This window comes from Chelonia mydas, chromosome 18, assembly GCF_015237465.2.
Source record: "Chelonia mydas isolate rCheMyd1 chromosome 18, rCheMyd1.pri.v2, whole genome shotgun sequence".
In the NCBI taxonomy this organism is placed as follows: Eukaryota; Metazoa; Chordata; order Testudines; family Cheloniidae; genus Chelonia; species Chelonia mydas.
The window spans coordinates 4,292,697-4,579,291 of NC_051258.2; the positions used below are offsets into that span (position 1 = coordinate 4,292,697).

The window sequence follows — 286,595 nt, forward strand, 5'->3', positions numbered from 1 at the left end:
GTGACAATGTTCAGAAAAGAAATGGTGCTGCTCACGCTGCAGCTCTGCTCCCTGCATGGTTCAGAGTCACGGTAGGGAACGGAAAATGATTTTGAACTGTATTTGCCTCCCGCTATGGCGTGAGTAGGTCTCTGGGAGAACAAGATGCCTCCTGCATCAGCACAGCTGTGCTAAGCTGGCTTCTATTGCTGGAGCTCTGTGATGGAGCAGCGCTGGGTCAGCTCCGTACTTAAGTCGGGTTCCATATTTTAGCTGAAGCCAGGATTCAAGCTCTTCTTTCTGCATGAAGATTACAGCGTAGCCTTGTTCAGCACTTCCTCTCTAAGCACATATTAATGTTTCTGACCATTTACAAGTAAATCTGTTAATTAATTTATGAGTTAAAATTAATTAAAATCAGGCCTTTTAGACATTTCAATTTGTTTATTAACCTTTTGTCAGCCCGCTTTAACGAACAGATGGATTCTTACTGGCCTTTTAACTTCCCATAAAGTCAAAACTCATTGAAAACAGGTCAGTAGGCTACATCTGAAGAAACTAGGTTGTAATTAATCTAATTGATCAATGATTATTGTTTATACCTGATTGTATTATAGTCAGGGCTGGATCAATAATTCGGGTCATTCACAAACAGTATCACTGTGACAGAATCTTCACCCTCTTCCCAGGGGCATGTGGTTGTCTGATCATGGGGGAGACACGGGCAGCAGGATCTTCCAAAATTCCTATGCCGGGAGGTAGGCAACAGACTTACACACACACACACACCCCCCACCAAGGGGCATGTGCCAGGACCGTCACATGTAGTGGTGCCTCCCCTCAGGGTAACTGAACTGTTTCATTAGAGTTGGTGGGAAAGGAAGCTAATGAGGATAAAGACGGGGAATCCTGAAAGGTTTTATTTGCGGGAATACACTCTCAAAAGTGGGTCTTCAGGAATTCACAATTAGACAAAGCACAAGCTGGTAGCCATCCATCACCGTTGGTCATTAACAAGCCAGGGTCTCTCAATGCACACTGCTAGCACCAGAAAGGAAATGCGACAAATGACATAAAAAGAGCACAAAACTGTGTGTGTGTGTGTATTGGGGGGGGGGGGGGGGGGCAGGGGTGTAATGCTTGTGATCACATGACAAGCTATGTGCAAGGGAAAAAGTCGACAGTTCATATCAGGAAGGCTGCCTGGTGAGGCCACTGGGTGCGGAGCCTCTACGTGAGCTGCCCTGCGGGAACATGTGCAAACAGGAAAGTGACCAGAGAAGTCATCAGCCATCCACAGCTCATCAGAATCTGGCAGGCATAAGACATGTTCTTTGCAGAGCATATTCAGCAAACTGAATGTCACACCCCAAAGCTGCACCCGTAGCTCCCATCCATCATGGCCTGGTAAAGAAATGCTGCTGTTTGCGTTGTTTACATGCCCATGAGCCACATTGTGGTGATGTGTTAATGGAGGGAAATTTCAGACTTCTCTGCGCTGGAATCTCTCCCCATCTTCTGGCCCCTTTGCACTCCTCAGGTGGCCCTAACTGCCTATCTGAGAATTTCCCTGGCATGGGGGACCTCTCAGCTGTCATTAAGCCAGTTCCTATGCCACCTGCCCCAGAACTCCTGGGCAGAGGGTATGTTGGGAGCAGGGGGTGTTGGAGGGAAGCACATCTTTGCTCTGCCAATTTTCAGCTTGACTTAAGTTAGAGCAGCCCCTAGGCTGCTCTGACTTAGGCTATGTCTACCCTTCGAGCTGGGTGTGTAATTCCCAGCTCAAGGAGACATATCTGCTCTAGCTCTGATGGAGCATCTTCTTCTTCCTCTTTACTCCCTTCCGTCAGCTCAGCAGCGATGGCGGGTCCGAATGAAGTCTTTCCACCACTTTCTGTCTTGTACCAGGTTCATGGCTTTGTTCACCTTTAAGCCTTTTTTGTTTCTATATCTTTCTTCACCATGGCTATCCAATGCATCCTCAGTCTTCTTCTCTTTCAGTTTCCTTGCACTCTGGTATGTATCACCATGTACGGTATCCTTTCCAGGTCCATTCTTAACATGTGTTCAAACCACGGCAGTTGTTTTTCTTGAGTCTTCTGTAACCAGCATTACTTCTTGCCCTAGCCATTTTCTTATCATCTTGGTGCCTAGCATCTCATACAGGTGCATACTTGGGGCTAGCTCCTCCTGCAGCTCATGCTGCAAAGCTACACTCTATTTTTAGCCCTCTAGCTCCATAAGAGCTAGCACAGGCAGATCTCCTTGAGCTGGGAATTCCACCCCCCGTTCAAAGCGTACACATACCCTTACGCTGCAGCCAGAGCAGTGAGTGTGTCCCCACTGCCCTCTGGCACAAGTAGGTCCCAGGGCAGTAGAGGCTGAGCCAGGACATTTCCAAATGAAGCTCACGTCTCATTCTTTACCCATTCAAGGGATCAACAGATTTCCTACGTGTGGTCGCAAGTGAACACTGAAGTGAGCGATTATGTTTCCATTTGTTTAGCCATTGTTTTATTATTACAAACTCCAGCTTTAAATGGAGCATTAGTTCAATGGTTTGCAGTGTTGAAATTAATTTTAAAGTGTACGTTATTGTAAACAGGCAAAGGGATTAAGCCTGCGTTGGCCTGCTCTGCAATTAGGGGCTCTTTGAGATTTCCAGTTCCAAAAGAGACAAAACCCTTGAAATAAAGGCAACAGTTTAGGCTAATATCCTTTTATTTTGTCTGAAACTCAAAGGGATGCTCATTTTTAAAAATGTCAAAAAATAACCATACTAAATATAATAATAAATATAATATAAATATTCATGTTATATGTATATATAAATATATGATTGATTATATATAATAATACAAACATTACAAAATAATACATATAAATATGACTATAATAAAATAATAAAAATAATTATAAAAATAACCCTAATAATAAAAAGTCAGACCTGACACAGGGCGCTGTGTAAGCTTGAAAGTTTGTCTCTCTCACCACCAGAAGTTGGTACAATAACAGATGTTACCTCCCCCTCTTGTCTTTCCAAAGATAACCCGGACTTTTGGTGGGAGCTGGTGCAGTTGCTGAGTGCTGCTTTCAGCGTGCTCTGCGAGCACTGTTCCTTGTGTCTGCAAGCTCCTCTAGACATGATGCTCCCTTCTCTGCCTTATCATGTCCCTGTCATAGAATCATAGAACTGTAGGGCTGGAAGGGACCTTGAGAGGTTATTAAGTCCAGCCCCCTGTGCGGCGGCAGGACCAAGTAAACCCAGACCACCGCAATGGGTGTTTGTTTAACCTCTTCTTAAAAACCTCCAATGATGGGGATTCCTCAGCCTCCCTGAGAAGCCTATTCCAGTGCTTTACTACCCTTAAGAGTTGGAAAGTTTTCCCAAATATCCAACCTAAATCTCTCTTGCTGAAGATTAAGCCCATTAATTCTTCTCCTACCTTCAGTGGACATGGGGAACAATTGATCACTGTCTCATTGAAGCTCTTAACATAGTTGAAGACTATCAGGTGCCCTCTAGTCTTCTTTTCTGAAGATTAAAGATGCCCAGTGTTTTAACCTTTTTTTGTAGATCAGCTTTTCTAAACCTTTTAATAATTGTATTGCTTTCCTCTGAATTCTTTTCAATTTGTCCACATCTTTCTTAAAGTGAGACGCCCAGAACTGGACACAATACTCGAGCAAAGGCCTCAGTGCCAGGTAGAGTGGGACAATTGTCTTCCCCGTCTTACATATGACACTCCTCTTAATACACAACAGAATCATATTAGACTTTTTTGCAGCTGCGTCGCATTGACGGCTCAGATTCAGTTTATGATCCTCTATAACCCTCACGCCCTTTTCAGCGCACTAACACCTAGACAGTTATTCCCCATTTTGTAGTTGTGCATTTGATTTTTCCATCCTAAGTGAAATACTGTACTGTGCACTTGTCTTTATTGAATTCCATCTTGTTGATTTCAGATCGATTTTTCCAATTTATCAAGATTGGTTTGAATTTGAATCCTGTTCTCCAACATGCTAGCAACCCCTCCCAGCTTAGTGTCATCAACAAATTTTATAAGCATAATCTCTGCTCCATTATCCACATAATTAATTAAAATATTGAATAGTACTGGACACTGGACATGTTCCTGTGGAACCCAGTTTAACAGCAAACCATTGATAACTACTCTTTGAGTGCGGTCTTTCAATCAATTGTGAACCCACCTGAAAGTAATTTCATGTGGACCACATTTCCCTAGTTCACTTATGGGAATGTCATGTCATGTCATGAGGGACTGTGCCAAAAGCCTTGCTAAAATCAAGATATATCATGTCTACTGCTTCCCCCCATCCACTAGGCCAGTAACCCCATCAAAGAAGTATTAGGTTGGTTTGCCATGATTTGTTCTTGGCACATCCATGTTGGTTATTCCTTATAACCCTATTATCCTATAGGTGCTTACACATTGATTAATAATTTGTTCCAGTACCTTTCCAGGTATCGAAGTTAGGCTGACTGGTCTATAATTCCCTTTTTGTTCCCCCTTTTAAAGATAGGTGCTGTGTTTGCCCTTCTCCAGTCTTCTAGGACCTCACCTGTCATTCATGAATTCTCAAAAATAATTGCTTCAGGTAGTTCCTTTAGTACTCTAGGATGAATTTCACCAGGCCCCAACAACTTGAATACATCTGACTTATCTTAATATTGTACCACCTGTTCTTTCCTTATTCGGCTGGTGTTCCTTTCCCCTTGTTGTTAATATTAATGTGGTTGGGTATCTGGTCACTGTTTACCTTTTTAGTGAAGACTGAAGAAAAATAGGCATGAATCACCTCAGCTTCTTGGTGCTTGGTGCTTGGTGGCATATGTAGAGACTAGCAACCTTGGCAGGCTCACAACACTGTGGTTGGTTTATTAGTGATTTTCAGTGATGATACAGGAGCCAGAGAAAGAGTCAGTTTGACTCTCAGAGCACAGGGACCATTTGTAGCACTGGCAGGAACATAAGAATGTGGGAATTGCCAAACTGGATCAGACCCAAGCCTAATGTCTGTGTGGCAGCGGGTGTGTATTATCCCCATTTTACAGATGGGGAAACTGAGGCTCAGAGATACTAATGCCAGGCATTTTCTCCTGCTGTCCAGATGGAACAGCACCGGACACTTACAAAATGTGCCCTGGGATGTTTACCCTCAGTGCAGAGAGAAAGGCCCTCAGTGTTGAGATCCCACCCGAAAGACCCCACGCAGCGAAGTGGCAGGAGCTCAGCTGATCTGCCTGAGAAGGTGGAAAGGCTGAATCAGCCCTGCAAGGGGCCTGTGGTTTCAAGAAGTCTACATATTGCAAACCACCTGCTTAGCCCACAAAGTCATCCCCTCCGGTGATATCACTGTCCTTACACTCTAGGGACTCTGAGGAAATACATGCTGGAATCTTTTGTGCTATTCAGCTATTGTTTTAGTAGCTGTGGCTAATTTTTGTTTGTTTATATTTTCCCTTCCCTGCAGAATTTTGGGTGGATGTGTGAGACTGTCACTTGTTTCGGAGCTCCGTAGTTCCCCAGAACACTGCCCCCTTCCCTTCTTGGGCATGCACAATCAACACAGTGTATATGTCTTTCAGGGGAGAGAGCCGCAAGGACTGAAGCCAGCAGACTGATAACAATTTGTTTGGCAGGGTCTGTCTCCAGTGCTGCTAACTCTTGTGATTTTATTGTAAGTCTTGCAATATTTTATGTGTTGCTTAAAGCTCCAACTCCTGGATGCATATGATTAGGTGAGAATCTCAGCTTTCATTTTAAAATGAAGGCGAGCTTTTAGCCCTTGTGTTTGCATAGAAAAGCCTGCAAACAAGAACCACATGCACCCTTTGCACAGGCAGAGAAAAAGAACTTGAATTTTATAATTTTTTAACACATCTCTTGATTTTTGACACTTGACTCAAGGGTTTTCAGTGCTTGGGGTTGATAATATTGTGTCTCTCCTTCCTTAGCCAACTGGGAAAATGTCATTGTTAAAAGAACCACTTGGGATCATTTAAAAAGAAATCCAGAGAGAGATTTCCAGTACATCACCTGGTGTCAAACCCCTGGGTGGATTTGAGCAACCTGACTTAAACATGTAATCCATTCCATGACTGTAGAATCCAGGCCAGGATTTAGGCAGTTCCTTTGTAGAGGTGGTGACTTTAGGCAGCTCCGGCTGTGGCGCTAGAAAACCAAAGAGCAGCCTCAGTAAATGCCCAATCCCCATTAACCTAATGATGCCCGCATCCTGCCCCCCACTGTGACGAGGGGCGCCACCAACTGCCCTCCTAAAACACACCTTTGTGCATGGAGTGAAGCCCAGCTGGCCCTCAGGGCAGCACCTGCCTTTGCAGAGCCAGGGGACGGATCACTGAGGGAAACACGACCTCTTAGGAGGCTGGAGGGTGTTTGACTGAGCCGGGCGGGGCTGGTCAGATTCATGGTGGGCACATTCGCCAGGGCACCGCTTTGGAGCAGGTTATAATCCCCAGGGATAAAACACACCCTCTCCACACCTGGAACGCACCCAGGTGCTGCCTGGCACTCGCGGCCAGCATTAGGCCAGCTGTGCTGTTTCAAAGGGACAGCCCCAGCCTGCTGTTGGCTCTGCTCTGTCCCTGCCGAAAGTGCTCTCTGGCCAGTACATTACAGCAGAGTCACCGGGCAGAGCTGTCAACAGTGATCGTTGCTGGGGGTTGTGGAGGCTGTTGGGCATTTGTCAGCTCTGGGTTTCTGGTTCCCCCCCCCCCAGCACGTGGATATGTGCGGGGAAGGAAGGCACACCTGTCCCTGCTCCCACAGCATCTGTGGGGAGCATAAGCCCTCTCTTTCCTTCAGGGGCCTGGGCCTTCCTGGTTGCCTGGGGCTTCTCCCAGGCAGGGTGACCCATCTTTTCCTCCTCCCTGGAGTTTCCTTCCTTTGTGGTATTATTTCTCTCCACCAACCTTTCCTATGTGCTCTCACCTCCCTCCATTTGGGTCTCTTTCTGCGAGCCCTTTTCCTTTTTTTCCATCTGCTCTCCCCACACCTGCCTCCCTCTCTGACCATGGCATGGAGACGGGGTGGGACTCCCCTGCTGCTGGCTGGAGCAGTTGAAAGCTAAGGCCTTCACTGCTGTTCAGTGCAGAGGGGCTGAGGCAGGGATCGGAATGACGGGTGCTTAGCTCTTGGCTGCCTCTCTGATCTGCCCTGTGTCCTGCATGGGCAGGATGTTCATCATCAAACTGCTCCACCAGCTCCCTGGCCTTTGGCTGGGACGGTCAGACCGAGAGCTGGGTTACTAACCTAGGCAGAACTGGCTGGAATGGGAGAGCGGGCAGGTCTGGCAAGGTATGTCCCTTTCTCTCCCGAGTTACTGCATTCCAGTGCAGGCAGCAGGGCAGAGTCAGTTTTGGATGGTGGCTTGAAAGCCTTTCTCATGACACTGAATTGTTTACTAATATATGCTGGCTAGCATATCTATCTACCTACCTATCTAATATCCTATTAATAATATGTCTGATATTCACCATATATATATATTGTGACAAAGTTCCTCCTCTACCTTGGTGGGTCTTGTGCTTACTGGCGGATTTGCTCGCCTTGGAGCTTCACAGCAGCCCTCAGTTTGGCCATTTTTATGAACCAACAGTCCAGGTCGACTCCGCCTGTGTCTGACCAGGAGCTGGGAGGTTTGGGGGGAACCCGGGCCCGCCCTCTACTCCGGGTTCCAGCCCAGGGCCCTGTGGTATGCAGCAGTTTAGAGTGCCTCTGGTGTATAACCTCGGCACAAGTCCATGGGGCCGGATGCGCTGCATCCGAGAGTGCTAAAGGAGTTGGCGGATGTGATTGCAGAGCCATTGGCCATTATCTTTGAAAACTCATGGCGATCGGGGGAAGTCCCAGACGACTGGAAAAAGGCTAATGTAGTGCCCATCTTTAAAAAAGGGAAGGAGGAGGATCCTGGGAACTACAGGCCAGTCAGCCTCACCTCAGTTCCTGGAAAAATCATGGAGCAGGTCCTCAAGAAATCAATCCTGAAGCAGTTAGAGGAGAGGAAAGTGATCAGGAACAGTCAGCATGGATTCACCAAGGGCAAGTCATGCCTGACTAATCTAATTGCCTTCTATGACGAGATAACTGGCTCTGTGGATGAGGGGAAAGCGGTGGACGTGTTGTTCCTTGACTTTAGCAAAGCTTTTGACACGGTCTCCCACACTATTCTTGCCAGCAAGTTAAAGAAGTATGGGCTGGATGAATGGACTATAAGGTGGATAGAAAGTTGGCTAGATTGTCGGGCTCAACGGGTAGTGATCAATGGCTCCATGTCTAGTTGGCAGCCGGTATCAAGTGGAGTGCCCCAAGGGTCGGTCCTGGGGCCGGTTTTGTTCAATATCTTCATAAATGATCTGGAAGATGGTGTGGATTGCACCCTCAGCAAGTTTGCAGATGACACTAAACTGGGAGGAGAGGTAGATACGCTGAAGGGTAGGGATAGGATACAGAGGGACCTAGACAAATTAGAGGATTGGGCCAAAAGAAATCTGATGAGGTTCAACAAGGACAAGTGCAGAGTCCTGCACTTAGGACGGAAGAATCCCACGCACCACTACAGACTAGGGACCGAATGGCTCGGCAGCAGTTCTGCAGAAAAGGACCTAGGGGTTACAGTGGACGAGAAGCTGGATATGAGTCAACAGTGTGCTCTTGTTGCCAAGAAGGCCAATGGCATTTTGGGATGTATAAGTAGGGGCATTGCCAGCAGATCGAGGGACGTGCTCGTTCCCCTCTATTCAACATTGGTGAGGCCTCATCTGGAGTACTGTGTCCAGTTCTGGGCCCCACACTACAAGAAGGATGTGGAAAAATTGGAAAGAGTCCAGCGGAGGGCAACAAAAATGATTAGGGGACTGGAACACATGACTTCTGAGGAGAGGCTGAGGGAACTGGGATTGTTTAGTCTGCGGAAGAGAAGAATGAGTGGGGATTTGATAGCTGCTTTCAACTACCTGAAAGGGGGTTCCAAAGAGGATGGTTCTAGACTGTTCTCAGTGGTAGCTGATGACAGAACAAGGAGTAATGGTCTCAAGTTGCAGTGGGGGAGGTTTAGGTTGGATATTAGGAAAAACTTTTTCATTAGGAGGGTGGTGAAACACTGGAATGCGTTACCTAGGGAGGTGGTGGAATCTCCTTCCTTAGAAGTTTTTAAGGTCAGGCTTGACAAAGCCCTGGCTGGGATGATTTAGTTGGGGATTGGTCCTGCTTTGAGCAGGGGGTTGGACTAGATGACCTCCTGAGGTCCCTTCCAACCCTGATATTCTATGATTCTATGATTCCAAACTTAAAGCCATGGCAAATGAAAACGGGAGAAAGGTGACAGAAGACAGAACCCTTTGCTCTACAAGTTGTAAATAGCCATGCTAATCTGTCATTTTTGCTCACTAGTGTAAATCTTGGAGTCATGTATGTAACTTGTTTAAACCGGAAATTGAGGGGAAACATAAAAAAGGGAAAGATAAGGAGCAAAATGGTATTGCAACGCAGTGTCTCATTTGTTTAGATTTGAACAGTAATATAAGAGAGCTGACAAAGAATTTAAAACTGGAACAAAATCAGAATGGGAAATAAAAACAGCGAGTGGAAGGTATAAAAACCTGTAATACTCTTCTTACCTACAGTTTACAAGAAATTAAGGGAAGACTAGGAGATTGACAGGTGAGATGCAGCCAGCAAGAGGGAGAAAAATTAGACTGGCAAAGACAGGCTAAAAATCTTAAAAATATGTGTGACACTGCATTCCATATTCTTCATAGTGATATTATTAGGATATGGTTATAGCATAATTAGGATGCATTTTATACAAGACAAGTCATGGGAAGTGTTATTGGAAAAGTGCTGGTTTTCTGAATATGATTATCCTATTTGTATGCATGTATTATTTTTGTATCTGAAGTTATGAATATTGACTATGTATCTGTATTTCAAATGTAGTTACACCTGGGTGATGACTACTAGGCAAGATGCTTTCAGTCTAGATAGCTGGTTGGGAAGGGCCTATTCAGGGCAATGAGTCATTAGGGGAAACAATAGGCCTTAGGAAAAGCTCATCTCTTACCTGGTGAGCCTTCCTGAGAATGCTACAGACAGCCTGTGAGTGATGGCTGCTATGACTCTACAAGGACATGTGACCAGGCCACATGATGCTGGATTCCATCTTGGGATGTCAGTATTTTTCCACAGACTGGTCTGAAAACCAAGCTTTGGAACACAGGGTTCCCGCAATATGCAAAACATATATAAGGCAGGGAGCGACATCATTGATGGTTCTTCACTCCCCACACAAGACTCCTGGAAACAGCTGAGGAACAAAGACTGAACTGGGGGAAGTGCTGGACCCAGGCTAAAGGGATTTCTAGCCGGTGTATGAAACACCTGAGGATTCCAAGCTGCAAAGCAAGTGTAGTTTGGGCCTTAAGAATCTACAAGGCTGCCTGTACTATCAGTTAGGGTGAGAATCTACTATTCATATCCAATCTATCTAGTATATTAAGCTTAGTTTGTGTTTTCTGTTTATTTGCTAGGTAATCTGCTTTGATCTGTTTGCTATCCCTTATAATCATGTAAAAGTTATCTTTTGTAGTTAATAAAGTGCTTGGGGGAAATCTTTGCTTGGTTATCACAAGTGTGCATTGTCCTCTTCACATTGAGGGTGAAGCAGACCGGGTATTAAACCCGTATACTGGCCAGACTTGACCAGGGCAGGACAATACTGCTCTGGGGTCCCAGGCTGGGAAGCTGGTGGTTAGAAAGCCTGCATGTAACTGCAGCTGGGTGTGTCCCTACCCGTGTGAATGCTGGTGAAAGTGCAGGCTGGAGGGCTTTGCAGCTTGTGACAGCAGTACCATGTGAGATGGAGCCCAGGATGATGAGCCAGGGGGTTCAGTGATACCCCAGTTCCAGGTGGCACCACGGGGGAACCCATCACAATATGTATGAAAGTGTCTCCTAACTGCAGCAGGGAAGAACACTTCTGTAATGAACTTGGAGTGCAGACATAAGCAACAGGCACTTGGGGAACAAATTCAGATTTTGTGGGAACAGGTAGCAACCCCCACTCTCCTCCCGGAGCTAAACTAAAAATGAGAAAAACCTTATTCCCAGCCCCACTGCTCTAACCCACAGAACTCCATTCTCCTCTCAGAGCTAATAATATAACCTCTCACTCCAATATTGTTATGTACAGGTCAAATTTTTCCTTTATGTCTTTTGTCACTGCTGCCTGTACTTTGAAATGTCCTCAAAGAATTAATTCATCTCTCTCATGTCTCCCTACATTGCTTTCTCCTCACTTGTCCACTCTCTCTTTGTTTTAAAAGTTAAATATTATAGTTATTACAGAAAAACCCATCATAGAAAGAGATGGAGTTGGAGAAACTGAAACAAATAAATCATCAAAATGCTTAAGATAAAAACTTTAAATAAGTCTGATAAAATTAATGATTTTAACCCTTCAGGAATATAACAGCTAAAGAAACACCTAACTTTCTTGAAGATATGGTTGCCAAGCAACAGAAATGCTAACTTTGCTTCTAATCCTAGCCACTAACATATGAAACATGTTTCCCCTATTACCATATAGTAGTATTCTTAAGATAAAAGTAATGAAACTAAACTAAATTAATACAACAAAGTGGGCAAATAACTAAATAGGGATTTTATCAATTCTTATTAAAAGTTTTAAATAATGACTTAATTAAATTAATTTAAATGTTTAATTCTTGTGTTTACTTTTTTATTTTCCAAAATGCATTGCCTTAATAATGTTAAGCTCTTAATGTCATATCTTATATAGTTATAAATACAATTTTGGCACCATTCATCTTTAATTGTAAGTTTGTTATATATGATCGGTATGCTGCCCTATGTTGTATGTTGTGTCACAGGACTAATTTTTGTTTTTATTTTGTTGCAACGGAAGCCAGTTTTACACTCATAATTATAAATCTGCGTTTTGATACTCTGGTGAGGCCATACCCATCATAACACCAGTTCTTTTTTTTTTTTTTTTTTTTTTTTTTGCAAAGCTGAAAAAGGCTTCGGTTCTCAGTACATGTACATCGATTTCTGCCTTAATAAATAATGGAATTGCAAACAAAAAAGTTTTTCTTTTATCAATAAAAGGCTTTTATTCAAAAGTAAAAAAACCAGTAGGGGGAAAATCTCAGGATTAGTGAAAGGTTATATTAATAAAATCACAGCCCAGAATCCCCAAAGCACAGAACATGAGAGCTACTGCCCCACCTGCCCCCAGAACACCCTTTCAACCCAACTGTGCTTCCCCGGGACCATTGCAGCCCTTTTGCACTGGAGCAGCATCAGCCCCCTGCTCTGGTTCACGCTGGTAGACTCTATGGCTCGGTCTGCCCTCGGAAATCTGCTGAAGCAGCAATGGGAGGGCAAGTGTGGAGTGGGCTCAGAGTTACTGCCTGCTCTGAGCAGGAAGCTGTGCAGTGTCTTACAGCGTGGAGCTGCCTGGCCTCTTTGCAACAGCAGCAGCCTCTGTCAGGGCCCACTGCTGAGTGCCCCAGTCTCTTGTCGTGGCATCTCAGTGCTACTGCAGCTGCCTTTGAAAGTTCCACTTTACCCAGAGAGAAAATAAGCAAGGCAGCAAGCACCAGCTGGGCGTGCGTGGAGAAAAGGACATTAATACCTTTCATATCCAGCAATCAGAATTTCTTCGAGAGAGAACACTACAGTATCCCATTCTCGCTTGCTCATCCTCCTCCCGTTTAATGAAAATCAGAGCCAGGCATTAAAGAGCTGTTTAGCATTTCAATACGTTTAATATCCTCACTGATAAGGGAACGAGGGATATTACCATAAAGCCTTCCTTAAACTCTCCCCCCTTCTTCAGCCAGCACTCCTGGCTTATGTTTGTCTGAATTCCAATTCCAAATCATCTCCATTAACCAGGCAAAATTATGATAAGATTATTTTTTTCATATAAAGGATATTAATACACACAATTTCTGGTAATGACAAGGGAGAAGAGAGCACCAGGCCTCAGCAGCCCTGACCTGAATTAATCAAGCACTGATTGCTGCGCCTACCAGGGGCCCCTGGCACTCCGGAGAGAGGCCATCACTCGCAATGCCCCCTAATGACAGTGCACCAAGGGGCAGGCCGAAAGGGGCAGGCCCCTTTCCGGGTGGGGGGCGTGTTAATGAAAGGAGCACACTGCCTGCTCAGGGTAATTGAAAGGCCTCCTCCTTGCCTTGGTGAGAAGCTGAGAGCACTCACCAGCTGCACCTTCTGGGACTCACAGGTGGAGCCTTGTTCAAGGGCATGAAGCAGCCACCTGGACTGCTTGGGGCTGGGGAAATATACCCCTGCGATGGCTGTAAGGCCTCCCTGGGAGTACCCCTGGCGGCTGTGCCTCCCTGGCAGGCACAGCATTGGCATAACCAGAAATACACAGGACCCTGCAGGAGCCCTCCCAGAAGGAGGCACCTGGGAAGGCAGGGGTATCCCTGAACTCCAGTTATCTCCAGCAGATTCGATGGCCCACTGAGGTAATTGCAGTCTGTGTGCAAGGGAAGCGGCTCTAAGGCTGCTCTGACCTGTCCTAGGGCCCCAGCTAGCTCCTAGGGCCATCCCAGCCTCGGAGAGGCACATTGCTTCCCCTGCAAGGGCCCAGCATGGCACCGTGATGGCTTCCCCCTCATAGCTCCAGCAGGGACTAGGCAGTGGCGTAACTAGGGGATGCTGGCAGGAACAGGCTCAAAGAGGGAAAGGAGAAAGAGGAAGAAGGCACTTTAGGCTGGTAGCTGAATGGGTCCAGATGGGAGGGTGGGGCTCATTAGCTCATTTCCCTCAGGCATCCTGGTACAGAAAGCCCCATAGCAGCACTTGGGGGTTTATTGCCTTTGCCCCAGTGAATACGCTCCTACAGGCTTCCTTTCAACATCAGCCATCCCGTGCAGGGCTTCCTTTCAGAGGCCTGCTCCAGACAGGTGACAGAGGTGAACTGAGTGTGACAGAGAGGCCAGCATAACCTGGGAGCAGAGAAGATTTCCACCCTTCTTCTCACTCTGTGGAAGGTCCCCATGTCTGCCCGTCGACATCACATTTGGTTTCCCTATAAACTCTGAATCTGCAGCTGGGACAATACAGATTACACCGAGAAATGGAAACAATAGATGAAAGCTTATTAACTGGCAACAAAAGTACTCAGAAATCAGGGCTTGTGGTCAGAATCACTATGGTCAAAAGGGGCCTGGTGCTGCCCCCTTGCCAGGAGACCAAGTACTTGTGAGGAATCTTTCCAAGAGAGGGACCAGGAAAATTAAGATCCTACTGGGACAATAATATCCATGCAGCATGGGAAAGGAAAGGGGATAGTCCAGTCTCTGGAACAGAAGAGAAGATGGAAAAGGAGGTGTTAGAGTTCTCCGCAATCTTTTACTTCCCTGTGACTTCTTTGGCCAGGTTCAGCTCCTCTGCGGGTAGGTTGTTCTGCATTCTAGCCCCAAGACTGATGGCATTTAGGTAAACAAGTGATACTGACTTCTGGTGTGGCTGCTGCTCTAAACGGAGGGCTTTATAGTTCTGGATAGTTTGTTGTTATGGATATTTTTCTAACTGGCATACCACATGGCAGTGACTTGGAATTCCATGACTGTCCCACCGATACATAGGGATTGTTATTTCATAAGATATGAATAGCTTTGGGAATTAAAACAGCTCACACTCTGTTCTGCAGGACAGTGAAACTACAATGGCGACAGAAACATCCTATTATGTGGAATAAACTGAAGGGAGATATAGATGTGTCCACCATTGGCTCCCAAACTTGTGACGGAGACAGGCCCAAAGATTCACCTAAGAGCACCAGTTATGAGTAGGTGCAACTCACACACGACTGCTGGTGAGTTGACTGGATGAACTGAATGTTACGGTTTGGTAAAAGCAATGTCGGGATGATCGTATTTTTGAGTAAGGGAATGCCAGGGATGCATGGACCTGTACCCTGTCCCTTTAGGGGCTGGAGCTGCTCAGCAGGTCAAAGGGGACAGCTCCGATTGTGGCAGCAGAGTTTGATGTACTCCCGTCCAGAGGGACTCACAGCGCTGGGATGTGTGCAAGCTGGGGGCTTGGTTTGGGATACTACGTTTAATAAAATGTCAGTTTTAAAACAGTCCCTAGTGTGTGCACGAGAAGGGAAAAGAGGGAGGGAGCCTGGAGGGCCTGGGGCACCCTTTCTGTGCCCCAGCTCCACAGGCTGATTCCTCCGCTGCTCACACCCTGTGAAGGGAGGCCCATGTCAGTGTGGGGAGGTGCAAGGGGCTGGGTTTTCAGAGTCTTTGAGTACAGCTCAAGCTCAGAGCCTCCCTCCTCTTGTCCTATCCTCCCTCCTCCCAGCTGGAAGCTCAGGAGCAGGATGGAAACATGTCTCGTATCCAGGGAGGGGCAGTCGCAGGGTTTACCAGTGACCAGGTAAGAGCCGGGCTGGCTCCTTGGAGTCTGGTACTCCCTGAGAGCCATGTGCTCTGGCTGCTTCTCAAACTCCTCCTCCTGCACAGGAGACCCGGCAGGGCACTTGGCAGGAGAGACCCAGACAGATGTGCAGCCTTGGCACTCTTTCCAACCTGAGGGCACGTCTCAGGTTCTCAGTCTGCGCAGGCGCCCAGCAGACATACGCCTCTCACACCTGTGGTCTCTAGCGCTCTGCCTGCATCCCTTTAACCCCCAGCAGTGCGCTGCACCAATCCCTCCTAAAGCGCAGGACTGCCATTCAACCACCAGTCCCGCCTGGCAGAGAACTGAGTCTGGCTGGAACGCCCACTCTGCTGCAGCCTTTCTGATACAGAGCAAAGAGAACGGGTAGGGGATGGAGGAGCAGCTGAGTGAGTGCTCCTGGAGGTGGTGCTGTTCACTTAATGACTCAATCACCAGCTTCCACTTGCACTGCCCAGCAGAAAGCTGCCTCCCAGCTACCGACGGGCAGCCCAGGCTCAGGGGGGAGAGAGCAGAGTGGGAGGCTGCGATGGAGCCAGGAGATGCAGCTGCACCCCGGCAGTTTGTTACTGGGCTGACCCTATTGATCCAGAAGTTGCTAAGATTGAAGAGACCAGGTGGGGCTGACATGGGAGGAGGGAGGGTCAGGACTTTCCTTCTTCAGCCCCAGCTCTGAAGGGCAGCCCAGCCGGGAAACCGAGCCTGACACAGACATTTCTATAGCATCATCACAGACCTGATGCTGGGTGCTTCCAAGACCGGGATGCACTGGGAGGGTGGAAGGATGCTCCCAAGGGCCCTTCTAGGGTGTGACTGCTGGACCCTTGGTGCAAAGCTTGGGCCGACGGCATGGCAGAGGGGCCCCTGCCCTGGCCTGGCTCAGAGCAGCAGTACTGCAGGCCCAGTCTGGGCTGCTGGGCTGCTAAGTGTTAACTGTCCTGAAGGGAGGGAGCCCCCAGAGGAATTATTAGTTTCAACTGTCTTCCTTTCTCTCCTGCATCTAAAAATATCCTCCCTGTCTCCGTGGCAGTCAGGTGCAGAACCACGTCCAGGGGACGCTGCGGATAACAAGAGATACACCGAGGAAGCGGCAGAGCCACAGCCGGAGGACGTGTGACAGCGACAGCGAGAGCTCGCTGCTGGAGGGAGGGGCAGCGGGGTGAAGGCAGCACCCACCGCACCTCCCCTGCCCAAGCATGGGACCCAGGGCTTAGTCCCGGGTTCTTGGAGGAGCTGGCGGCTGAGTGGGGAAAGAGGAGTTTTATTGGGTCCAGGCAGGGTCTGCAGAGTTCCCACACACTGGGCTGGCCGGAGGGAGCTGGGACTCCACAGGAAGGAGCCAGTGGGGGCAGGAACAGGGGTCTCTGAAAGACACTGTCAGAGCCACTTAATCCCTGCCAATGGGACACAGCTGAACCCAGCACACCTCTCTCCTGGCTCTCCTGCCCCTCCCCCCGTGACTCAGGGACTCATTACCATTTCTTCCAACCTTCCCTACCTGTGTCCCATCTGTCCCCTGTGGTGCTGGGCTTTGGTAAGGCAACAAGACCTGGAAGGATCAGGTTCTCAGCCAGTTGGACCCAATGCTCTGGTGATGGACGCTCTATAAATACCCCCAGCAGACGGCTGACAGACACCCTGTCCCTGACAGACACCGAGGCCTGCCGGAGTCCAGTGAGCCCCGGCGGGCCGGTGCTGCTGGGGCAGGAAGCACACACAATGGCAGTGGGAGGAGACTGTGCCCGGACCTGCCCTGCCCCCTCTCTGTGGCCTGGTTCTCCTTGCCTGCCTATCTGAGTGGCTCAGAGCGATGATCTGCCTGACGTTTTCCAGAGAAGGACTGACAAGCTGCAGTGACCCATGACTGCCCACACAGGCATGCACATGCACACACAGCCCACAGAGCTGGAGCTCATAACATCCTGCTCCCTTGTGAACCCCATCTGGGAAATTCTCCAGCTCTGCCCCACAATAGGATCAGATAACATCCCAGGCCTCCAGGCAGTGGGGCCAAGTGGAAATCACTGGGTGCTGGGTGCAGGACCAGCCCCATCCAGCAGAGGGCAATAGCAACAGCACCGTGCAAGCTTGCATACTACCCTGTTGCAGTGGTTCCCAAAATGGGGTTCACGAAACTTTACAGGGGGTTCGCCAGAAAAATTTCACTAATGGCAGCCAGAGGACCCCGGGCATTGGAGGCAGCAGGTGGGACACTGCTGCAGGGCTGGCAGCCCAAGCCCCAGGGAGAGCAGGGCCGGGGAGTTGGGGCTGGCAGCCCAAGCCCCGGCGGTCAGCGGGACCTGCAGCCCAAGCTTAGTGGAGCTCAGTTGACCGGGGTGGTCAACGGGGTCCAGCAGCAGGAGCCCCACGCAGTGCAAAGTGCAGAGGAAATTTAAACTTAAATCCCTGGAAATATTCATTTTTAGGAGAGGGTTCACAAGATTTCACAATTTAGTGAAAGGGGTTCGAGGTCTGTTAAAGTTTGGGAACCACTGCCCTGTGGGGAGACGTTGCCTGCAGCTGGCCACTCTGGTATGGGCTGCCTCACGGGTGTAAATTGCACCCTGGCTGCGCTGGGGAGCCAGGGACCCTCTAGGAGCTGCCCCAGGGAGGAGCCAGGCTCCGAGGGTAGGATGGAGGCAGAACTTACAGGGATGGGGTGGGTGGCTAAGGGGGTAGGCGAGGGAGTGCTGGTTGGGACAGACATTGGGTGGGAGGAATCCCTATGTGAATGCTGTTCCACCCTGGGCTGGCTGGGTGCTACATGAGCCTGGCAGAATACGTGCCTGGAGACCTAACCTAATCCAGCGCCTCTGAAGTGGAAGCTGCACTTTGAAAGTCTTCACCTGAGTGACCAGGTAGCGATGTGGGCACCCTCTCTCACCAGTGCTGTGAAGCAGGGATGACCCAAGGTATCTGGGTACAGTGCCATGGAGACACCACTGTGCTTCTGCACTATTAGAAAACAAGTTACCCACAAGATTCACCACAAAGAGACCATCCAGCATGGGCACTTCTGCTCATTGGTACAGGGATGCGGAAGTTATCGGGAGCATCCAGCACAGCCCCATGAGGAGCCCAGACAGTGTGAGCAGCTTGCCATGGATGTGACTTGGGACAAGCCAAGTCCAATGGCACAGTGAGCCAATGGCCTGCTGGGGGTGGCTCATCCCCCCACTATTGCCAAGGAGGGGTGTACTGGGGTACTGACATGCAGATGACTCCCTTCTGCAGGACTGTGGGGTGGAGCTGACCCAGTGCCATAGTCTGCCATGGGTGGGCACCTCTCCTTTCTAGTTCTACAGAAGGGAAGGCTGGCAGAAGCCAGGTTCAGCAATGCTCCACTCAGTGTAAATACCTCTGGGATCTCCTGTTCCCAGATGCTGAGGCTGAATGCAAAGGAGCAGCCCTCAGTGGTCAAAGACCAGGTTCAGGACTATTTAGAAAGGCTGGACGTGCACAAGCCCTGATGCATCCGAGGGTGCTGAGGGAGTTGGCGGATGTGATTGCAGAGCCATTGGCCATTATCTTTGAAAACTCGTGGTGGTTGGGGGAGGTCCCGGATGATTAGAAAAAGGCAAATATAGTGCCCATCTTTAAAAAAGCGAAGAAGGAGGATCCAGGGAATAGACTCACCTCAGTTCCTGGAAAATCACGGAGCAGGTCCTCAAGGAAACCATTCTGAAACACTTGGAGGAGAGGAAGGTGCTCTGGAACACTCAACATGGATTCACCAAGGGCAAGTCATGCCTAGCCAAACTGATTGCCTTCCATGATGAGATAGCTGGCTCTGTGGATATGGGGAAAGTGGTGGACGTGATATATCTTGACTTGAGCAAAGCTTTTGATACGGTCTCCCACAGTATTCTTGCCAGCAACTTAAAAAAGTATGGATTGGATGAATGGCCTGTAAGGTGGACAGAAAGCTGGCTAGATTGTCGGGCTCAATGGGTAGTGATCAATAGCTCGATGTCTAGTTGGCTTTAGGCAATTTTTACTCACCCAGTGGTGCTCCGTATCTTCGGAGGCACTTTGGTGGCAGGTCCATCACTAGCTCTGGGTCTTCGGCAGCACTTCAGCGGCAGGTCCTTTAGGGCTGCCGAAGACCCGGAGCAACTGAAGGAACCCGGTTCTTCAGCTTTTGGCAGCTCATCACACCCCCTCTATTCGGCACTGGTGAGGCCACATCTGGAGTACTGTGTCCAGTTTTGGGCCCGCCCACTACAGAAAGGATGTGGACAAATTGGAGAGAGTCAAGTGGAAGGCAATGAAAATGAGCAGGGGGCTGGGGCACATGACATATGAGGAGAAGCTGAGGGAACTGGGATTGTTTAGTCTGCAGAAGAGAAGAGTGAGGGGGGATTTGATAGCAGCCTTCAACTACCTGAAGGGCAGTTCCCAAGAGGATAGAGTTTGGCTGTTCTCAGTGGTGGCAGATGACAGAACAAGGAGCAATGGTCTCAAGCTGCAGTGGGGGAGGTCTAGGTTGGATATTAGGAAACACTATTTCACTAGGAGGGTGGTAAAGCACTGGAATGGGTTACCTAGGGAGGTGGTGGAATCTCCATCCTTAGAGGTTTTTAAGACTGTCTTGACAAAGCCCTGGCTGGGATGGTTTAGTGGGTGTTGGTCCTGTTTTGAGCAGGGGGTTGGACTAGATGACCTCCTGAGGTCTCTTGCAACCCTAATCTTCTATGATTCTATGATATAGTACTCCTGTGGGAATTCTGCACCACTGCACATGCACAGAATTCATGTCGCGTGCAGCATTTTTCCCCCGCAGAAAATACATTCGGCCAAGAAGTGTTGCAGTTCCACCTTTCTCTCACCAGAGGCCGCAGTGGCACCAGAACAGCTGGCTGACCTACAGTAACAGCTAGCAGCCAGCTGTGTTCATTACAGCAGCCTGCCCCTGGAGCCAGAGTGGGGCACACAGGGCTGCTGGGAGGGGTGTCATACATAGATGGGTTCAGAAGGGCTACTGGGGGGAAAGACTAGGGCACAGGTTCAGGAGCTAGTGGGGTGCCAGCATTGAGCCTGGGGCTGAATGGGAGCGGGGGCTCCAGGGCCACATGAGAATGGGGGAGCAGGGGCTCCAGGGCTACATGGGGATGGGGGTGGGGGGACTGAGGATCACATGGGGACAGGGCCCAATATGCCTGACTGAATGGGAGAGGCTCGGGGTCAACCAGGGTCTGCATGGGGGAGGCTCTCCAACTCCCTAACAATCCTCCCCCAAAAGAAACTGTTCCATACTTCTCCCACCCACACCCAACAATCCTTCAGGACCACTTCCAGTCCTTTCCTCTCCCACAGCTCCTCCGTTACCCTGACTCCCCCAAGACTTTGCACTGCTTCTGAGGGATGCAGAAATACCATTCTGTATTGTAGTTTAAATGAATTACTCAAAGTTCTGTATTAATATGCTTAGTAAGGAATCTGTCCCCAAAAAATGTTTTCTGAATGTTTTTTGTCTATATTGTTACAGACATACTTGCAGACAGGTATTCTGAAACAAACTACCAACATAATTGAAACTGGTGTGTTTATATTGTGTTATTTTGACAAATAAAATATGCAGAATTGTGCAGAATTTTTAATTTTTGGCACAGAATTTTTAATTTTTTGGTGCAGAATTAATACAGAGTCTAATGGTCAGTGCAACCCTGCCTTACGGGGGATGGCTGAACCCTTCATTTCCTTGTGCTTTACATGCTGAAAACAAAGGCCCACACAATCTGTACTGATAGGTCCCAGCTCAGCCCTACCCAGTGCCTGGGGAACAGGCAATTCCAATAGGAAAAGGGATCCCCGGATCCTCTTAATAAATGATGGGGTTGAGGGGACTGATCACCTGACCCTACCTAGGCCAGCACCACTAGGGGGAAGCACCCTGAGCCTCATCGCAGTGAGACAGCTCCAAATTCCCCTCTAGCATGATCTGAACTCTAACTCCATCCAGCTAGAGCCCTAATCCTGATCCTAACCCTAAGGACTAATCCTGACACTGTCCCTACCTTTAATTCTCTCTGTTCCTGAGCACAAATGTGGCCCTGCCCCTAAACCTGACCATGGCTAGAGCCCTGACCCAGACTTAAACTGAAGGCTGATCCCATGAAGCCCCTGATGACACAGTTGCTCTATGGCCCATCTCCAGACAGCCAGCTACCCAGGGGGACAGGCCACGAACAAGTTGGTGGGGACTGGTACCTCAAGGCCATTCCAATGCTGAGTGCAGGGGAAATGCCTAGACAGATTCCGGATTCATTTCACTGAAGGGGGAATTGTTGAACCTGCACTGGGAGAGGAAGGGCTAGCATTCTCTGCAGCAAGGGCACCTCCCCTAGGAGGTGTTCGAAGTGGATCAGGCCCTCAGGAAGCCAATCATAGAATATCAGGATTGGAAGGGACCTCAGGAGATCATCTAGTCCAATGCCCTGCTCAAAGCAGGACCAATCCCCAATTTTTGCTCCAGATCCCTAAATGGCCCCTCAAGGATTTAACCCTGGGTTTAGCAGGCCAATGCTCAAACCACTGAGCTATCCCTCCCCCCAATGGTGGTGTTGCATCCAGCCCCGAGCACCAGGACCCTGTCAGCCCCCACACACAGCACCTTGTGAGGCTGGAGCACTCCCATTCACCTGCTGTGGATGGACTATAAAAGTCTCCAGGGCCCTCTGAAGGAAAATGCCTTTGCCAACAAGAGAAGCAGCATCAGCTGGAGGAGTGGGCCAGCCAGGTCTCTATTCCCTGAGACCCAGACAACAGCGGTCCTCCCAGTCCCAGTACCTAACCCAGGACAAGAGGGGACTCCCCACTGAGGCAGGAGGGATCTGCCCTGCCCCCGACATTCAAGAGGAAGAGAAAGATTTTGTATCTCAGTAAGTGAGCCTGAGCTGGTGGATGGTCTCACTGTCCCTGGTGCAGCTGTCCGGGTGGCCGTGGGATTACTCCACGGTGGACTGGTCCCACACTACAGAAGTACGTACTGCAGAGGGAAGAGTTGAAAAGCAGCCCCTCCTTCATGAGCAATGGTGTCTCCTCAGATCCCCCCAAAAGACTCACGTTCTACGCTACTCATCCGGACTGGGGTGAGGACCGGAGTGGGTCCTAGGAGTGACACAGCAGCTGGTGCTATGTGCTGAAATAGGCTTCAAATGGGACACTAATCATTGGACTAAAGATCTCAGCCACTCCCTTTTCTGGGCTTCCTAGCGCCCCCTGTCCGCATCTGGCTGGGTCCGGCTGTCTGCAGCTGTCTTGTCCAGACTAAGCAATCTGGGACAGGCCTGTCTGCAGTTTGTGTCTAGCTGACAATACTGAGCACATTAAATGCATTCAGATGTCACGATTTGCCAGTGGTTACTCCTGGCACAGATCGGAGAGCATACTTAGTCCAGGAAACAACTGTGGCAGCTGTTGGCAAATGCTGGGTTTTCAGGGCTGACCATTGTATCTGCCAGCGTCTGCGTTCTCCCAGCACCATCGGACCACTGCACCATACAAACACTACAGCACCCGCATTACCAGCCCAGCCTGCTGCCCTGACAGTGGCGGGAGCAGCAGTTGCAAGACCAGTCCGTGCGCAAAGTGCTGCCCTGTCCCTTCTGGCAGAATGGCCTTTCGTTTGGAATCGTGGCCAGGCCAGGGAAAGGTCCTAGCTAACACGTGTTGATTCAGCGCTGCTCTAGAGTGTGTTCGCTCCTAGTACAGACACGTTTCGAAACAGGGTAGTTGGGCTGACACCTTTTTAAACTGCACTTCATTCTACCCTGTCAGTTAACACCTTGCTCCCCGTCTAGACCAGGCCAAAGAGAACAAGAGACGCACCAGAGTGAGAGCCCAGAGTGTGCATCTCTGGGCAGCAGGGTGCTGGGCTCAGAGAAAACCCTCCCATAGAGTCCGCCCCGCTGGCGTGCTCTGGTCCATCCCCAGACGTGTGGGATTTATCCTGGAGGGCCACTCCCTCCCCCTCAGCTGCGGAAGAAACGCTAGCCCTGGGACTCAGGAGAACCTTTGCAAGAACTTTCCAGCCTCTCCCAAAGCCCGCCCCCCCCCTGCACCCCAGCCCGGGCTCGCCACAGGAGGGATCGCCTTGAGAGCTCGGCTTCTTCTGTCCGGCGCCCATCCACCGCCTCTCTCTCCCAGCCGGCCCTCGCCCTGCTGCGCGTCCCGGGCACGGTCCGCCCGGGACAGGGGGCAGCGCAGCCACCTTGCGGCCCCTGCCCAGGAGGCGGTGGCTGTAACGCTGGGCGTCCCGGCAGCCTGCCCCGCGCTGAGCCGGGGCCAGCGAGCGCCGGGGTCGGTTTCAGCAGCAGGAGCCCGGGGTAGAGGGAGCCCGGCCCGAGGATGGAGCCGCCGTCACAAGGGGGGCTCTCTGAAACCCGGGAATCCCATTGGCTTCTGGGCGGTGACGGGCAGTTCGCTCCCGCCCCCCATGCAGCTTGCCTGGGTGTAGGCGAGCAAGAGTGTGAAAGTGCCGCCGGCTCGGCTGGGCTGCGCCGACCGCCCCGCGCCAGCGCCCGCAGGAGCGCGGCCAGGCGGGCTGCCCCGGCCCCCGCCGCGCCGCGGACCATGGCCCGGCCGCCCCCGCTGCCGCTGCTCCTCGCCATCGCCGCCTGTGCCTCGGCCGCCACCAGCGAAGGTAGGAGCCGGTGGCCCGGCGAGGGCGGGCAGGGGCCGGGCTGGCACCGCTCGCTGCGCCGGGCGCCCGGGTGCCCGAGTTCTGCGGCCCAACTTCAGCGCCGGGCAAGAGGACTTCGTGGCACATGCCAAGGGCCTGCCGGGCCGGGCGGAGCAGCCGGAACCGCGGCGGTCTCCGCTGCCCGCGCTACAGCGCAAAGCGGAGCCGGGCATCTGCGCGCCGGACCGTGGGGCTGGGGCGGTCGGTGCTGGGGGCGTTGGAGGGACAGAGCGGGCGGTGCAGACGGGCACCCCCCGGGGGACGCGGCCAGAGGGAACGGCAGAAACTTCCAACGTGGCCAGCTGTGAAGCCTCCAGGGACCCTGCAGCGCAGCTCCCCAGCCCGGCCCCGCCCGGCTCCCCTGGGCGCTGGCAGAACCATTCCTGCTGCCTCTGTCCCCTGCAGCCCCGGCATCCTTGGGCCATCTCTGACCCTCCAGCTGCCTATCGCCCCCACAGCGCTGATCACAGGGTCTGGGCTGCCTTTCCATGAGATCGCTGCTGCCCCAGCTACCATCTTCCCCAGCCTCTCTCCCCTTCCCTGCTGCCCCGTCTGCCAGCCTCACCTGGCACCCTCCACACTGGGTGGCCAAACATCCCCACCCTGAGAGCAGTGGTTCTCCCCATTCCCTGTGGCCCAGCACTCCTCTAGCCTTGCTGCCCAGTTCCCTCATCTCTATGCGGGTTTTTCTACCCCTAGGTCCATCACCCCTGTCCCTGACCCCCCTGCTGCCCAGCTACCTGGCTGGTTTCTTGCTTCTCTTTGCCATAGGGGAATCCTAGCAGTGGAGCCCAAGTGCTAACTTTCTCCTCTTACTCAAAGGTGGTGTTTAAAGTGGTCTGGAAAAAAGTGCATGGGGGGGGGGCGGGGGTGGATGGCTCATAATCTGGGACCTGCAGCTTGGGTCAGATAGTGCCCTGTGGCCACCCGGCTCCATTTTAATTACATTGTTTGCTGGGTGTGTGACCCTTTGCTGCCCCCACCACACACACTTTGGAGCTCCCTGCCCCCAGAGCCCCGTGCCAGCTCCCGTTACACAGAGCTGCCTGCTGGGCTGTCCCTGCCCTCTCAGCAGCCACACGAAGGGCAGCAGCCAGCGAGCCTGGGCAGCACTGCGGCTACACTAACCCCAGTGCTGGGCACCTGAGCTCAGCTAACCCTGCCCCCAGACAGAGCATCTCAGCTCCCAGGCAGCGAAGCCAGGGAAGCTGCTCTCCATTGCCTTGTGCTCCTGGGAACATCCCCATGTGCTGGCTTCTTTACAGCACAGGGAGGAGAGTGAGGCGGGGGCTGGAAATTCAGCTGCCTCTGGAGCGTGCTGGCTGGGAACCAGCTTAGTATGGAGGGAGGAGAGCAGGTCCCTAGGGGCACGGCCTCAGGCAGCCTGCCCCCTGGGAAAGGTCCTCTGGAGAGGAGGCAGTGCTGGATGTGCTGGGGTCCGGCTGTGGTGCAGGAAAGGTACGCGACTGCCGCTGGAGTTCTTCCCCACATCTCGCCCTGGCCAACACCACTGTGGATCTGGGCCCCCCAGCAGTCAGAGGCATTGCCACCAGCTCACCCTGGGGGATCGGTCACTGTCTTGCTCAGATAACAATGTGCAAGCCCTGTATCGACAGAGTCCTGTCACCCTGGCCCTGTGGCTCAACGTGGGGCTGGGCTGCCCTTTCCCCTGAGTCTCCCCCTGCCAGGGACTCACGCCTAGGGGGTGAGATGCGTGTGGGGGACCGAGCTGCAGCCGGAGCCGCACCATCCACATGGCTGTTTTCCCTGTGCTAGCTTGAGCCCTGCTAGCGTGAGTCTGTCTCCCAGGCCTGCAGTGTCGCCATATCCTTACCAGGCTTCAGCTGACCCCTTGTTGCCCCAGGGGTGGCCCGTGCGCAGGGGCCCTCACCCTGCTGTGCCACCGGGGCAGCTCAGGTCTTAGCAGAGTCCCTGTTGAACCCATCCCCACGCAAATGGCTCCCGGGTGGCAGGTGTTTGAGCAAGCGCCACTGGAGACAGCTGTGTGCTGGGCTGGGTTCCCCAGCTGGGAGGCTTTCTGTGTCCCTGCCAGACTAGCTCGGTCTCATGGCCAGGTGAGCTCTCCCGTAGCCCAGCTTCACTCATCCCTTTACCCACATTCATCCCCTGGCCCCATGTGCCCGTTTCCCCACACCGCAGATCTCGCAGCACTGCTGGTTGCCTGGCTGCTCAGACAGGGGCAGGCCCCCCACCCTTTGATCAGCCACAGAGGTACCAAGAGTTGAGACCATTGGCAGGCTTCTCGCTCACACTGCTAACTTCTCTGGGACCAGGGACTGGATTCTGATCCAGCAGGGACTGACCTGACTCTCGTGCATTCATCTGCCCTCGTCCTCAGACCCCAGACCCTTGCCCCAAACCCCACCGCTTGTTTGCAGCTTTGAAATGGTGGGAGAGCTTTGATTTGTTGCTGCGGGGCTCACACTGGGGAATGCTGGACTGTGGGGACTGGGGTACGCGTGGATCATGTGATGGGGAGATATGGTACTGGGCAGCGAGGAGTCTGTGGTGTCAGTGATATTGGAGTGATGTGGGGGAATGCCAGGCAGGGTTAGGTCTGTGTTGGCAGGGTTAGACTGGGCAGCATATTGTCAGTGGTGTTGGGAAAATACCAGGCAGAGTTGTCCGTGGGACCACAGCGATCCCAGTGTCTATGGTTCCAGGGTTACGCTGACCAGTGGCCTGTTAGCGGTGCCATGGACATGCTGGGCACTGATTGATTCTGATGCTGCAATATCCTTGGTAGCTGAGTGTGGCTGATGCCAGGGTAATGTGGGGCAGGGATATGTCCATGGTACCAGATTTCTGTGGGGCAGAGATGTGTCAATGCTGCCTGGGTAAAAGCTGGCAGCAAGGTCTGTGTTGCCAGAATCATAGCAGGCAATAAATGTAGTGCCAGGGACTAGCACAGTGCCAGGGTTACACTGGGCTGGGATGTGACTGTGGTTCTGGGACTACAATGGGCAGAACTCTGCCAGTCTTTTCAGATTATATTGAGCACGTATGTGCCCATGATGCCAGGGATATGACAGTCTGGGATGCAGGGGGTACAAAGCGCCTTGATGTGTCTTGGATGCCCGGCCATTGATGAGCCTGTGATGCCCAGTGTATAATGGGTACCCATGGCACAGGGGTTATATGAGGCTGGGGCTCAGCCATGGTGGCACATTTATATTCAGCTGCAAAGTATTTCTGCTCCTCTGGTTATACGGAGCAAGGATCTGTTCCTGGTGCCAGGGTAGCTGGGGGCAGGGATGTGACTGCTCCGCTGCCCGCACACAGGACAGTGATGTATCCGTGGGGCCAGAGCTACAAAGGGCAGTGATGTGTCAGTGGAGCCTGGGGTGCACTGGGCAGTGGTGGTTTCGTGGGGCCATGTCTGTGCCTGACAGTGCTATGACCTACCCCCGAGGGTTATGTGTGTGTGTGGCACCCAGGATACACTGGGCAGGCATGTGTGTATGGAGCCAGGATTACACTCGGTATGGGGTGGCTTATACTGGGCGGGGGTAGTTCCCCGGGGCAGGGTTATACTGGGCGGGGGTAGTTCCCCGGGGCAGGGTTATACTGGGCGGGGGTAGTTCCCCGGGGCAGGGTTATACTGGGCGGGGGTAGTTCCCCGGGGCAGGGTTATACTGGGCGGGGGTAGTTCCCCGGGGCGGGGTTATACTGGGAGGGGGTAGTTCCCCGGGGCAGGGTTATACTGGGTGGGGGTAGTTCCCGGGGTGGGATTATACTGGGTGGGGATAGTTTCCTGGAATGGGGGTAGTTCCCTGGAGCAGGGTTATACTGGGCGGGGGTAGGTCTGTTAGGGCTGAATTGTTCTAGAGAGGGACAATTTTGCGGTTGGGTTTTTACTGCCCACGTTTTGCAGCTCAGCACCCTCGTGTGCCCGCTTTCAGGCCCCCTACCCAACCCTATCATCCTGCTTCAGAGTCATAGGCAGGGGGGCTGGAACAATTTTTATTGCTGAGATCCATTGAACCAAACTGTAAACCCTGGATATAATGGAAATCACTTGCAGCCGGGGGTGCGGCAGTGGGGTGGTTTCCATTCTATACAGGGTTTACAGTTTGGTTCAATGGCTCTCAGCACCGCCATTACACACATTGGCCCAGCACCCTTGCACATAGTCCTGTCTGGATTCCTTTGACCCCACCCTGGCTCAGCCCTCTCTCCACAGACTTCCCATCCCCCTTCCCACTCCCTCCTTTGTCCTAGCCACTCATCCTGTAAGGACCTTGGCCACTCCACCTTAGTCTAACCTTCTCCCGCCAGCGTTCCCCTCCCCACACACATCCTAATACTGCTCCAGACTCAGACACTACAATAAGAATCAAAGCCCGTGTAGCTCTCTCCCCAAACTCTCTTCCTCAGGTGTGAATGGGGTACAGAGAGCAGTTGACGGGCACTGGGCTCCATTCCTGGCACCGGAGGGTCTAATTTGCATTTAGCCACCGTAATCTGTAGCCTGTAATCTGGGCCCTCAGGTGTCTGCATCCCACATGCAGTCGGGCAAGCCACAGCCCACCGGAGCCTCTGTGCCAGAGTGACACCGCTCCCTGGAATGCTTCCCACCATCCCCGAGTGACCAACCTGCTGGGCACAGTGGGCACCTGGCATCACTGCCCCTGTGTGCACTGTGTGAGGGGTGAATTGTTCAGAGATCTAGTTGATTTTATTCTGAGCGCTAGAACCTGGTGTAAATCCAGAAGGTGGAAAGTGCAGCTGCAGAGCAGAGAGTCCTTCTCAGTCACATCTGCATCAATTAGTTTAACGTGCATGCATTGGGTGTGTGCGTGCAGAGGGTCTTGGGTGTGTTTGTGTGTGTAAGATGGAGAAGTTGCCCCAGGCTGCTCTTCCTTCCATTCCACCAAAACCTAACAAGCCCTCTCTTTCCAAAGGGATTGAACAAGAGCTCAATTTTTCACCTGCAGGGCCCTTCCCCACGCTCAAGGATTCTGCCTACATATGAGGACCCAATCTTGCAAAGACTGACAGCTGTGGGTAACTTAATGCCTGTCAGTAGTTCCCCTGAGCTAGGTCTTTGCAGGATTGGGGCTGTCGGATGTGTGTTGTGGGTGGGGGGGCTGATATGACTTGTTCAGTGATGAACTTCAAACAAGCTGTTTGGAGAAGGCAAATTCTTTTTCTGTTGTGCAGGAAATGCTGACATTTTGAAAAATCATTTTTGTTCCAAATCAGAACTAAAAGCCAAAATTTCCCACAGAGCAAAAATTCTGAAAACTTTTGCTTCAGCATCATGGACCCATAATGTTTCAATAAAATGAAATGTTCTGTTTGGATAATATAATGTAATTAATAAATAGTCAAAATGAAACGAATCAAAACAATAAAACTGAAACGAAACATTTTTATCTCACTGAAACTTAATGTTTCGACCTTTTCAAAATGAAATAAAACAGTTGCAAGATTCATCTTGACTTTTTCCTATCAAACATTTCTTCAGTAATGATGTGTTCCTACAAAATATTTTGATTTTTGACAAATCTGCATGTTCATATGGAAAATTGTTCTGTCAAAACATTTTCAACCCACTCTACTTACAGTGTTTCCTCTGGCCTGAGAGCTACCAGCAGCCCTGCATTCTTCCTCTCAAGTTTAGGAAAGATCTGTCAAACCAGTGGAGTCTTTCAAAGTGACAGCAGTGTTTAAAGTGCTACCGCTATAGGCATGAATGTGTTTATAATACCACTGCATCCCCTAAGGGACTTTGGGGAGGGCATTATTATTATATGTCTGTCTGTGTAGATAGGTGTGTGCATGCATATCTTTGTCTGTGTCCCTCATCGCATCTCTTGTGGGACATCCCATGCGTGCTTCCCTTTGCGGCAGGGAGTGACTGATAAGTGGTGCACCTAAATGTAGCCCCTTGGCATCTCTGTAAAAGGGAAGCAGCTCCATTTAAGCTGCCCAGCTTTCTCCTCCATCCGCTCTGATTGCAGCCTGGAGCACATTTACCCATCACAGCCTCTCCAGATGGATAAGCAAGGTACTAACTGCTAGCTGCTTTCTGCACTCATGTGGAGATCACAGCACCCCAATAGAGTCCCAAAGGCAGAGGATGGTGCTCCAGGAACAAAGGCGACTGGGCTATGCAGACTACTCCATGCCAGAGAGCCGTGATTGTGCAGTTATCCTGGGTTCATCCTGTGTATTGCCAACCTGGGCTCATAGCGTGGTCTGATTTGTTTCAGACCTTCCTATGCAGCATCAGGACTCGGTGATGTTGCATATTTATGTTGTATTGGACATAACCATAATACCCTTCCTGTGCAAGGAACCAGGAGTGACCAGGATAGTGTTAAAGGCAAGTAAACAGGAAAGCTGAGAGTCAATTAAAGCTTGAAGGGAAAAGTTACAGGCAGCCAGTGATCAGAATGAGTTAACGCAGCCAATGGGGGAATGAGGGCATTTATCAAATATATCAGGGGAAAAGGAAACACTACGGAGACAGGCCAGCACTAGATCCATTGATAAAAGAGGAAGAGGAAGAAATTAATGATCACTCTGAAATAGTAGAGATACTGAACTTGTTTGAAAATCTATCTTCAGGCAGAAAAAGAGGGGAAAGTAATTTGGTCAATTAGTGAGTGCAGAAGAACCTGTAAAAATAACTATTGACAAAGAATATAGGCCATATTCTATCATCTGGTTTTAATCAGAAATCCCCATTGATATCAATCAATGCTTCAAATCTGCAATCTGCTTCAAAACTCGTAACATAATCACACCTGAGCTGAGGAAGCATTTGTATAATCTGAACATGCCCAAATTAGCTGTCTGGGATTAAATGCATGCCTGGGTATTTAGAGAAGCAGCAGATGAATTTACTGTGTTACTGATACTCACGGTGTTGTTGGAGCCATGTTGGTCCCAGGATATTAGAGAGACAATGTGGATGAGATCATATCTTTTATTGGACTCATTTCTTCTGGTGGGAAGTTTTCAAGCTCTTCTTCCGATCTGGGAAATGTGCTCAGAGTGTCACAGCTAAATACAAGGTGGGACAGATTGTTCAGCATAAATAGTTAACCCATATTTCAGGGGACCATTCGAGGTGAAGTGGCCCATTAACACCCCTCCAGTCATAGGGGAGAAGGGAGGTGGGGGCAGGTGAGGGGAGAAGAGAAAATGCTACTGATAGCTATTTCTGAAAAATCAAGGAAAGTGGTGATGTGCCCTGAGTTAGAGAATAGCAAATACAGGTACCAGTCTTCAAAGAAGAAGGGAAGAGTGATCCTGGTAATTCCCATTGTACAAATCTAACTTGTAAAATAGAGCAACAGGGGGAAACCCTCTAGACAGCTAACAGAGGGATTCTCCAAGTTGCCTAATGGGCTTTGCTTACAGGAGCAGATTTTCAAAAGTGCTCAGGCCCAGATTTGTAAGTGGTCAGCTCCTTCACACAGCTGGGGTCATATTTTCAAAAGAGCTCAGTGTTTAGTGTTCTTTTGAAAACTTGGCTCTTTTATTGTGGTGCCTAAATGGGAGCATCATGTGGACCACAGCTTAATGGAGAGATCATTTCACAGACTCCTCTCTCCCCTCCTAATCTTCCAGTTCTAATCTCATTAATGGGCTCTGTGCTCAGATAGAAAATGAGGCAAAATTCATCCGATAATTTATTCAGTGTGCATTATTTTTTCAGCCCTGCTTCCAGTGGTGATGAGGAAGCGATCATTCACCTAGTAAATATCTGAAAGAGAGAGGGAATGGCTTTTACGGCTGTAATGCTTTGAGGATGCTACGTTCAGTTTTAGCATTTAGGAATAGGGAAAATAACAAAGATTTTCTTCCTGTAGATCATTAGAGATGAATGAACAGTGCAAAAAGGACTTGTGAATTTTTGAATAAAACCTATGAATTGGCTTGGACAAAATTTGCAAACCCTGTTCTTTGTTTCCTGTGAATGCCTGCATGAGTGGTTTTGTTGTTTTATTTTGTTGTTGTTTTCTGTTTACAAGAATGTTGGTGGAAAGCAGAGACTGGTGTGACTCTATGGGGGTGCCAAAGGGTTCATGCTAGAATGGGGTCTGAGCACATCTTAAAGGCTGTTTAATTTCTCCTGTTAATAGTATTTTCTAAAGCTGGTTCAAAACTGAAAACAAATGTTTACAAAAATGTTGGAGTTATTTTCATCTTGCAGAGTTCAAAATGGACGTAGTTTTCAAGAATTTTTTTCACAGTTTTTGTTTTATCAAAATAATTATTTCAATTTGCTGTGTACTGAAAATCCAGTTTTTGGTAAATGACAAATGTGGATAACTATTTTGATAAATATAAACATATATAATGATAAATATAAATTTAAATCAAACTTGAAGATAAATTAAATTCATTACCAAAAGTGTTCTGTTTATTGGTTACCAAAACCCCAGTTATGTGAATAACCATTTTGATAACGAATTCAAGAATCATTCAATAGAATTTGTTTTGAAATTAACATGAACATTTTTGCAAAAAAATCCTAAAAATTGTTAACAGTGTTGATAACTGTTGTAAAAAATGTCAATTAAAAATTTATTTTTCTGAGGAAAAAATCCTTTCCATTGAAAAAATTTCAACCAGCTCTAAAAATTCCAACCTAGGGGTAGAAATGCCCCAATGGGGTGACCACTGTAGGGTGACCAATCGGACAGTGAATGCCACATAGCACATCATTAAAGGTGTAATCAAAGCAAATAGTGGACAAACCCCTAATGGACTGAATCACGTCCCCAAGACGTGTCCTTCAAATGATTATGACTAACAAACATATTTGAAAAAATCTAAATTTCTCAGTGAACAATCCACAAGCAGGGGGCTCATCAGTTGGAAGTGACAGAGGAGGAGAGAGACTGGGGTGTGTGGGCTGATCATAGGTAGGGTGACCAGACAGCAAGTGTGAAAAATTGGGACAGGGGTGGGGGGTAATAGGAGCCTATATAAGAAAAAGACCGCAAAATAGGGACTGTCCCTATAAAATCAGAACATCTGGTCACCCTAATCATAGGATTACTATGAGCTAACAGTGTGATGTGTCTGTGAAAAAGGCAAATATGTTTCTAGGCTGTATCAGGTGAGGCATTTCCAGTAGAGATAGAGCAGTATTAACGCCATTGTACATGGCACTGGTAAAACCTCCTTTGGAATACTGTGTACAGTTCCAGTCACTCAAGCCCCCTGCTTCCACAGGGACCCCGGTCTCCCTCGGCTGGGGAGTCTTCCCTCTCTTTTATCCACAAAGTGTGTGAGCCTGAGCCACCAGAAGTCGTGTTCTCGGGGGACTCTCCTGCGCTCTGCCGTATAGGAACATATTCCCTGTGGTCACAGCACCATTTGCCCCGGCTGCCCCTCCACCTGGGGCACCACTGGGATACGCTGCTACCGAACTCTGGGGCTCCTGAAGCAAAGATTGCTGAAATGCACTTTCAGTGGCTCATAAAAGTGTAACACACTTTTCGTTTCCCTAAGATAAATGGTTTAGCTGAAATGTACAGGGCCAAATTCACCTCTGTGAGTAAATTCCCATTAACATCATTGGAGGTTGAATTGCCTTACACCAGTGCTGAATTTGACTTGCAACCTCCACATCTGTAGACTATAGACAGGAGAAAAACTGCTGGATTATAGCAGGTATAAAAGGCCAGGGCGTCTACGTGTGGGTTCGGTGCAATATTAAAGGGAGAGCTGAGCTCCATGGGTACACAAAACTAGTAGCCCCAAGTGGCACGGGAAGTTACCGAGAGCAACCTGTTGGGAACATTGGTCTCGGGCGAGAATGCTGGGCACTGCAAATAATTTTTTCAAGTATTGCACATGCAAAGTAAAAAGAGCATTAGCTCTAAGAAATTCCACTGTGGGATGCGTCCGTAGTAGGGACATGTTGAGACAGCCTGAAAACATGCTGCCTTGTCCTTCTCATGGGGATCCGGGCAGAAGGACCAGGCAGGCATCACCCCTAAAACAGCTGCAGTTGTGAAGGATGAACCACTTTCTGCCACACCTCTTGCCAGGACCCCGACACAGCGACCGTACAGATTACAGGAACTGCTGTGCACACTTGATAGCGTACCTACAGAGTGTGTATAGTAGTGATTCTGAACCATGTGGTGTAAGAACCTGTATCAGTAGGTCCTGTGCCTACTAGAGTGATGACTTCTGAAAGACTAGGTGTGAACATATCCAGGAAATTTAAATTGAAACCCAGCAACATGTCTCTGAACACACGGACGTCACACTTTTGCAAAGTGGCCACAGAGTTTGATTACCTCCAAGTGGATACCGAGCATCAGCAAGTCCAGATAAAGCCAGTAGGAGCCTGTGGGGCTCCTCTGAAAAGCATGTACCAGGACTCAGATCCTCAAAGGTATTTAGGCGCCTAATTCCCAGTGATTCCAATGAGAGTTAGGTGCCTTGAATACATTTGAAGATCTGGGCCTAGGTGCCTCAGACTTGGACATCCAAAAATGGAGGCATCCCAGATCACTCACCACTCTCACACCTCTGCCCATTCAATGTAGAGCTCCAGAATCCAGGGGAAAGGGCAGCAAAGCGCAGCATTGGTGTCAGGTGACAAATGTCGCAGTATTGCCATCAGGCAGGAGAGGAATGAGAGAATAAAGGTTGGGAGCTGACCTGACCCAGAGGATTGATGCACTAAGGCTGGGATTTCCAAAGCAGCCCAAGGGAATGATGAGCCCAAATCCCATGGGAGTTGGGCACCTTTGAAAATCCTCATCTCTATTGCTTGGGATCAACCAGCAAGAGGTTTGATTAAAAGAATTTAAGGCAAACCTGTTCACTTCAGATCCTGGCAAGGCAGAGCATGCGTACAGAGGGATGCTGCCAATCGGTAACTCAAGGAGCTAGGGGAAGAAAAGGTTTTCGAAAGGAGGGATAATCTGCCCAGAAGTTCTTAGTGCGTGGGCTGCACCAAAACCAGCCAGCAGAGGATGAGTTTTGTGGGGATTGTCACTGAAGAGAGGGTCCTGCTTAAAGGGAAATCAACACTCCATCTCCGCCCCCGTCCCCGGACTGAGCAACGAGAGCAGATGGAAAAATTGACCAGTTATGGGCCCAATCCTGCAAATACTGATAGATGAAACTCCGCAGCTGAGTGACCCCCTTGGCACTACTCAAGTAACCTTACACACATGCAGGTTTGCAGGAGAAGGCCTTGAGATTTGACAGGCTTGCCAGCAGGTGGTGCTGGACAGTAAAGCTGAACTGCACTTTGTTATTAATATAAAGATTTTTCCAGTAAAATAGGATCCCTGATGGTGCAGATTGTGCATGGAGTGTTCTCCTTCCCGCCACTCCACCATCCCGGACCAGGGGTCACACCTTATCTAGCCCTCGGAGGAAAGAGAACTGAGCAGATTGTGGTGGAAATTATTCTCACACGCTGGAGCGGATAAATACCACATTTGTGCTCAGCGTGTTTGCAAACCCATCATTTGTATTTGTGCAAAGGGGTGAAGTTCAGGTGAGTGCTTCTGAGCCAAACCTACGAAATGCTCCTAGTTGTTCCCATGTCTCTCGTTCCGGGCGGGAAGGGATCAGTTTCAAAGGGGTTTCCAATGTGGGTGTCTCAGATTTTTCTCAAGACACCTGGGGCTTGACTTTCCCATGTTCTGAGACCCCACCGCTCCCCCAGACTTTGGCTGGCGCTGGGGTGCTCAGCATGACTGATGACGCCCAGGGGGCTGGTGTCTTGACTTGGGCACCCAAAATCTGTGGCTCCTTTTGGAAACATTGTCTGTGTGAGCACTCTGCAGAGGTGCAGTAAGAACTGTTGAAGGATGTACAAAAAGCAGAGCTAAGGCAGCGCACAGAGCAGCCAACTGGCTGAGCATTGCTTGGACTATTTTCAGCAGAACTTTACTAAAAACCCAAACGATGCGTAACTCGTGCTTCTGGTTTGCAAAGAGTCTCTGAATGGAACAGAGCTGAATCTTGTCAACCGCCGTGCACAGTCCAGAGCTGGTTAGGCTCTGTTAGAAAGGAGAGAAGTGTGATTGCATCACGGTGGAGCTGAGAGTAAAGAAAACAAGGCTCATTTTTCAAGCTACTGCTCCCCCTGCACCCAGTGCGATTGGGGAGCCCGAGTGCCTGGGAGGCTCTGTCTGTGCTCTCGCTACTGAGAGCTCTCTCTTCTTGCTAGTGCACGACTCTTAGCGTGAGACGCTGCCCTGTGCTGCTCCAGGCTCCTTTCTCCTGGCGAGCTCCGTGGCAGATGCTGCTCATCAAGAGTTTTCATAATCACTTAAAGGAGCCACTCCTGAGAGCACCCAGGGCTCTTTCATCTTCTCTGTCTTTCGACCAGGCATTGTCCTGGGCTCTGGGTCTCTGCTGGCCCTCTGGCATGTCACACACACAGCTGCCCTGTGGGGCCAGCACCCCCCTCACGCAGCAAAGTCAGCATGAGGGACACCACATGGCAGCTCAGCTCCTGATCACCACCTCACTGGGGCAGTCTCTACTCCCATATTTCACGGGCACTGGATCCAATGACCTGGATCAGGAGATTCCTCTGGGGAAGAAGAGGGGATCCACTCCCCATTCCTGCTAGCCGCTTCCTCACTGGAGTCTGGTCGACAGCCTCCACAGCTCAGCCTCTCTCCTGCCCCCTTCCCTCCCCAGCTCCGATCCTCAGCCTTTCCCTCTTGAAGCTCAACTTTATGGGTTTGGCCAGACATGAATCTCATTCTCTGGGCTCCTGCCCCAGCTGATTCAGTCCCCAACTCAGGCCTCCTCCCTTCCGCTCTCCCTTCAGGAGCCTGCATGGGCACCCATAACTTCTCTCCCCACAGACTAAGGTCAGCCACGCCCAGGGCCACGCTCCCACAGCGCAGGGCTGTTACCTCTATCCACCCATCCTTCTTCCCAGTGGCCTGCTGCTGGGCTCTCCCAGCACAAAGCGCTGCCCAGCCCACTGGTACTAGCCGTGTCCTCTCCCTGCTGATGGGGCAAGTGCAGCAGCGACCCCTCCACTCACTGGCCCTCCCGGGCTCCATCTGCTCCCACAATGCCTGTCCTCTCCCATGGCTCCTGAGGGTTCCTTCTCCTTCCCCTTGTCTCACGCCTCCGGGCCTTGAACGGTTCCATGGAGCTGCTTATTTCACCTCCAGCCCACTGGGTTTTCCCACCCCCTCCTCAGTCTCCTGCCCTGAACGTATAACAAGCCGTAGCCCTTCTTCGGATTCCCACACTCGCCAGCCAGGGGCGCGCTGACAAGCGAGCCGGGCAGGGGAAGGAGCAGGCCCGTGACACAGGGGCACTCCTGCCTGAGAGCTGGGGAGCAGTCGGACAAGACGTCTGTGCATATGTTGGTCAGGCCCCTCCCAGAGTCCACATGCTGCTTTCAGGCCCCTTGGGGCTGTCATTCAGCACTCTGATCCTGGTCTGTTTGCCAGGCTCCAGCAATGTGCGGGGCAGCATCCAGCTGGCCCCTGACCTACAGTTACCGGAGCCCCTCTCATTTGCAAAGAGCCATATTCACAGGCCAGCGAACGGATTTGTAATGCCCCGCCCTGGCTGGATTGCTGGCAGCAGGAATCAAACCTAGGTCCTCTGGAGCTAAATGGAGGGGACTCAGCTGTCTGAGTTAGAAGGCCAGCTACCTTAGCAGGCTCATCCATCTCTAAATGTGGCCCAGTCGCCACTAGAGGGGGACAGAGTGCTGCCTGGAGTCGGTGGGGACGATTTATTTGTCATTCATTATTCTCCCGGTGAAAAATAAAACTCCAGGTACCCCCAAGACCAATGTTTCCCAGCAGGAGTGCTATTGCTGCGAAGGGCAAGACCAGGGGTGGGCAAACTATGGCCCGTGGGCCGCATCCGGCCCACTAGCCATTTTAATCTGGCCCTTGAGCTCCTGCTGGCGAGCAGGGTATGGGGCTTGCCGCGCTCCAACCAGGGATCAGGGTCAGTGGCCTCTCCACATGGCACCCAGAAGCAGTGGCATGGCCGCGCTCTGGCTCCTACATGTTGGGGCAGCCAGGGGGCTCCACTCTGCAAGCTGCCCCTGCCCCAAGTGCCACCCCCGAAGCTCCCATTGGCCGGGAACAACAGCCAATGGGAGCTGCAGGGGCTGTGCCTGCGGACAGGGCAGCATGCAGAGCCGCCTGGCTGCACCTCCGCCTAGGAGCCAGAGAAGGGACATGCCGCTGCTTCTAGGAGCCACTTGAGGTAAGCCCCGCCTGGAGCCTGCACCCCTGAGCCTCCCCCGTGCCCCTGCCCCAACCCTGATCCCCCTCCCACCCTCAGAACCCTTAGGTCCTAGCCCAGAACACCCTCCTACACCGCAAACTCCTCATCCCCATCCCCACCCCAGAGCCCACACCCCCAACCAGAGCCCTCATCCCTCCACCTCACTCCCCTGCCCCAGCCCGGAGCCCCCTCCCACACCCTGAACTCCTCATTTCTGGCCCCACCTCAGAGCCCTCATCCCATCCCACACGCCAACCCCAATTTTGTGAGCATTCATGGCCCGCCATACAATTTCTATTCCCAGATGTGGCCTTCGGGCCAAAAAGTTTGCCCATCCCTGGGCTAGACCCAGGTTTTCAAAGTTGCTGAGGAGCTGCAGCTTCTATTGCAGGCAGTAGTGTCCTGGAGTGCTCACCACCTTTCTGGATCAGGCCCATTGGGTGCAGGGGCGGCAGGTTTGTAGAAATTTTGGTGGTGCCCAGAACCCGGCCCCTCAAGCTCCACCCCCAAACTCCACCCCCCACCTGCCTAAGGCTCTGGGAGGGAGTTTGGGTGGGGGGGAGGAGGTCTGGGGTGCAGGCCCTGGGCTGGGGCAGGGGATTGGGGTGCAGGACGGGTGAGAAGTTGGGCTCTGGGAGGGAGTTTGGGTGGGGGGGAGGAGGTCTGGGGTGCAGGCCCTGGGCTGGGGCAGGGAATTGGGGTGCAGGACGGGTGAGAAGTTGGGCTCTGGGAGGGAGTTTGGGTGGGGGAGGGGGTCTGGGGTGCAGGTTCTGGGATGGAGTTTGTGTGCTGGATGCTGGCTCTACGCTTGGGCAAGGGGTGGGGGTGCAGGAGGGGGTGAGGGGTGCAGGCTCTGGAAGGGAGTTTGGGGGTGGGAGGGGGGGCGGAGGGAGGGGGTGCAGGCTCTGGGAGGGAGTTTGGGGGCCAAAGGGGGGGTGTAGGCTCTGGGAGGAGCTGGGGAGAGCGGGGGGGCGAGGAGTCTCCACATTCTGCTACCCCTAGGCACTGCCCCCGCAGCTTCCCGTTGGCCTCTGGGGTGCTTGGGGCGGGACACAGACCAACCCCACTCAGGGGCTGCAGGGAGGTGCCGGCAGCCACGTGGAGCGAAGCCGCTCAGCTCCGCTGTGCTGCCGGTGGTGAGTGGGGGCCCCCGGGCTGTTTTAAATGGCCCGGGGGATGCACGGGGCGGGGACACCCGGGGAGGAAGGTGGGGCCAAGGGAGAGACCAGTGCTGGAGCCAGGCCCTGGAATATTCCTGGTGCCCAGGCACCACGGGCCCATAGAACTCGCCGCCCATGCTTGGGAGGTGCTTAACTTCAGGCATCCAGGTTTGGACATTGTGGTCAGTAAGAATAGCATGTGATTTAGCAAACCAGTCCAGAGGCTGTAACTGGTGTGGACAAATGATCCACTGCAAAATCAAAAATTTGATAGCTGCTTTCAACTACCTGAAAGGGGGTTCCAAGGAGGATGGATCTAGACTGTTCTCAGTGGTAGCAGATGACAGAAAGAGGAGTAATGGTCTCAAGTTGCAGTGGGGGAGGTCTAGGTTGGATATTAGGAAAAAACTTTTTCACTAGGAGGATGGTGAAACACTGGAATGCGTTACCTAGGGAGGTGGTGGAATCTCCTTCCTTAGAAGTTTTTAAGATCAGGCTTGACAAAGCCCTGGCTGGGATGATTTAATTGGGGATTGGTCCTGCTTTGAGCAGGGGGTTGGACTAGATGACCTCCTGAGGTCCCTTCCAACCCTGATATTCTATGATTCTATGAATAACAAACAATCTGGAGCCATTCATGGGTTGTTCCTGGACAGGACAAACTCCATATTCCAGTGATACCAACACTCCCAGTTTTATTGTGAGTTTTTCAGGATTTGATTTTTTCTTAAATCCTGGAGTTGTGAGAATTTCATCTTTCTTTTCAAGAGAAGGTACATTTCTAGGCCTCATTGCTGTGAAGAAAAGCTTGAAAGTGTGACCCTGTAGAGAACGGAAGGCCAAGAAAAAGACCTGACATTTTGTTATTGTTTAAAATCTTATGGGTTTTAAGCCAGTCTGATAATGTTTAGAGGCCTGATTCATGGTGCTGAAGGCTTGCAGGGTTGGCCGCTCTGCTGATTCACTGATTAAATGGTTGGCTACAGATACCTGGCCACACCTGTCTCTTGAAAATACTGCTTCGGTCTATGGGGAAAGCATGCCACTGCCCGGTTTGCCTCCTGCAGGGGGCGCCCATTCCCTGCCCCCTTTCCATAGATTCCAAGGCCAGAAGGGACCACCGTGATCATTCAGTCCGACCCTCTGGAACTCTACCACAACCATTCCTGCTGGAATGAGAGCAGATATTTTAGAAAAAATCCAAACTTGACTCCAAAAAGGCCAGTGGTAGAGAGGCCGTGACTCTGATGCTTGCTTTCTGCTTTGGTTTATTCCTGGTGCTGGGCTGGATCCAGTACGGGGGAGAACTCAGAGCGTGGGGGAGCTGAGAGCCCTGCTTGGCGAGGCTGCCCGGAGAGGGGAGCTCAGTTTCACCACTCTGCTGTCTGAGTGGGTTAGTAACTGAGAGGCAGAGAACAGACATGTCGGGAAAACACAGCAAAGAGTTTAATTATCAATGCAAAAGGTGTTCCAGGGACGGAGCCTGGCTGGGAATCTTGGGAGGCCTTTGAAGTTCTAACGGCGAAGAACTGAAGCCCAAGGGGACAGGGCTGCTCCCACTGACCCTTCCTCTCCATGTGTGTGCTACTGAGACGACTGCCTGGGAGGGAGAGGATCTAATCAGTGGGCCGAGGACTGCAGCAGGTTAGCAGTTAGTGAGGGATCTTGGAGCTCCTCTTGCTCCCCTGCTGCTTTCGGATATGCCTAGAAACATTCTGGATGAAAGGGACCCCTTACGAAGCATCTGGCACGGCCATCTGCACTGGGGCAGGGCTGATTGCTCTGTCTCTGTACCGTCGCTGCTAGCTGTGGGTCTAGTCCAGCTCACCTGCAGTGGGGCAGGCCTTGTCCTATGTTCTTTTCCCCACTGCGAACCCAGGAGCAAGGCTTGGTGGGAGGTATTTTCTGCGCTTCTTGTGATCTTTAATTCTGTGCCTTTCATTAACGTCAGTTGCTGTTGTGTGGCTAAGTCAACCCTCGCCACGGTGAGAAACTTCCCTTAACTGGACTGTTCAGTCTTCTGTGTTTCAATAAATCCTGACACGTTACCCATAGGCAGCATGTCTGGTGGTTAAAGCAAAGAAATCCAAGTCAAGAGAGCTGGCCTCTGTCCCTATCCAAGCCAATGTCTCACTGTGTCACTTTGGGTAAGACTTGCAGCACCTCCAGCCTCAGTTTCCCTATCTGTAAAGTAGGGAGAAGGCTGTTTACTCACTCTTACAAGCCACAGATTAAGTGAAAAATCTAATCACTATTATAATGACAAGTAAAACCAGTCAGATTTCTGCAGACTGGGCCAATAGCATCATATCCTGTCGCACGTCTAAGGGATTGTGAGCCTCGTTCTTATGCCATAAAACAGGATATCTGCTTTCATACATGAGCACATAGTCTGGAGACTGCATCCTGAGGGCTAGATGGGAACTACACATGTGTCCAATAGCCGTTTATTTTACAATAATGGAAATGCTCATTACCTCTCCCCCTGCACACGGGGACCTGGGTAAGCAGCTCTGGATGGGACCGAGATTGGACAGAATGTAGCTGATTCGTTTCCTGCCACTCACCAAGGCACAGCGCCGCGGGGGGAGTGCGCTGCAGGAGCCATGCAGCACAAGCAGCGGCTGCCAGGCATACACGGTGTCCCGGCGTCCCCGGGCGATGCTCTGGAACTGCTCCCTACGAAGCCAGGCAGGACTCTGGGGAAGTCTCCTCTCTGGGAGCAGCCTGTCTGCAGGGCAAGAAACTCACACGGCTTCCACCTTCCTGGGTCTGACCTCGGAGCATTCAGCATCCTCTGTCCCTCCGTGCGCTTCCCACAGCGAGTCCGCCCAGGCGGGGTCCTGGGGAAGCCAGAGGGTCCTGCCCCCCAACTCCACAGTCAGACGTGACTCTCAGCCAGCCAGTAAAACAGAGGTTTATTAGACGACAGGAACATGGTCTAACACAGAGCTTGTCGGTGCAGAGAACAGGACCCCTCAGCCGGGTCCATTTTGTGGGGAAGTGAGCCAGACAACCACGTCTGCACTTCACTCCATGTCCCCAGCCAGCCCCAACTGACTCACTCTCCCCGCCCTCCTCCTCTGGACTTTGTCCCTTTCCCAGGCCAGGAGGTCACCTGATTCCTTTGCTCTCCAACCCTTTAGCTCTCGCCTTGCAGGGGGGAAGGACCCAGGCCATCAGTTGCCAGGAGACAGAGTGTCAGCCATTTATGTACATTGGCCCTTTGCTCTGCAACAATTACACCTCCTTATCCCACCACCTAGAGACTGAAGAAATGCCTAGGGGAAACTGAGGCACCCCTACAGTATTCAGAGGAAACATTAAGAACAGTCCCACTTCGTCACATCTCTCCCCCTTCCAGACCGAACTGAGCGAGGTCACTTTAGCTGGTGACCTGGGGAAGTTCGAACCTACCAATGTTCCCATGGATGCCCCATCATCTCTCCCATTCCTTGGTGGGAGTTACACCAGGCCCTTCCTATTTTATGCCCTCCCTTAGGTCGGGTGTGCTCAATGGCACTCGCAGGCTGCATTTGGGAAGGTTTGTGCAGCCCGTGCCCTTTTTCCACCCCAAAACCCCTGGGGTTCAAACTGAGATCAGGTCTTCTCCCAGCGCTCCAGTCTGGAGGGCTGTGATTCGGGCTCTCTTGGTTAAGAGCCCCCATCTTGACTTTGGCCACCCTCTGGCCATGTGTCTCTGTCACCCGCCGCTCGGCATCAGCCCCTTTCATTGGATGCAGCCACGTCCGGGCAGAGGGGTCAGTATACACCGCAAAGCACCGCCCCAATAGATACGGCTGCAGCTCTTTAAGAGCCTGCCCCATGGCCAGACATTTCTTCTTTATGGCCACGTAATTCTGCTCCCGGAGCAGCAGCTTCTTGCTTGGGCACCCAATGGGGTGTCTCCCCCCCTTTGCATCGACCTGCATTAGCACCATGCCCAGCCCTGTGTCTGTGGCATCGGTGAACACTGTAAAGGGCTTGGCACTGTTCGGGTTTACCAGGCCCTGGGTTAGAGCCTCCTTCAGTGCACAGAGAGCCCTCTGGCACTGCTCGGTCCAGACCACCTTGTCTGGCTTCTCCTTCGTACATAGCTCAGTGATGGGAGTAGCTAGGGAGCTAAAGTGGGGTACAAACCCCCAGTAGTATCCCGCCCTCCTGATAAAGGCCTGGACCTTTTCTCGATCTGGAGAATGGGCCAATCTCTGATCCTCTCCACCAGCCCGTTGGACTGAGAGTGATATGCAGAGGTCCAGGGCCAGACCCCACAATTCTCCCACAAGCCCTGGAGCAGGGCTGACATGACATTGGACCCCTGGTCTGTAAGGATCTCCCTGGGGACCCCTTCTTTGCTGAAGATGGTCAGCAGCATGTCTGCCTCAGCAGAGGGCAGATCCCCCACCCCTGGGTAGTGGTTGGCAAAATCCAAGACCACCAGGATGCATTTCTTCCCCAACCAGATCGCCTTGCTGAGGGGCCCACTATGTCCAGAGCCCCCTTCCCTGCTGTGGGATCACTTCCCAGGAGCGCCTCTGGACCAGGCAAACCTGGTTGGCAGCCATCCTGCCCTGCCTGTGGGTTCCCCCCCTCAGCTGGGGTCTTATCTGCCCCCTTGCTCAGCGCTGTCCTGGCTGTCCCAGTGGGGGGCAGGCAGTGAGCTCTCTTTACCGCATCAGAGCCAGTGTGAGCCCCCTCTCTGGTGTGCAGGGGGGCAGGGAACATCTCTTTGTCCCACGCAGCCCCAGGGGTCCGGTTACAGGCTGGCAGGTATCCTAAGCCTAGCAGCTCCTCCCTCCTGCCAGCCAGGTCATCTGCATTTTCACTGACTATTTCCCTCTCTGCCGTTGGTTCCCTGGATTCAAATTCAAACCCTTGGCCATTACAGAGCAGGGCCTGGATCCGGTCCCAAAGAGACACAGTCACCCCCCAACAGGGTCTCACAGCTGATATCCTGGAGAACCCCAACGACCAGCCAGCCCGACCCCTCCTGGGTCTGCACAGGGATCTGGGCCATCGGCAGGGCGAGGGGCTTCATCCCTAGGACCCTCACCCAGGTCTCACAGCCCCTCAGCATCTGAGGCTGCACCACCCAGGACCGACCCTTGGGGCACTCCACTTGATACCGGCTGCCAACTAGACATGGAGCCATTGATCACCACCCGTTGAGCCCGACAATCTAGCCAACTTTGTATCCACCTTATAGTCCATTCATCCAGCCCATACTTCTTTAACTTGCTGGCAAGAATACTGTGGGAGACCGTGTCAAAAGCTTTGCTAAAGTCAAGGAACAGCACGTCCACTGCTTTCCCCTCATTCACAGAGCCAGTTATCTCGTCATAGAAGGCAATTAGATTAGTCAGGCATGACTTGCCCTTGGTGAATCCATGCTGACTGTTCCTGATCACTTTCCTCTCCTCTAAGTGCTTCAGAATTGATTCCTTGAGGACCTGCTCCATGATTTTCACCAGGTCATGCTTTTCCTGCAGCTTTTTCTCAGGCTCTCTCTGGCTCTCTCAGTCCTCTTGCTCTCTTGGACTCAGCTCCAATCCCTCCGTCTCTGATCCCCCGATGGGGAACCCGATCATGAAGACCCCCATCTGGTCGGGGACAGGAGTCTTGGGGATGCCTGGCTACTGCTCCAGCTGCTCCCAGATCCTCCCCGATCTGGGTCAGGAATCTGCTCCTTAGAGCGGTCATCATCCTCCAGCTGCACGATTAACTGTGCTTTGGAGAACTTTCCAATGCGCAGCCCTCTCTTTTTGTACAGGGTTACAATGACCTTCTTAAGGAGATGGTGAGAGGCCATCACTCCGCTGTTGTGGACTCACAGGCCTGTGTGCTCTCAGCTCCCCACGGTTTCCAGGGAGAACCCTAGTATACCAGCCCCTCTTGAGGTCACCACCTCTTTGCCAGGGTCGAGCTGCAGACTCCTCCACCCCCGGACCGCTCACTGCAATCCCCAGGGGGACCCTGTTACTGCAAAAGTCCTTCTCGCTGGTCACACACTCCCAGGGGTTAGCCGCCCCCGAGACTGTCCCTCTCTGAGCCTTCAGCACGCCTGGTCCTCGTTATCCCCCCTTCATTTTACTGTTCCCCAGTCACTTACTGCAGGAAACGCCATCCACGAGGTGCACTACATCCCACCTCTGCCACCAGTTGTCACGGAGACTGTGGGCGATGCTCTGGAACTGCTCCCTACGAAGCCAGGAAGGACTCTGGTGAAGTCTCCTCTCTGGGAGCAGATTGTCTGCAGGGCAAGAAGCTCACACGGCTTCCACCTTCCTGGGTCTGACCTCGGAGCATTCAGCATCCTCTGCCCCTCCGTGCGCTTCCCACAGCGAGTCCACCCAGGTGGGGTCCTGGGGAGGCCAGAGGGTCCTGCCCCCCAACTTCGCAGTCAGTTGTGACTCTCAGCCAGGTTTATTAGATGACAGGAACATGGTCTAAAATAGAGCTTGTAGGTACAGAAAACAGGACCCCTCAGCCAGGTCCATTTTGAGGGGAAGTGAGCCAGACAACCATGCCTACACTTCACTCCACGTCCCCAGCCAGCCCAAAACTGAATCACTCCCCAGTCCCTCCTCCTCTGGGCTTTGTCCCTTTCCCGGGCCAGGAGGTCATCTGATTCCTTTGTTCTCCAACACCTTTAGCTCTCACCTTGCAGGGGGGAAGGGCCCAGGCCATCAGTTGCCAGGAGACAGAGTGTCGGCCATTTATGTACACTGGCCCTTTGCTCTGCAACAATCACACCTCCTTATCCCACCACCTAGAGACTTAAGAAATGCCTAGGGGAAACTGAGGCACCCCTACAGTATTCAGAGGAAACCTTGAGAACAATCCCACTTCGTCACACATGGAACCTTAACCGTGGATCATAGCAGGCTTCCAAAGCCTTTCCGGTCGCTCACAGTGAGATCAGAGGCCGTGTCTTTGCTTGCCCAGGGCACTGTTTTCCCATGGAGGGTCCCAGCAGGGCCTATGCTAGCAGAGACCTCCCTGCTGCCTGGCTGGCGAGTAAGGCGTCCTGCGTGTCGCCAAGGGCGCAGGTCGCCTGCTGCAGCATTCCGAGCAGGAAATCTTCCCGACCCAGCCCCTTGCTGGGCGAATTACCCAGGGCAAATAGGCAGAAAATCTTCCAATTAACAATGACAAATAACAATGGATGTGAGATCTCGGGGGTAATTACTGTGTGCCGAGGGCAGGCAGCTCTGTGGCAGTCTGTGCAGCGCCTGCCCGGCGCACAGGGCCTCGTCCTGCTGCTGAGCCAACGAAACCCTGGAAATTCTTTCCAATTGTTCTGCTAGCATTAATAAATGGCTCCAGAGCCCCGAATCTGCTCTGTCAGGAGCGTGATGCCTGGGCCCTTCGCAGTCAGCTCGCTTCCCCGCTACCTGCCTCCGCCACTGTTCCCTGAGCTGTAATAGGAAGTGAAAGTGGCACTGTTCCTCTGGCTGCATGGAGCCCGCCCTCGCTAGAGGAGAATGCCCTGCCTGCTGGAGTCTCCTTCCTGGCCTTGAGGGAGCCCAGCCGAGGCAGGTTCAGCAGTGGTGTTTATTGTTTGTATTCCGGTTCCTAGAGTCCCCTGCCAGGTCTGGTCTCCACACCACTTTTGTACCAATGGAATTATTTCACTTAGGGCTGTGATTTTTCTACTGACATAGTGAAATGGGTGCAACCCCCAGTGTGGACACAGTTATATCAGTGCAAAGGAGCCTGATCCTGGGGTTGCCTCAGAGGGGGTGGGAGTCAATAGCCAACCAGCAAAGAGGAGAGAAGGATCAGGGTGCACGCTTGGCAGCTGTCTGATGACATCGTCAGTGGCCAAAGGTCCCTGTTTCTGTGCCTGCAGGTGCTGGCTGATATTTTGAGCTGCCTCTGCAAAGCCATGCAATGGGGGTGGCCACACTGGAGCACACACTCTCTGGCCAATGTGCCTTGGGGCCGTGCCGACTGGGTTGCCACCTTTCTAATCGCTGGCAGCCGGGCCCCTGAGGTCCTGCACCACCTCTTCCCTGAGGCCCGGCCCCTGCCCCACCTTTTCCCTTGAGGCCATGCCCCCTTCTCCGCCTCTTCCCCCAAGGCCCTGCCCCTGTCGCTTGTGCCTCTCTCCCCTCCCCCTCTCCTTGGCTTGCTGGATTGTCTCAACCTCCCTCCCCTGACAGCTGGGCTCCCTCTGCTCTGGGAACTGCTGCAGCCTGACAAGGAGCCAGCCTGCAGGTAGAAGGTGGCCCTGGCTGAGCAAGGGCTGGCGTGATTAATGACCTGGAGCCTCCCCCTGCCCCATGGTGACCAGACTGTTAGTGTCCAGTCAGTGCATCTGAATGGACATTGCCAGGTCCCCTTTTCAACTGGACTTTCCAATAAAAACCCAGGCACCTGGCATCCCTAACTGGCACCCGGACATAGAAGCCAAAAACCAGACTGTCCGGGTAAAACCTGAATGCGTGGCAGCCCTGCCCAGAGTCCGGGTACCATCCCGCTGAGCAGGGCTGTAGACACCCCTATCCGAGAGGGAGTCAGTGTCTGGCCTTTCTGAGCACCTTTCGCCTGCCTGCCACATCACCAGAGCAAGCTCGAGCCAGCAGCGTTTCACTCACATGCTCACGGCATGTGGGCAGGGCGTGTGGGTGCAGTGCCAGCTGTGTCTGCTACCAAAGGGCTGTCGAGCTGGTGGTGGGCGGTATGTGCGGGGGTCTGAGGCCCGGTGCTGGCAAAGTGGAGGGAGTGTTACAGGCCATGGCAGGGGTGGTTCCATGCCAGAGGGTTAAGAGATCGTGAAAGCCAAAGATCAAGCAGTAGCGAAGCAGGGAAAGGCTGGAGAGAGCGGGTGGGAGGATCGATTGCTGGTCGATAGAAGCAATGGAAGGTCAGTTTGTCCTGCTCCTGATACAAGGCTGAGCCTGCCGAGAGACTCCGGAAATCCGCAATCTCCTGTTTGCCTTACAAGCTTTATTGACTGAAGCGTCCAGGGAAACATACCAGGTGCAGAGCGTTTCTGGGGCAGGCGTGCGCTTCCCGCAGGCTAATTCCGAGCAGTAGCTGAGCTGCTGGGCACATCAGTATGGGGCTAATGGGAGCCAAGCCTATCAGATTGCAGCCCGCAGGCAATCTCCCCCCTCTCTGCTTTTATTCCATGCTGGCTTCCTCTCCTTCTCCCAGAAGACATTGAACTGGCTTAAATAGAAAACTCTTGAGAGTGTGTAAAGGCATCCTTGTCCCTCCCCTGGCCTAAGCAGCTCTCCTCTCCCTGGATTGATTTGTCTGGGCCTCCTCCTTAAGCTGGGCTCCCAGTGGTAGGAGGGCATTAGAAGGGGTGACTTTGATGGCACCCCTCTTGCAGCCTCTCCCCTGCAGTCTGTTCTTGAGAACTCCAGTCTCTCGTGTGGTGTTAGCAGAGTCGTGGAGGGGGGTAGCTGCTTCTGGCTGGGAAGTGGGGCAGCGTTTGGTCGGCAGACTTCAAAGCCAGATCACACCATGCATGAAGTGAGTTGAAAGGGCTCAGCTGAGCCTCCAGAAGACAATGAGAAACTGCCAGCCCAGCGAGGTGAGTGCTGCACTGGGCTGGGGCAGGCTCAGGAGAATGTCTCAAGTCCTTCCCGTCTTCTCCTTGCCCCTCCTGCTCTCTGTCCTCTCCCACCTCCCATTTCCTCAGGAGGGGCTGATACATGGAAGTGCCCCCTGTGCTGGACGTTGCATGGATCCTTGTTGCAGAGGACCCTGATCTGCAGCAGTTTGTAGAGCCTGGCTGAGCACACAGCCCCCTGTTAGCAGAACATCACCAGAGCTAGAGCTGTGTCCCTTCCCAGCCCAGCAAGGGACCTGCATTAGGAACTCTCAGTGACCCCAGGTGAGAAGGGCCCCTGCAAATCGGCCTGTTACCCTTAGTCAGCTCCTCACTGTCTGTGAGCTGAGTAACAGCCATGGACCTCAGTGCCCCAAAGGGTGAGACCCTCAGCAGGGTTTAATCGGGTGCAAGGTGCTGCCCTGTGCGGGGATGGGTGAGGGTCAGGGCAGAGCAAACAGGAATCAGACCCATGCACCCACTCCCCCCCACACTCACAGCTCCCCTAAAGATCTGTCATGCTGGCTTCACCTCTGGTTTGCTCTGCAGTCACCGTTCACCTCTCCCAGCTCTGCACTGTCCCTTCCCGTAGGAGGTAAGTGGGGAGAGACGCTGGGAGAGGGGTCCGGGGGTATTTGTTCCCTCTGCCTACATCTCACCGCTTGATACCTGCTTGCTTTGCCCAGATGATGGTGCAGGCCCCAGCCCACTCAGCCACAGACTCCGAGAGCAGAACTAGCACCCTGCTAATTGTCCAGCTCTTGTCACCCTTGCGGCCACAGTAGCTGAGGGCTCCTGCCTGTCAGGTCTGGACCAGGGGCTTGCGGCATCTGTCATTAGTATCGGAGGAGCTAGTCAAGACATCTACAGTTGTAATCCAGCTAGCTGTAAATGTTCACCTCTAGAACAAAGACCGCAGGATGGGGGGCTCTCTCCTGGGAAGCAGGGACTCTGAAAAAGATTTGTGGGAGGGGGTGCATACTGAGCTGAACACACTCTCCCAGTGCGACCCTGTGACCAAAAGGGCTAATGTGATTATGGGATGCAAGAACAGGGGACTCTCGAGTAGGAGCACAGAGGTCATTTTATATCTGTGTTTGGCATTGGTGTGACTGCTGCTGGAATCCTGTGTCCAGTTCTGGTGCTCATAATTCAAGGAGGATGTTGCTATATTAGAGATGGTTCAGCCAAGAGCCACAAGAATGATTAAAGGATTAGAAAACCTGCCTTAGAGTGATAGACTCAAGGAGCTCCATCTATGTAGCTTAACAAGGAGAAGATTAAGGGGTGACTTGATCACAGAGTGTAAGTGTCCACATGGGGAATAAATGTTTAATAATGGGCTCTTCGATCTAGCAGAGGAAGGTCTAACACGATCCAATGGCTGGAAGTTGGAGCTGGAAAATTGAGGTTGGAAACGAGACATACATTTTTGACAGTGAGGGTAAATAACCATTGGAACAATTTACCAAGGGTTGTGGAGGATTCTCCATCATTGACCGTTTTTAAATGAAGATTGGATATTGTTCTAAAAGATCTGCTCTAGGAATTATTCTGGGGAAGTTTTCTGGTCTGGGGGATATGGGAGGTCAGACTAGGTGATCACAGTGGTCTCTTCTGGCCTTGGAATCCATGGAGCTCTGAATGTAGGTGGATATGGGAGCACACAGTACTCCTGAGGGCATTCTGCGCCAAAAAATAAAAGTTCTGTGCACAATATTTTAAAATTCTGCAAATTTTATTTGTCAAATAAATGTGGGGGCTCCAGCGTAGCACTGAGGAACACAGGCCACTGGCTGCACGGAGGTGGAAGATCACTATGCAGCCCACCCCGGGACACAGACTCAGCAGTGAGGCTGCACCCAACCCTGACACAGCACAAGGACCGGGCCTGTCCCAGAAAAACATGAGGGCCCTTCCCCTCTGTGTCAGGTGCACCAGGCGTGGGCAGGCAGGCTCAGCCCAGCAGGATGCAAGTGTGGAGAGGCTTAGTGCGGGGGGATCCAGGTGTGGGTTGAGAGGGTTCTGTGCGGGGCAATCTGGGTGTGGGTGGCTCAGTGGGGGATCTGTGTGTGTGGGGTGGATCTGGATGCACAGGGGCTTGTTGGGGAGTTCTGGGTGCAACGGTAAAGGGACTCTGCAGGGGGGTCCAGGTGAAGGTGGATGGGGGAGTCTTGGTGTGGAGGGGATAGAGTTTGGCGTGGGCTCTGGGTGTGGGGGACTCAGTGGGGTGGGGAATCAGGTGCAACTGGTTGGGGCTCGGTGGGGTGCAGGGGCAGTGGGGCTCATCGGGGGAGTTCTGCATGCGGGGGTGAGGCTTGACAGGAGGGCCTGGGTATGAGGGGGTCTGGATGCGTGGGGGTTGGATGGATGGGGGAACAGCTCCCTGTAGAGGGATCCCTCCTCCTGCAGCTGAGGAGTGATGGGTGCAGAAAGTGGCGGGAGGGGGTTTGAAGAGCTTCCTGCAGCTGCAGGAGAAATCTGGGGGTAAGTCTGACCCAGCCCCAGATGCTGTGCAGGGGAAGAGGACGTCCTGTCCTCCCCAGCCCAGCTGAGCTAGTAGCTGAGCCTGGTGCAGGGTAGGAGCCACCAGCCAGGCTTTCCTCAGTTCCACCCCCTGCCTCACAGTGATTTGCCTCTCTGCTGGCTGCCCTGGGTACCTGAAACATACTGCTGGGGAGGGTCGCATGACTGCTCTTGTGGCTTCCCTTTGCTTCCCTGTCAGAAAGTCAGTTTTCTGCGGGGAAACAAAGACATCTGTGGGGGACATAAATTCTGCACATGCACAGTGGTGCAGAATTCCCCAGGAGTAACACAGCCTCATGGTCCTGCACTTAGGACGGAAGAATCCCATGCAATGCTACAGACTAGGGACCAAATGGCTAGGCAGCAGTTCTGCAGAAAAGGACCTGGGGGTTACAGTGGATGAGAAGCTGGATATGAGTCAACAGTGCACTCTTGTTGCCAAGAAGGCCAATGGCATTTTGGGATGTATAAGTAGGGGCATTGCCAGCAGATCGAGGGACATGATCGTTCCCCTCTATTCGACATTGGTGGGGCTTCATCTGGAGTACTGTGTCCAGTTTTGGGCCCCACACTACAAGAAGGATGTGGAAAAATTGGAAAGCATCCAGCGGAGGGCAACAAAAATGATTAGGGGGCTGGAACACATGACTTCTGAGGAGAGGCTGAGGGAACTGGGATTGTTTAGTCTGCGGAAGAGAAGAATGAGGGGGGATTTGATAGCTGCTTTCAACTACCTGAAAGGGGGTTCCAAAGAGGATGGCTCTAGGCTGTTCTCAGTGGTGGCAGATGACAGAACAAGGAGTAATGGTCTCAAGTTGCAGTGGGGGAGGTTTAGGTTGGATATTAGGAAAAACTATTTCACTAGGAGGGTGGTGAAGCACTGGAATGCGTTACCTAGGGAGGTGGTGGAATCTCCTTCCTTTGAGGTTTTTATGGTCAGGCTTGAGAAAGCCCTGGCTGGGATGATTTAGTTGGTGTTGGTCCTGCTTTGAGCAGGGGGTTGGACTAGATGACCTCCTGAGGTCCCTTCCAACCCTGATATTCTATGATTCTATGGCCTCACGGTGTAGGTGGGTGTGCTGCAGGGTGGGAGCACAGAGCCTCACGGTGTAGGTGGGTGTGCTGCAGGGTGGGAGCACAGAGCCTCACGGTGTAGCTTGGGTTGTGCTGTGGGGTGGGAGCACAGAGCGTCACGGTGTAGCTTGGGTTGTGCTGTGGGGTGGGAGCACAGAGCGTCACGGTGTAGCTTGGGTTGTGCTGTGGGGTGGGAGCACACGGTCTCACAGTGTAGGTTGGGCTGTGCTGCTTTTCAGGGTGTTTGTGAAAGGTGAGCAGTTTTCTAATGCATTTTTTCCTCCCATGTTTTCCAGTGAACTTGCTGGACACAGCAATGATCCCCGGGGACTGGGGCTGGCTGACCTACCCATCGCACGGGGTGAGTATGAGGCTATCAGCACACTGACGAAATGGGGTCTTTGGCAGCCGGCAGGGCATGTTGCCAGTGGCCCTTCTGGGCAGCTTTGGTGTAAATGGAAAGGAGACAGCAATGCCTTCTCCCTGCTGAACATACAAGCCTCTTCAGCCTGCAGCTGAGCCTAGCAGAGTTTGCCAGAAGGGCCTGTAGCACAGTCCTGTTGCCCTCGGACGTCTCCTCGGCACGGGTGGGTGTTCCGTGGTGAGGTGTTCTCAGGCCCCACGCGGCTGTACTGGGCTGAGCATGCTCAGGCGTTGGAGTCTCCTTTGGTTGTTGTCTAGCACAACGCAGGAAGTTGGAGTTACACGGCAGTTTCTTATCAGCCTCAAGATTACAATTTGCACTAATAGAGCAACAGGGATATTTGCGTGGCAGGAAACTGGTATTGTTAAAAGACAACTCTGTAAGACCGCATCGCCGGTGACACACCTTGACGGGCCATGAAAGGGCTGTGACCACGATCCCCCGATTTCTATCCCCAGCTGGGAACAGCACAAGCTGTCGCCATCACGCGTACCCACAAGCAAGCAAGCCATGCAGACACACCTATATTCAAACACAGCAACTGTGCTCCAAACATGTGCACACCTCCCCTCCCCCTCATGTGGACACACACACACACACACACACAGTTCCCCATATTTGACTTCCGCCATCCATGGACAGCACCCCTGACAACACACGTTTATAGTGGACCCAGCCTGGGAGCGAAATACCAACCAACACCAATTTGTTTGCCCAGTTATCGTTTGCCTTCTGCAGACTGCGCCTTCTCAGCTGTGATTTGCAGCCCATCTGCTCCTCTCCCGGATGCCTGTGTCACCGAGTGCCCCCACTCCCTGTTGGCATTATGCTGGGCACTGCAACAGGCCAGTGTCAAAGCCAGAGTCACAAGCTGGAAATGGGACTTGGAGAGGGCCAGGTTCTCATGAGGGTTTAGCCGTAGCCCTGTGGTTTCATTGTCTCCATTGGGCACATTGAGCCTCCCTCACACTGAATAGCATCTTCCTGGGCCAGACACGGGCTCAGGTGCACTTCAGGATGAGACGGGATCAGCATCTGGCCACACATGTGCACATCTGTGAGTCAGGGAGGGGCTGTTAGGTAATGCCGCCAGCCGTTTCCCACTAATCAGCGGCTGTTGGCTGTGGTGGTGTTGGTGCCTGCTCTGAGACTTGTGCTCATCCAATCAGGGAACAAAAACAGTCCCACTCGTTACGCGGCTAATCAGAACGAAGCCACACAGCTTCTAGCGGAACTGAAATGTGCCGGAGTGGCCTTCTCAAAAGTGTTGAGTTTTTATGGTCCCCTCTTTTTCCTCTCTTCTCTAAACTACATGGCCCTAATCTCTTCAATCCCTTCTCATAGAGGAATCATTCCAAGGCTCCAACCATTTTCTCTGATCTGTTGCTGGAGTCTTTCTCTCTCTGCTCTATCTGTTTGAGAAGGAGTGATCCGAACTGTGAATTCTTAATAATAACGATGAGGAGATTTTATGTAGAATATTATCAAATATGTAAGTACATCAAATCCTTGGCTCAGCTCTGACTTTAATTTTAGAAACTGCAATGATGAGTACCCTGCAAACAGAATATATTGTAGATGGTTAGACCTTTTCCAGCCACGCTGCCCTACTGCACACAAGCGTCAGATCTCACAATATGGTCTCCAATGCTTTGTCCAACCTAGGTTTAAATACTCAGGCAACGAGGCTTTTGCCACATCCTTCAGGAAACAATTCCACATGTTCATACAGGACAACCCTGCTTCGGTGCTGCTTCTGACATTCAGAGTCAATTTTCCTTTGTTCACTTTCATTCCGTTCCCCTTTGTAACATCCTTGTAACAAGAAGAGGAGTACTTGTGGCACCTTAGAGACTAACCAATTTATATGAGCATAAGCTTTCGTGAGCTACAGCTCACTTCATCGGATGCATACTGTGAAAAGTGTAGAAGATCTTTTTCTATACACACAAAGCATGAAAAAATACCTCCTCCCACCCCTCTCTCCTGCTGGTAATAGCTTATCTAAAGTGATCTAAAGTGTAATTGGATACAATTAACTTAGGCTTGAATAGAGACTGGGAGTGGCTAAGTCATTATGCAAGGTAACCTATTTCCCCTTGTTTTTTCCTACTCCCCCCCCCAGACGTTCTTGTTAAACCCTGGATTTGTGCTGGAAATGGCCCACCTTGATTATCATACACATTGTAAGGAGAGTGATCACTTTAGATAAGCTATTACCAGCAGGAGAGTGGGGTGGGAGGAGGTATTTTTTCATGCTTTGTGTGTATAGAAAAAGATCTTCTACACTTTCCACAGTATGCATCCGATGAAGTGAGCTGTAGCTCACGAAAGCTTATGCTCAAATAAATTGGTTAGTCTCTAAGGTGCCACAAGTCCTCCTCTTCTTTTTGCGAATACAGACTAACACGGCTGTTACTCTGAATCCTTTGTAACACAATTCCTTCCCCTCCTAGGTAGTCACACCCTTCAAACACTCAAGGACTGTTGTCACATCTCATCCTGTGGCTCTTCCTTTGCCAAGCTCTACCTGCCGCATTCAGCCCTTTCAATCCCTCCCACCAGCTCTCTAGTGAATCCTTTTGGTTAATCTTCCGGGGCTAGACCCCAGCAGGTGTAAATCAGCGTATCTGCATTGACTGCAGTGGATCGTTGCCCATTTACACTAGCTTAGGATCTGCCCTGATGTGTAGTTTTGCATCCTAAGTTAATTTTCTTATTCTCCTGGGTCCCTCTGTTGCCTAAGACACAGCTGAGCACATCCTCTGCCATTGCGTTCACTCGTCTCTTGGCTCCTGCTTCCTCTCCCGCTGTGCTGACTGCTCATTCAGCACCCCTGCATTCTTCTTTCTGCTCCTGTGCCATTTGTCTTTAGTTCCCTCCTCTTCTTGCCTCTTTGGGCGACCTCTGCTACTCCCATAGCTAGAGCCACCACCTCCATGCTGATAACATCCAAACCTCTCTGTCCAGCCTCCACCCTCTCTTGCAGCCGCTGGTGGCTTCTCTCAGGTGTCCTGCCACCAACTCACACTCACTCTCTCCAGGATGAACTTCTTTAACTGACAACTCCGCTAGCCTTCCCGTCTCCCAGGCCTGTGACTGTGGTGTCCTTGACTCGGCTTTCTCCTCTTTCCCATGTGGTCACCACCAGGCTAGAGTCAGTCTATCAAAACTGTTTCCCTTTGTATAAATAATTAAATATTGAGCAGGGCGGAGGCAGCCCAGTGGGCAGAGCATTGACCTGCGATGTGGGAGATTCCAGCTCAAGTCTCTATGTCAAATGAGGCAGAGCTGGGCCTGAAGGTGAGTCTCTTAACACCCTGGTGAGTGCCAGGCTAGGCTTGTCAAAACCAGGAGGTTTCTGCGAAACATTTTGGTTTAGACAGAATGGCATTATTCAATGGAAAAAAGGTTGGTTGAAAAACTTTCGATCAGCTCCACCTTTACACTGTCTGGGTTTCAGCAATGGTGGCTTCATAGCATGCCGCTCCCCAGCTCCTGGCCTCCTAAACTAGGATAGGCAGAAGGTCCCTAAAAGTGTGTGTGGGGGGGAGGTCGATGGCGTCCCAACTGTGCCCTGGTCCCTGCACCACCCGTTCTCCCTGAACCCCCACCCTTGTACCTCCCATTCCCCCGAGGCCCCACCCCCATGCTGCCCATTCCCCCAAGATCCCGCCCTCACTCTGCCCCTTCTCCCCAAGTCCCCTGCTTCCTTCACTCTGTCACTTGCCCTTATGCCCGGTAAAAAGTGGGAGGGCCCTGGCCCCCTAGCTCCCTCTGTTCCTGCGCCCTGTCCTAAACCCATTTGTTGCTCTGGATAAACAGTTTCACTTCCTGTGTTTCCTGTTCCATATTTGCCACTTAAAATACCCTTTGAAGATGTGCCCTCGTGACGATTTCTCCATTGACCGGTGAACGTTACCCCAAATGAGCATCTCATTACCCTCTGTCCAACAGCCTGTGCTTTGAATCCAGGTCTGTCCTGGCTGGCGAGGGCCAGCAGCGGGTGCTGTGTCTGATGCTGATGGGGATTGTCAACACCTGTCCATAGGGAGGGCAGCTGCTGTGTCCAGAGAATGTCACTCGCTGCACTGATGATCTGGCTAGTTACTGCCCTGTCTGCCGTCTCGCATTGTTGGTTCGGAGTCTACGAAGGTTGTGGCTCCAACAATTTTCAGACCAACTTGATGCCTCTGGCAGCCTTGAGTCCTGGCGGTGTGGTTTCAGGACTGGGTACCGCACGGCTGGCCTTGGCAGACCTCCTGGCGATGAGTTAAGATTGTGTGCCCATGCCAGTATTGCTACCCTGGGAGTGGCCAAAGCAGCACAATATCACCGGGCGGCATGGGGCAGGGCTCCTGCTCCCTGAGTGTGTTCTCGTGTGGAGCTCCACGGCATGCCCCCTCCCCTTCCTTCTCAGTGTGTAGGGGGCCGCTGGAAGGGCTTGCAATGCGATATGCCTGCAGGCTGCTGATGGCACCCAGCTCTCCATCACTGCCTCCCCAAGCCCAGCTAGAACTCCTAAGACCTGGCCCAGGGGCAGATGAGACTGGCACACGGGTGAGAGCTGGTTGGCTGAGCTCAATCTAGGTAAGATAGCGGCTCGTGGTTGGGGAGCAAGCAGAAGATAGCTGAGGGTTATGGCTGTCCCACGTGCTGGGGATGCGTCTGCCATGAGTTCCCAGGCTGGGGGGCAGTTGGGGCGCTAGCTGCTGTGAAGCACTACCATGCAGAAGCACTATCTGGGTGGCTTTCTACCATTCATTCGGGGCTAGGCAGTTGTGACCATTTCTTTCAGATACAGCCCTTACTGCATCGTCCACGCTTTTGCCACCGCTCGCTTAGACGCTGCACGGGGCTCTGCAGGGGGCTGCACTCCAAGGGTCTGTCTCCACAGCCGCTGGGAGGGTGACACGCATCCTCTAGCTGTGCTCTGGCCTGCACCTGAAAATAGCAGTGTGACTGCAAGGGCACGGGCAGCTCGGGCTAGCCACCTAAGGAACATACCCAGGAGTCAGGTGGGATTGTACTAAGGCGGCTAGCCTGAGCCACCCATGTCACCATGGCCCCACTGCTATCTTTAGGTGCTAGCTCCAGCAGAGCTAGCAGATATTCAACTCCCTGCGCTGCGAATTACACCTCCCAGCAGCTGTGTAGATGGACCCGGGGACAACTTGGAGACAGGAGCTGGTGCGGAATGCTGCAGCTTCTCCCTGGAGCAGTGTGTCTCAGAGGGAGCCCATGCCACTGTGCCAGCTCCAACAGCCACGTGGTGCCAGGGTCGTGGGGTAGAATTTAAGGCATTGTTTTTTCCCTGTGGAGCCCCCAGTGGTTTGGGACCTGCCTGCCTGAGAGATGCTCGTCTCCTTGTGCCATCCTGCCCCCCGGTGAAATTAGTGTGGATGTCTGAGTCGCCCCCTCCCCCTGCTGCATAACAGAGAGGCAGGGCAGTCTCTGTCAGGGCCCCAGACCTTAGAATGTAACCCACTCTTCCCCCCGCTGGCATCTGCTGCCCATCAGGGCCTGTTCTCAGACCAGCTCCTGACCCAAGCTGTGGGAGGGAGGGGCTGCGGGGGCAGCTGTTGGCCTGGGGAAGGGGAATATTGTCACACTGGGATTTTACTGAGCCTGGTTGTTTTTGGCAAAGGCGTCTTGAGCTCAGGCTTCTCTCTGAAAAGCTACCTAACTAAATAAAGCTCTTGCTCTCCCCCTTAGGGCTGGCTGTCCGTGGTCCTGGCCTGAATGACCAGGCTTCAGGGTGTTAATTGCCTTGGCTGGAGGGTCACCCTGAAGGCATCTCAGCCTGCGTGGAAGATGCAGGGCTCCTCTGATGCTGAGCCTTCATTCCCAGCATTAATTCTGTCCCATGTGAAATATGGCTCTCGGCCAGACTAATCTGTCATAGACGCCTCCTGTCGAGGGATGGAATTTCCCACTCTAGCTTCCTCCATCAAGAGACAGGCCATCTCATCCTTCACCCCCCGAGCCACGCCCCCCAGCGCGCTCATTGCCTCCCTTTCCTCCCAGCAGGGCCGTGCTCTAAGCCTGCTGCCAGGTGCAGCCCCCAGGCGCACACCAAGCGCTGGTGGGTTTCCCTCGGCACGGGCACCCGGTGGGCTGCCAATGTGCTCTGTGCTCCGGGGGCTCAGGGGAAGGATAACCCCAAACTAGCATCATCTATCAGGTTCTGCCTAATTTCAAGGCGGGAGCTCCATGGGATGCCCCAGGGGACCTTGGCAGCCTGGTACCAATGGTATTCGCTTGGTGGGGAACATGGCAATCCTGTTCAAGTGCTAATGTTAGCAGAGTTGGCATGAGGGCCCCACAGAGCGGGCTGCTGGAGCCCCTGCTCCTCCACTCGGAGGCCTCTAGGAATGTCACAGCAAAGCTCCGCTTTCGCTTAAGAGCAACAGGAGCCTTCGAGGCTTCTAGCCCCGCTGTTCGTCCATGCACTCCGCTTCCTGCCTCCCCAGATTCCCCCAGCTGAGACCCCTACTCCCCTGAGCCCCTCTTCACACCCCTCCAGGATGCCTGCCCTGCTGCCTCTCTCACGGTTCTCCTGTCCTCCACGTCCTGGTTTAGCCCAGCAGACTGGCTCGGAAAGGCAGCTTAGACCGGTCCGTGTTTATATGCATTGCGCTTTACCCAGTTTGAAACAGCTTGTTACTTTTGATGCTCACCCGACTCTCCTCAAAACACTGGCTGGTTTCTCCTCAGCAAGAGAAAACAAAACACACCCGGACCTTCTGGGCCCAGCCAGGTTGAAACTCTGATGCTCTGGAAAGGCAATTTTAAAAACACAATCGCTTCAAAGCACTGCCCAGGGATGAGCTGCAGCATGCCGAATTTCAGGAGGATCATTGTCTTCTGAGAGAGTCAGGGGGTTGTGAAAACTGGGCTTTGTTTTTCTTTACTGTTCAATGTGGTCTTGGTGTCATGGCAGCCTTGGCTTCCTCCATCACGTCTCTCTGCAAACAGTGCCTGCCCCTAGGCTGGGATGGGCCAGCAAGCGCCCGTGGGGATGGTGCGTGTTCTCATGTGGACCATTGTCTGTTAGGAGCGGGACCAAGAGGCTAACAACCATATTTCCAAGAGGCCCCTAGCAAGCTGTAGCTGCAGATGGTGATAACTTTCAGTCATCATTGCCCTAGATTGGATTTGGACTGGCAGCCTCAAAAGGGACCTCCTCCCTCACTTTCAGCTGCAGCTGGTGGGAGGCGCTGGTGAGTTGCTCTGTCTGAGCCCCACAGACAGAGGTGCCAGGGCCGGAAGCACAAACGCAGCCGCCTGAGTGCGCTCGGGCAGGGCGCCCTTTGACCCCAGGGAAGGGCAGGCGGCGGGAAGTGTTGGGGTCTGGTTTGACATTTCCTCTCTCTGGGTGATTAACGGGTGCGTAATTGGCTGTAATAGCCACACTGACTGTCACCCTCCATCTCGGTGACACATGCAGGGGGAGGAAGGGTTAGTGGGGGCCGCCCTGTTCCCGCAGGCTTCCACTCCTCTCAATTAAAACTTCAAAGTGCTCCCGAGAGATTCACGGCCAACTCCCTCCCTGGAACCATTCCCTTCACGCTGACAATTAAAGTCTTCTCAGTGCCGTCAAACAGCCTCATTTCCCGCTTCTCGCCCTGCCCTTTGCCAGTCCCTGCCACAAAGTGCCCCACTACCCTCCTCCCTTGTGCCCGCATAGCATATGACCCATCAGCCCCTCTGCAAATTGCCTTTCTACTGACTAATTAAAATGCTGATGAGATGAGTCAACATATTATTAATTATTGTATCATCTCCTTTGATTTACAAAGTCAAACAGGAAATGATTTTGTTCAGATACCGAGTATCTAAAGAGGCTGAATGATTCTTGCAATGCTAATTATGAAGGGAGCACCTGGATGGCACAACCCCCCTTCCCCTCCCCTCGCCCCCACTCCCCATGATGTCCCCTGCACGTCCACCAGGACCTCTGGCAGCTGGCGCTGCAGCCTCCTCCCTCCTGCTCTGCTCAATCCCAGGGGACAGAAAGGACCAGGCTACTTGTGTGGACGGGACAATGCAAAGAAGGAGATGTCATGCCAGAGGGGTGTGACTATGCTAATAGCTGTGTTAAATCCCTAAGCATGCCCAGTGGGATCTAGATACTTCCAGAAGCCTTAGCCAGGCCTCCAACCAGACTGAAAAACTGCCCTTTCACTAGTGAACAAAGGGCCACCCTCTCTCGCACGGCCTGTGTGGCCAGTGCTGGTTCTCATGTAACTCACAGTCTGTGGTCGATGTGGGACTCTTTCTGTCATAAAAAGAAAAGGAGTACTTGTGGCACCTTAGAGACTAACCAGTTTATTTGAGCATGAGCTTTCGTGAGCTACAGCTCACTTCATCGGATGCATAGCATATCATGCTATGCATCCGATGAAGTGAGCTGTAGCTCACGAAAGCTCATGCTCAAATAAACTGGTTAGTCTCTAAGGTGCCACAAGTACTCCTTTTCTTTTTACGAATACAGACTAACACGGCTGTTACTCTGAAATCTTTCTGTCATGGGAGTCAAAGCACTTACCCTGCCTGACCCCACCCTCTCTCACCTGGATGCACACACACGTGGACACACGGCGGGACAGTCTCACCACACACAAACACGGACACATTTGCCTTTGTGAAGGCTCTTGGCTCTGAGAGGAGCTGGCCGCCTGCCTCCTGTCAGTCCAGGGAGGAGAACTGAGGGGCAGCTTTCTCTAGTGGTGAGAGCAGGGAGGCGGGATAGACCCCCAGCTTTACCATTCACCTTACCAGGTGGCCTTGGGCAAGATGCTCAACTTCCTCATGCCTCATCTCTCCCTCTGCACAATGGGGCTAATAATACAGACCTCCCCCACAGGGGGCAGTTTGTGAGGGTTAGTCACTCAGTGATTGACAAGTGATTTTATAAGTGTTGTGAGATCCTGGATAAGTATCCTGGTTATTGTCATCTGCTTGTTAACGAGGATCCTGGCAACTGCTTTGTGAACACAGACTCCATTGGAGATCTGGCAGTAGAGCCTGGTTTGTAATCTCTCCGTCTGTCTGTCTGGGTAACGGTCAGTTGCCTGCAGTGTGTTGCTCAGAAGAAATTGCTGCTTGTTTTCCAGACTGATTTCCTGGTACGTGGCAGGTGCCTCGCTCTCTGTCACTCTCGGTTTAACTGTGCGGCTGCTTTTGGGTGCCCTGAACACAGGCCAGGAACAAAAAAACCCCAAACCAGCTTGTCATCGCTCTGGAATAATCCAAAAAGTATCAGTGGAATTGCACCAAATTTGCTTAAACAACCAGCTGAGATGCACGCCACAGGAGAAGCTGCCTGTCGTGTTTGTGTGTTATTGATGAAAGTTTCCTGCGGGTGAAGCACTAGCAGGGTGGCCGGGGGCTGATCTCCTGCATCAACGGAGCAGTCACAGCACAGACAGCAGGAGCGTCTGGCTCATTGCTCCGCTAAAGGTCTCTCCCACTTCTGGCAGGAGAGGCCTTGGCCTCTCTCCCGAGCCTGCTGCCAGGAAAGCCATTGGGACCTGAACCCTCCCAGCAGACAGCCAGTCAATGGCAACAGCTCTTGGGTCGGAGTGAGCCAGGCCGGCTCTTTTTCTACAAGGCATTTGTACCATCACACTAGAGGCGAGGGGCTTCCTACCCCATGGCCAACCCCTCAGCCATCCTGGGTGCTATCAGCTGGGAGAGTTCACTGCTCCGGAAGGCCTGGGCTAAGAACGGAGACGCTTTGCTGCTTACAAGGACAGTGGCCCTTGTCGGACAGCCTTTGAATGCAGGAACTCCCATCTGCATTGTTTGTAACTGCCTAGCACAGAACATGGGGGTGGGGCCCTCCCCTCCGGAGGGGACCCCTGAGCCATGGGTCTGCAGGTGCAGCAGAGTATCAGGCAACAGTGGTCAGGAATATCTAGGCTTTTACAGCTGCCCGGGACCGCCTTGGCCTGCCATGAGATTTCCGGGGGTTTCTCTGGCAGGTCTGAGCTCTGCCTGCATGAATATTGGCACTGAAAGCAGAGTACAGAACACGCCACAGTGCAGCTAATATTCATTTAAAAATGGGTACGTCAGGAGGAGCGGAGCCTTTGAAAATAAAGATTTTAAACAAGATAAAAGCACTTACAGCTAATTCCCTGGATGCTGGTAACTACCAGCAGTTAAGGGCCTGAGGTAAAGCTCAGGGTAGTTAACTGCCTAACAAATCCCTTGTTAGCCATCACAGTGACTGATTTTATGGGGATTGTCGCTATTAAAAACCCCATTTAATGCTTTATTGCTACAATAATGTGGGTTATTTTCCCTCTTCCACTTGACTGTGCTGCTGGCTCCTGGGAAGGACTCACGGCTCAGTGCCCATCAGGGAAGAGCTCAGGACATTTCTGGGGGCAGTGGCAGCTCTACCATGCTGGCAGGACCAGCAGTGAAGGCTCCGTGGCTGTCCCCTGTAGGCATGATCCCAGGACTGGGTAGGCCTGGGGTCCCCTGGTTTGGCACAGCCAGAGGGTGGGAGCCATTTGGGGGATTGTCATGGAAAATAGCAAGGCTGAGGCTCTTTCATGGAGCCAGGCTTTTCTCCTTATGTGTTCGTTCCCTTCGACTTCCCCTCTTCCTCCTCGTCCCCCTCCGTTGCACCATACAGGCCCTGGGGAGATTTCGGAGACCTTGCTCAGCCGCAGAGCTATCTGCTGTTTGCATCTTTTCCCTTTTATAATCTGGTATTTCTTTTTTTATAACTTATGTTGACTTTAATTTAAACTATTAAACGAGCCCCTGAATGCTGATGGAATCGCACTCCCTCCCCCCGCCGCGCACTCGCCGCGCTAATTATGATGTCCTCATTTTCGTCTCTCTGGGGGATCTTATCACAGTGACAGGGGACGAGCTGAGCTTCGTTTAATAAAAGCCACTTCAAACCAGCAGCCAGGAGCAGGCCGAAGTGAGCGCGGCTGGAGAGGCCAGGTGCACGCACAGCGCCCTCGTTATTGAACTGATCCTTATCCCCTCCTCCTCAGCCCCTCACTCAAAGTCAGCTCTGCCAGGCAGAGACGCCTCTCCCGGGAAGGGCAACTAGCCTTGAGGCCCTGTAATTACAGTAAAAGAGAGAAACGCTTAAAGTCACAGAGTTGCCTAATTCCTGTCCCTGGGTGCTGAATCTCTCCACGCACACACAGGATGGGATCTTGTCCCACGCTGGTGGCCCAGGAGCACAGGGACCTAGTGACACTCCCGAGTTGATGCGGGATCACTCCAGGCCTTCTTCAGGCAGGACACACTCTGGGTTAATAAAAAGACCTAGCTTTGATATAGTTCTTTTAATCAGTGGCACTAGCTTCCCATCAGTAGAAGTTACCAGGCGATCAGACATTTGGTTTGGACAAGCTCTTGGTAGCCTTTGCTAGAGTGAGCTATCAGGGATGGGAAAGACCTCTCCAGATCATTCCTTCCAACCAGAGGGAATATTCCCAGGGAATCCCAAGTGATGGGACATCCACCACTCCCCACGGGGGTCTGGTCTGTGGCCCAACAGACCTTCTGGCAGAGAGACAGTACCTCCCCTGTTGTTACTATGAATTATTTGTGTTACTGTAGCACCCAGGAGCCCTAGTCATGGCCCAGCCATCATGGTATATGAAAACAGGAGACAAAGACGGCCCCTGCCCCGAGGAATGAGCCCCTTGGGGTTTCTTGAGTTGGTGTTTCCAGATGCTGAGCCTTCCCCCTTCGCTGTGCTGATCGCGCCCAGCACCTGCAGAGGTGCTGCAGAAAGCTGTTCCCTCCCGCTGCGTCACTCGTAGTTCAGGCTCTGGCTGTCCTGCCCATCAGAAGTAGAGGGAGCAACTGACCCACCCAGCGTCGTACCTGCCCGCAGCAAGGTAAAAGAAAGTGTTCAGTGGTGCCCATTGGGCCTGCTTGTGTCTGCCCCCATCCCCAACAGCTTGGCATGATGGAGGATGGGACCTGGGAGCCACACCCTGGGCCCGGCATGTTTACACGGTGCAGCGGATAATGGTGACGCCTGGCTGATCTCTAGCAGCTTGCATCAGAGGAGCTCAGAGTGCTTGGGAAACCCTGAAGGAGCTACACCGCCGCCCTCTCTGCGAGGCTGGGAGGGGTTCTACAGAGGGGAAGACCAAGGCACAGAGAGATACATGAGGCACCAAGGCATAGGCGCCGACTCTGTGGGTACTCCGGGCTGGAGCACCCCTGGGCAGCTCCCCAATCAGCCCCACTCCTTTCCCAGAGCCTCCCACCCACTGATGGGTCCCACCGATCAGTGCCTCCTCCTCCCTCCCCATGTTCGGCGGCATGCAGGAGGCTCTGGGCGGGAGGGGGAAGAGTGAGGAGTAGGCATGCTCGGGGGAGGGGGCAGAACAGGGCGGAAAGAGACAGGGGTGGGGAGAGGGTGAGAAGAGGCGGGGTGCGGACTTCGGGGAAGGGGTCGGGGGGGCGGGGCCTGGGGCAGAGCCAGGAGCTGAGCACATTGGGAAGTCAGCACCTGTGCACCAAGAGCACCCAGGGAGGCTGTGGCAGCCTTGCCAGGCCAGGGGAGGAGAACAGGATGGTAGCTGGTCGCAGGGAGCAGGGCTGAGCACGGCACGCTCTGCGCTAGAATGGCAGCAGGGGAGTAGCCGCTCAGTCTTCTGCCCAGGAGTTGGGATCGGGGCAGGAGGAATCCTTAGCCCACGAGCTGAAATCTTCCTACACTAAGAGATGCTGAAGCAGAGGGTGGCCATCCTGACTTGCTTTCCGTTGAAGTTTTCCTTGCTCCGTGTCTCTCCCTGCGTCCCTGGTTTCAGACCCTGGAGTGGAGGCCAGGATGACTGGACCCCTGCCCACCACCCCTCCTGGCGAATCCCCCCAGGGGCTCAGGGCCTTGCTAGAGCTGCTGGGTGATCCCAGTGACCCTGGCCCCGAAGGACTAGTCCAGAGAGGATGGGTCTGCGCTGCCTGTGGCAGGCAGGACTCGACTCCCTCATTCTGTTATTTCCCAGACCCAGTGTAGGTCAGCGTCAGTATCTCAGCGCTGTTATTGGGTGCTGGTTCCCCGTGGATGCCGCCTGCAACCAGGCTGGGGTCGTTCCATGGCTCCACCCGTTAGGCTGGAGAAGTCTTTGCTAGAGAAGCCCCGTGCAGTCTGTACTCGGAGGCGGAGTAGCGAGTGGCAAGCTGAGTCAGCCATGTTGGTTGCCGCCCCAGAGGCAAGCGATGCACATTAGCGGAGCCCTGAGAAAGGAAACCTGTTTACATCACGGAGAGGAGGCTGGGGCAGCCCAGAGTCGCTGCTTTGCACTCCAGTTCTAAGGTAGGTCAGTCTCAAAGACCTGCCCAGCCTCCCTGCCTGCTGCTCCCCGCAAACATCCCAGGCCCCCGACCCACCTCCGCTTTCCAATAGCAGCCTGAGTGTCAAGGGTGAGAATTCTTCTCAGGAGCCGTCAGATGCCTGCAAAGGGACGAGAGAGCGAGGCATGGGGAAGGCCATACTGGGAAGGTCATGGGCCTGCTGGCTGGCAAGCACCACACCATGCTGAGTGCCGGCCTACAGTGCAGAGAATGAGCCATGTAGCTCTGAAAGCCAAGCCATGGTGCCAAGGGCAGAGGCCGCACAGGAGAGGCCCTGTGGAGGTGGAGTAAGGTCTGACCCCACGGACGTGGTCTTATAAGGGGGCCAGGGGCAAAGAGCAAGCAAAGAACACCTGAAAAGCAGGAAGGTCCCCTGCAGGTTTGACCTTGGGTTGAGGCCAGCCAGGGAACAGGCTGGGCTAACAGTATCACCCCCAGCCACCTGCGTAGTGACCACCCACCTGAGCATGCCCGAGAGGTGCTCAGCAGTATTGTAGAGAGGCCTTGCCATCAGGCATGGGCAGGTGTGTCTTGGGCGTGGCACGAGCAGGGTGAATGTGTGTGACCCAGGAACCTCTTAGTGCCAGCCGACAAGGGGCATGGAGGGGGTGCAGAGGGGTAACAGGGATCTTCTGGGCCTGGTATACACAAATCCAAGAAGTGTCATGGGAGGTGTCAACTGAAAGCCAGTGTCATACTGGTCATCAAAATCATGGTGAGACGCATGTATGGATGTTATAAGTAGGGATGTACGTAGGTTGAATGTTATGTTCTTATGGTCTGTGCGTAGGGACAGGTCACCAGATTTGTTATCAGACAAGAAGTGTTTCTCTAGCTGGCTGTTTACATGTTAATTAAGTATTGCACAGGTCACAGTCGGCTCCACTCACCAGTCTGAGTGAAATGCTAACAAAGGGTTGTGAAAACTTCAAAGAGAGAAAACTACCAGGGAAGCAAGCAGCGGTGGGGGGACACTACCCTATCTGGAGGGGCACAGCAAAGATTTTGTCAAGTATATTTAGGGAACAAAGAAGACACCCTAGCATCCTTCACTGGGTAAGTAAATGGACAGTGAGTTTGCTTCATGAAAAAAGGATCTCAGCCAGGCTTGGGTGAAAACACTGGGGAGAACTTTGGATGAGATAAGTGTCTGAGACAGGGGGTTAGCCTGTGAGTTAAGTGTAGTCTCTAGGAAGCGTGTTGTGATTTTGTTTTATATGTAGCCATTTGTTCCCAATATTTTTACTCACTATCACGTCACTCTCTGTTCTTTGATAATACCTGGATCCATGTTTTCACTATAAATATATCTCAGTGCTGTGTGTTCCGCAGAAGCTGTGGTCTAGGGGAGGACTCGTTAGGGGCAGTGTATTGCTCCTTTGGGAACCGCGGGACTGGTGATTCTGTGAGGGTTCAGTGGATAAGTGGCTGGACTCTGGCTTGTCACGTTCCCGAGGGAGCCCTGTTCTTTGCTTGCCCTGAGCCCCAGCTCCCAGTGACACCTCGCAGCGGAGAGCTCACGCGGTGTCTGGTGAGCACTGGGGGCAGTGAGCGATCCTGGGGCTGCACCTCATGGCACTGACAGTGGGGTGGGCAGGCGCCTTTTCCAGCCCACAATTGCAATTAGTGTCTCAATGGGCTCAGCAGGGAAAAGACAGAAAACAGACATTGGTGTCGTTTGTGCCCAATGAATTGTGACAATGGCTTTAGCGTCCTCCCCCGCACATTTCCCTGCGCGCTGGAGAACGGCTTTCCACTCACTCCAGGGAGGGGAGTGCCCTGTTGTGCTGTAGTGGGATGTGCCACTCCCTCCAGCGCTGTGTTGTGTTGTGTTGTGCTATAGCGTGGTACATGTCCTGGCTCCTCGTTTGCTGACTCTTTTTATTGCTTTGGTAGGACAGGGCCCTGGACAGAGCCGGCAGATTGGGGGCGAACAGAGGCTGGAAACGTTCACTTACCAACCTTAACTCAGCCCTTTCTCACCCCAGAGAGGGAACCCCATGTTGTTACTTCACAAATGCGTTTCTGTTTGTGTGAATACTAACAGCCTGGTCTGATGCAGTGACACGACCCCTCACTCTTCCCCAGTGTATCGGGAAGGGGCCTGCCTAGGTGGGGGTTGGTGGGGTGTTTTCCACGTGATCATGGCGGATGTGGAGAAGTTCAGCTGGCCAATCTGGAGCATTGGCTTGGGAGCTATTGCATCAGTGAATGAGGCCATCAAAGTCCTGGACCAGGATGATGGCAGAGGGGCTGTAATCATGGGCTGGGTTTGCCGCTTTGTCTTTGTGAGCCATTGGTCAATGGGAAGTGGATGTGGTGCCTGGGGCAAAAGGCCAGAGAGAAGGTTGGGTTCCGTTTTTCTTTGAGGATTTCTAGACTCCTGCTAGTTCTAGTTATAACCTGCTGAGGCCTTGTCTTCACTGCAGAGTTAACTTAAGTGTCGGCCCTGTCTTGTCTCCCATCCACACACACCTTTCACTTGAGTGTGTTGCACTTTTGAGGCTATGTCTACAGTGTGCTGCAGTGTGGCCCACGGGGGGGTGTGAACTGCTGCGGGCACCAGAGCGTTGCACTTGAACTGTCCTGTGTGGATGCTGCTGGCATAAACTAACAGGTACCTAGTTCACCTTAGCGAACAGGACTGTGTTAACGTGAGCTAGGTGCCTTTTAGTTCGTGCGGCAGTGTCCACATGGGGCAGCTAGATTGCAACACTTTGGTGCGCTCTGCAATTCCCGTGGCCTGCACGGTGGTGCAGGGTAGACAAGCCTGACCTCGAGTTGGCTGCCCTGGCCGGGGGCGCAGGCTAATGCTCATCGGCCGCTGACCCAATCGCTCTGTGCAGTTCCAGTGTTACTTCGCAGTGTGTCCACTCTCACTGGAGCTGGACTAACTAGAGGGGGGGTTAACCTGAATGCAGATAACTCAAGTAAACCCTGCAGTGAAGACAAAGCCAGAATGCTCAGCTGCCAGAGGCTTGTTTGTTAAGTTTCACTCCATGTCCCCAAATGTGCTGAAGATGGAATCCCTACAATTCAGGGTAGCCAGAGGCAGGGGCTATGAACTCTGCAGGAGTCCTGCGCCTGGGTATGTCAACTGCACTTTAGGCTGATTGTAGCACAGGTAGGCATACCAAAGCTAGCTTTAATCTAGCCTGGGTAACAATAGCAGTGAAGGTGCACGGCCTGGACCCTGCACAGGCTAGCAAGCCGATGAGCTTGTACAGGGGCAGCTAGCCTGCACCTCTTCACTGCTACTGTTATCTGGGCTAGATAGATGACAGCTAGCAGGGTATGGTTCCCTGTTTTACAATCACCCCATAAACTTCTGGGTAGACATACCCATTCTCTCTGGTGCTGCACAGTTGCTGGGGTCGGAAAGCGGTCCTACCGAGCTGACACATGGCCTTTCTGAATGCCATCCTGGGCATATTTCTAACATGCCTGTCACATGGTGTCTGTGGGGTGGATGCACGAGACGGCTCAATGCAGCTGTATAATTTTGGAGGTGATTTTTGTAGTAAGCAGAAGTTCATTTTTCCAGAGCGAGTGACTAACTTTTCAATTATGCATCAGCATATTTCAATATCCCCTTTGAACTCATTTTCCTTGAGGCCTAATGACTGCAACACATGGGAAGTTCCTCTCTTTTCCAGGCAAGTCTGAGCTCTAGGACAGCAATAGAAAGTTAGGAGACTTTTCCAGAAGTGAGTGCATTTTGGAAGTTGCAGGTGCATTTTGGAAGTTGGAGGTTCAACCCTCCTTAAACCTTGTGAGATGCAAAGAAGTTCTCCTCTTGCAGGAGACTAGAGATGCAAAATTTCTGCCAGAAAGGAGGTTTGTTTTTGCTGGAGGTAGAGGCAGTAGGAAGCGTGAACTGTCCCAGTGTCATTCCATCCCTACTAACCATGTGCTCACATGATGCGGTGCAGAAGGAGACAACAGGCCTGAGGTCAGCAGGGCTAGACAGGATAATATGGTGTTTGGCAAAGCAGAGCTGAGAGTTCTCAGCTCTAAGTGGCTTCGCACTTCCAGGGACCAGCATGTCCTGCACCTTGGGAAAGCAGGGCCCATGCGGCTGCTTACAGCATCTGGGGGTGACAGGACCAGGGCCATTTTGATGGGCTTGGTGTCTGGATTAAAGAGCTTGAGCTGAAGTGGGTTTGTGGCAGAGGCCTTGGGGGTAGGGGGCAGCACACATGGATTCAGGGGTCAGATTCTGAAACACAAGTGACATTTCTAAGGGCTTGGTTCAGATCTGAAAGATCTTTGCTAGTGAAACGTGCTTGCACCCTGTGTCATATTGCCCTCTAGCAGCTCCTCCACATACAGGGTAACAGCCTACTGCTACTTCTACTCTAGTACTCCTTCGACTTTAGTGTTCGAGGTCTCTGCTGTGGATCTGAAGGTCCTGAGTTCAAACACCACTGCTGAAACACGGGGAGGGGGAGTGTTGTCGTGGCAATAAGTATTATAGTGTCCGTGGCACTCAGGCAGATCTGCCAGGAGCCCCAGTGTCCTGACAGAGTCCAGGCCTTCCATAGCAGGCAAGGCATCAGCAAGAGCCATGGCTGAGCCAGGGGCCTGCCCCCAGCGTCACTCTGCATGTCACTCTCTGGCGGTTCATGCGAAGGGCAAGTACAGCGTCCGGGGGGGGGGGGGGGGGGGGGGGGGTGCAGTATCATTCCAAAGCTCCAGCCCACTCCCAGCAGGGTCTGAGCCCTTACCACATTCAAACGAGTCTCTGCTCCAGAGCTCCTGGCTCCCTCCTGCCCTCCCTCCCTTCCCCACCCAGACACACAGGATCCCTGCCTTTGGGGGATCGAGCCCTTCAGCCCATTGGCTGGGCCCCACTGCTGCATCCTGTGGGGCTTCCACTTGGGTGGCACCGTGGCGTGCGCTGGGAGGTCCCTGGGCTGGGGAGAGGGACTAGGGCTCAGGACCAGAGAAAGTAGAAGAATGGGGCTAGTCTCGGTGGAAGGAGAGAGAGGGAGGAAGACAAGAGTGGGAGGTGGCAAGGCAGGAGACCAGGTAAGTTTGGAGGAGCCCCAGACCAGAGCCCCATTTTCAGCATGACAGCCACTCACCGGGCTGTGTTCAGAGCAGTGCTGATGGCTGAGTCTGGGGGGATCACTGGTCAGGGCAGCCACTCAAGGAGCAGTGTGCAAGGAAGATACGGGAGAGCCCCAAGGCACCTCTCCGGTCAGCCTCTCTCATTGCAGCTGCAGTGTTTGCGAGTTAGATGCCAGCAGGACATCTTGTGCTGCCCCTCAGTCTAGGGCCTCTACTAGGCACAGCAAACAAGTCGCAGAGAAGGAGGCTTGAGCAGGGATTATTACTACAGATTTTCTGGAGCCCAAACCTTTGTTTTATGCCAGGACCTGGCCCCTTCTGGAGGCTCTGGCTGATTTCTGGAACCCCCTCCAAAAAAAAAAGCAACCTGCAATGTGCTCCTTTAGTTAAGGAGGAGAAAAAGCAAGGTAGGAGATTGGTCAGAGGCCCCATGTGCCAGCTCTCGGTGCCAGGGGCAGGAAGGAAGCTGGAACGGGTCTGTTGGCAGGGAGAGGAGCTTGGCTAATTGATGCAAGAATGCACTTTCCAGTCCCCACGTCACAGAACTCTGCAGGAAAGGTAGCTTGTGTGCTTTTCATTTTTTGCTCTTTGTTGTTTGTCATTCAACAGTCACCTCTTTAAAATGTTTTGTCATCCAGTCAGGGAGCAGAAGCTGGGACCGAAGGGACCAATCACACACCATTAATAACCGTGTCCAGCTGCAGTGGACGGTTTGTGAGCTTCCCAGAACCTGAGATCTGCTCCCAGGAACTCTGGTGAATCCTCACGAACAGAGAACACGCCCATGGAAATCAGGGTGGGTTTGCCAACAATTTGAAAACAGCAAAAGGGCTCAAGGAAAGGGGGATTTGTCAGAAGCACCCAAGGGATTTAGGAGCACAAATCCCAGCGGCTTTAAATAGGGCTTGTGCACCTAAATCCCATAGACCCACAAAGTGTCCCCCTAAATTCATAATCAGCTTTATTCATAAAAGATCATTCATCCAGCTGCAGTTACAACCGTTCTGTTGTGGGGAAATGAAGGGCATGTTCACACTCACCCTTCTCCCCCCCGTCCGAGGGCTTGTATCAGTGAATGGCTGATGTGCGTGTTTATACTAACCTCTCCCCCTCTGTCCCGCAGTGGGATTCTATCAATGAAATGGATGAATTTTTCACCCCTATCCACACCTACCAAGTCTGTAATGTCATGACCCCAAACCAGAACAACTGGCTGCGCAGCAATTGGGTCCAACGGGACGGTGCCCGTCGGGTTTATGCTGAGATCAAGTTCACCCTGCGGGACTGTAACAGTATGCCTGGGGTGCTGGGCACCTGCAAGGAGACATTCAATCTCTACTACCTGGAGTCGGACCGGGACCTGGGCACCAGCACCCGGGAGAGCCAGTTTGTGAAGATTGATACCATAGCAGCCGACGAGAGCTTCACCAGCGTAGACCTGGGGGTCAGGCGGCTCAAGCTCAACACCGAGGTGCGGGGCGTGGGACCCCTGAGCAAGCGGGGCTTTTACCTGGCTTTCCAGGACATAGGGGCCTGCATTGCCATCGTCTCTGTCCGGGTATACTACAAGAAGTGCCCCGCGATGGTCAGGAACCTGGCGTCCTTCTCCGAGGTGGTCACCGGGGCGGACTCCTCCTCCTTGGTGGAGGTGCGGGGCGAATGTGTGAGGCACTCTGAGGAGAGAGACACCCCCAAAATGTACTGCAGTGCTGAGGGGGAATGGCTGGTGCCCATTGGGAAATGTGTGTGCAGCGCCGGCTACCAAGAGCAGAGAGATTTCTGTGTGGGTAAGTCTCTCTTTACCTCTTAAAGGGGAGGGCTGGGGGCAAAGATACAAACAGGTCAAAATGAGCCGTAGAATATAGGGTTTGCACAATGAACTCTCACAGCAGAAATGGTCCCGTGAACATTCTTATAAATTCCAGTGGGTAAGGGAGGGATTTTCTTTATTTTATTTGATCTTTTATTCACAAGTAGACATTCCCCTGCAGCAGGGTGACCAGATAGCAAATGTGAAAAATCGGGACAGGGGTGGGGGGTAATAGGTGCCTATAAAACTGGGACATCTGGTCACCCTACCTTGCTGCATTTGCAATCCAGACATTGCAGCACTGTGCTAGGGCACAGGAACCTGACAGTGACATTGGCTGGAAACTGACAAAACAGACTTGAAACGTCCTGGTCTGTTTTCCTTTCCGAGCTGAGGGAAACATTGAAAGCGAATCGGCCGTGTGAATGGCTGAGCGTGTGAGCAGGTCAGGAAGCCGGGTGGGTTATCCCCATCAGTGTTATTGGTGACACAGGCAAGGAAACCTGCTTTGTAGAAAGCTACGACTTTACGCTGGGAATGTCCCTCCAGCAGCTGAGAGCTGCTCCGTGCCCTGGCTGTTAGCAGCTCATGGCCAGAGAGAAGAGCCCTCCCTCCTGCATAGCTAAGCGCTGCGTCTCTCACTTCTCTTTGGCAGGGAGTTGACAGCAAAGCGAACAAAAGAGAGACGCTAAGATGTATAAAACAAGGTTATCGCCTTAATCCCATCATCAACCAGAGCTACCCCTGCAGCCTCCAGGGGTGTAGACGAGACTTCCCCAAGAGCTCCCCCGCCCCAGGAAGGGGTTCATGCTGCCAACTGTATAAACTGTGATAAGGAGTCTGGTGAGCAGGCAATAGCCCTGTAGCAGGCTGCGCACCTGGCATGGGGCTGCGTGTGTGCAGAACTCCATGCACTGGGCTCCCTGGGAGACCCCTCTGTGCAGGTTTGTTTGCTTTTGGTTTTTCATGCGAGGTTTTTAGAGGAGCAGAGCTTCGACTCTGCAAACAGGGTGTAACCCTTCTGCCCGTCAGAGTTGGCAGCAACAAGGGCCGGGTTCAATATCTAGGGGATCCATTCCAATAACACAATGCAAACCAGCTCGAGCCCCCACCCAGTGACCTGGAACAAATACATACCACCCCTGCTGGGTGCCTCCAAGAGGCAATACTTCCCCTCTCGCAAGCACATAGTCTGAGTGTAGCAAAAAGCTTTTTAATAACAGAGAGAAACATTGTGGCATTATGTTGGGGAAACACCACCAACAGGATTCATAACACAACCCATGAGCAAAAAAACCCACCCCAAGCAAATTGGGGCATGTCCTTTCCCTTTGGTTCTTGAGTCCAGCAACCCCAAATCACCCAAAGTCCCAAAAGTCCAATGACCCAAAAGTCTCTGTCCCTGGTCAGGGCAGCCCCAGAGTTCGAAAGTTTATCTGCGGAGCTTTACCTCCCAACCTGGGTGGAGATGGGGGCGGGGGTAAGGGGCACCTTACATGATCTGAAGCTGACCGCCCCACAGCTCCATAGGGCTCCGCTCCGCTCCGCCAGCCGCCCCACGAACTGCTTCGCTCAGCTCCGCTCTGCAGCCCACAAGCAGCTCCTGCCATCCCCCGAACTGCTCCACCAGCCAATACACAAACTGCTCCGCGTCCCACCATCCTATGAACTGCTCCACCAGCCTGTCCACAAGGCACTCCAGCCATCCCGCAAACTGCTCCACAATATATCTTCAGGCTCCCCCACTACTTAACACAACACTCAGTGATTTCAGCTCTTAGTCAGTTCAGCTCTTTGGTGAATTCAGCTTGTAGTAGGGGAGCCTCAGTGCTGGTGCACCATTAGCCCAAAGTGAGCTCAGCAGCCTGTAACTAGACTTCTAATGAAATCAAAATTAGCTCTGATATTCCACAGTGGAGAGAGGAAGAAATACAATTAGCATGTAAGGCCCTCACCAAGGAGCCCATACCACCAAGTATTAATACTTATCCCCAACCTCCCTCAATTCACACAGTTTTGGAACCCATGACCCTTGCCTAGCGAGTGCTACTTAGTTGATGGTGAGTCCCTCCATCATAACAAAAGGCCAAGTACAGTTCCAAGCACAGTTCCCGTAATCAGGGTAATAACAATTTATTCTTCCTGCCCCAATAGCAGAGACACTGGGGATCCCACAGCAGCCAAAGTGACCATTTGGGCAGCTATGGCCTCATTCTAGGCGGGGTGGGTGTGCCTATGCAAATGAGGTCGGCCCCTGAAGTTCTTTTCCACAACTTGCCACACCTCACCACCAGATGTCAGGGTGGAGCTCATCCTGACACTGCTTACAAGGGACACTGGGCTTTGTTTGAATTTAGGGGCCACGCAAGCGGTGTCGTTCATCTTACGAGACTTCACGCAGGGTTAGAACATTCAAAGTCACATTGGAAAAGACCCAGGCTCTGTTGAGACCGTTTTCTGCCCTGGGGAGTCCAGAGTTCTGTGGAGTTGGGAGAACAGCCAGAATAAGAGCTCATTTCTTAAATTCCACCTCTCCTGGTGTCTTTGATTTTAGTGTTATCCTGGGATACCTAGGATCGTTGGCTTAACTCTTCCTCGGGTGTTTTGGGGGAGTTATTGCTGCTAGCAAAGGGTTTCTGGTGCCATGGTGTGTGTAAAGGGGTCGGGGGGGGGTTTAGGGCGGGTTAGGCAGAAAGTCACCTTTGGCTAGGAAATTTGTAACTAACCCTGCTGTTCTTATCGGAAGTCCATTGTGCAGATCCAGTGTCAGATCCTCCACCCCAGGTGCCCGGGCCCTGAGACAGACCTCTGCCAGGCAATAGCAGTAATAAATCTTTATCTTGGCAGAGCAAAGAGATTAGAGTCATTAGAGCCTCCCCGTCCCCCTAAATCTGTGGTGCTGTGGGCCGCTCTTCTGCTGCAGCTGCCTTGTGGCTCTCCATGACTAGACACGTGGCATGACAGGGGTAGCCCCGGGGTTCCACAGCTGAACCCACGTAGTGGCTGGCCCATGCTTCCTGTAGCAAGTCTAGAGGAAAGCTGTGATTGTGTCTGCAAAGTTCCTTGCCTCCTCTGCCCCTCTGCCCCTTGTGTCTGCCTTGTACCCTGCAGTGCTGTGTGGTGCACTGCCACAAGTATGTGATGTGTGTGAGTAGATACAGCTGTGATGGGATCCCCAGAGTACAACCTGGAACTGGGGTACAGTTGTGCCCCCTTAACTCTCCAGCCTGGGCTGTCTCTCACAGTGCTTTGCTAGTGACAAGCAACAAACCCCTCCAGGCGCTGTGATCACTCAGCACCACAGCATGTGGAGCCCCACACCCAGCTACCCTGAGCCACACACAAATCACACAGGGAAACGCACCAGCCAGTTCCCCCCAGCTCCCCAGCCTTACACCCCAGAACTGTACCGTCTTGCCCTGGTCAGAAGCCTGACCAGTGTACGTTTATTACCCAGTCCGCCCCTCCCTCAATGTGGAGAGGACCCGCGCCAGCCTTTGTAAACCGAGCTGAGATTTCCCAGGCACTTCAACCAAAACACACTGTGTTAGGTCAAATATAAAACAGATTTATTAACTACAGACAGATCGATTTGAGTGATTATAAGTGGGAGGCATAAAAGGTCAGAGCTAGTTATCAAAGAAAATGAAAGGTAAGCGCACGGTCTAAATCTTAAACCTTATTAGAGTAGGCAGTATTTGGACCAAGCAGTTTGCTCACCCCGCTGGATGTTACAGTTCTTAATACACCGTATTCTCCCTTAAGCCTGGACCAGTCTCCTCAGCTAAAGTCTTTATCTTTCCAGTGTTCTTGTTGCTTCCAGCATAGATGGGGGAGGAGACAGGCAAAGGAATGATGCCACTGTCCTTTATTTTATACCCTCAGACCGTGTGCCTGGAAAATACGAGCACAGACATGTCCTGGTGGGCTTTGCGGAGTCACAGCGTTGGGCAGTCTCCCCGGTAGTCTTGTGCAGCTGGGTCATTGAGCTGAGCAGTCACCACGGTGTGGTGCTTGCACCACGGTCATTGAATTGTAAACTCCTTGATTCCACCTCCCCTGCTGATTAGTGGCCGGTTGACACCCTCCTGGGAGCGGTTCACCCAGCAGTAGAGACTCTCAAATTTACAGCATATTTCAGTAACAACCGTACAGAAAAATCTCAGAACGGCGTACACACCCATGCTACACATCTCTGGACAGAACAGTGGGTTTCAGCAGATCATGACCTTTCATATGATATCTCACCTGGCCTGTTCTGTATGAAATATGGCATAATTATATGACAGGGGTGAACATGGCAGCTCCAGGATGCTGCTTGGTGGTACAGAGTGTGACAACTCCGTATACAGGGGCCAGCGTTGGTGTCTGCACTAGCTAACGGCAATTCACTCTGCAGCTGGATGTAACTCTTGGTGCCAGCCTCAGCAAGACTCGCTCTCCTTTGGCTGATTCCTGGGGATAAGTCCCTTAGAAGAACAGATGGCCGCCTGGACACTCTGTCCCCCCCCAACTCTCCCCCCCCCCCCGCAACTCTGTCAATGTAGTGCTGCAGTGTACACTTGCTGCGGGCTTTCTGGGGGGGTGGGAATCCATCCCCACAAGAGGCAGTAGTTGGGCTGATGGCAGAATTCTTCCATTGGCCGAGGAGCGTCCACATTAGGGCTTAGGTCTGCTGTACTACATCTCTAAGGGGTGTGAATGTTTCACACCCTCTCGGTTGACCTACGTGTTCGCTGTAGACCAGGCATCTGAACGCTGTTAATGAGAGCTGACGCGGTTTCTAGCTTCGTGTGCCAAGGTTATAAGCATGTCACATCTATAGATGTCAGAGCCTGGTATTAGTTCTTCACTGCCTTTATGGCTCCCTTTGTACCCCCTGGAGAGCTCAAAGGGAAGGGGAATCTTTCTTGCAAGCTGCTCTCATGACTAGGAATTGACAGCACTCTCCACTTCTCCTACCCCGGGCTGTCTCTGCCTCTCTACAGGTGCATAGCTAGATGAGCTGCTCTGTAGGAAAAGCATCCCCCTTTTTCAGTTAGCAAATCGGTCGTGAGCCCATTAAGTTCTTCCAAGCAGGGAGTGTGTCTGTGTTTGGTCTGTGCAGCAGAGTTATATACAAAACAAGAATGATCCTGATGTCGTTTTAATTCACTAAACATTGCAGACGGATTCTGTGCAGCTGTGGGCCGTTTGCTCTGACTAGTTGCTCTTGGCTGCGTGGAGCAGGTGTTGGTCCTCACCCGGACTGACACGCTTTAACCAGGACAATACTGAATCATGAATAACATGTTGCAGAATGAATCAGTTTTTGCTGAAATGCATTACACGTTGAGGATTCAAAAAACCCTGGGCCAGGCTCTCTGCTGGGCCAACTCCGTTGAAGCCCACAGAGCCTGAACTCAGTGGCTCGACACCAGGGGAGAACCTGGCCCATTTCCACAGCTTTCTGGCAGCTCTGTTCACACACAGCAAAGGAACAGAATTCAGTGCTTCTGTGCACAGCTCAGTTGTGCTCTTCTACTACCACCGTCCAGGGCCCAAATTCCATCCTGACCCTGCTGGCCAGGGAGGAAGTTCTGCTGTTGGATGTTCATCTCTTAGGCGCTGACCCATCATCATCATGAATGTTAATTAGCATTAGCAGCAGCGCCCACTGCATGCTGGGCACTTTCCAAACGCCAGCACCCGATGCTCAGAGAAACCCACGATCTAACGACAGACATTTGAGGAAAGGGAATGGGAGTAAGAATAGGCCAGTTGGATGCACAGCTGTATTCACAGCTGTCTGGATTCTCTGGCAGCAGCACACTGCAGAGCAGTGGGGCTGGAACCGGGGCAAAGGGGGTCCTGCCGCACACCCTGGTTTAAAGTGGTTTCCATCATATGCAGGGTTTACAGTTTCATTCAATGACTCTCAGGCCCACACTGTACAAATGCCCCTGCTGCAGAGGGATAACGAGGAAGGGCTGGCGGACCACCCAGAGTGGTGGTAGTATGTGCGATGGGCCAGAGAGGGAGCCAGGCTGGAGCACTGGCGGAGTGGAAGGGACAGGGAGGGGACAAAGACAAGGGGAGGATGGGGGCGAGGGGCAGAGCAGTGCTCAGCCTCCAAGTGGCAGGTGGGGAGCCATGGAGGATAGTGATCGGGTCACATCACCCTGCTTGAGGAACCCACTCCGCAAGACACTGGCGGGGTTGGTGCCCCTCTGCCGCAGGGACTGGGGCTGGAGGCTGCAGGCCTCACCTCAGGCTCTTGCCGAACGCCCTGCTGGTGTCAGACAAGGCTCTGGCTCTGAATTACTTTCAACTCAAAGGAGAAGTGGGGTGGGAGAGTTGCTCTAAAAACTGGCTCCCTCCCCAGGGACAAAAGCAGAGAGAGCGGGAGCTGCAGCCTCCAGGCCTGCCGGAGGGAAGAACATAGCACCCTGCTGGCGTGGGAGCAGGCACCAAACCGTGGCAGGGGTGCGCACCTGAGGCTGGATCAGGCCCCTGCTGCCGGCCGTGATAAAGCTCCCACTGACCTCAGTGGGGCAGGGCAGGTATGCAGCAGCAAGAGGCATTTGGTGATTCCCTCCAATGAGAGGGCAGATGTGGGTCTTGGCGGCTGGCAGCTGTGGTATGGAGGTGCCCGCAGCAAACAGGCCAGATTAACATTAATGACTTGAGTGACAGGAGGCTAAATCTGGGCTGAGGCCCAGGCTAAAGGGACCCCAAAAGGTGACTACGGAAGGTAAGAGGGATGGTGCGTAGGAAGTAGCAAGCTGGGTGCCCATCTGCCTCATCCCACACCTGGGCTTGAGGTTCATCGGCCCCCAGCTCTGCTGATCTAGCCTCCCATTCCCCAGTACTGACCGGCTCCGTTTTCCTGACTTGTCTTCCATCACTCTGGTAGGTATTTAGAAAAATGGGTTGAGTGGAAAGCCCTCCACTCTTCAAACATCTTTAGCTTTGACAAATAAGGCATCCGCCTGTGAAAGGCAAAAGGAAATTAATCCAGAATCACATTTTAAACACTGCTGTAAAGGCAAAGGATCTCGTCTTTCATTTCTTCTCCAAGCCAAAACGGAATTTCCCTGATATTTATAGAAAGATGATTAGGCCTCCACAGAGTGATTTATATCCTCTCGGCCCAATGGCAGAAAATGAAAAATCACTGGGGCGCCAGCCGCTGGAATCTTGCTCTTGTCCGCTTGACAATTAAAACGGCTAATTTCCAATTTCGACAGATCCACTCAGGTTATAAATCTTTCCGGAAAGGCCCTTTTCACTATGAAAAATGAACTCTGCACCTATCCAGCACGCGAACCTTAGATCCAAAGATCTGTATCCGTTTGCTTGAGTGTGTAAATATATTCCCTGAATACACCCTCCCCCAGGCTGACACTGGTAATGGGGTGATTGACTGGTTGAGTCACTTATTGCCCGTGTTCTTGCTGCAAAATAATATTGGGATTTGCTACAGGTTCATTACAGTGCTTCCTTATCAGAGTGGCCCCTTGTGGCACCGTGTGGTGCAGCAGCCCCTCAATCCTGGTTTCCCAGCTGATCTTCCTCTGTTCCACCCACCCACCCTTACCTTCTAGGTTGCAGAGACTCAGCCCTCAGGTGAGGTCACTGACAGGTTTGCCCTCCCGGTGCATTCAAAGTGCACAAGTCTGAAGTAACATAAACAAATTCTTCCCTTACCCACAGGGAATCTACTAGGCTCCTACTTTCCTTGCCCCCAGCCTTCTCTCCCACAGTCAGAGCCCCACAGTTGCTCTGTGCCTGCTCTCCTCCAGCTGAGCAGGGATCTTCTTTTTAAGCCCCTCCCTGGAAGACTTTTCCTGTTCCAAGTGTCTTAATTTGGGCTAATTGGGCCTTCAGTAGTCCATTAACCTCTTCCTGGCTTGCACAGCGGCTTGTGGGCCCCATGATGCGTTCCTCCACTGTGAGCTGCTGAAGAGGGGAGGTGGTAGGAAGTAACATTGAACTTGGACCTTTCGATCAGATGTCACCCAAAGGTCATTAGTGTGTCTTGCAGATTTCAGCTAGCCGAGTAGCCTTGACAGCTGCACTCCTGAAGTCTGGTTCTCACGCTCATTGTAAGCTGCCAGCATCTCCCTGGATAGAACCATGCCAGCGCTAAACCAGATGGGGAGAGGGAACAAGACAGTTTCTACTTGTAGTGTAGACATAGCTGTGATGGGTTCCTCCCGGGGTGCCAACTGGAACTGGGGTACCACTGAGCCCCCCTGACCCACCAGCCTCCCTACTACACTGTACTGCTGTGATAAGCTGCAAAGCCCTCTCCAACCTGCAGTTTCACCAGCATACAGGTAGGGACACACACAGCTGCAGCTACATGCAGGCTCTCTAACCAGCCCCTGCATGGGAAAGCTACAGCTAGGGCAATTACCTGCTGCTCAGTCACAGACCCTTTCTGGAGTATAAACCCAAAATTATCCCGTTTTGCGCTGCACAGGGAAAAGTACAGCGTAAGCTCATAAAATTTGTCCCCTTCCTCAATGTGGAGAGGAATATACAGTGGCTTTTTGCCCCTGCTTTATGATTCCCACACACTGGTTTAGATAAAGCAAAAATAAGTTTATTAACTATAAAAGATAGAGTTTAAGTGTTTATAAGTGATAGCAAACAGATCCAAGCAGATTATCTAGCAAATAAAAAACAAACTAAACTTAATATACTACATAGATCAGGTATGAATAGCAGATTCTCACCCTAAAGAGATGATACAAGCAGGCTGCAGATTCTTAAGGGGCAAGCTGCACTTGCTTATAGCTTGGAATCCCCAGGTGTTCCATTCACAGGCTAAAAATCCCTTTAGCTTGGGACCAGCACTTCCCCCAGTTTAGTCTTTGTTCCTCAGCTGTTTCCAGGTATGTTGTTGTAGGGAGAGTGAGGTACCATCATGATGTCATTTCTCCCTTTTATATCTTCTTCCCATTTGTTGGAAAGCTCCTTTGCTGTGACCTGGGTCAAACAGTCCCCATTGTGCAGTGCTGTCTCTGAGAGGTTTCTGTTGTCCACAGTTCCTGGAGTAGTCGTGGTGCTTGTGTGCATTTTCTGAATAAGCCATTCACACTGTTTGGCCTTTTTACTGTTGTACCCGAAAGGCGGCTTGTGGGTGTATTCAACCTCACACATGTTTCAGTAACACACACAGAGCTAAACTTCATAACTTCACACACGACGATGATTGCGCATACAATCCAACGGGATATTAACGTCTAGCAGATCAAGACTTTTAGAATGATACCTCACAAGACATATTTTGTACAAAACATATCCTAATTATATGACAGTAGTGAATAAGGGGGTACCCGGGTGTCACAATAGCCTTAAAAATATGACATAGTTTACAAAATATAATGATCCAAAGCAAACCCGAACTCTGGGGTAAATGCTTTATACTAGAAAGCAATTTCCTAGCACTTGCTCATTTCTACTTCTATGTCAGTGCCTGGGAAGGCATGAAGGGCAGTGTGGGATTGTGGGAGAAGCATGTTAACTGGATCTTTCTACTCTAATAAGAACATAAGAACATACTAGTTCTTGAGAAGGACACAGAGTGGCAGGGGGAACAGGGAGTCCTCTCTAGATTGGGAGCATCCTCGCACGGAGAGGTGCTACTTTGTATCTGTGCCAGAATCTGGCCGGAAGTTACTGGCTTCAATATCGTATTGCTGGAACTGATTTCGCTTTCATACATTCTCATTGTGCTGCTTTTTAGTGTCACTGATTTCCCATGTCATCTGTCTAAGGGATGGGGCAGACAGGAGACCATTTATCATTGCATGTACCTCGCCGCTATTGCCTTTTACTATTTCCTGTTCCCAAACTAACTGGTTATGTTCTGTTTCATTTACCTTGTATTTAAGTCCACCTCCACTGTGTGCCAATCATTTCTGTTGCCTTTCTCTTGACCTCTCCATTTTCTGGTCTGATGTTTCTCAAGATGAGGAATCCGAAGCTGATCGCGATGTTCAAGGTAACATCGAACCATCCATGTCTAAAATTACCATTACAATGTACCCTTCACTATTCTCTACCTCCTTCCCAATGCTCACATTTGATGGTCAATTTTTAGCAGCCATTGTGCATGGAAGAGTCCTCTACTGAACTGGCCATGTTGACATTTGCACCAGAACTGTTTCAGGAGGGGTTACAATTAATTCATGCCATGTTACTATGGCCTTGTGGTTTGAAAAGCATTCACTGCACTTCTCTGCAATGCAACCCACCTGCTGACATGTTGCTGAGGTTTCTGTTTTCATTCAGTCTCTCCGCTCTTGCTCCCTTTTGACAAACGTACATATTTTATAGCAACCTCAGATTTCCCCTCCTGATTTTCACCAATCAAACATGAGCAAAGGATGGAAGCTGGAGGCATGAAGGTAGGACCTCCCGTGTAGTGGACCTCCCTTGAAGATTGGTCCAGGCTGAGGTTGATGGTGGGGAGGAAGCTGTTGAAATCATGGTGGAATTCTTCCAGGGTTTCCTTCCCATGGAAAGGGAAGGAACAAATCAACATACCCTTAGAGCCCCAACTGGGCTATTCTACCTACTACCCCACCATCAACCTCAGTCTGGAACAATCTACATGGGAGCTCCACTTCCTAGACACTACAGTGCAAATAAGTAATGGTCATGTTAACACCACCCTATACCGAAAACCCACCAACCGCTATGCTTACCTTCATGCCTCCAGCTTCCACCCTGGACACACCACACAATCCATTGTCTACAGCCAAGCGCTGAGGTACAACTGCATTTGCTCCAACCCCTCAGACAGAGACCAACACCTACAGGATCTTCACCAAGCATTCTCAAAACTATGATACCCACACAAGGAAATAAGGAAACAGATCAACAGAGCCAGATGTGTACCCAGAAGCCTCCTGCTGCGAGACAAGCCCAAGAAAGAAACCAACAGAACTCCACTGGCCATCACATACAGTCTTCAGCTAAAACCTCTCAGACGCATCATCAGTGATCTACAACCCATCCTGTACAACGATCCCTCACTTTCACATGCCTTGGGAGGCAGGCCAGTCCTCGCCCATAGACAACCTGCCAACCTGAAGCATATTCTCACCAGCAACAACACACCGCACCATAGTAACTCATAGTAACTCAGGAACCAATCCGTGCAACAAACCTCGATGCCAACTCTGCCCACATATCTACACCAGCGACACCATCACAGGACCTAACCAGATCAGCCACACCATCACCGGTTCATTCACCTGCACGTCCACCAATGTAATATACACCATCATGTGCCAGCAATGCCCCTCTGCTATGCACATCGGCCAAACTGGACAGTCCCTATGTAAACTGCATTGTGCCTCTGTTCCAGCCATTGTGTGGGACCTGGACCAACGGATGCAGCCGCCAGGTGGGAGTAGGAGACTCGTCATTCTCCGGAGAAATAAAATGGAGACTCCGGCCATTTGCAGTCATCAAAGGGCCTCTGGCACGCTGTGTCAGAGCTGGGCTGCTCTATTGGGAACACCAGCCAGTCGTGCCGGGGCCATTACGTCCTGCTGCCTGGACTTGCACTTTCCGCTGGAGTCAGGGTGCGTTTTTACTCACCCACCGCTCCCAGGTCCCACTGTGCTGGTGCCTGGGAACATTCGTTCCAGTCTGTGGTGTGGAGGGGTCCTTTGGGGGCGAGGACTGTGCACATCCAGGTCATGGTCACTCACTCCCCTGGAGACACGCCGAGTTGCTGGGAATTTGGGGTGAAATGGCCAGTCCTTCCAAATTACTCTTCCCCATGGCTTGTACCGCTCTCAAAAATTGACTCCAGGGCCTGTTTTTTCCTGGTCACAAGGTATAAATGAGCTATTCCGGAAAGTTGGGTTAAAGTCTGTTTAGCAGATGGCGAGTTATGTGCATGTAGCTAATCTGTTATGCCTATTAGGAATATAGTCATGTGACTACAAATCTCTGCTCTCTGGAAACTGACCTACATCCATTCACTCAGGCAGCGTGGTGATATCTGGCTCTGCAGTGTCTTCGGAGAAGTGTTGATGCAAACAAACAAATAGAAATGTGTAAAACACGAGCAAGAGGCATATGGAACTTGCTGACTTTAGGACCAGAGCTGGTCACTGTTCAGTAGGAATAATGCTCGTGGAGAAATTAGGGCCTTGTTTTTGGCCTGGCCCCGATTTCTCTGGTTAGTTTTGTTCTTTGTGCCTGTTTGCTGGAGAGTTTGGATGCATCATTCTAGCCCACAGGGTATCCGTGAGCTGGGCAGTCTGACTGCGGGACGGGTCACCTAAGAGATGCAGGATTGCCTTTGCTTCAGACTGCAGAACAGTAAGCCAAGGATAGCAAGAGCGAATACTCCTGCTCACCCTCAAACTCCCTTGTTGGCATGTGAATATGGGTGTTTAGCAGTAGAACAACCACGATTCCCCAAATATCCTGGTGAACAAACCCCTGCTCATGCCAGTGCTGACCCATAGCAAGATCGACCGGGCACGGGCCAGCGCTGACACATAGCGACCCCCACCAGGCATGGGCCAGCGCTGACCCATAGCGACCCCAACTGGGCACAAGCCAGCGCTGACCCATAGCGACCCTGACTGGGCACGGGCCAGCACTGACCCATAGCAGATACCAATGGGACAGGGGCCAGTGTTGACCCATAGTGACCCCGACCGGGCACAGGCCAGCACTGACCCATAGCAACCCCGACTGGGCATGGGCCAGCGGTGACCCATAGCGACCACGACCGAGCACGAGCCGGCGCTGACCCATAGTGACACCGACCGGGCACGGGCCAGTGCTGACCCATAGCGACCTTGACTGGGCATAGGCCAGCACTGACCCATAGCAAATACCAATGGGGTAGGGGCCAGTGCTGACCGATGGCGACCCCGACCGGGTATGGGCCAGAGCTGACCCATAGCGAATACCAATGGGGCACAGGCCAGTGCTGACCCATAGCGACGCCGACTGGGCACGGGCCACTGCTTACCCATAGCGAATGCTGACCGGGTTCCAGACACTGAGACAGAACATGAGCTTCCTGTAATGAAACACTGGCAGATCTTGACCAACTCCACACTGTCTGGACATGGTGCCTGCGCTGGGAATGGCTCCTGGATCCTTCAGACTCTGTCCTCCAGCCAGGGAGACTGGAGGGGATGGGGGAAGGTGACCTGGCAGGTCCTTCCCATCTGTGATCCCTCCGAGTCAATGAGACACAGAGAGGCTATGGCTCTTATAGGAAATGGCCAGTCTAGGCCTCCAGGGCTAGGGGGCCTTTGCACCCGCAGAGAGCAGACAGGTTACAGGGCCCCGCCCAGGCTGGTTCTCTGGCGCTGGTGGGATAGGGGTGGAGAAAATGGGTTTGGGAGCCTGGTTAACAATCTGGAAGCCGGTTCATTGTGTTCCAGTCTGTGGGATTCATGCTGACGAACCAATCAACAAATTTAATGGACCTTAAATTTCCTTGTGGGCAACTTTAAGCGAGCAATTAAAGCACCACGGCATTGCTAATTACCAGGAGAAAGACCTGGCTTGATAATTAGGTGCTTGTGAATAGAGTTTTGCGGCCATAGCCATTGATGAACAAAGTCAGGAGAGGAAAATTAGTGTCCTACACATGGGGGGAGGCTGCGGGGGGAGCAGAGGAGTGTGTGGGAAGGGGAAGGGCACCACTGGATTGTCCTATGTGAGGTAACTGCTGAGGAATGTTGCTTTCTGGGAATGCTAGTGGCGAGACTGCCTCCCGTACAGAAACCTGGGAAGCACTAGACATATGGGCAAAATGTCCTAGGCCAGACCCCCAGCGGGCGTAAATGGGTGCGGACATTGGCACAGAAATAGCACAGCAGCGGCCTGTGAAAGTTCCCCTTTGCAGGGCTCCAGGGAGTTCTTGGCGACTTTAGAGGGTGGGTGGTGTGTGCAAACCCGGAGACATGTTTCTGGCTGGTGGGAAGTGGTGAAGAACCCTGGCATAGTTTGTTAGGATTGCAGGGATGGATGGCAGGATATTTGTTCGCTGCACTCAGCAAACAGAATCATCCTGGTCCCACAGAGCATTTGAGGCACTTGGGACATTTTCAGGATAGTTCCAAGAGCCCAACTTTGTGGGGGATTTTTGCAAAACTGGCAAGAGAGGAGTTTGCAGGAGCATTAATTTCCCTGCAGCTGGAAGGAGCCTTTTAGTTACTGGGCATGAGGAGGATTTGCTGTGCCGTTTCTCAGGGCTCAGCATAGTCACCTCTTCTGATAGAGTCTCTAATTCCAGGGTCACATGCTGCCCTTGACGCACAGGAGGGTTGGTGAATGAGGCAGCGGGTCAAGGCATAGACTCCTTACAAGCCTGGGTATGCCTGAGGGGCTGAATTAGGGTCCCATGGGCTCAGGGCCTTTTCATGCTGCTGGTTTGAGTGTAGCAGCCTCACACAGTGACCTCGGGCTCATGAGGTGGGGGGTGTTCTGGGTGCCTAGGAAGCAGCCTGGATTGGCCACGCCAGTGGAGACCGGGCACTGACCAGCTCCTACGTGGAAAGCCCTGTCTTCCTGTGTCAGATCACTGCCTGGGGACTGTGCATGCGTCACAGATATCTCGCTATCATGCCCAGTCAGTGGTCACCTAAAGTGCGGCTACCCGGATTCAAGGGCTCCTGGCACCTCAGTGGCATTCGCCTGGCTTGGTCCGCCCTGCAGATGAGGTTCATTCACACACACACACACACACTGTTTGTGACACAGCGGCTCAGAGAGAGAAACATTTATTAAAACCATGTATTGTTGTGACTCCAAAACAACCCACCTGGATCCAGACACACCTGCAGAAATCCTCCGCTTTTCTGTGACTGGGGCTGGCTCTGGCCTACTATCTAGGACGAGTGAGCTGGGAGCTACAGACGCAATCTTGCTGTCGCTGACTTCGATGGGAGCAGAACTGGCCCTGTATTTGTGTGAACACATTGCCTTCGATTGAGCACAAGGGCGTTTCTTTAAGTGCTAACCAACTGGGGCCTTTAGCTCAAGTGGCTGAGGGCTGTGCTGACAGACCAGGGGTCTGTTGGGCCGTCTTATGGAGAAGAGATAACCTCACTGTTACATTCCTGGAGACACCCAGAGATATTAGATCAACACAAGAGTCTTGCTGGAAGGTTCTAATGGAACATGGCTGTTTCGTAGCATTCAGAACAAGGACACACAAGAACCCAAAACAGAGAGAGACAAGGCAGGCTGCTTCTGGAAACAGAGGCACAATTCACCCCCCATCTTATTGTGACTGACTCAGAGCATGTGGCTTCCCTAGAGTTCTCTAGCCCATAAGCAGGACCAGGGAATCCCTCACACTTTGTGATCGTTTGTCATTTTTAACATACTTTCCTGTGTACACCGCACCCCATGTTAAGGCTGCAACCAATCTCTCATTATCATTTGATCCCCTTGTAACTCCTGTCCTTCCTCCTGCCTCCCCCAGCCCTCCACTAAAAGAATGAAAACCCGCTGGTGCTTTCAGAAATGTGGGTTGAGGCTCATTGGCAGCTTGACAGTTTTCTGACACTTTTGATTACGCTGAGTGAGAACTGTCTGAGAGTAAAACACTTTCAAATGGCTCCGATTATCAGTGTTTTGCAAATTCCTGGGTGTTTCTTTGTGTCCCTTGATCTGCCCAATGGATTCACGGGAGCCCACAGCCCTGGAACATCCTAGGGGGAGAGTTCTGTATTTTCTGCTGCAAAGTGCAGTGTTCAAGGGATGGTGCAGTAACATGTTTAAACAGGTGCTGCTCTATGAAAAGGAGACTCAATTCTCTGTCGATGCTGTCACTGCGGAAAAACAAACAGGCCACCTGGCTGACAATATTTTCATCCTTGGCTTCTGAACTGACCTGGGTTGGTTTTTGAAAGTGAAGGAACCCAGGATCTGGGAAGAAGAGTCCTCTCCCTCCGAGCTCCACCTGAAGCCCCCGGCTGGAAGGAAATGCATCTCTGCCAGACCACAGCAAGGTGGGCCCATTTTCTGTACTCAGTTAAACCAGCTGTAGCATCAGTCTGGTGGTGCTGACCCACTTACATCACATACTTGGAGAGCTGCAGATGGACGGACAAAGCATTATTAGCCGTATAGCCTAGAGGCAGTAACTAAGGCTCAGAGAGGTGCAGCCCATCTGCTTAGAAGCCCCAGGGATTTGGATGCTCAGCAGTGTCGGTGGAATTCAGTGATCTGGGCTCTAGGCCAAGGTCCTTGGCTGGCTGTGCTGTGTCTGCCTGGCTAATTTAGCTAGGTCAGCGCGTCAGGTGTGCTTTGGAATAGGCTGGGTTCTGCAGGCGCTGTTATTAGCTTGGCCAGCAACACTCGCCCCTTTAATTTAATAATCCGGTGATTTGGCCCATCTCATTTATTTGTACAAAATGTAAACCTGTGTCTTTATTTATTACCTGAAAGCAACGCGAAGAACAGTTAAAATAATAAATCTTACATTGCCCACATAAAACCAAACCCAGGACGTTTCATTAATGGGAACATATTAAACTACTGGTGTCTTTTTCCTGAGTTGTCTGTATGTTGACAGTCCTGATGAAGGGCTGGTGTGCGTTTCAGGTCAGAGTTAAGGAGATTGTGCTGTGATGGGAGAATAATGCGCTCCATTGATTTTAAGCACCTGGGCCTTGTCAGTGGCACAAAAGGCAGGTTTGCTGTTGTCACCCAGCTGCCTTCACTGGGTTTGGGGACTAAGAGTTTGGGGTTTGAATCTGTTTCTTTTCCTTCAGCCATCAGCATTGGGTAGTGAAGCAGAATCACTGGAGTTTGACCAACTGGGAAAGGGTCAGAGGTTCCTGGAAAAGGGCTCTTGGGCTCAGGAGCGTGTGGAGCATTCGCTGGGTGCATGGGAAAGGCAGGCACATCCAGAGGCAACTCTCCTCCGTAGGGAACGAGGCAGAGGCTGTGTCCTAGCGGGATGTTGGCAGTAGATGTAACTGGCTAAGAGCTCACACAAGACACCCATAGCCAGGCTTTCTGAGGTCAGGCAGGGCCACTTCACTTCTAAACTCCCATGCGAGTGCGGGGTGTGTAGTGGAGCTCAGGAGGCCTGGAGAGAAGGCTCTGTAGCTCAGTCTGAGTTTGTTCATTGGGCCTGGTTTTCCATTGCCCTGCACCTTGCCTGCCCATGGACACCAGCATGATGTCGGTGTAAATTGCTCCAGTTCTAGCAGTTCACACTTGATGCCAGTATATACAAGCAGCCCAGGTGCAAGGCAGTGTAAACCTAACCCTCACTGAGCTCACGCTGGGCATGGGCACAGTCCCAGCACACAAGGAAGATTACCCTTCTGGCTCCAGAGTGGAGAACGCTCACCTCGAGGATCCGTCCTCTAACCAGCTCGTTTGAGGAGGGCGCTCTCGCAGCTCTCTTGCCGGACTGAGACCCGGAGTCTACCCAGGCCTCTGCCATGGACTTGTGTGATCTTGGGCAAGTCCCGTGGTGCCGTGTTTGCTCCTGTGTCAATGGGGACGATGAGAACACTGCCCTAGGCACCTTCCTGGGGGCGTGACGAGGCGAGTCTCATGGATATTTGCAATGCCCTGGGAGGTGGACGGAGCTAGAGCAGGGTGGTGTGTGTGTGTGTAACCCCTTTTCCCTCACACCTACACAGCCACAACCTGGTACAAGTCACACCATCCTACGTTTGCACACAGCAGATTGCAGCCTGATGAGGATCTGGTGCAGCACGTGCATTTGGCCATGCCCCCCTCCTGTCCCCAGCCTCACACCACCCAAGGAGTTCCATGGCTGGGCAGATCCTGGGCTGCCCCTTCGGGACAGCATGCCAGCTGCAGGAGGGCCCGGGGTGGGCCCGGGGTGGGCCTGCTGTTTGTGCCTCTCTTCTTCACTCATTTGCATTATTCACAAGCCAGGATCTTTGTCTCCTGAGGCCCTTGGCTGCCCTTACTCTGAGGCCAAACTCCCAGTGCTGCCCAGAGGGGAGCTGTGTGCCAAGCTCCAAGGCACCGGCGCTGGGAGAAGTCAGCAGCTCTCACAGCTTGGTGGCCTTGCTCAGTCACAGCTATGTATTCGTGCCTTTCCTTCTACGCCAGTGGTTCTCAAACGTTTGTACTGGTGACCCCTTTCACATAGCAAGCCTGAGTGCGACCCCCCCTATAAAATAGAAACACTTTTTATATATTTAATACCATTATAAATGCTGTAAGCAAAGCGTGATTTGGACTGGAGGCTGACAGCTCATGACCTCCCATGTAAGAACCTCATGACCCCCTGAGGAGTCCCGACCCCCAATTTGAGAACCCCTGTTCTACGCTGACCTTTCTGGTCATGGTCAAGTGGCAAATGCCACAATATTGCTCTGGGAACAGGAGTCAGCCATGTCCGAGCACTCCAGTCATGGGAACCAGCCCCGTCCGAGCACCCCGGGTGCGGGGACCGGCGATGTCCGAGCACTCCGGGGCATGGGGATTGGCCACATCCGAGCGCCCCGGGCACAGATTACTGAGGCACTTTTAGTTCAAAATGCCCTTTACTCTAGACAGAGGAAAGCAAGGAGAAAGATCCAGGTCTCCAGGAGAGAGCACAGTGTGTGCCTTCTCAGGAACAGGCTGCACCACTGCTGAGAGGGGGCAGGTGCTTAGAAAGCTGAGTGAGCAGTGCGCACAAACAAGGTTCCAGAGGGAAGTCCCAGCTCACTGGAAACTCGACATTTCTCAGTTTGATTGTGCCCTTCTCGTCCAAATGCTGGGGAATGTGATCGGCCCCCAATGAATGTTGACGCATTGGTGTTTTCACCAGCCTTAGCTGAAAGCGAGGCTTGTGGTTTGCAACACTGAGGAAAGGGCCTTGGAAGAGGCACTGCACCCTGGGCTTGCCGGGACAGGCACAGGGCGTTTGCTGCTCAGTACAGATGGGTGGCTGCAGATTCCTGGGCTCATGGGCGGTGGGTAGGAGAGGTTGTGCCTCCCCAAACAGCCAGGCGTGGCCCCGCCCACACTCTGCCCCCAGACCCCCACTTTGGCTGTGCCACTGGGCTCCAGGGGCTGGGACCACACCGCCTGCCTTCCTGGGGCTAGAGGGCTGCAGTGGCGCCACACAATCTCCCGCTCGGCATGCCGGGGCTGGGGTCCCCTCTCCTGCCCCCCCCATCCAATAACCTTGGGAATGAACAGCTGGGCTCAGGCCCCACGGATCTGCTCAGAAATGGAGCTGTGGCCTCCCCAGTAAAGTGGATCAGAGGCGGAGTGAGAATTGGCCATCTCAGCAGATGGGCCTGGCACGGAAGCTTCTTGCACTTGTTGGCGAAGTGGCACTGGCTCTTGCTAGGCTGGCTGCTGCTTGCCGTCTCTCCAGAGAGTTTCCTGTTTCACAGGCAATAAGCTGGTTATTGTTCCCTTAACTGCATGGGAAATGCAGCTCACTCCTCGCTCTCCTCTGGCTGGGAGCCCTTCAAAGGCTGTCTGATCCCTCTGCAACCGTGCCTCTGCCCAGCACCGTAACCGGGCCGTGACCCCGCTCCTGGTCTGAAGTGGCTGGCAGGTGAGGCTGGTGAGCCTACCCTCTCGCTCCCCCCTGCAAAACCCTCTGAGCCTGGAATCCGTCAGACAGACAGCCTTACGCACAGCAGCCCCTGCCTGAGCAGCTTTGCCACTGGCCTTCCTCGGGTCCCCTGAGACAGGGCCAGTCACGCAGACACAGCACAGGCTGTCGCCCGCTCTGAAGGATCCCAGTCCTCTGTCGATTTGCTGTCCCTGCACTGAATTGCAAGTGCACAGGGCAGCAGTCACAAGAATGAACCAGAGGCCACTGTGGCGTTCTGGCCACCTACCCTCTTTCCTGTAAGTGTGGGGCATCCTGGAGCAGCGAAAAGGCTGGGGCCGGCCCAGCATGGGCTCCACCACCCTGAGGGGGCTCAGCCTTCTCCATGGTTGGGGCTGGGGCATGGATGGGAAGCTGAGACGGCTGTGGTGCAGCCGGCCCTGGAATGAGAGGGAAGAATGGGCACAGGCAGCCCCTGAGTTAGAAGAGGGGTCATGGGTGCCGCCAGCCCTTGAGTAAGGGACAGGGTACAAATGTTCCCTGGAGAGGGGGCAGGCACCCAGCAGCCATGGGGAAGGGGAGAGAATGCCGGAGGATGCTAAAGACCTTTATTGCTACGGTTTAAAGGGAGGTTCCCGTTGGTCACCATGGAACGTCACCCTGTGGTAGCAGGGCTTCCTTCAAGACAGCAGAGCCCAGCCCCTGTTCCCTGTCGCCAAGCCAGGGGTGGGGTGGAGAGGCAGCTGGACAGCTGGCCTGGGAATACTTGGGGCGCACAATGCCCTGCCCTGGTGCTTCCCAAGGTAGCTTAGCTCTGGAACTTTGGCCAAGAGTCTTCCAACTTGGGCCAGGGTTGGAAGATCCTGCCAGGATGCGCCTGGTAATTCAGTTCACATGCAGGAAGATATTTTTATTTTTCAGAGGGAAGAAAAGCGCCCCCGCCCCATGTGGCTTCATGGTAAGAACCCCGCTGGGCCAGGGCCGAGATAGCCAGCTTTCCCCTGCCCTACCCAGGCCAGGGCACTGCTGACCTTTCTCTTCAATTCTTACCAATATTTATTTGCATTGCCTTGGAGCCCCGTGGTGCCAGGCGCTGTACAAACATGTAGGAACAAACAAGTAGGCTTTGCCCCAGAGAGCGGAGAATCAGAGTCTAACACAAGACAGAAAGCAGTGGTGGGCTCAGGTAGACATGTGGGGGAACACAGTGAGGTGTTTGGGCCATCGTAGGGAGCTGTGGTCACGGCTCACCGGTTGCCCAGCTTTGTTGAGTTTTTCGTAGGCTGGACGGCAAAAGGGGTTTGAAGGTGGCAGTTGCTGGCTTTGTGGATGTTAACCGAACTCCTCCCACAGGAGAGGGGAAGTGCGATGAAGCTGGGTGGAAAATGTTTAACAAATGATCGCTGAAAGCTGGCAATGAGGCCGATAGCATATGAGAGACGACAGGGAGAGGCCCAGACGGGCCTGGAGAGAGAAGAAAAGTCATTCGGGGTTTCTGGTTTCAAATCTTTGGGGGCCTCTTTGACCATTGGACTGAATAGCCTGGCCGTGTGGCTCCTGGGAAAGGGCCTTCTCCCAGAAGAAGTCCCTTCACCTAGACTCCTACCAGGTGATTCACGGGTCCCGCTCATCTCCTGCACACTGTGTCCTGTGCAGTTAGCACATGGGATTCTGTTCTGAGCCCACCAAGTCTTTGCACTTGCCTCAGGTTTCCAGTAAATTAGGGGACTTCAGCACTCTAGAAATTCCCTTCTGCAGTAGCAGAGCGCAGTATTACTCAGCTGGGAAATCCTTCACACACAAAAAGTCATTGTGAGGAATAATTATTTCCCACCATAATTACATTTTGACTACAAAATTCCACCTGCTCTGCTATGTGCTGTGCTCCCTCTTGCACTGATGGGCCACTGTCCTGCCTCTCATGTTGTCAGCTGCAGCCAGGCAACGTGAGTACGCCGTCAGCGCAGACTGGGAGCAGCAGTGGGAGGGCCCAGAGGGTTGTGGTTTGGGAGTGTTATACCCCACTTTGCGGCAGAGGTAGAACTGACCACACGAGGGAAAAGCAGAGGAGAATCAGGCCAATGGAATCTTTCCTGTCTCTGGGAAGCCGCCCATTCAGATCAGCCCTTGGTACTGACTGACAGGCGTTATTTGATGAACACTCAGGGACCCACATGGGAAATGCATTTAGTTCCCCCTGGGCAGGGAAGTGACACTGGGGGAAGCTGCATGAGTGCTGTTTGTGCTGCCCCCTTGTGTGGCTGACCAGAGGCCTCTCAATCCTGCCACTTCAATTCACAACAGAAACACAAAAACACGCACACTTTGCATCTCCCCCTTTCCTGTCGGAACACTGCCCGCAACTACAGTTCAGTCTGGGACACTGCCAGCCTGGACTGCCGTGGCCCCAATTTGCACAACTAGAAAAAACAAAGAACTTCTCCGTTCTTGGCTGCTAGCACATGGCCCTGTGGGACTCAACCTTTTCCATTGGTTGGCCGCAAAATCTGTAAACTTGCCATGCAGCTGAATTTGATGCCCTTTGCTTGCACATATGCCACTGGCTGGTAATCCCACACTCAGGGTTTCTTTAGCCTGGCCAAGCTCATATTGGAAAGACTTCTCCATTGTCTTTCTTACTGACACCAACTCCTCTCCTATTGGGGTGAATTCTGCTCCACTGTAAATAATGTATGTGAGACAGGGTGGGGGAGGTGTTATATTTTATTGAACTAACTTCTGTTGGTGAGAGAGACAAGCTTGCGAGCTACACAGAGCTCTTCTTCAGGCCTGGAAAGGTACTCCCAGTGTCACAGCTAAATACAAGAGCAAACAGATAGTTTAGCATAAATAGTAAGCTGGTATTCTAAGGGACTATTCAAGGTGAAGTGGCTCATACTTATGCTGAACTATCTGTATTTGCTCAGTACCTTTCCCAGACCTGAAGAAGAGCTCTGTGTAGTGTCGTGATATGTTAGCTGTGGGCATGTGTTCTCTCTGCGTGCTGCACTGGCTCTGGCCAGATAGCCCGTTCAGCAGGCTCCGATCAAACTGCCCAGAGAGACCACGACGCTTGGTTTAGTAGCGAAGGCACTCGGTCAGGTTTACTGTGGACGAAGCATGGCCCTAGCTCCCCGGATCAATGTCTACAGTTACATGTATGCCAGTGACAATGGACCAGCTCAGTCAGTGGTGGGACTTTCCACTGCCCCCTAGGCCGGACACTGACACCCCCTCCCCGCCCCCCGAGAGACCTCTTTATACACCAATACAAACAAGTTACGTATTGTCCCTCTGCAGGGCCATCCCTAGCAATTCTGGGGCCCTACGCAGCCCCCCCCCCCCCCCATGGTGGGGGACAGGCTTCTGCTGCGGGGTAGCGGGTGGACCGGCCACAGGCCTCCATGGGGGGAATGCTGGGGGGCTGGCCCCAGGCCTCCGTGGGGGGAAAGTGGGGGACTGGCCCCAGGCCTCTGTGGGGGAGGGGGCGGGCCCCAGGCCTCCAAGGGAGGGAGCAGGGGGGGCTGGCCCCAGGCCTCCATGGGGGGTTAGCGGGGGGACTGGCCCCAGGCCTCTGTGGGGGAGGGGACAGGCCCCAGGCCTCCAAGGGGGGGAGCAGGGGGGCTGGCCCCAGGCCTCTGTGGGGGGGGGGGCAGGGCTGGCTTGGGGGGCAGGGGGGAACCCCCCCCCAGCACTCACCGGTGGTGCAGCTGAGGCCGGGTGGCTGCACTCCCGCTGTCGGTGAGTGCAGGCCCGGCCCTGCTGCAGAGCTCAGGGGGTGCGGGCGGGGCTGGGGCCGCACTCTCCGGCAGCGGGAGTGCCGCAACCCGGCCTCAGCCGAACCGCCGGTGAGTGCTGGGGGGACGGGGGGCTGGGGCGGAGCAGGGGCGGGGGCCTGGGGAAGAGCCGGATCAGGGGCTGAAGCAGCACGCAGCTGCGCAGGGCACCAGGAAATGCAGTGTCCCAAATTTCCTGGTGCCCTGCACAGCTGCATGCTTTGCGTATGGGTAAGGACGGCCCTACCCCTCTGATGCGGTTAGTTACCACCCATTACTATGTACACGTTGGTTCGACCAAAACATGTCTATCCGTCACACTCTCATCCTGACCTTATCTTTAGAAGGGGTCAGTTGTGTTCTCATTATCTTTGGCGGGGGGCTTGTACCATACTTGATATCGGGGTGTTCTGGTACCGCCCTTCTGGAATGTGCTTGCGTGAGTGTCCTGTACCTAGCACTTCTCAGGAACGTGTGTGTTTTTGCAATACCAGCCCTGTTCTTGCCAGGTTCTGGGAGCCTGCTCACAGCTTATCTCTTGCTAACTTTGCTTTATATTAGCAAGGCTTTACCACTACTTTAGTTCAGGCCTCAGGCCTCACACCGGGCTTCTGATACAAGGCCTTGTCTCAGGCTCCCTTTCTACTACATGTGACTCGAAAGCTTGTCTCTCTCACCAACAGAAGAGATTACCTCACCCACCTTGTCTCACTAATATCCTGGGACCGACATGGCTACAGCACCGCATACAGTAATGTATGTGAGCATATGCAATGTTCTCTCCAGTTTGTCAAAGGTCTGCGGCATATCCTGCTCAGTCCATCCCACCTCAGTCTATGACAGGTTGCCCCCTTTATGGTGCCACCGGATGTACTGGGATACCACTGAGCCCGCCTGTTCTGCCAGCCTCAGTCCCCTTTTATCCTGTCTTGCTGAGCTAGGCTCTTAAGCCTCCTCTAGGACACACACAGAGAGGGCCACACCCAGCTGCAGAAAGACAGACACAGACACTGAGATCAGCTCTGGGAAGACTCAGCTTAAGGGACTTGCCCCAGCACTCAGGTGTCCACCTCCCTTGGAGTGCAGACCCAAAGGTATGTTATGAAATCTGCCTCCTCCCTCAATGTGGAGGAGTGTATGCACAGCCTCTTACACCCCCCCCCCGCCCCATTATGAATTGCACAAACTGGGTTTCAGAATAAACAAAAAACAAGTTTATTAACTAGAAAGAATAGATTTTAAGTGATTATAAGAGATAGCAAACAGAACAAAGCAGATTACTGAGCAAATAAAACAAAATATGCAAACTAAGTTTGATTCACTAAAGAAACAGGTGACAAATGCATCCAATGAAGTGAGCTGTAGCTCACGAAAGCTTATGCTCAAATAAATTTGTTAGTCTCTAAGGTGCCACAAGTCCTCCTTTTCTTTTTTTAGGTGACAAAATGTAATTTCTCACCCCAAAAGTTGAATTAAGCAGGATGCAGAGTTTCTGTAGCTCAGAGTTCCAGTTATTTCTTCTTACAGACTGGACCTTCCTGCCTTTCCCTTCAGGTTAGTTCCTTTGTCCCTTCAGGTTCTTTCAGCAGTCCTTCTTCTTGGGTAGGCAATTGAGCAGAGTCATATTTGCCTTCCTCCCCACCCCTAAATAAGATTTACATAAGACGGGAAACTTTTGTTTCCCAAACTCGACACACACACCCTCTCCTTTTAGTGGAAAGTTACAAGAAATCCAAGATAGTGGTGATAAGACTACCTAACCTAGTAGTGTCACAGTTATGGCCCAGGATGCTTCCCAGGAAGGAGAGAGATTAGTATCTCCACAGTCTTGTTTTTTCTTTCTAATGGCCCATCAAATCTGATGGCCTGTTGTCTGGTGGGTGTTTTTCAAATACACACCCAGTTGTAATTGTTACATAGTCCATATTCCTATCTTTAGACACAGAAATGATACATGCATACAGATTGGATAATCACATTCAGTAAATCATAACCTTTTCAATGATATCTCACATGACCCATCTTGCATAAAACATATCTTAGCTATGTCATATCCATATCATAAGCATATTTCCATAAAGAATATGGAGTGTAACATCACACAATCCACTTCTCGTAGCAAGATAATTGTCATAGCCTCTCAGCCCAGGCTGCATTGGTTTCTATTACAGCAGGCCTGCTCCCAATCCAAGCTTTTCATTGGCTTATGTTGTCTCTTGCTCGTATGGGTGCTGGTGCCTAGCAAAATGCTTCTTCCACTCAGTCCCAACCTCCACTGTGCATGGGGTCCCACTGCCACACAAGGGGTCAGACAGACTCAGAGGTGAGCTGATCAGTATGCATGGACGTGGGCTCACTCCACCATTCATGTGATTCCTTCTGTGTGGCTGCACCATGGTGAATTTGGCCCAGAGAGTGGGTGGAAGGAGATGGGGCCAGTAACGGGGCCCATGGGGAGCATGGGGATGGAAGGTTATTCAAGTTGTTGGATAGACTGAAGCTTGGAGAGGGGGGTGTGAGGGAGAGTGGAAAGGTTGAAGCTACAAGAGGCAGCCGTGGCAGGAGTTGGCAGGAGGGCTGGAGAGAGGATAGGTGGGATTTAGAAATGTTACAGAGGGGGAAGCAACAGGATTTGCTGCAAGGCTGGATGGGGAGAGAGAAGAAACGGGAAGGGTCCCAGATAATCTATTGGACATTTTCATTAATGCCTTGGATAACAGAGAGGACAGTATGTTTATAAAACTTGGAGATGACACCAAGCTTGGCATGGTTACAGAAACTCTGGAGGACAGGATTAGAATTCAAAACAGCCTTGATAAATTGGAGAATTGGTCTGAATTCAACAAGATGAAATTCAGTAAAGACAAGTGCACTGTACTTCACCTGGGAAGGAAAAATCAAATGCACAGCTACAAAAATTGGGAATAACTGGCAAGGCAGACTGCTGCAGAAAAGGATAGAGGGGTTATAGTGGATCATAAACGGAATGTGAATGAACAAGGTGATGCAGGTGTGAAAAAGGTGAAGCTCATCTTGGGGGTGTATTAACAAGAGTGTCCTACATAAGACCTACAGGAAGTCACTGTCCTGCTCTACTCGACTCTGGCGAGGCTTCAGCTGAAGTATTGTGTCCACTTCTGGGGGCCTCTCTTTAGGAAAGATGTGGACAAATTGGAGAGAGTCCAGAGTTGAGCAACAAGAATGATCAAAGATTTAGAAAACCTGATCTATGAGAAAAGGTTAAAAATGTGGGCATGTTTAGTCTTGAGAAAAGAAGACTGAGGTGGGACCTAGTAACAGTCTTCACCTGTTAAGGGCTGTTATAAAGAGGTGTGTAATCAATTGTTCTCAATGTCCACTGAAGGCAGGACAAGAAGCAATCAGCTTAATCTGCAGCAATGGAGATTTAGGTAGATACTAGGAAAAAACTTTCCAACTATAATCATACAGGTGATTAAGCACTGGAATAGGTTGTGGAATCCCCAGCCTTGTCTTAAGCACAAGTTGGACAAACACCTGCCAAGGATGGTCTAGATTTACTTAGTTCTATATCAGTGTGTGTATGTGGGGGCAGGCTGGACTGGTGTCAAGTGGAGTGCCCCAGGGGTCAGTTCTGGGGCCGGTTTTGTTCAATATCTTTATAAATGATCTGGAGGATGGTGTGGATTGCACTCTCAGCAAATTTGCGGATGATACTAAACTGGAAGGAGTGATAGATACGCTGGAGGGCAGGGATAGGATACAGAGGGACCTAGACAAATTGGAGCATTGGGCCAAAAGAAATCTGATGAGATTCAATAAGGATAAGTGCAGGGTCCTGCACTTAGGACGGAAGAACCCAATGCACAGCTACAGACTAGGGACCGAATGGCTAGGCAGCAGTTCTGCAGAAAAGGACCTAGGGGTTACAGTGGACGAGAAGCTGGATATGAGTCAACAGTGTGCCCTTGTTGCCAAGAAGGCCAATGGCATTTTGGGATGTATAAGTAGGGGCATAGCAAGCAGATCGAGGGACGTGATCGTTCCCCTCTATTCGACATTGGTGAGGCCTCATCTGGAGTACTGTGTCCAGTTTTGGGCCCCACACTACAAGAAGGATGTGGATAAATTGGAGAGAGTCCAGCGAAGGGCATCAAAAATGATTAGGGGTCTGGAACACATGACTTATGAGGAGAGGTTGAGGGAACTGGGATTGTTTAGTCTGCAGAAGAGAAGAATGAGGGGGGATTTGATAGCTGCTTTCAACTACCTGAGAGGTGATTCCAGAGAGGATGGTTCTAGACTATTCTCAGTGGTAGAAGAGGAGAGGACAAGGAGTAATGGTCTCAAGTTGCAGTGGGGGAGGTTTAGGTTGGATATTAGGAAAAACTTTTTCACTAGGAGGGTGGTGAAACACTGGAATGCGTTACCTAGGGAGGTGGTGGAATCTCCTTCCTTAGAAGTTTTTAAGGTCAGGCTTGACAAAGCCCTGGCTGGGATGATTTAATTGGGGATTGGTCCTGCTTTGAGCAGGGGGTTGGACTAGATGACTTCCTGAGGTCCCTTCCAACCCTGATATTCTATGATTCTATGGACTAGATGACCTCTTGAGGTCCCTTTCACCCCTACCTTTGTATAATTCTGTAATCCTAGGTCATAAACTGGAGAGATAGCAGGAGTTGGGAGCTGACAAAAGAGATGGAAAAGGAGGCAGGGAAGGGTTGAGATGAAGTTTATATCTTGCCATGTTTCATTTAAGGAGCATTGGCACATCCCCGCAGAGATATCAGTGGGAAAGGACAAGCAGGGGCCTGGGCAGAGCGGGAGAGGATGGTGGTGTACATTTGTGAGGGGATAAGAGACTGTCAATGCAGATGGGGTCACAGGAGCAAGAGCAAAGGGAAGTAAAGAGAGCACCAAAGACAGCCGTCATGGGAAGGAGGAGAAAGACCCACTGAAGGTAGTGCTGAAGGCGCTGTTAGCAAGCTGGGAGCTGAACCAGGGAATGGCAGCATCATGGACATCCACGCAAGAGATAAGTCAGAGCTCGATAGGGTCAAAGGCAGAAGGGATCAAGGAGAACGAATATGGAGACCAGGCTCTCAGGCTGGGCCAGGAAGGGGCCAGTTTTGTGGGTAGTTTCAATGGAGTGGAGAGTGTGTATTATCAACCCCATGGGCCATATCCTGGGCCTTTCCAATGCGTCTGTGCCGACCTCATTGTGAGGCACATCCAGTGCCTCCTGGACAGACCAGGTGCAGAGAGTGAAACCAGTGAAGGGTGCATATGGCCTGCCCCTTTGCCAGGCACATCCCATGTGCCCCATGCAGGTCCTCCCAGGGCCCAGCCCTGAACATAAGAACATAAGAAAGGCCATACTGGGTCAAACCAAAGGTCCATCCAGCCCAGTATCCTGTCTACCGACAGTGGCTAATGCCAGGTGCCCCAGAGGGAGTGACCCTAACAGGTAATGATCTAGTGATCTCTCTCCTGCCATCCATCTCCACCCTCTGACAAACAAAGGTTAGGGACACCATTCTTTACCCATCCTGGCTCATAGCCATTAATGGACTTAACGTCCATTAATTTATCCAGTTCTCTTTTAAACCCTGTTATAGTCCTAGCCTTCACAACCTCCTCTGGCAAGGAGTTCCACAGGTTGACTGTGTGCTGTGTGAGGAAGAGCTTCCTTTCATTTGTTTTAAACCTGCTACCCATTAATTTCATTTGGTGGCCCCTAGTTCTTATATTATGGAACAAGTAATTAACTTTTCCTTATTCACTTTCTCCACACTTTCTCATGATTTTATATATCTCTATCACATCCCCCCTTAGTCTCCTCTTTTCCAAGCTGAAAAGTCCTGGCCTCTTTAATCTCTCCTCATATGGGACCTGTTCCAAACCCCTAATCATTTTAGTTGCCCTTTTCTGAACCTTTTCTAATGCCAGTATATCTTTTTTGAGATGAGGGGACCACATCTGTACCCAGTATTCAAGATGTGGGCATACCATGAATTTATATAAGGGCAATAAGATATTCTCTGTCTTATTCTCTATCCTTTTTTTAATGATTCCTAACATCCCGTTTGCTTTTTTGAAACTGCCACTGCACACTGTGTGGATGTCTTCAGGGAACTATCCACGATGATGCCAAGATCTGTCTCCTGATTAGTTGTAGCTAAATTAGCTCCCATCATACTGTATGTATAGTTGGGGTTATTTTTTCCAATGTGCATTACTTTACATTTATCCACATTAAATTCATTTGCCATTTTGTTGCCCAATCACTTAGTTTTGTGAGATCTTTTTGAAGTTCTTCATAGTCTGCTTTGGTCTTAACTATCTTGAGCAGTTTAGTATCATCTGCAAACTTCGCCGCCTCACTGTTTACCCCTTTCTCCAGATCATTTATGAATAAATTGACTAGGATTGGTCCTAGGACTGACCCTTGGGGAACACCACTAGTTACCCCTCTCCATTCTGAAAATTTACCATTTATTCCTGCCCTTTGTTCCCTGTCTTTTAACCAGTTCTCAATCCATGAAAGGATCTTCCCTCTTATCCCACGACAACTTAATTTACGTAAGATCCTTTGGTGAGGGACCTTGTCAAAAGCTTTCTGGAAATCTAAGTACACTATGTTCACTGGATCCCCCTTGTCCACATGTTTGCTGACCCCCTCAAAGAACTCTATTAGATTAGTAAGACACGATCTCCCTTTACAGAAACCATGTTGACTTTTGCACAACAATTTATGTTCTTCTATGTGTCTGACAATGGAGGACAGGCTCCCTCCATTGACATGGCCTTCCAGCCACTGGCTGGGCATGCTGAAAACTTCCTACAAGCAGACACAGCCAGTGTGTCCAGGACAGGGCCCATCTGGGAAACCTAGTGAGCCTCTTCCTTTCCAGGGGTGTTTGTCTCTGTACAGGGAGCGCTAAGGTGTGGAGTTTTGAGGCTGTTTAGAAGAGAACTTGGAGGGAGTGATTGATGATGATGAGTTCACAGCTTTTATGGCCATGGAATCATTAGCAGTGAAACCTGCCTCTCACCCTGACATTGCCCAAGGTGACTCAAACTCATATCAGCAAGGCCCCTCAGCTCTCAGAAGTAGTCAGGCTGGTATCCTGCCACGCCCTGGCAGCGTAGGGTCAGGAGTTGAGCTTTGGGTCTGCACAGGAGTTGGGCTTTGGGTCTGCTTGAAAGTGAATGCCCCATGCAGTGTGGTGTCATTGCATCCCCAGCAAGAAGGGAAGGAAGTGCAGCTTCACTGCCTGACACATTGAATTGGAAAGACACAAAAAGCTCGTCCATCTCCATCAATGGCATGGGGATGGTTCTGGCACCATCTCCATCACTAGTGGAGAGGGGTGTTTGTACCATCTTCTGAGTTAGTATAGGGGTTGTTCTGGAGCCATTTGCATTGCTGACAGGGAGTGGTTTGCTCCTTCTCCAGTGCTGGTGTGAGCTGGGTTTCACCATCTGTATCACCAGGAGAGTTTCCTGCTTTGAAGGAAGTGGCAATGGCTGTCTTGGCCTGAAGCAATGGCGATGGTCAGCTGTGTTTGTTTGAAGGAGTGGTGATAGATATGTTGGGTTGAAGTAGTCGCAATGTTTGTTTGTAAAAACAATGCGGAGTCCTTGTGGCACCTTAGAGTCGAACACATTTATCTGGGCATAAGCTTTCGTGGGCTAAACCCACTTCATCAGATGCATGGAGTGGAAAATACAGTAGCAGGTATAAATACACAATACATGAAAAGATGGGAGTTGCCTTACCAAGTAGGGGGTCCGTGCTAATGAGACAATTCAATTAACAGTAGAATACTAAGGGAGGAAAAATCACTTTTGTAGTGGTAATGAGGGTGGCCCATTTCAAACAGTTGACAAGAAGGTGTGAGTAACAGTACGGGGAAATTAGTTTTTGTAATGATCCATCCACTCCCAGTCTTTATTCAGGCCTAATTTGATGGTGTCCAGTTTGCAAATTAATTCCAGTTCTGCAGTTTCTTATTGGAGTCTGTTTTTGAAGTTTTTGTTGTTGAAGAATTGCCACTTTTAAGTCTGTTATTGAGTGACCAGGGAGATTGAAGTGTTCCCCTACTGGTTTTTGAATGTTCTAATTCCTGATGTCAGATTTGCGTCCATTTATTCTTTTGCATAGAGACTGTCTGGTTTGGCCAATGTACATGGCAGAGGGGCATTGCTGGCACATGATCGCATATATCACATTGGTAGATGTGTAGTTGAACAAGCCCCTGATGGTGTGGCTGATGTGGTTAGGTCCTATGATGGTGTTCCTTGAATAGATATGCGGACAGAGTTGGCACCAGGGTTTGTTACAGGGTTTGGTCCCTGGGTTAGTGTTTTTGTTGTGTGGTGTGTGGTTCCTGGTGAGTATATGCTTCAGTTTGGGGGGCTGTCTGTAAGTGAGGACTGGCCTGTCTCCCAAGATCTGTGAGAGTGAGGGATCGTCCTTCAGGATAGGTTGTAGATCCTTGATGATGCACTGGAGAAGTTTTAGTTGGGGGCTGTAGGTGATGGCTAGTGGCATTCTGTTACTTTCTTTGTTGGGCCTGTCTTGTAGTAGGTGACTTTTGGGTACCCTTCTGGCTCTGTCAGTCTGTTTCTTCACTTTACCAGGTGGGTATTGTAGTTGTAAGAATGTTTGATAGAGATCTTGTAGGTGTTTGTCTCTGTCTGAGGGATTGGAGCAAATGTGGTTGTATCTTTGAGCTTGGCTGTAGACAATGGATCATGTGATGTGGTCTGGATGAAAGCTGGAGACATGTAGGTAAGTATAGTAGTCAGTAGGTTCCTGGCACAGGGTGGTGTTTATGTGACCATCACTTATTAGCACTGTAGTGTCTAGGAAGTGGATCTCTTGTGTGGACTGGTTAAGGTGGAAGCTGGATGTTTGGTTGTGTTACTTTGAGGGAGTCCTGATGGTTGTGTAGAGTTGAAGGACTGGCAGAAGTTGTTTTCATTTGAAGAAGTGGCGACGGCGGGGGGTGTCGGCTTGAGGGAAGTGGCGACGGCTGGCGGTGTTGGGTTGAGGGAAGTGGCGACAGCTGGCAGTGTCGGGTTGAGGGAAGTGGCGACGGCGAGCGGTGTCGGGTTGAGGGAAGTGGCGACGGCGGGCGGTGTCGGGTTGAGGGAAGTGGCGACGGCTGGCGGTGTCGGGTTGAGGGAAGTGGCGATGGCTGGTGGTGTCGGGCTGAGGGAAGTGGCGACGGCGGGCGGTGTCGGGTTGAGGGAAGTGGCGACGGCTGGCGGTGTCGGGTTGAGGGAAGTGGCGAGGGCGGGGGGTGTCGGGTTGAGGGAAGTGGCGACGGCGGGCAGTGTCGGGTTGAGGGAAGTGGCGACGGCGGGCGGTGTCGGGTTGAGGGAAGTGGCGACGGCTGGAGGTGTCGGGTTGAGGGAAGTGGCGACGGCGGGCGGTGTCGGGTTGAGGGAAGTGGCGATGGCTGGTGGTGTCGGGCTGAGGGAAGTGGCGACGGCGGGCGGTGTCGGGTTGAGGGAAGTGGCGACGGCTGGCGGTGTCGGGTTGAGGGAAGTGGCGAGGGCGGGGGGTGTCGGGTTGAGGGAAGTGGCGACGGCGGGTAGTGTCGGGTTGAGGGAAGTGGCGACGGCGGGCGGTGTCGGGTTGAGGGAAGTGGCGACGGCTGGAGGTGTCGGGTTGAGGGAAGTGGCGACGGCGGGCGGTGTCGGGTTGAGGGAAGTGGCGATGGCGGGCGATGGCGGGTTGAGGGAAGTGGCGACGGCTGGCGGTGTCGGGTTGAGGGAAGTGGACGGCTGGCGGTGTCGGGTTGAGGGAAGTGGCGACGGCGGGCGGTGTCGGGTTGAGGGAAGTGGCGACGGCTGGAGGTGTCGGGTTGAGGGAAGTGGCGACGGCGGGCGGTGTCGGGTTGAGGGAAGTGGCGACGGCGGGCGATGGCGGGTTGAGGGAAGCGGCGACGGCTGGCGGTGTCGGGTTGAGGGAAGTGGCGACGGCTGGCGGTGTCGGGTTGAGGGAAGAGGCGACGGCGGGCGGTGTCGGGTTGAGGGAAGTGGCGACGGCTGGAGGTGTCGGGTTGAGGGAAGTGGCGACGGCGGGCGGTGTCGGGTTGAGGGAAGTGGCGATGGCTGGTGGTGTCGGGCTGAGGGAAGTGGCGACGGCGGGCGGTGTCGGGTTGAGGGAAGTGGCGACGGCTGGCGGTGTCGGGTTGAGGGAAGTGGCGAGGGCGGGGGGTGTCGGGTTGAGGGAAGTGGCGACGGCGGGCAGTGTCGGGTTGAGGGAAGTGGCGACGGCGGGCGGTGTCGGGTTGAGGGAAGTGGCGACGGCTGGAGGTGTCGGGTTGAGGGAAGTGGCGACGGCGGGCGGTGTCGGGTTGAGGGAAGTGGCGATGGCTGGTGGTGTCGGGCTGAGGGAAGTGGCGACGGCGGGCGGTGTCGGGTTGAGGGAAGTGGCGACGGCTGGCGGTGTCGGGTTGAGGGAAGTGGCGAGGGCGGGGGGTGTCGGGTTGAGGGAAGTGGCGACGGCGGGCAGTGTCGGGTTGAGGGAAGTGGCGACGGCGGGCGGTGTCGGGTTGAGGGAAGTGGCGACGGCTGGAGGTGTCGGGTTGAGGGAAGTGGCGACGGCGGGCGGTGTCGGGTTGAGGGAAGTGGCGATGGCGGGCGATGGCGGGTTGAGGGAAGTGGCGACGGCTGGCGGTGTCGGGTTGAGGGAAGTGGACGGCTGGCGGTGTCGGGTTGAGGGAAGTGGCGACGGCGGGCGGTGTCGGGTTGAGGGAAGTGGCGACGGCTGGAGGTGTCGGGTTGAGGGAAGTGGCGACGGCGGGCGGTGTCGGGTTGAGGGAAGTGGCGACGGCGGGCGATGGCGGGTTGAGGGAAGCGGCGACGGCTGGCGGTGTCGGGTTGAGGGAAGTGGCGACGGCTGGCGGTGTCGGGTTGAGGGAAGAGGCGACGGCGGGCGGTGTCGGGTTGAGGGAAGTGGCGACGGCTGGCGGTGTCGGGTTGAGGGAAGTGGACGGCTGGCGGTGTCGGGTTGAGGGAAGTGGCGACGGCGGGCGGTGTCGGGTTGAGGGAAGTGGCGATGGTGGGCGATGTCTGGTTGAGGGAAGTGGCGACGGCGGGCGGTGTCAGGTTGAGGGAAGTGGCGACGGCTGGCGGTGTCTGGTTGAGGGAAGTGGCGACGGCTGGCGGTGTCGGGTTGAGGGAGTAGTGACAGATGGCTGTGGCAGATGGAAGGTGTGGTGATTAAAGTGGCCGCGTGAGGGAGTCACAGAGACATTTATCCTTGTGGATCTGAATAATGGTGACTCTCCAGGCCAAGAGGTAGTGAGAGAAGGCTCTGCAGATTGGATGTGCTGTGCCAAAAGCTTTGTCAACCCAGGATCTGTGTAGCTTTGAGGATATGGGGAAGGGTGACAGGCAGGTATGTTGTGTGGGAAAAGCGACAGGAGGCCATACTGGCTTGAAGAAGCAGTTAGAGGCAGCTGCATGGGTTTGAAGGTGCGATGGGGGGTGGCAGCTTGGGTCTGAGGAAGCAGTAAGATGCGGGTGTGCAGGTGAGAGGAATAGAGGGCAGTGGCCATGAGGATGCCGTGGGGTGAGGCCTGGGGCAAGTACTGGCTGTGTGGGCTATGGAAGCAGTGACGGGTGCTTATGTAGGTGTGAGGGGGCAGTGACAAGTGGCTATGCAGGGCTGCTTAGCACTGACACATGGCCTTGTGCGCCCAATTTGGAGATGGCAGGTAGTCATGTGAGTCTGTGGGAGGGGCTGTAGGCAGCTGTGCAGGTCCAAGGAGCAGCCACTGGTGTCTGTGCTTGTCTGTGGGAATGTGGGCTAGAGGGGGAATTCACAGGGTGCTGCAAAGTTGCAGTTACCAGCAGCTGTGTGCATTGGCAGATGTAGTGACAGCCAGCGCTCTAGACCTGAGGGAGTAGTAAGAGTTGACTTCGTGGGTTGGAGGGAGCAGGAGAAACCATCTTTGTGGGTGTGGGGGAGCACCTGAATTAACACCTGAATTATTGGAGTTGCACACAGGCAACACCAACTAACTCAACAAAGCCATGTCACTCAGGTCACTATCTAACACAAGTTTCTTCCTAATGCTCCATGTCCCTTTCCCAGCAACCTCACGTGGCTCAAGCATGGAGCGTTTGCATTTGGAGAGGGGGTTCATTGCTGCCTTTGATCAGTGTTGGGGCTCTCTGGGTCCTATGAGAGCTTGTTCCATTGCCATGTCCCTGCCACCATGTTCGAGCAGCTTCTGAGATGCAGAAGACAAGAAGATTGGCAGCTGAGCTCTGTTGTCTACGTGGCTCATTTCCATGTCAGTCTGTCACGTACACACATACCAAGGGGCATTTCTCATGACTGTTGGGTTTCTGCATGACCAACGAATGGAACAATCTGAGTCCCAGCTCCCGGTGCTGAGCGCAAGAGGGCTACCCAGCATCGCTGCTACTCCTGGATGTACCCCTCACTCCTGCCTTCATGCTCCTGAGGAGAACAGACAAGAGAAGGACCCCAGCCAGGAACTCCAAGCAGGCTGCACTTCCATCTCCCGCCACTCCCAAAGCTGCCTTTCCTTCTCCAAATCGCTTCCCTAGGCAGAGTGCTAGGCCGCGTCAACACCAACTTGGACATGCAGGGTGGCTGATCCTTGGCTATCATTTCCTTGACAGGTTCATCTATCATTTCTGCTACCCTGCCAACTTATTAGCAGATGTTATTCTGTTCCCAGAGGATAAGTGGGAGGTAAACAAATGGCCCAAGCTACAGATGGCTTGGCAGAGCCTGCCCCGCTCTCTCTCTTATTGATACAAGACTGCCAGCTCCCGAGACCTCCCAGTGCAGGCAGCGGCTGCCAGGAGGCGTCAGGAGCTGGGATGTGGAGAGGGGGAGCTGCAGCACCAGGCTGGGATGTGTGGATGGTCTGTGCCGGAAGCAGAGCCACTGATTCCAATCACTGTGGTGGGAGGCACGAAGCAGAAACCATGTGATGTTGGCATCATTATGCCCAAGTGGCATTAAAATGGCAGGTTATGGGTTTAGAAGCAAGTGTATATTTCATGCAAGTGTATGTGCTTTGACAGCCTGAGGCAGAAGTGCTTTGGGTTAGAGATTTCCTACTCACACCCTGATGGTTGTCATGCATATGTGCTCCATGCGTGTGTATGCGTGTGTGTAGAGGAGGAAGTGGACCCACATAAACATTCCTTACTATTAACCCTGCTCTAATTAACCCTGCTCCCCATGATCCTCCCAGGTCCTGCACTGACTTTGTGGCACTGCCTCTTAGCTAGAGCTGGGCTAGTAATTCACAACGCCTTTTTGGATGAATATTTCTGCTTCAGGAGCGGACTGTGATTTTCCCAGAGTTGGGCTACACAATCATCTCACTGGAGGTCCGTCTGTGGGGAGGGATGGGTACATTGGGATGGAACAGCATCTCCTTTGCAATCCCGTTCTGTGAGTGGCAGAAAGCTAGAATTCAAGCTCTTTTGACCAGATTGGACAGATAGGTCACATGATGTCCCCACTCCCCATTCGGATGAACAAACCTCTAAGCATGAGGGTGCCCAACAGAACTTGACATTGGCTTGCCATGAATATTCAGTAAGTTACTGGAGACCTGCCATTTCTCACCCTAGGAAGGGAGCAGAATGTGATCGTTTAAGGATTCTAATGACTATCGACTGAAAATGTTTGGCAGTGTACCCCGAGCTCTGCTCATGGTAGCCCCAGGTCATCGGATTCTACGGATATATGGAAACTCAGGGAATTCAACCCAAGTCCCCATACCAAGGACCTAAGGAACTCACTTTCTCCTCCTGTGGCAGTTCAGATCAGTGGAACCAGCTAGGCTGCCAAGCCCCAGTTTAGACCCAAGCTTGCTGGTCTCCAGACTAGGATACACTGCCAGGCCTGCCTGTGAGCCCAGGAAGGGGTGAGCTGACATGGTTTATGTGGGAGGAGATATTCTGGGAGGGGAGACGGAGCAGACAGGAGTGTTTTGTGACTGCTGATCCATGCTGCCATGTGCATGTTCTTTGCGTACAGCTGTCTGTCGGCACACCTTGTGCAGCATTGTTGTACATCAAAATAAATCCCCATGGCATCCTGGATACTCCCCAGAGGGCTCTCCCAAGATGGAAATGTCCAGGAGCACTGTATAGAGCTGGATAATTTTGCTATAGGTTGTTCTGGACCATTCTATGGAATTCTACTCCTGCTACAGGTTGGGTTAAATAACCTAGAGACCATCTCATTCTTTATTTCATTCTGTAGGTGTTAGAGTAACGTCTGTGGGGCTTGTTAAATTATTTTACCCGATGGCAGTTCCCTGCTGGTTTGTTCTTCTCACCACTAATCACTGAGTGTCTGTTCTCCCACACTCTATTGGCCTGCGTTTCCTAGCAGGACCAGAGCTGTGGGAGTGGGACATCCCAATAGGTATGGTAACATGCTTTTGATCGAATAGGTGCCAACTCCAGGACACAGTCATTATCTACCCTGTCTCCCAAAATGCAGATATGGGAGGACTGTGTAGCCCACAGAACAATCCATATGTTCTAGTACATGGACTCCTGCTCTAGCATAGCCTGTTACAGACGCTGTCTCACGTGCCTGCCACAGAAGCCATCTTGCATGTGGACACACACACACACACACACACACACACATGCACACACACACACACACACCCCCATGGCCCTGGAACAGGAACTGTCCAGTACACATGTCCTGGCTCCATCAGAGACTTGACCAAGATCCCCTGGTCTGCTCCGCGGACTTTATGCATCCTAGTGATGACAGATCCGCATGGATCTGGCTGAATGTCTGACCTGTGTCATAGCCAAGACACCATTGCACATTCACACCAGCTCTGGCCCATTGCTGTGTTTCATGTAGAGCATGTATAAACAGTGGTAATTTAGCATAATTTTCCCCTTGACTACATCTAAAATAAATGTGAATCATTGCCACAGGTAATTAACATTTCTTTACAACATTAAATTCTAAACGATTACAACTCCTGCTCAATGAAAATTTGTCATGCTTTGTGTTCCCATTTTTCCTGGCCAGCTGTCTCTCCAGAGCTGATAAATGGGAGCAGCATGCAGTGACAAATTGGCTCTGACTTCACCACCCCTAATTTGGGGGATCAGCTCTGGCTCCTTGGTCAGAAAGCACAAATCCAGAGGATGAGCAACCTCACTAACACTGCACGCACGAGCCCTGCCAGCTCAGGGCATAAGTGAGTGCATCTCCCACAGCTGGGGAGTGGAGCTGGAAGGAAGGTGCATACTGGCCTCTGCATTGTGCAAATAGGCACAGAGAGGTGACGGCCAAAGGCCAGACATAGGTGCCCGGAGCACCATGGCCAGGCTCTGATGTTAAGAAATCCTGAGTCAAAATCCACAGGACTGGCTCAAGAATCACTAGATTTATGAAGAGAAGAAGTGTTAGTTCTTTGCCTTCTGGGGCGTGTGCGCAGGTCACACTTTCCGTCTTCTCCCTACCACCAGGAGGGCTGGAAACGTTCTTTTGTGAAATAAAAGCTCAGATTCTCATGCACCGCCATGTTTCAAGAAAAACGACAGATGTCACCAGACTCGCAATGAGATTGCCAGAGTTGGCAACGTTGCCCAAGCCAAGCCCCATGGGCACGTAACTGATGTGCCTCAAGTCGGGCACCCAAAAATGAAGGCATCCAAATTAGGGTCTGAGTAACTTGTTTCGGGTCACACAGGGTATCTGGCGGAGCTGGGATAAGACCCTAATTCTCCCGGCCAGAGCTCTCATTGTGCTACCTGGCAGGCTTCCTAGCACACTGAAGCCCAGTCAGGCTTGCTGTCCCATACTTGTCAGGGCAGGAAGCAGCAGCTGAGGCAGGGCGGGGAGTGGTGGAGGAGGAGGGAGAAGACCCTTCTCTGGCAGCTTCGGGCCCTTGCTGCCCTCTCTATGTCTCTGAGGAGTTGCTCAGGAGAAGCTGACTGTAGCTTTGCAAAGAGGGAGAGCTGCTGGGAGGACACGCATCACAGCAGGAGAGAAGGGACTAGAACTGGCCCTGAGCTACTGTGCTCTTCTGCTCCCTCCTTCCCTCTCCCCGCCTCAGCTGTTACCCCAAAACTACTGTCAGCTTCTCCTGGGCAATTCTGCTCCTTCCCACACAGGCCTATCTGCCCTTGGTGAGAAGGAGAAGGGAATTAGGGATCAGGAGCCAAAGCTCTCAGCTGTCCCTCCACCTTGCCTTGCAGGGCTGACACAGCCCGGGGTATACAACTCAGCTGCACCCCACTGAAAACATTGTCCTGCATTTAATCAACAAGGAAAATCTCCATGTGCCAGGTGTAGCAGCCTGCCTGGAACTTGGGGGGCGGAGACCAGCTTGCAGAAGGGCAGAGTTTGGAGGAGGCCCCAGGAAGTCACTCTGTGTGCACATGGCTGGAATGTCAGCTGCACTGGTTGCACTTCTGCAAATGGTTCTCTTAATAGTTTAATTTTGTTTTACAAGCATGCAGGCCTCTCATATTATTACCCAGCACGTGGTACATGAACCATATGGGGAGGCCTGAAGGGGATGCTATGGCAGGGAGTAGCAGAGTCCTGGACAGGCCATGCCTCCTCCTCTAGCAGGGAATTAATTATTCCCCCTCACCTTGCCTGGGTGTCTCGCCTACTTTGTGCTGCTGCTCGGCCCACTCCCCTGCCTTGTGCTGGGAAGCACCAGCTGGTGGATGGTGCTAGGAGACCATTGTAGCCAGCAGCAGGGCAGAGCCAGTCTGGAGCCTGGGTCAGTTTCATGCAGAGGTATGTGGGGACCCTAAAGCCCCCTGCCACTGGGCTCTCCGGGGCTTCTAGAAGGGACAGGGAAGAGCTAGCGAGCTGGGAGGTCCCTTTGGAGGGGCAGGAGCGAAGCTCTCACGGAGCAAGTATCTCCCTTAGGGACATTGAGCTCAGTGTCTAGATATGGGATTTACCAAGCCAGTGGATGAGTCTGTGCTGGGTGCTGCCTTCTGACTGCGTCCTTCCCCCTCTCCTCTAGCCTGCGAGCTGGGATTTTACAAGTCAGCCCCTGGTGACCAGCTGTGTGCAAAGTGCCCCCTGCACAGCTACTCAGAGAGCCGGGCTGCACAGGTGTGCCGCTGTGACAGCAGCTACTACCGGGCAGCACAAGATCCCCCATCTGCGGCCTGCACGCGTAAGTACCTACCCATCTGCCTCAGACTGCCCACCCCAGCCTGCGCACCCACTTTCCACAGCACATAGGGAACAGAACCCGAATCAGCCTGGCTACAGCAGCAGAGGGAGATTCCCATGCAAGTGGAAAGGGCCAGAAGGTCGGTGAGGGAGTATCTGTCTGTGGGATGAGAGGGAACCCTGACACTACACGGCTGAATGTGTTAGAAACATCAGGCTGGAGACCTGGCCCCACTGGAGTCAATGGGAGATTTGCCATGCTCTGTGTGTGTTTGTATGCGTGTCTGGGGCACTCGCTGTGAGTGTACCTCGGGGTGTTTGTGTTGTCCTGGAGGCATGACTGCATTAGGATAAAGGTGTGTGTTTCAATCAGGATAGCTCACATGTCAAAGCTACAATGTGCCTTAACTCCACAAAGATTTTAAAGCATGTAACTGTCGTGTTTTAAACCCGCCTTTTTCTTAGTGTAGATGGGACCTGTCTCTCTGCATGTGAATGCCATGGATTCATAGCTACATAGATTCCCAGGCCAGAAAGGACCATTGTGATCATCTAGTCTGATCTCTTGTATAACACAAACCAGAGAATTTCCCCAAGGTAATTCCTAGAGCAGATCTTTTTAAAAAACAAAACCCAGTCTTGGTTTAAAAGTTATCAGGAATGGAGAATACACTGCGACCTTTGGTAAGCTGTTCCAATGCTTAATTACTCTCACTATTAAAAATTTACACCTTTTTTCCATTCTGATTTTTCCTAGAGTTAACTTCCAGCCATTGGATCATATTAGAACTTTCTCTGCTAGACTGAAGAGCCTGTTATTAAATATTTATTCCCAGTGTAATTACTTGTAGACCGTTATCAAGTCACCCCTTAACGTTCTCTTTGTTAAACTAAATAGATGGAGCTCTTTGAGTCTATCACTATAAGACAGGTTTTCTAATCCTCCAATCATTCTCATGGCTCTTTGAATCTTCTCCAATTTATCAACATCCTCCGTGAATTGTGGGCATCAGAACTGGACACAGGATTCCTGCAGCGGTCATGCCAATGCCAAACCTAGGGTAAAATAACCTCTCTGCTCCTACTCGAGATTCCCCCATTTATGCATCCCAGGATAGCATTAGCCTTTTTGGCCACAGAGTTACACTGGGAGCTTGTGTTCAGCTGATTATCCATCCTGACCCTCAAGTATTTTTCAGAGTCCCCCATTCTGCCAGTATGGCCTGCATTCTTTGTTCATAGATCTCTATGTTCACATTTCGTCATGTTAAAATGCATGTTGTTTGCTTGCATCCAGCTTACCATGGGTTCCAGATTGCTCGATATTGGTGACCTGTCTTCATAATTATTTACCACTCTCCGGTTTTTTGTGTCATCTGCAAACTTTATCAGTGATGATTCTGTTTTGTTCCAGGTCACTGATAAAAATGTTTAAATAGCATAGAACCAAAAACAGATCATTGAGGGATTCCACTAGAAAAACACCCACTCAGGGCTTGTCTACATTACCCGCTGGGTCGACGGGGTCGATTTATCACGTCTAGTCTAGATGCGATAAATCGACCGCCGAGCGGTCTCCCATAGACTCCGATACTCCACCAGGGCGAGAGGTGCAGGCGGAGTTGACGGGAAAGCATCAGCTGTCGACTTACCGCAGTGAAGACACCGCGGTAAGTAGATCTAAGTACGTCGACTTCAACTACGTTATTCACGTAGTTGAAGTTACGTAACTTAGATCGATCCCCCCAGTGTAGACCAGGCCTTAGTGATGATTCCCCATTTACAATTACATTTTGAGAACTATCAGTTAGCCAGCTTTTAATCCATTTAATGTGTGCCATGTTAGTTTTTTAATCAAAGTATTAGCTAGGATGGGTAAGGAATGGTGTCGCTAGCCTCTGTTTGTCAGAGAGTGGAGACGGATGGCAGGGGAGAGATCACTAGAGCATTACCTGTTAGGTTCACGCCCTCTGGGGCACGTGGCATTAGCCACTGTTGGTAGACAGGATACTGGGCTGGATGGACCTTTGGTCTGACCCAGTATGGCCATTCTTATGTTCTTATACTTGTGCTAAAGCACTGAGAAAATTAGAACAAAAGCAGAGCTTGTGTTATAAATGATTTGGCCCTAATACACTGTAAATAAGGTAAGTTCATCTGTATATAAATTAGGGTTTCTAAAAACAAGAGAAATATAACTACAAACAAAAAATTAATCATATTAACCAAATTAAGTGATTTAAGAGTGAATCCCATAGATCGGAGACACCAGGAAATATCAGTGCACAGTGAAGAAACCCCCGGGCATCAGAAGAAGAAGATAAAGTGCAGTATAAATAATAGACTGGTCAACTACACCTCAACCGACTGTATATGAACAATGAGTATGCAATCGACTAGAGAGACAATATAAAGATGGATCACTAGTCGGGCCAGGTCTAACTGTTATTTAAATTGTGTATTATTAAGCAAAGTGAGTTCATGCATATACCTATAGTTTTAATCCTTTCTCAGTGAAATATGGTTAAATTTGGTTATTGTGTAAAAGCAAATATATCACTTCTGTATACTACTTTGTTAATTAATATAATAGTACCTTATCAGGAATGCACAAAACTCGAGGCCTGGACAAAAGACTATTCCACAGTCCGGTATCTTTCAAAACAGTAGACTCCAAAATCTAGATGGAATTATTGGTTACATTTCAAGATGATCTGAATCTGGATATCTATTTGATTTGCAATGTGCATACATTGCTAAACTGTTTAATCAGACACAAAGAAAGTTAACAAACTAATTGCAGCAAGTGATATAAAGGCAAGGAAAAACCAGACTGGTAAAGAAACCATAACCGACTCATTAGGAAACGTTGAGGAAGGAAAATTGCCTGACCTCATTAGTGATGAACAGCTGCCTAGTATTGCCCTCAGTGTTTAACAAAAACTATGGCTAACCGGCAGCGTCATGTAGACAAATTCCCTTTAAGTACCAGTCATAATTCGGGTTGAGTGACACACTATCTTAATGGAGATATGTGTTGTTAAAACAACCTTGCTCAGTGCCTGGTTCCAGGTACATTTCTTTTATAGCTTCACTAACAATATTGGAGCCTGACACAGCAATATTTAATAAATTGGTTACTGGTCATTCAGTCGGTTATCTGGAAGACAGCATCGACAAGAAACAATTGGCTCTCTGTCAACTAGAAGCGTATCACGCAGCCATGCAAAGCTGAAAAGCACCTCACACAGCTTATTATGCCAGGGATGCTTTTGACATTTCAGCTCACGTGTGTGGTCACAATGGTTCAGCCTAGTATGAGACAGAGAAGCTAGCTACGCCTGTCTCCTGCCCAGTAAAGCTTTCCAGCAGGTGCTAACCAGCAGGAAGGGTAACCTATCACATGGATGGACAGTACTGTGTAGTAACTAATTACAAGAAGTTTATACATGGAGGCCTCACTTATAAAGTCACTACTCCGCATTTCTGTTTTACCCCTCATGTACATAGCGCTGCGGACGGAACACACTATAATAATTCCTATCCCAGTTTTCAAAATGAATCCGAAGTGAGCCCAAATACTGGAATGAAGTTAAAACTTACCTACCAGTTTTAATGTGCTTATTAATCACTTTAAATTTAAAAACATTACTAGACGAAACCACACACATTCAGATTAACAGTGACATGCACAAGGCAGAACAAGCCTTGAATAACTTTTTATTCATGATGGGGATCTTAAAATACTGTTTTCCCACAGCTGGATAGAGGTTGCATTTAAGACTTTGCTTGTGTTACAAGGTGTATTAGTTTTAGCTGTGTTAATTATCTATTGCCACTTATGGAGTTTGTTAAAACACTTTAAATCACATATAAAGGCCCTTACCACTAATTCATACGTTCATTTGGCAAAGATGTGGCCTTGACTATAACAATTATCAAGGCAACAAGTGGGGGGCCTGTTAAGTAATATATGCTGGCTAGCGTATAAATATATATCATATTAATAAAATGCATTATCTGCACCATACATATATGTATATTAGTGTGCACAGAGCAATAACATAAAGCACAAATATCGTAACAGTGATATAGCCCAAACCAGCCTATACAGTAATCCTGTTCACTTATGCTAAGTATCCCATAACTCCTTGCATTTGCTGAAGTAAGCATTTGGCAAAAGCAGACAGGAAACTTGCCAAAATCCAGAAACGTCAATTCGTTCTATGTCTTAGTCCCAGCTAGGGAAGTACCTTCACGGACCAGTACCTGGAAAGCTAGTATACAAAACAAAGCTAAGGAAGGAACAGAACAGCAAGTTAGGGAAGTGGAACAAACTGCTGGCTTAGGCTGTAGTGGCATGTAACTTGTAACATCATCATATAAATAATACCAGCTGGGATGTGTGACTTGGGGAGTGCACCTTCTGCGTGAGGTGAATGTAACATCGCTGCATAGGGCTGCTCTTTGGAGACTGGTATTTTATAGAGCCCTTTCCTGTACCAGATTAATAAACCTGACACATTCGTCATTTAGTCTCTTGAGTATGTTTCGTAACAAACCAATGTATTGTCAAGCAATTGACTGTGCAATTTATCAACAATCCTATTCTCATCAGGTTCTCACACTGCATGTAAACTTCAGATCAGCCTGTACCTAGGATCTGTTATTTCCTTCACCCCACACACACCCCCAGGGCATGGCACCCTCAGGTCAGCCTGTATCTAAGTTGTGTTATTTCCTTCCCCCCGACACACACCCAGGGCATGTCACCTTCAGATCGGCCTGTATCTAGGTTGTGTTATTTCCTCCCCCCCAAACACACACCCAGAGCATGTCAGTCATCCTCTAGTCGGCCAGTATCACTCTGTTCTCTCCCACGGATCACATCACCTTCCATGAGCTTTTCTCTCGGCCTGCCCCCCCCCCCAACCCCGAGCACAACACCCCACCAATCTCGATGAATCTCTGCTTCCTTTCCAGGGCCCCCCTCTGCTCCTGTGAACCTGGTCTCCAGCGTGAATGGCACCTTGGTGACACTGGAGTGGGCCCCGCCCCTGGACAAAGGGGGGCGCACTGATATCACGTACAATGTGGTCTGCAGACGCTGCACATGGGAACAGGGCCAGTGCGAGGCGTGCGGCAGCGGGATCCGCTTTGTTCCCCAGCAGATGAGCCTGGCGCAGGCTGCCCTCACCGTGGCCAACCTTATGGCCCACATGAACTACTCCTTCTGGGTGGAGGCTGTCAATGGCGTGTCCAACCTCAGCCTGGAGCCCAAGAGATTTGCCGTTGTCAACATCACCACGAACCAGGCAGGTAGGAGGAGCAGATACCCCCAGGAGGCTCGGCCCATGGCAACTGATGTGAACAGCTCCCCACTGGGTCCAGCTGGACCTTCTCCCAAGGGGGGTCAGCGTTTACCTAAAGGCCCCCCGAGGGATCTGAGTCAGCCCTGCTTTTCCTGCGCTCAAAAGGGGAATAAGCCACAGTCACTGTGTGTGGGGCCTGTGACAAATGCTGGCTTGTCATGGTGACCATGGTAGCTCCTACTCAGGCATCTGTGAGAAATGGCCCTTGTCGCCTCAGCCGGTGTGGCACCGGCACTGGGGAGACGGAGCTGTCTGGGGCTCACCGCTGAACCACCATCTGCAGACACATGCTTTGAGCGAGCGGGGAATTAATCTTCTTCAGTTCGCTTTCAGCCCATCACATTCTGCTTCATTGCCACGGCCTCAACACCCTGGCCGTTCAGCTGTGGCCTCACGCTGGGCTGCGCCGTTTCCACAGGAGGCCGGGGGCACACCGGACATTTGTTTATTGACAAGGAACACTAAGTGGAGCATGAACCCCCCGGCCTGCTCCTCGCCTCCCTTCCCAAAGGGCCACGCAAAAGTTCATGCTGCATCTAGTGCTCCTTTCCCATCTCACACAAGGGCCAGCAGCTAGCAGGTGCCTGTGTTGTTTGCTGGGGAAAGTCTCTCTCATGCGTATCTTGTCTTTTCCAATCCCTTGCTGAGAAACAGCCTCTTTCCGCAGGAAGCCGTTCCCCACTTTGGCTCAGAGCAGGACCTTGGGGCCCATCTCCAGTGCAGGGACCGGCTCTTCCAGCTGTGCTCCCCAGTTGGAAACAAGCACAGGGAGCATTACATGATGAGGAGCCTCAGGGCTTGCCTACACTGACAGCACTGCTGAAGTGCTTGGTGGAGATGCTACCTACGCCGACAGAGAGTTCCCATCGGCACAAGTACTGCACGTCCCCGAGGGAATCCCTCCCATCTACATAGCCCCAGGGTTAGATCGGTACAACTACCTCGTTCAGAGATCCACACCCCCGAACATGGGTAGTGTAAACCAGGGCTCATTCTGCTCTCCTGTATAAGTGTCAATTGGGAATAACTCCAGAGAAGTCAAAGGAGTTGCCTGGGTCAACTCACAATAAGTGAGGGGAACAAGGCCTTTTATTGCAAACTATCTCCTGCAGCTGCCCAGGCTCCCAACTGACCCCCCCTCCCGCCCCCCGGAGGACATCCGCCCTTCCCCTGCCCCTCCTGCCGGCCCCGCCCCAGTGGTATCACACCCATGCTAAGGGGACAGCACTAAATGCCGGCAATGGCTGGCTGCATAGACAGATATCGAATGCTCCTTAGTTAGCTTGTCTCCTAGAATGTGACGCTGAACAGGTGCAGCTGGGAGCAGCAGAAACAGGCAGGCTGGAAAGAACAGAAGTTTAGCCGTGTGGCTGGAGGTGTTTAAAGGGACACTCAATGTAAAAGAGGCACCAACCTGCAAAGCGGAGAGCCGTGCTCCCTGCGATAGTCAATAGTCGTTCTCAGTCATCCCGACAGCTCCACCACTCCGAGCAGGGGGGCGGAGTTGGCTCCCATTTGAATGTGCAGAAATCAGACTCTCAGTGCTGTTTTTAGGTCAGTTCATGCGAGCTGGGAGTGGATTCTCCCTCCTGCTCTGCACCCTGCGCTTTGGCCTGCTGTTGGGAAGTGCAGTGTGTGTTGTTGCAGCGATTTCTCCTCCGGAGAGGGGCCAGCTGGGGACTGTGTTGGATAGACCATACTCCCTGGACTGGCTAGGCCCATTCAATCAATCTTTACTGAGCTCTCCGGGGAATCTCACCAATCCCTGGAGTTCAGGAGTGCCAGGGATTGCTGTGGAGTGCGGAGCCTCAGTGCTCTCTCTGCCCATAGGGATTGCTTTAACTTGTATTCCCTTCTGTTGTGCCCAGCAGGGCTTTCTGGGCCTGGGTCACCTTCCCCCTGGCCTCTGTCTTTGCTAGGGATTCTGACCTTGCATCGCTTCCAGTTAGTTCATATGGTCAGACGGGCCAGTCTGGACGCTCCCTGAATGTCTGTTCCGGGTCAGCGTTCCCCAAGGCCTGTCTACACTAGTTTCTGAGCTGCTTTAACTATACTTTGTTCTAACCCAATCCAGTAGTAGCGGCACAAAAGCTGGGAGCTGGGCAGCTCATAGGCTGATCCCTGGGGTCACCCTTGTGGCCAGGAAGAAACACGTGGGGAGTGTCCCCAGGAGCTTTGACAAAGGCATTATCTGCACAGATGCGATCTTTGTGTGTGCATTAGAGCAAGAGGCACCAAGCAGCCCTGTCGAAACATGCGAAATATACTGCAGCCCAGCAGACTGTGGCTAGTTGAGGCCCTGTACACACCACCTGGGCTTGACCTCCCTTAGCTGCAGTGCGGTAAAAACAACAGCGCCTTGTCTCCACAGCAACAGGGCAGCCAGTGCTACCTGGAGTTACCATTTCCACGCCCAAACACCACAGGCCCCATCTTCTCCTGTATTCTGCCTCCAGCAGGGGCTGCAAGTTGAGGCTTTAGAAAATAGCAAGACCCTTTCCTTGTAATAAACCAGCCAGTCGTGCAATGCTATAGGTGGGTGAACTATCCCTTCCTGGCCCCCACTCGGAGCCTGCATAGTTACAGTGTTAATGCTGATCGTCATGCAGTTCTCTGGCCCTTTTATCTGTCTGCTGAAAGCCTGAGGCAGGGAATCCCACAGGCAGATCCAGGGAGGCAAGAAGGTTTCCCTTTGTTTGATCTCAGTCCGCCAGCCTTTGTAGTGATGCCATGGGACAGCGCTTGCCGGAGGCACAGGCCATAAGGCGGCCAGACCTCTTGGGTAGCCAGTGTTATGACGCATCCTGGTCCATAGCTAAAACACGAATGCAGCTCCCCTGCAGCTGCACACCACAGCACTGAGGGGGTGCATGTGTAATGTTACTGCTCACCCCCCACACCAGAAAACTGGAATATTCCATTATGATTACCGATCCTCCCACCTGGCACACCAATAGGGCATTCCATTATTGCTGCCCCCAAAAATGGCATATTCTATTGCTACCCATCCATCAAAACAATGGGGTATTCCATTATTGTTGCCCCCCACCAACTGAAAAAATGGAATATTCCATTATCGCTCTTCTACCCACCCAGCATAACCAGGGGTAGTGCGTTATCATTGTCCCCAGGCACCCACTGTAACACATTGTCTCTTGATCCTGTGTGCAAGCCTCTCCTCTTGGAGAAGATTCCTGTGAGCGGGGGGCCCTGTAATCTAGCCGGCCAAGGCACAGCAAGGTCCGGTGTCTGGAAGGTGAAGCGAGATACATTAAAAGTGGAAATGGGTTAATTAACCACGGGAACAGCTTGCCTAGGGATGTGGTGGATTCTCTGCCATTTGGGGTCTTTAGATTGAGAGTGGGCATCTCTTATCTCAGTGCTCTGGGCTGGATGCAGGAGCCCTAGGTGGGGGTCTCTGGCCTGGGCTATCGAGGTCAGACTGGATGATCAGAACGGTCCATCCACCCACAATGACACTGGAGTCTTTCATTGGTACCCTCTCTCCTTGTGACAGTGGCATGTTCCATTGTGCCTCCCTGCATCCATCCACCATGATGGAGTGAAAAGATAGGCAGCAGCAAGGAGTGTGCCCAGGGCCCGAGGATGCCAGCTGTGCAGGTGGGGGGCTTTTCCTGCCCCTGGCACATAGCCTGGCCTGGCTGATGATTAGCTAGACAGACTCTTCTGCACTGGTGCCGTGGGCTGGCAAGGGTGTAACTGAGGCCCCATTGACCAGAAAGGTTTGTGAATCTGCTCTACCTTTGTGAACCCAAAACAGAGAGAGCAGCACCGGAGGTTGCTGCCCCTCCTCACTAGGGAACAGAATGAAGTTCTGGGACAGATTGTGCTTTAGTGTGGGGGAGTCAGACGGGTCAGTGCTGCGCCGGGACCCCGGGCAACTGGACAGCGAGGTCCTGCTCTCGGGGAAGGTGCTAGACAGCTGGGCTGCCCTCTCAGCTTGTGCCTAGAGACCCCAAGATTGGGGCAATGGCTGGACTCCAAACAGGCTCTGGAAGTTCCAGAGATCCAGGGATCCAGATGCTTGGATTCCCAGGCTGCAGCATGGCTCGATCTGTCACTGGAGACAAGTCCAGTTTCTGATGTTCTGTCATCTTCATTCTCAGCCCCGTCCCAGGTGGTGGTGCTTCGCCAGGAGAACACGGGTCAGAACAGCGTCACACTGCTGTGGCATGAGCCAGACCAACCCAACGGCATCATCCTGGAGTACGAGGTCAAGTACTACGAGAAGGTAACAGCGATTTGCTGGCCCAGCCCCGCAGCCTGGCCATGGTGCATTAAGCCAGGGTTATAGCTTAGGCTACTGTTTGCATGGTGTAATTACTGTTACCAGCCAGACACATAGAGAGAGTGACTTCCAGGCCCCTCCCCAGGCCCTGCACTGTCTCAGTGAGATCTTTGCCTTGCTCTCCAACAGGACAAGGAAATGCAGAGTTACTCCACTCTAAAATCCAAAGGCACAAGTGCGACTGTCTCTGGGCTCAAGCCTGCAACCCGCTACATCTTCCAGGTTCGGGCCCGGACCTCTGCCGGCTGTGGGAGGTTCAGCCAGATGGTGGAGGTGGAGACCGGGAAAGCAAGTGAGTGCACGAGAGGATGAGGTCGGGGAGAGAGCGGAAGTGCGTGCCTGGGCACGAGGGTTAAAGTGCAGACCCAGACGCACAGCACTTGGTCAGGGGGCTGTTTGCTTTTGACTTCGGCCGGCGTGGGATCCGCTGCACAGTCAGTCGGTGGCTGAAGGGAGAGGAATAAGCGAACGGGGAGGTGAGGGCTGAGTCAGAAGGGAGCGGTGGTTCTGCTGACCTGGAAGCCAGGCTGGGAGTGCCAGGCACTGATGTTGGTGCAGCAGCTGGCATCTGGGTGGAGGGGTTTGCTTGGGGGATTATGAGCAGCTGGAAATGGATAGTGGCACATGATAGTGTAAGCAGGTGTGAGATGGGGAGGGAAAGCTCGGGGGGCGTGGGCCTGGGACACTACACTGCAGACTAGGAGAAGGGCAGAAGAGACATCCTTGGGTCTGCCTTCCCTGCAGAGCTAGCCCAGCTCTTAGCTGGGCGTTGCTTCGAACCCTGCCCACCATCTGCACACAAACCCCTCTGACCTTCGGGTGGCCACTGACACATCCCCAGAATACAGGACTTCCCCCCTCCCCTGCCTGCATCCACCTGCCCATCTGTGTGGGCCCTGGCTGAGTCACTCTGCATGGAGATGCTGCCCCCACCCCTGTTCCCACCAGTGTCCTCCTGTATCCACAGTTTCTTCCTCTCTCCTCTCATTTTCCCTGGACAAAGTCATGTGTGGCGCTGCGTCTCTCCCGGACAGGGCCGGTGCTCCACAAAACCAGGACTATCTGGCTTCAAATCGGACAAGTGGCCTCTCGAAGTGTGATTGCTCTTTGCAGTGAGGATGCAGCTGAAATCCCTGCGGTGTGACAGTCCTCCAGGGCTTTCCCACAATCCTGCCGTGTGCCCAGAAGGATAGACAAGTTCTCCCACAATGCACTGGGAAAGACTCACAGAGCGTCCCAATTTACTGCAGCACAAAGAACCACGGGACATGCCCCCAGAAATCCTAGCGACCTGGCGAGGGCATGGGAACCCGGGCAGGGCTTTGCAGTGCTTGCTGCTCCCTGCAGGAATTGCCGAGTCGCTGTGTGGGGAGGAGTGACACTGCAACTGTCAGACAGAGGGAACAATTCTCCCAGGGCTCTTGGCGCCCTGAGAAATGCCATTGTAATGATTAGCGCAAGGAAGTGGCAGCCAGCATTGCCGGGTTCTGCACTCACCTCTGCCACACGTTTGCTGTGCCACACTGCCCAGTCTAGGTCCATGCCTCAGTTTCCCCATCTGCAAAGAGGTCCCTGCATAGGGGGTCAGGAAGATTAATTCCTTTCCCATCAAGATCCTCAGTGGAAGGTCTGGCAATGGGGCAGAGTGTTATATATTATGGAATGTAGGTTTACAGAGGCTGGGTTAGTGGGTGCCTCACACCAAGTACATGCCCCTTGAGTTCCCCTTCTGTGATGTTTCTCTTCCAGTAGCTCTCAGATATGACACCATGACAATCATCTGGATCTGCCTGACCCTGATAACTGGCCTTGTAATCCTGCTGGTGGTTCTGATCTGCAAGAAGAGGTAGGAGACCCGCAGAGGTTACTGCATGCTGAACTCAAAGACACTTCATGTTGGCTCCCCCTAGAGCTGGGGCAAGAGGCTGCGTTAGCGCCACACCTGGGGATTCTGTTCGGTCTGCCTGACCGGGAGTGGAGCATCGTTGAGAGCAGCGGTGGTGGAGACAGAATGGCAGGGAGCAGGAAGCAAACCAAGGAAATGATCTAAGAGACCAGAGTGGTCCTGGGGAGAGTTAGATCAGATAGACAAGAACAGGGCTCCTGGTCACCTCAGGAGTGTGACACAGGAGAAGGAGGACCTGGAGCTGATCTGAAATAGGCCTGTTGGGAAAGCAATAGTCTGGTAGCACCTTGCTAGTACCGGGTTTTAGTGTCAGTATAAGGCAGGAATAGTCAGTCAACAGGCAGACCACGGGCCAAATCCGGACCACTAAGCCAAATCTGGACCGCCAGGCACTTTTGAACATCCCCTGAAATCTTTTCATTTATTTATTATCATTATTGGCTTGTTTATTACTTTCTCTGGAATCTGGACTGTGACTATACCTTGGCCAAGACATTTGGACCTTGACAAAAAATAATTGACTACGCCTGGTATAAGGTTTTTTTTGTGGATTCTGAATCTCAAGATCCTAAGTTCAAAGAAACTGTCTGATGATACCTTGTCACTATTGAGCATTTTGAAATATGAGCCAGGTGGCAGTGAAAGCATTTTCATTGAAGTTCAAATATTTTTAATGAAAACTGCACACTAATGTTTGGTGATGGAGCTAGGAGGTACATATGTGATGTCTGTATTAGAGTTTGTACTAGCTGTGTACCTTTCTAGCAAACGCCCTCCTCCCCCAAACTGAGACACAAGGTATTTTCTTCCTGTACTCTCTGAGCATGCTCACAACAAATTCTTACATCTTCACTCATGCGAATTAATTTTCAAATACTGGACAATTATAGACATTAATCAATTATAAACCAAACACTCACCACACACCAAACACAATACAGGCGATCCACACAGGCAAAATGAAGTCGAGGATTGCAGCAGATGTAATATACAGAGAAGCCATAAGTAAGAAGCTAGACCTGTGCATTGATCCCTTAAACGCCACTAGGCTCTCAGAGGCATTAGTAAATATTGACAGTGGTAGAGTGGCACAACCATCAATGTAGACAACTCACTTACAGCTGGAATTTTCCAAATGCGTGAATTTGAACATTGCTGGCCCTCCCTCAGGTTCTGTGACACAATACCAAGGAGAGCAGAGACACTGGCAGTGCGAAAAGCATGCACAGGTTGGTCCAACAAAGATATTTGACACTGAGCTTATCTATTGAAGAGTGATAGGCCTACAAGCAAGTTCATGAGAGGTTGACATCAAGAATATTTTGACAGGTGATTGGTTCCTGTACCGACATCAATGTTCGCTGCCTCTGGTGACAGGATTGCCGAGGCTAAATCTAAGCTAAAGAAGCAGCTGCAGACAGAGGTGTCAGCTAGACATCCTTCCTAAGAAGTCCCCTGCACAGTCACTGACAGTTCTGCCGTACACCTGCCAGCACGTGGTATCATCAAGGGCTTTGTGACAAATTTCAGAATCTATACTGAACACGAGCTAGCAGCAGATGATGTATACTTTGTCTCGGACACGTGCAAATCCTTCAGCACAGTGAGAGTCACAAAATCGAGCAGAGCTACAGAAGCATAATTTAAGGACAAATGCATAGGTACCTCCACAGAAAGTTGTCTTGACAGTTAATGAAAATAAGGAGTTTGTTTGACATCATATGTGCAGAATTATTAAAGGCAGAGAAACCACTTGAGCTGAAATAAACCAGGGGGGTGCAGAGGTCAACAGAGGAGATATGGTCACCTCGCATGAGGAAGCAAAGAACATCCTCAGACATCAAACAGTGATGGTTGCAAAAGAGAAAGTGGTGGAAAAGTCGGTATTATCAGATGACATTGATGTATTTCTCTTACTCTTGCATCATTACCTTGAACAGAGCCTAACATATTTAGTGATTATGGAACCCAGAGTCCAAGAGAGAGCTGTAATAGACATCCGTGCTACTGCAGAGCAGCACCGGAACATTGCACCAGGCCTGTGCGCTGTCCGTGCGCTCAGGCTGTGATACAGTAGCTTCCTATTTTGGCCTCATCAGAATGACTCTGTTGAAAATTCTGCAAGCTGGGTCCTCCCTCTCTCTGCTGGGTGACACCAATGCCACAGTGCCTGCTGACGCTGGATAGGCACCCAATTCCTGGCTGTATGCTACAGACAATCAAACTGAGCCCCATGTTAGAAGCATGGCAGAAAACATGGGCAGGGAAAATTGGCAGGTACCATATCAAAACCAAAGCTCAGCTCCTTACCACCATCAAGCGAAGCACTTATAGGAAATGTCAAATGAGGACATATTCAGGTGCTTTGGATCTAGCTGCCCCACCGCTGGATCCACTGCAGTATGGATGGATGGATACGTGATGATAGTTCCAAGTCTCCATTTTCAAAAACTGTACCAGACAATGGCGCACAGATATTTTGAAGTTAATCGAGGGTAATGGACCTTGTAAATCTATGAGCCAGATTGCCAGGAACCATATTCTGAACATGCTCTGGAGGTGTGGAGTGTCGTAGTGACCTGACAAAATCAGCATTTGCAGATGAAAACAGGGATGACAAGTAGTGACCTGTATTACTCATGTTGGGACACTCAGCTGTTGTTGGAATGAGACAGAACACCAGTAATCATTTACAATGTCTCCAAAATGAAGTATTTGGTTACAATTATTATTATATTTACCATTTTGCTGAATAGACACGTTTATGGTGTCTATAGTCCAGCCCTCTGTGGAGAAAGAAGTGGTTCGGGACTATTTAGAAAAGCTGGACGAGCACAAGTCCATGGGGCCGGATGCACTGCATCCGAGAGTGCTAAAGGAGTTGGCGGATGTGATTGCAGAGCCATTGGCCATTATCTTTGAAAACTCATGGCGATCGGGGAAAGTCCCGGACGACTGGAAAAAGGCTAATGTAGTGCCCATCTTTAAAAAAGGGAAGGAGGAGGATACTGGGAACCACAGGCTGGTCAGCCTCACCTCAGTCCCTGGAAAAATCATGGAGCAGGTCCTCAAGGAATCAATTCTGAAGCACTTAGAGGAGAGGAAAATGATCAGGAACAGTCAGCATAGATTCACCAAGGGCAAGTCACGTTTGACTAATCTAATTGCTTTCTATGACGAGATAACTGGCTCTGTGGATGAAGGGAAAGCAGTGGACATGTTGTTCCTTGACTTTAGCAAAGCTTTTGACACGGTCTCCCACAGTATTCTTGCCAGCAAGTTAAAGAAGTATGGGCTGGATGAATGGACTATAAGGTGGATAGAAAGCTGGCTAGATTGTCAGGCTCAACAGGTAGTGATCAATGGCTCCATGTCTAGTTGGCAGCCGGTATCAAGTGGAGTGCCCCAAGGGTCGGTCCTCGGGCCGGTTTTGTTCAGTATCTTCATAAATGATCTGGAGGATGGTGTGGATTGTACCCTCAGCAAGTTTTCAGATGACACTAAACTGGGAGGAGAGGTAGATACGCTGGAGGGTAGGGATAGGATACAGAGGGATCTAGACAAATTCGATGGCAGAACAAGGAGTAATGGTCTCAAGTTGCAGTGGGGGAGGTTTAGGTTGGATATTAGGAAAAACTTTTTCACTAGGAGGGTGGTGAAACACTGGAATGCGTTACCTAGGGAGGTGGTGGAATCTCCTTCCTTAGATATTTTTAAGGCCAGGCTTGGCAAAGCCCTGGCTGGGATGATTTAGTTGGGGATTGGTCCTGCTTTGAGCAGGGGGTTGGACTAGATGACTTCCTGAGGTCCCTTCCAACCCTGATATTCTATGATTCTATGATTTGTTGAATATTTTTCACATAATAAAAAGTGGTCACTGTCTCAAATGACAATTAAGATCCATGCTATACCCCCAGCCCTCCACCTCATGTGCCCTATTATTCAAATAGGTGTTGTTATTGACTGCTATTGCAAATGTCAAATACATGGATTTCATATATTAGGACTCTGCTGCTTTGATTTTGTCTGCTCCAAATCATGTGAAATCCTGCTGATTATGGGAGGGCTGGCAAGGGTGGGATGAAATGCTGATGTTTCAAAATGCTCAACAGTGACAGTGCCATTAGGCAGTTTTGTGTAACTTGTGGTCTAGAGATACAGAAGCCACAAAAACACCTTGTCTGGACCCTAAATCGAGGTTGACCAGAGGGGCTGCCAGACTGCGATGGGGCTACAGGTCACGTGCAGCAGACAAGCTCAGAACAGGGAAGAGCAGATTATCATTGTGAGATGCGGGTGTGGATGGACTGGTGTTCTCTGAGCGGGTTGCTGTTGCACCGTGGACGTGGTACACAGGATATCCTGGTCTGGGCAAACTGAAAGCTGGAGGTGGGGGTGAACATCAGCAGTGCAGCTGTTGTGTGCCCTGCTGTCAGGGGGGGACGGGGTGCAGCAGTCGCAGTCAGCTCCAGCTCAGCTTCTGGGTGAAACTCTGGTACTGCGCCTTGCTCGCTTGCAGCCCTTCCCAGGAACCCGCGCCTGGGTGTATGTGAGATGGGAGGCAAAACTGATGGATCAGGAGTCTTCCCTCTGCCTCTTCTGTCTCCATGGCAGGCACTGTGGTTACAGCAAGGCTTTCCAGGACTCAGATGAGGAGAAGATGCACTATCAGAATGGCCAGGGTAGGTAGATGGAGATGTGTCTGGGGTCAGCTGTTCTCTGCCTCTCAGCAGGGGCTGAGTTTTGGGCCAGCTACTTTCTTTGTCCCTCTGGGTATCTGGACCCTTGGGCTGGTCTCGAGAGGTCTGTGTTCTGAAGGGGGAATTTGGCTTTCCCTGGAGTTGGGTGCAAGAGAGCAGGTCCCCACTGACTGGGGCATCTCTCCTCTGTATGTGGCCCTAAGGATTCCTGCCGCCTCTCTGGCTCCCAGGCGGCATTGCTGTTTGCTGTTGGAATGACCTCGCTTTTTATTTCCCCACTGAACTCTAACAGTGAAGTTCCCTGAGTCAAAGTTCTACGTGGACCCACACACGTACGAGGACCCCTGCCAAGCTGTGCACGAGTTCACACGAGAGATCGAGGCCTCAAGGATTAAAATTGAGAAAGTCATTGGGTCCGGTGAGTACCCTGGCTCTGCGCATTTCACACCCTTAGAACTTCCTTCAGAAACCCATTTCTTCCCATGGGCTATGGTGCTAATGTTTGTGCAGTACTCTGGAGACACAAGGGGCTAAATAAATACAGCTCGTGCTGAGTGTTATGATGATCCTCAGTGAGGGTTTAAGCCATTCCATAGCTTTCTGAGCACAAAAAGCACGTGCAGAATTTTTTAATGTATGAAATGAACCATCCTGAGCCAGATGCTCAGCTGGTGTTAATCGGTGTAGCTCAGCTGCAGCCAATGGAAGGACACTGACTTGCGCCAGCTGAAGGTCTGGCTGTCCATGCACGAGTGTCTCCTATGCTGCTACCTTGAATTTCACCCCCAAAGTTCATGTCCGGGCTGAGAAGATGCTGGAGACATTTCAGCAAAAATGTTGATTTTTTTTCTGAAAAGTGATATCTGCTGAGAATAGGGGGTTGGAAGGCAAGCGCACAAGAGAGAGGGTGAGCGAGCCAGCTGTCAGCTGCTAGTGACACCCATGGTATCCAATGGCTGCACAAAGTCTGAGTACCTTCCTGCTTGGCAATTGCACAGAACCAGCCAGGATACGAGAGCTCAGAACTTCCAGGGAGCCCAGGCTGGGAGGTGTCGGGAATTCTCACTAAACCAGCCCTGCTCTTGCTTTTCACCTGGCTTTGTACCCACATTGTTTTGAGAGAAGTTGGAAATCCCATAATAGGATGTGCTTAGCACACCTCATCATTGCTATGCAAGCACAAAGGTGGGTAAGAGTCTTTATGCCTCTGAGGCACAGAGCCAGGCAATAATTCCTTATGGTGAGTGCGTGGTAGGAAGTAGAACCCAGGAGTCCTGACTCCCTAAGCACTGGATCATGCCTCATCTTTTTATCAGCTCTAGAAAACAGGCCCCTATCTGTTGGCTCTGGACATCCATTTAGCCTAGTGGCTGAAGGAGTGCTGATTTGGTGGGCTGCCAGGGAGCTGCAGTGAATTGAGAAGCTGAACCCTTTCCCTTGTCTTTTCTTGCTTTGCAGGAGAATCTGGGGAAGTGTGTTATGGCCACCTGAAAGTGCCAGGGAAGAGGGAGCTTCCCGTGGCCATCAAGGCTTTGAAAGCAGGTTACACGGAGAAGCAGAGACGAGACTTCCTGAGCGAGGCCAGCATCATGGCGCAGTTCGACCACCCCAATGTTATCCACCTGGAGGGTGTGGTCACCAGGAGTACGTGGCTGGGGGCAACAGATTAGAGAGGGCAGTCACATAGCCAGTGCAGGACCACGGGGACAAAGGGGAAGCTGATCTCACAGCCAGAGCCCTCAGGAAGTGCTTTCCTCTCCCAAGCCTGGCAGAGACCCCCGTACAATCAGGTCCCGAGGGGCTGGCCAGCTGTTGCACAATGTATATCTCACTAATGGGGCCTTGCACTTTGCTAGCCCCTTTCATCCCCAGGGATCCCCAATAAAACAAACCAAAATGCAAACTCTTCTGTGCCAAGATCACTCTGTTCACCATCGAAATGCAGCCATCCGTGGGGTGAAATGCAGCAGCTGCGTGACTGACTATTGCAATGCTACCGGAGAGTGTCGGACAGGAATGGAGGCTCCTGTATCCAGTGGGAACTACAGAGGGAATTAGGAAGCTGGGGCACAGAGGGCCAATATGAAATGTGTCCCGAACATGGGGGTAAACATGTCATGGGTGGGAGCTCCCACCAGTTCCCAACAGGCAGGTGCTACATTAGAGACAGCTGGTAGGCTTGGCACCTGTTGGCAGGCCTACCAAAGAGACATGTTCCTAGAGGGCCCCTGCTGAAGGGCTGGGTGGGCACTGGCAGGTGGCAGTGCGAGGGCGAAGCTTGTCCTGACACTGCCCTCACTATACCTGCTCTGAGGGCTTCATTGTCCGGGGCTGCACATACAGCACCGAATTCCTGGGAGCTGGTAATAAAGTGCCTTTGGATTGCCACTCGCCAGGAGGCTCAGAATGAAGTCCTACCATGAGCCGGGGTCTCTGCTGCTAGATTCAGGCTCTAGAGTCTAGGAGCCGGCTCCTCAGCCCAGCAGCATTCTCTCCTTTTGACATTCCCGATTAGCATCTTGAGAGGGAGACAGCTTGTCACTCGCAGGACTGGTGCTCTTCTCCTTTCCCTTCTAATGTCATTAGCGAAACGAAGTGTTTATTCCTGGCTGCAGCTCAAACCACTGGTGGGAGAATGCTGTTAGTTGGGGCTTTTCCAACCATTCATTTGAGGGAGGTGAAATGGGATGCCTGACAGGGTCCTTTGTAACATCACATGTGGTGGCTCCCCTCACTCCACTCCGCTCTGCACCCCAATGCCAGAGATCGGGGTTATTGGATTAGGAGAGGCACTACCCATTAGCATTCATTTTAAAGGCCGTATCGTATTGAATTGTAATGTAATGTGAAGTCTTAGTTTTAAAAGGCACATTGAAATGCAAAGCATTATGGTAATGGGATGCAAATTTCATTTAGACAATGAAACTGACTTAGCAACAACAATGGCACCTGTAGAGAGACTGCGAGGTGGATGCGTGAATGCGAGTAGGATGTGTTCGTGCGAGTAGGATGCGTAAGTGTGAGTAGGATGTGTGTGTGCGAGTAGGATGTGTGAGTGTGAGTTGGATGCGTTCATGCGAGTAGGATGCGTTCGTGCGAGTAGGATGTGTGAGTGCGAGTTGGATGTGTGAATGCGAGTAGGATGTGTTAGTGCTATATTCACACACTGGTGTGGTTCACACGCATCACCAGAATGGGACCTCACCAGCTCTTTGCAGGGCTGTGGGAACAGCTTGGTTGCCCCTGTGACCCTGGATTTGCTTCCCTCCCTGCACTGGGCAGGCACCAGGGCTCCCAGAGGAAGGTGACTTTTCTATTAACTTGACCTCTCTTGTCTCCTGCAGGCAAATTAGTAATGATTGTAACCGAATACATGGAGAATGGCTCACTAGATTCCTTTCTCCGGGTAATCAGCTCCTTTGTATTTTTATTCATTGCACATTCCTCAGGGCTGAGTGGCTGATGAGGGAGAAGAACAGGCTGATCCACACACTGCAGTCTCATGACCACGGTGACCGCTGAGTAAAAGCTGCAGGCACTGAGGGAACACTAGCTCCAAGGCATCTGCACTGGCTCTCACAAGGAGCATCCGAGTGCAAGAGGCAGAACATCCTAGTGCACAGGAGCATCTGCCAGAGCTGTGTAGTGGGAAGAGTGGAGGGTTGAAGGTTGGAGGTGACAGGAGTAAAACCTGTCCTTCATTTCCTCGGGCCTGGCTAGGTTTGCACTGGGAGGTGTCTGGGTTTGGAGCCCAAGCGTGGGGGCATTACAGATTGCAACAGATGAGCTGAGTGAGTGTAGCTTAACGAGGACAGGGTTCTGGTCCTACAATCATAGAATCTCAGAATTGGAAGGGACCTCAGGAGGTCATCTAGTCCAACCCCCTGCTCAAAGCAGGACCAATCCCCAATTTTTGCCCCAGATCCCTAAATGGCCCCCTCAAGGATTGAACTCACAACCCTGGGTTTAGCAGGCCAATGCTCAAACCACTGAGCTATCCCTCCCTTCAAGGTCAGCGAGGTCCAAGTCGCCATGCAGAATCAGTGTTTGTCAGGTGCCCAGCGAGAGGTCAGGAATAATGTCAGGGATGTTTTCTCTCCAGAAACACGACGGGCAGTTCACCCTCATCCAGCTGGTGGGCATGCTGAGGGGCATTGGCGCCGGCATGAGATACCTCTCCGATTTGGGCTACGTGCACCGGGACCTGGCTGCCCGTAACGTTCTTGTTAACAGCAACTTGGTCTGCAAGGTGTCCGACTTCGGCCTGTCGAGAATCCTCGAGGATGACCCGGACGCTGCGTACACCACCACGGTACATTCTGTGCTTTCCTTGCCTTTTTCTCTGGGCTGATTCATAAAGAGCAGTAGGCATTCCATGCACCCTTCAGGGAGAGAAATCAGACAATCTGAAGCAAGGAATGAAGGCTGGGAAGCTAAGCCTGATCTCCACCCTCTTGTGCTGGTGCCATGAAATATGGACCCCTTTAGACCATTATAAATTATCTGACAATTCATCACATAATACAAACTCGTTTCTTATGCAGCCGTTCATGGAGAGAGTTGCAGCACAGTGGGAGCTGGCACCTTTCCCAGCCTCCTCTCAAAGACAGTCCACACACTGTGCAGAGTCCCAAATCACCCTCTTCTGGGGTGTGGGAGGGGCCAGATTAATCCTCCTCCCACCTGGTTCCACCCTCAGTTCAGACCCTAGCTCCTCTCTCCTTCCATCTCCCATGTAATTGGGTGAGGTAACAACTCCACTGTCTCGGAGTTTCACACAAATGCCACCACACTATTCCATGCAGACAGTCTCAGGCTTGGCCTCATGTTTTAATCTCAGTGAGATCAACAGAACAAGCTGACAGGTTTCAGAGTAACAGCCGTGTTAGTCTGTATTCGCAAAAAGAAAAGGAGTACTAGTGGCACCTTAGAGACTAACCAATTTATTTGAGCATAAGCTTTCGTGAGCTACAGCTTCATCGGATGCATACTGTGGAAAGTGTAGAAGATCTTTTTATACACATAAAGCATGAAAAAATACCTCCTCCCACCCCACTCTCCTGCTGGTAATAGCTTATCTAAAGTGACCACTCTCCTTACAATGTGTATGATAATCAAGGTGGGCCATTTCCAGCACAAATCCAGGGTTTAACAAGAACGTCTGGGGGGCGGGGGGTAGGAAAAAACAAGGGGAAATAGGTTACCTTGCATAATGACTTAGCCACTCCCAGTCTCTATTCAACCTAAGTTAATTGTATCCAATTTGCAAATGAATTCCAATTCAACAGTTTCTCGCTGGAGTCTGGATTTGAAGTTTTTTTGTTGTAATATCACAACTTTCATGTCTGTAATCGCGTGACCAGAGAGATTGAAGTGTTCTCCGACTGGTTTATGACTGTTATAATTCTTGACATCTGATTTGTGTCCATTTATTCTTTTACGTAGAGACTGTCCAGTTTGACCAATGTACATGGCAGAGGGGCATTGCTGGCACATGATGGCATATATCACATTGGTGGATGTGCAGGTGAACGAGCCTCTGATAGTGTGGCTGATGTTATTAGGCCCTGTGATGGTGTCCCCTGAATAGATATGTGGGCACAGTTGGCAACGGGTTTTGTTGCAAGGATAGGTTCCTGGGTTAGTGGTTCTGTTGTGTGGTATGTGGTTGCCGGTGAGTATTTGCTTCAGGTTGGGGGGCTGTCTGTAGGCAAGGACTGGCCTGTCTCCCAAGATTTGTGAGAGTGTTGGCTCATCCTTCAGGATAGGTTGTAGATCCTTAATAATGCGTTGGAGGGGTTTTAGTTGGGGGCTGAAGGTGACGGCTAGTGGCGTTCTGTTATTTTCTTTGTTAGGCCTGTCCTATAGTAGGTGACTTCTGGGAACTCTTCTGGCTCTATCAATCTGTTTCTTCACTTCCGCAGGTGGGTATTGTAGTTGTAAGAATGCTTGATAGAGATCTTGTAGGTGTTTGTCTCTGTCTGAGGGGTTGGAGCAAATGCGGTTGTATCGCAGAGCTTGGCTGTAGACGATGGATCGTGTGGTGTGGTCAGGGTGAAAGCTGGAGGCATGTAGGTAGGAATAGCAGTCAGTAGGTTTCCGGTATGGGGTGGTGTTTATGTGACCATCGTTTATTAGCACAGTAGTGTCCAGGAAGTGGATCTCTTATGTGGACTGGACCAGGCTGAGGTTGATGGTGGGATGGAAATTGTTGAAATCATGGTGGAATTCCTCAAGGGCTTCTTTTCCATGGGTCCAGATGATGAAGATGTCATCAATATAGCACAAGTAGAGTAGGGGAATTAGGGGACGAGAGCTGAGGAAGCGTTGTTCTAAGTCAGCCATAAAAATCTTGGCATACTGTGGGGCCCTGCGGGTACCCATAGCAGTGCCGCTGATCTGAAGGTATACTATTACCAGCAGGAGAGTGGGTTTGTGTGTGTGTTGGGGGGGGGGGAGGGTGAGAAAACCTGGATTTGTGCTGGAAATGGCCCAACTTGATTATCATACACATTGTAAGGAGAGTGATCACTTTAGATAAGCTATTACCAGCAGGAGAGTGGGGTGGGAGGAGGCATTTTTTCATGCTTTATGTGTATAAAAAGATCTTCTACACTTTCCACAGTATGCATCCGATGAAGTGAGCTGTAGCTCACGAAAGCTTATGCTTGGTAGAACAAGCTGAGTTTGAAGTAGATTGGTTCAGTAGTTTAAAAATGGTTTAAAGTTATTGAGTCCCACTGCTGGCTGGAGCAAAGGATTTCTTATTTTAGGAAGAGCTAGCAGTGACCCCTAGATTTAGGTAAACTAATGTTTTGGTTATAGAAGATTCTTGTGACCTTTTTTTGAGGTGCTCTCACCCCTCCATTATATGCTGCAGGCCTTTGACATTCCGCCGGGGCAAAGCACCGGGGCTAGAGACGTGCCTTTTGCTTGTCCCATAAAATTCTGTTGCGGTTTGGCTGAGACAGAAACATAAAAATCATCATTTCCGTTCTCTGGCCTGCATGGCTTAGTGAATTGTTGGCAGCTTGCCAGAATAAACAGTCTAAGGACTAAGCCTCAGCCCGGGGAGCTGCCAGAGCAGAGGGAGTGCTGGGAATGAGGCCGAGAGCTGGACAAGGCTCCCACCCAGACCACATTCCTTTCCAGACCTGGCACATAGGGTAGGAGCCCATCCCCCACTTTAGGGGCACCACATGGGGCAGGAGCCTATTGCTTCTTGGCATGGGAGGGGGGAGAGAGCCCACCCCATTCCCCTCTGAGCTAGCACCCTTCTCCTCATATAGCAGGTACAGTAGGTAATGTGGTCTAAGTATGTGTTACAATCATGGAAGTTCAGGGTTCAAATCCTCCTGGTGATGCCTGATGGGATGGCTGGGTTGACACAATTATACATCACAGAATTTGGTTTTTCTTTTAAAGAAAATCTTGAAATTACAAACAAAAACTGTGTTAAACAAACGTACATTAGACTAGAGAGACAAGGTGGATGAGGTAAGATCTTGTATTGGACCAGCACAAGTCAATCACCTTGTGCCTCTAATATCCTGGGGCCAACACAGCTACAACAAAACTGCACACATAATTTAGATCGGGGTGCTCAACCAGGAGCACATGTACCCTTCGGGTTTGCAGAGATCTTCCAGGGGGTACATTGGGGGGAGGGATAGCTCAGTGATTTGAGCTTTGGCCTGCTAAACCCAGGGTTGTGAGTTCAGCCCTTGAAGGGGCCATTTAGGGATCTGAGGCAAAAATTGGGGATTGGTCCTGCTTTGAGCAGGGGGTGGGACTAGATGACCTCCTGAGGTCCCTTCCAACCCTGATATTCTATGATCAGCTCATCTAGATATTTGCCTAGTTTTACAACAGGCTTCATAAAAAGCACTAGCAAAGTCAATACAAACTAAACGTTCATACGGCTCTGTATGCTATACCCTGAAGTGTACGTACAATATTTATACTCCAATTGATTTATTTTATAATTATATGGTAAAAATGAGAAAGTAGCAATTTATCAGTACTAGCGTGGCTGTGCCACTTTGGTATTTTTATGTCTGATTTTGTAAGCAAGTTGTTTTTAAACGAGGCGAAACTTGGGGGTAGGCAAGACAAATCAGACTCCTCTGAAAGGGGTACAGTAGTCTGGAAAGGTTAAGAGCCACTGATTTAGATTACGAAGTCAAGCACGCAAGAATTAGGAAATGCCAAATTTACAGTTGTCTACACAACATCAATTTGACCCCCGTTTCCATACGTAACCCACTGGTCAGTGCCAGTCTGTGTCATGTGTCCCCTCTGAGCCCACTCCCCATGGGGCATAGGTCTGGTACAGCTCTCCATTACAAACCCTAGCTATTTAGCTCATGTTTTCAGCTCTGGAGGGTTTCCTGCTCCAGTCCCTGAAGTGTTGGCCAAAGCGATGATTTGTATTCTGATACAGTCTGTAGGAACATGGTCACATACTATATTTTCCATGGGACCCTGCCTCATTCAGTGCACAGAAGGGACACACAAAGGTGTAGAATTAAGGCCACATGTGTAACTGTAATGCTGACATTTCTAAACCTTTGAGTGCTCAACTTTGCAATCTAAACAGCGTTCTATTAACATAGATTGCATGTGTGTGTGTCTGGTCTTTCACGTCTTACCTAAATCCACCCAACGGGGAAGTAAGAGGGAGAGCGAGAAGCCATGGATCTCTGTGGTTGGCTGCTCCTTCCCCTGGGGTAAACATGCTGTTAAGAAAGTTAAACAGTCCTATAACCAAGTGGCGGTGTTTGGCCAGCTTGTTGGGGAAAAGACCCAATCCCAGTTTGACCCCCTGGAGTTTTGGGGTGGCCAAAGGGCACGGGCCGCATAAACCTTCCCACATGCGGCCTGCGAGTGCTATCGATCACCCCCGACCTAAGGGAGGGTGTGAAACTGGAAGGGCCTGGTGTAACTCCAACCAAGGAATGGAAGAGATGCAGGGGCATCCATGGGAATGTTGGTGGCTTCGAACTTCCCAAAGTCACCGGCTAAAGAGACCCCACTCAGTTCGATCTCAAAGGGGGGAGAGATGTGACGAAGTGGGACTGTTCTTAATGTTTCCTCTGAATAGTGTGGGGGTGCCTCAGTTTCCCCTAGGCATTTCTTAAGTACCTAGGTGGTGGGGTAAGGGTGTATGATCATTGCAGAGCCCTAGAGGGCAGGTGTGTGCAGGGGTCTGGACACAGAGAATGACCAACACCCTGTTTCCTGGCAACTGATGGCCTGGGCCCTTCCCCCCTGCGAGGTGAGAGCTAAAGGGTTGGAGAACAAAGGAATTCGGTGACCTCCTGGCGCAGGACAGGGACAAAGCCCAGGGGAGGAGGGGCTGGAGGGAGTTTCAGTTTGGGGCTGGCTGGAGACATGGAGTGAAGGGCAGACCTGGTTGTCTGGCTCACTGCCCCCCAAAATGGACCCAGCTGAGGGGTCCAGTTCTCTGTACCTACAAGCTCTGTTTTAGACCATGTTCCTGTCGTCTAATAAACCTCTGTTTTACTGGCTGGCTGAGAGTCACGTCTGACTGCGAAGTTGGGGGGCAGGACCCCCTGGCTTCCCCAGAAGCCCCGCCTGAGTGGACTCACTGTGGGAAGCGCACTGAGGGGCAGAGGATGCTGAATGCTCCGAGGTCAGACCCAGGAAGATGGAAGCCATGTGAGCTTTTTGCCCTGAAGACAGTCTGCTCACAGAAAGGAGACTTCCCCAGAGTCCTGACTAGCTTCATGGGGAGCAGTTCCAGAGCATCACCCAGGGACTCTGTGACAACTGGTGGCAGAGATGGGATGTACTTCACTCCATTGATGGCACTTCCTGCAGTAAGTGACTGGGGAGCAGTAAAACGAAGGGGGATTGATGAGGACCAGGAGTGCTGAAGGCTCAGAGAGGAGCGGTTTCGGGGGGTGGTTAACCCCTGGGAGTGTGTGACCAGCGAGAAGGACTGTGCAGTAACAGGGGTCCCTCTGGGGACTGCGGTGAGCAGTCTCAGGGGCGGAGGAGCCTGCGGCTTGGCCCTGGGAGAGAGAAGGACTTTTGCAGTAACAGGGTTCCCCTGGGGATTGCAGCGAGCAGTCCAAGGGGCGGAGGAGTCTGCCGCTCGACCCTGGCAAAGAGGTGGTGACCTCGAGAAGGGCTGGCACACTAGGGGTTCACCCTGGAAACCGTGGGGAGCTGAGAGCACACAGGCCTGTGAGTTCACAACAACTCGGGAAGAGCGGAGTGATGGCCTGTCACCATCCCCTTAAGAAGGACATTGTAACCCTGTGCAGAAAGGAAGGGTTGAGCATTGGAAAGTTCACCAAAGCACAGTTAATCGTGCAGCTGGAGGAGGATGACCACTCTAAGGAACAGATTCCTGACCCCAAATGGGGCTATAGCAGGATCTGTGAGCAGCTGGAGTGGGAGCCAGGCATCGCCAAGACTCCTGTCCCCGACCAGACGAGGGTCTTCATGATCGGGTTCCCCATCCGGGGATCGGAGACAGACGGGATTGGAGCTGAGTCTGAGAGAGCAAGAGGACTGTGAGAGACAACAAGAGTCCAAGAAACAGCTGCAGAAGCAGCAGCAGCATGAACTGGCGGTGGTGGAGCGGAGAGGCATAGGGGACCTCCCAGGGGTGAGTGGGGATAGACCCCGGGGTGCCAGTTCCGCAGGGAACCTCGAGACTAAATTGCTGCCCCTGGTTAAGGAGGGGGGGATGTGGATGCCCACCTCACTGCCTTTGAGCAGGCTGGCAATTTGAACCAGGGGGACCCTGCGGAAAAGCCCTGGTGTCTAGCTCCCTTGCTGGGTCCCAAGGTCATAGACTCTGTCAGCCAGATGGGTGGGGAGGTGGACAGGCTCCCACTCCTGACCCCAACCTATATGTCTGTGTGGAGTCTCCTGGGGTTGGGCCTCTCGGACCTCCAGTGGGAGCAGAAGGTGATGGTCAATGGGGAGACATTCCTGGGGTGGCGAGACCCTGGGACAGAGAGAACTGTTGTCAGGCCCTGGATGGTGCAGCCTCAGATGCTGAGGGGCTGTGTGAGCTGGGTGAGGGTCCCAGGGATGAAGCCCCTCGCCCTGCCTATGGCCCAGATCCCTGTGCAGACCCAGGAGGGGTGGGGCTGGCTGGCCATTGGGGTTCTCCAGGATATCAGCTGTGAGACCCTGTTGTGGAGTGACTGTGTCTGTTTGGGACAGGATCCAGGCCCTTCTCCTGTAACGGTCAAGGGTTTGAATTTGAATCCAGGAAACAAATTGGTGGAGAGGGAAATGGTCAGTGAAAATGCAGATGACCTGGCTGGCAGCAGGGAGGAGCTACTAGACTCAGGCTACCTGCCTGCTGGTATCCAGACCCCTGGGGCTCTCCGCCCCCCTTGCACACCGGAGAGGGGGCTCACGCTAGCTCTGATGCCGTGAGGAAAGCAGCGAGCTCGCTGCCTACCCCCACTGGGAAAGCAAGGGCAGCGCTGAGCACAGTGGGAGCTGAGACCCCAGCTGAGTGGGGGGAGACACAGGCAGGGCAGGGTATCTGTTGGGAGTGGCAAGGTGCTTTGGTAAGGAAAGTTTGGATGAGCCTAGGCAGCCTTGTGAGCCGATGGCTGTGTCTAGTCAGCAGGGTGGGAAGGCGAGGAGAGTGGAAGATGAGTGTCCCTGGACCTTATCTATTACCTGGGTGGAGAATTGTGACAGTGAAGGAAATGTGCCTGTGTCTGTCAGGGGTACTGACTTGCCTATGGAGGGAGCTACCCTGATCTCCAAGCAGTTGTCTGTGACCAGCCTTGTGTGCTGGAACAAGGGGAATGAGATCCCAAGCTGTGTGTCTGGTAAAGGAGAAAGTGTGTCCGGCTCTTCTTTGTCTGTGGAGCAGACAGAAGGGGCCTTTCAGCCTGTGACGGTTGAGGGTCGTGCAGTTGTCTCAGAGTTCGTTCTGGATTCAGCTAAAGCCCAGGAAGGGAAGGGTCCTAAGTTTGTGTCTGCTCGGGAGAATGGCACTGTAACTAGGTTGCATCCAGTTAGTGTCAATGTAAAATCCCAGAGACCAGACAATTCTGGTGCTTGTATTTTGCCTGTTGCTAGTGTGTGGTTGGGAAAGGGTGGAGCAACTCTGTCTAATCAGGGTGAGATCATAGCCGGGGCACAAGGAGAGCATGAAGGTGATTTGATTGTGTTACCTACTGAGGGTGTGGAAACCTGTAGCAAGAAGGAAAAGATTCCTGAACTTGTGTGTGGCAAAGGGAAGGAGAATGCTTCTGACCTTTTATCTAGGAAATCTGCAAGTTTGCCTGAAAGGGGATTGTGTAGGAATCCACCCGATGGGCCAGAGGTAATTCTGGATGTAAGGGAGACCCAGAAAGAGTCTGTTGTTGCTCAGGAAAGTGTTCCTCTAGAGCAAGCCCTAGGTAAAGAGGGTAAGAGCAGAATTTCTGTGAGGGGTGAATTGTTGCATAGAAAAGCCCAAGGGAAAGGAATCCTCATGGAGTCTTTGCAAGCAGCTTACTGCAACTGAAGGGTGTGAAAGTGATTTAATCAAGAAAGTTTCAGTTCCTAACAGCCAGAAATTTTCTGTTGTGAATGAAGCCACTGACTTTCCTGTTGAAAGATCCAGTGTGGATAGCTTTGAGAAGGTCTCAGATGGAGTGAAAGCTGTTAAGAAAGTTAAACAGTCCTATAACCAAGTGGCAGTGTTTGGCCAGCTTGTTGTTCAATCCCAGTTTGACCCCCTGGGGTTTTGGGGTGGCCAAAGGGCACGGGCCGCATAAACCTTCCCACATGCGGCCTGCGAGTGCTATCGATCACCCCCGACCTAAGGGAGGGCGTGAAAGTGGAAGGGCCTGGTGTAACTCCAACCAAGGAATGGGAGAGATGCTGGGGCATCCATGGGAACGTTGGTGGCTTTGAACTTCCCCAGGTCACCGGCTAAAGTGACCCCGCTCAGTTCGATCTCGAAGGGGGGAGAGATGTGACGAACTGGGACTGTTCTTAATGTTTCCTTTGAATAGTGTGGGGGTGCCTCAGTTTCCCCTAGGCAGTTCTTAAGTATCTAGGTGGTGGGATAAGGGTGTATGATCATTGCAGAGCCCTAGAGGGCAGGTGTGTGCAGGAGTCTGGACACAGAGAATGGCCAGCACCCTGTTTCCTGGCACCTGATGGCCTGGGCCCTTCCCCCCTGCGAGGTGAGAGCTAAAGGGTTGGAGAACAAAGGAATCCGGTGACCTCCTGGCCCAGGACAGGGACAAAGCTCAAGGGAGGAGGGGCTGGAGGGAGTTTCAGTTTGGGGCTGGCTGGAGACATGGAGTGAAGGGCAGACCTGGTTGTCTGGCTCACTGCCCCCCAAAATGGACCCAATTGAGGGGTCCGGTTCTCTGTACCTACAAGCTCTGTTTTAGATCATGTTCCTGTCGTCTAATAAACCTCTGTTTTACTGACTTGCTGAGAGTCACGTCTGACTGCGAAGTTGGGGGGCAGGACCCTCTGCCTTCCCCAGGAGCCCCGCCTGAGTGGACTCGCTGTGGGAAGCGCACGGAGGGGCAGAAGATGCTGAATGCTCCGAGGTCAGACCCAGGAAGGTGGAAGCTGTGTGAGCTTTGTGTCCTGAAGACAGGCTGCTCACAGAAAGGAGACACCCCCAGAGTCCTGACTGGCTTCATGGGGAGCAGTTCCAGAGCATTGCCCAGGGACTCCGTGACACATGCATCTTCCAATGACTAATAATTTCTGGGCTCATTCTCCCTGCCGGGCTTGCATGCGGAGCACCCTGCAGCACCGCACCAGACACCTTCAGGGCAGAGGCTGCGTTCCTCAGTGAGGTGTAGGGAGAAGGGGCCCAGAGTCTAGGCTTTGGGGAGTCTAAACATTAGCCCACTCTCTGCCTTATTGTCTTCCTTATATCCAGCTCTGTGGGACACCTGCTGGTGGAGGCTTTCCAGCAGCCAGGCTAAATTCTTGGTGCTTTCAGGTTCAGTCCTGCGTGCAAGCAAAACTCTCGGTACTCGGCCTTGGTGACACCATGAGATTATCCTGGCAGGGCTAGGATGTGTCACATGACACAAGCCCTGAGCTGGTCATTGGCCCTTGTCAATCCTGCTCCAGTTTCCAGATCTACCACCTGTCCCATGCCCTTGCTTTGAATATACTGGGGGCACTCTAGGGTAGACTAGGGCAAGCTTTACCCAACATGGGCATTTGCCACTGAGAGAGTCACTAAATGAGGGTTTCCAGATGTTCTGGGCAGACAACTTCATTCAGCTTTGCTTCAGTGGGTGCTAGTGATGGGTGTAAGACCGGTCTCGAGCCTGATGCAGGGGCAAGAAATGGTGTTTAAAATTCAGCCTCTTTACCAAGGTTTGGGTCAGGTCATATTTGAAATGAACACATTTGCTCAGCATCAGCGCCTGCCCAGAGTCCGGCGTTAGAAGCCAGTCCTGTGTTCTCATGCTGCCATTACTAACTGCTCCAGAGTTACCCCTGCGACAGGATGGCAGGGCTGCATCTGCACTGGCAAAGCCAGGACTCCTCACTCACCCTGGGAGTGCGCCCACGTAGCCAGGCTAGGGCTCAGCGTGTCTTCTGGCTAACCCTGTTCTGAGCTGGGGTAGCTGACACAGTGATGGAAATGCCTGACCCCTGCCTACACTATTGCTACCGGTAGTGAATTATGAGTCCCACTTTGCCAGTGTAGACAAGGCCCAGGAGAGAACGGAGCTGCTAACAATTCATGGGAGGGAGGAGGAACTGCATGCCCTTCCCAGTTAGATGAGCTCTCTGACCCAGCGAAAGGAAGGGAGATTTACATTCAGGCCCTGCAATGTTGCTGATGCCGGTCACCGAACCAGAAAGCCATGTCATGTCCTGAGGGGGTGAGTGGGGAGCTGCCTGTTCTAGGCTCAGTCTCTATAGCCCCACCAGCAACGTTACACTGGGAAAGGCTGCTATAAGTCTAGCTAATTGTAAGCAGGGGAACTGTCCCGCTATTGTGGGGAACTTTCCTGGCTTCTGCACGACCCCGGTGAAGTGGGCTAGTGAAAGGATCTGAGTCCTCGCTCCCACTTCCTTTGCCCAGAGGCCTCCCTGCCCTTGAGGACTACCCTTCCCCTCTCCTGTCTGGCAGAGTCCTCGTAACCCCAACAAGGCTGGGCCCAGGATTCCTGGGGGGCTCGACCCCCAACCCTACTGTGGTCACCTAGGACAGCGGCTAGGGTGTCCCCACTCCGGGGTACTCTCTCTGCACTGGGCACTTCTCTGACCCGCTGACCATTGCATACAAGTTAAAGCAAATGCAAGTTATTTAATCAACAATTAATTTTTAAAAGAATAAGGAAAATGGGAAAGGTTAAAGGAAACACATCACCCCGCTCTGTGGCAGGGAACATCACAAACAGTGTCCCTGGAACGTCAGGGCAGTTCACAGTCTGTTCCTTGTAAGTCCCAGGCCTCCTTCTCCGGCCCTGGCTGTGCTGTAGGGATGCTGTGGGTTGGACACTTGCTCTGGTGGTGGCCACAAGCTCTCAGGCTCTAAGTGGTAGGACCCTTCTTCCCAGTGTCGCCCCCGCCCTGTCGGGGTTACGATCCAAGCCTGGCCTGCAGAGCCTCTTGGCTGAGGTGTCTCCCTGTGCTGGGCCCGCTGCCCAGGGTCCCCCTCGCTCTCCCCAGCTGCTCACCACACCCAGCTGCGGACTGCTCCAGCCCCAGCTCCACCGCTCTGTCTCAGCACTGCTCCTGCTGCCTCCAGCTCCCTGGGCTGCTTCTCTGGCCCCTCTGGCTCTGGTTGCTGCAGCTCTGCTCCCAGGACAGGTCTGCTCCGCAGGCTGCTTCTGTGACTCTGCTCCCAGCCCTGACCTGCTTCCTGGGCTGCTTTTCTGGTCCCTCTGGATCTGGTTGCTGCAGCTCTGCTCCCAGGGCAAGTCTGCTCTCTCTGGGCTGTGCCTCTGGCTTTGGGACTGCAGCTCTGCTCCCAGGACAGGGTCTGCTCTCTCTGGATCTGGCACAACTCTGCTCCCCAGTTTAGCTTGGGCCCTGCTTTCTCCTTAGCTCGGCCCCCCTCTGTCTGACCCAGGCAATTCCAGCTCACACGGAGGAGGGGACCTCCCTGGCCTCCTGACTCCCTGATTAGCCTGACCGCCCTGTCATTCAGGCTGACCTGGAGCATTGGCCTCTCCCCATTGCTCCTGGGGACTATCAGTCTCAGGGTCCTGATTCCCCATCAACCCTTCCCCTTTGAGTACTGGGAGCTAGCAACTAAAACACCCCCACTGAATGTTAGTAAGGGGGCAACAGTCCCCTTACATAATGCTGTGTGTACCTAGTGGCTGCGGGTTGGACCCTCAGCACTGACAGGGCTTGGGGCCTGTTTGTTTGGTCTCAAAGAATGGAGGGAACTAGGCTAAGCAAGATCAGGCCTGGGAGCTTTTTGCTGGGAGACCCGGGGGACTCCATGGTGTTTGAAAGAACAAAAGATTCAGAGTCGGTGGGTCTCTGTAACAGACTGGGCGTGCTGGCGGTCACGGAGATGCCAATGGCAGGTTCCAGGCTGATGCAAGTGGACACTCCCAATGCATGCCTGACCCCAGCTCCTGCTTGGGGCAGTGAGGCCCAGCTCCAGCTCTCCGCGATAACTGCGGAATGGACTTGCTGCCCTGGCGCCAGCTCTTTGCCCTGGGTGGAGCCTGTCATGGACGGTTACCCTGTGTTCTGTGTTTCAGGGGGGGAAGATCCCCATCCGCTGGACGGCCCCCGAGGCCATCGCGTACCGCACGTTCTCCTCAGCCAGCGACGTGTGGAGCTACGGCGTCGTCATGTGGGAGGTGCTGGCCTATGGGGAGCGGCCCTACTGGAACATGACCAACCGGGATGTAAGGGAGCGTCATCCTGCCTCCGGCTGGGCTGGTATCAGGCCGGTTCCCTCCCTCCCTCTGCTGGGGCGGCACCTCATGTTAATGGAGAGGTCATGAGGGCTCACGGCGACAAGTTACTGGGTGTCCCCGCCCCGCTGCGTGTGACTGGGTGTCCCCGCCCCGCCGCGTCTGACTGGGTGTCCCCACCCCGCTGCGTGTGACTGGGTGTCCCCGCCCCGCCGCGTCTGACTGGGTGTCTCTGCCCCACTGCGTGTGACTGGGTGTCCCCACCCCGCTGCGTGTGACTGGGTGTCCCCACCCCGCTGCGTGTGACTGGGTGTCTCTGCCCCGCCGCGTCTGACTGGGTGTCCCCGCCCCGCTGCGTGTGACTGGGTGTCTCTGCCCTGCTGCTTGTGACTGGGTGTCCCCGCCCCGCTGCGTGTGACTGGGTGTCCCCGTCCCGTCGTGTGTGACTGGGTGTCCCCACCCCGCTGTGTGTTACTGGGTGTCTCTGCCCTGCTGTTTGTGACTGGGTGTCCCCGCCCCGCTGCGTGTGACTGGGTGTCCCCGCCCCGCTGCGTGTGACTGGGTGTCCCCACCCCGCTGCGTGTGACAGGGTGTCCCCGCCCTGCTGCTTGTTACTGGGTGTCCCCACTGCGTGTTCTGTATGTGCTTTAGGTGAGGTTGTGTTAGGGGGTTGCCGAGATGGAAAAGACAAAGGAAGGGAGGGGTTGGAGAGTGGGAGGGGGTTGGCGCAAAGAGCCAGTCAGCCCAAGGGATGGTGTGTTCAGCGTGAGACTCCAGAGAACAGGGGCCTGCTACCACCGGTGGCCATTGGTTGCTGCTTGAGCTGCTGCTGCAGCTGCTCTGCGACTTCAGTCTGTGGCTGGCTACACAGAGCTCTGGAGCAAAGAGCCAGGCCCTCACAGAGTGCGCTCTGGGAGGGCTTTGTGCTCACCCCGAGCAAACCTATCTTTCAGGTCATTAATTCAGTGGAGGAGGGCTACCGCCTGCCTGCTCCCATGGGCTGCCCTACAGCCCTGCACCAGCTCATGCTGGACTGCTGGCAGAAGGATCGCAGCGAGCGGCCACGCTTCTCCCAGATTGTCAGCATCCTGGACAAGCTCATCCGCAACCCTGAGCATCTCAAGTGCACAGCCACAGTGAACCGGTAAGGCCAGCCACAGCCATGGTGAACCGATAAGGCCAGCCACAGCCACAGTGAACCGGCAGGGCCAGCCACAGCCCGGCGAACTGATAAGACCGGCCACAGCCATGGTGAACCGGTAGGGCCAGCAACGGCCATGGCAAACTGGTGGTGAACCAGTAAGGACAACCACAGCCATGGTGAACCAGTAAGGCCAGCCACGGCGAAATGGTAAGACCAGCCAGAGCCATGGTGAACCAGTGGGGGGAGCCACAGCCACAGTGACCCGGTAGGGCCAGCCACAGCACCAGCTAGTGCATCATAGCCATAGTGAATTGGTGAGAGACTCTCTTGCCCGATATGGCAACAATGGCTTCTCATTGACTAACATTGGCCACTTTATGCCTGTTTGCTGGCTAGAGCCTCACACCAAGCCAGAGCGGACAGTGAGCTAGTTCACTACCACAGTGAGACAGTCAGAGACCGAGCCAAGCCCAGGCTCTGAGCTGGCACCGGCCACATCAGGCACTCACATGCCACAGTGATGGGCAACACAACGTATGGATCAGAGCCACAGAGACCTACTTAAAGCCTCCGTCCAAGCTAAAGCTTATGGCTAACACAGTCCAGGCCATAACTATAATGAGCCACACTAGCCTCCTAGCCTGGTGCTTATGGCTTCAGCGCGGTCCTGGCCGCAGGCCTGGCTAACACCAGCCAGGAAAAGATGTCTCTTGAAAATAGGCTCAGCCGTGAGTGGAGCAGCTGCATTTCACGCACTTGGATTCACATGCCCAGCCCATCTCCACACAAAGCTCAGTTGTACACACAAAATACACACGGGCACCGAAGTGCATACACAATACTGGGCCCTGGCAATGTGGACACCCCTCCAGTAACCCTCTCTTTGGCTCTGCCTGACCAGAGGGGGCCCCAGCCCTCTTACCCCTGACCTTCACTTCTTGTGGAAACACAAGCCGTGGGGAGCGGTAATTGTGCAATGATAGAATAATGTTGGGGTGTCAGACTGCCATCCCCAGCTGCACAGCCTGGGCTATGGCTGCTTTCTCGGTACCTTGACTCCACTCGCTGATCCGCCCCTTAGCGCTAAGTTTATGCCTTTTCTCTTGTCTTCTAGGTTCACCCAAACTCCCTTTGACAGAGGTTTCTTTGATTTCACGAGCTGTTTCACCGTGGAGGACTGGCTGGATTCCATCAAACTGGGACGCTATCGGGAGAACTTTGCTGTGGCGGGGTATTCCTCGTTGGGGATGGTGATGCGGATGAACATCGAGTGAGTATGAAGGGGGAGAAGTGACTGATGTAGGGGATGGCACCACTGGTCACCCCATCACCTTCTGCTGCCCTCCTACCTTGGGCTCTGTAGATCTTACAAGCTAAGCAGTGTTAGGCCTAGTTAGCACCTGGAGGGGAGAAAATCCAGATACTGAAGGAAGTGGAGTTGGTGCATCTCTCCTTGATGCTCTTCTTTATGAGTCAGTCCTGAGCCAATGCACCAAGTTGATGCTGAGCTCTGTGTGTGCGGACATACATAGGGCTGTGTGTGTTTGTGCATGCGTGTGCATACTGCTCTGTGTGTGACGCAGCAGGGAGGGGGGAGTGTTGACCTGAGAATGTGGCAGGGGAGTCTCACTGGGGATGGGATACCTGAGGGCCTGTAACCTGAGCCAGGAGGGGGAGGGGAAGGTAACACCTCTTCCCGGGAATGTGGACAGAGGCTGCAGGAGAGAGCCTGCTAGGGGGATTTAGTTTTCAGTTTGGTGCTGGGTGGTGGAACGCAGGGAACCCCAGGGCTGGGGTCTAAGGTCCCTGCTCCCCCAGAAGGACTTGACTGAGGGGTCCTGGTGGTACCCACAAGCTCTGTTTTAGACTGTGTTCCTATTGTCCAATAAACCTTCCGTTTTACTGGCTGGCTGAGAGTCACAGTGAATCCCAGGAAGAGGGGTGCAGGCCCTGGACTCTCCCACACTCCGTGACAACTGGTGGCAGCGGTGGGATATACTGCACCCCGTGAATGGCGCTTCCTGCAGTAAGTGACTGGGGAACAGTAAAATGAAGGGGGATTGACGGGGACCAGGCATGCTGAAGATTCAGAGAGAGACTGTTTCCGGGGGCGGTTAACCCCTGGGAGTGTGTGACCAGAGAGAAGGACCTTTGCAGTAACAGGGTCCCCTGGGGGATTGCAGCGAGCGGTCCCAGGGGCGGAGGAGTCTGCAGCTCGACCCTGGCAAAGAGGTGGTGACCTCAAGAAGGACTGGCACCCTAGGGTTCTTCCTGGAAACCGTGGAAAGCTGCCCCGGCCTGCGAGTGGCCAGCAGGGAGATGTACACTAAACGCCTTAAGAGCAACCTGGTGGAGTTGTGCAGGCAGAGGGGGCTGCGCATTGGGAGGTCCACCAAGGAACAGCTGATTGTCCAGTTGGAGGAGAGGGATCGCTTGGATGACCCGATCCCTGTCCCTGAGGGAAGCCGCCCGGTGGACGCAGCGTGGGCCCTGTGGCCTGACCGGGCTGGGAGGGTTCAGACTGCTGCCGAGGACATCCCGAGACCCTTCCTACCTATGCCTAGGGGAGGGGCTAGGGGAAGCCCAGCGAATACCGAGGGCACCCTGACCCCAGCAGCCAGCAGGGATCCTCCCGGCAGAGCTCCCCATCCCTGGAGCGGAGGCGGCTGAAATGGGAGAGGGAGATGAAAATGAGGGAGCTGGAGGATCATGAAAAGCAGCATCAGCATGAGCGGGAAGAGAAGGAGAGGCAACGTCATCATGAACTGGAGCTGGCCAGGCTGAGGAGCAGTGGGGCCCCGGCTGCGGTGAGTGAGGGGCGACCCAAGACTGCAAGGAGCTTTAATAAGTGCCTCCTGGCCCAGCGTAAGGAGGGGGAGGATATAGATAGCTTCCTGACGGCCTTTGAGAATGCCTGTGAGATGCACAGGGTTGACCCTGCAGACAGGCTTCAGTTTCTCACCCCCTTACTGGACCCCAAAGCCGTGGAGGTGGACAGCCGAATGACAGGGGCGGAGGCAGGGGACTACGAACTGTTCAAACAGGCCCTGCTCCGTGAGTTTGGGCTGACCCCCGAGATGTACTGGAAAAGGTTCTGGAGTCAGCGTAAAACGCTTGAGGTGACATACCTACAGCTGGTCAACCAAATGCAGGGATATGCCCACAAGTGGACAGCTGGGTAGCAGGGAGGAGTCCCAAAAGAACAGGCTCCCCACGATGCAGAGAGAGTCACCATGGGACCTCCCAGTGGGGAAATGTGGAGAACCCCCTCCCAAGGGGAACGCCTGGCGTTGGGCCCCTCCGACCCGCTCGAGGGGACCAACGTGACCTGAGCTGCTATCACTGTGGCCAGAGAGGCCACGTACGGACCCAGTGCCCCAGGCTCAGGGACAGACTGAGCAGACCCAACCTACCCAGGGTTAACTGGGTAGGGACCCAGCTGGACGAGGGGCAGACGGCCCAGGCAAGGGGGGCTGCTAGCTTACCACCTGCTCAGGGGGGAAGAATACCCCCGGCCAGCTCCACCAGAGGGCTGGAGGCTCTGGACTCAGGGTTGTTGGTTTACAGGGTGGGCGCAGGGCTGTCCCTCAGGAGAGAGTGCCTTGTTCCCCTGGAGGTGGATGGGAAGAAGGTCAATGGATACTGGGATATGAGCGTGGAGGTGATGCTGGCCCGGCCCGAGGTGGTGGCCCCAGATCGGGTGGTGCCCAACACCTACCTGACCCTGACGGGGGTGGGTGGGACCCCATTCAAGGTGCCCGTGGCAAGGGTACACCTGAAATGGGGGGCCAAGGAGGGCCCCAAGGACGTGGGGGTGCACCACCATTTGCCCACTGAGGTTTTGATGGGGGGGGACCTAGAGGACTGGCCAAGCAAGCCCCAGAACGCCCTGGTTGTGACCCGTAGCCAGAGCCGGCGAGGGGCACTGCGCCCTGACCTTGGGGAGGGTGCCACACCGGAGGCGCAGGACCCTACCCTGGTGGGGAGGGAGCGCTGAGGGGCACGGCTCAGAGAGCCTGTGACCTCAGACCCAGCCGTGAGAGGGAACCGGTCCCCATCCCTTCCCCAGCCGCTGAGTTCCAGGCCAAGTTGCAGAAAGATCCCTCCTTGCGGAAGCTCAGGGACCTGGCCGACCTCAGTGTGGGACGGACCATGAGGAGAGGTTGCCAGGAGAGGTTCCTGTGGAGAAGGGGTTCCTGTACCGAGAATGGGCTCCCCCAGGGGAAGTGGAGTCCTGTGGGATCAGGAGGCAGCTGGTGGTCCCCCAGAAGTATGGCCGCAAGCTACTGTACTTGGCCCATGACATCCCCCTCTCAGGGCACCAAGGAATCCGGCGCACCCGGCAGAGGTTGTTACAGAACTTTTACTGGCATGGGGTCTTTACCACTGTCCGGCAGTATTGCTGATCCTGCGACCCCTGTCAGAGGGTGGGGAAGGCCCAGGACAAGGGGAAAGTGGCTTTGAGACCTTTGCCCATCATAGAGGAACCTTTCCAGAAGGTGGCCATGGACATAGTGGGACCTCCCAGCAAGACAACCTGGTCGGGGAAGAAATACATTCTGGTGGTGGTAGATTTCGCCACCGCTACCCCGAGGCAGTGCCCTTAGCTTCCATTGAAGCCGACACCGTGGCAGATGCGCTCCTGACCATTTTCAGCCTAGTGGGGTTCCCCAGGGAAGTCTTGACAGACCAAGGATCCAACTTCATGTCGGCCCTGCTCCGGTGCTTGTGGGAGAAATGTGGGGTCCGGCACAACTGGGCCTCAGCTTATCACCCCCAGTCCAATGGGCTGGTGGAGTGGTTCAATGGGACGCTAAAGATGATGCTGAAAACCTTTATGAACCAGCACCCGCAGGATTGGGACAACTACTTACCTCACCTGCTGTTCGCATACAGGGAGGTACCCCAGGAGTCTACCGGATTTTCGCCTTTCGAACTGTTATATGGAAGGAGGGTAAGGGGCCCCCTGGACCTGATGAGAGACAAATGGGAGGGGAAGGCCACTCCCAATGGAGAGTCAGTGGTGGAATACGTCCTGATCTTCTGAGAGAGACTTGCTGAACTCATGGGCCTGGCCAGGGAGAATCTGGCCAGAGCCCAGAAGAAGCAGAAGGTCTGGTATGACCACACGGCGCGGGCCCGGGCCTACGCCACCGGGGATCAGGTGATGGTTCTCATCCCCGTGAGAAAGAACAAACTACAGGCCACCTGGGAAGGCCCTTTCAAGGTTGTCAAGCAGCTAAATGAGGTAAACTATGTGGTGGAGCTGTCGAACCGGGCGCAACACCGCCGGGTGTACCATGTGAATATGATGAAGCCATATTATGCCAGGGGGAATGTGATGTTGGCCGTGTGTGGACATTGGGAGGAGCAAGGAGATGACCCTTTAGTAGATGTATTCCCTGGGACCAGAGCAGGTTCACCCCTGGAAACAATTCCCCTCTCGGATCAGCTAACCCCTGCCCAGCAAGCTGAGGTCAGGGGGGTGCTGCATCCGTACCGACAGCTGTTTTCCAACCAGCCTGGATGCACTAATCTGACTGTCCACCGGGTGCAGACAGGATCGCACCCGCCGATAAAATGCTCCCCCTTCCTAGTCACAGGGAAAACTACTCAGGACCTGGAAAGAGAGATCAGGGGCATGCTGGCTTTGGGGGTGATCCAGCCATCTGCCAGCCCTTGGGCCTCGCTGGTGGTGCTGGTCCCCAAAAAGGACAAGTCGATCCGGTTCTGTGTGGACTATCGGAAGCTCAATGCCATCACTGTATCTGATGCCTACCCATGCCCAGGCCTGATGAGCTCCTAGACAAATTGGGAGGAGCTCGATACCTTACCAATATGGACCTTACAAAGGGCTACTGGCAAGTGCCGCTGGATGCAGATGCCCGGCTGAAATCGGCCTTTATCACTCCTCTGGGGCTCTATGAGTTCCTGACCCTGCCTTTCGGCCTCAAGGGAGCGCCAGCCACCTTCCAACGCCTGGTGGATCAGCTACTGAGGGGGATGGAAGACCATGTGTCCCAGGTTAGACAATTGCTGGACCGATTCCAGGGGGCTGGGCTGACTGTAAAAGCAGAGAAGTGCAAGGTGGGGATGGCTGAAGTATCTTACCTGGGCCATTGGGGGGGGAGCGGCCGCCTAAAGCCGGAACCAGCTAAGGTGGAGGTGATCAGAGTGGCCCGCTCCCTACACCAAAAAGCAGGTCCAAGCCTTTATTGGGTTGGCAGGATACTATCTAAGGTTTGTGCCCTGTTTTATCGCCATAGCCACCCCCATCACCAAGCTATGCAAGAAGGGGAAGCCAGACAAGGTGGTCTGGACCAAGCAGTGCCAAGAGGCTTTCCGGGCACTGAAGGAGGCTCTGGTCAGTGGCCCAGTTCTGGCAAACCCAGACTTTGACAAGCCCTTTATGGTGTTCACCGATGCCTCAGACATGGGACTGGGGGCGGTGTTAATGCAGGAGGATGAAAAGGGGGAGAGACACCCCATCGTGTACCTGAGCAAGAAGTTGCTATCCCGGGAGCAACACTACGCAGCCATCGAGAAGGAGTGCCTGGCCATGGTGTGGGCCCTCAAGAAACTAGAGCCCTATCTCTTCGGGCGACACTTCACCGTGTACACCGACCACTCTCCCCTGACCTGGCTGCACCAGATGAAAGGAGCCAATGCCAAACTCCTGAGATGGAGCCTGCTCCTGCAGGATTATGACATGGACGTGGTCCATGTGAAGGGAAGTGCCAACATGATAGCAGATGCGCTGTCCCGGAGAGGGGGCCCTGAACTTCCCCAGGTCACTGGTCAGAGTGACCCCACTCAGTTCAGTCTCGAAGGGGGAAGAGAAGTTGTCACTGAGTGTGGGAGAGTCCGGGGCCTGCATCCCTCTTCCTGGGATTCACTGTGATTCTCAGCCAGCCAGTAAAACGGAAGGTTTATTGGACAATAGGAACACAGTCTAAAACAGAGCTTGTGGGTACCACCAGGACCCCTCAGTCAAGTCCTTCTGGGGGAGCAGGGACCTTAGACCCCAGCCCTGGGGTTCCCTGTGTTCCACCACCCAGCACCAAACTGAAAACTAAATCCCCCTAGCAGGCTCTCTCCTGCAGCCTCTGTCCACATTCCCGGGAAGAGGTGTTACCTTCCCCTCCCCCTCTTGGCTCAGGTTACAGGCCCTCAGGTATCCCATCCCCAGTGAGACTCCCCTGCCACATTCTCAGGTCAACACTCCCCCCCCCCCCCCCCCGCTGCGTCACATACATAAGGCTGTGTGTGATGCGTAGGGCTCCATGTGTGTGTGTGCGTGCGTGCATAGGGCTCTGTGCACTTGTGTGTGTGTGTGACAAGATGGTGTATCCAGCAGGGTTGGATGGGAGGCTACACAGTGGAAGCTCAGCGACAGTCAGGCCATTGCACAGCATGATTGCAGAATGAGGGGATGCTAATCGGAGTTTCCTGGACACATCGGAGAAGCTTCTGAGTGGAGAGGGCTGTCTGTCCATCGGTCTGTGTGTCTGACTGGGTTATCTGTGAGCAGCTCATTAAACAGAATCCAATTTCAGAGCATCGCTCTTACTTGCTCTTAGCCTGTCAGGAGCCGTTTCCCCTCTGCCTCCCTCTCCCCCTGGGGATGGCACAGGGGCAGGGGCCCTGGTGTGGGCCCTGGAGAATGACAGCCAGTCACTCCTGAGAACAGCACGTCAGCCCTCAGGACCAGACAATGGCTGCTCCGCCACTGGCAGGGGAGTGCAGCGGAGCCAGAGGAGGGGGAGCCCCGTGGCCTGGCCTGCAGCACAGGGGGAGCCGGGGTTCTGACGTTCCCTTTGTTTTCACAGTGACGTTCGGAGCCTGGGGATCACCCTCATGGGGCACCAGAAGAAGATTCTGAGCAGCATCCAGATCATGAGGTCTCAGCTGCTGAACACCAGTGGCCCCAGGCGGCATCTCTAATCGCCAGCTCCCCAGACCCAGCAGCTGGCAGTCCAAAAGCACTGATCCTGGCAGAGTGGCGAGCAAAGCCAGCGGGAGAAGCGCCGAGCCAGAACCTCGAGCCACTGTGGCTTTCTGTTGCCTTGCTGTGAGTCGCGCTCCCAAGGGAAAGTGGAAGAGCTTTCCAGGTACATTGCTGAATCTGCTGGCTCCTTCCTCCGGCTGAAGGTAGGAGCAGCCTCCAGAGCAGGGCAGGCCACTTCATTTTCCATCCTGTATCCCTGCGGGGCGGGGGCTCCTAGCATGGCCTAGCTAGGGGCTGTGCAATAGAAGGGAGCAGCACTACCGAGCTGCTCCAGCAAGCTAACCACACGGGGCGTGCTGACCAGGCTGGGCCCTGCAAAGGGAGTTGCACTGACTGGCAGCGATGGCGGGAGCAGCCGGGCAAGTCTCTTCCATGCGCTGCTGCCAACTGTGTCTGAGCTGCTATTGTACTACCTGGAGGCTTAGCTGGATCTCTGAGCCTAGCAGGGCCTCCCACACCATTGCATGGCAGAGACAGCAAAGCGCCCGCTCCCACCACCCTGTGAGGGTTCCTGCTCTACCCAGGACCTCCAGACCAGCCCCTCCCTCACCTCTGCCCACCATGAGGCTACCAGGGTCATTGCCACTGCTCTCAGGAGAGTCACTGGAAAACCGGACCATCTTGAGCCTCCTGCGGTAGTTTCTACTGGTGCTGTGAGCGGAGGGGACTTCCTTGGAGCTGGGGAGAGGGGCCCAGGAGCGCTGGCGCATGCTCGGGGAGATGTGAGAAGTGCTGTCAAAGGAGAACCCGGAATCCGCTAGGAAGTCACCACTTCCTGAATGCACCAGCACTGAACCTAGCACAGGCAGGCCAGGGCGAGGGGAGAGCATGTGTCTTAGGGCTACACGCTCAGGTTTTCCTCCGGAGCAGAGGTCAGTCTTGTGCCGCATGAGGGGCCGTGTCCCCTCTCACGGTCCTGTCACATCTTCTTCCGCGTCTGAGGGGGCTGTATTGAACTCTGTTCCTACATTGCCTACAAACAGCCAGGGGCTGCCCGCAGCCAGTCTGCCTCACTGTGTTCACAGAGCCTGGCCAAGCCTCCCCTGGAGAGAGTCACCAGCGGCACCGCTCCCAGCAGCACGCCGAGCTGCGAACACACAATGCCCCTGCCCAAGGCTGTGCTCAGCTGTCAGATCCTGGCTGCCCAGCAGGTGAGGGCTTCTCCACGCCACCCTGACAGGAGCTGCGCCAGCTCCCTGCTTGCGCCCCCTGCTGGTGAGCGCGCCCCTGGCACGATGCGGGACTTTGGAAGGCAGCAGGCCAGTGCACTGAGGTTGTTGGACGCACTGAGCTGTCCCCAGAGGCAGAGACTTGCTCGAAGCGGAGGGACTGGCACAGGCTGGAGAGGAAAGCGGGCCTCTTGCTCCCCTTTGTAAATACGATTTTCTACCGTGTTCAAAGCTGGTTTACTATGTCTGACTTTAGACACGCAAAAATGGTCTCAAAGCACAGAAAGCCCAGCCCAGAGGCTGGCCGCGCTGCCAAGACTCTTCAAGGGGGCGTGTAGCCAGAGCTCACTGAGGGGCCCCACCCCGTGGGGCAGGGGCGAAGAGCTCCACCCAATGCTGCTGTTACTTGTGTGTCTGAGACCCATGCCAGTTCGCAGGCGAGGCCAGAGTCCGCTCTCAGTTATGGCAGAGGAAATCCAGAGGCACTCCGTTGGTCCCAGTAGGGATACTCTGGATTTACACCAGCACATGTGACAGCAGGATTTGGCCCGAGGTCGCCTTCCAGCAGCGCCAGATGAACTGGAGGATGGCGGGATGTGGGGGGAGGGGTTAAAGCCATTTTCCAATCTGCAATAATCCTGGCTAAACTAAACCCTCCCTGGGCTTGGTTTAGTTTTCTATCCAGGGCGTCTACATCTCAATTCTACTCTAGGACTGTATCGTGGGCACTCTACTGCTTCCTATGGAAGCTCTTCCGAACGAGGGCTAGATGCAGTATGTGGTTCTAGGTACATTGCACCCTCTGTGCACGCAGACCCCTCACGCGCCAATCCTGGGGTCTGTGTACTCGGAGCTTTACGCAGCACACGGAATGCCCGGGGGAGGGTGCTGGCTGGGCCTTACCCACCCTGCGGCACATGGGAGATATAAGGGCAGGAGGGTTCTGGATAGATCCTGGTTCCCAGAGGGCAGAGGGTTCCTGGATGGTCCCTAGGGACAGGGAGGGTTGCTGGATGGGTCCTGGTACCCAGGGGATGGGGGGTGGGGTTGCTGGACAGCCCCAACCCCTGGCGATGGGAGTTGCTGGATGGGCCCTGGTACCCAGAGGATGGGGGGTTGCTGGCCAGGTGCTGGTCCCCGGCAGAGGAGTGTTGCTGGATGGGCCCAGGTCCCCAGGGACAGGGAGTTGCTAAATGGCCCTTGCCTCTCTCTTCCTTGCCCTTCTTTTATAGTCTGAGTCTGCACCTCTTCCTGGACAATAAAATTGTTCCCATTGCCCATTTCTCTGTCTCTTATTGACAAATGTGTCATGTGGGGCTGCTCGCATGGGGCACAAGGGCTGGTGAAGCTGCTAAGGGATCCACAGGCGGCTGCTGCCATCCCTTCCGGGAGGCATGGGGCCACCCAAGGGGCCCTGCCCAGAGGAGTCAGCACCCCTTCCCTTCTCTTGCCCCACACAGCACTGCACACACAGGGCAGGCCTTTCGGTTATTTTACGTGTGAGATTCTGTGGGCAGTTTCCCTGCTCGAGGAGCATGTTGAGCTGAGAAATGGGGGGTGGCAAAGCCAATATGAGTTATATAGTGTGAGTGCATGAGTGTGTGAGTGCATGCACATGTGTGTGCATGGGTGTGTTTGTGTGTGCATAGCATGTGTATGGATGTGTATATGTGCATAGCATGAATATGAATGGATGTGCATGTATGTGCAAAGCATATGTGTGCATGGATGCACTTGTATGTGAGTGCAAGCACATGTGCATTTTGTGCATAGTGTGAGTATGCATGGATGTGCATGTGTGTTCATAGCGTGACTGTATAGATGTGTGTCTGAGTAATGTGAATGTGTATGGATGTGCATGTGTGTGTAAGTGCAGGCATGTGTGTAGCATGAGTGTGTGTGCATAGCATGGGTGTGCTTAGCATGAGTATGCATGGATGTGCGTATCTGTGTGAGTACATGCACGTGTGTATGTGTGCGTGTAGCATGAATGTGTCTGGATGTGTGGGTGGGTGGGAAGAGAAGAGTTAGTGTCATTGCTGTTGTTGTTACAGTCCAATCCCATTTCATCCTGGGTGCTGGTTGGATGGAGGAGTCACCTGGGTCCCTCTCTCTGGCCAGGTGTGGTCAGGACTTCTCTCAGGACCAGGAGGACAAAGGCCCTGGGTCCCAGGAGATGGTGGACGAGGCAGCCGTGATGGTGAAGCTCGGTCCAGTAGCCAATTTTTCTCCTCTACATCTCTTTCTTTAAGGCCCCACAAAGGGAGTTGTTAGGGGGCTTATTCCTTCACCCACTTACTTCCCTGGTCCTTCTCGCATGAACAGAGAGCAACAATACCCGAAGTCCAAAGGTGCAAACAATTCGATGTTTATTGGGGTGAACTTCCAGCAAGCATGATTCCAGTTTCCTTCCTTAGTGTCCCCTTCCCAGTTCTGACACCACAGAGCCTTACACCTGTGTCCCTGTTCTCATTTCCTGCCTTTAGGTCAACATGATTCTAATTTCCCCACCCCCATTCCCTGTTCCCATTTTCCCCCTTAGCAAAACATGATTCCAATTTCCCCACCCACCCACTCACTCACGCACACACACACTTCCTGATTGACTGCAGACTATATAGTAAAACTTGAGTTCGTCTTAGCTATACCTTAACCAATCATTTTCCTGAAATTTAACTCACCAATCCTAACATATTGTAACATGATTATTTAACCAATTATATCCCACCACCTTAATTAGTTTACACCCAGGAAAATTAATTATACAGCAGACAGAAACAATCACAGAACCAGACAGAGATTATGCAGACAAACAATGGGGAAATGGGGACTACAGTGACAGAACAACAAAGAAATGAGGATTTCACATCTCAGCTATTGATAAGCGAGTTCTTACCAAACAGAAAACTATCAACCTAAATTTCCCTTTTACATCTTCTAGGCACTTCCCTTTCTCTGGAGGCGATAGGCATCATCAGGACAGGATTGTATCCTAACAGCCCAATAGCACCTTCTTTCAGTGTGACTAGTTTGGAATGTGAGGAGTGACCGGTCGCTTCCCAGCTTATGGCTGCCTCTGCTGCTTAGCCAAAGGCCTTAGCCTAAGCACAGGGCCTCAGACTGTCACAGTAAGAGAGGGCTCTTACACCGGCAGACAGTGATTTTGATTCTTTCTTTTATACCTCTAGAACTAGCTAAGTGATAAGAATACACCTTATTTCTTAGAGTCTAGGCCTTTACAGACAGGCCTGAATATCTATATCCTAAAAGGAGTGATGGGCACAATAGCCCAACGGCACCTAGTTTCTGACGTGGCAATTTTGGTTCACTGATTTCCAGTTCTGCACTTTCCAGTTTACCAGGCATGATCTGACCGCAGTGCTTGGCTTTGGACTCATTCAGGCTGTCTGTCTGTCTCCCTTTCATACCTTTTCCCATCACCACCTGCTGTTATCGGTTACTGCGCCATCTTCTGAACTTCCCCTCACTTCTTCCAGCGGAACCCACAATGAGGGTGTGCTTGTAGGTCCAGTTACTACGACAGGCCCCACAGGAATACAGCAGCAGTTCCTTTCTGGGCCTGACAGAGAAACGAGCTGTGACAAAAAGACCAACGCAAAATGGAAAAGTAAAATACTCCAAGGATGCACATTTCCTGCTAGGGCTCCAACAGGCCTAGCCTAGAATAACCTCAGCAACGGGCTTATGTCAAGCACTAACGCTGAGCCAGGGTCCCAAGGAGTCGCTACAGCAAGTCTGTTCATTTCATCTGCAGGCCTGGCTGAATTGTAGCCTTTGTCAGTTTTCGGTAGGTTCTGGATACTGCAGATTTACGCAGACACAATACCCGGCTCCACCCGCAAATTCAAAAATCATTATAAATATCCAAACTGAAGGCAGGCGAACTGCTTTTGAGCAATGAACCTGTGACCCTAGCTATGCTATAACGGAGAAGAAAGCCACCAGGATCTGCTACGGAGGAATCTGCAGATCTGGAGGGGCAAAAAGGGACGAGTGTGTGTTTAAAGCATGAGAAGCACGTGTTTCCTTGCACCATTATTGTGAACAGATGCTGCTCGCCACCCTTACTAAGGTGAAAATGTCAAAGGCAGATATTTCATATGCCCGTCAAAAGCATCACTCACCCCAGGAAGTGGGGAGCAGAAATTTGCCGGGTGTTTGTTAAGCTTCCACATTGCATTGATTCATAAAGCTGACATTCACATTCTGCCAGATTTAGGGGGTTTCACCTTAGGCGTTCAATCCAAAAGCAAGCACCTGCCCCCAGGGAGCTTATGTGTGTTAGAGACTGGCCTAGGCGTACCTGGCTGACAGCTAAGCGTGCAACGTGCAGGGTGACATATCCATGGGGTTATAGGGGAATACTATTCAGAGCCCTCTGCACAGCTACAATATTATTAACCTCTGCAAATTAAACAAACGTGTCCATGCTAACAGCCGCTCTCTAGATAGATGCCTCCCCCAAGCCCCCACTTGTGACAAGGGACCTGAGTTTCCAGTTTTGTAACATTACGATTCTCCCTTCCCCCTCTTTAAGAGGGACCTGCAACTCCTGAGAAAAACAGTCCCGGCCAGGGCTAGCCCACCAGGGGCCAAGAGGCTCGCTCCTGATGTGTTTTATCTCCCGATGTGTTTTAGCATGGCCCCACTGGATGCTGAAGCCAGAAGACACAGTTTAGTTTTCAGATTATCCAAGTCCTTATGTTCTTGCAGTGAAGGGGCCAGCCAGGCAGCAGGGCAAAGGGGCAGGTGACTGTACATTCAGGTGGGCCCGGCAGGTTCAGGCCACCTGTGCTCCCATTTACCTACGTTGTCAGGGTATCTCTGAGCTCCTTGGGAAGCAGCAGTGGGAAGGGCAGGGCAATTAATCAGACAGGAACTGATGTTTTGCTGCATGGGCTCAGGGTTGGGGGCATCCAAGGAGTGACACACAGGCCAGGCATGTTGTCTATCTGTTTAGAAAGAAACCAGGGGTTGTAGATGGGAATCCTAAAATCAGTCCTGCTGTGAGGGACCAGCTGGCCAAGCAGACAAACCCTCCCAACCCAGGAGCCCCTACAGAGCCTTCAGCATATTTGCAATGCCAAACGGAGATGCTTGTGCATCCAAGTATCAATTTGACATGTTTCCCAAAGATTTATCGCAGAAATAAACCCCAGCAATCAGCATCCCCTCCCCCGCCCCCCATTAGCATCCCCAGCAGAGAGCCAGGGACACCAACCTGCAAACACTCAGTCTCTAGAATTACTATATTGAAACCGCCGTGGAACCAGGGCTGGCCTTACCATGAGGGGAACTGAGGCGGCCGCCTCAGGTGCCAGACTGTTGGGGGGGGGGAATGCCACTAGGACCCAGAGTGTAGACAATTGTGTCTGCTGCTGGTGCATCTGGATTCTCTCTGCTCGAGATGCACAGAGATGGGGGAGTGCTGTGCTGGAGGAAGGAGGGCACAAGAGACAGAACAGGCAGGCAGGAGAAAAGTTGAGGGGGCATAACAGAAAGCAGCAGGAGCTGCAGAGAGAGAGAGGAGGAGGAGCCTCTTATGTACCTCACTAGCACCCCAGGAGCCTGGACTGATTAACCCCAACTTCTCAGGGAGCTTCCTGTTTCCTGCTGCTTCCCTGAACCCACTTGAGGAGACCAGGCAGTCAAATGAAGTAGTAGGAGCCAGTTAGGCCCTTAAGACGCTGATATCTTCCCTCACTCAGGACCTGCTACGAGCCTGCTTATTTGTCCCTTTCAATTGAGTGTTGAGCAGAGGTGAAAGTAAGCCCGTACGCCCCGGTACGGCAAACCGATAAGAGCCGGTGCACTGTACCAGGACCGGCTTTCCGAGAGGGCAATTTAAAGCCCTGGGGTAGCGGTGGCAGGGATGCGGCAGGGATTTAAAGGGCCTTGGAGCTCCAGCCGCTGCTACTGCCCCGGGGCCCTTTAAATCCTGGCCTTAGCCCTGCTGCCTGAGCCCCAGGGTAGCGGTGGCGGGGCTCTGGCGGGGATTTAAAGGGCCCCGGAGCTCCAGCTGCCGCTACCCCCCCGGGACCCTTTAAATCCCCGCCTGAGCCCTGCTGTTGAAGCCCTGGGGTAGCGGCGGCGGGGCTCCAGAGAGGATTTAAAGGGCCGGGGAGGTACCGGCAGCTGGAGCCCCAAGCCCTTTAAATCCCTGCCTGAGCGCTGCTGCCCCAGCCCTGGGGTAGGGGTGGGGGGGCTCTGGCGGGGATTTAAAGAGCCCCGGAGCTCCAGCCACAGCTACTGCCCCGGCCCTTTAAATCCCCGCCGGAGCCAAGGCCTGGGGTAGTGGTGGTGGGGCTCCGGCAGACATTTAAGAGGGCCAGGGCGGTAGAGGCTCAGGCGGGGATTTAAAGGGCTCGGGGCTCCGGCAGCTGCTACCACAGCGGAGCCCCAGGCCCTTTAAAGCCCTGCCAGAGCCCAGAGCCCCGGGATAGCGGTGGCAGCTGGGAGCCCCCAGGGCTCCTCAGTGATTTAAAGGGCCCGGGGCTCCGCTGCGGTAGCGGCAGCTGGAGCCCTGGGCCCTTTAAATCACCCCCGAGCCCCAGGGCTCCCAGCTGCCTCTGCAGCTGGTAGCTTGGGGGTGATTTAAAGGGCCCCAGGCTCCCAGCCGCCACTACCACAGCTGGAGCCCTGGCCCTTTAAATCAAGATTTAAAGGGCCCGGGGATTTAAGGCCCTGCCTCTTCCGGTTGAGGCCACGCCCCCTGCTCAGGACTCTGACATACCAGTAAGTCCTCTAACTTACTTTCACCCCTGGTGTTGAGATCCACTATAGCTGGCCCAGAACAGCAGTCATGAGCGCAAGAAGAAAATGCCCCTTTGGGGCAGCATTCACAAAAAGAAAGAAAGCAAAGGAAGCTTTTCTATCTAAGCAGGAAGGAGCTCTCCTGAGATACATAGACACAAATGTTCACGGTGAGCCTTCCGGCCCCAGTGAGGATGTGAGTGGTGAGGAGATGCCTGATCTTCCAGTCAGTCAGAGTGCAGGTGACCTGGCAGCTACTGCAGCATCCGTATCTCCATCTCAAATGGATGTAGCCATGCACATTCCTGAAGAAAAGTGTAGATCAGAGAAGAGTGTGGTGGAGGCGTAAGAAACAGCTGCTGCTGAGTTTAGTTCCTTAAGTCTAGATGATCCGGGACTGTGGACCCACTTGAGCAGTAGCCTGAGGGACTTCCTTGTACTGCATGGGCCACAGCAAGTGAAAAACTTCATGTTCCCCAAAGACAATTGTTACGAATTACACCTGAGAGGACACGCACACAGCTGCTGCGAATTATACCTTGTAGGACACGCACACAAATGCTACGAATTACACCTGGTAGGACACGCACACAAATGCTGCGAATTATACCTGATAGGTCACGCACACAAATGCTACGAATTACACCTGGTAGGACACGCACACAAATGCTGCGAATTACACCTGGTAGGTCACGCACACAAATGCTGCGAATTATACCTGATAGGTCACGCACAGTTCGAATCTAGGCTGAGGCACATAAACAAAGTCCACAACTGCAGAGTTCCCAAAAGACACTAAGTTTATTACGCTCGAGCGTGGTGCCCCCCTGCTAGCCAGGAGGGGACCCTGAATACAGATTATACAAAGGTTATATACTTTTTAGCAAAGCATGTTGCCCTCGTGCATCAGAAACCTTAGCCAATAAACAAACCCTTGTCTTATCTACCACCTATCCCTGCTTGGTGCATTCTTCGTGCTATACCAGTATGTTAATTACACAGCATGGTCCTAAAACCATGCATCAGTAACCTTTATTATCAGGATGGGAGGCCTCCCATCAAGGCCAAGAGACAGGGAGTTAGAGACTGACAAAAACCAGATACTGGGAGTCAAGGCAGGCTGGAGACAAGGAGGAGGATTTTCACAGGGATTCAGTATCTAAGGATCACTCCTCCTGGTGTATGATGTGCTGGCATTTAAACAATGGTGGGCCCCAAACCAAAATGGAGTCACATGTGCTAACTTTTCCTTAACAGTCCTCCCTTTCTTTTTGTATGTCAGTAAGCTATATTGGGGCTGAGTAACCGCGCTGCAGGGTTAGCAACTGCCGACAGCACATACTGCAGCATTGTAGGCATACAAAAAATAACGCAAAAACAATAACAGTCAAAAAAAGTAAATAGAAAATACGCCGTCCCCAAGTCCCCACATCCGGTAGCCATGAGGTGAGCTAGTCCCAGACCTCCTGGAATCTGGCGCTGGTAGTGTCGAGGCTGATGTGGTGGAATAGGGCTGCCTGTTGCTTGAGGATGTGGATGTCAGTTTCCACCCTATGGTGCTGATTTACAAATACACAACAGCTTGAGTTGACCAGAGCACAAACCCCGCCCTGATTTGCAAGGAGATAATCCAGGGCTAGGCGGTTTTGCAATGTAGTTTGGGATAGCTGGGTGACTTCAATTTGAAGGGCAGATAGAGCATCTGCAGTAGCATTTGCCATTAGTTTCAAAGCAGCTGAAATGTTAACCATAGCTTTTTCCAGCTCGCTTACTCCCAACCATGGCAGAAACCAACGCACAAAGGCGTGAAAGCCTTTGGGCCGTTGAGACAGGGGGTTTAAAGGAATACTTCGTCTGTCCCTCCATACTAGATTGCGGATCTCTCCCCGGGTCAGGTTCTGGTGTACTGACACGGCGGGTACCATAGCCCCTAAGGTACATGTACCACACCATCCTGCTGGGAGAACCTTATAGGCTGTGTGATTGCATAACCAATATCAGCCAGACCCCTCGGGGACTGGCCACGGGGTCCTGGAGTAGGTAGAGGGGCCTCCTGCACCAGAGCTGATTTGGGTGGTGTCCTTGCACCCCACAAAATTCCCTACAAAAACTGTATTTTCTATGCCCTTACGTCGTGATACACATAAAGCATAATTACCCTGGGCCACCATATCAATAGACCATATTTGGATTGTAACATTCCAGTTAAATGTAGTGTTTGCCCATAGCTTAGTTTAGAGTGTTCAATTAAGGGGGATAGGTACCCCTACCAACGGGACCCCCTGACCTAATATGTGGGGGTATGAATACCAATCCAACACTGCGTTCGATTTACACCCTGTTTGATAGCGCGGGTTAAATTCAAGAAGCTATTACCCTCCCATCCTTGTACTGGACTTGGGAATAGGGAGAGGAATCCCCCAGGCAAACCATACCAATGTCGGCATCCTCCTTTATACCATACAAAAAACACTACAGCCAATGTAAGTCCAATAAACAGGAACACAAAAAGTCCTGGTGGGCTGTGAAGGTCCCAGTAGCTGGAAAGCTTAGTCCATGGGTTGGTCGTGGTGTTTATTCGTGAAGTGGCTTGTCCAATGGCTTGTCAGGGTCAGGTGGGGGTCCCAGCGCCAACTTAACGTAGCTATGATGGATCCAGGAACCTTTACCTGCAAAGGAGTGGTGGCAGATGGTGGGAGTAATGTTCGTGACTGTAAGGCGTTTTTGTTATTTATGCTTGCCTACAAGCACAGGTTCCAGCCTCTGGAATAAACCCACCCCACCACTTTACTTCACGTTCCCAAGAATACATTCCGCAACTTCCTCCCTGCCAATGTACAATGCTTCGTCTTTGCCATCAAGGCCAATTCTCAGTGTCTTTTGCAGTCAGGAATCCTTGGATTTTGGTGGTTTTAGCAGAGCAGGCGTTTCTTCTTTTTTTTTGGAACAGTCATGGTTTTGCATTATACAGGGGAGAGGTTACTAGCACGTCACCCTGTAGTGCTTTGGTTTCTTTAGCAAATACTGAATGCAGGTTAGCTTTGTCAGTGGACAAGGGAGAGGTTACTAGCACTTCACCTTGTTTTTTTTCCTGCTGTCCAAAAGGAGGAAAGAAAAAAAAAACCCAGAAGGAGGGACAGGCTGATCAGTAGTCGAAGTGAAGTCATCTCGAGGTGGAGGGGTCTTTTTGCAGTAAGAAGCATGGGTCCAGGCAGTCAGTCCTTGGCACTTCACAGCTGTGTTGGTAGTTAGCCTGACTTAATAAGGGCCTTTTCAGCATGGGGCCAGAGTAGTCTTTTGTTGATGGACCTTTATGTAGACCCAGTTACCTGTTTTAACAAATGGCAGGTTTGCTCAGGATTCTTGAAGCAGGACTTCTTTTACCTGTAAATACAGAGACCTAACACATTTCATTAATGTCTGGCAGTGTGTTGCAGATCTCACAGCTGCTTGGGCACATTCAAGCCCCCCTCTTTCTTGGCTGTTAGCCAAATCCTAGCTGTAAGTAGTGTCCTTGGGCAGGCCAGTGTCTTATCTTTGGACCGAGCCTGCCAGCTACAGCGTTGAATTAGCTTGTCCTCCGTTTTATTTTTTTTCCCCTTCTTGGCTTTTATTAACCTGCAAAGGAAACTTTCACTTTTTACTTATACACCTTTGTTTAAAAAGGAACACCTGTACATTGCCCATTATACAGCACTTCAGTCTTATTGTTTAATGTATGCCACATACACCCTTTTAGGAAAATGACTTTTTTACAGAGCTTTGGAGCAACAAGCCAGGACAAGCACACCCACTTTTGAGGAGTCCACTTGGTACAACCTCTGGTGTCCAATAGCTTTCCTCCCTCCCCAGCCCTCTGGCTAGAAATGTGAGGTAGCCAGAAGGATCTCATGTATAATATGGGGAGTGGGTTAACCTTTCATGTCCTTGCTTCCAAAGACTGTTGATGTGCAAATTTTAACAACAATTTTTTTTAATTAAAAGATCTGGCCAATGAAATTTTTTTTTTTTTTACCTAAGCAAATGTATTAAACTTTAGTATATATTCCAAGTTGAATAAAACGAGTATCTGCATTTTGATTTAACCCTTCTATTTAGTTTTAAACTAAACTGTCCTATGAAAAATTAAACATAGCAATTCTGGCCACAAGACAAACACCACAAGACAGGACATAGAACACAGAACAGAATTCCTATTGTGCCAGTAAATTTATGAGATGTTGAATTGCTTTTCAGCTGGCATCAGTTTTCTCTGATTTTTTGAAAGACAAAACTCCAAAGGCTGTTCTGGAATATATGTGCACAAATAAGACGACCACCCTCTTTCCAAATGCTTTTGTTGCTCTGTGCATACGTCTAACACTTCCTGTAACAGTTGCCAGTGGAGGACGCAGCTTCTCCAAGCTGAAGTTAATAAAAACACATCTACGCTCCACAATGACACAGGAGAGGGTGGTCAATAGAGCATGAGCTGGTGCAGACTGTGGACCTTCAGCAGGAAGCAGTTCAAATCTCTGCAACCAAGACAGCACTTTGATTATTCAAACAGATAACAATGCCAGTGTTTACTATGCAGACAGGAAAAGTTACATTTGCTGTTCAGGTGTTTGAAAGTGAAGTGTTACTTAAGATTTTTGAACAAGGCATTTTAAGTTGTTAGTTCTCCTTTATTGGGGTTGGTAGCAGAGGAGTAGAACAGGAAGAAGGCAGAATTGAGACCTTTCAAAGTTTTGGCCCAAGCAAGGGGGCATGGGGGCATCATTTGAGCTCCCCACCTCAGGTGCCAAAGTGTTGTGGGCCGGCCCTGCATGGAACAGAAGCAAAGGTAGAAAGGATCATGACAGTGTCACGCCCAGTCTCGCAGCCCAAATCAATTCCTTTCATAGACTGGAAGCCAGTGCCCACCAGCACCTCACAGGGTTCGGCCCCAGGGCAGTTTGTGTCCCAAGCAGAGACATCCTGTTCCAGTGATAGCCAGGCATCAAGGCAAGTAATCCATTCTTTCACTGGTGGACTAGATTTCCTTCTCTAGTAATGGATAGTGCCATTTCTAGGTACTGACCAGGCAATCCCACTATATTTGCTTTGCTATCTGTCCAAGCTGAACTGGGATACAGCATTAATAATACAAACCCCTGCATGCTGTCAGCATTATTAAGGTGCTTGGTCACTGTGGTACAGGACTTTAAAACAGCCCAGCAGTTCTACGTGACATTGCCCACGTTGGCTTTACACGTGCACAATCCCTCTTCTTTGTGTCAGTTTTATGAAATCTTTCTGAGGTCAAACACGCTCTGTGGCTAAAGTGAACAAAGGGCAATTTCTGCTTGATCGTTATTGATATTCCTATCTGCTCACATATCAGCCCAACTGCTGAGGACACTGGATTCCTGGCCCCCATCCCTCTTCGCTTTACACTTAGCTGTGTGTTCAAGAAGATTACTCCGCATAAACGGATAGGAGATTGAAACATCACTATCGATGTTCTAACAGTTAAACTGGTTAAAAGCTGACTCCACAGATACAGTTGCCTTAGAAATTTCCCTTAAACAATATCTATGTTGTAAATCACAATAGACATGTCTCTTAGCCTGAGAACTCCTCAGAGGACATCAATATACACATTCTGAAAGCTCATAATCCCATTTCATCCCAGTCTGGAAACAGACTTGGCTCTGGAGAGCCTCAAGTAATCGCAGGAGCGGGAGCAGAGGCCAGAGCCACACCCTGGAGTTATTTCCCAGTTGCTGAGAAGGTTGTGCCCAATTGTCAAAGCAAGACACGTGCACCAAGCTGAGGTTCAGCTTTAGTCAAACGGGAGGAAGTGCTTCGGGATCACAGGGATTAAGGCTCGCCTCGGAAAAGTAGCGAAAGATTTCCAACCCCCTCAGGTTAAGGCTGTGTCTACACTTGTCATTTTTGGATTCAGTTCCCAGAGGGTGCAGCTTCCCGAGTGGCAGCACTAGCGCAGACTGTATGTAGAGCCGGGGCTGGGGCATTCACCACGAGGCCGTCTAACCCAGAGAACATGATGAGAAAAAGTCTTGAGCATGCTGGAGCCTTGTCTACGCTGCAGTTTTGCTTGGGGCCACCCCCACTTGAGTGACACCCTGGGAGTTACTGGGTTGAAAACTCCTTGCACTTGATTCACTGAGAAACGTGACACCCAGCAGCGCTATGCCTTGAAAATCACTGGGATTCACAACGCCAGAGGTAGTGACCCAGGTACGAGTATGGGGCAATGGCACAGGATATTGGCACGATGGTCCACAGGCAGTGGGGGTTTTAGCTGATATCTGCTGAGGGTCACACAGGCACAGAGAACACAGCTGCTACTGGCAACCCAAAACTGCCCAGGCCTGTATGCTGCTAGCCTGTTTACTGCAATGGTGCCAGCCGAACTTGTCACACAGTGGTGTTGGAAAGCGTCCCACAGCAGAGGAAGAAATAAGGCTGCTGTCCCTCGAAACTTTCAGGAGAGTTACAGAGTACGGCCGAGTTCCTCCATGAATGTTTCATTGAGTTCTCTCAGGAAGGTAAAGGGTCACCCCGATGTGTACATAAACTACTCTGCCCCCTGCCCGCCCAACAAGGGAATGAAAACCAGATCCCAACGCTACCTCTGTTTGTTACACCGCTACCTCTTTTCGTATCAGTAAAGCAATAAAACCCCCGACACCTGTGCCTTGTTAACTTGGGGATGGGCCAGGCACCATCTTTAAACGTAAACAGCGTAAGGAAAAATGCACTCACATTTACCGAAGGTCTCTGCCTCTTCATCAGGCTCATCCATGAACAACTGGTGGGGCTGGCTAGACTGTGGTGGGGTCTTGAAGAGGTCCTGGCTCACGGGATGGCTGGAGTCCCCTTCCTCCTCCTCTTCTCTGTTCACAGCAGGAGTCTCTGCCTCTGGCTCCTTCAGCATGTCCATGGTGGTCTGCATGGCGCTGGTGGGGTCTCCGCCGAGCATAGCCTACAGCTCATAGTAAAAACAGCAGGTCTGGGGGGCAGCACCAGATCTACTGTCGTGCTTCCTGGCCTTGTGGTATGCCTGGCACAGTTCCTTTGCTTTCATGTGGCACTGCTGCTGATCTGTGGTGTACCCCTTTTCCTGCATCCCCCATGCAATCTGCTTGTAGCTGTCCTGGTTTCTGCGGTTGGTCCCAAGGCAGGCAGGCACTTCCCAGTTAACACTGGTCTCTGAAGGACCATGAAGGTTTTACCCCAGAGGCATCTTATCTCTAGGCATTGACTCGCTTCCTATTTCTTTCTCCTAACAATCCCTTTTGACTTAAAGCCCTAGAGAGAGTCTAGGTGGCGGAGGGAATATCTTTTAGTGGCCCAACTTCTGCTGGTGAGAGATTAACTCCAGATAGTCAGCCAGAAACTATCCTTTACAGCAATGGGCCAATCATATTGCACATACAGTATTCATCACTTAATACAGAGGAGCCCGCCAGCCTTCACAACTACACACAAGGGTTCAGCATAAAAGATCACATGTGGAGGGAGAGCAAGTCAGGCTGAGCATGTGAGTGTGCAAGAGACTGCGGACAAGTTAGTGCAAATGGTGAATGTGTACAGATGGCTGTGGAGCTGGGCATACAGCAGGGTGAGTGTGTAATCCAACATGCATACAAGTGAATGGGCATGTTCAAGGGAGCACGTGTGAGTGAAGGAGTGTGCCTGCAAGTTTGGATGCATTTGGGAGGGTTAGCCGGTGTGCGTTTGTGGATGCAAACAGTAAGCAGGGGTGAGTGTGCTGGAGAACAGGCATGTGTGCATGTGTCGGTGACTAAGTGCACACGCTCATAGCTGGATGTGAGCGTGATTATATGTGTGAGCAGGTGAGGGTGCAAGCAGGGGAGTGTGCGTGTGAGGGAGCATGTATTCAGAGTGTGCAGTCCCCAGGTCTGGCTCCAGCCCTCCTGGCTGTGCTCTCCCTGCGTGAGCGGCCCAGTGAGGACAGCAGCACGCAGCAGTGCTGGGCCCCTCTCACTCAGTTAGCCAAAGGAAAAGCGTCTCATTAGCATTCCTTTATATCTCTCACATCCTGCGCTGCCAGGGAAGGGTCAGCAGCACTTATGAAATTTTCAATTCCCAGAGGTTTTGAATGTACATGTTTTTTCTGTGTCTGAGCTGCAAGAAGATTATGAATAAAAGATTAAAATTGGAAGTCTCCAGTCAGTTAAGAGCAATGCGATAAGCATCCATTCTGGGAGAGGAGAGCCGAACGCCGCTGCATGCATACCGAAAATTAGCAGCACTTCAAACGGGGAATAAACAAAAAGCTCCGTTCTTTGATGTGACACTTTGCCTGGTTGCTGGGAAGAGGGAGACATGATGCTGGGAGGAGTAAACGTGCGGGGCTGGCAGCTGGGCTGTGAGAGCTGCTTGAGGCTTGTCCACCTGCTTGAGGCAGAGTGAGTGCCGGGGTCTCAGCGAGCAGCTGCTTTGCCCTTACAGAGGAATCAGTGCAGCAGCAGGGTGGAACCTCGCACTGGACTCCGTCAGCTCTCTAGCACAAAGCTCTAGCAGATGCTGCCAGCCTCCCATGGCCACATGTCCCACACACACACCCCTCTGTAAGTTTAGCTCTTTAAGAGCTGCCTTCCTGGCTCCTTATGGTGGAGGCCTGGCAGCTCAAGGAAGGTGTGTGCAGCTCAAAACACTGAGCAAGAAAACAGCAGGAAATTAACACACAGCTGCTGTGAAGGCCGTGACAGGCTAAGGGCCCTGCCCCAGAGAGCTGGGCAGGCACGATGGGCTGAGGGCCCTGCCCCAGAGAGCCGGGCAAGCTGTGCCTGCTGCACCCACTGGAAAGCTGTGGGACTTCCCTTCCCAAAGCTCCCCAGTGCTGGGGTCCGAGCTGGGAAATGCAGAAAGGGCAGGAAATCCAGCATTAGGGTCTTGCTGCAACTGAAACCACCCCATTCATATGTTAATAAATACTACAGGCCAAGAACAACATCCATGCTATGATGTGTGCCCTGCGTCCCGGCCACAGTGCCCTGTGTCCCAGCCATGGTCCCCTGCCTAGGTGCCCTGCGTCCTGGCCATGGTGCCCTGTGGCATTAACACAATTAGTGGAGCATAGACTGGAAATACTAAAGACAGTAAAAACACCCAGTGTCCTCTAAACTAAAACCAGGCAAACCAATATTCCCTGCCCCCATTAACCTTACACAAGTGAATAATCCTTACTCTGGGGATTAGGTCTCTAGGTTTCCTGGTACTGCTGTGGGGGAGGGTAGAGGGGGTTAGACCTTAGAATCACATACTATCAGGGTTGGAAGAGATCTCAGGAGGTCATCTAGTCCAACCCCCTGCTCAAAGCAGGACCAACACCCACTAAATCATCCCAGCCAGGAATTTGTCAAGCCAGGCCTTAAAAACCTCTAAGGAAGGAGATTCCACCACCTCCCTAGGTAACGCATTCCAGTGCTTCACCACCCTTCTTGTGAAATAATGTTTCCTAATATCCAACCTAAACCTCCCCCACTGCAACTTGAGACCATTACTCCTTGTTCTGTCATCTGCCACCACTGAGAACAGTCTAGATCCATCCTCTTTGGAACCCCCTTTCAGGTAGTTGAAAGCACCTATCAAATCCCCCCTCATTCTTCTCTTCCGCAGACTAAACAATCCCAGTTCCCTGAGCCTCTCCTCATAAGTCACGTGTTCCAGTCCCCTAATCATTTTTGTTGCCCTCTGCTGGACTCTTTCCAATTTTTCCACATCCTTCCTGTAGTGTGGGGCCCAAAACTGGACACAGTACTCCAGATGAGGCCTCACCAATGCCAAATAGAGGGGAATGATCACGTCCCTCGATCTGCTGGCAATACTCCTACTTATACAGCCCAAAATGCTGTTAGCCTTCTTGGCAACAAGGGCACACTGTTGAATCACATCCAGATTCTTATCCACTGTAACCCCTAGGTCCTTTTCTGCAGAACTGCTGCCGAGCCATTCGGTCCCTAGTCTGTAGCGGTGCATGGGATTCTTCCGTCCTAAGTGCAGGACTCAGCACTTGTCCTTGTTGAACCTCATCAGATTCCTTTTGGCCCAATCCTCTAATTTGCCTAGATCCGGCTGTATCCTATCCCCACCCTCCAGCGTATCTACCCCTCCTCCCAGTTTAGTGTCATCTGCAAACTTGCTAAGGGTGCAATCCACACCATCCTCCAGATCATTAATGAAGATATTGAACAAAACTGGCCCGAGGACCGACCCATGGGGCACTCCACTTGATACCGGCTGCCAACTAGACATGGAGCCACTGATCACTACTCGTTGAGCCCGATGATCTAGCCAGCTTTCTATCCACTGAATACATCAGATGAAGTGAGCTGTAGCTCACGAAAGCTTATGCTCAAATACATTTGTTAGTCTCTAAGATGCCACAAGTACTCCTTTTCTTTATCCACCTTATAGTTCATTCATCCAGCCCACACTTCTTTAACTTGCTGGCAAGAATACTGAGGGAGACCATATCAAAAACTTTGCTAAAGTCCAGGAATAACATGTCCACTGCTTTCCCCTCATCCACAGAGCCAGTTATCTCATCATAGAAGGAAATTAGATTAGTCAGGCATGACTTGCCCTTGGTGAATCCATGCGGACTGTTCCTGATCACTTTCCTCTCATGTAAGTGCTTCAGGATTGATTCCTTGAGGACCTGCTCCATGATTTTTCCAGAGACTGAGGTGAGGCTGACTGGCCTGTAGTTCCCAGGATCCTCCTTCTTCCCTTTTTTAAAGATGGGCACTACATTAGCCTTTTTCCAGTCGTCCGGGACCTCCCCCGATCGCCATGAGTTTTCAAAGATAATGGCCAATGGCTCTGCAATCACATCCGCCAACTCCTTTGGCACCCTCAGATGCAGCGTATCCTGCCCCATGGACTTGTGCTCGTCCAGCTTTTCTAAATAGTCCCTAACCACTTCTTTCTCCACAGAGGGCTGGTCATCTTCTCCCCATGCTGTGCTGCCCAGTGCAGTAGTCTGGGAGCTGTCCTTGTTCGTGAAGACAGAGGCAAAAAAAAACATTGAGTACATTAGCTTTTTCCACATCCTCTGTCACTAGGTTTCCTCCCTCATTCAGTAAGGGGCCCACACTTTCCCTGACCTTTTTCTTGTTGTTAACATACCTGTAGAAACCCTTCTTGTTACTCTCAACATCCCTATCTAGCTGCAACTCCAATTGTGATTTGGCTTTCCTGATTTCACTCCTGCATGCCTGAGCAATATTTTTATGCTCTTCCGTGGTCATTTATCCAATCTTCCACTTCTTGTAAGCTTCTTTTTTGTGTTTAAGATCAACAAGGATTTCACTGTGAAGCCAGGCTGGTTGCCTGCCATATTTACTATTCTTTCGACACATCGGGATGGTTTGTTCCTGCAACCTCAATAAGGATTCTTTAAAATACAGCCAGCTCTCCTGGACTCCTTTCCCCCTCATGTTATTCTCCCAGGGGAGCCTGCCCATCAGTTCCCTGAGGGAGTCAAAGTCGGCTTTTCTGAAGTCCAGGGTCCGTATTCTGCTGCTCTCCTGTCTTCCTTTTGTCAGGATTCTGAACTCAACCATCTCGTGGTCACTGCCTCCCAGGTTCCCATCCACTTTAGCTTCCCCTACTAATTCTTCCCGGTTTGTGAGCAGCAGTTCAAGAAGACCTGATGCTGGGACAGCAAAAGTGACGCTGTATAAATGGGGGCCTGATCATAGAATCATAGAATCATAGAACCATAGAATATCAGGGTTGGGAGGGACCTCAGGAGGTCATCTAGTCCAACCCCCTGCTCAAAGCAGGACCAATCCCCAATTAAATCATCCCAGCCAGGGCTTTGTCAAGCCTGACCTTAAAAACTTCTAAGGAAGGAGATTCTACCACCTCCCTAGGTAACGCATTCCAATGTTTCACCACCCTCCTAGTGAAAAAGTTTTTCCTAATATCCAACCTAAACCTCCCCCACTGCAACTTGAGATCATTACTCCTTGTCCTGTCCTCTTCTACCACTGAGAATAGTCTGGAACCATCCTCTCTGGAACCACCTCTCAGGTAGTTGAAAGCAGCTATCAAATCCCCCCTCCTGACATCCAACCTCCTGACATCAATGGGAGCCTTGCCATTGACTTCAGTGGGCTTTTGATCAAGCCTTATGGTTCTTTGCCAAAAAATATAACATGCATTACAAATTCAATGAGGTTCTCATGAGAAAGAAAAATAAAATAATGAATTATTTTCCATCCCAGAACTATTTCTAAATGATGCATTGGTTCTGGAGTGGCATTGACTAGAAAATGCATTATTGTTACTGTTATTTATTATTATTATCAAATTGAAATCACGTATACAAATCATTTACCGGTTTCTTAATAGCAACATAGAAATTGTGTTCAAAGAGGATAAATATCTTACATTTAAACATCTTTTTGCTGCAGCTGTTGAAGTTGCTTTAGGTAGAATAAAAGTGTGGTGGATATTCAAAAATGATGGGAAATAGAAACAAAATATTTCTGAATATCTGATATTACTCTGTGCTGCACAAAGCTGTGAATTTCTGTGATTGAAACTCCTCAAGGATTTCCATCCCTTTCACCTGTACTGCACGCTCAGTTTGGCACAGTGCTCTGTCTTGTTATTTTCATAAACATTTGGCGAACAGTAACTGTTTGAAATGAAACAGTAGCTAAGTTTTCCCCCAGTAGCTCGAATGTCTCAAACTTGACACGGGATCTAGTGATTCACACTGGTTGCTCCTCAGCCTGTTATCCTGCCCCAATATGGTTATTTGTATGGGGGAAATTGTTTTTCCAGCTTTATATCCTTTTGATAATTTGTGAACAAAATTAAAACTACTGGTCTCAAGTTGCAATGGGGGAGGTTTAGATTGGATATTAGGAAAAACTTTTTCACTAAGAGGGTGGTGAAACACTGGAATGCGTTACCTAGGGAGGTGGTAGAATCTCCTTCCTTAGAGGTTTTTAAGGTCAGGCTTGACACAGCCCTGGCTGGGATGATTTAACTGGGACTTGGTCCTGCTTCGAGCAGGGGGTTGGACTAGATGACCTCCTGAGGTCCCTTCCAACCCTGATATTCTATGATTCTATGATTCTACGATTCTATATTCTCATGGTTTGTGCCATAGGCTCCCCAGAGTGAGGGAGTGCTCCTTGGTCAGTCTGTAATCTGAGAGCTCACTGCCTGGAGTGTACCTCCCCTTTCTGGATAAATGCTAACATAGAGACCTATTAAATGGAACAGCAGCAGAAGCAGGAGTCATTTAAAACTAGATGAACGTGAACACTGGAGCATATACTGCAGGGAGCAGCCCTACCCTGGCCCCAGGGCACAGGCTGGATGGACTCAGGTAGGCCTTTTCCTTCTCTAAAGTCCATGCTCCTGCGTTGCCTATTTGCTGAGCCTGAAGTCCCCTCCTGCAGGACTTTGAGATCTTATAATAAAAGAATCTGACACTGTCACAGAGCATACGTGCAAGGGATGGAGTGTTGGTGGGGATTTACTGCTGCTGCTGAGATCAAGTCACTCGAGGGGGATCTGGGTCTTATCTGGGGAGCACCTAGGTCACTGGGGGGCATCTGGCTCAAGGAGAGCAAGTAGGTCACAATGGTTAGGACTAGGATAGCTGGAGGTTTGTGGGTCATTGAAAGGAAATGAGATATGAGGGGTGGGGGCATTAAGTGGGGCCCGGAGAAGAACTTCCAGCGGCAGGCAGAGCAGGCCAGAAGGGAAGGAAGGATGGAGCCATGGGTTGAGAGCAGCCTTGGACTTGGGCAACCTGGGCTCAGATCCTTGCTCCCTGTGTGACCTTGGGCAAGTCACTTGGTCCCTCTGGACCATGGTTCCCATCTGTCCAGTGGAGACAGCAGCCCAGCCCTGCTTCCCAGGGCATGTGAGAGAAACCCATTAAGGCTGTGAGGCGCTCGCGCACTGCCGTGATGTGGCCAGGGAAGCACCTTAGACAGACAGAAACTTTTTGCCACAGGAAATGCCTGTTCAACAAAATGAAAATGTTTTTTTTTATTTGTTCATATCCCTTGGTGAGCTCTGAGTCCCCCTGACTCCACCAACGCTCCCAGCCTTGGGCACCAGTTGCCACCTTCTCACACAATCCCCTTGGTGCCAGCATCTCTGCGGCGCCCTGTGCAGGGCCCCACCCACCTGAGCTCATCCGCAAGGCCCCTGCTCCATCCCTCCTCATTAAACCCTCTTCTGCTGTGCTGCTGAAAGTCACTCTAGATTGGCTCTATCCCTGGTATCTGCGCTGCTGTTGTATTCCCCTCCCCCAGCCTCAGCCTTGTGAGCTCCTCCGAGCCGGGAGTATCAGGGAATTCTTGGAAACCTCCTTGCACATCGGGGGCACCGGCACCAATAAATACAGCTGCTGAGCGGCCTGGCTCACTGCCTGCGGGACTGGGACTGGGGCTGGGGCTGGAGCTGGGTGGTGAGACTGGAGCCAGTGACTGTCTCCGGATTCCGGTGGTGGAGTCCCCTCTATGACTGCCCCTGAGGCAGCTCTGCCCAAGGGCCAGAGGGATGTGCCCTGGCCACTACTGGAGCTCATCTTCTTTTCCAACACACGGCCCAGACACAGAGCTCACGGCCCCCCAGCCCGCTTAGTCTCTCCCTGAGGTGGAGCTGCTGCTGAGGCCAGGGACCCCCAGTTTCGCCATCCCTAACCCTTCCCTCCCAGCATGGCGGCAGCCAGAGAGCCCTGACGAGCAGGCCCGTGGAGAGGAGGAGGATGCTGCGTTTGGAAGTAGTGTAGTTTCAGCAGGTAGCAGGGCCCTATGCCTAACACCCCAGGGACCAGGCCGCTGAGGCCTCTTTAAAATTCTCCTCACACACTGCACAGGAGGCCGGGAAGGAAATTGATTTTTGGAAGCTTGGGGATTTTTATTTCCCCTCTGCAAAGCGCCTGTCAGAGACACCCGCCTCTCCGGGAGGAGAGGCTGGATGGATGGACGTGGCTGAGCTGAGAGATTTTTCACTCCAGGCTGCAGAAAGTGCCCTGGTAAGTCCCCTGGTGTCAGTGCTGACAGCCGCGGCTGCTGAGTCCCTGCCCTCACAAAGCAGTTCCTTCACTTGGATCTTCTCCCGCTGCCCTTGCTGATTTTCCTCCTCGGGCTTTTCTTCTCTGTGTCCTCATTTTGGAATGAATTTCCTGGCAGCTGAGCTGCCCTGAACTCTCCCAGCCCACCTCTCCTGCCCCTGCCTTTGTCAAGCGGGGATCCCTTGTGAGCAGAGCCCTCCCTAAGCTCAGCAACGATATCGCTGCCTCTTCCCCAGCAACCCGGGGCAATGCGTGCCCTGACATTCTGTGCACGGGTAGCGTGGGGATTGGCAGGCAGGGAGGGAGCCATTACCCAGCATGTCTCCAAGAGCAGTCTTTCCTTCGGCATACTGCTAACCTGCTAGCGGTACTAGGGTCCCAGTTTGCTGGTGTCAGTTTTTTGACATGAAGAAATAAGTTAGTTTCCAGGGGGGTCGATCCTATAGATAGCAGCACTGCAGATAGGAAACTATTTTGAGTGACTTTGGCAATGAACTACCTTTCACTGGTGACACGCTCAGCTTGACAAAAAAGAAAAAAAAAAGACCGGCACCGCAATTAACACAGCATTTCTCCAAGATCTAACGGCCTATACATTCAGTTCCATGCCCTTGTAAGACAATATTAACGGCACCATCTTGTGTCTCCCAAGGATAGTACATCACCTTATACAAGAGAAGATACAATTTACCAAGTTTGCTATTAAAAGAGCAACAGCACCTTCATAGTTAAGGTGGCAGCAAGGTTTCTGTTTAAAGCTCAGCTTTCAAAACTCTCTGTAAACCAGGGGTGGCCACGCTGAGCCTGAGAAGGAGCCGGAATTTACCAATGTACATGGCCAAAGAGTCACAGTCACACGTCAGTAGCCCCAGAACAGCTCCCCCACCCCACTCCCAGCGCCTCCCCCTCCCTCCCTGCACCTCCCGATCAACTGTTTCATGGTGTGCAGGAGGCTCTGGGGGGAGGGGGGAGAGGGGGAACCCCAGGCTCAGGGGAGGGGGCGGGAAGGGGTGGCGTGGGGGCAGGGGCTGTGGCAGAGCCAGGGCTTGAGCAGTGAGCACCCCCCGGCACATTGGAAAGTTGGTGCCTGTAGCTCCAGCCCTGGAGTTGGTGCCTAGACCAGGAGCCGCATATTAACCTCTGAAGAGCCACATGGGGCTCCGGAGCCATGGGCTGGCCACCCCTTCTGTAAACCATATGCATAGTGTAGACTGGCTTGAAATGTGGCATGCTAGTTCAGGGCCTGAGGAAGAGCTTGTGGTACAAAACTGGGGTCATTTGGTCAAGGAGTTCCAGAGACATAGCCCCCCTCCCTCCCCACCCCAATGATATTTTTAAATTTTCAACTTTCTTACGCCTTTTTCTTCAGTGAGAAAGCGGGGAGGAGGGTCCCCACAAAACAGATAACCCTGGCCTGCTCCTTCTGGCATCTAGGGCAAGACTTCCAAGTGCTCAGCGCCCACAACGAGAGTGGGGTTAAAAGAACTCAGCTCCTATTCAGGCATCCAAGCAAGGGCCAGATTTTACAACATGCTCAGCAGCTGCTCTAGTGACTCTAAAGGGCACCTTTTTGAAAGAGCTCAGCATTTGGGGCACATCTGTCCTGCTAGACACTCATCTAACTGATGTTGTCTGCATTTGCCGCAGGCTCCCCCTTTGTGTACAGGTTTGTAGCCTTCCTCCCACCTGTCTGCATCAGACATTGTTTGGTTTGGAGTTGCCTCAAAAGATAGGGACGCTGAGCTACTCTGGTCAGCACCTCTCTTTTGAGCTGTCTTTGGGCCATGTCCTGCAATCCAGCATTGTCCGCAGGATTATTGAAATCAAGCTCAGCTCTCTGATGTCTCAGTTTTTCAGGGATTTTGGGACATTTGCCCCAAATGCTCTCCTGCCCTGAATCATTGCAGGATTGCAGTCTTGAAGGGGAAAGTATATGATGGGGTGTTCACCCCACATCAGCTCTGAAGGGGTTAAGTTGTCTTAGAAGGGGCCAATTAATCTTGAAGGCCACACCTGGGTTTGGAGAAGTCAGGTGTGGTCGATAAATTACCGATTGCCAATGAAGCCCAGCTGGGGGAGACACTGGGTAAGATGCAAAGCCAGGAAGCTGCAGCAGAAAGGGGCTGCAGGGAGAGAGTCTGCAGTCACTCTCTGGGCACAGAGAGGTGGTAGGAGGAAGCCCACCTGGGATCCTGTCCCTGACAGAAGGGGTTTCCCAGAGGAGCTGCGGGGAAGAAAGCTTGTGGAAGGCAGAGTAGGAAGAAGTCAGGGAAAGAGCTGGGAGGGCTGAGACTGCGTAGACCTTGGCTGCTGCTTATAAGGCCACTGGACTGGAACCCGGAGCAGCAGGCAGGGCTGGGTTCCCCAATCAGCACTGGGAAGTGGCACAGGACTGGTGAAGGTGGCATCTGGACAGGTGGGCCAATGACCCAGCAATACCCTGGAAGAGGAAAACTATATAGTGCCCTGGCCAGAGAGCTGAGTCATAGATAGAGAGCACCCTGAGTCCTGGAGAGCAAGAGGGGGCATGGGGCGAGCGACCAAGTAACTAAAGGGGGCGCTAGATTGGACAAGAGCTGATTCCCAGGCCCAATGGTGAGTGAAACCCGTCACCCACACAAAGCAGAGAGTCCTTGGAAGAGGATGGAGCAGGAGCATGTCCAGAGGAAGCACCATCCTGTAGGGAAACAAATGGCCTGAAGTTTAAAAACTGGCTATAGTGAAATATGGCAAGAGGGGGAGTAACGCTCAGAGCTTTGCTTCAGCTGGGGGCACGCAGGCCCCGTCCTAGTTCCCAGGAGGTGCTTTTGCTGCAGGGAGAAGAGGCTGGAATATCATTACAGGGACAAATGCCACCCACAAAGTTCTAGACCCTGAACTCCACCAAGAGCTAGCCTGTGTCTTACAGCCTCCCTCCTCTGTAATGTGGGGCAGCCCTTCAAGAACAACTGTCCCAGGATGCAGTGCTCTAGCTTGGACAGCTTGATGCATGGCTGAGTGTGGGGACTACGTAAGGGTGTGTGGCGCATGGATGAGCCCATCTGCTCTCAGCACGTCCATCCACACCCGTACACTCACTCACTCTGCCCTCCTCAGGTGTGCGGGGGGGTGGGGGGGCTCATTCCTTGAACAGGGGGTGGGGAAGGGTGAAGGAAGCATAGGTCTAGGGCCTGCCCCTTACGGGTGGGCCCTGGGAAGCCCCCTCCCTAAGGAACAGGGTTTCCTTTGCTTAAGAGGAAGACCTGCCAGAAATGCAGCACACAGACTTCTCTGCCCTAAGGTGTTCAGCCCAGTGCCTATGGACAGCCCTACGACAACAAAGCGGTGTGTGCATCCCTACAATAACAATCAGTGCGTAGCCCTACGACAACAAAGCGGTGTGTGCAGCCCTACAATAACAATCAGTGCGTAGCCCTACGACAACAAAGCGGTGTGTGCAGCCCTACAATAACAATCAGTGCGTAGCCCTACGACAACAAAGCGGTGTGTGCAGCCCTACAATAACAATCAGTGCGTAGCCCTACGACAACATAGCGGTGTGTGCAGCCCTACAATAACAATCAGTGTGCATACAAAGGAGGGATACATTATTATAGTAAAAAGACAGGTTTCAGGCCTCAAGGGGATTGTTAAACAGAACGGTGAGCAAAATGACATCCAGGCTAATGAGAGTTGTCTGGGTGAGTGCTACCCCGATACTCCAGTTTAATGCGGTGTCGCTCCCCTGAAATCAATGGGGCTGCATGGCGTAGAGCTGAGTAAGGGAGCAGCGAAAGAAGCCCAGCTTGTTTACTGAGCTGTATTAGACCCAAAGGGCTGATGATGATGATCCACCTGCAGAGTGTGCAGCCTGCCGGGAGCTGCACCCGGAGTGTGCTGGGTGGGAGCTAGATGCTGGGGAGAGGGGGAGGAGCAGCTGGGGGGGATGGGAAGAAAGAAGGTCGGGGGAGGGGTTCTATGTGTCTAGCTACCCTGCTTGCATCAAGCGCAGCGCTGGCGGTGGGGCTGATGTCAGATCAGGCTGCTGTCCAGATGCAGCATTAACTGGGGCCTGGAGCAGGCCGGTCAGCCGGTACCTGAGGGCTGGGGGCGGGGACGGAGGACCCGGGTGGGTGGCACATTCCAACACCCTGTGACTCCCGGGTGGCCAGCTCTCACTCATGTGATGTGACATTGACCCTGCTTCAGGGTGTCTGGCCATAGCACCGATGCTTCCCGTCGTCAGGCGATTTTGGGAAGCAAAACCAAAGAGACAGAGCCCCACACAGGGTGTCTGCCAGCCTAGAGACAGGTATACTGACCCGCAAGCCCAGGCTTTCTCCACTGACTACTGTCATAGAATCATCGAATCTCAGGGCTGGAAGGGACCTCAGGAGGTACCTAGTCCCACCCCCTGCTCAAAGCAGGACCAACCCCAACTAAATCATCCCAGCCAGGGCTTTGTCAAGCCTGACCTGTCTGCTTGATGGGAGCCAAGGTTTCATACTCTGGGGGTCACTGCCATTCCCAGCGAAGGTAACTGAGAGCTACCCAGCTCACTCGAGGGAGAGCTCTGAGATAGCGCAGCCAAGGCTCACTTTACCAGACAGACTGTCAGAAGGAACATGCCAAATTAGGTGTTTGTGTAACTCACACTACAGTGGGGCTTTGGGTCACCCACTAGCAGCTGTATCACATTTAATGACTCTGATACTGTCTCTGTGCTAGGAGATCACGTTCTCTAGCTCAGTGGCTCTCAACCTTTCCAGACTGCTGTACCCCATTCAGGAGTCTGATTTGTCTGGCATAGCCCCAAGTTTCACTTCACTTAAACGATTTGCTTACAAAATCAGACAACAATACAAAAGTGTCAAGTGCAGTATTACTGAAGACTTGACTGTCTCATTTTTACCATACAATTATAAAATAAATTGATTGGATATAAGTATTGTACTTACATTTCAGAGTATAGGACATAGGGCAGTACAAACCAGTCACTGAATGTATGGAATTTTTGTTTGTACCTGACTTTGCGAGTGCTTTTAATGTAGCCTGTTGTAAAGCTCTAGATGAGCTGATGTACCCCCTGGAAGATCTGCATACCGCCGGGGTACATGCACCCCTGGCTGAGAACCACTGCAGAAGCAGCTTGGGCTTTTCATCCAGAGCTCCCAGGTTCAGATGACCCAAAGAGGGCATTGTTACGTTCATTTGTGCTGAGGGAGTATGAAGATGGTGGCTGTCATAAATATAAAGGGAAGGGTAAACACCTTTAAAATCCCTCCTGGCCAGAAAAAAAACCCTTTCACCTGTAAAGGGTTAAGAAGCTAGCATACCCTCGCTGGCACCTGACCAAAATGACCAATGAGGAGACAAGATACTTTCAAAAGCTGGGGGGGGAGGGCGGAGAAACAAGGGGTCTCTCTGTCTGTGTGATGCTTTTGCCGGGAACAGAACAGGAATGGAAACTTAGAACTTAGTAAGTAATCTAGCTAGATATGCATTAGATTTGGTTTTGTTTAAATGGCTGAGAAAATAAGCCGTGCTGAATGGAATGTAGATTCCAGTTTTTGTGTCTTTTTGTAACTTAAGGTTTTGCCTAGAGGGATTCCGTATGTTTTGAATCTGATTACCCTGTAAGGTATTTACCGTCCTGATTTTACAGAGGTGATTCTTTTACTTTTTCATAGAATCATAGAATATCAGGGTTGGAAGGGACCTCAGGATGTCATCTAGTCCAAACCCCTGCTCAAAGCAGGACCAATCCCCAACTAAATCATCCCAGCCAGGGCTTTGTCAAGCCTGACCTTAAAAATATCTAAGGAAGGAGATTCCACCACCTCCCTAGGTAACGCATTCCAGTGTTTCACCACCATCCTAGTGAAAAAGTTTTTCCTAATATCAAACCTAAACCTCCCCCACTGCAACTTGAGACCATTACTCCTTGTTCTGTCATCAGCTACCACTGAGAACAGTCTAGATCCATCCTCTTTGGAACCCCCTTTCAGGTAGTTGAAAGCAGCTATCAAATCCTCCCTCATTCTTCTCTTCCGCAGACTAAACAATCCCAGTTCCCTCAGCCTCTCCTCATAAGTCATGTGTTCCAGTCCCCTAATCATTTTTGTTGCCCTCCGCTGGACTCTTTCCAATTTTTCCACATCCTTCCTGTAGTGTGGGGCCCAAAACTGGACACAGTACTCCAGATGAGGCCTCACCAATGTCGAATAGAGGGGAATGATCACGTCCCTCGATCTGCTGGCAATGCCCCTACATATGCATCCCAAAATGCCATTGGCCTTCTTGGCAACAAGGGCACACTGTTGACTCATATCCAACTTGTCATCCATTGTAACCCCTAGGTCCTTTTCTGCAGAACTGCTGCCGAGCCATTTGGTCCCTAGTCTGTAGCGGTGCATGGGATTCTTCCATCCTAAGTGCAGGACTCTGCACTTGTCCTTGTTGAACCTCATCAGATTTCTTTTGGCCCAATCCTCTAATTTGTCTAGGGCCCTCTGTATCCTATCCCTGCCCTCCAGCGTATCTATCTCTCCTCCCAGTTTAGTGTCATCTGCAAACTTGCTGAGGGTGCAATCCACACCATCCTCCAGATCATTTATGAAGATATTGAACAAAACCGATCCGAGGACCGACCCTTGGGGCACTCCACTTGATACTGGCTGCCAACTAGACATGGAGCCATTGATCACTACCTGTTGAGCCCAACGATCTAGCCAGCTTTCTATCCACCTTATAGTCCATTCATCCAGCCCATACTTCTTTAACTTGCTGGCAAGAATACTGTGGGAGACCGTGTCAAAAGCTTTGCTAAAGTCAAGGAACAACACGTCCACCGCTTTCCCCTCATCCACAGAGCCAATTATCTCGTCATAGAAGGCAATTAGATTAGTCAGGCATGACTTGCCCTTGGTGAATCCATGCTGACTGTTCCTGATCACTTTCGTCTCCTCTAAGTGCTTCAGAATTGATTCCTTGAGGACCTGCTCCATGATTTTTCCAGGGACTGAGGTGAGGCTGATTGGCCTATAGTTCCCTGGATCCTCCTTCTTCCCTTTTTTAAAGATGGGCACTACATTAGCCTTTTTCCCGTCGTCTGGGACTTCCCCGGATCGCCATGAGTTTTCAAAGATAATGGCCAATGGCTCTGCAATCACATCCGCCAACTCCTTTAGCACTTTCGGATGCAGCGCATCTGGCCCCATGGACTTGTGCTCGTCCAACTTTTCTAAATAGTCCCGAAACACTTCTTTCTCCACATGGTCACCTCCTCCCCATGCTGTGCTGCCCAGTGCAGTAGTCTGGGAGCTGACCTTGTTCGTGAAGACAGAAGCAAAAAAAGCATTGAGTACATTAGCTTTTTCCACATCCTCTGTCACTAGGTTGCCTCCCTCATTCAGTAAGGGGACCACACTTTCCTTGACTTTCTTCTTGTTGCTAACATACCTGAAGAAACCCTTCTTGTTACTCTTAGCATCTCTTGCTAGCTGCAACTCCAGGTGTGATTTAGCCTTCCTGATTTCACTCCTGCATGCCCGAGCAATATTTTTATACTCTTCCCTGGTCATTTGTCCAATCTTCCACTTCTTGTAAGCTTCTTTTTTGTATTTAAGATCAGCAAGGATTTCACTATTAAGCCAAGCTGGTCGCCTGCCATATTTACTTTTCTTTCTACGCATCGGGATGGTTTGTCCCTGTAACCTCAATAAGGCTTCTTTAAAATACAGCCAGCTCTCCTGGACTCCTTTCCCCCTCCTGTTATTCTCCCAGGGGATCCTGCCCATCAGTTCCCTGAGGGAATCAAAGTCTGCTTTTCTGAAGTCCAAAGTCCATATTCTGCTGCTCTCCTTTCTTCCCTGTGTCTGGATCCTGAACTCGACCATCTCATGGTCACTGCCTCCCAGGTTCCTATCCACTTTAGCTTCCCCTACTAATTCTTCCCGGTTTGTGAGCAGCAAGTCAAGAAGAGCTCTGCCCCTAGTTGGTTCCTCCAGCACTTGCACCAGGAAATTGTCCCCTACACTTTCCAAAACCTTCCTGGATTGTCTGTGCACCGCTGTATTGCTCTTCCAGCAGATATCAGGGTGATTGAAGTCTCCCATGAGAACCAGGGCCTGCGATCTAGTAACTTCCGTGAGTTGCTGGAAGAAAGCCTCATCCACCTCATCCCCCTGATCTGGTGGTCTATAGCAGACTCCCACTACGACATCACCCTTGTTGCTCTAAACTTAACTTCTAAACTTCTAAACTTAATCCAGAGACACTCAGGTTTTTCTGCAGTTTCATACTTGAGCTCTGAGCAGTCATACTGCTCCCTTACATACAGTGCAACTCCCCCACCTTTTCTGCAATGCCTGTCCTTCCTGAACAGTTTATATCCATCCATCACAGTACTCCAGTCATGTGAGTTATCCCACCAAGTCTCTGTTATTCCAATCACATCATAATTCCTTGACTGTGCCAGGACTTCCAGTTCTTCCTGCTTGTTTCCCAGGCTTCTTGCATTTGTGTATAGGCACTTGAGATAATTCGCTGATCGTCCCTCTTTCTCAGTATGAGGCAGGAGCCCTGCCTGTTGCATGCTCCTGCTCGTGCTTCCTCCCAGTATCCCACTTCCCCACTCACCTCAGGGCTTTGGTCTCCTTCCCCCGCTGAACCTAGTTTAAAGCCCTCCTCACTAGGTTAGCCAGCCTGCTTGCGAAGATGCTCTTCCCTCTCTTCGTTAGATGGAGCCTGTCTCTGCCTAGCACTCCTCCTTCTTGAAACACCATCCCATGGTCAAAGAATCCAAAGCCTTCTCTCCAACACCACCTGCGTAGCCATTCGTTGACTTCCATGATTCGACGGTCTCTATCCAGGCCTTTTCCTTCCACGGGGAGGATGGATGAGAAGACCACTTGAGCCTCAAACTCCTTTATCCTTCTTCCCAGAGCCACATAGTCTGCAGTGATCTGCTCAAGGTCATTCTCGGCGGTATCATTGGTGCCCACGTGGAGAAGCAGGAAGGGGTAGCGATCCGAGGGTTTGATGAGTCTCGGCAGTCTCTCCATCACATCATGAATCCTAGCTCCTGGCAAGCAGCAGATTTCTCGGTTTTCCCAGTCGGGGCGGCAGATAGATGACTCAGTCCCCCTGAGGAGAGAGTCCCCAACCACCACCACCCGCCTTCTTCTCTTGGGAGCGGTGGTCGTTGAACCCCCAACCCTAGGACAGTGCATCTCATGCCTTCCAGTCGGCGGAGTCTCCTTCTGTTCCCTTCCCTCAGATGTATCATCTAGTCCCCTCTCCGCATTAGTACCTGTGGAGAGAACATGAAAACGGTTACTTACCTGTATCTGCGTTGCTGGTACATGGACGCTCCCCTTTCTTCTTCTGGAGGTCACATGCTGCCAAATTCCTTCACCGTCCTCCTGTCCCCGCTGCGCAGCCTGCTCTGAATCTTCAGAACGTTGTGCCCATAGAAGCATATCCTGACGTCTGTCCAGGAAATCTTCAGTTTCTCTTATGCAACATTGCTCCAGACCTTGAACCTTCTCTTCCAATACGGAGACCAGCTTGCACTTTGTACAGACAAAGTTGCTTCTGTCCTTTGTAAGAAAGACAAACATGGCACATCCAATGCAGGTCACAACAGCTGAACACCCCCCATCCATATTGCCTTCCTTCTACGAGCTTCCCCAGGAGTTGTAGTAACTACTCAGAGAAGCCAGCAAGATGTAAGCCTCAGTGGGCTCTCCACAGGCGAACTCCCTCTGTTAGCCGCTCTGCTGTTAGCCACTCAGCTGGTTCACAGCTGACTGGCTTTTTATACAGTCAGGCCCACTCAAGGCTCACCTGGAACAAAGCACTCCCAATTCACACTTTTCAAACCACCAATCAAGCACATGGTCAAACTTTCAAACTGTCCCCACAACAGACGCTTTTTCTTCTATTAAAATTCTTCTTTTAAGAACCTGATTGCATTTTCATTTTTCTTAAGATCCAAGGGTTTGGGTCTGTGTTCACCTATGCAAATTGGTGAGGATTTTTAATCAAGCCTTCCCCAGGAAAGGGGGTGTAGGGTTTGGGGAGGATTTTGGGGGAAAGATGTTTCCAAGCGGGCTGTTTCCCGGTTATATATCTGTTAGACGCTTGAGGGTGGCAGCAATAAAGTCCAAGGGAAAAAGGAAAATAGTTTGTACCTTTTTTCAGAGTAACAGCCGTGTTAGTCTGTATTCGTAAAAAGAAAAGGAGTACTTGTGGCACCTTAGAGACTAACCAGTTTATTTAACTGCAGTTTCCACGATATGCTATGCATCCGATGAAGTGAGCTATAGCTCACGAAAGCTCATGCTCAAATAAACTGGTTAGTCTCTAAGGTGCCACAAGTACTCCTTTAGTTTGTACCTTGTGGAAGTTTTAACCTAAGCTGGTAAAAATAAGCTTAGGGGGTTTTCATGCAGGTCCCCACATCTGTACCCTAGAGTTCACAGTGGGGAAGGAACCTTGACAGTGGCAGATGAGGGGTTCTTGCCATGGCGAGGCTGAGGGATGGGGGTTGGTGAAGTACTGGGCGCTGAGTGGGACTAGAAGTACTGGGGAGGTTTCTTTGAGTGGCCTGCTTTAAAGATCCCAGGCAAGGCCCCTTGTGTCTTAGAACCATCAGGAAGAGGAGCTGAAGAGATTGAACTTTGGGTATTGGTTTATGTGGACTTAGAACTGGGGTACCCCACAAGGAGTGTGGAATTAAGCCATGACCTGACTGGAGGGCTGAGCTGGGCCACTGTGGGTGACCATTGCCAGAGAGCGCTAGAGGAGTAAAGCCTGCTATATCACACCCAGCCACGAGGGGGCATGCCAGCAGTGACACAATTCTACTACAGGGTTGGTCCACACACATGGTAACAGCATGCTGCCCTCAATCAGGGCAGAAGAAGCGTGTGCTACTGATCCAAGGGTTGTCAGTACAAACCTGGCTGAGGACCCTTGGGGCTGAACAAATATGTGCAGCTCTGTCTTACAGTGAGTGTGAGGATCCGGGCATCTATTGTTCACCAATGTGGTTAGTCCTGAATGTTGTGTCTGTATTTGCTTTACTGCTGCATTTATTAGCAGCATTTGGTTAATGGGAGCTGTCCTTGTAAGAACTGGGTGTGGCAGATGTCAAGGGTGTTTGGACAAAGCAGTGTGTGGGAGACGTTGCCTGTGCCCAGAGGGGGGCAAACCCTCCCTGTGACAGCTCTCCAAAGGACAGAACTTGGTTTAATAACATCCCAGAGAGCAGCCTCATTCCCCAGGGGGTAACATTAGCGCTTACAGGGACTGGACGCCTGCTGGCACTGCTCATCGGCTGCAGAGCCTCCCGCCTGCCCAGCTCTGCAGGGGTCGGAGGTTGTTCCTGTGTACTGGAAGTTTGGTGGCCTCCATCTGGGATGTGTTTGGCTCTCAGCTCCACAGACAAGCCTGCGCTTGCACCAGAACGTCGGCTCTTTGGGGTAGGGTCTGTTCTGACTTTAGTGCCCGGCACGAAGGGGCCTTGATCTCAGGTGGGGCCTCCAGCGAGAGCTCCTGCAGTGGGGACTTGTCTCGTGCCCATCGTGACCGAGACCCCTCCCTCCCGCCCAGCCAGGCAGCGTGGCACTGTTTGAACTGTTTGTGATTTTAAACCCATTTGTTTAACATGGTTCAGACCCCTGTGTATTGACTGTAACCCTGGCATATAGCCACTGAGCTCCAGGGATGCGTTAAAGTCCCCAGTGCTGCTGTGCCAAGCCCCATTGCGTGAGCTGCTGTCTGCACGCACAGCCATGCAGACTGCGAGTGGGGGAGGGGGCTGGCTCTTTAAATCCCGGCCCTATGGGAGGCCAGAAGCTTGTCAGTTTCAATCAGTTTTTAACTTGCTTCACCATTAGCCCAGCCCCCTGAAATATCTTTGGTGGTTATGGGAGCAGGGCCAGGGATGTCCAGCTCAGCATGCTTCCACCGGCAGCTCCGGCCCCATGTGTCTTCGTGCCTGGCTCCATCTGAGTCACAGGGATCCCTGCATGCCATCACGGTCATGGACACTTTCACAGAGGTGACAAGAGGAGAACAGAATCCTCACGCTATCCAGGCAGGAAAACATTGTCACGGAAACATGCAAACAGATCAATACCTCTTGCTCCATGACCCCTTCTCTGGGACAGGCGCCAACCCTCCACATGGCTCCTCTGCCCAGGCCTGGGGCAGGCCGGGAGCATTGCAACTGATCACGGGGTCTCCCAATTCACTCATCATTGTGCCTGGACTCCTCTCCTCCCTTCACGGAGCTTCACTATTCATCCTCTGCCGAGTCCTTTCCATGCACCTCACTCTGTAAGTGTGCCTCAGAAACCAGCCCCCACTGGAGATGAGAGAAGGGGATGAGGTGAGCTCCTCCAAGCTCCCTTCACTGGTTCCTAGCAGCAACAAGGTGGGACTGGATCCTGGCACCTTCCTGCCTGTGACTTGCCCGGCGCATCATTGCTGGACAGAGAGTGAAAGTCCATGGGGTCTGGTTCCACCACACCTCCCAGCCAGCCCCTGCTACCCCAGTGCACTGCTTCGCCTAACAGCAACCCAGGGTTTGCTCCTGGGAAATTTCCTACAGTGCCCCCTGCTAGGAAATGCTGAGCCTGGCATAGTTCTTCCCCTCTGTACGGTCTTACTGGGAAAGGCTGGGACTCTCCCCACAGCCAGCCCTCCTGTCCTGCTCCCTGCAGCGCCCCTTGCTGGAAGAGGCCAGGACTGGCACAGCTGTGAGTTCCCCACGGCCGCACGCCCACCCCACTCCCTGCAGAGCTGCCAAGCTGTGTGGCTCCATGCGTGACGCTGGTCACACGAGAGCCAGTCACTGATTCTCAGGAGCAGAGCAGACAGGAAGGAACAAGCTGACCCACCCGCATCCATGGGACCACGTGTGCCTGGGAAGATGAGGGGGAGCCTATTGGCTCCTGTACTGCCGACTAGCAGGAGGCGGGACCACCCTGCTGGACAGGTGACGGGATCCCTGGGTACAGGGGGTTGGTGATGGGACAGATGAGTGAATCTCTGGGCAGCTGAGCATGAGAGGGGCAATGTGTGAGGTGGCTGGGGAGGTGGCTAGAGCAGCAGGGGTGAGTTCTGCTTGGGTGCGGATTGCCTGGGATAGGTGGGGGGGGGCGAGGGGGGGCATAGGACAAGGGTTGTGGCAGCTGAGTGCCAGAAGCAAGGGCAGGTGGCTTGCTTGACACCTTTTCCCTGCACATCCTCCCTGCTCCACTCCCTGGCTGTCCCTCCAGGGTGTAAGTGGGTCAGCTGGAGAGGGAGCCCCGCAGCCAGGAGTCACTCCAGAGGAATCCTCACTGTGAGCAGCTCAGGGGGATGAAGGAGAGCCCAGCAGTGCTTTGGGCAGGTGTGTGGAGGGGGGCAGAGAGGGCTGCCTGGTATTGGGCTGCTATGACAGCTCAGAAAGCAAGGAATGGAGTAGCTGTCTGATCCCCTAGTGCAAGGGCTCCCCCACCAGTCCCTGCAGCACTCCCCCAGGAGTGACTGTGAGTGCCAGCACCCTATCCCACCCACCCCCCATTCCCTGCAACGCCCCTGTCAAGGTTCCTTCCCCACTCTGAACTCTAGGGTACAGATGTGGGGACCTGCATGAAAACCTCCTAAGCTTACTTTCACCAGCTTAGGTTAAAACTTCCCCAAGGTACAAATTAATTTATTCCTTTGCCCCTGGATCCACTGCCACCACCAAACTTTAACTGGGTTTACTGGGAAACGTAGTTTGGACACGTCTTTCCCCCCAAAATCCTGCCAACCCTTGCACCCCACTTCCTGGGGAAGGTTTGGTAAAAATCCTCACCAATTTGCATAGGTGACCACAGACCCAAACCCTTGGATCTTAGAACAGTGAAAAAACATTCACTTTTCTTACAAGAAGACTTTTAATAGAAGTAAAGGAATCACCTCTGTAAAATCAGGATGGTAGATACCTTACAGGGTAATTAGATTCAAAACACAGAGAATCCCTCTAGGCAAAACCTTAAGTTACAAAAAAGACACACAGACAGGGATAGTCATTCTATTCAGCACAGTTCTTTTCTCAGCCATTTAAAGAAATCATAATCTAACACATACCTAGCTAGATTACTTACTAAAAGTTCTAAGACTCCATTCCTGTTCTGTCCCCGGCAAAAGCAGCATACAGACAGACAGACACAGGCCCTTTGTTTCTCTCCCTCCTCCCAGCTTTTGAAAGTATCTTGTCTCCTCATTGGTCAGGTGCCAGCGAGGTTACCTTTAGCTTCTTAAACCTTTACAGGTGAGAGGATTTTTCCTCTGGCCAGGAGGGATTTTAAAGGGGTTTACTCTTCCCTTTATATTTATGACTGCCCCCTCCTACAAGAAGCTGAGGCTGGAGTCGCTGGGAGCTCCCCGCACAGCTGGGGCTCCTACACCATTGTGGACAGCACCTCCAGCATGGAGACACTGGGGCTGGAGCAGCTGGGAACCCCCCGATCAAAGGGTCCTTTTCACCAGGTCTGCACAGTCACCTCAGTGTTTAGTACCTCTATGGCATGTCAGAAGGGGAGAGAGCCACTTGTAACAGAGTCTCCAGTCAGGGCCCAGTAAAGGGGCTTCCCACACCAGCTAGAAGCCCCCCACAGGAAGGAATGTTCCCACTCTGTGGGCCAGATCCTGATCACATTTACATCACTCATAAATTGGAAGCATCTCCACTCTGGTTTTAGCCTGGTGTCACAGGAATCCATGTATGGTAGTTGAGCTGGGACCAGCTTCTGCCTCTCCACTGATCTTTCACTGTCACCTTAGCCTGCAGCTGGGCCTTTAAGAAACCTCAGTTGTCCTCTTCATCACACTAACTCTGTACTGCTCCCGAGTCACAGCCATGTAGCCCAGTAAGATAGGCCATGGAGCGCGATCGACTCTTAATTGCCCATATCTCAGCGAGGACCTTGGGATAATTAACCTGTCAGCCCTCCGCTGGAAGCCTGGCCTGTGGAAGAGCGTTGCTGACATGTCACAGGGCCATTTCTCACAAAGCTTTAACTTCACTTTCTCCACACCAGTCTGCTTTTATAGATCTTTTTCCTATCCCCTCTTACCCATCTCTCTTCTAAGCTGAACAGTCTTGGTCTTTTTAGTCTCTCCTTGTGTGGCAGCCATTCTATACCTTTGATCATCTTTGCTGCCCTTCTTTGAACCTTTTCCAGTTCCACTACATGCTTTTTGAGATGGGGTGACCAGAACTGGACACGGTATGCAACATAGTGTAGGTGTACCAGGCATTTATATAGTGACATTATGATATTTTCTCTTTTATTTTCTATCCCTTTCCTAGTGTTTCCTAACATTCTGTTAGTTTTTTTGACAGCTGCTGAGCATTGAGCTTAAGTTTTCAAAGAACTATCCACGATGACTCCAAGATCTCTTTCTTGAGTTGTGACAGCTCATTTAAAACCCATCTTTATATATGTGTAGTTGAGATTATTTTTTCCAGTGTGCATTACTTCGCACTTATCAATATTTAATTTCATCTGCCATTTTGTTGCCCAGTCACCCAGTTTTGTGAGATTCCTTTGTAACTCTGAGCTAAGGCCAAAGTTGACTGCAATCTTGAATAATTTTGTGTCCTCTGCAAACTTTGCCGCCTCACTGTTCATTCCCTTCTCCAGATCATTAATGAATATGTTGAACAGCACACATCCCAGTACAGATCCTCAGGGGACCCTGCTGCTTACCTCTCTCCATTGTGAAAACTGACCATTTATTCCTACCCTTTGTTTCTATCATTTAACCAGTTACTGATCCATGTGAGGACCTTCCCTCTTATCCCATCACTGCTTAGTTTCCTTAAGAGCCTCTGGTGAAGGACCTTGTGAAAGGCTTTCTGAAAATCCGAGTACCCTATGTCAGCTGGATCACCCTTATCCACATGCTTGTCGACCCACTCAAAGAATTCTAGTAGATTGGAGAGGCATGATTTCCCTTTACAAAAGCCATGTTGACTCTTCCCCACTAAATAGTGTTCATCTATCTGTCTGATAATTCTATTCTTTACTATAGTTTTTTTACCAATTTGCCTGAAATTAGGATTAACAGCCTGTAATTGCCAGGCTCGCCCCTGGAGCCTTTTTTTTAAAAGGGTGTTACTTTAGCTGCCTTCCAGTCGTCTGATACAGAGGCTTGTTCCCAAACCTCTTCTACTGACACACCAGGGCAGGACAGTACTTCAGCTGTGTCTCCCTCACATCCTCTGTGGTGAAGACCAATGCAAGGAACTCATGAAGCCCTATGCTATAGAACCTGTGATGCTCGTGGCATTTCCCCTCTCCCAGCTCTAGTCTGGGCTGTTGGAGCCATTGCTAGCCGGGAGAAGCTGAGGGTGAGGGGGGTGGCGGGAAGAGGGGCTGTGTTGTTTGCTATGGGAGGCAGTGATGTGCTGCTGACTCACAGCAACCTGCTGAGAAACCTCTCAGGGGCCGTCAGTGGAAAGGGTCGGGGACGGTGAGGGTGGAGAGGCACAAGCCGTTAAGAAACCTCTTATGTTTGAACAAAACACAATCCAGGCAATCAGATTCCGCTGCCCTGGGCTGTGCGCCCCCATCTCTCCCCTCTGTCTGAGGGTCTGGCTCGCATTCACATGCAGCTCCCTTATCTGGCCCTGCCCCAGACCCCGAGGCAGAGGATCCCCCATCACTCTGACTCCCTGGGCTGGTTTTGTTGAAGTGGAGTGCAGGATGAAATATGCATGAGGCGCGGTGCCATGTCACATGCTGCCGGGATGGATCCTGATTCAATTAGCACTGATGTTTCTTTCATGAGAGAGGGGATTGCTTTTCTCTGGAGCTCTTTGCTGCAAATACCGAGTTCAGTCACGGAAGAAGATGGCTGATTAACCACCCATTGCCTGCTGCGGCTCCCAGCCTGCTGCTCCCTGCAACTGTCCACCCCCTGCCTGCTGCCTTGACAGACTCCTTGACCCCTTCCAGCATTCCCTGATCCCCTGCCTGGGGGCAGCTCCATGCGCCTGCCACTAATCTGTCACTCACAGGCACATGGCACATTCCACACTGATGCTTGTAGAGCAGAAGGCTGCTCCATTGCTGGAAGAAGGCATAGTCTCCCATGGCTGCCTGTATCCCAAAGCTATCCCTGGCACCAGCCCTTCACCAGCCCCAATCCTGGCATTTCCCTCAAATAGTCTCAGCTGGAAGATAGTGCTTCTTTTGCTGCTTTTCCAGCTGGAAACCTTTGTTGGTAAATGTAACATGGGAAAAGTGATCTGTTGGTCGGGAGTCTGGATCCCTGCTTGGGAGATCAAAGGGCAGCACTCACAGGACCGGTTCAGGCATGAAGAAGCATTTCGGTAGGGGCAGTGGAAGGGGAAGGAGAGAGGCTGGCCCTGTCCTGGAGGTGGGGAGGGCAGATGCACAGGGGATGGGAAAGGACACTCCTCATCAAGCATGGGGCCCAGTCCCCTAGCTTTGCAGAGGACACTAACACGTCATGTTAGAGGGCACAGGATGGCAGAAAACCATCCTCACTAACACTACTGCCAGCAAAGCCCTGAGTGTGCTCTGCTACTATCTGTGGAAAGGAGGAGTTGTTTGCAAATATCCAGGTCCCAGCAGGTGTTGGTGGTAATACCCCTGAAACCCAACTCAGGATTCAGTCGCACAGTCAGGACGAAAGTTTCTTCTTCGTTCTCCCATTTAATAATGTCCAGTCATCGGATGGGGGAGCAGTAACAAGATCACACGACAAATCACAATGTGAACAGTCAAAGTGAACGGCTTGGAAGCAGCCTCGAGGCAGAAACTGAATTGACAAATGTATGTAACTAATAAATGCCTTCTCTGAAGTCAGGGTCAGCTTGTGAACAAGCCGCTCGGTGGTACAGGGAAAGAGGATTCATCAGTAACAAATCAGAGGAAATGAAGACTTGGACTGGCTATGCCTAGTTCTTATGGAATCAGGGAGTGGTTTTTGTCTTAGTCAGTTCATAGGTGGTTTTCCTAAAGTGCCAAGCCTACAAATGCAACCTGGGGACTGAGAGTTAAGCTGGGTTAGTTCAGGCTGGGCTAGCAAGAATGATTCTACAATCAGAACCTTGTTAACAATTCTGTTTGATAGAGCAAGAGCTCAAATAGACTCCGGTTCCCTCTCGTAGAGCTGCCTTCTCTGCAGGGCTGGCAGGAGGAGGAAGTTCTCAGCAAGGTAAGTGGATCTGACTGTGAATATAGCCATGGAGCAAATCTGGTGAGTCCAAAGGTGCCATTTGTCCATTGTACCTTTTTTGGGCATCACAGTGCTTTACGGACCATGTAAAGGGCATGACAGGTGATTCAGAGATGAGCACCAGGGGAGTATTTTACCCAGAAGGAGGGCAGGATGCAACCAGGAATTGAGTCCAGGAAGACGGAGAGATTGTAAAATGGATCAACTGAGCTGCAGAGCCAGACATCAGCCACAAGGAAGGGATGCCCCAGTCTGAAGCAACACTTAGGCAGCTGAAGGGAAAGAACAGTGGAGACCGAAGAGCGCAACGGACAGAGCCATGAAGCACTCAAACCATAGGAGAGGTAGAGGTTTCGTTGCCTTTCTTGTTATGCACTTTTCTGCTCTCCTCTGCCACTCAGGTTCAGTCCAGTTTTATTTCAGTTTATGTTCACCAATGCCAGGTGAGACTAGAAGATCTAGGAAATATGCTCCTTAGTGCAGAATATTCATTGTCCTTAGGCTGTCTCTATGTTTGGCTGATATGAGGTTTATGGAGATTTCACTATAGACCAACCAGCAGGGACTGGTGATATTATGCAGGGTCAGGAGTAGCAGCAGGATGGGAGGAACTGCCTGGATTTCCACAAGGGAACACCAATGGATAAGATCTTCCCCTGTGAGTACATGTGTATGTGCATACATGTATGTACGTGTGTGTGCACATGTGGCTGTACCTATATGCTTTTGCCAGTTCAAAATTCAAAGGTTTCACAGTTGTATGAATTTCCTAGGCCCAAGGCACAAGAGAGTCCCTCAGAAAATTACACTAAGGTTGTATAGTCAAGCACTTAAAAATCAGGAAAAGCCAAAAGTTAACCTTGCCTGTGTAACCTTAACTCTGCCCTTTTGCATACATGATTTACTGTTCTGTCATTCATTACAAGTACCTATTATTTCCCAGACAGCACAACATAATATCATACTGTGTTTCCACAGTATGCATCCGATGAAGTGAGCTGTAGCTCACGAAAGCTTATGCTCAAATAAATTGGTTAGTCTCTAAGGTGCCACAAGTACTCCTTTTCTTCTTGCGAATACAGACTAACACCGCTGTTACTCTGAAACCTGTCATTATGCAAGGCACTGCATTTAGCCGTATGGAGTGGAAATCTATCAACTGCATGAAAAAACTTGTACAGATACAGACAGACATCATCTTCCAGTTTCCACAGTATGCATCCGATTAAGTGAGCTGTAGCTCACGAAAGCTTATGCTCAAATAAATTGGTTAGTCTCTAAGGTGCCACAAGTACTCCTTTTCTTTTTGCATAATATCGTAGAGTTTTTGACAGTCTCAGATATGCCCCTGTAAATATATTTTTATTCTGTGAGGTCTGCTCACACTCTTTTCATTGTCACAATGGCCCAGTCTATCCTTACAGCTTAGGCTTTCCTTGTGAAGCGTTCTTGTCACTCTAGGGTATATATTTCAATCATTTTGTCAGCAGCTGTGTATGGGACAATTTATTTTCAGCAGGTGGCCCAGCCTTCCTGACGTGTAATTCAGGAGATAATGCAGTTAACTACCAAGCTAATTTACCAGCACACCCATGTGGTGCACAGTCTTTTTAGGTGCAATTCAAGGCACAAAGCTATTAACTATGAAACTAACATAGCTGCAGATTTAGGTGGCTTATACACGCCAGCAAACATCTAGTATTAATCTGCCTCATTATACTTAACTCTACAGTCGGTTGTGGAGGAACAAATTCCCTATGCACAGACGGTGCTAGAGGAATCTGCGTGGCAGAGAGGTGCCCAATATTACAAGAGTCACATGGGTGACTAAGGGTAGCAATAGTGGGCTAGATCCTGGTGTAAATTAGCATAGCTCCACTGACTTCACAGGAGTTACCCTGATTTACACCGGCTCTGGATCTGGCTCACTCTGATTGGTGAGCCCACTCTATTCTCTCTCGTAAATAGAGGTGGATCCTGTGACGAAGTGGGACTGTTCTTAATGTTTCCTCTGAATAGTGTGGGGGTGCCTCAGTTTCCCCTAGGCAGTTCTTAAGTATCTAGGTGGTGGGATAAGGGTGTATGATCGTTGCAGAGCCTTAGAGGGCAGGTGTGTGCAGGGGTCTGGACACAGAGAATGGCCAACACCCTGTTTCCTGGCAACTGATGACCTGGACCTTCCCCCCTGCAAGGTGAGAGCTAAAGGGTTGGAGAACAAAGGAATCCGGTGCCCTCCTGGCCCGGGAAAGGGACAAAGCCCAGAGGAGGAGGGGCTGGAGAGAGTTTCAGTTTGAGGCTGGCTGGGGATGTGGAGTGAAGTGCAGACGTGGTTGTCTGGCTCACTCCCCCCTCCCTCCCCCGGGTCAAAAAAGGACACAACTGAGGGGTCCTGTTCTCTGTACCTACAGGCTCTGTTTTAGACCATGTTCCTGTCATCTAATAAACCTCTGTTTTACCGGCTGGCTAAGAGTCACGTCTGACTGCGAAGTTGGGGGGCAGGACCCTCTGGCTTCCCCAGGACCCCGCCTGAGTGGACTTGCTGTGGGAAGCGCACGGAAGGGCAGAGGATGCTGAATGCTCCGAGGTCAGACCCAGGAAGGTGGAACCTGTGTGAGCTTCTTGCCCTGCAGACAGGCTGCTCTCAGAGAGGAGACTTCCCCAGAGTCCTGCCTGGCTTCGTAGGGAGCAGTTCCAGAGCATTGCCCGGGGACTCCATGACAGATCCCCCAGGCCATGTTCTTGGAGTGCTTCCCCCTCCCTCACGGCCAAGCTTCTCTCGTGACTGATTATTAAGAAAAGCTGCCAGGTGGCCCAGCCCCAGTGTTATTAGCTTAGCAGCCAGCATGTTGCAATTGCACCGAACGTGCAGGGGCCAATCTGCCCCAACGATGGGATGCTCCCAGACACCCGGCTCTTCTCCACTGTGGCAGAGTCCCTCGCAGACCCTTTTAGCAGCCGCAGCAGCACCCCCTCTCCTGCCTCCCCGCTAGCGGCGTGCCTGGCTACCATTTCTAAGCTCCTTTCTGCCGCTGTACCTTGAACTCCAGTCTGAGAGGAGGAAAGGAAGGGGAGGGGGAGCGAGAAGCAGTGATCCCAGGGCCCAGGGGAACACTTGACACGCTATTCCTCTCACACGGGCAGCACTTGACACGCTACTGCTGGCACAACAGAGCAAAAAGCCCAGAGGTTTCTCCGACACAGGCACTGCCCCCACTGCAGTGCCTGAGAGCGCCTTCCTTTTCCCCGCACTCACACCTTAAAGATACAGTCACATTTCTGGTGTGACGGGGAGGCTGTTACAAGAGAGAGAAACACACTGAAAATCTCAGTGAAGCAGGATCCTCTGCGGCTTTTGCTTCTTTTCTCTCTGCTTTTGCTTCTTTTCTTGCCCTCCTCTTGCCTTTCCCCTAGTTTTCTACCCATCTTTCTCTCCCTTTCCCATTCAGTGTGTAGCCCCCTACCCCCAGGCCTTGGGTCCCTGGTCTCTCTGTGGGCCAGAGGGCATCTCTTTGCCTTAGATTCCCTAGGATCAGGTGTGGCACTCCCGCACACAGATGCATCCTTAGCGTGACTCTGTGCTGCTATGCCCCATCCATTAGGTGAGAAGGTCGTTGCTCCATCACCTGAGAGACAGTGTCCCTGGCACCCACGAGCCTTTGGAAGATCTGCAGATCCTTGGGGAGAGCCTGCTCCCCGAGACTGCTTGAAACAGTGCTCACTTCCTAAGGAGACACAAGTTCTGAGCTTGATGGCTAGAAGCAGAAGCAAAAAAAAAAAAAACATGGCAAAGAAAGTTGTTCTCTTGGTCTGTCTTCACTGCAGAGCCAGCCTGGGCTCTCATCCATGTGTCGTCCTGAAGCCCCCTCCCATCCACACACAAACCCTCTCACCTCTTGTATTAATTTAGATGGAATAAATGGGCCAAAGGTGTTAACATAACCCAATCACCGTCCAACATTAACCACTGTTAAAGAAAGTCTGGGTGGCATACAGAGACCTCAGCCTGCTTAGTACCATGGCAAACACCCTATTAAACAGCCTTTTCATCTTTTAATAAAGATACAGAAAAGAAGGAGAAACAGTTAAAGCATTGGAAAGGGAAAATAGTAAATCAGGCTTTCATTGTAACAACAGCCCTTATTCCCTTTAGCTGGGGTTTTTAGTTTTTAGAAGGAAAACCCCCTTGTTTCACAGTTTCTTCTCTTGGATGGGATCAAAGCTGGGGACAACTGTCTGTGGCAGGGTGCTGCTAGAAAGGCCTTAATCAGCTCCTGCCACTCCAGCCCCAATCAGGGGGATTGGATTGGGGCTGGGTAGATAGCCTGTTGCTTGCCTGGTAATTGACCACACCGTCCAGCCTTGTTAGCAGGAGCTATAAGGCTGGGAGGAAGTGAGAGCAAGGGGGGTGGAGACCAGGAAGGGAAGGTCAGACTGAGACTGAGACGGGAGTCTCCTGGTCTGTTGCTGGCCAGGCCTGTGACAGGCCAAGCTGTTGTAAAAAGCCTGTATATAGCTGGAAACTGGTGGTGGGGACTGGATCACAAATAAAGAGCACGGGTGTTGCACCACCCTGAAGTGTCCCTGAGTGTCTGAGAAGAGGGGGAGAAGGGCCTAACTGAAGGGTCACAGCATGCACCCCATTACACGTGGGGGCTCGTCGAGGATCCAAAGGCACCGCCAGGGCGTGGCTACCCGAGGATGGAGAGAACCATGCAGTGGTAACTGACCAAACCCACCAGTCTCCTTAGCAGAAGCTATAAGGCTGGGAGGAAGTGAGAGCAAGGGGGGCGGAGACCAGGTCTGGCCCGGCCCAGCCCAGCCCAGAGGAAGGTGGGAGTCTCCTAGACTGTTGCTGGCCAGGTCTGTGACAGGCCAAGCTGTTGTAAAAAGCCTGTCTATAGTTGGAAACTGGTGGTGGGGACTGGATCATAAATAAAGAGCATGGGTGTTGCACCAGCCTGAAGTGTCCCTGAGTCTCTGAGAAGAGGGGGAGAAAGGCCAAGCCAGAGGGGCACAGCGTGCATCCTGTTATACGGTCCTTTGGGGAAAAGAGAAAGATAGCTGAGATGGGCTGGAGCTGCTGTTGTAAAGTCCGATTCTGTTTCACCCCACGTGGTGTTTGGGCTTCACCTGAAGCGGGTAGAGGTGGCAATGTCGTCTGGCAGCCAGGATGGTGAAGCTTGCTCCAGTCTGTGCTTTCTGTCTCTTCTCCTCCCCCTTCCCCCCCCCCCCCCATCTCTTTCTTTAAAGACCCACAAAGGGAGTGGCAGGTGGAACAGCCCATTGTTATTTTGTCCACCCGTTAGACATAATCCACGACACACCAGTTTTGGTTCATTAACTTGGAACTCTACATCATCTGGTTTTAACAAGCATAATTTTCATTTCAACAATCCTGGGATTATATCAGCGTGGGCTTTCTGGTTTAGACTAATCCAGTTTCTTTCTCTGGTTTTCTTGCCCCTATTCCCCCCATCCATTTGTTGTTGTGACATCTTATGAACTTTCACTCACTTCTTACAGATAAACTCATAATCAGGGTAAATTTGTAGGCCCAATTATCACAACACACTTCAGTTTGTGGGGCTTTACAGCCAGGCTAGCTGGTCTGCTTCGGGGGTGGGTTAGAACAGAGAAATGTTGTATACCAAATCCACCACTCTTACTTCAGTTTTAAGCCGGTGTGACTCCACTGGTGTCAGGGGAGGTAGTGAAGATCAATCAGGCCCCATCCAGCTAGATTTAAACAAAACAGGAGAGGCAACTGTGTCACAATGAGCAGGGAGATTGCTGCACAAAACAGAACAGACTCCACTTCTGCATTAGCCACAACGAGCAATGAAAGACCCTGGGATGTCCCATGAGAGAGGTCAGCCAAGTAGCCTGAAACCTGAAAGTGGAGAAACATGGAGAAGGAAACCTGGATCTGGACATTGACCATGAAAATCTGAGCCCTGAACCCAAGCGACATAACTGAAGCCCCAAGTAGCCATAACTCTGAGGAAGCAGATGCTGTCTGAAGTGGGAGCCACACAAGAGTGCATCTATCGGTCTACTCCATTGGCTACCAGAGCTGTGGCCAGATACATACCAACCAAGTTAAAGATAGTTAATTCCATAGAATGGTTCAAACGCAAACAAGAAGATCAGTGTGTCTTGGACTGTGTCCTAGAACTAGTGCTCCTTCCACCCAGCCTGGCAGGAACCCACAGAGGAACACACAATACCTGGTGCTTCCTGGTATTAGATTCTGCTGATTCATTTGATCAGGTCAGCATGGACCTCTCCCCTTAGTCCACGGCTATTAGGAACTGGTGCATAATTGGGATCAGTGCCGTGTTGGGCCCAGTCCCAAGACTGATCTGTAAGGTTCTGAGAAATCTGGGATCCCTGGAACTGGCTCCTCCCCATCCTCACAGCCGTCTTCCCTACAGCCAGGCAGCAGTAGCCCTTAGGATAGCAGTCTGCCCTCTGGAAGGGAGCTATTAACAAACCTCATTAGCAAAGGGGCCTGGGAGGGATTTAGAACAGTTCAGACCCCGTCCCCCGCTCTGAGCAATAAACTGGTAATTCCTAAACATGAGAAGCTCTCAGCTCTGCTGTGCCCCAGTGCTGCCAGGAAAAGCCCTGGCTGATCACGGCTGTCGCCCGGGGCCCTGGTCCCTCAGAACAGTTCAGCTGCTCGTGCGGATGGAGCGAACCTATTCTCAACACTATTGCAGGACGCCTGGCGGATGCACGTTCAGCCAGGTTACTCAGTGTGCCCAGGATGCAGAGCTGCACAGCAGGGAGGGGTGTCACAGTGCCCGGGTCTCAAACCGAGGCCTGGTCATGGAGGCAGCCCCACTCCAACCCACCACTTGGCAGTCTGCTGGCACTAGCGTACCCATGAAGCCCAGCCAATGTGAACCTCTGTCCTGAGGTCCGATTGGCAGAGTCCCAGAGCGACTGACTGGCCCTACTTCAGCAGGAGCAGGAAACTGTCCAAACAACTGGACTGCACCCTGCTCTGGGCTGAGTGTCTTGTACCTCCTGCTACCTACTACCCGCTCCTGCTTCCCCAGCTTGGTCTCCTGGCATTCCAGCCGAGTGTGACTCCTGGCCTCTGACCTCCAGTTCATCTCCTGCCTCTGACCCCCTGTATCCTCACCCAGCTGACTCCTGTCTTGTGACCGACCTCTGGCTCTCAGGGCTGGCCTTACCACGAGGGGAACTGAGGCTGACTGTTGGTGTGGGAGGATGGGACCCAGAGTGTAGAAAATTGTGTCTGCTGCTGGTGCATCTGGATTCTCTCTGCTCAAGATGCACAGAGATGATGGAGTGCTGTGCTGGAGGAAGGGGAGCACAAGAGACATAACAGGCAGGCAGGAGAAAAGGGGAAAGGGAATCACAGAAAGCAGCAGGAGCTGCAGGGAGAGAGAGGAGAAGGAGCCTCTTAGGTACCTCTCTAGCACCCCCAGGAGCCTGGACTGATTAACCCCAACTTCTCAGAGAGCTTCCTTTTTTCTGCTGCTTCCCTGAACCCACATGAGGAGAACAGGCAGTCAGCTGAAGTAGTAGGAGCCAGTTAGGCCCTTAAGACGCTGATATCTTCCCTCACTCAGGCCCTGCTACCAGCCTGCTTATTTGTCCCCTTCAACTGAGTGTTGAGAGCCACTAGAGCTGGCTCAGAACAGCAGCCATGAGTGAAAGAAGAAAACGCCCCTCTGGGGCAGCATTCAGAAAAAGGAAGAAAGCAAAGGAAGCTTTTCTATCTAAGCAGGAAGGAGCTCTCCTGAGTTACATAGACACAAATGTTCACGGTGAGCCTTCCGGCCCCAGTGAGGATGTGAGTAGTGAGGAGATGCCTGATCTTCCAGTCAGTCAGAGTGCAGGTGACCTGGCAGCTACTGCAGCATCCATATCTCCATCTCAAATGGATGTAGCCATGCACATTCCTGAAGAAAAGTGTAGATCAGAGAAGAGTGTGGTGGAGGCGTAAGAAACAGCTGCTGCTGAGTTTAGTTCCTTAAGTCTAGATGATCCAGGACTGTGGACCCACTTGAGCAGTAGCCTGAGGGACTTCCTTGTACTGCACGGGCCACAGCAAGTGAAAAACTTCATGTTCCCCAAAGACAATGAAAATAGAAGTTTCCATCCAACACATTATTGGCGTGAAATACCCCATGGTGACTAAGTGGAGAGGCCTGGCTTATGTACTCAAAAACCCAGAATGCTGCATACTGTTTTTCTTGCAAACTCTTCCAGTCTAATGTTCCAGCCACATTGGGTTCTGCAGGAACAAAGGACTGGAAAAATCTGGCTAGAAATCTGGCATGCCATGAGAAGGCAGCAAATCACCAGAGAGCATTCGATAGGTGGAAAGAGCTTGAGATGAGACTAAGGTTAAAGGCCACCGTAGATGATCGGCAACAAGAGAAGATTGCATCAGAGTCTCTTTACTGGCAAAATGTTCTGAAAACGCTCATTGCCATTGTGAGAATGCTTGCTCCCCAAAACCTAGCCCTGCGTGGCACTTCAGATCAACTGTACGTGCTAAACAATGGAAACTTCCTTAAAACTGTGGAGCTGGTGGCTGAGTTTGATGCTGTTCTCCAGGAGCATCTAAGAAGAGTCACCACCCAAGAGATGTGCACACACCACTGCTTGGAAAAACCATTGCAAATGAGACCATCAACAAAAGTCACACAGAAGATGGTGGCAGATCTGAAGCCAGCAAGAGATTACTCTGTTATTCTGGACGGCACACCTGACATCAGCCATACGGAACAAATGACTTTAATGGTGCGTTTTGTAACAACAACAGAACCTAGTGAAAATGTCCCTACAATAGTGACTGTCAGAGAGCATTTTCTAGGATGTATTGACATTGATGATACTACAGGAGCTGGTATGACAAATGTGCTTCTTAAAAAGCTGGAAGATACGGGAATTGCGATAGCTGACAGGAGAGGTCAGGGCTACGATAATGGTGCCAACATGAGAGGAAAGAACAGAGCAGTGCAGACATAGATCCGAGAGTTAAACCCTCAAGCTTTTTTTGTCCCATGCAGTTCTCGTTCATTGAACTTGGTGGTCAGTGATGCAGCATCAGCTTCTAGTGAGGCTGCTGAATTTTTTAATGTAATTCAAAGCATCGATGTATCTTTCTCTGCATCAACTCATCGATGGCAAATTTTGAAGCAACAGCTGGGAACATCCTCTCTGACACTTAAACCACTGAGTGCCACACGATGGGAAAGTCGAGTGGAGGCGATAAAGCCTATGAAACACCAAACTGGGAAGATAGATGGTGCCATAGTTGCCATTATGGAGGATAATGCTATGACAGGAACTGTTCATGGGAGAACATTGGCAGAGGGAAATGGAATCACCAGAAACTATATAACTTCAAATTTCTGTGTGGCTTAGTGTTGTGGCATGACATACTGTTTGAAATAAATGTTGTAAGCAAGAGACTCCAAGGTGTTGACCTTGATATATCTGGAGCAATGGAACAACTGGACAAAGCAAAGTCATCCCTACAGTCTTACTGGTCAGAGGGGGGATTTCAAAACGTTCTGAAGAGCACAGAAGTTGGCAGAGGAACTTCACACTGAAACTATTTTCCCAGTCATTCAAGAATACAAGAGTCACTGAAGAAGAAGACATTTTGATGTCGAGGCCTGGGATAATCCCATAAGAGACCCCAAACAACCATTCAAAGTTGAACTCTTTAACCAGCTGCTAGATTGTGCAATACAGTCAGTTGAAGAACGTTTCATGCAGCTCAGGGAACACAGCAGTATATTTGGGATGTTATACGATATTCCAAAACACCTCACTATACCCGAAGAAGACCTACACCAGCAATGCAGGGCACTAGAGACAGTGTTGACACATGATGACATGCGCGATATTGATGCGAGTGATTTAGGTGATGAACTGAAAGCCCTTTCAAGATACATTTCAGCAGGATCAACTCCAAAGGCTGTTCTGGAATATATGTGCACAAATAAGATGATCACCCTCTTTCCAAATGCTTTTGTTGCTCTGTGCATACTATTAACACTTCCTGTAACAGTTGCCAGTGGAGAATGCAGCTTCTCCAAGCTGAAGTTAATAAAAACACATCTACGCTCCACATTGACACAGAAGAGGCTGGTCGGCCTTGCAATCATCTCAATAGAGCATGAGCTGGTCCAGACTGTGGACCTTCAGGAAGCAGTTCAAATCTTTGCAACCAAGAAGGCACGGAAAGAATCATAGAATCATAGAATATCAGGGTTGGAAGGGACCCAGAAGGTCATCTAGTCCAACCCCCTGCTCAAAGCAGGACCAATCCCCAATTAAATCATCCCAGCCAGGGCTTTGTCAAGCCTGACCTTAAAAACTTCTAAGGAAGGAGATTCTACCACCTCCCTAGGTAACGCATTCCAGTGTTTCACCACCCTCCTCGTGAAAAAGTTTTTCCTAATATCCAACCTAAACCTCCCCCACTGCAACTTGAGACCATTACTCCTTGTCCTGTCATCTTCTACCACTGAGAATAGTCTAGAACCATCCTCTTTGGAACCACCTCTCAGGTAGTTGAAAGCAGCTATCAAATCCCCCCTCATTCTTCTCTTCTGCACACTAAACAATCCCAGTTCCCTCAGCCTCTCCTCATAAGTCATGTGTTCCAGACCCCTAATCATTTTTGCTGCCCTTCGCTGGACTTTCTCCAATTTTTCCACATCCTTCTTGTAGTGTGGGGCCCAAAACTGGACACAGTACTCCAGATGAGGCCTCACCAAGGTCGAATAGAGGGGAATGATCACGTCCCTCGATCTGCTGGCAATGCCCCTACTTATACAGCCCAAAATGCCATTGGCCTTCTTGGCAACAAGGGCACACTGTTGACTCATATCCAGCTTCTCGTCCACTGTCACCCCTAGGTCCTTTTCCGCAGAACTGCTGCCTAGCCATTCGGTCCCTAGTCTGTAGTGGTGCATTGGATTCTTCCATCCTAAGTGCAGGACTCTGCACTTATCCTTGTTGAACCTCATCAGATTTCTTTTGGCCCAATCCTCCAATTTGTCTAGGGCCCTCTGTATCCTATCCCTACCTGCCACCGTATCTACCACTCCTCCCAGTTTAGTATCATCCGCAAATTTGCTGAGAGTGCAATCCACACCATCCTCCAGATCATTTATGAAGATATTGAACAAAACCGGCCCCAGGACCGACCCTTGACTCCACTTGATACCGGCTGCCATTTAGACATGGAGCCATTGATCACTACCCATTGGGCCCGACAATCTAGCCAACTTTCTACCCACCTTATAGTGCATTCATCCAGCCCATACTTCTTTAACTTGCTGACAAGATACTGTGGGAGACCGTGTCAAAAGCTTTGCTAAAGTCAAGAAACAATACATCCATTGCTTTCCCTTCATCCACAGAACCAGTAATCTCATCATAGAAGGTGATTAGATTAGTCAGGCATGACCTGCCCTTGGTGAATCCATGCTGACTGTTCCTGATCACTTTCCTCTCATGTAAGTGCTTCAGGATTGATTCCTTGAGGACCTGCTCCATGATTTTTCCGGGGACTGAGGTGAGGCTGACTGGCCTGTAGTTCCCAGGATCCTCCTTCTTCCCTTTTTTAAAGATGGGCACTACATTAGCCTTTTTCCAGTCGTCCGGGACTTCCCCCGATCGCCATGAGTTTTCAAAGATAATGGCCAATGGCTCTGCAATCACAGCCGCCAACTCCTTTAGCACTCTCAGATGCAACGCATCCGGCCCCATGGACTTGTGCACGTCCAGCTTTTCTAAATAGTCCCAAACCACCTCTTTCTCCACAGAGGGCTGGCCACCTACTCCCCATGCTGTGTTGCCCAGCGCAGCAGTCTGGGAGCTGACCTTGTTCGTGAAGACAGAGGCAAAAAAAGCATTGAGTACATTAGCTTTTTCCACATCCTCTGTCACTAGGTTGTCTCCCTCATTCAGTAAGAGGTCCACACTTTCCTTGGCTTTCTTCTTGTTGCCAACATACCTGAAGAAACCCTTCTTGTTACTCTTAACATCTCTTGCTAGCTGCAGCTCCAGGTGCGATTTGGCCCTCCTGATTTCATTCCTACATGCCCGAGCAATATTTTTATACTCTTCCCTGGTCATTTGTCCAATATTCCACTTCTTGTAAGCTTCTTTTTTATGTTTAAGATCCGCAAGGATGTCACTGTTAAGCCAAGCTGGTCGCCTGCCATATTTACTATTCTTTCGACACATCGGGATGGTTTGTCCCTGTAACCTCAATAGGGGTTCTTTGAAATACAGCCAGCCCTTCTGGACTCCTTTCCCTCTCATGTTATTCCCCCAGGAGATCCTACCCATCAGTTCCCTGAGGGAGTCGAAGTCTGCTTTCCTGAAGTCCAGGGTCCGTTTTCTGCTGCTCTCCTTTCTTCCCTGTGTCAGGATCCTGAACTCGACCAACTCATGGTCACTGCCTCCCAGATTCCCATCCACTTTTGCTTCCCCTACTAATTCTTCCCGGTTTGTGAGCAGCAGGTCAAGAAAAGCTCCCCCCCTTGTTTCTCCTCCAGCACTTGCACCAGGAAATTGTCCCCTACATTTTCCAAAAACTTCCTGGATTGTCTATGCACCGCTGTAGTGCTCTCCCAGCAGATATCAGGATGATTATAATCAAAGCACCACTTTGATTATTCAAACAGATAAAAATGCCAGTGTTTACTATGCAGACAGGAAAAGTTACATTTGCTGTTCAGGCGTTTGAAAGTGAAGTGTTACTTAAAATTTTTGAACAAGGCATTTTAAATTGTTAGTTCTCCTTTATTGGGGTAGGTAGCAGAGGAGTACCAGGAGAGGAATAAAACAGGAAGCGGGGTGGGGATAGTTCAGTGGTTTGAGCATTGGCCTGCTAAACCCAGGGTTCTGAGTTCAATCCTTGAGGGGGCCATTTAGGGATCTGGGGCAAAAATTGGGGATTGGTCCTGCTTTGAGCAGGAGGTTGGACTAGATGATTTCCTGAGGTCCCTTCCCAATCCTGAGATTCTATAATTCTAAGGCAGAATTGAGACTTTTCAAAGTTTTGGTCCGAGCGGGCATGGGGGCATCATCTGAGCTCCCCACTTCAGGTGCCAAAATGTTGTGGGCTGGCCCTGCTGGCTCTGACTACTAGGTCTGGTTGCCCGTGACCCAGCTGTGATGGGGGGGTCAGCCATGATGCCGTGCTGCTGGTCTGCACTCTGCTACGAGTGGGGAGCTCAGCCATGGCCCAGAATTCAAAACGATTTGTCGTGCAATTGACTGGACTGGCCTTGATTGAACCTGCACTATTCAAATGCCTCGGCTGCTCTGTTGCAAGAATTAAATCACTTCTTGCTGTCAACCACCCAAAAATACCTAATGAGTGGGGCGCCCGCCCCATACCAACCCTAACCCTAGCTCCAAGTACCCTATGCATACTCTGTGGGTGGCATGGTGCTGTGCATGGCACTGCACCTGCTGGGTGGCATGGCGCTGTGTTGCACTGCATGGTACTGCATATGCCGGGTGGCATGGCGCTGTGTTGCACTGCATGGCACTGCACATACTGGGTGGCATGGCGCTGTGTTGCACTGCAGTGCCCTGTGTTGCTCATTGCTGTGCGGGATGTGTGGCATTGTGTTGCCTTTGACTCTGCTCTGCATAAGCTCCAATGCACCTCTCCCCCTGTGCTGCAGGATTTTCCGAGGAGCAGGCTTGTGTAGGCTCCTCTGGCTCCCCTGGAGAAGAGTGAGTGGGTACCTCCTGCCCATTTATGTGTAAGGAAAGAAAAAATACAGACTGGTGATTTTCTCTGGGGGGCCGGGCGCAGCTCAATCTCGTTGTGTGCAGTGAAGCCTAAAGGACACCTTGAAAAGTTCTTCTCTTCTGTCTGGGAAAAGCTGACTTTTCTCTTCAGGGGCTCCTCAGGGATTTCCTGTTGGATTTCTGACATCGAAGGGAGTGTCCTGCCCCACGTCTCCATGTCAGCCTGGCTCCAGTGTGGAGCACAGCCCTGGGCCAGCCCCCTGGCTCAGAGCAGGGCCCTGTGGGCAGGGCAGGTTTCAGAGGCCCTGGGACAGGATACAGGATAGCTTGGATGCTGCTCCGGGGAGGTTTGAAGTGACATGGCCAGCTCCAGTGTCACGACCTCACCTGCTCGATCCCTGTATTTGGGGAGATTGCTCTGGATGGGGCGGCTGAAACGCAGGGGTCCAGGCGCAAACGGTTGGGGAGGATTTTTTAAAGAAACCCTGCAGTGGCCTCTGCTCCCACAAGCAGCTCCTTCGCCCCGCACAGCTGCTGGGCGAGCTCTGCAGACTCACGTCTCCGGACTGGAGGATCCCGCTGCGACTCACCTCCGTCTTCGCTGGGAGCACCCCATTACTCTAGTCACGGGGCTCAAATACCCCGGAGATCAGCTCAGTGTAATCAGCCGGATAGAGTCTTGTGCCCACTCAGATCTGTCACAGGCTTTGGTCCCCCCTGGGCAGAGCAGGGTCCCCATTTCCCAGCACCTCCCTGCCCTGTCCATTAAGCCCTGCAGCGAGAGCCCTGCTTGGGGAGACTTTAGCACCCAGTGGTGCCAGGGATCAAATGGGCACCAGTCGCCAACTTTGTCTGAGCCCGTCTGTCCGTCCTCTCTTGGCCAGTGGAAGGTGACAGCTGACACGGAGGTTGCTGGGCAGAGCCAGCTGAAGGGCCTCACTCCTTGATTCCCTGACTCAGCCCCTCCCCTCCCAGCTGGGGGCAGTGACTGGGGTGCCCCAGAGCTCTCACTAATGCCCAGGGCTGGTTTCACCTTTTGTGGGCCTGGCGCCAAACATATTTGTGGGCTCCCATGGAGGCAATGGACCGTGGCATGGGGAGGTCAGTCCCCAGAGTGAGGGGCCAGCCAGGGGCAATGGGGCATGGCATGGCAGGGACAGCCCCACTCCTCCCAGCCCAGTGCGAGGGAACTATTTACAAACTGTCAGTTGCCAGACGCACAGTGGCCTGCCCAGCCCTGTGCTGCCAGCATGCCCCTTCTCCTCAGGGGTGGGCCCATGCCACGCCACACAGCCCCCCCACCCAACACCCCCCTGACTCCGTATGGCCAGAGCCCCCTGGACCCACTATGCCCAGCGCCCCCCCAGTCACATCCACAAATGCACAGCGCCCTGCACACCACCCCTGCCCAGTGCCCCCTACCCACAACCCCATCACAACTGCCCACCACCCCACACAGAACCCCCACTCCCGAGTGCCCCAACACACACATCCTCCCCGCCCTCTCACAGCCCAGCACCCCGCCAGACCTCCCAGAGACCCTCTCCCCAAGCCCTGCCTCCCGGCTGCACTCACCAGCCCTGCTGGGAGGTGATTGTAGTGCAATCAGTCAGACCAGGGCCTGCTCCTGCGGGGCTCCCTCAAGACCTACTTGCCTGGAGGGGCCCAGCCAAGCCCCCCACACTGTCTCCCCCCACACACACACACACACAGAACTGGCTGAGACTGGCCAGGCTTCTGCACCAGTCCCAGGTGGCTCAGCTCCGGGGAGACAGGTGGGGCCCCACAGGTGGTGGGAAGCAGAGACTGCCCGGAGCCGGAGCTGCACTGGGGTCCTGCCAGGGGGCAGAGAGGAGCAGGGGGTGGGGCCGGGAGCGGAGAGGAGCCCTTGACCAGCTGGCCGGCAGGCCAAGAGGAGCAAGTGGTGGGCAGGGAGCCAGCAGGGTCTCGGGGCGCAGGGCAAGCGGAGCATCGGCCCGGCTCCATGGTGCCACTGGTGCCATTGTAAACCCGGCACTGCTAATGCCTCGTAAAAACCCAGGGAAAGCCTCTGCCAGCTCTTCAAGCCTGCCAGCTCCTCAGCATCTCCTCAGCCCCCCTCCCAGGTCGCCCCCCCCCCCCCCCGTGCCGCTTTCTCCACGGGCTCCCTTTCTTTCTGGAGTGCCCGGAGGAAGTTACCCTCATCCTGCTACCTTAGCACCTTACCCCAGATAACCAGCCAGCTGCCTGCAGACCTCGTCTGCTACCGACACTGGGGGTTTGCCTGCCACGGCTGTGCTCTTGTCCGCATGGCGTCACCCCCGACTGCCAAGCCCTGCACGCACAAATCAGGAGGCGGGCTCCAACGGGTCAGATTTTGGGATGGGAGCTGTGGGGAGGGCAGGGTTTCCATTCCATCCAGTGTCTGATTGCTCCACACTTCAAGCTTTTCTCTGCAGCCCAGAGGGCTAGAAATGTGCTTTTTAATGGGACTCCTTGGGGGTGTTGTTCCCCGGATGGCCATGTCCAGGTCCCTTGGCACAACAGAGGTGCAATGCCACTCCGGCAGAGCCATGGGACATTGGCCCTTTGATCCTGCCTCCTAAACCAGCCTACACCAGCCCAGTTCCTCTCCCCACACCACACGGCTGCCTCAGTGGCTCCTGCTGGCATCTCATTGTGCAAGCTCTTGTGTGACCGTGTTCTCTGCTTGTTCTGTCCCTCCTGCAGCAAGCTGCCACCAAGTCTCCCACCCCAACTTCCATAAACCCCACACCTGGCATCTCTCCCCAGTGGTTCCTGCGAGCACTGTGCTCTCAGCCACACCCAGAGTCCCTCCTGCACCCCCAGAGCACTCTCAGAGTGTGCAGCCTACCCCAGCTGATCCCACCCAGCCTCAGGCATGACACTGCTCCAGTCCCCCATTCGGGGCAGGCTGACGATTTGGCAACTTTTCATAGTTTTATTTGTCTAATTATCCACCCAGGCACAGCCAGAATCCTGGCCCTGCCCTGTTCCCCTCTGCCCCTCCCACATGGGGCATCCCAGTGGGGCCTGGGGATGCTGGCTTGTGCTCACCTTGTCAATGGCTTCATTATGTGTGGGAAAGCCCCGTATTTTGCATGTCAATTTCCCATTGACCCACGGGGTCCCGCTGGGCCCCTCACTTTGATATTGTAATTTAGCAACAGGAAAACAGTTGTGCTCTGAAATTAAACAGTCAACAAGCTTCCCTTAAACTAGGGAATTATTTCTACATCATTTGGCATTTTCTACTCTGTTAATTTCCTTCTAGTCTGTCATTTTCCTCATTTGGCCAAAGACCCCCTGGGGCTGGCAATGGCCCACGTAAGGCCTGGAGCCTCTGTAGATGGCAAATGAGTCACTACTCCCTCCCTGGCTGGCTCAGCATCCCTTGGCCAAGTCTCACTTGGTCTTGGGCTCTCCTGGACCCATTAGGGCCCCTCCTGGCTCAGTCAGCCCCCCCCAGTTCCCTCGACTCTCAGATCAAAGATCCCAGGGGAATCCCCGGCTATTCTCCAAGAACAGATCCCGGCACAGCTCCTTCCCCTCCATTCATAGTAAATAACTAGCAAAGCCATGACTCACTGGTCCATTGCAGGTGCTCAGCACCTCTCAGCATTTCATAGGTTCCAAGGCCAGAAGGGACCACTGTGACCATCTAGTCAGGTCTCCTGTATAACACCGGCCACAGGCCTGCCCCAAAGTCTGCCCTGAGGTTGGCACCCACGTGCGTGAGTCAGCCAGACAGCTTGACAGTCATCTGCAAACTTTATCAGTGATGATTTTATGTTTTCTTCGAGGTCATTGATAAAAATGTTAAATAGCAAAGGGCCAAAAATCGATCCCACCGAGACCCCACTGGAAACAGACCTGCTCGATGATGATACCCAGTTACATTTTGAGAGCTATCCTTTAGCCAGTTTTTAATCCATTTAATGTGAGCCATGTTAATTTTATATCATTCTATTTTTTAATCAAAATATTGTGTGGTATCAAGTCAAACATCTTACAGAAGTCTAAGTATAGTACGTCAACGCTATTACCTTTATCAACCAAATTTGTAATCTCATCAAAAAAAGCTATCGAACTAGCTTGATAGGATCTATTTTCCATAAACCCATGTTGATTTGCATTAATTATATTACTCTCCTTTAGTTCTTTATTAAGTTGATTCCCATACCAGCCATTCCATTCTCTTCCCCAGGATCACTGCCAGGCTGACAGGCGTGTAATTACCCAGGTCATCCCATTACCCTTTTTAAAAATTGGCACAACATTAGCTTTCTTGCCGACTTCTGGAACTTTCCCAGTGTGCCAGGATGTATTGAACATTACCAGTCCAGTGAGCTCATCAGACGGCTCTTTTAAAACTCTTGGATGCAAGTTATCTGGATCTGCTGATTTTACAATGTCTAACTTTAGTAGCTGCTGTTTAACATCCTCCAGAGACACTAGTGGAATGTAAGGAGTGCTATCATCACCATATAATGAGACTATGTCATCTGTTTTTTCCCCAAATACAGAACAGAAACACTTACTGAACACTTCTGCCTTTCCTGCATTATTATTGATAAGTATTGAAAATTCTACCGTTTCCATCTAGTAATGGACCAGTTCCATTGGCAGGATTTTTGTTCATAATATATTTTTAAAAACTCCTTATTGTCCTTATCTCTGCTTGGGCATAGATTTCTCCTTGTGTCCCTTTGCTTCCCTTATTAATGTTCTACAATTCCTATCTTCTGACTTATATTCGTTACTATCAATTTCCTATTTCCTCCATTTATTGTATATTTTTATAGCTGTCTTCACTTCCCCGCTAAACCAGGGTGTTGGATTTTTTTAACCCCCAGGGCCTTCTTCCTCAATGGTAGGATTGGGGCTCTTTGGGCATAGAGCAGGAACAAAAATAACTCCCTTGCACCTGTCCTGTTTCCTTCATCTGCAGGATGGAAAGTGCTTTGAGACATCACCGAGTGGAATCATGGCCACTCCCTCCTCCTTCCAACAGCATGTCCAGCCAAAACCCCACTCCTGGAAGCTGCACCCAAGGACCAATGTGATGGTCCCTGTTAGCCTAGATCCTGCAGGGCCCCTGTAGCATGAAGTGTGTGTGCATGGGGAGGATGGTGCAGGGGGTACAGTAAGGGTGTGGTTTCAGAGTAGCAGCCGTGTTAGTCTGTATTTGCAAAAAGAACAGGAGTACTTGTGGCACCTTAGAGACTAACCAATTTATTTGAGCATAAGCTTTCGTGAGCTACAGCTCACTTCATCGGATGCATGCCCTTGTAAGTGCAAATGAAGTAAAAGTAAGGCCAAGTGTTGGGTCTTACCCTCTGCATTCCCCAGCCCCTTCATACTCCGGCTCCCTGACGTGCGGGTGGGCAGGGTAAAAGCACTGAGCCCTGTCAGAGGAAACTTGGGCTTAAGTTGGAGGAGGCAGTTAGTTCTGTGCCCCCCTCCCCACCTCTGAGATCTCACCGTGCTGCTCAGCAAGGAAGAACTTGGCAGCCACAGAGCAGCTCTCTTGGTGATATAAGATCAGGTCCCTCACTGCAGTCTCTGTGGTGTAGGTTTGGGCCCATCCCCACATTCTAGGCCATGCAGGTTCGGGCACCTCCCCATAGTCTCAGCGATGCAGGATCAGGCTCCCTCTGCAATTCAGAATCAGGCCCTTCCTTGTTGTCTTGGTGAATCAGGATCAGGCCCCTCCATGCAGGTTTTATTCATAGATTTTAAGGCCAGAATGGACCATCACCACCATTCTGTCTGATCTCCCGTATCACACTCCCCATGAGAGCTGCTGGTGGAGTCAGAGTAGATCATTTAGAAAGAGACACATCCAGTCTCAGCCCTGGGATGGAGAATCCCCCATGCCCTGAGTAAGTACTTCCAATGTGCTCCCCTGTGCCCAGTAAGGCAGGATCAGCCCTTCCCCACCTCCCCCCCCCCCCAGTAATGCTGCAGTGCAGATGTCTCCCTGCTTCCCCCCGCCCCAACAAGTGCCCTTGATAATGCAGGTTTGGGCCCCCCACGCCATGCAGAATCAGGCTCCCCTGCCCTCAGCAATCCCTGGGCCCTGCTGCCCTCTTCACAGGGCAGGATCACACCCTACCCCATGCTCTGCAATGCTGGATCAGGCCTCCACCCCACGCTCTGCTAAGACCTAGCTAATGGTTTCCATATGCTCCTTCACCTGTGTCTGTAACATAGAATAATAGAATATTAGGGTTGGAAGAGACCTCAGGAGGTCATCTAGTCCAACCCCCTGCTCAAAGCAGGACCAACCCCAACTAAATCATCCCAGCCAGGGCTTTGTCAAGCCAGGCCTTAAAAACCTCTAAGGAAGGAGATTCCACCACCTCCCTAGGTAACCCACTCCAGTGCTTCACCACCCTCCTAGTGAAATAGTTTTTCCTGATATCAAACCGAGACCTCCCCCACTGCAACTTGAGACCATTGCTCCTTGTTCTGTCATCTGCTCCCACTGAGAACAGTCTAGATGCATCCTCTTTGGAACCCCCTTTCAGGTAGTTGAAAGCAGCTATCAAATCCCCCCTCATTCTTCTCTTCTGCAGACTAAACAATCCCAGTTCCCTCAGTCTCTCCTCATAAGTCACGTGTTCCAGTCCCCTAATCATTTTTATTGCCCTCCGCTGGACTCTCTCTCCAATTTCTCCACATCCCTTCTGTAGTGCGGGGACCAAAACTGGATGCAATACTCCGGGTGTGGCCTCACCAGTGCCAAATAGAGGGGGCCATCTGCTGTCTCTCCTCCATACTTTGGTTCTCAGCTCTCTCCTCGTTCTGGGTTTATACAGCACCTGGCACAACGGGGGCCAGGTCCATGGCAGGCTCCTATGTGCGACCACGATAATAATACAGAATCCTTATAGTAATTCTTGGCTATGCAGGAGCAGGCCCCACACGATCCACAGCACAGGATCCCCTCCCCCACCTCCCCGCAGACCCCATCCTACTCAGCACTTGAAGGCCGCACTCCTGTGCCTCCCACCACCCCTGTGCTGCCCCAGATCAAACCTTTGCCCCTCACATCCCATTGTCACCCAGTTTGAGCTCAAACCCCAGCCCCCTGTTCTGCTGTCCAGGCGCGTGCATCACCTCGTGACCTCCACCCAGACAGCGACGCCCGGCTGCCTCCCACGCGTAGCCCTCATGCTCGGTGTCCATGCTCCCCTCGGGGGGCTCTTCATTGAGCCCTCGATGAGAAATCCCCCTGGTCCGTCTCCTAACACCCTCTCCCCGTTCAGAGGCAACTGCCCTTCCCCACTGCTTCCTCCCCCTTCTCCGCTGTGCCAATCAGCCGGCTACAAATTGCATGTTCTGAATCCCCAGTGAAATGACCACTCGCAACGGCTCTTATTTAATCTGCTCCGGATTGGCAGCTCTGCCATTAGCCGGCCTGGCAGAGCAGCCACTGGAGAAGGCCTGGCAAAGGGAGGAATAATAGAACGAGCCCATTGCGGAGCCTGACAGCCCATCCACAACGTGTCATTTCGGAGCAAGCCGGGCCAGTCCCTAGTTAATCTCGCTGTCCTCTTCCACCCGCTAACAGCACCAATCACTGTGTCACAATCGCAGCTCTCGGCCTCTTAGGGTCGCTCTGGCAGCTCAACTCACGGACTAGCCACGAGCTTCCTGCAGAGAGCAGGGCGTTTCTAGAGACACCGCTCGGTGCAGGGCCATAGCACGGAGCTTTCAAGGGCTAAATGCTTCATGGATCCAGCACGACTAGAGGAGACGGAGCATGGAGTGACAGCAGTGCAGGCGTGCGCACACCCACACACACACAGAGCCAGAGCTACTCAGACACCAACACGCCCAGAGCCACAGCAGCACCCCTGCGCGCACACAGGCTGGTGCACACACCCTTCAGCCCACCCCACACTCCCACACAAGCAGACACGAACACGCCCGCACTCCCCTGCCGCATGCACACACTCCTACGTGCCCACCCCCACGTAATGCCAAACACGGTCGTGGAAAGGCCGCTGTCCGCAGAGACAGGAGCCTGTGGCGCCAGATGCTCTGTTCGGGGTGATGGGCCCTGGTTGCCATGGGGAGGTGCAGTCTGTGAGACTAGCAGAGCTCGGTCAGCAGGGACCGTCCCACCTCCAGAGGCAAGATGAGAGCTACATTCGGGTCTCTAGGTGCCAAAGCCCACGCCTCCCCCAGACCCGCCGGTCCCCGTAAGGCCCCCGAGCAGAGTCACACACAGAGTCAGGAGGCTCCGACGCTGGTGAGCTGCCTGGCTCCTAGAGGCCTGTCCCCTGCCAATGCCCTTTGCTTGCTGAATTCAGAGCCCTGGGGGGACACTTAGGCCATAGTGCAGAGAGCTCAGGCCAATTGTCAGAGACTCATTTCCACAGTCCAGCCCCTCAGGTTCCCCTAGTCCTACCACATCCACTCGCAGCTGCTGCTCCATGGCTCCTTGCACAACCCCAGTTGTTACGCGGAGGCAGCCATGGTTTATCATAGAATCACAGAATATCAGGGTTGGAAGGGACCTCAGGAGGTCATCTAGTCCAACCCCCTGCTCAAAGCAGGACCAATTCCCAACTAATCATCCCAGCCAGGGCTTTGTCAAGCCTGACCTTAAAAGCTCTAAGGAAGGAGATTCCACATACCTCCTCGTAAGTCATGTGCCCCAGCCCCCTAATCATTTTCGTTGCCCTCCGCTGGGCTCTCTCCAATTTGTCCACATCCCTTCTTGTAGTGTGGGGCCCAAAACTGGACAGGGTACTCCAGATGAGGCCTCACCAATGCTGAATAGAGGGGAACGATCATGTCCCTTGATCTGCTGGCAATGCTCCTACTTATACAGGCCGAAATGCCATTAGCCTTCTTGGCAACAAGGGCACACTGTTGACTCATATCCAGCTTCTTGTCCACTGTAACCCCTAAGTCCTTTTCTGCAGAACTGCTGCCTAGCCACTCGGTCCCTAGTCTGTAGCAGTGCATGGGATTCTTCCATCCTAAGTGCAGGACCCCTGGTCACAGCTTGGAGCAGGAGCAGCTGGGAGCTCCTGGGACCTTTCTGGGTGACTATGCAGGACAGCGGTGACCAAGGCCAAGATTCATGGAGTCATAGATTCCAAGGCCAGAAAGGATCATTGTGATCATCCTGTTGGATCTCCTGTCTGGACACAGGCCAGAGACCTGCCCTGGAAAAACAGCCCATCTTGATTTAAAAATGGTCAGTGAAGGAGAATCCACTGTGATCCTTGGTACACTGTTCCAATGGTTAATTACTCTCACTGTTAAAAATGTGCACCTAGACTGTAATCATCACCCCTGCACCTCCTCTTTGTTAAGCTAAATAGATTGAGCTCCTTGAATCTATCACTATAAGGCAGGTTTTCCAATCCTTTAATCATTCTCTTAGCTCTTCTCTGAACCCTCTCCAATTTATTAACATCCTTCTTGAATCATGGGGACCAGAACTGGACACAGGATTCCACCAGTGCCAAATCCAGAGGTAAAATAAACTCTCTGTTCCACTCAAGAGTCCCCCTTTTATGCATCCCAGAATCGCATCAGCCCTTGTGGCAACAACATCACACTGGGAGCTCGTGTTCGGCTGATTATCCCCCACGGCTCCCGAATCTTTTTCCGAGTTGCTGCTGCCCAGGATAGAGTCACCCAGCCTGTAAGTGCAGCCTGTGTTCTTTGTTCTGAGACAAAGATTAAAACACGTTTAGCCAGTTTAAAACACATATTGTTTGTATGCACCCAGTTTACCGAGCGATCCATCTCGCTCTGTGTGATGGGGCACTCACCTCTCGGCAGTGGCTGGGTGTGGTGCTGCAATCTTTTCTGCTCCTGGAACCCCTGTAGGTTGTTGGCCTCACTAGGTGGGTCTTTAGCGGCTCAGCCTCCTGCCAAGTCACACAGTCTAAAATGGACAAACCCTTTCTGGGGTAACAAAGGTCCAACAAGGACAATGGCTGTGCCCTTGTTAGTGTCTTCAGCCCTGTCTCTGGGCTCAGTTCTCGGCCCCTTTAGGGCTAGCTCTAAGTCCTTCCTTGCCCTGTTATAGGGCACTGCCCCGCCAGGGGCTTTCTTCCTGGAGAGACTCTGTCTTCACTTGGTCTCACTGCCCCAGCTCTCCAGCTAGGTCATCTCTCAGTCCAGTTCACCAAATGATCTGTCTGTCCTTACCAGGGTCTTCAGCCCCATCCCTGAGCCCTTTAAATTCTGCCCTTTGCTTGGCCTTCTAAACAAGCCTCACCCCCTTCTCAGGGCTTAGCCCACTTTCCCAGCACCCAGGCCCACCAATTACTCCAGATTCCAGCCCAGGGACCCTAAACATAGCAGCCACATGCTGCTTCCTTCACTTGATTGCTGCTGCTATTCCCTGGCCTCTTCACCTCCGTCCATTACCTTAGGGCTAGAGTGCTCAGCGCCTCTCACTCCCAGATTTAGCTACTGCAGGCCCGAGCCGAGCCCCCATCCTCCTGCTCTAGCCCCAGTCAGGGACTGCCCTGCTCAGCCCCCGCAGCACCTTTTATCTGAGGGCCTGTCAGGCTCTGATTTGCTGTTTCCCTGAAGGACCCACCTTCTCTCCTCCTTTCCTGGGGCAGGGTGTGGTAGGACCATGAGGCCTCCAGCAGGAGGCTTCCAAGGGCCTGGTGCACCTGATCACACTTTACCAGTGACCTGTCCTCTTTGTTAGTTGCCACTCCCTCAATTTTTATGTCATCTGCAAATTTTATCAGTGATGATTTTATGTTTTCTTCCAGGTCATTGAGCAAAATGTTGAATAGCGCAGGGCCAAGCACTGATTCCCTTGGGACTCCACTGGAAACACACCCACTTGATGATCCGCTCTTCCCCCAGCTGTGTTTCTAATAAAGACATCTATGTTCCCATGGCTTTCTTGATACGCACCTCACATGGTCCCACCCTGCCCAGCTGAGCTGATTGAAGCCTGTGGGGAGGGGCAGGCTATTCTTACACAAGCAGAAGGTGGGCCTCTCCTTCTTGGATATTAGGAAAAACTTTTTCACTAGGAGGGTGGTGAAACACTGGAATGCGTTACCTAGGGAGGTGGTAGAATCTCCTTCCTTAGAAGTTTTTAAGGTCAGGCTTGACAAAGCCCTGGCCGGGATGATTTAATTGGGGATTGGTCCTGCTTTGAGCAGGGGGTTGGACTAGATGGCCTCCTGAGGTCCCTTCCAACCCTGATATTCTATGATTCTATGATTCTCTCCCAGGAAACCATGTCTGGAGCTGCAGGGTTGACCCATGATCCCATCTGTAGGGCAGTGAGTGGGGCTGTAGTGACTGTTCAATCAGGAGCACCTGGCCACTTATGTCCCTTGGGCTCACCTGGGTCACCAATCGAGCTGGGCAGCAAACAGGTTTCCCAGCCCATGAAGCTTTTCAAGATGTCACAAATGTTCCCATTTTGCACTGGGACAAAACTGAGACTCTCTGAAGTTTTTTTGCAGGGAGGAGAGGGGGTGAGACGGAGTACGAGAGCCCAGCCCCCCACAGGAAGGCCAATAGCTGCTGATCTGAGTGCTCTCCTGCAATGAAGGAGACCCAGGTTCAAGTCTCTGCTCTGCCTGAGTCTGACCAGAGACATGACCCTGGGTCACATACGTCCTAGAGGAGTGCCCTAAACTCTGGGCTATAGGCCATTCTAAGGCAGGCTGGGCTGTCTCTGGTTATGACTAGAAATTCCAACTTTAGCCTGAGAAACCTTCTTGACGAAAGTTTCATTGACTCTAGGGACGTTCCCGCAAAAAGTTTCACTTCAGATGAATCTGCATTTTGCGATGGAAAACTGTTTTGTCAAAAAATTTCCGATGGGCTGCAATGGGCATGATCTCCTGTCAGTGTTCAATAGACTGGGACCTGGTGGAGTTCTCAGCCATTCCAGCTGGGAGAGGCTGTGGGCAAGCTGGGAACTGCCTGTCAGGTATGGCAATTGCCTGCAATATCCTGGACAAGCCTTCCTATCTTTCAAAGTAACAGCTGTGTTAGTCTGTATTCGCAAAAAGAAAAGGAGTACTTGTGGCACCTTAGAGACTAACCAATTTAAATTGGTTAGTCTCTAAGGTGCCACAAGTACTCCTTTTCTTTTTGCTTCCTATCTTTGGAGTCCATTGTTTTCAATGACAGGTTGACATACCCTTGTGGGCCAGGGACTGTATGTATCTCCCTGGGTAGCTACAGTTCCTCCAGGACTGAGAACAGTGCAGGGTTACTTGGGCAAATTCACTCAGATTGTAATACCTCCAGAGAAGTACCAACAGCTTCAGAAACTCACCTCTACTGGTTCAAACTGGATTCTCCAGAGCCCAGCAGACAAAGAAAGGACTTTTGGATACATAGGTTGAGTTTACACTAACTCAGGGCCTGCTTTCTGCTCCAGCAAACAGACAGGCCCTCTGGTCCAAGGGAAGCATCAATCCTTAGGGAAGGTTTGGCAGGACTGGGCTGCTGAGGCCCCATAAGATTGAAAGGGCACCTTCTGAGCCAAAGCTGTTATGAACTTGTGACCACAGAAAAAACCCTGGGGCTTGAAGGACTGTTCATTGGCCAGAGCCCTTGCTGGGATTGGGGTGATCTCTGAAAAGCCTGCATGTCATGTCTTTTACTGATTTTACGTGTTTTCTCTGTAATGCTTTCACCTTAAGAATACATGTGCTTGCTTACATGAGCTGCGTGCTAACTTAATGGTGAGCAATTACACTATGCACTGTCTCTGAGAAGGGAAGTGAAGCAGGCCTGCTGAGGCAGACTGTCTTTTGCTGGGGAGGTCACCGTACAGTCAGGGCACTGTGTAGCCTGGAAACACCCTAGTCAGGATGGGGATTGCCATGTGTCTCCACCCAAGAGAAGTGATGGCTGAAGAGCTGGGAGCCTAGGGTGGACGCCCTGGCTGCACCTTGGAGGGGAAATACAGATACTGGGTGTCACAGAGTCCCTGGGCGATGCTCTGGAACTGCTCTCTACGAAACCAGTCAGGACTCTGGGGAAGTCTCCTTTCTGTGAGCAGACTGTCTTCAGGACACACAGCTCACACAACTTCCACCTTCCTGGGTCTGACCTCGGAGCATTCAGCATCCTCTGCCCCTCCGTGCGCCTCCCACAGCGAGTCCGCCCAGGCGGGGCTCCTGGGGAAGCCAGAGGGTCCTGCACCCCAACTTCGCAGTCAGACATGACTCTCAGCCAGCCAGTAACACAGAAGGTTTATTAGACGACAGGAACATGGTCTAAAACAGAGCTTGTAGGTACAGAGAACAGGACCCCTCAGCTGGGTCCATTTTGGGGGGCAGTGAGCCAGACAACCACATCTGGCACTTCACTCCATGTCCCCAGCCAGCCCCAAACTGAAACTCCCTCCAGCCCCTCCTCCTCTGGGCTTTGTCCCTTTTCCAGGCCAGGAGGTCACCTGATTCCTTTGTTCTCCAACCCTTTAGCTCTCACCTTGCAGGGGGGGAAGGGCCAGGCCATCAGTTGCCAGGAAACAGGGTGTTGGCCATTTTCTGTGTCCAGACCCCTGCACACACCTTCCCTCTAGGGCTCTGCAATGATCATACACCCTTATCCTACCACCTAGATACTTACAAACTGCACAGGGGAAACTGAGGCACCCCCACACTATTCAGAGGAAACATTAAGAACAGTCCCGCTTAGTCTCCCTGGGATGCTGCCCTCTTCTGGCTGAGATGATACCTTGAGTACAGGAGTTCATTGGTGGCGATGAACAATTGTGCATCACGTGATCGGCAGCCTTTCCCCAGGATCTCTCTTCCACCTTGTGCTGTTCAGCAGAGTCCATACATAGACACCTCTGTCCCTTTATGGATCTGGGCCAAAGTAACTTCCCAAGGTCACACAGGGCATTGAATCCAACTCTCCCAATTCGCAGGCTGCTGCCCTAACCACTGGACCATTCTTCCTGTCTGGGGTGAGTAGCTGTGAATCCCAAGGTTATAGCCTTGTACACTGTGTAACCCACATTCTGCATGCTCTAGCCCAAGTCCAGCAGGCAGGGGGACAGCCAGAAGTGAGTCAGGTTTACACTTGGCTTGTGCTGAGTTTGTTTCCCTGGATCTGGGCAGTATGGTGACAGGCAGAGCCAATCGCTTCAGAGCTCACGAGTCAAGGTCCAAGGAGATCAGTGACCACAGACACAGCAAATTGCAGGGAAACTTTCGTGCAGTCTGAAAGAATAACGCAAAGTTGTCTGGAAAAGAATGGCTTTAAGTGGGAGCATAAAGAAAAAATGTTCCACATCTGGCCAACAGGGAAAACATCAAAGCTCAAATCCAGGGCAGTCTGCAGCAGCCGCGAATCCTACCAGGATAAATTATGTTTGCACAACTTCAATTACTGCAGTTAATTTGCAATGTTACACACCAGCCTTCCTGGTGACAGCGCACACCGCTGGGCTCTCTTTCTCCTCATGCTGAACCTGTCAGCTTCAATCTGAATGGAGCCTCAGGACAAGCAAATGCCCCAAGAGGAATCAAGATTCCCAGCCAGGGATCTGACCTTGCCCCAGAAACGTGCAGGCCCCCCTCTCAGAAAAAATACAATTAGCTCAGTTTGTACTTCCCTGGGGACCTCCTGCTGTTGGAATCACAGTCCTTGCTGGGGTCTATTCGCTGCTTCCATGCTGCCATTCCAGGTGTGTGGGAAGGAAGCAGCTCTCCTGGGTGGCCCAGGTGCAGTACCTGGCATGTCTGTGTGGCAGGGCCAATGTTCAGGTGTGACCAAGTGCATGCAGCCGCCAAAGACCCATGGCCTCAAGAGGGAGAGTGACGCTTTGGCCTGTAGGCAGGAGGCAGCCGATGGGAGGTTGCTGAAATCGCAGGGGGCCATCTGGAGAGTGTCAGAGTCCTTGGGAGAGGATGGATGGGGTTAGTGGGCTGTGCCAGACCTGAGAGCTGGGAGAGCTGCATTCTCTCCCCGGCTCTGCTACACACTCAACGCAAGGTCCTGGGCAGGCCACTTCCTCTCCCTGCCCCAGTGCAGCAAGGAGGTCAGTGCCATTTACTTTCCTGTGCTGGGGGTGACAAGGCCAATTGAGTTCCCAAGTTGGACGGAAGGAAGCTTGGAACGAAGGATCAGTCTCTGGGTCGTCTTCTCTGCCGCTCGCCCTTGTCAGAAAACGAAAGGTGCGGTTCAGCCTCAGCTGATGTCTTTCCCTTCTCAGCCAGGAGTCCCCGGTTGTGAGCTGGGGTCCCCTCCTTGCAGGTAGTCTGCCACACAGCCACCAGTGCTGCTACCCGAATCTGCCAGACTCTTAGATCCCCTTGATCTCTGCTGCTTGCTGTCCCTCTGGTTAATTTCAGCTCACTCCGGTAATGCTTTCCTCTCTCCGCAGGCCCTTTGGGGAGCATCCCGGTCCCCCAAGAGGTGGGGGAGCTCTGCTCAAGGTGGGATTTGCAGTTAAAAAGTTTGCACACAAAGCATTTCAGTGACTTCTTCAAAGCTGGTTTGTTTGAGGGAGGTCACGGGGAGGCCTTTCTGTCTCATTCCTCCTCCAGTTCTTCCCACAAACACAAGCCAAGTTGTTTTCAAACGAATTCAAATGATTCACCTTTTGCTCCACAGACAAACTCCCCCGCCCCCCACCTTCTCCTTTGAAGATGCTCACAACATGTTGGACTTCTCAAGAGTAATTTTTGAGTGAAACAGAAAAAAGATATGCAAACGACAGACTCAGGCCCCTGAAGACCACAAGTCTGTCTAAGAGTTCTTCTAAAGCGTGCAGACGAGGCGGGCTGCCTTCTCTCGGAGTCAGCACTGGAGAAGAGAGCCACGGAACGAGGGACTATTCCCCATCTGCTGCATAAATCGAACATTACTTCAGGCAGAATGAAAAATCAGAAGATACTTCAAAGGCATGTGCGCTCGCTATGTGTGTCAGAGCACAGCTCTCAGCATTCTGGGTTGCCCTCCCATTACAGATGAACTTTTGTACTCCATTAGACAGCCTTAAAAAGCATAAAAGATAAGTTCATTTGCTTTTCAAGTTCCCTCCCCTCTCGCCCTGTCTCCTTTTGCAACATACAAAGTTGTCGGGATATTGGTGAACAAACAAGTACTTGTTTTGCTGGGGAAATTCTCTTCATCCTCCTTGGAAATACAATGCAGGCTCAGCAAGTCACTGTGTGTGCAGATAAGGGTCTCCATTCACATCAGCAGAGGCAGTGCCCTTGTAAGATCAACATTGCCGTGTGTGTGTTCACCCCCGGGAAGAGCCCCAGCTCCTACCAGAAAGGAAAATGTCTTTGTGATACCCATTGTGTTGCGTTGGGCACTTGAGGGACGGTTACAAATGGATTTGCAGTGGCTGAGATGATATCGGGCTGGTTGACTACAAATTTCAAATTAAACTTTTTCCCATCAGGAAATGAAGTTTCATTGAAATTTTTCACGGAGACACGATTTTTTTCACGATTTGGGTTGAAATGTTTCATGTCTTGTCAAGGTTGATCTCAGCATCTGCCTGAGGAGCCATGGTGCCCCCTGGGAGTTGTAGTTCACACCCTCCCCCGTTCTTCCCTACGGTCTGGGCTCCCTGAGAGCTGATGACACACAGCAGGCTCTCCCTGTGGCTGAGCTGCTGCAGTGCATCATGGGACTCCACAACAGGAACAGAATCTGTCCATGGGAGCGTAGCCCCTTCAGGAGGCCAGCTCATGGGCCGAGCTCCCTTAGCTCCCTTCCACAAACACACCCGCTGTATCTGCTCAAAGAAAAGGAGGACTTGTGGCACCTTAGAGACTAACCAATGAAGTTATCTTCATCCGATGAAGTGAGCTGTAGCTCACGAAAGCTCATGCTCAATAAATTGGTTAGTCTCTAAGGTGCCACAAGTCCTCCTTTTCTTTTTGCGAATACAGACTAACATGGCTGTTACTCTGAAACCTGTATCTGCTCAGGGACTCTGCTCTAACGGCCGGGCCCATGTGCACGGGAGAGAGCAAGGGGGAAAGTGCCGTAGGCTCCACATTGGATGGGAACCTTCCGACAGAATTAACGGGATTCTATCCTTGCCAGACGATCCCTGAATACGACTTCAAAAACAGCCCGATGGAAAGGCTCTCACTGTTGAGGACTTTCCCTAGGGCTGGAGAGTGAGTTTAATAGAAGCCCTTCACGTTTCTATAGAGCCCGGTTGATTTCATCCCTACTCCATTTTACAGGCCTTTCCCAAGGCCAGAGCTGGGAATGTAGCAAGGATCCAGATCAGTGCAGCTTACCCCAGCAGAGAGTGCTGGAGCACATGGGCCTCCGGGTTTATAATAAGCCACAGAGAAACCTTACCAGTAAAACCCACTGCCAGTAGGAATCACAGCTGGGGCTCCAGGTCCCCCGCAGGGTCTGAATAACTCCCATTGACTCAGTCAGAGCCAGCCTAGAGCCTGGGTGAGGGGCACAGGCAGGAACCTGCCCTCTGGCTCATCCTTACAGTGCCCTCACGGCCTTACAGTGCCATGGGCAGCCCAAGGCAGCAAGAGCAGCAGTGGCATGACAGGACACGAAGCAGACAGGCTGTGGCTGTCAGCTCCAAGGAATCCAGTGCAATGCCAGGCAGAGGCCGGGTGCCATGGGGGCCAAAGTTCCTCTCTGGCATGGAGGAAAGCAGACCTCTAGGAAACAGGGAATGCAGCGCAAAGCAATGGGATTGCTGCTCTGTGGGGAGCAACCTGAGAGGGGTGCAGCCCTGTCACATTGCAGCAGACGATGCTGAACACTTGAGCAGTAGGCGCCAGGGAGACCTGTCTGCATTGACCAGAGCTAGAGCTGCCCCCAGGGAGCATTTCTCATTGGCGCAGATGCTCAGCAGTGTGGGCCGAGCCCCAGCGCAGGACTCAGCAAACGGCGTTTCTCCCCCACGGTATTTCAGAAACACGGCTCTGTAGCCTAGACAGACCCAATGCTCTGGAAATGCCTCAGTGCCTACAAACACTGCACAAAGCCTGATCCCCCTTCTGGCCGCATTTCACGTACCGCATTCTGGGTAATAACATGAAAGGACTCCATGGTGGTAAAACTAAACTGGCTCTTTATCAAGAGAACTATGTACAGAGGTGCTGCAGCTGGGGCTGACATTCCAGCTGTGTGCACACAGACCGACTTCCTAGGCCCTCCTCCAAACCCTTCCTGCAACCTGTGCTCCTCCCTCCAAAGTCTGTTCTGGTTGCTGCAGCCAGCACCTGGTGTTTCATTTACACCTGTTAAAAATGGATGTAAAATGACACCACTCAGACTTGGCGGCCTCAGGCACACACTGTGCGTTGATGTAAATGCTAATGCAATGTGGCAGGCCACAGATGATCATGCGCTAGGTCTCTGGAGGGGCTGCCTGTTGCCTCAGTGATGGATCCCACTTTGCCATTGAAATCTGTGGTGGGAAAGGAGACCCAGTGAGACCGTGTGTGTGTGAGCGAGACCGCGCAATGATCGTTTTATTAATTGGCAAGAGCAATTCCATGGCTGCCAATTGCATTTGTTCCCATGAGAAAAGCACCATCCAGGAATGGCAAAATCCCCCTAAAAATGGGGGCCACCAGTGCCCGAACCACAGCCCTGCCCTCCTGCACTGCCCCTTCTCCCCCGCCCTCACACTGCCCTTTCTCCCCGAGGCCCCACCCTCGCACTGTCCCTTCTTCCTGAAGCCCCATCCCCATGTCTCCTCTTCCCCCGAGGCCCTGCCCCTGTGCTGCCTCTTTCCCCCAACACCCTGCCCCCCATTCGCTCGTCTCCTCTTCACCCCCTTCCCTCCTTCGCTCACCCTTATGTAAGCAGTGTCAGGATGAGCTCCACCCTGACATCTGGTGGTGAGGTGTGGCAAGTTGTGGAAAAGAACTTCAGGGGCTGATCTCATTTGCATAGGCACACCCACCCCACCTAGAATGAGGCCATAGCTGCCCAAATGGTCACTTTGGCTGCTGTGGGATCCCCAGTGTCTCTGTTATTGGGACAGGAAGAATAAATTGTTATTACCCTGATTATGGGAACAGTGCTTGGAACTGTACTTGGCCTTTCGTTATGATGGAGGGACTCACCATCAACTAAGTGGCACTCGCTAGGCAAGGGTCATGGGTTCCAAAACTCTGTGAATTGAGAGAGGTGGGGGATAAGTATTAATACTTGGTGGTGGGGGGGGCCCTTACATGCTAATTGCACTTCCCTCTCCCTCTCCCTCTCCCTCCACTGTGGAATATCAGAACTAATTTTGATATCATTAGAAGTCTAGCTACAGGCTGCTGAGCTCACTTTGGGCTAACAGTGCACCAGCACTGAGGCTCCCTACTACAAGCTGAATTCACCTAAGAGCTGAAATCACTAAGTGTTGTGTTAAGTCATGGGGGAGCCTGAAGATATATGGTGGGACGCGGAGCAGTTTGTGGACCGGCTGGTGGAGCAGTTCGTGGGATGGCGGGAGCTGCTTGTGGGCTGTGGAGCGGAGTGAAGGAGTTCGTGGGGCGGCTGGCAGAGCAGAGCAAAGGCCTATGGAGCTGTGGGGCGCTCAGCTTCAGATCATGTAAGGTGCCTCTTACCCCCGTCCCATCTCCACCCAGGTTAGGAGGTAAAGCTCCGCAGATAAACTTTCAAACTCTGGGGCTGCCCTGACCAGGGACACAGACTTTTGGGTCATTGGACTTTTGGGACTTTGGGTGATTTGGGGTTGCTGGACTCAAGAACCAAAGGGAAAGGACATGCCCCAATTTGCTTGGGGTGGGTTTTTTTTGCTCATGGGTTGTGTTATGAATCCTGTTGGTGGTGTTTCCCCAACATAATGCCACATTGTTTCTCTCTGTTATTAAAAGGCTTTTTGCTACACTCAGACTATGTGCTTGCGAGAGGGGAAGTATTGCCCCTTGGAGGCGCCCAGCGGGGGTGGTATATATTTGTCCCAGGTCACTGGGTGGGGGCTCGAGCCGGTTTGCATTGTGTTATTGGAATGGATCCCCTAGATATTGAACCAGGCCCTTGTTGCTGCCAACTCTGACAGGCAGAAGGGGTACACTTATGGCCCGTAAAAAGTGGGGGGATGGCCTTCTGAGCCCCCCTGTTTGAGTGCCCTCCCCTGGGGTCCCCAACAGGCTGGGCCAGCTCCCTCACTGCATGAAAGTGGGAGGCTGAACATGTCTCACTCTGGATAAAAGTGCCAGCACTTCACCCAGCTGGCACGCGGAGCCACACCCAGCTGGCACGTGGAGCCACACCCAGCCGACATTCCCCAACCTGTGCTGGCACGAAAGGCCCACCCACCTACCCCAGCATCTCTGTGTCAGCCACAGCCTGCAGCCTGGCAGGGCGGTGAGATGAACAAGAATGGAAGGGGGAATTTCAGACTGGTCCTGATCTGGAGAATGCCTTTGTGGGGACATCCACCCCCACCCCCTTACATACACACAGGCCAGCACGGGACATGTGTGCTGCTTAATCCCATGTGTGCTCTCCAGCTACGGCTGAAGTGGGAGTTACGAGGGACTAACCTTTGTCCTGGCTCTCTGCATGGGGAAATAGCCCCACATGTGCAGTGCCTGCAGCCCAGGTCTTGCCCAGCTGTGTGTGTGGGGAGGGCAATTAGCCAAGAGGAGAAGACCCACTCCCACCGGCGTCTTTCTGATCCTGCTCTTTTGCTTCACAGGAGATACCTGCGCCTTAGACAGGGAGGGGTGGGAATGCCAGGCTAAGGCTGGCGGAGGAGGTAGAAATCCCCACCCCCATCCCAGCGTTTTGCAGCCATTTCCAGAGGAGATGGTTTGCAGGGAATTACTAGGATCCTTCTAAGGCTCTGCCCCATGTATGAATCCCAGCGATGGCAAGTGGAGACCCTAGCTGCTCCTTTAACCGTAACCACATGTCCAGCAGAGGCATGCACACGGGTGTGCCCAGGCACAAGCCCACCCTAATCAGGGCCACCCCACGCTCAAAAAAGAAAAGAAAAGAAAAGGGGGGCCGGACTGCCAGAGATGGTGGGCGGGGGAGTCCAGGGTAGGGCGGGGGCCCAGCCCGGCCTGACCTGCCCTGGCCTGGCCTCTCTTCTCCGACTCGCTCTCCCCTGCGGGGCTAGAAGCTTGGCGGGGCTGCGCCCTGGGCTCTGTCCTGCTGCTCCGCAGCCGCCGGCAGCCAAGCTCCCGCCTCGTCCCCCAGAACGCCACGGACTCGGCCCTCCTCCGCTCCCTGCCCCCGGTCTGCGGTCTGCCAGGCAGAGAGAGGGGGACGTGGGGGGCAGGGCCTTGGGGAAGGGGGTGGAATCGGGGTATATTCCCCCCTCCAGCCCCCTGATGTGAACCACTCTGGGCAGGGGGCTGGGAGCACCCCCACGACCCCAGCCCACCTCCCCAGCCCTGACCTCTGCACCCCCGTCACACACCCCAGCCCTCTGCCCTGACTCCTGCACCCCCCAACCCTGACTCCTGCACCCCCCACGACCCCAGCCCAGCTCCCCAGCCCTGACCTCTGCACCCCCGTCACACACCCCAGCCCTCTGCCCTGACTCCTGCACCCCCAACCCTGACTCCTGCACCCCCCACGACCCCAGCCCAGCTCCCCAGCCCTGACCTCTGCACCCCCGTCACACACCCCAGCCCTCTGCCCTGACCCCTGCACCCCCCAACCCTGACTCCTGCACCCCCCACGACCCCAGCCCAGCTCCCCAGCCCTGACCTCTGCACCCCGTCACACACCCCAGCCCTCTGCCCTGACTCCTGCACCCCCCAACCCTGACTCCTGCACCCCCCACGACCCCAGCCCAGCTCCCCAGCCCTGACCTCTGCACCCCGTCACACACCCCAGCCCTCTGCCCTGACTCCTGCACCCCCAAACCTGACTCCTGCACCCCCCACGACCCCAGCCCAGCTCCCCAGCCCTGACCTCTGCACCCCGTCACACACCCCAGCCCTCTGCTCTGACTCCTGCACCCCCCAACCCTGACTCCTGCACCCCCCACGACCCCAGCCCAGCTCCCCAGCCCTGACCTCTGCACCCCGTCACACACCCCAGCCCTCTGCCCTGACCCCTGCACCCCCCAACCCTGACTCCTGCACCCCCCAACCCTGACTCCTGCACCCCCCACGACCCCAGCCCAGCTCCCCAGCCCTGACCTCTGCACCCCCGTCACACACCCCAGCCCTCTGCCCTGACCCCTGCACCCCCCAACCCTGACTCCTGCACCCCCCACGACCCCAGCCCACCTCCCCAGCCCTGACCTCTGCACCCCCGTCACACACCCCAGCCCTCTGCCCTGACTCCTGCACCCCCCAACTCCAGCCCTGACTCCTGCACCCCCCACGACCCCAGCCCACCTCCCCAGCCCTGACCTCTGCACCCCCCACGACCCCAGCCCAGCTCCCCAGCCCTGACCTCTGCACCCCGTCACACACCCCAGCCCTCTGCCCTGACTCCTGCACCCCCCAACCCTGACTCCTGCACCCCCCACGACCCCAGCCCAGCTCCCCAGCCCTGACTCCTGCACCCCCCACGACCCCAGCCCTCTGCCCTGACTCCTGCACCCCCCAACCCTGACTCCTGCACCCCCCCAGGACCCCAGCCCAGCTCCCCAGCCCTGACCTCTGCACCCCGTCACACACCCCAGCCCTCTGCCCTGACCCCTGCACCCCCCAACCCTGACTCCTGCACCCCCCACGACCCCAGCCCAGCTCCCCAGCCCTGACCTCTGCACCCCCGTCACACACCCCAGCCCTCTGCCCTGACCCCTGCACCCCCCAACCCTGACTCCTGCACCCCCCACGACCCCAGCCCAGCTCCCCAGCCCTGACCTCTGCACCCCGTCACACACCCCAGCCCTCTGCCCTGACCCCTGCACCCCCCAACTCTGACTCCTGCACCCCCCACGACCCCAGCCCACCTCCCCAGCCCTGACCTCTGCAACCCCCACACACACCCCAGCCCTCTGCCCTGACCCCTGCACCCCCCAACCCTGACTCCTGCACCCCCCACGACCCCAGCCCACCTCCCCAGCCCTGACCTCTGCACCCCCGTCACACACCCCAGCCCTCTGCCCTGACCCCTGCACCCCCCAACTCTGACTCCTGCACCCCCCACGACCCCAGCCCACCTCCCCAGCCCTGACCTCTGCACCCCCGTCACATACCCCAGCCCTCTGCCCTGACTCCTGCACCCCCCAACTCCAGCCCTGACTCCTGCACCCCCCACGACCCCAGCCCAGCTCCCCAGCCCTGACCTCTGCACCCCCGTCACACACCCCAGCCCTCTGCCCTGACTCCTGCACCCCCCAACCCTGACTCCTGCACCCCCCACGACCCCAGCCCAGCTCCCCAGCCCTGACTCCTGCACCCCCCACGACCCCAGCCCTCTGCCCTGACTCCTGCACCCCCCAACCCTGACTCCTGCACCCCCCACGACCCCAGCCCACCTCCCCAGCCCTGACCTCTGCACCCCCCACGACCCCAGCCCAGCTCCCCAGCCCTGACCTCTGCACCCCGTCACACACCCCAGCCCTCTGCCCTGACTCCTGCACCCCCCAACCCTGACTCCTGCACCCCCCACGACCCCAGCCCAGCTCCCCAGCCCTGACCTCTGCACCCCGTCACACACCCCAGCCCTCTGCCCTGACTCCTGCACCCCCCACGACCCCAGCCCACCTCCCCAGCCCTGACCTCTGCACCCCGTCACACACCCCAGCCCTCTGCCCTGACCCCTGCACCCCCCAACCCTGACTCCTGCACCCCCCACGACCCCAGCCCAGCTCCCCAGCCCTGACCTCTGCACCCCCGTCACATACCCCAGCCCTCTGCCCTGACTCCTGCACCCCCCAACCCTGACTCCTGCACCCCCCACGACCCCAGCCCAGCTCCCCAGCCCTGACCTCTGCACCCCCGTCACACACCCCAGCCCTCTGCCCTGACTCCTGCACCCCCCAACCCTGACTCCTGCACCCCCCATGACCCCAGCCCAGCTCCCCAGCCCTGACCTCTGCAACCCCCACACACACCCCAGCCCTCTGCCCTGACCCCTGCACCCCCCAACCCTGACTCCTGCACCCCCCATGACCCCAGCCCAGCTCCCCAGCCCTGACCTCTGCACCCCGTCACATACCCCAGCCCTCTGCCCTGACCCCTGCACCCCCCAACCCTGACTCCTGCACCCCCCACGACCCCAGCCCAGCTCCCCAGCCCTGACCTCTGCACCCCGTCACACACCCCAGCCCTCTGCCCTGACCCCTGCACCCCCAACCCTGACTCCTGCACCCCCCACGACCCCAGCCCAGCTCCCCAGCCCTGACCTCTGCACCCCCGTCACACACCCCAGCCCTCTGCCCTGACTCCTGCACCCCCCAACTCCAGCCCTGACTCCTGCACCCCCCCACGACCCCAGCCCACCTCCCCAGCCCTGACCTCTGCACCCCCCACGACCCCAGCCCACCTCCCCAGCCCTGACCTCTGCACCCCGTCACACACCCCAGCCCTCTGCCCTGACTCCTGCACCCCTCCACACCCACGACCCCATCCCTGACTCCTGCACCTCCACACACACCCAGCCCCGCACGCTCCTGCACCCCCCCCCATCCCCACCCCCACCCTGAGCACCAAACGGGGAGCTCCTGCGCCCTTCTGCCCACATGTCCACCTGCACCCCTCGCACCAAATGGGAGCTGCCCTAGGTAAGCGCTCCACACTCCAACCTCCTGCCCCAACCCTGAGCCCTCTCCCTCATTCTCGCTCCTGGCCAGACCCTGCACCCCAACCCCCAGCCTGCTCCTTCAGCCTAACTCCCGCCCAGACTCTGCATCCCCAGCCCTGTGCTCAGTGCACCCCCACCCTCAGCTCAGTGCGGAGAGAGACAAAAAAATGAGCTAGACCCAGGGAGAAGGTAGGTACCCGCTCTATGTGGGCAGGAGTGGGGGGGGATCCTGTTTACCCCCCTCCCCCCCCCCCCCCAGCCCTGCTGCACTTGCAGTTTACCCCCAGCCCCTCCCTTGCTCCAGGGACCAACCCTAGCTCCCGCCCCACTGTGCTTTTGCCCCCGGCCCCTGCCTTGCTCCCGGCCCCTGCCTTGCTCCAGTCAGCAGGGACTAATCCTCCCCCCATGCCCCACTGTGCTCCTCTTGCCCCTGGCCCCTGCCTCACGCCAGCTGGTGACCAATCCCCCCTATGCCCCGCTGTGCTGTTGCCCCTGGCCCCTGCCTTGCTCCAGCTGGGGACCAATCCTTCCCCCCGTCCCCACCATGCCCAGCTATTCAAGTGGATAAAAATCAATGACTAAAACAAAAATCAAAAATATCAGATTTTTGTATGTAAATTGGATTTTTGAGGAAAAAACATATCTAAAGATAGTTTTAATTAAGATACATTATATCTCATCATGGAATAGAGATTACAAAATTCTAATTCTATAGTATGAGACGATATATTCATGTAATGTTTAAGAAAAGTTTTGTAAATGAGTTCTAATAGTTCATGGATTAGGGACCCAATCTTATGGGGTTCCACAGGCTTCTGTATAGCTTATTTAGGTTAATCTTTCTATCTACCCAATGGGACTCAGTGCTCAGGCAAGAAGATGCCATCAGAAATGCTTAGTTTTGCAGTTGTATTATGATGTATTACGCAATAAGCGCCGAATTGCGTAACATAGATGTAGAAATGTCTAGAAAGCCCGCGTTCACTGGCAGCGTGCGTCCCCACTACTGCAGTGCCACATTACCATTGGTCCTCCCCTCCCCCTCCGACTACTATTCTAGAAAATTCTTTGACCTATATAAGCGGCCGCGTCAGGCGTGCCCAGCGCAGCATCTACAGTGTTTGTAATCTTTGTTGCGTGTACTCTATTGAAATAGCATAACAAGCCCGTGGCTTTGTTTTAATTCAATCGTATGATATCCCCTTTTAATTTTAAAATATGGATCGTTCGTTGTTAAGATAAGAAAAGGAGCAGACAAACTGAATTATAATGAATGTGCTGACAGTAGTCCAAATACCTCGGACTCCTCAGTTAAGAACTTACATGGAGAAGTTTTTGCCTTCCTCTGCAGCGTGGGGCATGGGTCACTTGCTGGAGGATTCTCTGCACCTTGAAGTCTTTAAACCATGATTTGAGGACTTCGATATCTCAGACATAAGTTAGGTGTTTGTTACAGGAGTTGGTGGGTGAGATTCCGTGGCCTGCGTTGTGCAGGAGGTCAGACTAGACGATCATAATGGTCCCTTCTGACCTTAAAGTCTAAATCTATAATGCCGTACCAGTTCCAGTGCATGCAATAAGCTGAGTAATCACCAACAGAAACAGACTTTGACTCTTAGCCTTGGTCTACACTAGGAGTTGAGATCGAATTTTTAGACTTAAAGGGTTCTTAAAATCGATTTCCTTACTCCACCCCCAACAAGGGGATTAGCGCTGAAATCAGCTTTGCTGGGTCGAATTTGGGGTACTGTGGACACAATTAGGCAGTACTGGCCTCCGGGAGCTATCCCAGAGTGCTCCATTGTGACCGCTCTGGACAGCACTCTCAACTCAGATGCACTGGCCAGGTAGACAGGAAAAGGCCCGCGAACTTTTGAATTTCAATTTCCTGTTTGGCCAGTGTGGCAAGCTGCAGGTGACCATGCAGAGCTCATCAGCAGAGGTGACCATGATGGAGTCCCAGAATCGCAAAAGAGCTCCAGCATGGACTGAACGGGAGGTATGAGATCTGATCGCTGTATGGGGAGAGGAATCCATGCTATCAGAACTACGTTCCAGTTTTCGAAATGCCAAAACATTTGTCAAAATCTCCCAGGATATGAAGGACAGAGGCCATAACAGGGACCCGAAGCAGTGCCACGTGAAACTTAAGGAGCTGAGGCAAGCCTACCAGAAAACCAGAGAGGCAAACAGCCGCTCCGGGTCAGAGCCCCAAACATGCCGCTTCTATGATGAGCTGCATGCCATTTTAGGGGGTTCAGCCACCACTACCCCAGTCGTGTTGTTTGACTCCTTCAATGGAGATGGAGGCAACATGGAATCAGGTTTTGGGGACGAGGAAGATGATGATGATGAAGTTGTAGATAGCTCACAGCAAGCAAGCAGAGAAACCGGTTTTCCCGACAGCCAGGAACTGTTTCTCACCCTGGACCTGGAGCCAGTACCCTCTGAACCCACCCAAGGCTGCCTCCCGGACCCGGCAGGTGGAGAAGGGACCTCTGGTGAGTGTACCTTTTAAAATACTATACATGGTTTAAAAGCAAGCATGTGAAAGGATTAATTTGCCCTGGCATTCGCGGCTCTCCTGGATGTAGTCCCAAAGCCTTTGCAAAAGGTTTCTGGGGCGGGCAGCCTTATTCCGTCCACCATGGTAGGACTCTTTATCACTCCAGGCCAGTAGCACGTACTCGGAAATCATTGTAGAACAAAGCATTGCAGTGTATGTTTGCTGGCGTTCAAACAACATCCGTTCTTTATCTCTCTGTGTTATCCTCAGGAGAGTGATGTCATTCATGGTCACCTGGTTGAAATAGGGTGCTTTTCTTAAGGGGACATTCAGAGGTGCCCGTTCCTGCTGGGCTGTTAGCCTGTAGCTGAACAGAAATGTTCCCCGCTGTTAGCCACGGGGGGGGTGGGGGGGTGGGATGGGTGGCTAGCCACACGGTGGGGGGAGGCCTCGGAACGAAAGCACATGTGCGATGTATGTAATGTTAACAGCAAGTTTTACCGTGAAAGAGTGTACCCATTATTCTATAGAATGTGTCTTTTTAAATACCACTGTCCCTTTTTTTTTCTCCACCAGCTGCACGTGTTTCAAGGATCACAGGATCTTCTCCTTCCCAGAGGCTAGCAAAGATTAGAAGGCGAAAAAAACATACTCGCGATGAAATGTTCTCTGAGCTCATGCTGTCCTCCCACACTGACAGAGCACAGACGAATGCGTGGAGGCAGACAATGTCAGAGTGCAGGAAAGCACAAAATGACCGGGAGGAGAGGTGGCAGGCTGAAGAGAGTAAGTGGCGGGCTGAAGAGAGGGCTGAAGCTGAAAGGTGGTGGCAGTGTGATGAGAGGAGGCAGGATTCAATGCTGAGGCTGCTGGGGGGTCAAAATAATATGCTCCAGCGTATGGTTGAGCTGCAGGAAAGGCAGTAGGAGCACAGACAACCGCTACAGCCCCTGTGTAACCAACCGCCCTCCTCTCCAAGTTCCATAGCCTCCTCACCCAGACGCCCAAGAACGCGGTGCGGGGGCCTCCGGCCACCCAGCCACTCCACCCCAGAGGACTGCCCAAGCAACAGAAGGCTGGCATTCAATAAGTTTTAAAGTTTTAAACTTTTAAAGTGCTGTGTGGCCTTGTCCTTCCCTCCTCCACCACCCCTCCTGGGCTACCTTGGTAATTATCCCCCTATTTGTGTGATGAATTAATAAAGAATGCATGAATTTGAAGCAACAATGACTTTATTGCCTCTGCAAGCGGTGATCGAAGGGAGGAGGGAAGGCTGGTTAGCTTACAGGGAAGTAGAGTGAAGCAAGGGGTGGGGGGTTTCATCAAGGAAAAACAAACAGAACTTTCACACCGTAGCCTGGCCAGTCATGAAACTGGTTTTCAAAGCTTCTCTCATGCGCACCGCGCCCTTCTGTGCTCTTCTAACCGCCCTGGTGTCTGGCTGTGCGTAACCAGCAGCGAGGCGATTTGCTTCAACCTCCCACCCCGCCATAAACGTCTCCCCCTTACTCTCACAGATATTGTGGAGCGCACAGCAAGCAGTAATAACAGTGGGAATATTGGTTTCGCTGAGGTCTAACCGAGTCAGTAAACTGCACTAGCGTGCTTTTAAACGTCCAAATGCACATTCTACCACCATTCTGCACTTGCTCAGCCTGTAGTTGAACAGCTCCTGACTTCAGTCCAGGCTGCCTGTGTACGGCTTCTTGAGCCATGGCATTAAGGGGTAGGCTGGGTCCCCAAGGATAACTATAGGCATTTCAACATCCCCAACAGTTATTTTCTGGTCTGGGAATAAAGTCCCTTCCTGCAGCTTTTGAAACAGACCAGAGTTCCTGAAGATGCGAGCGTCATGTACCTTTCCCAGCCATCCCATGTTGATGTTGGTGAAACGTCCCTTGTGATCCACCAGTGCTTGCAGCACTATTGAAAAGTACCCCTTGCGGTTTATGTACTCACCGGCTTGGTGCTCCGGTGCCAAGATAGGGATATGGGTTCCGTCTATGGCCCCACCACAGTTAGGGAATCCCATTGCAGCAAAGCCATCCACTATGATCTGCACATTTCCCAGAGTCACTACCCTTGATATCAGCAGATCTTTGATTGCGTTGGCTACTTGCATCAGAGCAGCCCCCACAGTAGATTTGCCCACTCCAAATTGATTCCCGACTGACCGGTAGCTGTCTGGCGTTGCAAGCTTCCACAGGGCTATTTCCACTCGCTTCTCAGCTGTGAGGGCTGCTCTCATCTTGGTATTCTTGCACCTCAGGACAGGGGAAAGCAAGTCACAAAGTTCCATGAAAGTGCCCTTACGCATGCAAAAGTTTCGCAGCCACTGAGAATCGTCCCAGACCTGCAACACTATGCAGTCCCACCAGTCTGTGCTTGTTTCCCGAGCCCAGAATCAGCGTTCCACGGCATGAACCTGCCCCATTAGCATCATGATGCCCACATTGCCAGGGCCCGTGCTTTGAGAGAAGTCTGTGTCCATGTCCTCATCACTCTCGTCACCGCGCTGACGTCACCTACTCACCCGGTTTCGCTTTGCCAGGTTCTGGTGCTGCATATACTGCTGGATAATGCGTGTGGTGTTTAATGTGCTCCTAATTGCCAAAGTGATCTGAGCGGGCTCCATGCTTGCCATAGTATGGCGTCTGCACAGAAAAAAGGTACGGAATGATTGTCTGCCGTTGCCCTGACAGAGGGAGGGGTGACTGACAACATGGCTTACAGGGTTGGCTTACAGGGAATTAAAATCAACAAAGGGGGTGGCTTTGCGAGAAACAGAATGGCCCTCTCAAGGATAGAACTCAAAACTGGGTTTAGCAGGCCATAGATTTCATGGAGGGAGGGAGGAGAAAATGAATACAAGACAAATCTGGTCTATTTCTTGTTTTGATCCACTTCATCTATCTTTACACATCTTGCTGGCAGCAGACGGTGCAGTACGACCACTAGCCATCGTCATCTCCTGGGTGCTCGGCAGAAGACGGTGCAGTATGACTGCTGGCCATCCTCTTCTGCTGGCTGCTGATTAGAAGACAGTGCACTGCCGGTAGGACTGAATCGTCATGAAACGAAACTTAAAAGGGAAATGACCTGGCTGAATCACTCCCATGTTTGCCCAGGCGCCCCGACCTCATCGAGGTCAGTTAAAAGAGCATCCTGGACTATGTCGACGATAGCTACCAGTCATGCTGCACTGTCTGCTGCCAAAAGGCAATAAACTGTTGCTGTGTAGCAATGCAGTACCGTGTCTGCCAGCACCCAGGAGACATACGGGTGACGGTGAGCTGAGCGGGCTCCATGCTTGCCGTGGTATGGCATCTGCACGGGTAACTCAAGAAAAAAGGCGCAAAACGATTGTCTGCTGTTGCTTTCACAGAGGGAGGGAGGGAAGGGGGGCCTGATGACATGTACCCAGAACCACCCGCAACAATATTTTAGCCCCATCAGGCACTGAGATTTCTACCCAGAATTCAAATGGGCAGCAGAGATTGCGGGAACTGTGGGATAGCTACCCATAGTGCAACGCTCCGGAAGTCGATGGTTGCCTCGGTACTGTGGACACACTCAACTGACTAATGCACTTAGAGCATTTGTGTGGGGGCACACACAATCGACTGTATAAAAACGCTTTCTACAAAACTGACTTCTATAAATTCGACCTAATTTCGTAGTGTAGACATACCCCTAGTTCAGGTCAGTGTAGTTCCTATTCAAAGCCATCAAACATTCCATCTGATGACCTGGTCTGTGATATCCAAAAAATAGATTAGAACGCCAGTCTCGATTATCTAGAGGTCCTTATCAACCTAGATTAAGTATGTTTCCTAGAAGTAAAATAGGGAATAAACAAAGAAGTTTTCAGTCCGATTGGTATGAAAAGTATAGGTAGTTAGAATATAGCCCATCAAAGGACGCAGCATTTTGCTTTTACTGCCGTTTCGTCTCCTCTAATGATGCAGCAAACAAAGGTCACACTTATCCAGCATTTATTGATAAGGGATTCAGAAACTGGCATAGGGCTAACGAATGTTTTAAAAACCACCAACTGTCAAAATCTCATGTGTTGAGCTGTTCTTCATGGTCAAGTTTTAATGAAGGGAAACCTATTGATGTATTGTTGGATGAGGGCAAACAGGCTTATCTGTCTAAACAAGAAGAACGGTGCCATAAACGAAATGTAATGGAGCGACTGATTGACATTGCTCTGTGTTTGGCAAAAGGTGGGAGACCATTCAGGGGTCACAATGAAAAAGCTGACAGTTTTGAGAGAGGTTTATTTCTAAATCTTGTCAATATGCTCCAAAAATATGATCCCGTAATGGCAAAGCATGTGCACCTGTCTCCTCAAAACGCTACCTATCTGAGTAATCGCATCCAAAATGATTTAATTGTAGCCTTGCACAACGTTGTGCAACAAAAGGTTGTGCCTTCACTAAATGGAAAAATGGTCTCAATAATTGCCGACGACACTCCTGACTGTGGACACCATGAGCAGATGTCCATTGTGGTGCGATATTTTGACAATGAAAAACATAGTCCGGTTGAACATTTTGTGTCTGTTCAGAGACTATTAACCGTTGATGCTCAGTCTATTTTTGACCAGTTAAATGACGTCCTTGGCATCCTTAAAATTGACGGGTCATCAGTGATGTCTGTCTGTTTTGATGGTGCATCAGCTAAGTCCGGATGTACTGGGGGAGTTCAAATGAAATGTAAAGAAAGAAACAGTGAAATACTCTATGTACGCTGCTATGTGCATTGTTTGAACCTCGTCCTAGAAGATGCATGCACTGCAAGTAAACAGAACTGTCTTTGATTTTTTTCGTGTTATTCAGGCTCTTTATGCCTTCATGCAGGGGAGTCCTGTGCAACATGCAGTAATGGAGAAGATTTCACAAGAAGTAGGATCCCAGTTGAAGACTTTGAAGTCCCTGTCAAACACAAGATGGGCATGCAAAGCAGAAGCAGTGGCTGCTGTAAAACAAAACTACTCCATCATTTTACAAGCTTTACAAGAGATTATCGAAACAACTGGCCTTGTTGACGCTAAAATAAAAGCCAGGGGTCTTATCCATGAACTAAATTCATTCAAGTTCCTCTTTGTCCTTCACATGATGGACCCTATTCTCCAGGTGATGGTAAAAGTGAGTAAGGCTCTTCAAGCTCCAGATCTCAACTTATTTACTGCAATGAGAGGGGTGAAAAGCTTGTGTAACTCTTTGGCTGTGATGAGAAGTGGCCCAGAATATTTTCAATCTATTTTCAATGACAGTGTGAAAATGTGTGTAGAGAATGATATATCGATTCCTCCAGTTAAGAAGAGAAAAACGTCCATTCGTATCGATGACACATTTGAGTCCCAGCATCTCTTTGATACAAAAGAGGAGCAGGAGAGAATAACTTCATTTTCCCCACTTCTAGACTCTTGCTCACAACCTGACTTTGTTTCATATCGGCAAAGTTTTGACCAATACTTTAGTTCAGGCCTCAGGCCTCAGACCAGGCCTCTGATACAAGGGCTTATGCCTCAGGCTCTCTTCCTACTTCACCAGCCATGAGAAGAAACCCACATCTAGACACCAGGGATCCACTTCAGCCCATGACAGACCATGGGAGGAGGGGGCGGTGCTGGTTCTCTGACCCAGAGGAGGGAAATCCACCAGTCAATGACCATTTTAAATCAAGTTTGGGTGTTTTTCCTAAAAGATCTGCTCTAGGAATGATTGTGGGGCAGTTCCCTGGCTTGTGTGATATAGGCAGTCAGACTAGATGATCATAATGGTCCCACTCAACCTATGAAAATCAACTCTGTTCACAGGGTATTTCAAAGAGTAACTGCCCAAGTCTACAGGGAATCCCAAAGTCCTGAGGTGATGAGGTAGCTTAAAGAACAAGATGAAAATGTGGACAGGATTCACAGAGAGCAAGGTACCTTAGATCCGAACATAACCAGCCCCAGGCTGAGTCTAACATGTTGGACAAATTGTTCTAGCTACAATAAAAGCAATAGCTGCACAATGTAATGCAGCTCTGCTGAGATGTAATTTATCTATCTGGGACGGTGTATTCCAAGTCTACCTGCGGTCCATCAACCCCTCTGGGGCCTACAAGAAAATGACATAGCCTGGCATAGGGAAGGCAGAAAGAAATCGGCATCTGAGCAGCTAAAATCACTGATCAACAGGCCCCTGCCTCGCAGAGCAGGTCAGGAATTTTTCAACAAAATGTTTTTTTCATTGGAAAATGTCAGTTAGTTGAAACTAACTTACACCGTTCACAGGAGAAGGCCAGTTTCTGTGACTTCTCCAGTTAGAAAAAAATTGGGAAAGAAAGTTTCAAAATTGTCCAACTTTTTCAAAACTAAAAAGTTCAGTTTTTCAGTTAAAATTATTTTTTGTTGTTAAATTGAAGTTAATTTATTTTAAAAAAATGTTTACAAGTCTGAATTCAAAACACATTGTAAAATTATCAAAATGAAACCTTTTGATTGACCCAGACCAAAATGTTTGTGTCGTTTTCTGTTTGTGAAAATTGTCATAATTTCAACTTTTTGTCTTGATTCAGGATGGGAAATTTGAAATCTCACAAATTCTCATGGGACGGGAAAACTATTTTCTACCCAGTTCTACTCTCAGCAGATGCATGTTTTGAAGGTCTAGAGGTCCTTATACAGGAAGGACAGCCAGTTGCATTTGCTCCAAGATACCAAACCAAAGCCAAAAGCAAACACAGATCAATGGGGAGATGCTGACAGAGGTTTGGTTGTCTTAAGTTTCATAGTTACATAGAGCTGAAGGCCAGAAGGAGTGTTAGACCCTCTAGTCTGACCTCCTGTACAACACAGGCCATTAACTTTCATCTGGATACCCTTACATTCAGCACAAAGACTTTAGTTACACTAAAGCATTTCATAAAAAGAACAGGAGTGCTTGTGGCACCTTAGAGACTAACAAATTTATTAGAGCATAAGCTTTCGTGAGCTACAGCTGAAGTGAGCTGTAGCTCACGAAAGCTCATGCTCAAATAAATTTGTTAGTCTCTAAGGTGCCAAAAGTCCTCCTTTTCTTTTTGCGGATACAGACTAACAGGGCTGCTACTCTGAAATAAAGCATTTCAGTCCTCAGACTAAACTGTTGTGGGCCACAGGCAGAGAACAGGAGAAACCGAGGTGCCTGATGAGGTGAGACATGCCGAGATGATCCCAGCAGGCAATTCACACCCATGCTGCAGAGGAAGGTGAAAAACCCCTAAGAACCCTGCCAATCTGACCTGGGGAAAAGTTCCTTTGTGACATCAATTCTGGTGATCAATTAGACCCTGAGCATGTGGGCAAGCCCCACAGCTGGCATTTAAGAAAGAGGATTCTCTGTACCACCTCAAAGCACAAGTCCACTCCATCCAGTGTCCTGTCTCCAGCTGTGACCAATCTCTGATGCTTCAGGGGAAGGTGAAAAAAACCACACATCCGGCCAATTGTGCAAAAATTCCTTCCTGACCCCTGCAGCCGTGAAACATGAGATTTGATTCCAGGCATTATTTTAATGCAGAGCTGCAAGTGTGATGAGCTGAGGGCAATGCAGTTCTCCCCATTGCCCATGAAGGAAGTGGATGAAGAGGGGTCTCATCGATTCATAGATTTCAAGACCAGAGGGGACCACCAGCACCATACAGCCTGATACCTTCTTCCGCCCCGTACACAGACCAAAGAATTGCTCTCAGAAGCTGGGGTAAGATATCTAATCCAAAGACTCCTAACAATGGTGAGTCCACCATCTGCCCTGGGAAGGTGTTCCATCCAGTGTTTAATCACACTCACTGTTAGGAAATTGAGTCATATTTCAAGGTTGAATTTGTCTAACAAACTTCCAGCCACTGGATCTTGTTATGCCTTTGTCAGCAAGGCTGAAAGCCCATCACTCTGAGATCTGTTGTCCTGGAATAAGTAACTAGACACCATGATCATGCCACCTCTCAGCTTCCTCCTCAATAGGCTGCATAAACTGAGCTCCTTAAGTCCCATCCAGGACACATTGGTAGGTGTCCACACAAGGCTGTTGTAAAATCGGGACCTTCACTCGACACAGTAACCACCAGCTTGAAGAATGTGACTTTACATTGTGAGGCTATAATTGTAACTGCCTGAAGATGTCAAGGACCAGGACCAGGCCCGGGCAGCTTCTTGTAATGCTGCACCAGGAGTCTTTGGCTGTGATTGTTCTCCTACCAGAGGGGTCCACCCTAGGACAGTGGGTTTGGTACGGGAAATGACCAGGCTGAAGGGAACCGGTTCTCCAAGTTTGGACCTCGAGGATGGGGCTGGGACTCTACCCACTGACTGGGGTTCTGAAGCAGGTCAGGAGTCACATGACAGAGGGGTCAGGAGCCTACAGGCAGTGTTTGTGCAATCTCCTGCTCTGTCCACAACCAACCATTGCCTGACACCAGGACTGTAGGAGTCCAAGGGTAAGAGGGACCTGCCCGCTTGGCACATGGACTGAGCCAAGGGATTCACCAGAAGCAGTGAGCACAGACTTGGGAAGTGAGAGCCTACAGGCTTTGGTTGGGCTGTCTAAAGATCAGTAACTCATGTGCTAGGAAAATAAAGTTACCCTGGTTTTAGAAACTCCTGCGCAAACCCTGCATGCATTAGTTTACCTGCCAGGTGACCCCCGCAGAGGTAACTATAACCGGCACTCTCATGGAGGTGGACTCTGGGGGAACATGCATCAGTGACTGGGGAAGCTTGGGAGGACACAGCACTGGTTTCTGGGCCTAGGGCAGTTGGACTGAGGAATCCCACATCCCAAGGGATGGTGCTAGAATGAGGATCTGCACCCAGGAGTTTGCCTAGAGGCCCAGAGCTAGAAACAGTGACTGGACGAGCACCTTCCAGAACCAGCTGGCTTGGAAGCATGTGGGATCCAAGGTTTGGATCCAGTTACAACAGACTAGTGACCGTTTACCAGGGGACTTAGCCAGGGCTGTGAGAGCAGCAATATAGAAGGGAGAGAAAAGGAGCATGCAGGAATGGAGCACAAGGCACCCGGAATGTTTTTTTAAAACCCTCCTTCAGCACTGCCCAGAATCCAGAAAGGATGTCAAAACTGCCGAGATCTGGCCTGCAAAGGGAATATAAATGGGATAACGAACTACCTTGAGAATTATCCTACAGCAGAGTCAGGAGCATATGTTCTGCAAGCAGCCAGTTGGAAGCATTGCAGAAATTACTGAGATTTACTGGAGACACCTGAGACATGCCGGGTCTCTATTAACACAGGAGAGAAAGGAGAAGATGCCATTCTTCAAAGAACAGATGGTGGTGTGAGCAGATCTGTAACACAGCCAGCAGGGTCATTACAGCCACCAGCTGGGCTAGAAGCATCACCCAGCAGCAAGGAATGGGGCAGACACTGGTGGGAGATGATGAAGAGCAAAAGTCTCCTTTTGGCTGCTGGGTTACGATATATGTTCATGTCTGGGCACGCGGGGGGCACTGGAGCATTCTGTTCCTATCTCTGTGTTTGCAAAGTGCCACAACTTGCCTGGTGCATGGGGTGAACGCTTCTGCCTACAGATGTGTATGTACTGAAATAAACACATACATAAAGTTACCAAGTGCCAGCAGCCCTGACACAGCCTGCCCGGAGTGAGTCCTGTGAGTGGCCATGGCCTGAGAAAACCAGCCATGGTCACACACAATCGTCTCCAGGAGGGGGGGAATATGAAAAAATTCCTTTAAAATCAGTTGAGTCTAATCTGGGTCCACAGCCCCCAACAGGCATTAAATAGGGCTGGAGCGTGTCACAGCGAGGGGGGGAGTAGCTTTGGGGCCCCAGCTGTTTCTCTCTAGACCTTTCAGATTTTGTTCACCCTTAGCCCTCACTCTGTCTGTCCTGGGTTGACACTGGCAGTGAGGAGGCTTGGCATTCTCAGGCCCTAGGCAGGTGGGCTGCAGAGTCCCACAACCTCTGCAGTACTGCCCTTTACACTCCCCCATCTTCCCCGAACCTTAACACTGCCTAGCCTAGTGTCCCCTGGGCTATTCCACACAGACGGGCACCGTGCTGCAGACACAGGAGCGCTGTGCTGACAGCCCTGTGACGCCTCCCAGCATGCCCAGTTAGCAGGGGATGTTTGCAGCAGCTGGAGCAGACCCAGGCTGAGTTGAGTGCTGGTGAAAGTGCCAGGCCGTCTCCCCCAACCCAGCCATAGAGCTTTTCTACACAGCTCAGGCTAGGGCAAGGGGTTCGTCAAATGCCGTGGTCCATTCGAATCCCAGACTGGCTGCCCACCTGCTGACGAGGGTGGGTACATGCTGCTGTGGCAGGTTTGCTGTGACGTGAACTCTCCAGCTAGGGAGCGGACTGAGGCCAACATTATTCCCCCAGGGACACCATTCTGCCTGCTGTGGCGCTGACTTTTAGTCCCCACTAGCCCGGCTCAGCTCTGGGCACTGTTGTGTTAAGACACCCTGGGCGTGTGGCTGCTGCAGCCCTTTCGTCTTGCACAGTGTTTGTTTCATGTGGGTATCTGTTCCTTGCACACAGCGGGGAAGTCTGCACACAGCAGGTTCCAGGGCGGATAAATGCTAGGAGGAGGGATCTGAATTATTAAAAGGATACAGAGATTAGTTAGCAGTGGAGACAGACAGCACCGAGAGAAGGGACACCCAGGACTCTGCATAGCCGGGAGCATGCCAAAGACCTGGAGGGGATCTTGGAAGGAAAACCCATTTAAGTGGGGTTCCCTTTCTCCCCCAGCCCTGGCTGGAGCCATAAAGAGGGATTCTTCACAGGGGAACACTGCAGTTCCACTAAGCCCCTCTACAGTAAGTCTTTTATAGCAGTGGACCTGGGAGGCCTCAGCCTGCAGCAGACACATGCCCCCCTCTAGCAAGAGAAGCGTCACAGGGAGCCTGATAGAGCTGGAGCCTGGCACAAAGGGGAGAGGTGGATAATAGGGAAGTTCAGAAAGAGCAAAGCAGAGTCCCGTGGTGCTAGGGCACATGAGCCTTACGGAGCGTGAACACAGCCGGAGCTTTACGGCTCAGCTGGTGCAGCACAAAATCCAGGTCTGTGAGTGCTGGGTCTGTCTGCACCCAGGACACAGAGGGTGGCCTAGCACAGAGCCTTACGGTGAGAGGGAATAGCCCAGCACCTTATACAGAGGGGCACAGCTCAGAGCTTTAGAGAGGGGCACAGATACTTTGCTTGACACAGAAAAACTTGGCCAATAAATGGAGTATTTTAGGAGGAAAAGCCAGTGTCTGTAAATCTCTCTGCATCCCGCCCCTCTCAATGGGACTGGGGGAAGCTGATGCTCAGAGGCATGGCAATGGAGCGCCACCTAAGAATGCAATGAGAGAGGGGACGTCCCAGGTCTGCTCCTTCTAATGCCTTATGCTGGGCCGCGGCCTGCTGCACTGTGAAAGGTGAGAGGGGCCTGGCCCGGGAGTGAGGAGCTGCCGTCTTGTTTGATCAGCAGCAGATGGGAGTGCACACAAGAGAGCGATAATTAATTAACTGTGACTTTCCCAGCCGAAAGACTCTGGTTCCTATTGATCTCAGTTTTATCTGGAGTAATAGAGACAATTAGGAGGGAACACAGCGGCAGGAGTTAATTACCAACGGAATGAAAACTGTGCCTTTCAATTTATTCAACTTTTATCATGAAGTCATGCTGCTACAGAAGCACTAAGGAGAAAGCAGCTTCTCCTGCCTCTCCAGCGCGGCTCTCGGCACCTCTGGCGCTCAGCAATCGATCAGAAAGGATAAATTCATCCTAGTGCCAAGGTGAAAAAAAACCTGACCCCCAGAGCTCTGGGAGAACAGAGTGCCTGGAGAGAAGAGCCGGCAGAGCCCTGGCCCTCCATCCGCCTAGCCACTGTGGCAATTCTAGGAATCCCTGCCCCTCCCAGCTTAAAAGGAGAGATGCTCCCTCCACTCCTTGTCATTATTATTGAGAATGTTTATGTATGGATGGGGTCCACAGGCCCCGCTCAGGATGGGACCCTGTTGTGTGGGGCACTGCACACACACAGACCAGAGACACCCCCTGCCCTGAAGTCTCATGACACCAATAGGTGAAGGGTTTTGGCTTGGGACACAAAGTAGCAGTGAACTAGAGCAAGGAGAGACTGGCTCAGCATAGACGGTTCCATGGATTGCAGTGGGGTTTGGCTCAGCTCATCGACAGCCCTGATTGCAAATAGACCTGCTAGAAATAGACCCCCAAGAGCCTAGCACACAGGACCAGCCTCTCCCTTCGGTGAGCACACAGCATGGTACCTGCGAGGAGACTCGCTGCTCTCCCAGGGCCCTGTTCTCCCACTTCAGGATACCAGTGATTCTCTGACTCCAGTGGGCATCACTTGTATCATGTAGGGAGACTAGGCCCCAGAGGGGTGGAAACTGCGGGCGAAGTGTCTTTAGAACACCAGGGGCACAGCCTGAGTGATGATCTCTCTCTCTAATGACGAAGAAGAACTTGGCTCCTATTTGCTTCCCGCACATTCTTTACCCTTTCCTCTAAGCAGGCTTTACCTGGCCTGCTTTCTGGTTGTGTCCCCCTCCTACACCCTTCTGCCCTACTTTCCATCCCTCGTAGCACAAGCATGTAGCATGTGTATGCTTGTAGGGGTGGAATCAGAAAGGCTTAGGTGCATAATGAATGGGACATAAAAAGCCATAAGAGGTTCTATAAATACATTAGGAGCAAGAGAAAGATGAAGGAAAGTGTAGGTCCGCTACTTCACAGGCAAGGAGAGCTAATAACAGAGGAAACTAGGAAGGCTGAGATGTTCAATGTCTATTTTTCATCAATTTTCTCTAAAAAAAAGTTCATAGATTCACAGATTCCAATGCCAGAAGGGACAATTGTGATGACCTAGTCCAATCTCCTGTATAACACAGGTCACAGAACTCCCCCCAAAATAATTCCTAGATTGTATTTTTAGACAAACATCCAATCTTGATTTTAAAATTGTCAGTAATGGTGAATCCACCACGACCCTGGGTAAATTGCTCCAGTGGTTAATTATTCTCACTGTTAAATACCTATTTCCAGTCTGAGTTGGTCTAATTTCAACTTCCAACTGTTGAATCATGTTAGACCTTTTCCTGCTAGACTGGAGAGCCCATTATAGAGTCACTGCTTCCCAGGATAGATTCCCCCCGTAAAGTCCATAAAGTATTGACTACATTATGTGTTCCTAAATGTATACATTTACATTTAGTCATGTTAAAATGCATATTGTTGGCTTGTGCCCAGTTTACCAAGTGATCCAGATCACTCTGATTCAGTGACCTGTTCTCTTCATTATTTACCACTCCCCCCATTTTTGTGTCATCGGCAAACTTTATCAGTGATGATTTTATGTTTTCTTCCAGGTTAATTGTTAATTATGATCTGATGTTTAACACAATTAATCCTAACACAAAGGGGGAAGGAGCACAAGCCAGAATAGGGATAGAACAGGCTAAAGAATATTTAGATAAGTTACATAAATTTAAGTTAGCGGGGCATGACAAAATTCACCCTAGTATATTTAAAGAACTAGCTGAAATAATCTCAGAACCATTAGCGATTATCTACGAGAATTCATGGAGGTCGGGTGAGGTCCCAGGTGACTAGAGAAGGGCAAACATAGCGCCTATCTTTAAAAAGGGGAATAATGGGGACCCCAGGGAATTATAGACCAGTCAGCCTAACTTCGATACCCTGGAAAGAGACCAGAACAAATTGTTAAACAATCAGTGCCTGGAAGATAACAGGGTGATAAGAATAGCCAGCATTGTTCTATCAAGAACAAATCCTGCCAAACCAGCCTAATTTCCTTCTTTGACAAGCTTATGGGGGAAGAAATAGACATGATTTATCTGGATTTTAGTAAAGCTTTTGATACTGTTCCACATGGCATTCTCATAAGCAAAGTCGGGAAATGTGGCCTAAATGAAATTACTATAAGGTGGGTGCACAACGGGTTGAAAAACTGTACTCAAAGAATGGTTATGAATGGTTCACTGTCAAACTGGGTGGGTGTATTTAGCGGGGTGCCATAGGGGTGTGTCCTGGGTCCAGTGCTAGTCAATTTTTTCATTAATTGCTTGCATAATGGAGTGGAGAGTTCGCTTATAAAATCTGTGGATGACCCCAAGCTGGGAGGGATTGTAAGCACTCTGTGGGACTGGATTAGAATTCAAAATGACCTTGACAAATTGGAGAATTGGTCTGAAATCAACAAGATGAAATTCAGTAAAGACAAGTGCAAAGCACTACGCTTCATAGAATCATAGAATATCAGGGTTGGAAGGGACCTCAGGAGGTCATCTAGTCCAACCCCCTGCTCAAAGCAGGACCAATCCCCAATCAAATCATCCCAGCCAAGGCTTTGTCAAGCCTGACCTTAAAAACTTCCAAGGAAGGAGATTCTACCACCTAGGTAACGCATTCCAGTGTTTCACCACCCTCCTAGTGAAAAAGTTTTTCCTAATATCCAACCTAAACCTCCCCCACTGCAACTTGAGACCATTACTCCGTGTCCTGTCCTCTTCTACCACTGAGAATAGTCTAGAACCATCCTCTCTGGAACCACCTCTCAGGTAGTTGAAAGCAGCTATCAAATCCCCCCTCATTCTTCTCTTCCGCAGACTAAACAATCCCAGTTCCCTCAGCCTCTCCTCATAAGTCATGTGTTCCAGACCCCTAATCATTTTTGTTGCCCTTCGCTGGACTCTCTCCAATTTATTCACGTCCTTCTTGTAGTGTGGGGCCCAAAACTGGACACAGTACTCCAGATGAGGCTTCACCAATGTCGAATAGAGGGGAACGATCACGTCCCTCGATCTGCTCGCTATGCCCCTACTTATACATCCCAAAATGCCATTGGCCTTCTTGGCAACAAGGGCACACTGCTGACTCATATCCAGCTTCTCGTCCACTGTAGCCCCTAGGTCCTTTTCCGCAGAACTGCTGCCTAGCCATTCGGTCCCTAGTCTGTAGCGGTGCATTGGGTTCTTCCGTCCTAAGTGCAGGACCCTGCACTTATCCTTATTGAACCGCATCAGGTTTCTTTTGGCCCAATCCTCCAATTTGTCTAGGTCCCTCTGTATCCTATCCCTGCCCTCCAGCGTATCTACCACTCCTCCCAGTTTAGTATCATCTGGAAATTTGCTGAGAGTGCAATCCATACCATCCTCCAGATCATTTATGAAGATATTAAACAAAACTGGCCCCAGGACCGACCCCTGAGGCACTCCACTTGACACCGGCTGCCAACTAGACATGGAGCCATTGATCACTACCCGTTGAGCCCGACAACCTAGCCAACTTTCTACCCACCTTATAGTGCATTCATCCAGCCCATACTTCTTTAACTTGCTGACAAGAATACTGTGGGAGACCGTGTCAAAAGCTTTGCTAAAGTCAAGAAACAATATATCCACTGCTTTCCCTTCATCCACAGAATCAGTAATCTCATCATAGAAGGCTATTAGATTAGTCAGGCATGACCTACCCTTGGTGAATCCATGCTGACTGTTCCTGATCACTTTCCTCTCGTGTAAGTGCTTCAGGATTGATTCCTTGAGGACCTGCTCCATGATTTTTCTGGGGACTGAGGTGAGGCTGACTGGCCTGTAGTTCCCAGGATCCTCCTTCTTCCCTTTTTTAAAGATGGGCACTACATTAGCCTTTTTCCAGTCATCCGGGACTTCCCCTATTCGCCACGAGTTTTCAAAGATAATGGCCAATGGCTCTGCAATCACATCCGCCAATTCCTTTAGCACTCTCGGATGCAACTCGTCCGGCCCCATAGACTTGTGCACGTCCAGCTTTTCTAAATAGTCCCTAACCACCTCTTTCTCCACAGAGGGCTGGCCATCTACTCCCCATGTTGTGATGCCCAGCGCAGCAGTCTGGGAGCTGTCCTTGTTAGTGAAGAGAGAGGCAAAAAAAGCATTGAGCACATTAGCTTTTTCCACATCCTCTGTCACTAGGTTGCCTCCCTCATTCAGTAAGGGGCCCACACTTTCCTTGGCTTTCTTCTTGTTGCCAACATACCTGAAGAAACCCTTCTTGTTACTCTTGACATCTCTTGCTAGCTGCAGCTCCAGGTGCGATTTGGCCCTCCTGATTTCATTCCTACATGCCCGAGCAATATTTTTATACTCTTCCCTGGTCATTTGTCCAATCTTCCACTTCTTGTAAGCTTCTTTTTTATGTTTAAGATCAGCAAGGATTTCACTGTTAAGCCAAGCTGGTCGCCTGCCATATTTACTTAGCAAGGAGAAATCAGATGCACAGCTATAAAATGGGGAACAACTGGTTAGGTGGCAGTATGGCTAAAATAGATCTGGGGGTTATAGAAGATCATAAATTGAATATGAGCCAACAATATGTTGCAGTTGCACAAAGGGCTGATATCATTCTGGGGTGTAGTATCAGGAGTGCCGTGTGTTAGACATGGGGGGGCAATTGCTTCACTGTCCTCAGCACTGGTGAGGCCTGAGCTGAAGTACTGTGTCCAGTTTTGGGAACTGCATTTTAAGATGGACGTGGACAAATTGGAGAGAGCCCAGAGAAGACCAACAACAATGATAAAAGGTTGAGAAATTTGACATTTATCATGCAAATGTCTCTTCCAACAAAAGAGAGCGAGACAGTGCCACCTGTGCTTGAATAGCCCAGGGGTCAGGGCAGCCACCTCAGGTGTGGGACACCGCGGCTCACGTCCCTGCTCTCCCACACCCTAGCCACCAGGCCATTGGCTACCTTGGCCTGGATCTCTCTCTGTATAACCTACTGTAGTAGGCCCATGAATACATATAGCCCAGAAAACAAAGCCTCAGTGGAGTCATGATCACGTTCTATGAATCCCCTCCAAAGCAATAGTATCAGTGAAAGAAGGGGACTACACACCTCACTGAGAAGCAATGGGCTGAAATGGAGGAAGGTAGGATTCAGGGAACACATTAGATAAATGTTCTTTACATGAAAAGCAACTGGGCAGCAGAACAGACATTGAGCAGATAGTTTCAGAGAACTATCCACAATGACTCCAAGATCTCTTTCTTGAGTGATAACGGCTAATTTAGACCCCATCATTTTGTATGTATGGTTGGGATGAGGTTTCCAATGTGCATCCAATCAGCATTGAATTTCATCGGCCATTTTGTTGCCCAGTCACCCAGTTTTGTGAGATCCCTTTGTAACTCTTCCCAGCCTGCTTTGAACTTCACTGTCTTGAGTAATTTAGTGTCATCTGCAAACGTTGCCACCTCAGTGTTCGCCCCCATTTCCAGACTGTGTTGAGCGGTGCTGGTCCCAGCACAGATCCCTGGGGGAGGTGGCTAGGGTGATGCACAGCAGTAGTTCAGAAGAAGGGACGGGGGCATGGCGAGGACCCCATGTTAGTGGGGATGGCGTAGGGTGGCATTTGTCTATGATTCGATGACAGCTGGACACACTCGCAAGGGTCTTTGTCCTACGTAAAGGGGCAGTGGCCCAATTTCAAACACCTTGTTTGGCTAGGTATCGTGAGGTTGCTGGGACAGGAGGCCACGTTGTATCCCTGTTGTAAAATGGTGATTGTTTCTGGTACTGCGTCTGAGAATGCAATAGCTCAGCCAGTGGGAAGAGCACATGCTGGGGTGCGCAGGGGGCAGATTTATTCAGCTGTCTGGCCAGCGGCTATGGGAGACAGTAGCTGAAGTCTGTTAAGCCCCCACTAATCCTCCATGACCAAACCCTTCAGGTGTATGCCCCCAGGGCAAGTGGCTGCATGGGAGCACAATGCTCTTGTGCTCAGCGCTCCCAGGCACCCTGTGGATTGCTCAGAGCTGGAAAAGAGGGAAAAGGGGAAAATGCATTTTCCTGGCTAGGGGCCTTTCATTGCAGGCTCAAAGCACAAGGCCATCTGGGGAGGGATAGCTCAGTGCTTTGAGCATCGGCCTGCTAAACCCAGCGTTGTGAGCTCAATCCCTGAGGGGGCCATTTAGCGATCTGGGGCAAAAATTGGGGATTGGTCCTGCTTTGAGCAGGGGGTTGGACTAGATGACCTCCTGAGGTCCCTTCCAACCCTGAGATTCTATGATTCCCCAGGAGAGCACACCCGCTGCCACCCCCAGCAGGGCAGGGACTTCCCAGCATCAGACCATTTTGACTAGAAAGGAGCAGGTTTGTAACCCCCCAGGAAGCTCACCTTGCTCCTGGGTCTGTGTGTGCTGGGAGCTCAGGGAGAGGCACTGTCCTGGGAGCAGGGGGCCAAGGACAGACCCAAAGGGAGAGAGGAGAGACACTGTTTCGAGCAGCGGGGCCCTGTCAGCTCAGAGGTGCGGATAGCAGAGGGCCTGGATGGCTGCCAGCCACCTGCTCGGGAGTGGAGCAGTGTCTGAAAGAGAGGAGGGGGTAGACTCAACAGGCTGACAAGTCAGCAGACCCCAGGGCCAGTGGAGAACGTGGTCTTGGGGACATGGCCTTTGTAGAACCCACGTTCTGGGAATCTGCAGCCAAGGGGAGAGGGGAGTCAAACCCTGTGAACGCTAGGGATTGTGCCATGGCTGGGCAGTAAAGGGCCTGCCCTGCTGTGATTGGGGGAGTGGGTGCCCTCTTCTTCCGTATTCATAGATTCATTGGTTTTAATGCCAGAAGAGATGGCTGTGAACACACAGTCTGACCTCCCACATAGCCCAGGCCAGAGACCCTGCCCCAGTGATCCCTGCACCCAGACCAGAGCCGCTGCGGGAGCTAGAATAGAGCTCTGAGAAAGACACAACCAATCCTGACTGAAAGACACCAAGTGACGGAGAATCCCCCATGCCCCCAGGTGAGTGATTCCAATGGTTAATCAACTTCCCTGTTAAAACTGTGCACCTGGTTTCTACTCGGAATGTGTCGAGCTTTAGCTTCCAGCCTTGGGTCTTGGTCTGCCTTTGCTAGACTAAAGAGCCCTCTGCTACCAGACACCTTCTTGCTAGGTCTGTACTTGCAGGTCAGGCTTGAGTCAGCTCTGACCTGCCCGTTTGACAATGTGCAGAGTGGCCACAGTCACACTGGGAAGAACATATCTACACCCAAAGGCTTGACTCGGGACAGTGGCTGAGTTTCGGTCAGGCTCAGGTAACACATGGCAGCTGAACCCAAACTCAGCTCAGCTTTTCCCGAGCACCGATGCAGGATAGCCTCGTAGCTGGTTGAGTTGTGGCCTCGGCTGCTATGCAGAGGTCCAAACACCGAGCTCCCACCAACCAGAGGCGCTACCCTGCATCTGAGCCGGGAAAAGAGTCAGGGTTAGGCTGGCTTTTGCTAGCCTGAGCTAGTTAACCCTATCTAAACCCAACCGCATTCCCTGCTTGAGGCAAAGCCAAGCCAGGAGCAGCAGATCTGCTACATGGGTGAGGACGTGTCCTGCCCCCAGTGCCCCTGGCAGCCAACGCCCTCTGGGCTATGCAGATAAGCCCCTTCCCAGGCACCCTGTAAGGTCTGTAGCTGCTGACCTTGCTGGGAAATCACTTGCTGAGCTCCCGGAGCGAGGGTGCAGGTTCCCGCTGGATTCCTTGCCATGTTCCCTGCTGCTGCCACTGCACTTTTCTCTGCCCAAGAGTCCTTCCCGGGGAAGTTGCTGGGAACTCAGGCCCTTTCCGACCCCGCCAAGTGAGGAGAAGTGCCTCATTTGCATAACATGCCACACATCAGCTCCAGCTTCCCCACCAGCCCCAAATTTTATCTGATTTCAGCCTGATGACTTTCCCCTCCACTTGAGAGAATTAATTAATTGCTGGCTCTACTCTGGGTTGCTTTCAAATCAATAATGGGATGAAAAAGAAGGGTGGCGCACCTGTCATTAATCATCATTATATGAGTGACTCCAGAATTAGCTTGCCCTGAAGGCCAGAGTTATTGCTGATACAGATGAGATGCTTCCACCTTGCTGGAGACAGAGCAAGATCCCCTCCCCATCCAATGGCTGCCTGGAGCCAGCCATGGAGCCCAATCAGCAAAGCCTGTAACAGAGACCCTGGGGCAGGAAAAGCCCAGTGTTTATGGGTATCAGACTTGGCAACGCAGAAGAAGGGCATAGCTGGACACCCCTCTCCATGTCCCAGACATGGCTACTGTAGGGTTGTCCCCATGGCCCCGGTATTTATTTCTGTCCCTACCTAGGTGTCTGTGACTGACCCACTCACCGGGTGTGTGCGTTCTCGTGACATGTGTGTGTACATGTCATGAGTCCATCGCCTCAGCTCAAGCCTCCAGCCTGTGTCCTCTCCATAAACTTGGCTTCACCCTTGACACAGAGTGCTCCTCCTCTTCCCACCGCCCCGTCCTCTCTAGATCTGCTCATCACCCTCCCCCCAGTGCTGCTGGCGCAAGCTCCAGTCCTCTGAATCCCCTTCCAGGTCTTCATCTCTTCTCACCTTGACTATTGCAACCCCCTTCTCTGGACCCCTCCACCCAGCTAGATTACAGTGCAGACTACAACCTGTACAGGGCGCTGCTGCCCACTTCCTCTCATGCACAAAGCTATGGGAGCACAGCTTCCATCGCCAGGCACCCAGGTGACACCCCATGCACTGCACATGACACAGCTCATGACTCCCGGCTTCCAACACCCTTCACAGACTCCCTCTCGCCAGCTCTTTGTTCTCTGCTTGTTCCCATTGCTCTTCTAGGGCTGGCCTCCATGCAGAAGCATGCCAGCATGCAGCTCCTGGCCTCTGGAAGAGCCTTTCCCTGCGGCTTTTCTCTGCTTCACTCTCTGGGGCCTGGACGGCACTCAGGACTAAGCAGAGAGAACCCCAGGGAAACAGGAGCACTGTCTCTCGAGAGTCATTGGCACCTGTGCTCCCAGTTCCCTGGAATCCCACTGTCCGGTCACGACCCCATCACTATCGCTGTCCCAAGGCACTGGTCCGTGACCCTCAGCGTGCCCCGCTGTGCAACTGACCCTGCGCCTGCAGGGGTGGGGCGGCCCTGCACACCCTGGGGTGCTACTGGCTCCAGAGCAGTGGCGGCGACACCGACTGCATGTCCCGGTGTGTTTTATTGCCCAAGGTGAGATAACTGTGTCCCCTGGGATGGGGAAGGGCTTGGGGAGCCCTGTCCCTCCCGGCCCACTCTGCACTGGGAGCTGGGCCTCTGGCAGCTCTCCCAGGAGAACCCATCCCCCAGCATTTCACTGATCTAACCCAGGAAGGCAGGAAATCTCCAGCCCCCTTCGGACGGCCTGTCCCTGCATGCCAGGGGCCTGCGCCTGTTGTCATTGATAATCCTAGCGCTAAATCCCCAAGCAGGTGATGGGCGGTAGATTAAAATCCAGGGATTTTTCTGCCCAGAGACAATGTAATGAGGAGGGGAGAGCACAGCGGAGGTCAGTGGAGGGCTCCCACACCCCACAAGCCTGGGCAGCAGCTTCCTCGCCTCTCAACTGGCGGCCACGCCCTACCCACAGGACCCTGTTCCTCAGGCAGCTCATTATTCCCACGTATGTGACAGCCGTGCAGAGTTCTGTACACCCTCCCGCCGACACATCCCTGGCCCAAAGCGCTCACCGCCTCAGGTCTTGTCTCACCTGGGAAAGGTGTGTTTGCACATCCTGTTAGTTACCCACACTGAAACGCTGCCTTCGGCCCTCCCCTAGGCACGGCTTAACACCTTCCAAATGGGGGTAGCTGGTTGGGGCCAGCCCTCGTGGGCAGCCCAGCAGAATTTGGTCAAGAGGTGGGCAGGGAGAGAGGGGTCCGGATGGGTTGGGAGTAGGGAAAGGAAGGATGGAGAAGAGGGATGGTCACATCTTGTCACCAGCCTGGCCGTGGTCTGCGGGCAGGACCTGTAGGTACCAGGGCAGGGACAAATCTCAGCAGGGGTTCAAAGGAGGATCAAGGAATGGCTGTACAGATTCTGCCAGGGAGTTTCCCCAGGTGTGAGGGGCAGTGCAGAAAGCTGCATGAAGGTGTTTACAGGAGCCTCGTGGACCCGGAGACATGGATTAGCCAATAGAGGGTAACAGAGAGCCACTCTGTGTTCACTGGAGTCACACCTGACTCTCCCGAAGTCAACCTGAGTCCGGTGAAAAGCAAAATGTCCCATTCTACCCCTGTAACTTACCTCCCAGCTTGTGACACCAGCGGACGTCGTGTGCGACAAAGGGCCGAATTGTGTGAATATCTTCATCAATCCATAGGTTTTAAGGCCAGACAGGATTGTGATCACCTAGTCTGACCCCTACACCACCCAGGCTAGGGATCTTCACTCAGTAATTCCTGTGTCCCGCCCAGAACTTCTGGTTTCGCTCGAGCAGAGCGTTTCAAAAGAGACATCTGGTCTCGATTAAAAGACTTCAAGGGTGGGAACCTCTCCCGCACCCCTGGGCAAGCTGTTCCAATGAGTAATTACCCAGCCCTGTGAAAAACTGGTGCCTTATTTCTAGTCTGGAGGGTTCTAGCTTCAGCTTGCAGCCATGGATCTAACTCTGTTTTTTCCTGCTAGCAGAAAGCTCTCACCCCTGCAGCTTCCTGCAGCTCGCGACCGAGTCACTTTTTAACATTCTCTTGGAGAAATGAAATAGACGGAGTTTCTTTAATCTCTCATGCTACAGGAGGTTTTCCAGACCTTGAATCATTCCTGTAGCTCTTTTCTTAAATTGTTTCAATTTTTCCAACATCCTTTTTGTGGTGTGGACACCAGATCAGGGCCTGGTATCCGGTGGTGGTCTCACTGCTGCCAATACAGAGGTAGTCCCACAGCCCTGCTCCTACCTGACGTCCCCCTGCTTGTACATCCAAGGGGCACCATTCCCCCTCTTAGCTACAGCATTGTGCTGGGAGCTCCTGGTCCTGGCCCCCCAGCCCCTTTCAGAGGCCCCCTGTTCACAAAGAGCCCGGAGGGTAAGTGAGACCTCCATCCTTCATTCCTAGGTGCACGTGGCATTTGGCTGTGGGAAAATGCTTGTTGTTCGCGGGATCCAATGTTGCCCCTCATTTACTGCTTATAAAGTTTCAGACTAGTAGGCCTGTCTGAGCGAGGTTTTCTCACTGTGTTCATTAAACACACCAGTTTGTACAAAAGAAACTGGAGAACCAATTGTTATTGCATCCAGCTATAAAGTACCTTCTCACCCAGGCCATCAACAGGACGTTATCCCTGCAAGCAAAGCCCACTCTGCAGGCATCGATCTGCTGCAGGTCGACCCAACTGCTGGGCCCTGCCAGTGCCTAAACCCCTATGTCTGGGCTGAGTCTAGTCACTGTTTCTAGCTCTGGGTCTCTCTGGCACACTCCCCAGGCTCAGCCCTTACGTCTGAGCCCATCCCTGGGCATGGGACTCTGCTGTCCAGCTGCCCTGGGCTACATCCTAATAGACTTCAGGTGACAGGTGCAGCATGTACCACGCCCGGGAAGTTACAACGCACAGTGATGTCACTACAGTCACAGAGGTACCCCTCTCTCTCAGCAGGACTATGCTCAGGGCTCTTTTCCCCCCTGAAAAATTCAAGCTCTTCATAAATCACAAGCAGCATGTCATGTGAATCCTCCAACACAAAGCACATGGGCACAGAGTACAGCATTAGCCCTGTTCAAATCAAGACCCCAGAGCAACCTTAAGGACAGGGGATGCTGCAACGGAAGGGAAGAGGCTTGCACTGTTAGGGGTCCCTATTCCCCTTCTTCTAGGTGAATTCCTCTGGGGCTGCAACTCACTGCATCCTCCCCCATGTAGCAGAGCTGAGTCTTTCCGGCTGGTGCTATAACTATCCCCGCTGGAAGCAATATGGGATTGAGCAGACAAAGCAAGCTGTGTCTTATCTGAAAGGGGAGACAAAGCTCCCAGCTATGGGCTCACGCTCTTCACAGAGACAAAGTGGGGCTTGTGCTGAGGTCGTGGGCAATGGGAGCTTTTCAGATTCCAAAGCACATGGGAGTTGTTCTCTCCAGACGCAGCCCTGAGGCTCCATGCGCTGTGCTCTCCCAACCAGATCGGGAGTGTGAAGATCTCGGATGTGTTTTAAAGTCCCAGCTCCTGAAATCATACGATCAGGTGAGACTCGTGCCTTTCCCTTTATGATTCTAGCCCTCCCGGTTGTGGAGAAATGCCTGCCAATGGGATCTGAGTGCAGCCCAACGGCTCCGAAACCAGAGGGCAAGTAACAAAATCCCCAGCTGATCGTTCTGGCTAGTCAGGCTCATGGTTTTTAAATGTCTGGGCTTGGCAATACTGCCTGACTCGGTATTGGTGGGAACCACAAAGTCCCATTGATTTCAATGGGAGCTAAGTGGCCAAATGCCTTTGTGAAGCCACCGTCAGGGCTTTCTCAGCATGCACTCGGTCCTCACACATGCAAACCTGCCGCTCACACCATAGTGAATTTGGCCTGAGTGAGAGCGCCAGGGTTTTGGTACGTATGAAAACGCAAAGAGAAAGGAGTGCTCCAGCCCCCCATTTCACTCTAAGTGACTTTTGGGGTCCATATGTATTCTCTGTTGTTCCAGATCAAACATGCTCCATTTAGATAAGAACATAAGAACAGCCATATTGAGTCAGACCAAAGGTCCATCCAGCCCAGTGTCCTGTCTTCCGACAGTGACCAGTGCCAGATGCCCCAGAGGGAGTGAACCTAACAGGTAATCATCAAATGATCCAGCCCCTGTCACCCATTCCCAGCTTCTGTCAAACAGATGCTAGGGACACCATCCCTGCCCATCCTGGCTAATAGCCATTGATGGACCCATCCCCCATGAACTTATCTAGTTCTTTTTGAACCTTGTTATAGTCTTTGCCTTGACAACATCTCCTGCCAATGAGTTCCAGAGGTTGACTATGTGTTGTCTGAAAAAGAACTTCCTTTTGTTTGTTTTAAACCTGCTGCCTGTTAAGTTTAGGCAGAAGGACAATTTTTCTAACTTTCCCTCACATGCCACAAACTCCACCTGGGATCTGAAACTCCAGCTGGTTCTTTCTGCCCCTGGGAATAAAGATTCCACAGTCAGGATAATCTACTGGAAAGTCAGACATTGGTATTGCTTCTAGATTTGCAACGATAAAGGCCCATCCCAGATTACTAGTCCTGCGACTGATCCAGATTAGAGAATTGGTGTTAAAAACCTATCCCAGATTTAAAAAACAAACCAACCAATTGCTCTGCTCCCTCTTTAAAGGTTGCAATAGGTGGGCATCAGAAAATAAATACATCTCACCCTGCAAACTACCAGTGTCCCCAACTCCCTCACAAGAGACCTGCAGTCCCGTTAGCTGAGAACGAATGCCTCCTGGGGCTACAAATGACCCCGACATTTGCTGTAAGCATAGGTAGAGGCTAATGCCTACAGCATATTGACACAGTATTTCACCAGCCCCTAAAACACCATGCAGGACACCTGTGATGGGGTCCACTCACTGCTCCTGGCACCTCCTCCTCATCGGTCTGGGGATTAGCTATGGCCAAGCATTGTGTCCTCCTCTGGTGGAGTCTCTACCATCCTCTTGCATCCTCTGCAACTCTGCAATCCACTGTCCTTTGCCTGGTCTATGTCATGTCCCCAGTGGGTGGTAGGGGAAGCCAGGCCTGCCCTCTACTCCGGGTTCCAGCTCAGGGGCCCTCCGGTCAGCAAGCAAGGCCTGCACTGTCCTACCTTACTGCTTTCCCACGTTCCCAGCTGCCCTCCGAGTCTGGGTTTGCCAGGCCACGGATACCTGTGGGCAGGGGTGAAAGTAAGTTAGAGGACTTACCAGTATGCCAGAGGCCTGAGCAGGGGGCGTGGCCTCAACCAGAAGAGGCGTGGCCTCAACCGGAAGAGGCAGGGACTTAAATCCCCGGGCCCTTTAAATCAAGATTTAAAGGGCCAAGGCTCCAGCTGCGGTAGTGACGGCTGGGAACCCAGGGCCCTTTAAATCACCCCCGAGCTACCAGCTGCAGAGGTGGCTGGGAACCCCAGGGCTCGGGGGTGATTTAAAGGGCCCAGAGCTCCAGCTGCCGCTACCGCAGCGGAGCCCCGGGTCCTTTAAATCACTGAGGAGCCCTGGGGACTCCCAGCTGCCACTGCTACCCCGGGGCTCTGGGCTCTGGCAGGGCTTTAAAGGGCCTGGGGCTCCGCTGTGGTAGCAGCTGCCGGAGCCCCGAGCCCTTTAAATCCCCGCCTGAGCCCTGCTGCCCGAGCCCTGGGGTAGCTGTGGCCGGGCTCCATCGGGGATTTAAAGGGCCCCGGGGCTCCAGCCGCCGCTACCGCCCTGGCCCTTTAAATGCCCGCCGGAGCCCCACCACTGCTACCCTAGGGCTTCGGCAGCAGGGCTCAGGCGGGGATTTAAAGGTCCCCGGTGGGGCAGCAGCGGCTGGAGCTCCGGGACCCTTTAAATACCTGCCGCAGCCCCGCTAAATTGCCCTCTCGGAAAGCCGGTCCAGGTACGGCGCACCAGGGCATACTGGCTTACTTTCACCTCTGCCTGTGGGCTATCTACCGATAGCCCCAAACACACTTCTCTTCTCCCAGGGAATGACTGCTGCCCACTTTTCCTGCAGCCTCGAGCTGTTCACAGCTCCTGGGCTTTATACTGGCCTCTCTTCGTCTGTCCAGTTTAGCCTGCTTCCAATTAGTGCAGCCTAAATCTCTCCCCTGCTTGCTGCTTAATGGGTTAATTACCCCACCTGGCCTATGTCAACCCTCTCAGGGCCAGTGCACCCCAGCACAGCACCACACCCAGAATGTGCAAGAAGCACTAATGTGCCATTTTCCCTCCTGAGCAGTGTGATGGGCCGTACTCCCCATCCTGGCCCTGGAAGAGTGGAATCAGGCCAGCCGGGCCCAAACACCAGTTAAGCTGCAAACAGGGGAGATGTAGGCTGTGTGAAGAGCACTAATTAGAGAGAAGGAACCAGACAGGGCTTCTACACAGCCAGGAGACTGGCAACAGGGGTGCAGCAGGGAAGAAGCCTGCAGTGTCTCTCCCTGAGGTCAGGGAGAAGGAAGGGATGACAGGAAGGGGAGATCTCAGAGTAACCTGGCCAGAGGGTCGAGTCACAAAGCAGCCGTACTGCAATTCTGCACAGGAGGAGAGCTGCCAAGGGGGAGGAGGAGAAAGGGGGCGCGGAACTGGGCAGAGCTGATCCCAAGAATCGCCAGAAGGAGGCGCCAGCCAGCCGTGAGGAGAGCGCCCTGTGACAAATGGGCACAAGACTAATGAGGAGTGATCCTTACACACGAGCCACGGCTCTGCCTCTCAGGCCTGAACCTGGGAAACAGGAGTCTGGCTTTGCCACCAGATACATTGTATTCCTGCTACTGTGATCATTCTGCATAATCACTGCCTGGGGCGCCGAATGCAGCCCTCCACGGGACCAGTGGGTTTGTTTATCACAGGCTTACGCCCAAGGAATGGCTCGCAGGAGGCATCACCCAGAAGGGAGCTGTGTTCGAGGAAGAGCGGCTGGGCGTGCTATTGCATTTCATAAAGACTCTGTAGCAGACTCTGTAGTCCAATAGAAATCCGACGCTAGCCACACTGCTAGCCACATTTGTTGTTTTGAATTTTTCTTATTAGCCACATTATAAAAAAGCCACATGCATTAGCCACAATTCAATAGCCTATTAGCCACATGTGGCTAGTGGCAAGCATATTGGACACCGCTGCTCTGTAGCGTGTTCCTTATCGGACAGCACTGACAGTTCCCTGAGACTGAATCACAATCTCTCTGGCTGTAGCCTGCACCTGTGCAGCTCTGGGGATGCTCAGAGCTAGCCAGCATGGCAGGGTGATGGACATTAGCAGAAATCACCAGTCATAAGAGTAGCTTTGCCCTTGCGTGAGGCAGGATAGGATTCCGTAGCAGCGTTGGGGCCGCAGGACTGGGAACGTGTTTTGGCCAGTAAAGCAGGTGATACAATTCCCCAGGATCATCGCTATGTTGGATGGGGCGATGTCTACAAGATGGGGCGATGTCTACAAATGCCGCAGCATGTTCCAGGGATTTACTTCCTGGAGGGTTCCAATCTTCCATTTAATTCCTAGACTAAAAAATACATGAAGCTAAACCCAAGGCTGAGAATACGTCTCAATCCCAAACCGGTGAAGCAGGGGAGTAAGAAGTGAAGGGAAAAGACTTGTGAATTCCTTTCCACCTTCGCTTTGCTGACAACTCTGCTACACTTCATACCGTTTTCACTCCCATCTCCGCCAGACACCCTATAGCAGTACCCACCCCCGCTTCATCAAACTCGCACTCTGACCCATCACCCCTTGTGCGGTGAACTTGTGCACCTCTCGCCCCTTTCTGGCCACAGATTGGTGCCACCAAAGCCCAGCTCACTGATGCATGAGGTGCGGTCACTGTTCAGCAAAGTGTGTTACAAATGACCGGATGCGGAGTGGGCATTTTGGTAGGTCACACCATAATGTAGAGACCAGCCTAGCTTTAAGTACAGAACCTGCTTCAAACTGATCTTTTCACAATCAGGCCTAATCAGCAGCTGGGGTTGAACCTTCGCATCCCTAACTTAGGCCCTGACTAGCTGAGCCACAAGACTAACCGCTGCTGCTCTGTGTAGCCCCGCCAGCAGAGGACTCAAACACCGTCTAGTGCGTGACAGAGCCATTTGCTTGTCAGCCATAGAACAGTGGTGGCCAGGCATCATGGCATCTCTCCTGGTCCTGGGTGAGGAGTGCGCTGTGTAGCAGGAGAACTAGCCCGAACTAGCTCGGTTGCCGTAAACGGCCCTGTGTTGCGGTTGCTACTTTTGGGGGTTGTTATTTTAGAAACTCGAGTTCGGGGCCTGCGTGACCTTGTCTCAACTCTCCGCTAGATGAGGGTTTGGTTTGAAAAAAGAAAGAGGCAGTGGGAGGATCTGCTGCTTTTCTCTGTCTCCTGGGGGGGTGTTTGTGGCGGATGCGCTCTAATGGCGGGGGTCCCCGATTCAGTGAAACCATTGCCAAGCTGCATTATCAGTCTCCACGCCCCATAGTCTCACTATAGGGCAGTGTTACAGTGGTGTGAGTGCCCCAGGAGCTGTGCAGGGAGCGCACTGAGGGGAAAGGAAAAGGAGGGGTCAGGCTGGGTGGGCAGGGATGGGGCATGGGGATTTAGTGCAGGGCGGGGAGGCCAGCGATGTGCATGAGGCTGGGAATGGAGGATGGAAAGCGATTGATGTGCAAGGAAGTTCTGCACTGGGGAGACCAGAGTGGTCTGGGGAGGGGATCCCACGTCCTCGGTGCTAAAGCATCAGGGCTTGGAGGGCTCATAAGAACAGCCACACTGGGTCAAAACAAAGGTCCATCCAGCCCAGTGCCCTGTCTTCTGACAGTGGCCAATGCCAGGTGCCCCAGAGGGAACGAACAGAACAGGGCATCATCAAGTGATCCGTCCCCTGCCACCCATTCCCAGCTTCTGGCAAACAGAGGCGAGGGACACCACCCCTGCCCGTCCTGGCTGCTAGCCATTGATGGACCCATCCTCCATGAATTTATCTAGTTCTTTTTGAACTTTGTTATAGTCTTGGCCTTCACAACATCCTCTGGCAAGGAGTTCCACAGGTTGACTGTGTGTTGTGTGAAGAAATACTTCCTTTTGTTTGTTTTTAACCTGCTGCCTATTGATTTCATTGGGTGACCCCTAGTGTTATGTGAAGGAGTAAACAACGCTTTCTTATTCACTTTCTCCACTCCAGTCATGATTTTATCGACCTCTATCATATCCCCCCTTAGTCATCTCTTTTCCAAGCTGAAAAGTCCCAGTTGTATTAATCTCTCCTTACACAGAAGCTGTTCCATACCCGTGTGCTCTCCATGGCACAGTGCCACAGCTCATCATGCACCCAGACAGCACCACCAGAAGGGCTGTGCAGGAACTGGCCTGAAAGTAGCGAGACACCCACACTGGGGACTGGCATCTCCAGAACTGGGCATGCCCTGTTTGGACTCTCGTCCACTTAACTGCTTCCTCCCCAAAAGACACCCCTATCCCTGGTGCATCTCCTCAGTGAGCACCTGGGATTCAAAGGCCAGAAGAGATGAACTTTGACACTCATTTCTCTCACCAACTCTGCTGGTTCCTGAGGCAAAGCAGCCCTGTCCCCTTGGCCCTCTGCCCCCACACTGTGGGCAACCACACTGCCCACCCAAGGGCCAGTGTGACAAGGAGCTGGAGACCCTCTCCACAGGTGTATACAATGGAGCAGGCTGGAGATGCTCATTAATGATTTGGATAATGGAGTGGAAGGTACCTTAGAAAAGCTGTGGCTGTCTCCAAGCCGGTGGGGCTGCCAGCACTTGGGAGGACAAAGTTAAAATTCAGGATGACCTTGTAAATTAGAGAATTGGTCTGAAATCAGCAAGATGAAATTCAATGGAGACAAGTGCACAGAACTTCACTTCGGAAGGAAAAATCAAATGTACAACTATAAAATGGGACCAACCGGTTAGGCAGTCGTGCACAGAAAAGGATCTCGGGGGTATAGTGGATCCCAAACTGAATGAGATAACAATGTGATGCAGCTGTGAAAAAGACTAACATCATTCGGGAGTGTGGGGATATTAACAGAAGTGTCACACGTAAGACACGGGAGACAGTAGCTCATTCTCCTCAGGTGAAGCCCCAGCTGGAGTTCTGTGTCCAATTCTGGCACGACACTTTAATCATAGAATCATAGAATATCAGGGTTGGAAGGGACCTCAGGAGGTCATCTAGTCCAACCCCCTGCTCGAAGCAGGACCAATTCCCAGTTAAATCATCCCAGCCAGGGCTTTGTCAAGCCTGACCTTAAAAACCTCTAAGGAAGGAGATTCCACCACCTCCCTAGGTAACGCATTCCAGTGTTTCACCACCCTCTTAGTGAAAAAGTTTTTCCTAATATCCAATCTAAACCTCCCCCATTGAAACTAGAAAAGATGTGGGCAAACTGAAGAGAGTCCAGAGGGGAGCAAGAAAAATGAGACAAGATTTAGAAAACCCGACCCATGAGGAAAGGTTACAAAAACTTAGAAGGTTTAGTCTTGAGAAAAGAAGACTGAGGGATGGCCCAGCAACAGTCTTCCAATCTGTTAAGGCAGGACACTAAGTCATGGGCTTAATCTGCAGCAAGGGAGATTTAGGTTAGATATATGGGAAAACTTTCTAACTGTAGAGGTAGTTCAGCTCTGGAATAAGCTTCCAAGGGAGGCTGTGAAATCCTCATCACTGGAGGTTTTTAAGAACAGGTTGGACAAACACCTGTCAGGGATGGTCTCGGTTTATTTGATCCTGCCTGAGTGCAGGGGGCAGGACCTGACCTCTCGAGGTCCCATTCAGCCCTACATGTCTATGGTCCTATGCGCCCCCGTTAGTACAGAGGTGCAGCCTGCTCATGACTCAGCTCCGTGCATGTAATGAGCCGTTGCCCCCCATCAGTACAGAGGCTGCCTCCTGGAACCTATAGTCTTCACAGGGAGCACCTCTGTGTTGATGGCACCGGCTGTGTGCTGCACGTAGGCCACCCGATGCTGGTATATAGGGGACCCCCACAGTGCAGGCGCTGGCCCACCACAAAAGGCTCAAAGCCGGTGTGCATTTTTGCATCAGCTTCTTGGCCTTAGACAATCCCAGCTATTGGCACGGAGTAGTTAATGCCAATTGAATTCATCCTGATCCGAGTCATTATTACAATGAATGCTACCCAGAATTAATAATGGCACTTAGCAGGATATTGTCTGCGCTCCCCGGCATAGCTCCCACTGCATGACCAATTCCATGCTGCCGAGGATTCACGAACGCACTGCTACATTGTGCAGTAATAACAGCCTTCTACTCAAAGGGATAAACAGTGTGAGGAGGATTTGCTGGCAAAATACAGCTCCAAATGAATTACTAAAAATGATTCAAAGAGGGTTATTTCCATCCTGTCTCCAGTCACCTGCAAACGCTCTGATCCGCCTGGAATGGGAGCTCCAGCTATGGCAGCATCTCCCTTTAATTACATGAGCTAGAGAGCAGCAAGCAGGACCTATGGCATGAGTGCGCATGAAGTGCTGTCAGAAATACCCCAGCCAGCCCCTGCACCAGAGCCCGCGTGAGCCCCGCCCTGGGTGAATCCCCAGCAGAGGAGAAAGTCACTCCACACAGCCCTGTCCAGAGAGACAAACCGGGGGGGGGGGGGGGGAGGACATTGCTTTGTGAGGAGGGTGGGGCTGGGAGCAGGAGCCTCTGAGGCAGCAGGCCTCCACACATGTCCTTGGTGTCCTGTATGCCAAGGAACATGGGAATCTGGGTTTGCAGCTGTGGCCAGGAAACACCAACTCCCTGTTTGAAACCCTGCGTTCCCTGCAAACAGGGCAGTGCAAGTGCAGAGCTAGCCAGCGGGGCAGGTTCTCAAGCCTGCTAGAGTCTGGAGGGAAATGTGAAATTTTCCTAGTCCTCAGTCAACCAAACCCTTTGAAGTAACATCTCATGAAAAGCCAGAGTGAGCAGCCCACTCCAGACCATCCAGTAGCACTGGGGTAGGGCCCTCCTCCGGCACGTAGGAAACCCAGGAGCAAGTTCTTATTCTGAACCAGGCAGAGCAGGGGCTTTGAGCCCATGGCTGCCACATCCCAGGGGAGGGCCCAAACTGCTGAGCAATTAGCTATTTGGGGGTGGCTCTCTGGTTTGAACCAGTAATTCCATCCCGGAGCAGAGCCCCTTGGAGACGGACACTCTGGTCAAACTGATCCTTTCCTCCAGGAGCTTTTGGTTTCGATGAATTGGCATTTGCTGACAAAAAAACACTTCAGTGAAAAATTCCTAAGCACCCCTCCTCCCAGCCCACTCGGGGTGCGGGGGGCACCCAGAGCAGGCAGCTCCCTGCCAAGCACCCTCAGGTTCGCTACCCACAGCCAGCACCTTCCCTTTGCAGGAAGGAGCTGCTGTAGCCTGATGCGGAAGTAATGCAGCACAGGGTGCATCTCCACCCGGTGCCACCCACTCTCTGGGCAGTGCTGACCCACTTTGTGCCACCCTCAGTTCCCCACTAGCCGATTGTCCATCTCAGGGGCCTGGACCAGGGTCTAGCCCAGCCAGTGTGGCGTTTACGAGGACAGGAGAATCTGGCCCTGTACATCCTCAGTCAAGGTCCAAACACCCACCCACATGAGCTTTTACTGCTGGGACATGCTGAAGCCAACTTTCCCCTCCTCCACAAGCCCCACTGGCTTCCTAGATCCCTCCCTGGCTACCCAGCAGAGTCTGTTATGTTTTCCCACTAACACTGTAGGACCCCCACACCCACACACAGTGCAGCTGCATCCCTTTAATAGGATGCACCTTGCTGGCTGCTCCTGACTGGGGTTGAGGTCTCATCAGAATGCAGAGCAGCGTTGGTTTCTTTTCCCTCCAATCAGGTTACAGCGAGCAGTTGTCAAACACTTCCATAATCCCAGGTATAATGAACCTCCCCCATCTCCTGGAGTCCTGTCCCTGTCACAGGAGCTGGCTGTGGGCGAGGAAAGCACTTTGCATGCAGATTATTTATCTGCTCTCGAACTGATCAAAATAATCACCTCCCATCTTAGGTTGGGGTTAGGACATTAGGAAGCGGGTTTGTGTGTGTGTGTGTGTGTGACACGACACGCCTGGTTTTGTCCTTTGGAACTCATGGACAGCAAGGGGACACATGCACTTTGACTTGGATGCTGAGCTGGTCAAGGAATCTAAGGGCGAAGGACAGGTTTAATAATTTTATTAAGATAATGTTGAAATAAGCAACGGTACAGAGTTGAAGCATAGAAGTTTCTGGTTGTCAGGGGATAAGGTACAGATTATCAAGGGGTACAAAATGCGATTTAGGAGCTGGTGGAACAAGGATCACATAATAATCTGCAATCTCCCCGACGGGGGGGAAAGTTTAACCGGTCAGAGTACAGACACCGAGATATGGGGTAAGTTATCCACACAACGGCTATGTTCAGCATGCTGGGTACAGTGAGTGAATACGGGGGTGGGGATGGGTCTACCCTCATTGGTGGGGTTTAATGTTCAGTGGGTTTACGGTTCCAGTTCAGACGGTCCGGTGGGGAAGGCCTCTCAGTCCCTTTCCCACAGTGGGTGCACAATGTCGTACCGGCTCACACCTCCTGGTACTGTCGGTGGCCGGTGATGTGCTCGATGTAGATGTCCCTGGACCATCGGATGGTGTCCGAGACCATGAGGCGCCGCATGAGCCGTGCGTAGCGTTTACCGATCCCACAAGTCCGCAGCACGCGCTCGTTAATCTACATGGCCACTGAGTGCATGGCAAGCCAGGAGGTGACTCTAGGTTAGTGCCTTGGCCTGCTACACGCTAACTGGCCAGGCGGATCCGCTGCTGTGCGCGACAAGTCCCCTGCTGCCCTTCCACGTGCTGCTGTTTCAAACGGGAGCACGTCACTGTGCGCTCTGGAACTTGTCAAGTGCAGTAGCTGGGTCCACAGGGCCAGTCAGTGCGCTGTAGATTAATCCCCTGGCTTGCCATGCATGAAACTCCCCAGATGTCAGCCCTGACCTTGGCTTTGGACCTAGCATACCTGTGTAAGCAGAGTCAGGATGAGCTCCACCCTGACATCTGGTGGTGAGGTGCGGCAAGTTGTGGAAAAGAACTTCAGGGGCTGATCTCATTTGCATAGGCACACCCACCCCGCCTAGAATGAGGCCATAGCTGCCCAAATGGTCACTTTGGCTGCTGTGGGATCCCCAGTGTCTCTGTTATTGGGGCAGGAAGAATAAATTGTTATTACCCTGATTATGGGAACTGTGCTTGGAACTGTACTTGGCTTTTGTTATGATGGAGGGACTCACCATCAACTAAGTAGCACTCGCTAGGCAAGGGTCATGGGTTCTAAAACTCTGTGAATTGAGAGATGTTGGGGACAAGTATTAATGCTTGGTGGTATGGGCCCCTTGGTGAGGACCTTATATGCTAATTGCACTTCCTCCTCTCTCTACTGTGGAATATCAGAGCTATTTTTGATTTCATTAGAAGTCTAGTTACAGGCTGCTGAGCTCACTTTGGGCTAATGGTGCACCAGCACTGAGGCTCCCCTACTACAAGCTGAATTCACCTAAGAGCTGAAATCACTGAGTGTTGTGTTAAGTGGTGGGGGAGCCTGAAGATATATTGTGGAGCAGTTTGCGGGACGGCTGGAGTGCCTTGTGGACAGGCTGGTAGAGCAGTTCATAGGACGGCAGGAGCTACTGGTGGGATGCGGAGCAGTTTGTGTATTGGCTGGTGGAGCAGTTCGTGGGACGGTGGGAGCTGTGTGTGGGCTGCGGGCCTGAGCAAAGCAGTTTGTGGGATGGTGGGTGGGGTGGAGCGAAGGCCTATGGAGCTGTGGGGCGGTCAGCTTCAGATCATGTAAGGTGCCTCTTACCTCCGCCCCTATCTCCACCCAGGTTGGGAGGTAAAGCTCTGTAGATAAACTTTTGAACTCTGGGGCTGCCCTGACCAGGGACAGAGACTTTTGGGTCATTGGACTTTTGGGACTTTGGGTGATTTGTGGATTGCTGGACTCAAGAGACGTTTGGGTGCTGGGACTCAAGAACCAAAGGGAAAGGGCATGCCCCAATTTGCTTGGGGTGGGTTTTTTGCTCATGGGTTGTGTTATGAATCCTGTTGGTGGAGTTTCCCCAACATAATGCCACATTGTTTCTCTCTGTTATTAAAAGGCTTTTTGCTACAGTCAGACTCTGTGCTTGCGAGAGGGGAAGTATTGCCTCTTGGAGGCGCCCAGCAGGGGTGGAATATATTTGTCCCAGGTCACTGGCTGGGGGCTCGAGCTGGTTTGCATTGTGTTATTGGAATGGATCCCCTAGATATTGAACCAGGCCCTTGTTGCTGCCAACTCTGACGGGCAGAAGGGTTACACCTGCAAGTGGCCCATCTGCTCTGATATTCTGCTGGGCAGTGGCCTGTGCCTGAAACTTCAGAGGAAGGCAAGAAAACATAGAGCACCTTGAGCAAAAATTCCTTCCTGACCCCCTGTGCTGATCTGCGTATGCCCTGAAGCTTGGGATAGGATCTCCCTTGCAGCACCATGTGTGTAGCTCCAGATGCTGTTTTCTCCTGTGCAGTGATCATTCTGTGACAAACAGGGGCACCTGGGGAAAAGAAACCCAAGGATTTAGCAGCGCTGGAAGTGCATGTCCTGCATGTGAGTCATACTGACTTTCCGGCCCCTGGAGCAGGGCAGCTCAGGGATGAATTATCCCACCAGGGCCCGTGCCAGCCCCTTCACATCAAATCAAGGTCTGGTGCAATTTCAGAAGGACAACAGCTCAGTGCTACTGTGGCAGCATCGAGGCAGGAGGGTGTCTGGGCAGGAGGTGTCACTTCCCCCAGTAAAACATTAATACTCACAATACGGCCCCAGGGGCTGGGAGACAACTCTGACAGCAAGCGGTCTTGATTAAAATGAGAAGAGCAGCAAAAGGGAAGTGTTATATTTAATAATGAGCTATGAGGGAACAGCAGGACCCCAGGCCCTCAGCTCAGGGATGGACTGACAGCAGCAGCAGAAACCAAGGTTACTTTATTAATAAACAAAGCAAGTGTGATTCTCCCCATTTTATAGCTGGGGAAACTGAGGCACAGAGCGGGGACGGGGCTTGTCCATGGTCTGCCAGGTCAGTGGCTGAGCTGGGAATGGAACCCAGAGGGCAGATAGTGTAGAATAAGAGACAAAACATGTGTCTTTAATATCAGACTCATTGCAAGAGCTGGAAGTAGAAGCCAGGTCTCTCCACCTTCAAAGTGGTGCCTGGTCTATTGGACCCCCCCGGCCTCAAACCCAGAGGGACCGGATGATGTGCTGTCACTGTGACCAGAGATGGAGGGTGCCTAGCCCCTGGCCATGCAGTGGAAATGCTGCCAGCCTGTTGGAGCTGGCATTAGCAGGCGATCACAAGCCCTTTAGGCAGGGCAGGGGGGACAGGGCACTTCCCTCAGGAACAGATCTGGGTCAGTGGCATGTTCTCTGGGTGCTGGATCTCAGGGTTGGGCAGCTCTTGGACTTAGCACCAAACCCAGACTATTGGGTGGCCGCCTTTTCTTAGCGCTCTGCTCCAAAGATAGAGTCTTCTCCGAGAGTAGAACTCAGGACCTTCAGATTATGAGACTGACAAGCGAGCAACCAACTGAGCTAAGCCACCTGAAAACAATGACACCTAAAGCGGCACCATCTGCCACCTAACGTGGGGCTTGAACCCACAACCCTGAAATCAAGAGTTTCATGCTCAGCTGAGCTAGCCGGGTGAGCCAGCAGTGCAGGGCTAGGTACATAGGTCACTAGGGAAGGCTCTGTGCTCTGGGCTATACAGGAGTTGGACTGGGTGATCCAAATGGTCCTTTCTGGACTTAAAATCTCCGTGTCCATTCCCATGGAGGGGAGTCTGCGGAAGCGGCTCTTCCTGCCTGAGGGGAGGGACTGATTGAAACAACAGATCAAAGGAAAGAAGGTGAAGTCCAACAAGCCAAGCAGAAGCCCTGGCGCACACCTGGCCTGCTGGGAGCACAAGGGGACCTGCGTCTGAGCTCAGTTACACTGGCTAAATCCAGAGTCACTTCAGTGGGGTTACTGCACTACGCCCTGTGTCACTGAAACCAGGATCCAGCCCAGGAGGTGAGTCCACTACAGCTGAATTAACCCTCAAAACTGCCTTCCTGAGAGCCGTGGGGAGGGAGATCATAGAGAGGTAGGGCCAGGGGGGCCTCCAGAAGTCATCAAGTCCCACCCCCTGTGCTAAGAGACGTCTTATCCCCAGTGACAGCTGGAGAAACTGGGCCCAGGGCCCTTACAGAGACTTGGCCAGGAGCTGTCTGCAGTGCAGCAGCAGCGTTAGCAACAGACCCTGCAGTCCCCCCCCACCCCCGCCCCAGCTCTCCCCAGGAGGATGCAGTTGTTTAAAAACATGTGATTCATCAAGGTGAACAGCGAATGCAGCAACTCCTGGGCCTTCCGCCAGCACCAGCCCTGGTGAAAGGGAATATCTCACAGAGCTGCCGTTGTGGCATGGGGGAAGACTGGCTGGCAGGTGGGCGGTGCCCAGTGTGGGGTTGGGAGGATCCTGTTGTCTGGTACCCCAAGGCAGATATAATGGCTGACTCCACTGGGCAAAACTCCTTAGCCTCTTGTAGGCCCAGAGCTGGGGGACCACTGTACAAATGCTCCATGATTGGACTGACGGGATTCACCTGGGCAATGCAGCACTGCCAAGCCCAACACTTAAAAATCATACACCAGGACCTCAGAAATAAAGATCAGTTTAAATGTCAGGAGATGTTGATAAAATAATCAATTTGGGATTCTTACTCGTAGCCTGCTGGTCTATACGCCTATATAATGCACTCAGAGCCTGTTTCCAGCTTATCCCCACTACCCAGAGGGCTAGGAAATTACTTGACTTAAAATGGAAAATGAGTCTCACCTAATCACAAAGCTCCAGGAGCTGGTTCTTTAAGAAACACACCAGCTCTTGTGAGACTCATGATAAAATTATGAAGGTTAGTGATGCTGCTGAGCCATGTCCCCTTTCCCGTGAGCAATGCCGGTGGGCCGGGACCCCTTTCCCTGAGCGATGCCACTGGGCCTGGGCCCCTTTCCCGTGAGCGACGCCACTAGGTCCAGGACAGGTGCCTCTCACAAACAAGCTGAGTGTTCCCACTCCCTGGCACAAGCTACCCACACTTCCTGCACGTGGATATGCAGGGTGGTGCAGCTGTCTCTCGGTGGCTCTGTTTTCTGACTCAGGAGCAGGGCTGTTTGTGGGGAGCCTGGCAAGGAAGCCTCGGAGGCGCCTGTCCAGATGAATTCAGTGCTTCCCTGTGCCCTAGGGCACCTGCATTGTGCACCTAGTGGAAGAACTTTCCACAGCGCTGGAGCCCCGGAAATACTCCCTGGGAACCTGTCTACTCTGCCGGTCCCAGAATGCCCAACTTACCCTGCACATTCACCAGGCTTCACTGGGGCTTGGGCTGGGTTTTAAAGACGTTCACAGAGCATTTCCTTGCCTGGTTTATACACTTACTTCCAGCGATTGCCTACAAAACATCTGCTCTTTTCAATGTCACAGTCTGGTCACTTATACATCGCGTCTCCACCACTGCCCACAAAACCATGGATTCATACAGCCATAGACTTGGAGGCCTAAAGGGACCGACAGATCGTCTCATCAGATCTCATGAACAGGCCCATTCAGTGTCACCCAGTTACGCCTGTGTTGAGTCCAGTATTTTGTGTTCGGCTCAGGCATCCTTCAGAAAGTGGCTAGTCTGGATTTGAAGTTATCCCGAGATGGTGAACCTCTGATGGTGCCTTGGGAGTTGGTTCCAATGGTTAATCCCGGTAGCACAGCATGCCATTCACATGCTACTCTCCTGTCACCGTCACTGGGTGGGTACAGTCAGGCCCAAGGTGCCTACCAGAGCTGGCTGGAAATTTTCCAATGGAAGCTTTTCTTTTAGAAATTGCTGATTTAATAAACTTTCACTTCACTCAGCTGCTGGTGTTTGACAAAGCTGTGAGCAATGGCACAGAGAGGTACTGGGTTATTCCTGGAGAAGGATCCCCCTCAAAAACCAAAAACAAAGGAAGCTCCAATACCTGCCTCTGCTGTAGCTCATAGCTTTGTCCAAAACCAACAGCTGAGTGAAGCTAACAAGAGTCTGGTTAGTTTCATGCCTGCTGTTCAGTGGTGGGCAACTGTGACACTGACAAGACTGCTGTCAATTTCAGGCATCTCCCAGTGGCTGCCTGGGCTGCCAAGCTCCCCAGCAACTCACCAGGTGGGCTGCCGCAGAGCTAGGCCTCTGTGGGAGCCTGGGAACCTGGAGAGCTTATTTAATTTTGGAAACACCAAAATGTTCCAGCTTTGGGAACATTCTGGTTTTTCTGAAGGGAAATATTGCGGATTTCCAGGTCTGCAAAATATTTCAAGTGTTTGGTTTTTCATCCTGAATTGGGACAAAATAAATTCCCCAAACTGGCAACCCGTTTCCCCAGCCAGTTGTCAGCCTATGGAGGGGCTGCGGGCTCAGTTGCACTGCCAGACACAGGAGAGTGTAGGCCAGAGTCCACAGGCCACGCTGCATGGATACCCTGGGCGTCACACAACTGCGGGTGCATTATGGTGTGATATTCCCCAGCGATACCCATGGTTGTGAGGCACTCACTGCTACCTGCCCGTAGTGTGAGGCACTCTTTTCTCTGCCTGTTGTGAATCAGCTCCCTGAAACCCCCAGCTTCTGGCAGCACCATCACTGTCTTTCAGGCCCCCCCTGGCCTCTGTACAAGCAGCGATAGGCACGCACCAACTCCCCAATACTTGGAATGTTCCCTGCAGTGTCCAGCCCCTTATCCACTGACCACTCACAGAATTACCAGGTCCGCTGTTCCCAAAAGGACAGTACATGCCAGCTGATAAAAGTCAACTCAGGACCAGCACTTTGCTTAACACCACAGCCCTGAGATATATTTATAGTGAAAACATTTATTATCACACAGCAGAGATCCAGCTGACAGCGAGCAACAATGTTAGAAACAAATGGTCACATATAAAACAGAATCAGAGCACACTTTCCACTCCGCCATCCTGTGTGGCAAAGACCATCTGAACAGGTTTCCTCAGGGGCGGGAGGCCCGTTTTTCTGAAGTGGTGCTGGAGGGTTGAGGAGAAGCGTGGCTGGGAAGATGGAGCTAGTGGGGGGCATTTCTGGGGCTGCACAGCAGGCACCATTATTGATTCGGAGTGAGGTGGGCAAACTGCCCTGGACACAATGAACGGCACCCCAGCCCTTCACAAAACTCAGGGAAATGGGTGAGAGATTCAACCATTTCCTTATAGCTCCTTACCCCCATCACCCACCCCCCACCCCCACGCATCGCATCATTTCTGCTGCTGTCTCTGCACCTCCATACTCTGGCTGGGTGGCTGGGTGACACTGTAGCACTTTCCACGCGGCCGGTGCCACCATGCCCCATGCAGCAGAGAACATGATGCGTTCCGCCTAGCGCATTATGGGTCCCACAGGTAGAGCAAGAACACCCCTCCCTGGCTTGCCCCACTGAAGGTGAGGCATAGGCGGGTGGCGCTGTTAATTGTTACCAGCAAGAGCCACGAGCCACACTCCACGGCTGCAGAGTTCTACCGCCTGGGACAGTCGGACAGGTTCATATCTTTCCCATGAGCCATGCAGTCTGTCCTCACGCAGGGGGTGAGCATGCCCGTTAAATCAGGCTGCAACAGACCCACTTTCACACTCAAGCCTGGGGGCTAAAGAGGCTCATTTACGGAGCATCTGGGGCGGGGTGGCTGGGTGCTGAGGCCTGATGTTAACACTCAGGCAGTGCCCAGCTGCCCAGAGCCCTTTAGGGGTCAGCCCCTCCGTGAGGCCATGGAGTTCTCAAGGAAGAACGAGAGACTCTGAGTAGCTAACCAGCTCCCCAGAGTGAACAATTAGCTGTAAGATAAATCAGCGCCAGAGTCTATTTCCCCTTTCAGACTGCAAATCTCCAGCACTCGCTGGGGCTGGGGTCACTCGCCTCACTCATGACAATGGGGCCAGCCCCACTGGCCTGCCAGGGGAACCGAAATACCAGGAAACTCCCCATGACCCAGGATCTGGCTTTGCTGAAAAGTTACCATGGATTTTTACTGAAGACGGAGCCCCTCCTCACTCAAAGCCCTCTGGCTGGAGTGCGCTGGACGGTACACCGGAGTCTGGCCAGGATAGCCCTGGGGATATCTGCTAATGCTGCCTTTGAAGCACTGCCTGGGTCCGGCCTGCCAGGAGGAGGCAATCCAATCTGAGTCCCCGAAGTGACATAAGACGCCTTCCAAATCGAGCAGATGTGGGAAGTGAAATTCAGCTTCAAATCGATCCAAGGTCAGTTAGAGGAAAGCCGAGTTCCAAGCAAAGCTGCTGGGAAGTAAGTGGTAACAGTCCCCAGCCAGCACAGAACTCCAGCCTCTGCTGACCCAGTTACTGCTAACACTCAATTGCAGAAAACTGTTACTTAATTGCCAAGCCACAATGCCAAAGAAACCTGCACGGGGCGGCAAAGCCCTTGGCGGCCGCACACTCGCCTCTGGGGGCTGGGTGATCGCGAAGGCCCAGTGCTCCCTGCCAAGGCAGCCACCCACGACAACCCCAGCAAGCTGGTAACATGCTGCCTTTGCCAGGTTTATGCAGCCCCCAGACTGTATGCAGGGACAGAGAGCTGGGATGCCAGGCTAATTCCAAAGGGCTTCGAGGGGTGCTTTAGAAACACCCCAGGCAGAAACCAGGATCTGGATCAGGACTTGTGACCTGTGTAGCCAATTGAGGGCTCATGGGGAGATCAGCAGCCCCATGGAAAGCCAGCTACCCCTGCTGTCCATCCTAGCCTCTCGCCAACCCGCTCCCATGCCCTGTACCCCACTGACATGGCTCTTACCATGCTCTCTGAGGACCTCTTCCTGGCCTGTACTCCAGCCTCATCAGCAGCTGCCTTTGACACTTCTCCTCTCCGTCCTGTCCTCTGGGCGGTTTTGTGACTGTTCTCTCCTGGGTCTCCCCCTGCACCTCAGATCACTCCTTCTGGGTCTCGTTGGCATGGTTATCCTTCTTCCCTCTTCTCTTTCAGTGGGGGACCCACAGGACTCTGCCCATGGCCCCTTCCTCCTCTCCCTCACACCTGCTCTCTGGGTGACCTCAGCCACCAACAGGGCTTTGAATTCTATCTTTACGCCGACACGCCTGTTGTTCTGTTACATGCCTGTGCACATGCTCCTGTCACAGCTTTGACTCCAGGGCACACTCTGGAGGGGTACTGTCGCACACTCTGGAGGGGTACTGTTGCACACTCCAGAAGGGCATGGAGTCCATTGATACAGACAGTCATTGTTCGCTCTCCCCCCGGGTTGCCAACTCTCATCATTTTATTGTAAGTCTCACAAAAGTTGGTGTTTGCCTTAAAGCCCCAGCTCCAGGAGTCCTGTGATTACATGAGACCCTCAGCTTGCATTTTTTAAAAAACTACATTTCTAGCCCTCCTGGTTGCAGAGAAACACTCGACAATGTTACCTGAGCACAGCCTACAAGTACAGAAGCCAGAAGGCAAAGCAACAGATCCAAAAATTACTACTTATTAAAAACCTCCTGGTTTGGGGGGCCTGATTCATAAGTTTTAAATGCTTGGGGTTTGCCGGCTGTGTGCTCTCACTCTGACACCTGCCCACCCTGGCATGACGGGGTCACGCTCAGCTCCCCCACCCAGCAACACACAGGCTCTTGCCAAAGTGCAGCCTTTCCAAAAGCTTCATGTACAGTCTGAATCCAGCTTGCCAGGCCCCTGCTCCCATTTTGTGCGGCTGCTTGAAGGGGGAGCCTCCTGCAGGGTGGAGCTGTCACTGGCTGTCCACTGAGTTATAAGCCACAAGAGAGCTGAAATGCACAGTAGCGTGAGTTCGGCATGTCTGGCTGCCCAAACCAGAGGGTGCCAGGCTGGGTGCCAGTTTGCAGGGGCCTACTGCAGCTTCTGCTCATGTCCCTGCCAGTCCCAGCCAGCTACCCCACCCCCACCCCACCACCCCCCCACACACACTGCAGCTCGGGCGATGCTGGACCCGCCTCATCTCTCATTCATACTGGTCCAAGGATTTTATCCTCCCATCTCCAGGAGGGAGGCCCCCTGCAAGCAGCATGTTGTATGTCTCTGAGTCCACGCAAGGCTGCCTGGGCCTGGCAGAAAGGCTTATGGGACTTCGGTCGTTTTCAGAATAGTCGTAATTGACAATGGGCCTTGGAAACAGGGAGAATCACTGGCAATTGATCAATAGTACAAATAGCGCGGAAGCACTGAGAGCGGTTTTCCTCATGGGATTGACAAGGGCTCCGTTCCGATGACCCCTGACTCCATGGCAGCCCCTTGCTCACTCCAGCAGCCTTGCTCCATGCTCATGGTGAGCTGAGGTCTCATGCCGACCATCAGGCACGACTGTACTGTGCGCTCGTGTCACTGACTCGTGCAACGCTACTCCTGACTTGGGCTAGCAGGCTGGAGCTGGCCGCAATGTGAGCAGAAGCTGCAGCAGGCCCCTACAAACTGGCTGTGTGGGGAGGGATGGATGGATGGAAGGTGGGGTGGAGGGGAATGGATAGAAGGAAGGAAGGAGGCATGGAGGGGGTGGATGAATGGACCCGTGGATGGGGCTGGGAGAGATTCTGACACTAAAGCAAGACTCCTCTCCTAGGATCTAGGTGTCCGCGGGCAGGAACAGAGGGAGAGGGGAGACAATTCTCACTCAGTGCATTAGATCTCTCAGGGCAACCTAGGCAATTGGCCACAGGTTTCATGGTGCCTAAGGAGCATCTAGCTACAGGCTTGGTGGGGTCCTGCTGCTTTATACAGCACGAGTAAAGCCAGGGCCATTTGAGACCCAGGCTGTCAGCCAGAGCTGGAGTTGGCCAACCCACAGTACCGACAAGGTGCCATTTTTTCCCGCATGTTTTTTAAGTCATAAAATAACTGAATGCCCAATGGCACAGCTCCAGGTTTTGCACACAGGCTCCCTGCAGTGAAAACACTGCCGGCCATGGGGCAAATCCACCCCTCCCAAGCCAGTCCCTGTCCAGCTCTTCACTGTTGTCTGTGGGTCCCAGCGGGCAACACTCACCCAGACTGCTCCATGCCTTGGGCCCGGACATCTCCATAGGCCACACCTCAGCATGGGCTCCATCCAGCCCCAGGTTCCTGGCACATCATCAACACGGCTTTGGGCTGTGGGACGCCTCCTCTGATCCCATCTGATTTATCAAACCTACTTTCTCCCAGCTCTCGGTCACTGTAGCCTGAAATGCTGTCATTTAGATTCCAGCTGGGTTTGATTTCAAATCCTCCCCATCTAACATTTCAGTGACGAACATTAGCGGAGGCTAATTTACATGGCAAAGTGATCTATCCCAAGCTGCTCATTACACAAGTGAACAAATAAATAACAAATACATTAAGCAGTGGGAAACAATCAAACAAATTAGCCAAGAGATGTGAAATAATTGCAGGCCCTGACAATCCATAACAAAAAACAAGGGGGAGGAGGGCTGGGAACACATTCCCAAGGTCACCTAATAGCTGCTCTAGGAGGCTCATCTGTCTTCTGGCACATTTCAGGCACCAAGACGGGACCAGCCCCAGCCCAAAAGAGACTAAACAAGGAGCTGAAGCATGAAACCCTGTGGCTTGTTTTCTAACCTCCCTGCTCCCCGTGCATCTCGGCACAGCACCTCGGGCTACAAACTCAATACTTTTCACACACCAAGCAGAAAGTGACCATAGGGGTGGCTGTTTCCTATGGGGTGTGTGATGGGGCTGATACACCCCATCATGCTTTGGACGAGGGATGAAGGGGTGTTATGGCCCCGCAGCTGAGTTTGAATGACCTCCCCTAATCTCAGGGCAGTGGCCCTCCTATGCCAGGCTGTGCGGCCCAATGGCCAGAGTCCATATAGCAGCCTCTCCCTCAGGGATGGGTGGCCTAGCGGCCAGAGTCAATAGGGCTGCCCTGTTTGTTAGGGCTGCATGGCCTAGTGGCTGGATTGGTTGGAGGGATGGGTGGCCATGTGCTCTAATGCCAGGCGCTGGCAGTCACTCGTGGTTTGAAATGTGCAACTTTGAGCTCCTGTATAGTCTTATGTGACTCTAAAACTGGTTACCACAAAAATATCCCTGTTTCTGCTTGGGAACCAAGGAGAGCTAGAGCTAGGCCTAGCCAGCCATGGCTAGAAGACAGGTCTTGTGGGAAGTGCTGGAGATGGCACCTCCCCTATGGCTCAGTAACGAGCCAACTCCTGAGAAAGCTGCCAGAGAAGACAGGAACCTGCTGGTCAACAGTCTGGCCCCGTGGCACTCTTGGCCAACTAGGATACTTGGCACAGAACCCGGCCCCAATTCCAGCTGGGGCAATTCCATGCCACAGGCCTCCGCCGCTGCCGTTCCAGGCTTCTAACTCACCTCCTGCCCCAATGTTATGCAGTGTTGTTGTGCCAAGTAAACCAGCTGCTGGGCTCTATTTCAGAGGTGGCTGCCCTTCAGCAATGGGGGAGGTGACTCCTGTATGCAATGGCCACATCCTCAGCCCCAAACCTGGCAGAGTGGGGGCTGGAGAAAATGTGAGGAGTCGAGGCCAAAGGCAGTCTCAGCTGCCGCAGTGGACCCTGGGGCCGGGGGCTGCCACACCCCGGAGCCATCATTACGCTGCTCTGGTTCCTGCCAAGGCTTGGGCCGCTGAAGATCCAGGGCCCCTGGAGACCCCTCTGCTAGCCTTGTACTGAGCCTGGGGCCTAGCAGGTGTAACTCAGTGCAGTGAGAGGGGCTGGACCATTCAGCCTCGCTGAGGCTTTGGCCCATTGACTGGTAAGTGCTCTGGTCCCTTTGGGGTGCTCAGGGCTGTAGAAACGAGGGGCCCTCCCACACTGACCAAGGGAGCCGGGCTGCCTGAGGAACTGCAGCTTCCCAGGCTCCCCTCTCCCAAGGTCTAACAGGGGGCAAGGCCTTGTCATGCCAGCCCAGCCCCTTAGGAACCTGGTGTCCAATCCTTGGGGCCCAGCTCAGAACGCTGCTGCCCTAGGGACGATTAACGTCCCCTCCCGTCAGACACCAGCTGCCCCCTCCGGCCCTCGCCCGCTCCCACACTGCTCTGCCCCACACCTGCCCCTCTCCCCACTCCAGCCACCTGCTCCAAGTCCCATCCCCAGCTCAGCAGCACCAGCCTTGCAAGCGTCTCCATGCGGCACTGCTCTCCATGCGGCACTCCATGGACACTTTCTGCTCTCCGTGCGGCACTGCTCCCTTGGTGACGCGGCTTACAGGTGCTGGCCATGCTCGCTCTGCCTTCTGCTCCCTCTCTGCCGCTCCGCGTGCCAGCCTCCTGCTCAGCACGGAAAGCACCAGGGAAGCATTTTGCCATGATACTAGTCAAGCATCGCCTGTGCTTCTGTGTCAGTGGGTACACTGAGCGGGATGGTCGAAGGCTCTTTAAAGGCGCTCCCGGCGGCCCACGAAGCAGGAGGCTCCTGCACTGCAGAGCGGCTGCCCCGTTCAAGCCCACGGACTTTGGGAGCCCTGTGACTGGATCCCGAGGGGCCAGAGCAGAGGCTGGAGCTTTGCGCGGACTGGGGCGGTTGGAGGAGCTGGCGACTTTGCTGGGGAGACAGTGCCATCTATTGGCCACCAGCCACCCAACGTGGGCATGGAACGGAAAGAAGGGAGCCAGCCTGCCACGCTGCCCCACACTGACAGGCGCCGTGTAGGGGGAACAGGGGGAGTGGGGCAAGGGGTGGGGTGGGCTTCTCTTTCCTCTCACCCCCTTCCTTCGCCCCCTTCCTTTGTCTGTTCCCCTCTAGTTAGGAATGTGTGGGGAACACCCCATCAGGAATGGTACTGGGGGCTGCAGTCCCATCAAACCCCACAAATCGTGCAGGGTTGGTCTGGGTCAGTCCTTGCCTGGGAGACCTCCAAAGATCACCCAGGGTTTTTCAGGGAGCGATGCAGGCGAATCACTAGGGGGCGCTCTCCTCTCTGAGGCAGCGCTGGAAAGCTCACCGTGGCTTTGGTGGGGCCCAGATTTCACAACGTCTGATTCTTCCCAAACAAAGCCCTGTTCTTCTTCTATTGTTTATCATGTGCCCACATCCCCACCCAGAGATCCGGTCCCCGGACATCCAGACCAGGACAGTACCTGCCGTAACAAGGGCTCATTCTAAGCAGTCGAGCAGGCAGACACAGACGGACAGCAAATGTCACAAGAGGCTGTTGCCAGCTCTGATGAGGCTAGCACCAGTCTCACAGTGTTTGCTGTTTCCCATCAAGCCCCAGCTCCCGGAGCCCTGGGATATTGGGAGAATCTCAGCTTGCATAGTTTCTGTCTCTCCTGGTTTCAGAGAAGAGCTTGGAAAGATGGCTCACCAGGACCCAGCACAGACAGCAGAGACAGCCCCCAAGGCAGGTTGTTTACAGTATCCTGGTTATGGGGCCTGGCTGGTGACTGGAAGGCCTGGGGCTGGCCACATCCACTCCGTGCTCAAAACACACAAGCTGAGGCACTGGGGCCGTGAGCTTTCTAATGAGGGAAATGCCTTGAGGGATGATGTGACCCTGAAAATGCAAACAGCCCCCGTGTCCCCACAGGGCCCTTCCCAGCCCCAGCCTCACGCTGCGCTGACTGCAGGCTCTGATTCTCCACTGGCACATCAG

General features: G+C 52.1%; 1 protein-coding gene and 1 long non-coding RNA gene across 3 annotated transcripts; both read left to right on the forward strand.

The window, feature by feature from the left end:
• The first annotated feature begins 13,407 nt into the window (after positions 1-13,407).
• LOC122463277 lies at positions 13,408-17,310 on the forward strand. Its single transcript, XR_006286471.1, has 4 exons — positions 13,408-13,546; positions 14,737-14,901; positions 15,396-15,470; positions 16,522-17,310. It is a non-coding gene; the product is annotated as an uncharacterized LOC122463277 (long non-coding RNA).
• Positions 17,311-23,849: 6,539 nt separating this feature from the next.
• On the forward strand, positions 23,850-158,635 carry EPHA8 (EPH receptor A8). 2 transcript variants are annotated; one of them, XM_037881305.2, is made up of 17 exons: positions 23,850-24,135; positions 53,034-53,098; positions 72,711-73,374; positions 113,732-113,887; positions 118,870-119,205; positions 123,386-123,510; positions 123,697-123,859; positions 125,317-125,413; positions 130,088-130,155; positions 130,466-130,591; positions 131,632-131,817; positions 133,518-133,579; positions 134,276-134,485; positions 146,880-147,029; positions 147,992-148,182; positions 149,297-149,452; positions 156,012-158,635. In XM_037881305.2, the coding sequence occupies exons 1-17, from the start codon at positions 24,066-24,068 to the stop codon at positions 156,124-156,126; spliced, it is 2,940 nt and encodes a 979-aa protein (XP_037737233.2). In that variant the 5' UTR covers positions 23,850-24,065; the 3' UTR covers positions 156,127-158,635. The 2 variants fall into 2 exon arrangements, with proteins under 2 accessions (XP_037737233.2, XP_037737234.2); XM_037881306.2 differs by having other exon boundaries at positions 125,320-125,413.
• Positions 158,636-286,595: the final 127,960 nt, after the last annotated feature.

Excerpts from the sequence above, each read along its gene's own strand:
- EPHA8 (XM_037881305.2), top strand. The coding sequence starts at position 24,066 with ATGGCCCGGCCGCCCCCGCTGCCGCTGCTCCTCGCCATCGCCGCCTGT. Across the intron at positions 53,099-72,710 it reads TGACCTACCCATCGCACGGG|TGGGATTCTATCAATGAAAT; the intron begins GTGAGTATGAGG and ends TCTGTCCCGCAG. Across the intron at positions 131,818-133,517 it reads GGAGGGTGTGGTCACCAGGA|GCAAATTAGTAATGATTGTA; the intron begins GTACGTGGCTGG and ends TGTCTCCTGCAG.